Below are 205555 nucleotides of genomic sequence, written 5' to 3' on the forward strand. Positions count from 1 at the left end.
TATTTATCCGTTTCTCAACCACACCTATCATTTTGCTTCTGAAGATAACCTCTTGAGTCATGTGGATTACTTTTTTCACTGTCTTTGTGATTTTTGGAGCTGGAAAAGTCACCATTCACTTGCATTGTATGGAACTACAGAGCTGAAACATTTTTCTAAAAACTTAAGTCAGTCATTCACATCTGGGATAGCATGAGATTGGGTAAATGATGAAATAATTGTACACTTTAACTTGTATCACACTACATGTAAATGTTGGAACCATTATTGACACAAGTTTTATGTCATCATGGCAACAATGTATACATTATATTCCTATACACTTCCATTTAATTTATATTAAAAGGATAGTTCACCCAAATGTTTTAATTCTGCCATAATTTACTCACCCTAATGTTGTTCCATACCCCTAAGACTTTCTTCTGTCGAACACAAAAGGAGATATTAGGTGTAATTAAGTGAATTGTGACTAAATAACAGCCTCAGTCAACATTCACTTCAATTAAATCTCTTTTCCATAAAATGAAAGTGAATGTGACTAAGGCCGTCATTCTGCATAATAGATCCATTTGTGGTCCATAGAAGAAAAAACAAAACAAGGTGAACTGTCCCTTTAACTTGGTAAAATCTCAAAGAATATGTAGAACAGATTCAAAATAAGTTTCTGTTACAAATCCTGTTATTGAAATCTGCTCTTTGGTGAAAGCCTAAAATAATGTGTATGTATGTATATTGTATGTCTTGAGAAGAGGATAAAACAGATGTCTACATCTATATTGTGTTCTTTCTCTTTTGGCCCACAGGGCAGTTGAGTATTAGACCTTGCCCAAGGATTGACACTAAATGTACTAATTGTAAAGATTTTAGCACAGTGGGAATGCACTCAGCAGGCCTGAGGTGATTGGATAAATGCCACTGTCACCCTACATAATTAAAGAAAAAAAAATCAGTTAGACAGTAAATGGGAGCATTGATCCCAATACAATCAATGGGACTAGATCTCTCTAGCATTGTCAGCATGCTGGGTGTGCTATCTGCTAACCACAGCGCTGAATTAACGAGGATACATGATGTGGGAATCTTGGATTTGTTATCAAATTGTGATATCAAACATCTCATTTTATAAGGAACAATTCGACTGAAGTCAAATTGAAAATGCATTTTACATTTGTTGTACATTCTTTATGTATTTAATAAATATAATTAATAGAATCACTAGTATTATAATGAAAAATATTAACATGATTAAAGTAGGGTCCAAAAAAAATCTGAGAGTACTACTGAAAATGCTTCTACAGTATATTGCATTTTTATTAAATTTTTTATTTTTTTTTGCATTAATTATCAGAATAACAATTTAAGTAAAATGTGTTTTGAAAAATGCACATGAATTTCTGATTTTTGTTGTTGTTGTTTTTAGTAATAGTGCAGAATCTGACACACTTCAAAACAACTTTACAATAAGGTTGTATTTGTTAACATTAGTTATTGCACTTATTAATCTTGGCTAATGTTAACTGATGAAAAAACAATTAAAAACTCTTCAACTCAGCGGACCTGCCGTTGAGTCCAAAAGGGGGCGCTATGTTGCATACAGTATGTGGTATCGTTTGAAAGCTTAGAACCGGAACTTTTTAAAGATAACCAACACTTCTGCATTTATGTTACATAAAATAATAAAATAAGGCAAATTATCATTTGTGGCGCAGAAAAATGTATCATTTAGAAAAATGTATCTGAATATAAAAGTCTTTCAAATAGTAATCAAATAGCACTTAAATAGACAACTCATATATCATATGAAAGCTCTCATTCTCATGAATACAACTGTACAGATTTTGTAAAATATGTTAAATATGATTTCTGTAAGACATCAAATACAAACATCTCATTTATGCACTGATCACTGCTGCTGTAAGCTCCAAATAGCTAAAAACTTTATATCTGTTTTTACCATTTTACCTAATTTTCTCAAATAAATTAGCCATTGTTTACTTTTATGTCAGCTTGCTTTTGTGAATGTTATGTTAAATCAGGAATATAGGAAAAGCATGCTAAACAAATCATTGGAAATAAACGTCATCGACTATTGATGATAAAATGTATATCAATGTATATACATCATCACAAAAGTGAGGATTAGCTTTCTAGTGACACCTAGACTGAACTTCTGTTCTACTCAGAGGCCAAGATATTAGATGAAACAATGGGGGTGGTGCATGAACTGAAAAGCAGACTGAATGTATATGGATATGCTCATCTGTGTGGACTAAAATGCGATTGAGAGTGCCACTTACATTTCACATCGGCATTTTGTGATGGGTGACAGAGAATTTTTTTTTTCTCTAATACTTGCTGCCATACAGTGGACTAAACTAAGACTTTATAGAGGGAGATGGAGTGAACAGAACCTGAATTACATGCTTACAAAGTTAATACCAAAAAATCTATGAATCATAATATTGCAAACATACAATATTATTTATGAAAAAGAGACTAATTGTTGGCAATTACTCCACAGTATGTGCGAATGGTGAGCTATACATTTGAGGGGGAAAATTGCATGCAGCATCCCAAAAATGCACTGGAGTTAAAGAGGTTAATACAAATTTTATGCTGTAATAGTGAATGTTAAAATTACCATTAACCAGGACTAAGAAGTGTTGTAAAGTTATTATTCATTGTTAGATTATGTTAACTAATGTAGTTAACTAATGTTTACAAATACAACCTTATTGTAAAGTGTTACCAATATTTATTCATATTAGACATAACATTTCTTTGTATGGATTTTTCCAATTCCCAAATTTTCAGTTTATTTTGAGATTCAATTTACATGAATCCTACTTTATTCTTGGTGATCTCAGACATTTGGTCCACTCTGTAAATGTCAAGCAAGGATAACCAGCAGAGGGCTTCTATGGCCATGTAATAACACAGCGATGGCAAGACTGGAGTTACATAGGCTTTATCTGTGCACATCATTACATGCCTGAGATTCTGTTTCACTCCTGTCTGTAAAAAGAAATACAGCAAAGTCTTTTGTGCATTTTGGAACACACACAATAAGATTCCAGTGCTGCAGGAATTTCATCAACCAAAAATGGAATGTTGGCAAGCTAAAGTTGCCAGTGTAATTCCTAAAAGCCATACACAATGTCATAACAAATCGCTTTAAGTGGCATTGTAGGCTGTTGTTTTGCAAATTCATCTTTTGGAGGTCATCCGCTGGCTCCTCACGCCTACAGGCATGGCTTAGCTGGGAGCACATTTGAAGGGATTTAGGTGAAACCACATGAACCATTCAGCCATTCACTATCTAAACTTCCCTTGTCCATTAGATCATATCTGGGTCAAAGAGCAACAGAAGATGGGATCCCCTGCTCACCACACAAAGGCCATTCAGCGGCAACGCTGTATTCATGCATCCTAACCCAGCCCCACCTTCCTAAAGCCAGCCTTACTCTGCACCCCATGACTGAGGTCACATGACCTTCATGACAACCGGGAGTCTAGGTACCCCTAATGATGCTTAACTTCCTAAGGCTTTGCAAACTGAATATACAATTTGGACCCTGCTGTCTTTCTCATGCGATTATTATTAAAAAAAGAACATCTGTTTCATCTTGAAGAGAGAGAACTAATTAAAAGACTCATTAGCTCAGTGCACTGAGATAGCATTGTGTTCTATATAAGAAGCACATGATTTCCAAAGATAGTTAGAAGGTGAAAAGTAATAACAGCATTTCATTAACCACTGGGAGAAACATGGGCGTCTGATTCAAAGAAAGCAGGAACAAACAGTTAAAAGGCAGAACTTGCAATGCATACAGACTATTATGGATCTTTCAACTATTCACTTCCTCTCTATATTATATACACAAATTGTATTTGTATTATATGTCAAATATAATCAATACATTAATAAATATGTTCATTATTTGTGATAATGTAATCGTGTTCATATGCTTTTATTCAAAGTAACTTGTACATTCAATTGAGACATTTGTATTTTTTTTAATCAGTACATTCCCTGGGAATCAAACCCATGACCTTGATGTTGAGGTCATGCTCTGAGATACTCGAATGTGTATATACTGTAAAAAGTGGACTTTGCACTTGTCTTATTTAATACAGTTTTTTCCATTACAAATTCTTAATTAGCATAACAATGAGTGAAAAGAATTGAAAACCAATACCTATCATATTTCTTCAGAAGACATGGATTAAACAACTATAGTTGTGTGGATTAACATTTATGCTGCATTTATGTGCTTTTGGAGCTTCAAACATGTGGTACCCATTCAGAGATATTCTTCTAGGACCTACAGAGATATTCTTCTAAAAATCTTTGTTTTGTTCAGCAGAAGTAAGAAAAAATATGCATCTGGGATGACATGAGGGCAAGTAAATGATGAGAGAATTTTCATTTTCGGGTGAACTATCCCTTTAAGAAACTTCCAAAGAGTAACTTGTGTGCTTTAGCGGACAATAAATGCGCTTTCATATAAATTGTTAACAAAGTCATTATCACAGAATTGCTTATTTTAACAGTGATCTAGAAACACAAAGAGCAGAATCATACATGTCTTCTTTTTTTTTTTTTTTTTTTAATTAGATTTTGAATCCCAAAGATGTGATTCAGACTTTTAAACCCAGTATTTTATTCCAAAGTTATATGAATACATCCAATAAACTCTTCACAATTGCAGCCTTTACACAAGATGGCAGCAGTTACACTGAGCTTTCACTGCATCTACCCAACACTGGCAGATGTTTACAATAATTCAACAGGATCATAACTCAAACACACACACAGAGTGTTAGACAGCTACAATACCAGGGGAAGCATTAGCATAGCTGCGAATTGCCATTATTTGCTCAGATGGTTCCTGGTATTAACACAGGGCTCTATGTAATGAACACAGGCAGGCAGAGGAAAAGCACACAGACTCTCTACAGCTCTGAGGTTTGTATTCTCAGCTTGTCTCCCTCCAGAATAAAAGAGAAGCAGAGACTGCTTTTGTTTCAGTCTATTTCCCTCCGAATGGTAATGAGAGCCGGCAGTGAAGACACAAATCCTCTTCTCTTAATGATGCACTTCTGTACCTGAGTGACTCCACTTTGCTATCTAACAAATTGATATATTGCCATCTGAAGAATTGAAATGCTCAATTAAAACCAAGACCCATTTTTTTCCTGATTGTATGAATGAAATTATGTTTGCACTGTCTCACCTGTAGTTTACTGGAGCTCTTTGATCATTTTACAGGCTTTATTGCAGAATATCTGTAATGAACAACAGCAATTAACATGACAAACAACAAATCAACTGTCTAATAGAATGTTACATTAGTGTTAAATGATCTTCCCTAAAGACACATTTACTGAGAAGATGAATTGTTATCACTATACAATAAGATTCTGTAGGGCAATATCAGTTAATGCAATGTTTATTTTTTATTTATTGTTTTACTATATTTATTAATGTTAATATTCTACAACTATATTGGTAACAATTTATTTGACAGTGTTTGTTACACATATTACAAGTTATTAACTATTATTAGTTAACTAATAGTGTCATAATAAAAATAAATACACAGTAAGTACACACTATTACTATATTATTACTAGTAATTACTTAGTAGCTGAAAATAACTGTAACTACTCAGTAACATAAACAATGTAAAAAAAAGTGTGGCCATTATTTTAAATTATACTATTATGTATTAACATATGTAGAAATTAACATCAAACAAGATTAATACATGCTGTTAAATTCTTTAGTGTTAGATCCTGTTAACTAATGTGTTACCTAATAATAGCATATGCAACCTTACTGTAGCATTACTACATTTAAAGATATATTATCAGGTGATTTAACGTTCATCCATAAAAACACAAACCAACACAAGCCAGACAAACTTAAGTCCATTTTTTATTATTTTTTTTCTAACTGCAGATTTTAGGAATACAACTGAACATTGTTATTTTGAGACTCATAAATAAAAAATACAAAAGAAAAATCAAATCACTACAAAAACAATCTACTGTTAGTAGGATGTAAAAAATATCTTTCACTATTAAAAGGCACAAAATTTACATAGTGACAACACTGAGAAGAAAACCTGCAGCATTCAATCTCTTTAAATTCTTTATTTTTTCACACTCCATCAGAGAACACTGAAATGTTACAAAGAGATGTGCACGATCCTACACCGAAAGAAAGACTACATCAGGAAACTGATGCCAATATCTGTAGCACGACACCCAGAATGTGCTACAAATAAAATAGCATGTTGCTGGAGAAGACAAAGGACCTTTTGCAAAGCTCTAAAGCAAATTATTATTTTTTTACAATTGTCAACAAACAGAAAGAAATAAAAATAATAATTGGGCACCTTCTAAGATTAGGCTAAGATTTGGTGCTGAGGTAGACGTAACTATAACAATTCAAATAATAATAATAACAATGAAAATAAAAACCCCACAACAAAACACTATTTTTTTTTAAAGAGCAACTGGACTGGCACTTGTGCTGTCACAAGAATTATTTTTTTTAAATAAATCACAGACAAGCCAGAGAGGAGGGAGACACAGTAGAGAGAGGGAATAGAAAAAAAAGAGGATGGGCAGAGAGAGAATGAAAAAAGGGAGAAAAGAGCTAGAGAGAGAGAAACTGCTTTGTTACATAAAAAGCTTTGTAACGCTTGGTCCGTCAGGGCAATTGGTCCTCAGTGCAAATATATATATATATATATATATATATATATATATATATATATATATATATATATATATATATATATATAAAGACAATGTCTTGGTGCTTTGTTACTCAAACAGTTTAGTTTTGACCTCAATGACACATGCATGGCAACACAGCATGAAATGGCTACTCTTTCTATAGAACACCACACTGAAACACAGTGAGCCAACTCCAGGGATGCAATGATGACACTTGGCTTACTGTTTCCTTAAAATAAGTACTTTAATCAACAAATAAACATGTTGAGAAGGGGCAGTAACATCGCATCAACATCCAACAGAACGTTAAAGGGATGTTGTTAAAAGGTTTAATCAGCAAACCCGTTGCTGAGGTGGAAAAACAAGGAAGTCAAAGAAAGTTTGATTCTCAAACGTGATTTTTTTTTTGTCCTTCGAAGCAGGATATTCATTGTAAAAATTCACATATTCCAATCCAAGGAATGTTTAGCTTGTTTACGTAACTTTTCTTCTTGAATTGTGTATAAAACACTACAGGACTTCAGCATTGATCAGTCGCCAGCGGAACCAATGAAAAATACCATATGGCAATTAATAATAAAAAAAACAACCTCACTTTCTCTTGGCTCGGTCCCTTGTCAAGCCCTTTAAGTGAGGATACTCTTTTCCAATTCTGAGATCATCATGACATCCCTGGAGCCCTGAAGACACCAATAATCATTTGAAAATACAGAAACTAAGCAGATATATGTGGACAATCTGTTGAACAACAGGTTCATTTAGGCACAAAAATATTACATAAACGTCATAAGATCATTGAGGGAAGAACTACATCAATGCCAATGTTTTTTAATCACCATGAGAGAAAAGTGGTAAAGCACATTACTTTCGGATTAGTGCATTTGACACTAATGTGCTCTCACATACACACACACACTACAAAAACAAAAAAGTAAAACTTTAATTTTTTGAGAACAGTGACACTGGTATGTGACATAATATCTTGTATTGTTGCCACATATTGCAAACTCTGTTTTACCCATTTTATATCAGTTGACGTTAGCCATTCACAGAAAATATAGATTTCAGCCTTAATCGTGGCGCTACTTATTTTTACTTCTCACAGGGATATGATATGTCCCCCAAACTCACAGTGTTTTCCAGAAAACAATGGCAAGACACACAACAATTACATTTTCCTTTGATGCATCTCCCCATCCCTTCTTTTTTTAGTCACTTCAAGTACAAAAACAAAAAGTTGGCAACATCACTGTTTGAGATATTGTGTGCAATGTAATCATCATTGGCATCACATCATTTTTTTCTTGTTATTTTCACAAAAGGAGTATGTGGCTGATTTAGTCCTTCACCTGCAATGTATTGACATCCAGAAAGCAACATTTATCACTATAGGATCACACACTGTCCACCATTACTGAAGAGGAGCAAAGGCAAACGATTCAAATGAGAGAGTAATGATGTAAAAAAAACCTACAAAGTTTTGCCCCGCTGAAACCTCAACAAATGGAAAAAGGGACCGACACTGAATACAAAAATATCACAATTTTATATATCAAATGGCCTCTGCTGGCTCTTGCTCAGGACTACACTCATATAAAGAAACATGTCGACTGACAGGATTGAATTTTTTTTCTTCCTTTCGGCTTTGATTACAACTTGCATTCCCAATTGTCCAACGCACAACAATGCACTGCTGCATATGACCTGTTCTTGGCGGTTCACACTCTGCGAACCTTCTTTTTTCACATTACAAAACTACAATTCTATTCACATATTTTCAAGTTTAATGTTTTTTTCCCCCCAAACTTTGAAGTACTACAATTCACCTGTAACATACGCACACCTCCCCGTTCAACTCCTACCCCAAACTTAAGGCTTCAAAAATCTCTTGTCTGCTCTTAAGGTAAAGTTTATAGGGGTCAGTGGGGACTGATAGGGAAAGTTTTACTTCTTTTAATTTTTTTTACACTTTTCCTATAACCAGTTCTCACATATCTTACCCTTTCATGCTTGTCGCATACAAATGTGAAAAGACAACACTTGAAAGTGTGAGATGAAGTTGCAATAACACAAACACAAATGAATGTGCTTATGCAAAAAAACAACAACAAACAAACAGACAAAAAAAAAAAAAAACTTAGAGGTAGCTTAAAAAATGATCAAACCCACAAGCTCTTCAACAAGCAGGGTTAGTAAAAAAATGAACAAAAAAACAAAACAAAAACATAATACCAAGTTTGGTAAGATTAAAACACAAACAATGTTAACGAAAAGGCAAATCATCTCTCTTCACCATGGCACTTAATTTCTTAAGTCCTCAAGTACTCGCTGCTTTTTAAATCTCCGCTGCTTGACTTTGCAGTAAGACGAACACAAGCAAACGAATCAAATATAAAACAAGAAAAAACTAAGGAAAAATTAACCCACTAGCACGAGGTCACAAAAAACGAGGTAATTCAAGTACAATGTGCTGAAGTTAATCAAGGTAAAATAGGAAACACATACATAGCACAGGAACAAAACAAAAGAGTTGATCTGTTCGGTTCTCTCATGGACAGACCAAGCCTCGAATCACTGAACATTTAGATATGTGCGGACGAGCCCTGTATGTCATGTCCAATCTGTCTCCAAGCCACTGGAAAAAGCAGCTTTAGTCATCATTTTGGTCTCTATAACAACAACATAAACAGTTGATTCGATGTCTAGTGTGAAATGGATGTTCTCTATGTATTGCCAAGTTACTCAAATCAAAGTAATCAAACCGTAACGATTACTATGTGTTGAACTGATTTTCAGACCAGACGTAGACTTAAACGTGAGATAAATGAAGAGTGAAAAACAAACATGTACATTGTGCATAAATGGGTTATTTTGATCAATATAAACTTGAAAGGAAATATCAAACAAAAACTGTCATCGTGAGCTTGTAATATGCAGTATGAAGCTATGAGACTAGGCCAAGGAACCAAAGATTATGCATAAAAAAAAAACTAATAAAAATGAAGACATTGATGAGCAGATTATTGAGAGCTTAGCTGATTTGTTTGCTGGTTAAACCAATAAGCCCTTAATGAATGTGAATCATATGGGAGATGGGAGGGATCTACCCACCAAGTGTCAGCCAGGCATTATGATTGTGTTTTGTGTGAAGCTTATGTCCCAGTTTGCAGTAATAACTCTGATGAACATGACAGTTCACATTTGCTGTTGTGTACCCGACTAGTGCATCGTTACTGACAGATCTAAGTGCTTTGTGCACTGACTCCTCTGTTGCAATTACTCTGATAAAAGAAGATCAGCTATCAGAGATAAACAAGGAGAGGGTACAATGTCTCATTTACAGTGGAAGACAGTTATACTATTATGTACCAGTAGAGGGCGTCTTTTTAGAGTGAGTCAAAGGGTGAAATATTGTGACTGATATAAAGGCATATTTGGATATTTAAAGGGATAGTTCATGCAAAAAATTTTTTTCATTTATTTACCCTTATATTGTTCCAAACCCATATGACTTTCTCTTCCTGTCTTTCAAAACAAAAGGAAATGATAGGCAGAATGTTAGGGCCTGACAGCCTCAGTCACCCTTCAATTTCATTGTATGGAAAAAAATGCAATGAAAGTGAATAGTGACTGAGACTAGCATTGTGCCTAACATCTCCTTTTGTGTTCCATGGAAGAAATAAAACCTTACAGGTTTGAAACAACATTAGGGCGAGTCAGTGACGACAGAATTTTTGTTTTTGCATGAACTATCCCTTTACTTGCCTGGGACATAAGCTGACGACTGACGTACTATACTATGAACAGATACTGCGATACTGACGGGGTAAGAGTTTGTTTTTAACGTTATGCCTTTTTTTATATTTCATCCTTTCCCATTCTGTCTTGCCCAGCCCCTGTGACAAATGTGCCTATTTGCCTTCTTAGTCCATTTCCACCACAGTGACAAGCTGACTGTGATTCCTTCCCACTCCCCCTCCCCTTCTGTGCCCTACCCATCCTCAGACATAGCAGAGGTACAGGTAAGTCTTCTCTATTCTCCAGTCTGGGGGGATGTCTTCAGGCTTGTGACCCTTCATGTGCTTCTGCATGGCGGAGAGGCTGGGACAGTACTCCAGGCAGATGGTGCACTGGTACGGTGAGGCGCCGTTGTGGGTGCGCAGGTGTTTGATCATGGCCGAGTAGTCCCTGGAGCGCTGGTGGCAAAGCTTGCACTCAAATGGCTTCTCACCTGCACAGAAAAGGAACAATGTCAGGACACTTCAGACACATCAAGTAGTTGAAATGTCTTTATGTTGTTTTATTTTCATATTTTTTCACAGACAGGAATACTCATCAATAAGAACTCAGGAAGGTCAGGAATGAGATTAATCTAAAGATATTCAGTGCAATGACACAAAACAGAGGCAACAGTAAGTATTTTTGTGATAGAATACTTAACACATTCTGCTTTGTGAGAAAATTCTTAACCATTTGTTTGGGTAAAAAAAAAAAAGACTTGGTTACATTAAATAAACATTGCACTTCCCTTTTGATTATAAACATGAACATTGACAGTGGCTTGTCTTTTCCACATTAAACAGACACTTTTATAGTAGCATTTCATCTGGGAAGAGTGCAAGCTATATGCCAGTAGTGATCCTATTCTTTTTACAGCAGATATAAAATAAAACCTTCATTTTGATTAATTGGAATTTATAATTACTAACATATTGTATCATGGTTTTTACAGTACACATGCAAAAGTCTTTTGACAAAAACATTTGTCTTAAGATGGTTATTTCATATGTTCTGCTTTAGTTTGTCAATAGGAAATATAAATGGTAGTTTAGCGCAGGTGTAAGCGCCCTTACAGCTTTTCTCTCCCGGACGGGCGCTTGACCACGCCCCCGCTGCCACACACGGCTTGTAATAAAACATTTGCAGTAAATAGTAGCCTACCAAGAAAGTCATTGGTCACTATCTTCCTCCTCTTGTGCACATGAAACCACTGAAGTCATCTCCTTCGGTGTCGGAGTTGAATAGCCTCAGATTTAGTTCAATTCATCACGCTGCTGTTTCCAACGTCTTATCATCGACTCATTAAGACCAAGCTCCCGTGCAGCAGCTCTATTTCATTTTCCAACAGCCAGATCAATCGCCTTCAACTTGAAAGCAGCATCATATGCGTTTCTCCATGTCTTTGCCATGGTGAGGTTGACAAAATTACTACCGTAATCAGAATGATGGGAAGTTTGAGCGCGCTCGATTTAATCTAAACAGTAAACAAAAAAAGTTGTTTTGACCTTAACCCGTTCGGCAATTTCATTGGTCTAATGAAAGCTTCAAACCGCCAAAAAACTGAGCACGTCACAGAATGTTTTTTTTATTTTTTTTTAATAAAATTTGAAAGCGGGAAAAATCCATATATTAGCCGCGTCATTGTATAAGCCGCGAGGTTCAAAGCGTGGGAAAAAAGTTGCGGCTTATAGTCCGGAAATTACGGTACATGAAGAGACAGAAGCAATTGAGGTCAGCCTAGATAGATAGAAGAACTGTGGCAAGCTGTCCAAGATGCTTGGAACAACCTATATGCCAAATACCTTGATTTGGTGCTGTTTAAAAAGGCATACAGTAAGATAGTCATAAAAAATATGGATTTAGTTTTTTTTTTTTTTTTTTATGTTTACTGCACCTTGTAAGAAGTTAACTGATAAATAAAAAATATTTATGTCATAACAAATAAATTCTAGTGCCCAAATATAGTATCAAAATACAGTTGATAAGTCTGTCTTCTATGAAAATTAAAAAAATGAACAAAAATATCCCATATGGTCTTTCATTGAAAAAGTCCCCACACATATCTAGGGATAAGGATATTATAGAGACTTGAGATTGTTTTGATTTGGGCCAGTAAATAAACATCTAGCAACTACCCAAAACCTTAGCATTAAGTAAATATATAAAGTAATTCAAAATGTAATAATTTTTTTATTCCCAGGTTTTCCAAGTCAGTGGTGCTTGCTAAGGCAAACATCATAATAACTACAGCTCATTCTAAGTGTTAGGATATTAAACAAACCCCTGTTGCCCAAGTAATAAACTTTGGTTGCTTGTAGTGATCAGACTTACAATATTCACTCAATAAAAAGGGTGGAAAAAATCCCATATACTGCATACTGACCACAGAGTACCATAGAAACTCGGGGGTGTGAGCTTTTCGATGGGACTGTAAGAAACCTCCTTGCAATGCCATAGAAACCATTCAGAACACTCTGGCAATGGTGAAAGTTGTCAGTAAAACTCAAACATTATGGTGGCGAGTTTTGAACAGGGAAGTAACAATCACATTTATTCATTTTATGAAAAATGCAGTTTTTCTCAATTTTCTTAAAATAGAGAAGTGCAAGACAATTTTGCAGCATTGAGTAAAAACTAATTACTTGACTAATTATGCCGAACATTCATATGAATGGCAATGAATTTAGTATCCAAAAAAAGGAGCCTTATTGGTTTTGTAAGAGGCCATTTAGATCGAACACATTTTTGCATGAACAAAAGCTAGAAAAAGCGCAACAGATGTCTTGAGATGCGTTTTGACATGGTAACTTAAAAATGTCTAGCTCATTCTCAAGATGCTGAAAAATCAGCAAGGAGCGACATCCTTCTAGTGCATGTTTACAAACAGTGCAGATGAATGCAAAATGGTGTGAATGGCCTTTAAGATTTAGAACAAACCACAATTTGTTCCTCAGTTTAGAAGCTCATCTGAAACTTCTTAAAGATATGGTAACGCAAAGCACAGCACATTTGGCCTGACAGTGGAAAACAAGTCAACTAAATGTTGACCTTTAAAAATGTCACTAGGGAAAGCGCTGATAAGCTAAGGATTGAAGAATGCTCATGTCTGGTGAAGGCATCCTGCGAATGCAAAGACAGTGCAATGTTTGTTCTGGTCTTCCATTTGTTTAACCACAGACTGGAGGAACCTTGACCTTAGTGGTTCAAGCAATGTCATGTCCGTCTGCGTTTGCTTATGCAAAGGCCCTAACGAGACAGTCATTAAACCGTCAGGACTCCTGTGGTCAGTATACTTTAACAGCACTGTAAACAGGGCAGCCTCAGATAACCAGAAAATAATGAATTGCAAATGGAGCTTAGTTATTGATTGGCCATTGACAGCACCGGGGCTGCCAATGTCGATGCTTTATCAAGCAGCTCCATTTTGCATGCGGTGGCCTTTGACTGTGAGCTTGTCATTGTTTATGTTATCTCTGGAGCTCTGTGCTCGCCACCAAAGCCCTGCCCCCTACCCCACCCAAAGACGTCAATTATTTGACAGGCTTCCTTAATAGTGAGGCTTAACAGCATCGTTTTTGAGTGGCAGAGAGGAGGGGAAGGTCTGGTGCCCATTGTGTGCATCCGGAAGACCAGGTCTCTACAGTACGCACTAATCTTCTTGTCAAAGAGTGAGCTGACAGCACTGGAAATGGTCTGCCTTTTGGTGAGGGCTTTACAGAGCACTAAGACCCCAGAATCAATCAGATTTTAGGTTTACAAGAGTAAAGTGGGCCCATTGCACTGGTCTGATTATTGAAGCCAATGGGGGACAAACAGAGGTATGGTTTGTGCTTGCATCTGCAGTCTAAAAGACCTGATATGAAGATCACTCACTGACACGAATGTCAGAAAGCTGCCATGTTAAAGTTAATGGAAATTTTCATTCACAACCCATTTTACATCTGAAATGTGATGCATTTTAAAGTGAAACAGGAAATTCAATGAGAAGTGTATCTATGCATATATAAATATAATAAACAGCACAGATAAATAGTTTACAATGAGACCAGGAGCATGCATTAAGACTAAATAGGGTACATTTTGATTTCATATTAGCATTAACAGTTATGTAGTCTGGCTTTGAAGTTTTCCATTTGTAAGTTGCTGTGGATAAAACATCTTCTTAATGACTAAACTTAAATGCATTTTGATTTGCTGTTAGGCAGAGGCTGGATAAACAGGGAGTTGTGCACAGTACCTGTATGGACACGGTAGTGGGTCTCGAGCTGGTGTTTGAGGCTAAACTTCTTGCCACAGCCATTACATTCATAGGGCTTCTCTCCGGTGTGGATGCGCTTGTGTCCCTTCAGTGTGCTCTCGTCTCGGAAGCAGCTGCCGCAGAACTCGCATTCAAACGGGTGGTCACCTGCTGGATGGAGACCTGATTATATGTGGTGTAAGCATGTCAATGTTACACTTGCAACAGCTGTTACAGCTGGACTTGCATAAACCCTTTGCCCTTGTACATTGTCCTCAACTTCAAACAAAATCATACTCTACAATTGTGCCAATGAGGTGGACATACAAAAAAGGTAATGAAAAGACAATTAAAATTCAAGCCAGCAAGCATAAGTGAAGAAACAAAAGAATAAACAAACCACAGAAAGAAAAAGAATAGCAACCGGAAGAGAGAATGAACAAAACAAACACGAAAGAAAGAACAAAATGAAGAACAATAAGAAGAACAACAGAAGAAAACAAATGAAAGAAACAAAACCAATGAGAAGCAACAAAGAAACGAACAAAAAACAAACAAAACATTTGAAAGAAAAAAGGATAATAGAAAAAGAGCAAATTAAATGGAAGATTGAACAAAAGAAAACAAATGAGGTGAACAAAATGAGAAAGAACAAGAAAAGAACAAAAGAAATTTGAAAACGAAAGAAAGATTTAACAAAAGGATGACTGAAAAAACAGACAAAGAATAAAGAAAAAATTTACAAAACGAGAGAAAGAAAGAATGAAAACAAATGAGAAAGAATAAATAAAAAAAGAACATATGAAAGAATTAAAAGAATGAAAAAAAAAATTGGAAAAAAATGGACGAAAGAAAGAACAAACACTTTTTTTTTAAACAAAGATTGAAAGAAAACAAAAGAAAATAAAAGAACGAAAGAAAGAAAGCGCAAGCTCTGGTCAATGCTCCAAGTAATTTTTTCCTTTTTTTTTTTTTTTTCCCCACAAAGCACTAAAACTGAATTTGTTAAAGCGCAGGATAGCCTATAATATTTATTTTAAATCAGGCAATTACAAGCTCTCAGAACAATATCACCATTGCCTGTTACAAGTGATCTTTTCAAAGGCCTCCTGTCTCCTTGCTGGCTAGACATTCTTTGTAATGGATATTCAGAGGTCAGTAATCAGTGATATTATGATATTCATGGGTGTTTCTTTTCCCCGCTCTCTTCACTAATTGCGTTCCTGTGTCTCACAATCAGCTACCCATACATCATTCTCTCCTCGTACTGATGCACGACTCCGCCAGCCGTGTAATGTTCCCCATATTTAATGCATTTCGCTTCTGTGCTGAGGGTTTTAGTCATCGTCAATGACCTACGCGTTTCATTATCTGGCTGTCCGAGCGGCACCGTGCCTGGGAATAAATTGCATTTCTCGTTATGTACTGTCATGCTCAGGCTCTCGCCACCTCCCGTTACCAGACAATGTCAATTTCCTCAGGCACGTTTTGTGGGGATATGCAACTAAATGCTTAACATTTACAACACTGCTGTTCGGGCTCTGTCTACAGTTTGGCAGTTATAGGAAGAAAACCCTCCCTGAAAAACAGAAAACAAAATGCATTCCAGAAATCAATAAAAGTGGCAGTATTTATTTGTCTGCATGAAGTTATCAGTCGCTACTGATGTAAGAATTTTTGCACTTTCAAATGCCTCCTCCGCAGTAGAGATCACAATCCATCACACTCAGTGACTGCTCTCTGGCACGCAACAAGAATAGTAATCTGCCAAATTCACCTGACTTTACTTGCGTCTAAGCAAGCACTTTAATCTAAGACGTGTGCACTATAGCCTTAAGGCTTCTCATCAAGAAAAGCATCTTTAATCTTTATTTGACTAAATAATCTGTTATAGCTCTCTTCTGATACCACAAGGCACAAATTCGTAAATTCGTAATACAAGCTGGGTATTTTTTTTAGGCTACCTTTTATGTAAATGCAGTTTGTCGCTGCTATAAACAGAAGGCAATCTGCTTATCAAATTCTGTTTGGTGGCTTAGCTTTTGTTTGGAATACATTAAGCTTTGAGGCAGTAAAGATACAAGGTGATAGATCAAGAATCTGTCACCGAGCGCGTGTTCCTCTGTTACTTTCTGTGTCTGTCTGCACGTCTGTTGGCTAGGAGGCACAAAGAGGGCGGAAGACACATTTGGGAAGCTCGGGGGCTGCCACCTGCGTCCCTGTGCCCCAGGGGGTTGCTGTGATGGCAGTGTACCTGGCCAGGGTCTGTGGGCACTGCCTGCTGCCTGGCAGGGCTGATGTTTAGGTTAAGACAGGGGCAGACTTCATTATACACTAAGCAGCATAAATCAAGGATCCATCACTGCCAGAGTCTCGACTGGCCTGCGCTATCAAACACAGCTGCAAACACAAAACACCCGCCGCAGATGGAAAATGGGCTCCGAATAAAACACAAGCGCAGAACAACAACGGAATATTAACGAGGCACGGCCGGCAGCGTGTAGAATCGAGTGGGGGGAGTGAGGGGGCTGCCATGATTATCAGCCCTAATGGATGCCAGCATTAGCTAGCACGGTGTGTTACAGTAAAAATACACATGCAAGTACATTCAAGAAAAGAAATTCCTCTCTAAAATATTTCAGAGAGTCTAATCACTCTCTGAAGCTCTGTTAGAATTGGTTATGCATCAGAATCTAGGCTGAGGAGTAATAAAATAAAATGTAAGCTTGGGTTTGAATTACTCACTAATGACTGTGTGGTCACCTAATCACTCATTTAAGTCCTTTTCGAGTGGTTACCACCACACAGAGACCAAAATTAACACCAATTGCCAAATGAGAGTAAAAATAGCCTTTGGCGAGTAAATTAAACTACTAAAGGAATTACTCTGTAGCTTTATTAGAACCTACAAGATTAGATCAATCTTAAATTCTAAGAATGATCATCTAAATCTTGCTTATGTAAGTAAAGGGCAAGATTCAAATCAAAGACACAAGCCTTCTATCTATGGCAATTTGCAAGGTATAACTTTTACCGGCATAGACATTTTTACAATAGGAAGTTATATAGGATGCAGGACTTTTTATATACTCCAGAACTTTACTGATTATTGATCGCATAAGCCACCAAAATGAAAATATGAGGAATATGATGTTTTGTTATGTTTCCGTGACAGGTGCATGTGTACGATGCTGCGAATGACATAAGGATTACTAATATGGACAGCTAGAAAAATCCCATTGTCATTGGGACAAAACATATATTTTTAATAACAATAATGCAAAAATACAATTTCATGACTGGTAAGAAATAATTACAACAATTCACCTGCCATTGGCAGGTATGTGGAGTTAAAGGGCTAATTCTCTCAAAAAAGAAAATTATGCCATCATTTTCTCATCCTCATGTGGTTCCAAATGACAGCCTCAGTCACCATTAACTTTCATTGGATGGAAAAGAGACGCAATGAAAGTGAATGGTGACTGAAACTCTCCTTTTGTGTCCCATGGAAGAAAGTAAGTCAAAACCGGTTTGGAACAACATGAAGGTGAGAAGACAGTATTTTCATTTTTGGGTAACTATCCCTTTAATTTTGGGTGAGGGTTCCACTAATGGTGATCTGGCATGGAGAAAACAGGGAAACATGGAGCTCTCGCTGTCCATTGTTTCTCCAGAGGAACATCAATGTGCTTATAAAATCAGTGACTCTTTCCAGCATTAAAAAACAAAACAAACAGAATGAATGAGATTTAAAAAAATGAAAGCTGAAATAAACGTGAGTAGAGCCTCTTTTTTTATGTCCTCCTTTTAAAAACATCCAATACTTATTTTGGTGGTTGTTGCAAGTGCCAATAGCAGTTTTCCCATTTCAGCTGTTTGACAAAAACACCACATCACATTAACGGGTGCTCGCTGCTGCTCATTGTAATTTAATCACACGTAATTTAATAGTGCGACGCTGTGCCACTGCTGCTCTCTCCCTCCACATATCTGCAGCAAGGCAGGCCGTTGACATTTATGCATGCGGGCGGGAGCATCGGCATGTCGTCTCTGATGTGCGGCCTGGTGCGGACGAGTAAGTACAGTAAGCTCTCCGCCGTCTTGCACCCAATAAGGGCTGGGCGGAATGTAAACAGGCTCATCTCCCCACTTTCGCTTCAAATATTCATCCCGACCACCGCCAAGTAAAGTAGCTCTGACACATCAGGCTGTTATTTAAGGTCAGAGACGAGGCGGGGAAAAGACTTTCTGGAGAAAATGGGATTTATTTCCAGTGTCTCATATTCAGAGACAGTAATGGAGACTGTTCCTTGAGTCGCCTCATCTGCTCAGTCGTGTGTCTGGTCACAGGGGGATGGAGCAGGAAAATAGCAGGTCTAGCCTGACTGAGGAAGGCGATATCAGTGCTGTCACAAGCCATCACAGCGCTATGGCCTTTCGCTAAATGACACATCACTTCAGCCTGCTATCTTTATTCCATCTACCTCTGTCCAGAAGTTGCTGATGTTTGATTGGATGATAGGTGAAAAAAGAAAATGGATCGACAGTACTGGGATCCTGATTTAAACACTACAGGGATCACTGAATGTATAAAATAAAAAAAACATCAAAGCACAAAATTAGCATTTATTTTGGGAGCGTTTAAGAAATCTGGTTATGATCCTAAGGCATTTTGGAGTCAGTTTAATGCTCAAATGCATGACACTGAACACCCCATGAAATCAAACTTTGAGTTTTGTGTTTTTTAGTCCATGCTAGTGTACTCTTAAAAGTTGATCAAATTAACCTTTAGGAGATATATGCGTTTACATTATGATCTTTCTCTTTTGGAAAAACAAAAAACATTGATGACTTATCTTGGACTACACAGATTTTTGTCCAATCAAAAGCACTCTAGAATGAGAATGTCCCTCCCCTTAATAGCCCCTGCAAGTGACTAGCAAGTAGCAAATCATGGTTAATGGCTGTGATGTAACTAAAGCCTATTGGCCATTAAAAAAAAAAAAAAAAAAGGACGATATGCACTGCCCAAATTTCCTGTTTACAATGGATATTTCCTGTCAACTCATTAAGTGATTTCATGGGGACTTTAAGTAGTATGGAAACTAAAGAAACAGAGTAACAGTTAACTATTCCAGCTATATATATATATATATATATATATATGAGTTAAAGAGCTGATCTGAGACCTGTATGTGAGCGGAGATGCCGTTTGAGTGCGGTGTGGCTGGGAAACGTGCGGTTGCACTCGCTGCAGATGTAGCTGCGCACGCCTGCGTGAACCTCCATATGCTGCTGCAGAGCCGTCTGTGTCTGGAATCGCTTCCCGCAGAGCAAACAGAAGATGGCCATATCTGATCCTAAAAACAAATAGAGAAAATTTGGTACAAAACCATTTACAGTATTCATGTTAAAGCTTCAGTTCAAATACTTTCTCCCATCCCAGCCTAATTTGCAAAGACAACTGTAAGTAAGCCGCTTTTAAATTGATTTACTCAGTGTTACACTGTGGTGTTTTCAAAACATTGCTCTGTTTGAGCATCACAACCAGCATGAAATAGCAACCTGGGATGGGGATCTGTTTGGTAGGGGGAGTTTTAAGGAAACATGTCTGAAAACAATCATCGTTTTTGCAGTTTCGTTTGGTGATGCTAGTGTCACAGAAATTACAATCTCAAGAGTAAAAAAATATTCTGATTCAAAGAATCTGATTCAGAATCAAAGGATTAGAGATGCACATATAATATGGTGCAACAATAGGCCAGCAGGCAGGTAAGGCCAATGACCACCTGGAAGTAATATTAGCAAATCATGGATATCTCAGCAACAAACAATGTACACAACTGGATGTTTAAACAGTTAAAAGGTGCAAAGTGAGCAATTTCTCTCTCTCCATATCTCACTCTTTTTCTTCTACTCTTATAGAAACACTCACACTTCACACTAATTTCAATTATCAGTCTGCAGAAAACTCTTGGGAAAGTGGGAGTGTTTTAAGCTCTGCTTCTGTTTCATGAGACGATAACACATCTTTGAGGCAAAGATGTCACTAATTTAAAAATCTATGAGGAGCCCCAGTCTCATGTTCCTAAAGCTCGATCAATCAGCATTTGCTGGAAAAAAAGAGAAGGGAGCGATTGAGAGAATGAGAGGAGTTAGAGGTGAGAGAGAGAAACAAGGAGCGCTGTTCTTAAATCTGAGACAGTGCGGCTGAATTGTGGCTGCTTCTCTGCAACTAAATACTGACAAGCCTCTGGCTTTCTCTCTGCCCAAATGCCCCCCTCCCTCCCCTCTTTCTTTCCAACAGCTGTCTCCTCCTGTAATGGTCCTAACTTCCCTTGGTTTATCGATGAAAGGGGGGCTATCGATTGGGACTGATTGTGGCAGGATCTACCAAAGAACTTTGGGACAATGACAATATAATTATAATGTAATATAAAGTAAAATTTTGTTTCAAGGGTATCATACTCCATTTTTTGCACTACTAAAAACAGTTACTAAAATGTTTTTTTTTTTACCATTAAGTAAGGTGTGCCAAAATGTACATATGTGCATGGGTGATTTATTCCACAGCAGGGTTTTGTTTTTTTTACCCACAATTTGTTTTGGTGTGTGTGGAAAATTCAAAATCCACTTGGCTTAAATGGATATGACACTTCTTGTCTGGTGTTTGGTGTTATTTATATATTTTGCACATCCAGAAGGTAACTAAGGAATTAAAAGGAAAAAAGGTTCTGTCAAAATGTATATAAGTGCAAAGATTTCTCTAGGGAATGGATGAAGGGAGATGAAAGACAGGAGAAAGTAGGGGAGGGCCATGGGAGGAAATGCTGTGTGGAATGTTAGGTTTAGGGTTAGGTTTAGAGGTTAGGTGGACTCTGACCCAGGGAGATCAAGGGTCTGGATAGGGCAGAGGAAAAGACTAAGCCGCATCACCAGTGCCGCTCCGGGATTGCTCTTAAAATCCCATATTATTGGTGACTGAAATAGTTAATGAAGATAATTCACCCACTTTTCTTCTCATATTGTCCCCTTAGGAATGCCCAACCAGTGACCTTGTACTGTGGTGGGGGCATACTGGTTTTAATGGTACATTAACTGGAAATGTAGCTAGTTTTTGTATGTGTGCGTGCAATTATGTATTCAAAGCACTCCAGGCGGACTACTTTTTTCCCCACACTTTGCCTAAATATATCTTGCATATAATTAGGTGGCAACATAAAGTACATTCATTAACCTGATTAAGTTTAACTAACAAAGAGATTTATTGGTTTGAGAATACATATTTTAATATTTTGATACATAGGCTCCATTTCAGTTTAAAACACCAGAGGAGAATTGCTGGAAAAAAAACAGGGATATAGGGGGTATTTACAATTGTTCACTTCATGCATTTTGACTGATTGGATTGCAATCCGATTGAATAAGCACATTCCATTTACAACTGGCCACATCGTGTCACCGTCAAACTGATATAAATCCGATCTTCAATTCCAATGCTATATGTAAATAAAACAGAGTTCACTTCTGTGATTATGCTAATACTGGGCAGCGAATTTAAAAGATGTGATTGATTATTTGATTCCAAGTAACTTTGCCCAGTGCACGTGTCTGTATGTGTGCATGCTGTGTTTTTTTCCCCCTCGGGGCTTGTCGTAGGTAAGTCGCGTCATGTGCATCAGCTGATTGTGGTGTTTAGTTTCTGTTTTCATCAGCACTCTGAAAAAGTCCTGTTTCTCCAACAACGTGCATCCGTTCCTTTCTTAGTTATTATTTACTGTGCGACACCAGCCATATGCAAATGCTCAGTGACAGCTGTGACTGTGATGTTTCGCATATTTTCCCTATGCTGATGTAGTGTGGTTTAATCATTTAACATTTAATCATGTTTTTTCACCATCAGATGAATCCCAAATGATTATGAATTCTGTTTCCATTAATGGTAGTGTAAAACATAAAGAAATCTGTGTTGTGGAATTTAGGCTGTTGTCTATTTACACTGTACACTCAAAAAAATAATTAATGACCTTAATTTAATTAAAACAATTTTTTTTACAAGCAATTTAATTATGTTACTTCTAATTAATTCAGTTTCATTAAACCAACATAATTTAGTTGGATTAGGTCAAATCAGGTTACTCTGATTTAACTCAACTTTATTAGGTTAATCAAACTTAAAGTTTGTATGTTGGTATAAAATAATGAATTTGCTAAGGTTTATTTAATTCATTATCTTATGTTGGCTCAAATTAATTTGTTTTTTTACTCATTAGTATATGCCAGTGGGCAAGTGTAAGGACAATGAAACTGTTGCACTGTCAGTTTGATAGCAACTGCTTAAGAGCTCAGGAGCATTCAAATCAATCCCTTAAAAGTGAGTCCATCCTCAACCAGAGCACCAGTCTTCACCACAATATTAAGCCCCCACACTCCTTTTACACTACTTTTAAAAAAGGATAAAACAGAACGATAAATATGAACAAAAATTCATAAAATAAGACATTTCAACATTTGTTCACCCCATCCAGTCCCCTGCAAAGCATGCTGGGAAATTGAAATCCCCTTTCCAGTTTCATCAATGCTACAAAAATATTGATGTAGTAGACCTTACTCAAATGGATTAAGTCAACTTAAATTTAATTGAATTTGACGTAATGAATTTAAGTTAAGACAAAATGTTCTAGAATTGTGTTGCAGGTTAACAACCTGCAAAATCCTTTTTTTTGAGTATACTATCCAGCCAATCAATATTCAAATATTTTATTCTTAACAGGATTTACAGTTCACCTTTTAATGCACCAAATTTCTCAGGTGGTAAATACAATTTCTTTGAAGAAAAAACACTATTTTGGGAATAGAACAGGAGAAGGGCAGGGGGGACAGCTGATAAAGTGGCAGCCATAAAGGAAAGCACAGTGTCCATGTGATCGGTGTTAGCCAGAATTAAGTGTTCCTCAGTGTGAAGTAAAGAGCATCAGAAGTAAATGGTCTGGCTAGGAAGAAAGTCTACTGTGAGAAACTGAAGGGCAAGGCAGAGAAAAATAACGAGAGCGCGAGAGAGAGAGAGAGAGAGAGAGAGAGAGAGAGAGAGGCTGACCCAGTCGCCTCTATTACAGTGCAAAATTGAGTTGGACAAATTGACACCTGGATAGAGGACTGCTTTTGCTGCAGCTGCTGAGTTTTGGCATAATTTACCTCCACTCCCGTGTCTATTTATAAGGGCCTTTTGGGTCTATCAAAGTGTTAAGTTAATAGCCCTAAAAAGGCATTGGCCGTTACTTAAAAGTGGGTGCACTATGCCATTTAGGTGTTAGGGTGTACTGCTTGTATTCACTACTATTAGATCCATCCTCCTTGAGGATTGTTAGGGATTGTGTCTGTACCATGCCTGGTCAGAAGACTGCTTGTGGGACAACAAGAATACCACGTCTAGCGTAGTTTGACACAAAAATCACTTAAAGGAGAAGTGTGAAATTGCACAAATTATTACTCCCTCTGCCATTGGTCCAAGTAAGAAACAATTTCATATTGATTTGGAACAACATGAGGGTGAGAAAGTCATTTTTGGGTGAACTATCCCTTTATGATAAAGTATGGCATCAAAGCAATGTTGGAGTTTATACTCAAACAAATTGAACTGGCTGTGATTAAAACTTAATGTGAGTGTTAGAAGACATAACTGCATTTCCCACAGGGCTAGTGTCTGCACAGCGAAACCCCACACAGTGTGCATGTCGTTCTAAGCTGGTGGGAATAAAGACAATTAGCTTTCTTTTCAATTCATTGGTGTTGATGGGATACAAACTCCCACAGCTCTGTGTTGGCACTGCGCTGAGGTGTGATGTCACCTGTTGCTCAGTGAAGATCTTGCCATGATATCATCTCAGTCCTGAAGTTGCGCTTGGAATGTGGCTCCTTGTTACCTCAGTAAGTGCACAGTATGCATGTGAACTATTGTGTCTAATGCGACATGTATACTTCCCAAGGTTGTCTGATGGGTGAGGTGTGATGTGTGTATTCGGACAGGTATTATATTTCTGCCCAGGCTTGTACATACATACAAACAAACATGTATAGAAATAGCAGAAAATATATATGAAAAGAAAACAGCTTAAACCAGCCTAAAGTGATTTGCTGGTCTAGCTGGTTTAAGATGGACTAGCTAATCTCCCAGCCTGGCCAAGATGGTGTTAAGCTAACCAGCTCAAAAGAGTCCATCCAAAACCTCTATAAAACCATCAAAACACACTAGGCTGGGAGACAAACTAACCAGTTTAGACGGTTTTAAGCTTGTATTTTTACCAGCAGGAAAAGTACAGTCAACTGTTCTTATTATCGACTGTTCATTATCCCACTTACAGTATTACATTAGAGTAAAAAAACAAATGGATATGAAATATTGATTTGAGTTGAAGAAAGAGACCATGAAGGGATATGAAAGACATGAAACTAGCGCAGGTATGTAGGAAACCTTGGACAAATGTACAATTTGGATACAGTTGGGCAGTCATTATACTAAAATATCGGACCATAGAAGGCCTTAGTTAACCAATCAAATTAAAGGATTCCAGAGAATTGTGTAATAAGTATCTATGATAAGGTCCTTTTAAGTCATAATATTTTAAAATAAGTTACTGTTTTAAAGCTACAATGGAAGGAGACATGCAGACAGACAGATTAGACGTGTTTGCAAAGCATATAGGCTTGCGTCATAAGTAAGAGCTGGGAAAGCCAGTGCCATGGAGTATATATACACTAAGACTGTATGGCATGCTTGAGGCTTATGAGAGAAGTCCGGGTCTGACACCAGGAGGGGGTGAGGGGTCAGAAGGGCAGCTGTGTAGGGCAGGTGGGGGTAGGGATGCCGGGAGTTTTGGGCCAGAGGGGGCCTTGGCAGCCCTGCTGTGTCTCGGGACAATGGGTGCTTGCAGGGGCTCAGAAGAGCAAGACAATATGGTAAAGACTGGTGCCTAAACTACACACCCTTTATACATATGAGGGGGTACACTCTCAAAGAAAGCCCAAATATTTAGTCTCACAATTAGTATAATGTGCAAAACACAGAACTTTGGCTCAGTGTGAAACCGGGCCATCAATAGAAATTTACCATTTCCCACTGCGCTCGCAAGCAAGCATATCTGTGTATAGCACGCCATACTGAGAACATTAGTCACAAAATCCCCTTAGAGCTGGGTAATGATTTTCATGGGGACTGCATCTTAATTATAATTGGGATATATAAATGAGCATCATAGGGTGTGTTACCGAAGTGCTGGTCTATGCTCCATCCTGCATTGCAGAGAAAAGCCCATTCCCAACCCATTCATTTCCACGGTAACATAATGCTCAGTGAAAACCAAGCAACAAGGGGTTTAACATTTGCACTCCGATCAGAGAGAGCAGAGAGGCTTTGTTCAGACAGCAACATTTTCTTTTTGGCATATCCAAATTAGTTTCGGTTTGTCTGAACAGCAAAAAATTAAATAAATATATAAATAAAAAGATTAAAATATGATTTTTTACAGCCCGTCAACACTGGACACGTTGACACAAATGTTCCAAATCGTTTATTTATCTTGTTGGCAGTACTAGCAGCAGTGCATGTAGCACAAAATGGAATGGGTCACCCATTTACTGTCGGCGTGATGCAACGGACACTTCCTGTGTAAACAGCATCATTGATTATAATGGGTTCTATTGCTTTTGATAAGAAGCAAAGCTCAAGCACAGTGTCGACAGGGTGTCAATGCAGACATCAAGTAGTTTTTCATCATTTGAAATGCTTATGTAATGTAATACAGTACAAATATTAATAATACAAATAACAAAAGTACAGCACACAATATTATCTGGAGCTGTCTAAACACACGCGCGCTTTCCTCAAAGCGAACTACATTTAATTTACTATGTAGTCAAAAGTGAATGAGGGACCTAGTCATTGGTTTTTGACAAAGTACATGATTATCATTGAGTACTGGGGAAAGATGACATGATAGACATGAGCAGAGGTAAAATTTCAGTCTCTATCCAGACTGACAGCAACTCTCAGTTTATGTCTTTTTGTCACCGTGCAGCCATTTATATCATAACTTTAGCAACTGATGTAAATTCACCTGATACTTACTTACTTTCAATCATGCAAGCTAAATTATTTTAAGAGATATATTCTCTTAAAACAAGTCATTATCTTGCACAATTTTGCTTCTTACATACATGTACAGTATCTTTGTAATACTTTACAATAAGGTTCAATTTGTAAACATTAGTTAACTACAATGAACAAAAATTATACAGCATTTATTAATCTTTGTTAATGTTAATTTCAACATATCTAACATAACTAATTATAGTTGCACTATCAACTAACATGAACTAACAATGAACAATGTTTTTTAAATGAAAGATGAAAAAATATATTGTTAATTGTTAATCTTGACCTAATACCTAATGTATTAACTAATGTTAACAAATGTAACGTCACTGTAAAGTGTTCAGGATACTTTGATATTTTCACAGCAAAACAAGACAAAAATACTGATAAAGAACATGATTTTTGCAATGTTCAAAATGACAATGGGGACAGTCAGTCCTAAAGATGAGATTTACATGCCAAATCAGATTTGTGTGCAATTTGAACACTGACAGAGTTTGTTTTCCCCCCTCAAACATGGTTTCAGAGGCAGTTCTTGGTTCTTCGAAAGGGAGAGAGAGAGAGAGAGAGAGAGAGAGAGAGAGAAAGAGAGAGCAAAGTAGAGAGAAAGACGGATAACTAAAGAGATGTTCCATGAGTGTTTTTATGACAGAGTGCTACAGGCAGCTGGGAAGTCAACAGGTAAAAGCTGTTCCAGCGGCTGTGTGTGTGTTTGTGATGCGATATGTCTACAGCCTCTCTCTGGGTTGGGGGGTCAGCGACTGACAGCTTTGGTCTGGAATACAGAGCGTGTGACAGCACAGAGCGCTGACTTAATGCATTCAAAACGCCTCTGTGCCTCTGACAAGAAAAGCAAAGAAAAGAGCTTCAATGAATTGTTTATTGATTTAACAGGAGGAGAGATGGTGAGACGGCGAGAGAGGGAGAGCGAGGCTGAAACAAAATAACATTGTGTGTTACTATCAAAGTATCATTGATCTCCGAAGGTCTGCCTCACAAATACATGACACCCAACATGGGGATGTGCAAAATACGCTATTTGATTTAACGGGTTTTCATCTCAAGTGGTGGCTTTTTCGAATGAGAATTAGAATGGCAGACTACACTTAAAAGCCTTAACTTGATGCTTTGAAGGGAAGGAGAGAGAAAGAATGGGGACAGTGAAACCTCTGTTAAACCCCTTAAAAGATTACTTTTCATTCAGGGGCTTGTACCTTTCCAGACTTTGCACCAATAATAGTTACTGATAATTCACTTTCGTGTCGGGCAGCCACAGCGAGATGCAATATTCTTAGATAGATTAATGACACCACATGTCATTGTAGAAGCAATATTAATTACCTCTAGATAATGTCATGGAACCATATTGTTTCTCCAGTGTCCATTTAGACAGAGAAAATGTCTTCATCACTCACAAATGCACATGGAAGAAATTGGCCCTATTGACTTTGACAGGTGTTGGAGGCAGATTCTTCATAATTAAGTAAGCTTTCAACACTCGCCCGACGTGACTGCAAAGAGGATTCGGTAAAACCAATTGTGGTTTATGACTACTGCATGGTTCCGCAGAGCTGGTGGAAAGCATTGGCAATATGCTGATTTGAGATCTGCCATGTTTCTCACTCTTAAGTGTTTCAGTCATCTGAAAACTGTTTGCAGGAATAGTATCATTTATGAGAATGCTGCAATTGACTTTAGACCATCTTAAGAGGTGCTCGAAGTTTAGTATGCTTTATTTCCACAGAGCAGTTCACGCTTAACATGCATTGTGAATACAACTCTGCAGGTTCACTTTATAGCCTATACAAGTTTATCCAGCCTAAACAAGTTCACCTTGAACCTAAAATGTATTTATATTAAAATTATTATCATCATTATTATGTTTTACATTTATCATTGTTTTTAGATCTTAAGGTGTATTAGTAAAGTTCCACCTGTTGTAGACAGATACTTGCGTGACAGCATATGGAAAGGTGGTAATTTACAATTTCTTGAATTTGAATTTAGAAAAATCTTTGGTTTACTTTTGATTATGTTGCAATACTGCAATATTTTTTAAATAAAAATATCATGTACATATATCTTACATATCACCCAGCCCTAATATACATGACAAAATGCATAATGAAATATTTAAAAACGTCAAATCACGCACCACCTCTGTCTTTTGAAGCATGCATGAGCACAACACAGAGGCAAATTGTGTTCTGAGTAACATGTACACATGCTGGATGAAGCCTATCTCAATTGCATTATCTAGGTCTTTTTAGCCTGACCTTTATTTCAGTAGGACTGAACATTTACATTGTGTTTACAGGCTGGACGAAGCCGAACTACAATCACATTAGTCCGATTTTGATGAGGAGGAGGGCGGGGCCATGGCTGTTCCATCTCGCTGCCGTCTGCCAGAGGTCGGAGGAGTGGCTGAGGACCAGACAACAGCATGTCCTAGTTAGTTCTCTCTCTCTCCTCTTTCCCTCTCTCTGTCGCTCAGCCTCTCTCTTTCCCTTTACCTCCCCTCATCTCTTCCAGGTCTCCAGAAAGGCCACCTCCAGGAAGGGAGGGGAGTACGTCATGCCGGGGGTTTACCTGGCCCAAGTCAGGCGATGGAGGTGTGAGACGAGGAGGAGGGTGGGGCCAGGCCGGACCGTGAAGACACACACCTGGCCCTGAATTGGGCAAATCAGCCGGGAGGGGGATAAAGATTAGCCGGAGGTGCCAGTTCGGGAGAGAGAGAGCCACATGCAGCAGCAGTGTGTGTCTAAGTGTTTAAGTTAATTTAAGTTCACTTATGACATTAAAAGTTACATTGACTGTTTAGCTGGTTCCCGCCTCCTCCTTGCCCATCCTTTACCCCATTACAGAAAGCCACTATTTGAGTCATCCTCAATATCTTGATGGATGAAGTGATAAAAGATCACAGTAACACTGGAATTTATGAGTGGACCCACCCCTGCGTTAGGTATACAAAAGATGCGGTGTCCCTTTAAGAGTGGAGAATTTACAGTGCGCGGCTGGCCCTTGCCTTGGATGAGGATCGTTTACAAAGCAGAGGACCGTGCTTGCTTTCCCCCCATCCCACAAATCCGATTTAATCAGACATCCCTTGCAGTGCGGCTCCCAGTAAGAACAAAGATAATTAGTAAACAGGCAGCCTCTCCTCTGCTTCATTGGCATTCGTGCGGGGTGAGTGTCGCATTTAAAATGCAGTCTGATGAAGTCTACAAAATCAAACCATTTGTTACTCCTACTGAGGAGGCTTCAGGCCACTGGCAATTAAATTGGAATTAGTGCAGGGAATGAGATACGGACGATTCATACCAAGGAGGCGAGAGTGTCTGGATGATGTCTGGAGCTCTCTCAAGTTTACAGTGCTGATGAGTCCCATAATAACTAAAGCTCATCTGCTCTGTGAAGCTGAGGACATGTGTGCACAGATCTGGATTTGTTTCTTTCATGTGACGTTTTCTGCCATGTTAGGCTTTGTTTATACAGCATTTGCTTTTCAAATCTGATATTTTGGACTGACTGTGTGCACTGTTGTTTTGCAAGTGATAAAATCAGATTTCAAAATGTTTGTTTAGACAGTATAGTCAATATCTGACGTATCTACGACAAGACACATTGAGTAGCTGTCAAAAGGTGACAGGAAACTGGAAATTTTGTCTGCATCCAGATGTCCATCATGACATCTCGTAATTGTTATGCATATGATGTGTCCGAAACCATTCATTCATTTGCACATTCACTATTCAATATAGCTTTACTGTGCATTGTGTTTGATATTACATACACGTCACATCACATATGATGAAAAAATCCAAACACCATACCATTCACGATGAAACACATTTCCAAAAAGACTAAACAGCTTTTGGCTTGGTGGCACTTGCTTTTATTTCCTAAATACTTTACGATTAGATCGTTTTACCTCTGATTTAGTCCACAATCTGACACAATTTATTTTCTTGCACATATGTTCATCAAACATAGTAACTCCCTGCTGCATTCATTTAAATATAGCAATCGATACATTACTGTCACATCGAAGTGATTTAGTAATGCATGCAATTTACTCATTGCACTCTACATTTGACAATTTTTTGGACAACCGGTTCAGGAGTAATTTCTGTTGAACTGCATGCGGTCTGTGTGTATATGAGCTGGTGTATGTACATCTGTGGTTTTGTACGAAGGACAGCCCTGTCTGTGCTATGAGTTATTTTGAATGAATAAAACTGTGAGAGAGATGCCATTTACATTCCACAGTTGATTGGACACAATGGAGATGAGGTTACCAGTGGGAGCTTGTGTGTATGTGTGCTGGCGAGGGTTCCGGAGATGTGAGATAAATGAACTGCAAATGAGAAGGAACAGCTCCTGCAGTACAGCTGGCTTCCGAATTGCTTGCCTGCTTGGCCGTGGCAACTGGGCGAATGGTTGCCAAGGGTGTCAGTTCAGTGTCCCTCATTTGCCACATGTGAGCATTGTACTGGATTGTGATTTTACATTGTGGCCAGGAGGGGTCTCCCTGTCCTACTAACCTCAAAACTGTAAAACAATATGACAACAGTCAAATAATATTTACAGAAATACAAATGTATTGAAATATCTGCATGCATAATGCATACAATGCACAAGATACTAGATAAATATTTCTACCACAAAACAACACAGAATTTTAATGATATTCTCAGTGCCATTACTGCCTGGCAACTAATTTGTAGTCTGGATATTAGATGTATGCAAATGAAGAATCTAGTCAATGTACTGAATCAGGGTTGATGTTTACAAGTTCCACATTTGAAAATGAGGCTGTGTGGTGCTATTTGGTGTGTGTATGTGCTTTTTCCCTCTGGGCGTATGCAGAAATGGTCTCTATGCAAACCCATTACTGGGAAACACATCAGGAGGATGAAAATAAATTATACTGTTCTTCCAAATGACAAACTGCCACCATAAAGAAGATCTGCACAGGGGAAGGTAATTCAATGGTCCTGTTTGTTCCCTCCTTCCAAAAATGGTAAAATGTTTGTTTACCGGTTTTGATTCCCTTTGATCCCTATCTATTTCTGCTCATAATGGAATGCCTGCTAATCTTTTAAGACGATTTAAAGTGATTTATTTAATCAATGTGAACAGCTAAGACAAATTACTAATCTGTTTGACATATCAGATATACAAGCTTGTTTCAATCTGTATGTATGAATAGAATACAGAATATTCAGTAATTGCTAAAATGATAAAGTGCAAAAATGGTAACATTAAGATTCTATATGTTAAAATGAGTTAACGCAACAGTTAACAACCTAACAATGAACAATACTTTTACAGCATTTATTAATCTTGGTTACTGTTCATTTGGCAGGACATTACAATAAGGTTGTATTAGTTAACATGAACTAACAATCAAAAATAATTTGACAGCAATTATTCATCTTGGTTAAAGGGATAGTTCACCCAAAAATGAAAATTCTCCTATCAATTACTCACTTTCATGCCATCCCAGATGTGTATGAATTTCTTTCTTCTACTGAGCACAAAACATTTTTTTGAAAAATGTTTCAGCTCTGTAGGCCCACACAATAGTATGTGACAAGAACTTTTTAAGCTCCAAAAATCACAAAGGCAACACAAAAGTAATCTCCAGTGGTTAAATCCATATCTTCAGAAGCGATTTAATAGGTGTGAGTGAGAAACAAATATTGATTTAAGGTCCCCCCCCTAAATCTTGACTTTCACATTCTGAAAGTGAAAGTGGAGATTTATAGTAAAAAAGGATTGAAAATTGTATCTGTTTCTCATCCACACCAATCATGTCGCTTCTGAAGAAGTACTGTATTTAACCACTAGAGTCATATGAATAACCTTTATGCTGCCTTGGTGATTTTTGGAGCTTGAAAAGGTCTGGTCTCCATTCACTTGCATTGAGGGGACCAACAGAGCTGATCCATTCTTCTAAAAATCATTGCTTCTGCAAAATTAGCATTTTAGTCTTTCCAATGTGATGCCCTACATTTTTATATAAAATCAGCTCCATAATCGGTCCTTTTTTCTCCTCCTCAAACCTGATTGGTTGGAAACTGAACACATTTTTGAGTGACACAGGCGGACCATGGTTCCGGGGAGCTGGCAGGCGGCTGCAGTAAGCCGCAGGTGAAGGATTTACATTTACATTTATGCATTTGGCGGACGCTTTTATCCAAAGCGACTTACAGTGCAATAATTACAGGGACAATCCCCCCGGAGCAACCTGGAGTTAAGTGCCTTGCTTAAAGACACAATGGTGGTGGCTGTGGGGCTCGAACCAGCGTCCTTCTGATTACCAGATATGTGCTTAGACCACTACACAACCACCACTCCCACCACCACCACTCCCTGAGCTGCGGGCAGCTGCCGGCATGTCTGACTGTGAATGTGAGGATAAACTGACTCCAACACTATTTGACCCTGCGATATACCAGGGTGTCGTACTGTCCTGCAGCTCAGCAATAACAGCCCCCTACATCCTGTCTGCAAATCTTCCTGCCTGCTGACATCTCACACCCTCCAGTAATCAAAGAGACGACAACAATAAAGAATGATCTGAAAATGTGTGTGCACCGTTCATTGTTCACATGTTGCATTTACAAAAGTTTGACAATTGATATAAAAGGCATATGCTTTAATGCTTGAAATTAGTTTTTAAACACATCTAAACACATCTAGACTGTGCATACACAGTAATTTTTTTAATGGATGTATTGGACCAGACAGTAAAAGCAGCCAACAAGGGTCCAACAAACATGGATACTCCTTCAATTCTGTTCAAAATGCATGTCAGGGGATACCTCAAGAATTTGGTTTAACAAATGGTGGCTACTTTGAAGAAGCTAAAATGTCAGATAATTTAGATTTGTGTAACATTTTTCATAACTACTTAATTCCCATACTTCGTGTAATTACTCTAAAATGTGTAAAATACTTGTAATAACAAAGAATAGGTGTGTACAAACTTTTGACTGGTAGAATATGACAGTACACACTGTAACTGATTTAGAAGATGAAGAAAGTTCCACAACTGGTTTAGTCAACAAATTGATCTTCACTGACAGATACAGTTTTAAAATAAAAGACAGGGGCATATAAAAAGCAAGTGACTTTCTTTCCTAAACAATAATCTGTCTGGAAGTCAACCCTAGCAATTCACTGAATTCCCTCTCTCAACGTGATTTATTCCCAATGGCCATCTGGACAGTGGACAAACAATGTGGCGAGAGCTGTGAATGACCAGTCACATTAGTCATAGGCTTTTACCTAGACCCCTTACGTCTCTAAGCTTTACATTTTGGGCTTTTACTGTGGCCAAATGACCAGAGCTTCCTTTTCTCACAGGCCACTGACACAGTCTTTCCCACTGGACAAAAGCTTTTGAGCTGCACCCCCACCAGCCTTCACTCTTAACCCCCCCACACCATTCCCCACCCTACCGCTGCCACTATCTCCAAACCAACTGGCAAGAACTTGAGTTTTTGTTTTGTTTTCAGAGACAACAGGAATGAGAATGGAACTCTAAAGCCCGGGTTGATGGGTTTCTGAATAAAGAGGGGGGAAAAATGAAGAGGTGGCATTGTCAATCAAATCTAAAATGCATTTGGAGAAGCATGGCCAAATAACATATATAGATAAAGGTATTAAGAATAATAGAAATGGCATGCCTCTTTCCAGCTTAATGTAGGTTATTGTGTGGCTCGCAGAGGAAATTAGGGCTGAGGAACGAATCTGTTGCCCGGCATAATCACCTTCCCAATGGCGGCTACAATTTTGCTTTGTTGGGCTCCTTTACAGGGTTGCATGTTTTAAATTCATCATTCCGAATGAATCCTAAGCGAGAAGGCGCTCTGTCATGAGGAAGCTCAAATGACAAAATGGAATGCAATCAACATGCTCTATAAATTGGGAGCCAGTGGCATTATAGAGTGCAACAGTTGTCTTCTCCAACTCTCAAGCACAATAAAAAAACAACCCGAATGAAAAGTATAACGATGTTTTGACTGAACATCCTAAGACTGTAGTGGAAAACAATCACTTGTGTGCGACAAGGTCATGTGGCACTCGTTGAGAACGCAAGCATTTCAGTTATCTGAGGAACTTGTATAAACACTTTGTAATCATCCATTTATATAGCAGAACAACCGTACAACATTTTATCTTTTAACACAAACATTTACATACAGTTTAATAGGAGCAGGTGCTTATCCTTTATTCCTGAAAAAAACAACAACAGTTATTGTTTTTAGTAAGTCCCTGAAAATGACAAATGAGAAATGGGGAATAATAAAGAGACAGCAAGGGAAACCAGCAGAGGGAAACAAAAAAGATGTGGATTCCAAGTTGGGCTCCACAAATAGCTGACAGAAGCTGACTGTCTCAATTAGGACCAGGGTTATTTTCCTAATGATCCCTGAAACATGTCTTTTCAGAACCATCTGACCCTGACCTTGAGGACAAACAGTAAACCGCAAAGTCTTTGTGAGGGAAGAAAATACTTTATTTATAGATCAGCTGAGTGTCAATCAAGAGGCATCAGAGCTCTGGGAAGACGAGGGGCCTGTGGAAATGCATTTGAAGCAACTAATATAGAGGTCTGCCTCAATCACTTCAACCCCCTTTTTAATTCCATTAGAAAGCCAATTGATTTGACTCTGCAGCTACATAGTGCGGCAGCCACATTCTATACACTCACAGGTAAAAATCCTTGGTGAAATCGAAAAAAAAAAAAGATTATAAACTAAAAGACGTTTTCATTGTGAGTGCATTAGAGAGCACATTAGAGATGCTTAAAAAGGGTTTGTGACAAAAGAGTCAGGGGCTTACCACTTGAAATGACAAAGAAGAAAAGTATATACTATCAGTTGATATATCTAAAAAGACCAAAAGACTGCGTCGCCCTATGAAGATTTTGTGTCATGTTTAATTTATATTTAGAATCTAATTAATTTTACATTTGATACTGAAGGAGACACTTTCCTCATCCTGTCATTTATCCTGTGTGTTAACACCTGTTAATTCACTATCTCTCTGGTAATGAGCTTTTAAAAAGAAAAGAGGGCTTTGCATGCCCAAACAAATTTCCAAAACACACACAAACAACATCTTTCACAGATGTGAAGAAATGGCTCTGACGGATAGGTTGGCCAACCATGGGTCAATCCCAATGAGAAACTGGCTGACCGCCAATCACGCTGTCTCATTATCATCAAAGCATTTGTCATGGAACAAAAGTAGGAAAGGGCTGTCAAAGAAGATTTTAAAGTGATATCTTATGATTCTGATCACATACAAGAAAAACAGCATCCTTACCCTTGAACACCAACACTGTTTGTTGTCATTTACTCTCCCTCATGTTGTTCCAATCCTGCCTTTCTTTTGTGTTGATAATATTGTAATATTATAAAGTAATATTTACTTTTGTGTTCCAAGTCATATGGGTTTGGAACAACATTTAGATAATTTTCATTATTGAGTGAACTATCCCTTAAACTTATAGCTATGTCTCTGTCTTTTAAATCATATACACTCCTGCTGTGAGTGTGTATATATATTTTTTGCATCCACTTCTCTTCCTATATTAGAGTGAATGTTATATGCTTTGGAATGCTTATATGCTTTGGAATCATATTATCGGACTGTCAGGTAGCGCAAACAGCAATATTTTCAATGAGCAGGAGCCTTTGGTCAGAAATGTAATTTTGTAAACTCACAATGTGCTTCATCCGTGTGCTATGTGGAAGTCCTTAGAATGAATCGGAGAGCGAGCGAGACAGAGAGAGAGAGAGAGAGAGAGAGAGAGAGAGAGAGAGTGAAATAGAGAAACACATAAAGAGTGACAAAATCAAATCAAATCAAAGGCACTGCACAACATATCCAGTGCACAACTTTATCTGTCATATTTCAAGGTTATCGTCTGGGTTTAGATTATATTTGGTTGGTTTGTAGCTGCAGAAGAGCCAATGTCAAAAAATATAAAAGTATCCGTTTAATAAAGAAAGGACAGAATATAAGACTGACATGTGGTTTAACAATGCAAGCACAGATCTGTAAGAAAATATGAATCCCATGCCTCTTCTATATAGCCAAAGTTGTACAACAATAAAAACAGAAGCGCAATTTCCATTCAGAGGGCATGTGATTTTTGAGCCAAATGGATTTTGAATGCAACTTATTTATTCCTCTTTTATGTATGCACATTATTTATTCCTTTGATAATAAAGTTTTCTGTTGCAGAAATCACTCATTCACATGTGCTAATTTGGTCTGTCCAATCAAGTGGCACCTTCCGCAGACTGTTTGCTTTTAAACGGAAATTTCATCATCTACCCACCAAAAGTTGGTGTTCCTCCAAGTTCTTTGATTATTAAAATGTGAACGTTGCTCTGTGCCATACAGATGGTGATCAATAACTGTCAAGTTCAGTTGCAATTTCAATTGCTATATATATATATATATATATATATATATATATATATATATATATATATATATATATGCAATACATGTATATATAATAAAACAATTGAAATTGCAACTGAACTTGACAGTTATTGATCATCTGTATGGCCTAATCAGTTGCAACTGGTTCCCCCTCAAAGAAAAAATGCTGCCCTCTTGAACGTATATGAAGTATATAAGCAAACAGCAAAGAATGAAATAAAAAGGACAGGTAAAGAAAGGCATTAGTATACAGTATATACTAAGTGCACTATCAATTAATTGGCCAGCAGGGGGAGCTCTATCTGCTCGCCTGCCATTAGAGGCAATGGCCACACAAGCTTTGAGTTATGATGTAGACAGACCTCAGATGACCTCTCAGTATGTATGGATAACATAGGAACTCGTTTTATTTTACACACTCCTTAAACACAGTGCTTTCTCACTTGTTTCACATGAATTGAGCCTTTATATTTGCACATACACTGTTCTGCTGCCTTCTTTGCGGATAAAAATAAATCACATTATTTTAATATTATTAGGCCATTATTGCTCTAAATGATAGCAGAATATATTCTACCTAAGCTGAATTAGAAAATAAACTACAGAGTAGATTACAATACAAAGGCAGCTAATGGTGCAATGGGGTGGTTTTGAATTAACAAGACTAGACAACTTTTTTTAATTTATCCTCAGGTGTTTGTTTCAAAGTCTCTTCTCGGCTATTACAAATGAGATGAGAGGTTGTGGGAGTCTCTGGTCTCTGTCAGGGCCGTATATCTCATAGACCTTGAGCCCTGCAAATTACAGCAAACAGAGTATAAGACTCTTGTATCTAAAACCAGACCAGCCTGTATGCTACACATTCTTTTGAAGGGTTAGTCCGAGTCCCTGGTGCTCTTGGGCAGAAACTAGACACATGCCGACATAATAGATAATTTCCACAGAGCTCAATTAAGTTTTTCCAGTTTAATTTAACTGGATACATCAAGCATAGTTTCTCTCTTAATGTACACTTAATGTTAATTTATATTCATATCACTAAACTGTAATTTGTGTTATATTATCTTGACATAGTATATTAATATTAGCAAACCAGTCAAACCCAATATGGGGTTTCAAGTACAACTACTGAGGGAGTGACAGTAAAATACACCATCTTTCTCTCTTCCAACTGCCATAATCCATCTCTATCTATTTTTCCCTCTGGTAAAGTCAAGAAAACCTAATAGTAGATTTTTTTTTGCTTTTGCTTTTGGACCAATAACATTTGCTATGGTTTTCCATTTACCTCTATATGCGAGTTGTACCATTAACCCTGCTGTAGTTTAGTTCCTAGTTCCAAACACCAGAAATGTGTAAAGGGTGCCAATGACATAAATATCACACACATACACATCTAAACATCTCAGCAGGAGCACTTCATACTGTGAGAGCTGCTTAAAATGACCAGAGCTTAAATAGAGCTTCTCTCGTTTGTATGAGGAATGCGCTCCAACAGGACACCACAATCTGTTTGTTACGACATGCATGTCCTACAATTGCAAGAGAGAAAGAGAGACATAGCAAACAAGACCTAGGTAACCTTAAGCCCAGAGTGTGACTCCTAACAGTCTAAGGTGAATGTTTATCAGTGTAGAAATCCCTAACTACTCAGGCTATTGGGTAAAAAGATACTGCATTTCTGAAGAGAGAGAGAGAGAGGTCAAGGAATTTTTCTCTTTCTTTTTCCCTCTAAAAAAGGGCACTGGCCTTTCACCCTGCCTAGAGATCTTCCCTGGGGTTAAAGTGTAATCCAGGGTGTTTGACCACAAAGACCTGAGCCTAAAGGCCAAGGACTGGCACATTTTCTGAATTACACTGTCCTCCTGAGCTCTGACTGAACACACATCAAAGGCTTACAGGGTGGGGTGTGCAATGGCAGCTTTTCACAGAATCGGCAAACAAATTCTCCATTTCTTTCTTTGTATTTCTCATTTAAATCTTTGTAGTTGCGTGTAATGCGACCTGGATCTAGGAGATTGCTTAGAAGAATTTAATAAAGCATTCAATCTTCTTAAACTGCCAGAAATCTGTCATGAGGAATTAGCACATTATATAATGAGATTTTTATAATGAGATAAAAATAACTGAAACATAAAATAAAACTAAATCACACAACCAGATCATTTACATATTGGAGCATAATTTTCCAATCTAGCTTCTGGTTGCTGCCAGTTCTTTGATTAGAAACAGTTCATAAGTGCATGTGTATCTTTTATAATGCTTTAGCATTACAGTTCCCCTTACAAAGTGACAATTTGAGACATTTTACAACCTTGCAATCTCACTTTCATTACTCATTTGGTTAAATTCTATGTCAATATTCTTTAAAAGAAAAGCTTTTTATAAATTTAGGACCAATGGGGCATTTAAAGAAAGGGAAAATTGGAGAGGGGAAAAGAGAGTCGTTTAGTTGACATTCCCACCCCCAGTGTTCCCAGGGTAAAGAAGAGAATAAGTGGAGAAAAAGGTTTTGTGTCTCCTGTCCAAGCGTTCACTGTACAAAAGGAAGCGGATTTGCAGATGAGATGACCCCTTGACCCCTGGAGCCGTTGAAAGGTTCTCAATGGCACAAATCCCACATAATCAATCACATTGTGAGGCTGTGGTCAGCACCGGGCTGCACAGCCAGCCCCTCTGAGCCGGACTGTAAACAGACACCCAACTCCAACAGGGTGACGGGGGGATGGAAGACCCAAACTAACATTCAGCATTCCTATATCCTTTCTGTGTGTGTACACTACACTTCTAAGTGGACAATAAACAGACTGAACATTTCCAAGGAAAAATATAACATCCAAAATGTCTGTAAGACACTGTAAAAATACTAGTCTTTCTAGTTTTGCTCTGCTTTAAAAGCAAAAAAGATTGATGTTTGAGGAGTAAAACTTTCTTGCTAGTCACAGTGATGTTCAAACTGTAAGCAAATAATTTGTTTCAAGTCTCTTCTTTTCAACGAATCAGCCGAACCAGTTCATAAATTTGTGTGAAAGATTCATTAGTGAGTTGGTGAATCAAAATTATTAAAAAAAAGTTATCTGGTAATCACAAACCACTAAATATGTCATGAAAAGTCATGGAAATTAATTGGCAAAAAAGTGTGGGAACCCTGAAATATGAACTGAAATTCAATGTGAAGAAAAATCCAACAAGTGTTTTTTTTTCCACAGATGTGTGGAAATAAAGGACAATTCTGCTCATTTCTACACACAGGTGATGTCCACACACACACAGAGTGCATCTGAACCCAAGGCTTCTCCAGGTCAGTGTCTTAAGAACAAGACGAAAGATTAACTCAGACCACCCCACACCTAGGCTTTATGACTGAGCAATCAATGATTGAGTATTTTTTGTGATATCTTATCTAGTACAGCATTTCATTTCTTCTGCTTTGTGTGACTTGTGAGCCAGTGACCAGGTGTCATCTATCAAAAAAATCCTAGTCTCTGGAAACCTGCTATTAACTGATAAGGACAAGCCTCAATGGTGTAATGGCTCCCTCCTGAGCTCACAACTCAACTTGGGGAGGAGAGGAGGACAGAGAGAGGAGAAGGGAGACAAAGACAAGGTGGAGGTGGGGAGCTTGCAAAGGCAAAATCACCATCACTATTGCCCATTCTTCAGTTTAAGGATTTCAATAAACCTAAAACTAAAGTGCCAAATATTAAACTTCAGCATGCATCCTGCAATGTACACTCACCGAGTCTGGTCGGCCAAAGAGACTTCAGGATAGGCATTTTTGAATTGGCCTTTAAGAAACATTTATTTACATTTTTTACATTTATGCATTTTTTGGCAGACGCTTTTATCCAAAGTGACTTACAGTGCACTTATTACAAGGACAATCCCCCCGGAGTAACCTGGAATTAAGTGTCTTGCTCAAGGACACAATGGTGTTGGCTGTGGGGATCGAACCAGCGACCATCTGATTAACAGTTATGTGCTTTAGCCCACTACGCCACCATATAGTATTGCTCTGGCAACAAACCACGAGTTATGCATGGGCAAGCATCACTAAAAATCTAATTCAGCAAAAAAAAAATTATTTGTGTCAACCATAACCTAAGATAAAAGCCATCAAGTATCAGGATTATGTGAAATATAGTATGGGTAGACAAGACAATAATACAACTTAGAAGGTTGTGATAATTTTGAACAAGAAGCTATTTAAATATCCACCTTTAATGATTGTAACTGCAGAGATTTGAAGGTCATTATTCTAGCCAAGAGCCCATAGAGTAACTCAGCCAAGAAATGAATAGCAAAAGCTGTTATGGAATCAGTCACTTGCTGATCCATCAGTTCCACACACCCAGGTAGCAAGAAACAGCTTTCTGGTGAAATTGGCCAGTGTGAAGTCCCTGTAACTAGGCAACAAGACCTGATCGCTCCTTTGTTTGGGGTGAAAGGTTGGAAGTGTTCACACTAATCTCAGAGTTCACAATTAAGTAACAGAAGAGTGTCTTTCACCATTTTCCAGTGCCCCTCCCTTTCTCCACTCCTCTCTCTTTTCAGGGAACAAATAAAACCAAATCCCCCATTTCTAATGAAAAAGTATTTGCACTGTAAATTAAAGGGTGCACTTTATTATGCTTTGTACAGATCACTTTTGGGATGTCTGCAAACAGCTCAAATCTAAATTACAGGCTTTGGGTTGGGGGGTTACTCAAAAAGCTGATGGAACGAAAGAGGACTGGCCCATTGTGAAGTAGCTCTGCTGCGTCTCCAGTGAATCCTTTTCTATTCAGGCCACTCGTGGGACAGGGTTAATCCATTACAGGGATACTTCAATGTGGGAAACTCATTCACAAAGTGTCACAGTGTGTGTATGTTTTTTATTTTTTTATAGCTGTAGTTTGTCCGGTAATTTAGGCATTTTTTTTTGGCTTCCTTTTCATATCGTTCGCCTCTCCCTCACCATTTAATTACCTATGGTTATTAGTGTTGAGATACAATGCATTCAGATCTGAGGGGGATAATGCTTGTTCAACACAGGATGAGTCTTATTGTAGCGGGCAGGGGTGTCCCATCTCTAGCGAGTTTGGCGGACAAGATCGGGAGTTTCCTGCTGGCTTCTTTTACAGCATATGAATCACTGGGCCAACAGGAGTCCATAATCTCCGCACAAAACTTTTATATTCTATTGGACATGTGCTGACGTCTCTCCAACACAATGTGCATCAAAGCTTCTCTCTCCCCTAATGCTGTACAAGACTGATTTAGACATCACAATTCGCTGTCAAATCTGCACTGAGAAACAATGCGCACTGCGGCCGTCACACAGAGATGTTACAAAATCTTGCTTCCATGACTGTGTCTACTAAGCTGGCAACGACTGTGGTGGGTCCCATTGGGGCTTTCTTGCTGAAGGGCCAACGACCTATATTTCCAAGCAGAGCACTCACACTGACTCTGCACAAAACGCAGGAGTCAGTTGATAAAAGTGGAGCTCATTGTGGGAATTTGTACTTCGCCTAATGGCTAAAAATGTTTGCCAACAGATGATTACTTCTGGGTGTTGGATGCACGTCTGCACAAGGTATCTATTAGCCAACTGAGCATCTCACCCATTGGAAAACTCATTTAGATCTTATCTAGGGAAAAAATTAGTTTGGGAAAAAAAAAAAAAAAAAAAAAAAAAAAAGAGAGGCTAGGCTAAGTGTGCACTTGATTTAATTTGGTCACTGATACAGATGCAAAGCACTTGTGCCCTTCGTATTTTGGGAAGAAAGGAAAAAAATGCAAATAAAAAGCCTTCTGTTCATGAGACCAGCAGTAAAGACACACACCCACACACACACACACAAACACACACACTGCTTCAAAGGATTTAGGCGTCAAACAGGGTCTAAGCCTTTGCCTCCGCTGGACTGGCGCAATCCCACATAATATTCAGATAATCATTTTCAGTCTTTTCATTTAATCTTGTAGCCCTCTGAATGGAGCTTGAAAAGCTAAATTGACATGGAGGTCAAATGCTATTGGCTTTAAAAGTCTGGTCCACACCAACTGTTATTCAACCAGCAAACTCAAAATAGAAAGGAAGCATTGCACTAAAATAAGGGGCCATTCACACCAAACTTATTTTTGCGCTCGTCTGGCCTGTTTTTCAATTGTGCGTCTCACTGTTGTTCTTCTGCATCTAAAGCAGGAACGTTGAGTTTTTTTTAGATGCTGTGTCAAATAAAAAATATTATTCAACATTTTTAAAAATGAGTTTCAAATTTCGGGGCACTGCATCTAGCTTTTTAAAGCATGGAAACATTCGATGTGAACGAACCCTAGTTCTTAAACGTAGTATTACGAATTAGGCTATTTAATTAGGCTGGGTTCACCTGGCCACATCGAACATGTTTCTTAACCTAAGATGTGTTTTCATTCAAAAATGGCTAGACAAAGCACAAGGGAAGAGTGTGTGTGTGTGTGTGTGTGTGTGTGTGGGGGGGTTACTTACTAGAACCCATCAAACCTGTGACAAATACAAACATGACTCATAGTTCATTCAGTAATTCAATATTGAATGAAAACAATAACTAAATAACAGCAACATCACAAAGTCTGCAACTTGGCTAAAGAAACTGCTTTCTAAAAATGCAACTTAACTTTCTAATCTCAAACATCTTGTTGCAGTGGGGACAAATAGTTTTTTTTATTATATCCTCAACTAGCTCTGAGGACACTGTTTAGAGGCTGGCTTTGAACCACAGACCTCAGCCCTTGTTGATGACACTTCTGTATACAGTTTTGGATTTGCTTTAGGTTGTTAGTCAGCAGAGGTTGAAAAGACAGATTTTTACTTAAGTATCAAAAGTAAATTTCCTTTTTTATGTCAATGCATAAAAATAATGTCCCGAAAGGTTTTCCACCTTTCAACCCCTCCTTCAGCTTGTCACACTCACAAATGTGGTCTGTGCCACCAGTAAACATAGGTCGTTTCAAACCCCTCTATTAACTCAATCACACCCCGTTTTATTATTTTTGCAAAATACTTACAATACCTTATGCCTCTGAAGCAACCTACTGAATACACTGACTAGCTTGTAGTGTATTTAACACGCCTACCCACCCCCAAAAAAGCAGCATGATAGTGTTCTCACACAGCTCTGGCGGTGTGCACACATCTATGTGTATACATTCATCCACATTTGAATCAAGCGGAGAGTGAAATTGCTGTAAATACAGACATGACCACGCACTTTGGCTGTAAGTACAGGACTAGAAAAGATTGTTTATGAAGCCGTTTCATACCTATACATGATAACAGCTCTCTCTGGCTCAGCGGCAGCACCAACGCAGATTTGAATGTTCCAGTACGATTTTTGTCAAAGGTTTAATAGACAGGCGAATTGTTATCATTTAGGAATGAGATCGTGTGGGTGTTTGAATCGAGATCACGATCTTTTTATGATTTAATGGTGCAGCTCTACAAATAACTATAGTAATTATGCAAGGTAACAACATAAACAACAAAAATAATAAATATAAAAGTTACAAGATATTAACTTATTTAACTCTTAACTTATTTAACTCTTAAGCTCATTTACATTTGATTTCATGCTTTTGCTAACTAACGTAATTGTCAAACCTTACATATGCATTAGTGGTGTATCCACAAGGCTATGGCAACTTGGCAGGCAAATCCATAAAACATTATTTGACCGACCATAATTCATACTGAAACTTTTGCTCTAAATCACAGATAATTTCAAGCTTTCACAAGATATTAAAAGTTTACATACATCATAATGCTTCTGCAGGTTGGATGGCGAGTTTTAGAAGGCTTTGATATGTTTTTTTTTTTTTAGGCAAATGAAGCAAACATTTAAAATGAAACTAATCTTTAAAATTTTCAGAAAACTGGAACATATTTTTTTAAGTATGGCCATGGGTGCGTGCAATGTGCCGAGGAACCGCCGTCTTCCATTTTGCCAACTGATCTGTGTTCAAAAAATGCTGGGAAATCATTGAACTTCACAACACGTGACCCTACAAGAGTGATTATTGATAGCTGTTACCTGCAAAAAAACAATAACGTTTTAGAGAAGAAAAAAAAAATCATCCACTGATTTTCAAAGCTATTACATAGTAACAACTTTCTACTTAAGGACCTTTATAGAAATGTAGTGGAGTGAAAAGAATGATATTTGTCTTTCAAATGTAGTGAAATTAAAGTCACAAGTTTCCAGAAAAAACTTAAACTCAAGTACAGATTCTCTTAATGTGTACTTAGTACTCAAGTAAATGTATTTTGTTACTGTCCACCTCTGTTAGTCAGTTAGCACAGCTCAGGTGAGAGGGAAGAATGAACTATCCATCTGAATCGGAGGAGAGAGCCTGGCCGACATCTGTGAATGACAATCCATCATCGGATTCATCATCAGAATCCAACTCTGTATTTTCAGCATGTTTATACATTCTGAAGGCATTTTGAAAATTGTATCCATTGTCTGTAGCTGTCTCTGTGACTTTACCTGACATTCTAATTACTGAATGCACCTGCTCTATTACGCTTGCAATCACATAATGTATGCCTTCCCTTAATTATTTTAAAGGCTATGGCAACTTTTTTATGGCTAAATATTACAGGGTTAATCCAATCGGCTGTCATCCCAAGGAAGCTTTCTTTTATGATTAGTCCAAATGTCTGCTGTTGTGAAGACATTCTTAAAAGTATTTTTAAGTTCAGTAGACAGGGGTAGCATTTCCTCCACAACAAATGTGGCTACAACTCTCTTCTCTAGGGCCAAACTGTCACGGGCAATCAGAGAGGCAAAGCGCGCACACGCCCAGAGAATCCACAGTCACTTCCAGGACAGCGGTGACACGCGGCGCATGTGGCAGGGCATCCAGGCCATCACCAACTACAGGGCAACATCAGTTGCCTGTGACAAAGATGCCTCCCTTCCAGATGCGCTGAACGACTTCTACGCTCGGTTTGAAGTGCAGAACGACGTGATGGCGAGGAAGTCCACCCCTCCTCCCAACGACCAGGTGCTCTGTCTTACCACGGCAGATGTGAGGAAAACTCTACGTAGAGTCAACCCACGGAAGGCTGCTGGACCAGACAACATTCCTGGCAGAGTGCTCAGAGGATGTGTAGACCAGCTAGCAGATGTTCTTACCGACATCTTCAACATCTCTCTGAGCAGCGCCGTTGTTCCAACGTGCTTCAAGGCCACCACCATCATCCCCATGCCAAAGAAGTCAACGACTACCGTCCCGTCGCACTTACACCCATCATCATGAAGTGCTTCGAGAGGCTCGTCATGAAGCAGATTAAGACCCAGCTGCCTCCCTCACTAGACCCACTGCAGTTTGCGTATCGTTCAAACCGTTCAACGGACGATGCCATCACCACAACCCTCTGTGGAGATCGTCAAGAGCACCAAATTTCTTGGTGTTCACCTGGCGGAGAACCTCACCTGGTCCCTCAACACCAGCTCTATCACCAAGAAAGCCCAGCAGCGTCTCTACTTTCTTCGAAGGCTGAGGAAAGCACATCTCCCAACCCCCATCCTCACTACATTCTATAGAGGGACTATTGAGAGCATCCTGAGCAGCTGCATCACTGCCTGGTTTGGGACTTGCACCGTTTCGGACCGCAAAGCCCTGCAGAGGATAGTGAGGACAGCTGAGAAGATCATTGGGGTCTCTCTTCCCTCCATCAAAGACATTTACAAAAAACACTGTATCCGCAAAGCAACCAGCATTGTGGACGACCCCACACACCCCTCACACAAACTCTTTACCCTCCTCCCGTCTGGCAAGAGGTACCGAAGCATTCGGGCCCTCACGGCCAGACTGTGTAACAGCTTCTTCCCCAAAGCCATCAGACTTCTCAATACTCAGAGACTGGTTTGACACACACACGTGTCCTGAGTTGCACTTTAATAACTGTCACTTTATAACTGTCTGCTACCTCAATAACTGCTATGTGCATAGAACATTATCTCATAGTATGTTATGTTTACATTTTTAGAAACTGTCATCTTTTTGCACTACTGTGTACTGGTCGGCGCTGCACTGTCTATTGTCCTGTTCATTGTCAGTAATTTGTTGTACTGTCCCGTACTTTTTGCACATGTTTGCACGTGCACTTTATATAGGTAGTTTATATAGGTATTTTATTTCGTTGTGTAGTCTCATGTGGTCCTATGTTGGTCCTTTGTTGTTTTTATGTAGCACCATGGTCCTGGAGGAACGTTGTCTCGTTTTGCTGTGTACTGTACTAACTGTATATGGTTGAAACGACAATAAAAACCACTTGACTTGACTTGACTTCATCTGCTCTGAGTTAGCTTCCCTTCTGATCCTGAATAGAAATCAAGTCTGGATTGTTTAGGTGAGGTTGGACTGCCCGCTTCTTGGGTTTTGTTGAGAATGCTCACCATTTAGGTGCTTTGACAAATTGCTGGTCAAGTTAAGAGGCCATTTCGTAGTAAGAGTTTTAGTTTAAATAAAAACAAATTTAAAATCCATATTTCCATTTGAAGAAACAACCATACTCCTTTGAGTCGATCATAACACACCGTTTACTCATCTGCCGTCGCCTCGATGCATGTCCTCTACAGTGGTTTGTTAGAGAACATGCTTATTAGCTGACACAACAACACAAATAGAAGTATTTATACTGGAAATTATTTTCTTTTCAAATGTATTCTACTAAACATTATAGTCTTGGCAATAAATGTGTAATCCAAGTAATGCAATTTTACTCATGTCAGTTACTGTAATCATGTTAGAAATGTTTTAGATGTAACGCGTTACTCCCAACACTAAACGTAACACATCCCTATTCCGTGGAAGTGGATCATCAGTTTTTACGACACAGGAAAGGCAGCCATTACGAGAATATAAATTGCAAGTTGTACGGCCAACCTGCCATGAGGATAATGAAGTTCTACAGTAACCAAGCCGGGTGCAGGCGGTCAGCGACGCTCAGACAGATGGGCCCTCCGCTTGAGAGTGGGACAGCTTGCTCAGTAATGGATGTAGAATGAGATATGGGGATAGAGTCTGGCACAGCTAATAGTCATTTAATCAGCTGCAGCTGACCAGCACATGGACACCATTTCTGATGCCATTCTGGCTCAGAGCGTTCCAACCCCATCAGCCTTTAACTACTATCACTTCCACTATACAGACTAAGGCAGTGGCTCTCAACTGGTGGGTCGTGACCAAACAAAAGGCCACAAGTCTACTCTGATAGGGTCACAGACAGCAGGGATGCTAATTGCAAAAAAATAGAAATACAATGCAAATAAACATAATCGTGCATGGCTATTATAGGAATGTAAATAGGATTAGCATCTTTTAAAAGAGAGAGAAAAAAATGCATTCCATGACTTTTGTTTTTGACATCAAAGACCAAAAATTCCTTTGTTACTTGGTAAAAGCTAAAAAAATAATAATATGCAGATCGCAACTTGAACAGGTGCATGACATCACCTCATACTCAAAAACCATGAATAACTATGCAAAGTAGTCAGATAATATTATTCAGACTACAATAAATAGGAGGATACGGTTAGTGTCAACCTCAATATAATTTGTGCAGTAAATTATTGACTGCCGAGACCATGAAACCATAGAAATGAAAGAACTCATGGTAATATGCAGTTCACGGTAATTTTAAAGAGATAGTTCACCTAAAAATTTAAAATCTGCATCCCATAAAACCACCATCTAAAGGTTCCTCTTCCCGTACAAAAATAGCACTCACAAAATTGAGTATTTGAATCAAAGCAGTCAGCATCACCATTCTGAAGGTCACTTCTCAACTACTATGGCAAACAAATTAGCCTTTGTCTAAATCAAACCGGATGCCCAAACCAGTCCTCAATCTTATGAATTGGCTTGTGCAAATTTAATGCACAGTGACAGGTTAATTACGTCACAATTAACGAAATGCCTAACAGCCGCTCTACAAGTAGTGGTGTGATTGAGTTAATAGAGGGGTTTGACACGAGCTGTGTTTACTGGTTGCACAGACCTCATTTGTGAGAGTGACAAGCTGAAGGAGGGGTTGAAAGGTGGAAAGCCTTTCGGGACATTATTTGAGGATATTTTCAGATGTGGGAGAGAGAGAGTGTGTGGGGTGAGGGAACCCAAGAAAAGAGCACTTTTCTCTTTCTCGCTGCGCCAAATCACAGCCGTGATGCTCTATTCCTTTCTCTCGCTCTGTCAAAACTATTTCTGGCTTGAGAGAGAAAGTGTTTACTCTGTGGCCTGGTTCACTGGAGTCACGCCGTGTTCCCACCAAGCAAATCCACTGTTCTCTCTCCAAAATGGTTTGCATATTTTCCCTGTAACACAAGACTTAAAAAGGATGAGAGGAAATCGAGAGGGAAGGGGGGAGTCTTTGCCATTATATCTGGATTTATATGCAGTCAGCTGCTCCACCAGTTTAAAGAAGGCTGTGTGAAAACAACACCACCAATCTCTTTTATAACACTATGAACGCAAAGCTAATAATCGCTCTGATGTTTTGACGCAGAATGCTGGAGCTGGCGAATGGTTGAACCATGAAGTCCTGGAAGTCTAACTGATTCAACGATCGAGGGAACCCAGGGAACTTCATGGTCAGATTTCTTTGCCTCATTGTCATAATAGTTTTGTCAAAACACAATTACAATTTTCAAAGCTTACACTTTGCTCAACTTTCACAGAAACTCTAGAACTTTCCTCTCGTATCATATCTTTTGTCCAGACGGTCACAGTGAATAATGGCTCTACTGTGTGCGGTAAAATGCATTTCTCGGCTAGACATCATATCAGTGCTTGCGATTTAAATGAGACATGGCTTTTCACACTCCATAAAAGTCAATAGCTCTTATTTAAAATGCACCAAAATACACAAAGGTCCCTTTAGCAAAATTCATGAGTGAATTTTTCATCGCAGTCCCTTGAGATAAGTGATCGTGGAGTTGAAGTCTTTTCAAATTGGGCTGCCCTTTAAAGTAGGTCAGAGCTAAGATTCCAAACAGCACTTGGACTGTGCGTCAACAACAGCACATGATGTTGTTTTTCTCCCTGAGTGCTGGCACAAAACACTACCAACCATTTCTGTGCCTTAACCAACCCCTCCAACTGCCCAAATGCTCCTGACGTCAAAGGCTGCAAACACTTCGCCAAGGAATGCCATCAACAAAGATCAGAGTCATTTGACGATCCACACTGTAAAGTTTAGGTACATTACGAGCCATTTTGATACTTTCTGTTAACTAAAAGCTTATTATTTAGTCAATATTCATTTTTGCAATGATGGTTGCATACAGTAGATGATTAAATGGTAAATCAATAGGCAATGTAAATAATTAGGGGAAACAAATCTGATTTATCAATCTGAAATACTACAAGCTGCATACAAGGGCCCCTTTTTATTCCATTGAACATAATCACAGCAGCTGATTTCTCTGACATCAACAGAGATGAGAAAGGCCTACAAAGGGCCCATTGAAGTGGCAGTGTTACTCTGGAATGAAGCAGGAACCGTGCCGACAATCAAAAAGTCAAATAAGAGATCATGTTCAAATGAAAATCAAAATAATGTCATCACTTTATAACCCTCAGGCTGTTCCAAACCCATATAACTAAAACATTCTGCCTAAAATCTTCTATTTTTGTTTCATAGAAGAAAAAATGTCATACGTGTTGGATCGACAGAAGAGTGCATACATGGTAACAGAATTGTGATTTTTGGGTGAATTCAAGACCAAAAAGTTCTTACTTGAAACGTATCTCTGCTGTATTTGGGAGAGAGCAAGGAAATAGAAATTTGACATCCACATATAATGCATAAAATAATAAAATTCAATATTCTATCAAGTAACGCCTCAATTTCAATTTGTTGTTGTTTTGTCATTGCTGTGTTATTAAATAAATGCAGCATCTGACTTTTCCATGAATGGCTGTCGTTTTGTTATGAAGGCTTTTGCAAAAACTAATTCATGCATGCAGGTCCACTACAACTACAGTTCAGCAGATAGCATTACAGGAAATGACTGTTGCTCCATGAACTTCAGTAGCCTTTCGCCAGATAAGCTGCCAACTTGAAAACAGAGACCTGGATGTTTACAACAACAAGAAAACTTTGGCCATCGTAAAAACCACTACCACGGCAACAGTCATTAACTATTTATAAAGAAGGTGCAACTGCGTGTTACACATCCACCAGGGCTGGCATGGGGGTCCAGTTTTAGGCCTGCTAAGTAACACTGTTAGCATTGCATGAGCGTATGTGGATGGCAGAGCAAAGTCTGACTTGGCTTCATCTTATTCTATTTAAGATTTTAGCTTTAATTTTTAAATGCACAATAGGCTAAATTGTAAATCTGAAACCTGCCTTCATTAACCCTTAAATGCATATCGGACCTCATTCCACCTCCTGTACCCCATCCATTTCTTCCCACACCTCTTTAGTATTCCTCAATCTTTCTCATATAAATAGTTTAGGACAAAAATATCAATAATAAAATAAACAACTAAACCCAATTTGCAATAACAAAATAAAAATTTAATTAAATTGAATAAAGGTTAAAGTACCAGAAGTGTACAGGGTCATGGCAGACCCTAGGTGTATGTAGTAAATATTTATTTCCACTTCCATAAATTTACTTTTTATGATTATTTCATATCTATATAAGCTTATTATCACAGGTTATTTATGTATTTGTTTATTAAAAGATAAATGAGTACTACATTCATACAAATAATCATGATATCATGTTGATTTTCTGTTTAACAATGGTGAATTATGTGTTATGTGTAGCTTAATATATGTTTGACAACCAGTTGCGTCTCATGAAATTTCAGTTTAAAAGTAATGGATCCAGTTTTAGATTTGTCCTGATTTGTTGGATTCTCTTTGATATATGAAAAATAAAACATCAAAATATATCAAAGTATATATTTATTATTTTTTAATTGTCTTAAAAATAACAAATTTCGAAATTTGTACACTCTTTGGGAATTTAGTAGATCTATTTGTCATAAATATACGTGCCGGATCTCTTAAGACAGGGCCCAGACTAAAAAAATTACTTAGGAGCCACTGGCTTCTAAACTGAAACATTTAGGAGCCCAATGGCTGTTTTTAGTTGCCAAATCGCGGAATTGCTCAATTTAAATTGCTGCTCAGAAACAAGTTAGAAAGCTGAAGAAAGGGAAGACAGCTGATAACCCATTAATTGTAGCTTTAATACACAGTATTTATAGTTGAGAAAATAAGTTTGCATTCCCTTCTGTCTCATAAATGTTCACACCCCTTTCATAATTTATGTAAATATAAGAGATAATTTTGTTTTATTTAGTACAGCTCTTCCGAATCTATATTACAGATATTTACATAGAGTATGCATATAGTAGTGTGTTGTCTTCTTGAGCATCAATGAATGTTGTACCTTGTGTAATTGCGCTGGGTTTGTTGTTGTGTGCGGTGACCTCATCAGAAACAGAACGGGTGAAAAGAAGCCCGAGACATAGGTTGTGCGCATTTTAAAATATACTCAATAACTCACAAGATGATATCTGATGAAACCGCATATGAACGCACACAACCCGACTGTCGCCAATGGCGACTAGATTTAAAATTATTGTTGCAATCAATTAATTTTGGTAGCATTTGCGACCATTATAGTCACAGTCTAGAGCCCTGTTAAGACTCAAATATTTGAGCGTTTGGTGGAATTCCCATGTATTTAAGTGTTAAAAATGTAAATGCTAAAAGATAGCGATATCGGAGAAAACAGTCCTGAGAAGGTTTATGAAGTTAAACATATTTAAATGATACCAGGCAGTGCATTAACTTAAGCATCCCTAAAATACTAAAACTAAATACACTCACCTAAAGGATTATTAGGAACACCATACTAATACTGTGTTTGACCCCCTTTCGCCTTCAGAACTGCCTTAATTCTACGTGGTATTGATTCAACAAGGTGCTGAAAGCATTCTTTAGAAATGTTGGCCCATATTGATAGGATAGCATCTTGCAGTTGATGGAGATTTGTGGGATGCACATCCAGGGCACGAAGCTCCCGTTCCACCACATCCCAAAGATGATCTATTGGTTTGAGATCTGGTGACTGTGGGGGCCTTTTTATTACAGTGATCTCATTGTCATGTTCAAGAAACCAATTTGAAATGATTCGAGCTTTGTGACATGGTGCATTATCCTGCTGGAAGTAGCCATCAGAGGACGGGTACATGGTGGCCATAAAGGGATGGACATGGTCAGAAACAATGCTCAGGTAGGCCGTGGCATTTAAACGACGCCCAATTGGCACTAAGGGGCCTAAAGTGTACCAAGAAAACATCCCCCACACCATTACACCACCACCACCAGCCTGCGCAGTGGTAACAAGGCATGATGGATCCATGTTCTCATTCTGTTTATGCCAAATTCTGACTCTACCATCTGAATGTCTCAACAGAAATCGAGACTCATCAGACCAGGCAACATTTTTCCAGTCTTCAACTGTCCAATTTTGGTGAGCTCTTGCAAATTGTAGCCTCTTTTTCCTATTTGTAGTGGAGATGAGTGGTACCGGTGGGGTCTTCTGCTGTTGTAGCCCATCCGCCTCAAGGTTGTGCGTGTTGTGGCTTCACAAATGCTTTGCTGCATACCTCGGTTGTAACGAGTGGTTATTTCAGGCAAAGTTGCTCTTCTATCAGCTTGAATCAGTCGGCCCATTCTCCTCTGACCTCTAGCATCAACAAGGCATTTTAGCCTACAGGACTGCCGCATACTGGATGTTTTTCCCTTTTCACACCATTCTTTGTAAACCCTAGAAATGGTTGTGCGTGAAAATCCCAGTAACTGAGCAGATTGTGAAATACTCAGACCAGCCCGTCTGGCACCAACAACCATGCCACGCTCAAAATGGCTTAAATCACCTTTCTTTCCCATTCTGACATTCAGTTTGGAGTTCAGGAGATTGTCTTGACCAGGACCACACCCCTAAATGCATTGAAGCAACTGCCATGTGATAATTGCATTAATGAGAAATTGAACAGGTGTTCCTAATAATCCTTTAGGTGAGTGTATACTGAAATGCAAAAAAAAAAAAAACCAAACAATCTAAACTAACAGTCAGAACATGAAAATGAAATCCAATAAAAGGGCAAATTGGATAATAACCCTCCCTCGCACGTTACATATGTTGACGTCTGTCATGGCTAGTGTTCAGGAACAAAAACAATTCACAAAAGCTCAGAACTTAAGACCCACTTCAAATCTATCTGGGCAGAGAAAATTAAGCATATGGGTGAGCATATTGAGGGACTGTGGAAAAAAAAACAGCTTATCAAACTAGTCATGCGTTATAGCACATTTAATATATAAGCCTGGTAGCCACAAGGGAGGCTGGCCTCAATGCTGTTCAGGTCCCTGGCAGGAAGACAAGTCTCACTGCCCATTTTTTTTACTCCAAACTCCAATTCTATTTTTAGTCAGGCTTTTCCACCGGTATGCCTTTCTCTGAATGTTAGCCCTGTTTAACCCCTCTTTACAACAGGCTCATATTGGTCAAGGCTCTCTGGAGGCCCAGTCAGCAGGGCAATGACAAACTCTTTACTCATGTCTATCAAATAACACAAAGTGCAGCCAAAGAGTTCTGGGACAGGGAACTTATTTATAAGCCCTACACCTAGTGTCAAAGATACCTTGCTATCTATGGCCTACATACTACTGTAGGCATGAAGCACATGAAAGGTTTAATTTAACAAAAACTGCACTACTCACAGTACATTTCAAGTAAGCCATTCTCAAGCATCTAGTGCTTACAATTTGCAACTGAAGGTGGTTCAAAGCCACTTTCGGTGTAATTAATTCTTCCAGTGACCAAACACAAAATGAGAGTACAGTCACAAATGTAATGCAGCATGAAGAACAGAGCTTTCTATGCTCAAAGTGATCTATGTGAGACAGACTATTATGCTGTGGAGTGCTAGACAATTTTGAGTGTGTATGCACACGTTTTTGCTGGAACATCCTCCCAAGGGCAGATAGCAATGCCTGTCTGGTAAGTGAGGAGTCATAGCATGGCACATGCATCAGCACAGCTCAAACTCTCCCTCCTCCTTTCTCTTTTTCTGTCCAGCCGAGGTCATCAAACCAGGGTAAAATGCACACGAGCACATTCCCCTCTCGGGTTGCCACTAAGAACGTAAGCCAAGGTGGAAACCAGAGAGGTCTTCCTTCCATGCCAAAACATTGTTTTGAATGCACCTAATAAACAAACAAGCTTAACTAAGTTTGACCACGGCTGTCCTAGTACTCACAAACAATAATTTCCCTCTGTGAGATGACAAGAGGTATGCATGTAATTTTTGGGTGGGGGCAATTGAATCCAGTGTTGGATTAGTTAAATAAAAAAGTAATGTTTTGTTTTACCTGTTCTGTTTTACCACTCAACAAATTCAAAATAATGTCTATTTTCAATGTCACTGTCATGTCCATTGTTGCATACTCTTCAGCTGTCACAGAAATGTAAACAGACATACAGATGAACATATGGATTCACTTTTTAATTGTATTGCATAATATTTGGTTACTAGGGATGTACCCGAAGTCAAATACCTTACTTGGAAAAGCATGAATAATTACTTCAAAACGAATAACGGATTCATCCGAATAAAAGAAAAAAATATTTGTATGACTGATTATCAAAGAAGCACAAGGATAAAGTGACATTTATATAATAAATAAACATATCCAAAACTACAACAAATGTATGGCTCTGTAAAGCCAATATTTCTAAAGTGTAAACCTTATGAATGAAAATGCACAAGGTGTGATTTCATATTGGAAGGGCGCGGTCTAGACTCAAGTGCGTCTAGTGCTTGTCAATGATTCCCATGTATTCATTTATAGCCTAAACCTGAGCACGATGTTAAATTCCTGACCTGAAGGGATGATTTCACATCAGAGCTCATCTATCCATCTCTTAAAGTTGACCACACTAATATCAGCGATTAAGGATTAATTACAAGAATTTAACTACCTTTTTTGCCTAAAAGTAATTATATTACAGTGACTAATTACTTTGAAATCCAAATACACTCCACATTGCTTACATCACACATAAAATGTCTTTATGTCTTTGCATTAGATAACAAAGCATCAAAGCAAGTCTAATTAATTTTAGAAAGATAGCATAAGCACACCTTCCAAGCTGGGTTTCAACTTCAAAACAATAGATATATTCAACAAAATTACCAGAAAACTGGTTTTGGTTTGTATTTTGTAATTGCCAAACATTAGTGTAACATGTCCAGCTCTGGTTACTCTTATTAAATTTGAGGGAGAAAGGACTTCATACATACTAACGTACTAAAATCATGTTGGTTACAAAAATGGCTCTCAGAAAAGTTCTTGCATCATTTGTCTGCAGATGCCACTTCACTTGATATTTTATATCTAATGCAATGACATTTAGACATTAATTGTTCTGTCAAGCCCTCAAAGAAGGATCCTCGGCCTGGTATTATGCAGTAGCAGACCACACATTAACGAGGGTAGCTTAAGCGCATTTGATGCGTAAATTGTGGATGAGTGTTTTTGCATCTGGCACACCTGTGTGGATCTGACGGTGGGCCTCTAGAGCGTCTTCCTTCTGAAACTGAGCTCCACACTGGTCACAGACGATGGCTTTCTCACCAGCTGCGAGAAGAAAAAACAACAGTTATTCTTCAATCAACATCATTCTGGGTGTGCACATGCTGTTTTGCATTACGTGTTGGAAGTGGAGGATACATGAGTGAAGGTTGTATATTGTTAGAAACAAAGTGCCAATGGCAATCTGGAGCCCGTGAGTGGGGAAGTCTGCTGGATTCTGAGGGAATCTTAATTTTCTTAGACAAATGTAATTGTTTATTGATTTATATTTTATTTTGTGATGTAACATGACCTGGACATATTTTTGTTGATTTAATTTTATTGATTCAATCAAAGATGTGACTGAGCTTTTAATGTATGTGAAGGAATGTCAACGCTCTTGGGTTTGTATCTTTACGTCATATCGCCTTAACAAGAAAAACAGGAAGTTATATCTCAGATGAAAAAAAGCTGTGATGGAGAACAACCAAATATAATTTTGCAACCACTGTAAAGTTACAACACATACTGTACCCTCATAGAGGAGGAAATGATGCCACACATCAATAAACTTTTGAATGTGGCACAAACACGTTTCTCAGAATTGCTCATGAAATCAAACATTACTGATACCTGTGGTCAAATCATGTCACTTAATGTTGCAAATAAAGAGGAACTATAATAGAAGATCCTCTGACTTCTAGCTTTTACAAATACAGCTGGTTGCTTCAGTTGTGTAATATTAAATTGATTAAAATGTCAACCATTAAATATCTAGCCTCCAGGAATTGGTGGAAAAATAAAAGCACAGTAATTTTTCAATGTTAAAAAATTTCTCCTGTTGTATTTTATGTACAGGGACAACTATAATTAAGCAACAATTTGACTTTACCTAAAAACTATGTGTCAGTTTCAAACTATTGCTCTATTTGTTTCGGTGGTCAGCATGTGAAATTCTAACTCAACCAATTATATGAGTTTGTTTTCCGAAACATGGAAGGCATTGGGAAGTAGGAGCATTTGGAAAACCTGTTATTTTAAAACAAATTTTAAAAAACAACTTTTCTGCTAAAAATTCCATTTGGTGCTGCTTGTAGCACAAACATTACACACTGCACCATTGAAGGGTTAGTTCACCCCAAAATATTAATTATCATTTACTTACCCCCATGACATCTAAGACTTGCATGAATTTCTTTCTTCTGCAGAACACAAACAAATCCATACAATGCAAGTGAATGGGGATCAGGTCTTTGAAGCTCCAAATAACAGATAAGGACAGCATAAACATAATCCCTAAGACTCCAGTGGTTTAATCAATGTCTTCTGAAGATACCAAGTTCGTTTTGGGTGAGAACAGACCAAAATATATCCAATTTGTCACTGTAGAATTTGACAGCAGTCTCCTTGGAGATCATGATTTCAATCTTGATAACACTTCATATAGTGCCATCTATGATGCATGCATCAAGCACTAGAAAGTGTAATCATGCTTGAAATCATGATCATGCCTAGAGACCGCAATGCCAAGATGTACAGTAAAAAAGGAGTTCTATTTTGGTCTATTCTCACCCAAATAAACCGGACTGCTTCTGAAGACATGGACTACACCACTGGAGTCTGTTGGATTACTTATGTTGAATTTATCTCTTTTTGGAGCTACAAAAGGTAGATCACCATTCTCTTGCCTTGTATGGACCAACAGAGCTGGGATGGGATGGCATGAGTGAGAGTAAATTATGAGAGAATTAGTATTTTTGGATGAACTGTCCCTTTTAAATAAACTGTTAGGCTCCATAACCAACCAGCACATTATGTCTGGTCTACAGAGCTGTAGACGTGGGAGCAGGTCTCACATCTGGCCATGGAGCAAAAAAAGTCAAAGTACTAAAGAAGCCAGAGATGGAAAGCCAGCAGGGCATTGATCACCACATTAAGTGGCAGAAAGGAAGAAGCCAGACCTTAAAAACCCCACCCGCAACATAAACGGCAGCTTATTGAAGCAGGTCATTATCTCACAGTGGGTGACAACAACCAGCTACCCAGCAGGAACGTGCTTCCAAGCCCAGCAAAAGTCATGGAATTAAAGTGATAAATTCTAGCTTCACTCTTTGATCAATAGTGACTATTTTGTTAACAATGACAAAAAAAGTGTGGGAGAAAAATGCCTCCCTCACATTTGGCAAGGGCCAGAATAGCTCAGGGGCCAAAATGCCACAGAAAGTGACAGAAATGCCACTGAAATTAAAAACTTAGAATAATTAATACAATTTAAACTTAATTATTTAAAGCAATATAATATAATATAATAATTATGTCCACATAAAAGGTAAAAGCCCCTGAAAATGAACTGCCAAATATTGCCCCAAAAAAAGTGAATTCAAAAACTAGATGATTCGGCAGTGATTTATCAACCAACTTTAAAAAACACACCCACCCAATCACCAAAGAGAGAGAGAGAGAGAGAGAGAGAGAGAGAGAGAGAGAAGAGTTGAGGAAGACGAGTGCTAGAAATAACTGACTCTCAAGCAAAAAACAAAAACAAACAAAAAAAAAACTTTGTGGCTATAAAAGAATTGCTCTCTAGCAACTCCAACTTCCTCCTACCCCTCCCCAGCTGCTCTTGGAGTTGCCAAAGCAATGGCAAACCTGACATAATGGGCCTTTACATAACTGTGGCTCCCAACAAGTGGAGGAGAGATGCCACGTGCCACGGGCCTGTTCCTTTTTCACTTCCCGTCCTAGAGCATATTGCACAACTGACACCCTGATTTACTCTTTCTAAAGAGGATGGCCTGTTGATCACTCGTGTTTGGGAGAACAGCGTTGCTTTGCATGTGTATGCACATGAATTAAACGGTGGCCGTGTAACTGGAGCCTTTACGAGAAGAGTAGTCAGAACAGAGAGAAGCAGCAAACACTGAGCATCAGATTACCCAGCAGCCTTTGTTGATGAGCCCCTGAAGAGAGTGATACTGGGACACAGCTGTAATAGAAAAACCTGTGAACAAGCAAATTGTCTAATGCTATAAAGGTGGAATCTCATCACACACTCTGATCTGAAGCCCCCCTCCTCGCTGCTCCGATGAGGGAACATAAGTAGACAAATACAGCACAAACAAAAAACAAACCCTTTCTGTTCGGTGAGCCTAAACAAATGCGTTACATAAGACCGCACAGTCAGTACCAAAAAAAAAGCAACAAAAAAAAAACAAAAACAAAAAAATTCAGTGCAAAAAGAGAAAAAAAATACAGTGCCGTTAGAACAATGTGTGCAGACAGCATGCCCTCTCTCTTTCCTTTAGCGCTAACGAGCTGTGCTGTACAGTTTTATTTACACTATCCTCTTATCAGTCACAGAACAGTACAGAGACTGCCAATTGGAATGGACAGCCAGGAACTGTGTGTTCCCTCTCTTGACTAGATGTGCACAGCAGGCAGAGCAATTTTTTATCAACCAAGACAAAAATCCTAAGATTCTGCCAGATTTCTTATAAAAACAAAACAAAAAACAACAACAACACACAAAAAAAGACAACGTGGATGCACGCATGCTATATGTTTGTGTACACACTATCCCGCTGTTGCACTGATGGAAACACATACGAGCCCAAAAATTTTAGACCATTAGTGAAAATTATTTCACAATTTTTCTAATTTAATATAATACTTTTCAATACAAATTATCATTTTAGTTTTAACTATTTGTTTGAAAAGTGGAATTTACACTGGTGGCCAAAAGTTTGGAATAATGTACAGATTTTGCTCTTATGGAAAGAAAATGGTACTTTTATTCACCAGAGTAGCATTCAACTCATCACAATGTATGGTCAGGACATTAATAACGTGAAAAATTACTATTACAATTTGACCTTTTTTTTCAGAACTTCTTAAACTACTAGTTCTCATCAAAAAATCCTATACGTGCAGCAATAATGGATTCGCAGATCTTTGGCATTCTAGCTGTCAGTTTGTCTAGAAACTCGGGTGACATTTCACCCCACACTTCCTGTAGCACTTGCCATAAATGTGGCTGTCTTGTTGGGCACTTCTCACACACCTTACAGTCTAGCTGATCCTACAAAAGCTCAATGGGGTTAAGATCCATAACACTCTTTTCCAATTATCTGTTGTCCAATGTCTGCGTTTCTTTGCCAATTCTAATCTTTTCTTTTTGTTTTTCTGTTCCAAAAGTGGCTTTTTCTTTACAATTCTCCCCATAAGGCCTGCAGCCCTGAGACTTCTCTTTACTGTTGTACACGAAACTAGTGTTGAGCAGGTAGAATTCATTGAAGCTGTCAGCTGAGGACACGTGAGGCGTCTATTTCTCAAACTAGAGAGTCTGATATACTTATCCTCTTGTTTACTTGGTTTATGTTTATTTATTATTATTATTATTATATTTTAGTTTATGGAGTGGTGGTGGAGTAGTGGGCTAAAGCACTAAACTATTAAGCAGAAGGTTGTTGGTCCGATCCTCACAGCCACCACGATTGTGTCCTTGACTAAGGCACTTAACTCCAGATTGCTCCGGGGGAATTGTCCCTGTAATAAGGGCTTTGTAAGACGCTTTGGATAAATGGTTTGCCAACTGCACAAATGTAAATGTAGTTGTACATCTGGCCTTCCACATCTCCACATCCCTTGTTTGAGGCAGTTGACCTTTGTCTTTGAAGACTGTAGTGTACACCTTTGTATGACATCTTCAGTTTTCTGGCAATTTCAAGCACTGTATAGCCTTCATCCCTCTAAACAATGATTGATGAGTTTCTAGAGAAAGCTGTTTCTTTTTTCGCAATTGTTGACCTAATATTGACCTTAAGACATGCCAGTCTATTGCATAGTGTGGCAACTCAAAAAGAAACACAAAGACAATGTTAAGCTTCATTTAATGAACCAAAAAGCTTTCAGCAGTGTTTGATATAATGACAAGTGATTTTCTAGTACCAAATTAGCAATTTAGCATGATTACTCAAGGATAAGGTGTTGGAGTGATGGCTGCTGGAAATAGGGCCTGTCTAGATTTGATCAAAAATTACTTTTTTTTTTTTAAATAGTGATGGAGCTGTATTTTTACATCAGTAATGTCCTGACTATACTTTGTGATCAGTTGAATGCCACTTTGGTGAATTAAAGTACCAATGTCCATCCAAAACAGCAAAATCTATCCATTATTCGAAACTTCTGGCCGCCAGTTTATGTGAAATGAAATTTACATGAATTGTGTTTGGTATGTCTAAGTTTTGTTTTAATGGCAGCATGTGCTTCACAAGTGGAAATCCTGATAATTCCTGTTATGCTTCTATGTCTTATAATGTTTCAAAGAGCATCTTGTTTGCTTCAATGGAAGCAAAGAAATCTGTGCTTTTGTATGGAGTTAACATTGTCATTGTTGTCATCGTTAATTTTCTTGAATTTGATTTGTGATCTAGAAATCATAAACATACAGTATTTTCTTCATTTTCAATTATAACTTTGTTAAAGGGCAATATGATGATACATATCATGGCGATGATATAAAGTGTCGATTGAAAGTGTTTATCATGATATGTAAATATTAACGCCCTTGGCGTGGGCTTATCTATGTGGGCTGGGCTGGGCTTTACATGAGACTTGAAGAAATATGGACAGGGTTTTTTGGCATTGAACATTTTTCTGCTGCTGCACACACAAATTCAATTACATTCATCTTGTGATTGGCGCTTCAAAATCGCTACATACAGTATGCTTCTTATCTGACATGCTCATCTGTGTTTCACATGAGTGTGGCACCCGCCATCTCTGGAGCCTGCAAGTGCATGCGAGTCCAGCAGGCTTCCAGATATTTGTGCTCCATAGACAGGAGCGCGCAGAGCGGGATCCCTGTGCTACTCAATTTTTTACCCATGAAAACTTAGCCCTAATGGAGAAAGACCTCTCCACAGAATGGGACATCTCCCAAACAAGTCAAGAATATGAAGGAGTTTGTTATTAAAAAGTAGCGATATCTGTGCTGTGGGCTGACACAGAGCTGAAAAATGTAATCCGCAAACAGTGTCACACAACGATAATCACTCGTATACAAGCAATCTGTTTTACCACCTCAAAATTAAGCACGCAAAAGAATATTATAAAGCCAAAAGTTGAGCTCTACATTAACTCGGTCACGATTTTTTTAATTTATTTTTTTACTTACTGTATGCATTATTTTCTTTGTTGTATTGCTCTTGATCTTAAGTTTCTTGAGGAAAGTTTATAATATATGCTAATAATAATATTATCAGACAGAATTGTTTAATCATTTAGCATTTTGGAAAGGTTGATTTTTAAAAACAAGTTGAGTTTTTTTATTTTTATGTTTTTCCAGTTCAAAATAAAGAGAAAATTCTATAGGTAGTATAGTAGTAGTAGGTTCCATTCATAAAGTAGCCTATTTAATTCACTGACTGGAGTTTCCAAAAATAGGCATTATAATATTGTTATTTCATATTTAATATTTTTTATTGATTTTCAAGTAAACTTTTACTATATCGTGATATATATCATTATCGTGATATAAAAGTACTCATATCTTCCACCCCTACTTTGTTATAAATCTTTCAAAATCCTGAAATGTCCAGGTTTAAATGATAAATAAGTATAAAAATACCAGATTTTCAGACTTGTGCACCCCTTGCACATATTTGTAACCGTATTCATGTGATCCAGCATGATTTGAGAATGTTCCAAAGAGCATATTGTGTGTTTTAATGTAAGCAAGGAATCTTACCTTTCATACAAAAGACTTAACATGGTAAATGTCACAACATTTCTTTCATTTCATTAATGACATAGAAAAATTGCAGAAGCTTAGATATAATTTCTTCATTTTATGTCGTAACATTTTACATGAGGGTCCCCTCATGGGGGCTGCAATGTTGAGATCACATGACCAGCCGATTTATATCTCAGTTACCTTCTTGTTATTGAATATTTTCACTCATTGATTCAATTAATCATGGCTGACTGTGAATAGGCTGTGACTCAGGTGGTAGAGCGGGTTGTCCACTAATCGCAGGGTTGGTGGCTCAATTCCCAGCCCACATGACTCCACGTGCCGAAGTGTCCTTGGGCAAGACACTGAACCCCAAGTTGCTCCCAATGGCAGGCTAATGTGAATGGGTGAATGAGATGCAGTGTAAAGCGCTTTGAATACCGCCAAGGGTAAAAAGGTGCTATATAAGTGCAGACCATCCACCCCTCTAGATGTCAGTGTAAGTCCAAGACAACATCTTAAAAAAATACCACCTTTAAAAAAGTGCACCTTTAAAAAACAAACAAACAAAAATATTCCAATGTGGTCTCAGACTTGTGTATCCCACCGTATGCTCTTGGCTTTATCCATAAACAAACACATCCACAGGGAAAAGAGCAGCACGTATTTGATTTACACACAGTAGATTAGGGCAATTGAGTCTCTACTATCAGAAAATGAAGACCAGTTAGCTGGTTAATATTTATACAGCCTTCACAGAGAACAGAAAGAATTGCAAAGGAGATTAAATTTGAGGATATCTAGCCTTTTTTCTGATAGCTTCACGGTCTGGTGCACAGACAGAGGACGTTGTGGAACACACCAAAGCAGACAAATATTGACTTGCTAAACACACTTTCACTTCAAAGACGCTTCTAAATTTATCTGCTCAAAATGAGCACAATGTTGCACATTCGTTCACTTGTGTTTTGCCTTCTAAATCATTTAATCCATTTTACCCGCAGATTCATCTGTCAGACAGGTCACATTCTCTCCTCCACTTCTTCTCACTTTCTCGTTGTACAATGCGGTCATTTCAGCTCTCTCGCCCCAGATAGACTCAGGGCATTTCAGTTCACAGAGGAATATAATATAAAAGTTGTCCTTGGTCTTTTCTTTTTGATCAGCTTCAAGATTTGTAGTGAAAAATCATAATGTATAAGAGAAAGTGTGTATCTCAATAGGGAATGTTTGGGTTTGGAACAATGTAGGGGTGAGTAAATGTTAAATAAAAAATGTTTTGGGGTGAACAATCTATTGAAGACTTATCAGCAAGGCACAGACAGATGCCATTGCAGTGTCTGGGATTTTTGAAGGCTCCCCAATGCAATCAACATACAGAAACAAAGCAAACAAGACTAACAGGAAAATGTTGGAGCATATCCCCAGTGAGCAGCAGGCTACAACTTCTCCTGCAACAAAAGGTGAAAGGTTCCATATGTTTTCCTCTTCCTTTCTCGCCTCCCTTTTTTCTTAAGGCCATGGCCCCTTAAATTATTACTCTGGGCAGCTTTCCTGATGGTATAGTAAGTGGACAAATGGCTTTCAGAAGCAGAGGGAACAGGAGCTGGGCTGGGGAGGAACAACCAGGGTTAGCCTGGTGTGAAGTGGCAGGAAATGGGTGGAGGCCTCCAGCATCTCATTGGCATTTCACCACAGTTTACTTCAGTTTAAGATGCCACCAAAACCAGCCACTGTTTGAGATGGGCTGGCATTTAAAGGTGACTTTGGTTGCTGTACATCTACAGAAGGCAAGTATACAGTGGCCGCAAAAAGTACTTGGATACTTTTTAAATACTGAGGTAACACTTCAAAATGTGTAAAAGTCATTGCATTTGATAATCAAACATATCAAAGCAAGTCTACCCACAAACAAAAGATGCTCATCTGAATATAAATTATGCTAAAGCTTTTTTCTTAGAACTAACTTCACTTTTTACTCTGCCATTCTTGCAATTACTTAAATACTTTTAACCAACTGATCTCAAGATGACTTTTAGTGGACTTATAGGAATATTCTGGGTTCAATACAAGTTAAGCTCAAGCGACTGCATTTGTGGCATAATGTCCATTGCCACAAAAAATTATTTTGACTCGTCCGTCTTTTTCTTTAAAAAGCAAACATCAAAGTTAAAGTAAGGCACTTACAATTGATGTTGATGGGGCCAAAATTTTGAGGATTTAAAAGACCGAAATGTGAAGCTTAAAATTTTAATAAAAGCACATACATTAATTCTTCTTTTAAAACTCATGTATTATATGAGCTGATTGGCACCCATTCACTTCCATTGTAAGTGCATCACTGTAACCCAATTTTTGTATGAATGGGATGGATAAATCCAAATTCATTTTTATGGTAATCAACATTATGCCACAAATGCTGTCAATTGAGTTTAACATGTATTGAACCCAGAATATTTCTTTAAATCAGTTTCTAGCAGAATATCCACAGGTATAGTTCAACACATATATTATTTACATGTTCCACTAACGTTAGACAATTAGAAAGTGTCTTCGTTTTAATTTTTCTTAATTTTTTAACAATACTATAAGATGAAACCTTACAAACATCTTTCACTTGGTTTGATATTTTATATAATGCAAATACATTTTTCTGTGTGACCAAGTACTATTTGGAGCTACTGTAAATAGAATGGTATCAATTTGTAGCTGGAATATTAACTATTTTACAGTTGTGAATACTAACAGTTGTGAATACCTTGGAATGTGGGCTTTTGAAAAAAAACTTCTTGAGTAGTTAGCTTTCTCATAAGGCAAGAAAGGGCAAGTGTGATCTGCTTCCAACTTTGCAGGACAGATCAATATCTGTGAGGTTGGCTGAAAGCAGAGCGATACTTTCAGCTCTCTTTTATTTATCACAGGAGAACCTGAGAGCCTGTCCAATTGGTGAACCCTTTCCCCAAACGACCCCCAAAACTTCAACCAACCATTGGATGCGACAATTGAGCCATCTTTATAGTGCTGTATATGACTTTACTGCTGTGAACAGAGCAGTGGGAGGCAGCTTCTACTATTTTCTTATGTGCCTGTCATGAATCCAGTTCCAGAAATTCACTATATGGCAAAAAGTATGTGGACAACTGAACACCACTCTCAGGAGGTGCTTATTGAACATTCAATTTCAAAATCATGAGCATTAAATAAGGAGTTGGTCTTCTCTTTGATGCTCTAAAAGCTTCCAGTCTTCTGGGATTACTTTCCACTAGATGTTGGAACATGGATAAAGGGATTTTTGTCCATTCAGACAAAAGAGCATTAGTGAGGTCAGGTATTGATGTGAGGTGATTGGGTATAGCTCACAGTTGGCTCTCCATTTGATCCAAAAGATGTTTGAGTCTGGCTTTGTTAAGGCCAGTCAAGCTCTTCTAAACCAGACTCCATTTCTTGTAAACCATTTCTTGATGGACCTTGCTTTGTGCAATGAGGCATTGCTTTCAATATACTTGATTATATGCACCTGTTAGAAGTAATAGGTGCAGCTGAAATAGACAAACGTTAATTAGAAGATGGTGTCCATAAACTTTTTATTTTAATTTTTTAGCTTTACAGTATAAATGGATGAAAGAGCAGCAGAGAAGTGCTAGGCCGTCAGAGAGGGGCTGCACATAGTTAACAGAGCCCATGTATGCTCCACAGGTCAATAACCTGTAAAGATTTAACATTTAGTGCCCATTATTTCCTGCTTTCAAGTCACACGTTGTCAAAAGGCACTCTCTAGTTTATTAAGCTCAGGTCAGGAGGACGGGGTGGGGCAGAAGGCTACACAATGACCTGGGGGACAGCGACTGGGACACAGCCACACAGTACGGGCCATTATTAAACTGTTCCACACTTAACATAGCCCTGTGATTGATGTTGTTAAGATTTCCATTTTTTCCTAAAAAACTATGCAAGCACAGTACCGACTCACAGAAGGTATCTAAGCCAAAGCCAGGCAAGGCACAGCAGTGAGCCAACAGAAAAAACTGCACTGGGTACAGTGCAGAGATAATAAGTCCAACCAAAAACAACAGGAAATGCTGGAACCACACTGTTTAACTATGCTCAGGTGCAGTGATTTACATATTTGTTTATAATTTGATTCCAAATCATTTTTGGAATCTCAATTAAGAGTCAGGAAAGTTAATCAAAACTGGAAAAAAAGAAAAGAAAATAGTGAACACTTCACAAGCAACGTGTTTACTGGTGTTTTATAAATCTGCTAGTTTTGAATCTGAATTCTGATTGGATGAGCCACGTTCAAATCTATTGTAAAATGACAACATGCATCCGGAATTGCATTTTTTTTTTTTTTATGTGCAAAGTTGCTCCATTGCTTTGCAACCACAAACAATCCAAACTTAGGCTAATGCACTACATTACTTGGCAGAATTTTTTTTTTGTTCTGATTATTATTAATAATACCTTTACATTTATGCATTTGGCAGACGCTTTTATCCAAAGTGACTTACAGTGCAATTATTACAGGGACAATCCCCCTGGAGCAACCTGGAGTTAAGTGCCTTACTCAAGGACACAATGGTGGTGGCTGTGGGGCTCGAACCAGCATACTTCTGATTACCAGATTACCAGTTATGTGCTTAGACCACTACACCACCACCACAATGTAAATGTTTAGTGAACACTGGTGTCTTTTATGCCACTGCTGTTGCTGTCATATTCTAAAAGCAAAAATCCACTCGAGTGTGTGCATTACAATGATTTTACTAAGCTTTCCTTTGTATGTAGGAATACCTGTGGTATAATCACTACAATGCACAGCTTCTCTAGGCTAATTGATTTATTGCTTTACTTCAAAAACATCTAAATAAATGAATGGTTACTAACACGACGTCCCAGTTGACACCAACAGACCATGATCTTTCTTTTTGTCATGTACTTTTTTTTTTTTTATCAGTTTAACAGAGCAGGAACCTTCCTTGACAAAAATAAGGAAAGGGGAAGAGAAAGAGGGTGATGGCAAAATAAAAAGAGGAAAAAAAGGAGTTACTTCAGTAAACTTCTTTCGTTCACAAACGTTGACTCTGCGACACCCCTTTTAACTTCCTCACTAAAAACTTTTTATGACATCCTCGCACTCGTTCCAGATCCACTGACTTCCTCTCCACCTTCTCTCGCTCTACTTCTGTATACTCGCAAATTCACTATAACAAGTTGCTAGATAGGACATTGATATACATAGCTGCGATTGAGCTCTTGGTTGTCAACCAACGAAACAAGACGCAAATTTGCAGGAATGTAAACTACATGCTCCTCTATTGGTAATGGTTTTAGAGACAGATATATAATCTGATAACATTTCAAAATTTTTCCAGAGAATAGATTTATTTTTTTGTGTCTAAGAAGGCTTTGCCCTGTGCTTATTAAACATTACTCATGTCGCCATAGGCGGTTTTCAAAGTGCCTGAGATAGAGGTGTTTTTTTCTTCAATGCTGAAATTGTTTGGACAGCCCAGTATTAGTATTCTGATCCACAGACGTGTTTGCAACATTAATAACACAATATCCACGGCTGCTTTTCATGTTGAACCTCCCAGTGGAATGGATAGCATAAAAGCAACCCTTGTGTGTCCTGGCTACTACCAGATGGGACTGCTTTTATCTTCTTCTTTTTTTTTTTTCACATGAAAGCGCCATCGGCAGATCTTTGCTTAGCGTCTGATTCTCTCTTCAGCCAAAATATGGAAGTTTCAAAGAGCATTTCATAAGGGAGCTCTTACATAAATGGGCTTCATGGCTTTTTAATCTGTGCTAAGAAATTGATCTAAAAGTTTCCCAAAGCAATCGTCTGAGCTAAAGCAATGCAATAAAAATATGCCTTAGAGAGTATTTACTTTTACTGCTGTTACATGAAAAACAAATCATATATCATCCGGCATTTACTGTACATACTTGCAAAGATACAGTTTAATTTGAACTGACCCACAAATACACATGTGTATATACATAATATAAAATATATATACAATGTAAATATACAAATTTTAATATAAATATAAAAGTTTCCTATAGCAATCATCCAAGCTAATGCTATTCAAAAAAGTGCCTTACAGACTATTTACTTTAATAACTATTACACCTAAACAAATCAAATGTCATGCAGAATATACATAATTACTCTTTGTATTGTACTGACCAACAAATATACAGTTGTGGCCAAAAATATTGGTTGCAAATGGTTAATAGTGGCAAATGGTTCTAGTGGCCAAAAATTCTCCAAGAATCACAGCTAGAGAATTGCAGAAATGAGTTGGATCTTGGGGTCAGAAAGTCTCCAAAACTACAATCACCACAAGATGTTTGGGATGGTTTCAAGAAAAAGCCTCTGCTCTAATCCAACAACAAACTCAAGCATCTTCAGTTTGCCAGACTCTACTGGGATTTCAAATGGGACTGGGTTCTATGTTCAGATGAAAAAAAAATACAGCTTTTTGGCAGCAAACACCAGAGAGGATTTTGGTGCAAACAGAGAGGTGGTCATATGGAAAAGTACCTCATGCCCACAGTTAAATATGGTGGTGGCTCTTTAGCATTGTTTGGCTGTTTTTATGCCAGAGGTCCAGGACATCTAGTTCGGATCCATGGGATCATGGACTATCAAATACGAACTGATAAAAAAATCTAAACCTGATTGCCTCTGCTAGAAAGCTTAAAATGGGCTGTGGTTGGATCTTCCAGCAAGACAATGATCCAAAACACACATCAACACAAAGATAGTTCACGGACCACAAAATCATGGTTCTGCCATGACCATCACAGTCCCCTGACCTGAACCCCATAGAAGAGTGAAGAGGAGAGTGCACCAGAGTGGACCTCTGAATTTGAAGGATCTGGAGAGATTCTGTATGGAGGAATGGTCTCAGATCTCTTGCCATGTGTTCTCCAACCTCATTAGGCATTATAGGAGACGTCTCAGAACCGTTATCTTGGCAAAGGGAGGTGATTTGACAAAAATATATTATTTTTTTATAAAACTTGTGACGTGTTTGGAATTGTTTTATATCTATTTGAGGATAGATATTTGTGAACATTTTAAATGAAAGCACAAAAGGATAAACAATAAGAATATATGACCCACAGTCTTCTTTTCTCATATTTACCTAGGATGCCAATATTTTTGGCCACAACTGTAAATGCGTATATGCCAATGTATATGCATTCATTTGTATATACATACACTGATCAGCCAGAACATAAAAATCACCGCCTAATATTGTGTAGGTCCCCCTTGTGTTGCCAAAACAGCACCAATCCACCTATCAGAAGAGCATTCTGAGATGCTATTCTTCTCCCCACAATTGTAGAGAGTGGTTATCTGACTTACTGTAGACTTTGTCAGTTCGAACCAGTCTGGTCGATTCTCCATTGACCTCTCTCATCAAAACATTTCCGTCCACAGAACTGCCACTCACTGGATGTTTTGGCACCATTCAGAGTAAATTGAAGAGACTGTTGTGTGTGAAAATCCCAGGAGATCAGCAGTAACAGAAATACTCAAACCAGCCCATCTGGCACCAACAAACATGCCACGGTCTAAATCACTGAGATCACATTTATTTCACCCTTCTGATGTTTAATGTGAACATTAACTGAAGCTCCTGATCCATATCCGCATGATTTTATGCATTGCACTGCTGCCAAACAATTGGCTTATTAGACAGATGCATGTATGATTGTTGGTGCCAGATGGGCTGGTTTGAGTATTTCTGTAACTGCTGATCTACTGGGATTTTCACACACAACAGCATTCTGAGATGCGGGTTGGCACTGTTTTGGTGGCATGAGGGGGACCTACACAATATTAGGCAGGTGGTTTTAATGTTGTGGCTGATTAGTGTATGTACTAATATGGTTTTTGTTGTGTTTGGAAAACATTTAGATCAATATCCAATGTATTGCAAAAAAACTCTTTATTTTGTAATGACCCCTAAATATATAAAGGAATACCCTGATTTCCTTGGTGACTTAAGCAGTTCGGATTTTCAGATCTTTTTTGTGAGGGATAGGGCAGCATTAGACATTAACGCGTTTTAAAATAAAAAAACCCACCACAGCCATACTCATTCATATATCATTCACATGCTGTACACGTCTATACGTGGAGGAATATGTGAAGATGAGAAGGTCTCAAAAAAGACAACCCCTGAGGGGGAGAGTGAGGCAGGCGGAAACAAATGCGTTTGAATGGGATAAAGCAGAATGCAGGCATTTATCACACACGAGCACACACTCTGTCTTCATGGCCTCAGCCGAGATAAAGGCCAGGTAAGGCTTCAGTGGGTGGCGGCACTGTATGATTTCAACAGTATTGTCTGTGTGTGCGCATTGGGTTTGAATGTGTGTGTTTCACGGTAGAGGGTCCTTCTTAGCATGCAGCAGTGTGCATGAAGCTTCCGCTGTAGAGGTGTGCCCGCTCGCTTCACTCAAACTCAACTGGACTGGCAGAGAGGGTGCCAACACATTATACTATTTATTTTAACTGCGGTAGATGACGACCCTCTTAATCTTAATCCAAAAATCACAGTCAGAGAGGAGATGCACTTACTGTCCTCAAATCTAAAATATTGTTTTCTTTAATGCCACTTCATAAATAACATCTAATTTATAGACCCATGTGTGTTATACGGACCAATAGCTTTACACTTCCAATTGCTCTAGCATAGCTAGAAAAAATAATTACTCACTATTGAATATGGCCTGGTATCGATACAGATTTCCAAATTTGATTTGATTCTGATTCACAAGGTCTAAATTCAATTCCAATTTTGACTCATTTGGGTATATTCCAGCTATAACGTATATTATCCTTAAATTTGAAAGAAATTCTCTCATAGCTAATGCTGTTATTAACAGAGGGATCCTTCTAACTTGGTTAATAAATATTCATAAAAAAAAAAAATTAACAACAGGCCCAAACTATGCAGTTCAATTGCTATCTATTTAACAGATAAAATAATCAACACAAGCAAAACTGAAGTAAACTTTAAAGCAAAAGTAAAAGATCGATCTTGGAATTTTAGGAATCGATATCGTGATTGTTTAAATGAATTGAAAAAAATCTATATATCTTCCAAGTTTTACTCTAGAAATGTCCATGAAATTTTAAGATTTTATTAATATCAATGAGTTTTCCAGGCCTGAAAATCACAATTTAAAAATTCCCTGATATTTTCAGGTTTTCCATGGAAACCCCGACTTCACCAATTTTTGCAACAAGACCGGAGCTGTTTATTTTAATGAATTCAGAATGGGTACACTCATCATGAATGGGTACACTGTCTGAGTGCTCGGCATTTCATAAGAAACATAAGGCTTGGAACTGGAGCGAAAAGTTAGAATATGATCTGAATGCAAAGTGGACAGTGATATGATAAATCCACAAAGGATGTCTGTCTGCTTAGCGGCCCATCAGGCCTGGCAGAGCGGGTACGGCTTCACAGATGAAACAAAAAAGGAAAAAAACAAAACAAATCCATACTGGCCACAGGCTCCTCTCCAATCTATTTTCTGCTCAGCTGGTTTTCAATGAAGTTATTATGACTCATTAAAATGCCCGCAAGCTTGTGGAAGTCGGCCAATTACAATTTAAATTTAGCCTCCCCTTACACCACCCCCCCATTCCTCTCCAGCACCCCCAATCCACTCTACCAGCACCAACATGACACACCACTGCATTTTAACCACTGGCTTACAGCTGCAAGAAAGCCTTGATCTTTAAACACAAACAAAACCCAATAAACAAACAAATCATAGGAATTTTTCCAGGGAGTCTGCCAGTTCTGGAAATCTGGTGCTGGAATAGCAGCTCTTTCACCAAATTGGTTTAAATCAGTGTGCACTAAAACGCCCGCAAAACTTGGCTTGACTAAGGTTAGGTTTATAGTTTAGGGAAAGGGGCCATTTTGCAGGATGGAATTCCTCTTCAAAGAGTAATGTGATTAATTATTAGCCATTGTTGTAAATGAGCAACGAAATGTAACATCTTGTGAGGACAAAATGCAACAGCTTGATTAAGTAAAGCTGTTTCCCCCTCGTATGCAAGCAAACAAAGCCAAGAAATTGGTGTGGTGAAAGAGATTGCACCATAAAGGTTTACCGTAATATAAACATATATAAAACAGAGATATGGCTCAAAACAGCTTTCCCAACTGGAATGCGTCCAATGTTTGTTGTAAAACAAAAAAGGGTGCTTCGGTCTAAAGGTTTAAGAACCCTGTGTGCAATTTGGACAATTTCTACAGCTCTTTTTCAGACTTCAAGGGTTATTTCACCCAAAAATGAAAATGCTGTCATCATAAACTCATCCACACATCATTCTAAACCTATATGACTTTCTTCTGCATTACACAAAAGATGATGTTTGGCAGAATATTAGCCACAGTTACCATTCACTTTCATTGTATGGAAATAAAATCCAATGAAAGTGGTGACTGAGACTTACATTCTGCCTAACCTCTCCTTTTGTATTCCACTAAATACAGATTGTAGTATAAGCTGGGAACAATATTGTTTTGGTGAGGTATCCCTTTAAATCGATATTCTTTATAATAATTATAATAATAAAAAAAACCTTAACAGTATCACCCTTAAGTGCATTGTGCCAGACATTCCTGCCAAATTCGCAACATTCAGCATTCATGGAATAGTGGCATCATTTCAATTCACAGCTGTCCATCCATTATGACCGTATTGAGAGCAGCACACAGGAACTAAATGCATTTCCTCCTGTAGTTGTGCCTGTGTGTGCTCTGCTGTATTTTTTAGACTGCTTGTTGTGTGCGCACATGTTGTGTGTGTGTTTTGCTCTCATTTCCAGCAGAACAAATTAATCTGTGCCCTTCCAGCTACGCTCCCCTTTTTGACAGAGGCTGCTCAGAGGAGAGAAATGATGAAGCAAATCCAAAATTCAATCACCTGTGCTCTTTTTTAGAAGGCACACAGTGTACTGTACAGCCCATAAAACTCCCAAACAGCCTCCAGACGATGCTGCAATCACCCTCCATCAAAACACGTCGTCTCGCATACAAAAATAAGACCCGGCATTGAGCTGAATACCAAATCAGCCCATTAGAGCAGAGGGGCACTTGCTACTTAGCAACCAAAGGGATTTAAAGCTGCAATACCCAACAACAAAGGACTAAGATCAGGATCTTTTACAGGGTATTATGGCTGCTGTGAGCTTATTCCATGTTTTAATCGAAAAATGTTAACAAGATGATGGTTGAAATGAAAAAAGAGGGAGAGGAATGAAACAAGCACCCTTAAATGGAACAGTTATACAGTGAAAAAATAAATGTAATTATGTTGCCATTTTTCAGCATTTTTTCCAGAGAATGGCACAGGGAGTATTGTGAATTATTCCAAATGAGGCCTGACAGAGCTAATGCGTATATCAGTAACAACAAAAACGCAGTGGCAAATTTGTTTTTTTATAATGCTATAGAATGTAATAAAACCCCACAAAATGGCAAATGTAATACTGTGATATGAAAGCCACACAACAACAAGATTGCGAAAGTGATATTGCTTTTATACAACCGATCTATAAACTAGAAATTAATATCAAGTAACTTTAGACATGAACTGTTCAGTTATTTTGTCTATTTCTGCACTGCTAATGAAAATAGTTCCACATTAAGCAAAAGCAGGATAAACCGCTGTGTCGCTGAGCAACACACAGACTGATTGCATGTCAGGAATGCCGCAAACCCAGACAAGTGTAGTGATTTCCCGTTCCTGACTAAAAACATTAAACACATATATTTTATCTAGCACATCCAGGCAGAGAACAGCAATCTGTCATACAGAGCATCATGGAAATAAACTCTTGTCAGCGTTTTGATGGGATGTAAATTTGTCAAACAATTACAGAGCCATTACCCCCATGCCTAATAATTCTCCTGGACCTTATAACAGAGGAGATTTATATGGCACATAATATAAACGCTGCTTTAAATGGGGAATTAATGTACATCAACAGGTCAGGGAAAGTATTATGGGTTTAAACCACCAGAGAGAATTTAGGGCACGCAGCCAAACAGAAGCTCAGGCCATTTATCCATGCAGCCCGTCATCCCCCGACTAATGTACAGGAGTGAGGGAGGAAACGGTAGAGGAGGGTGGGAGAGATGGGGCTTTATCAGCTGCTGTGAAGAATTTACATGAACGCACAAAAGCACTTTCCCTTTCCCCCCACCCCCCCCCACCTTATATAGAGCCCTTTCTTCCATGCCACCCCCTCTTCTCCTCCCGTCCTATTTGCCGGCTCTCTATTTTGGAATATGTGGCTTGGAACGCAGTCAAGTTTCATTAATTTCTGGTTTGGGTACAGTATGTTCCCGGACACACATCTGCGAGCAATCATAAACGCTCTGGAATGTTGGCAGAACATCCAGACCTGCCGGCAGCTGATGATGTCATCACTGTGAGGGAAGAGCTGGCGAGAGGCCAGACTGTGGGAGCCCGATGCTCACTGCCTCTGACAAAGACACACAGAGAGAGAGAGAGAGAGAGAGAGAGAGAGAGAGAGAGGGGGAAATGCTCTTTACGTATCCTCTTTTCCACTTCCCTCATGCCTCACATTTTTGAAATGCTCTCTGGCTCAGCTGTCTATATCAGTGGTTCTCAAATGTAGTTTCAGTACCCAGATTTTGCATTAGATATCAAGTGGTGACTCAACACAGTAATATAAATGTTTATCCTACGACGGAAAACAAAAAGAAGAATGATTCAAAAATTACTTTGGATGCAACTTCAATTTGCAGAGTGTGTCAACGTTTTATTGCTTTCATTTTGCTTTTAATTTAAATAATTTATTATTCACATTTACCATTGTTTTTCTGCTGCTGTCCAAATCCCTATCAAAAATGGCCTGCAAACCATTTTGGGTTGGGACCTACCAGTTGAAAGTAAAGAAAAATGTATACTTCTGCGTTAAACCTACGCCGTAGGCGGTTTGCATTTATAGTTCTGCGTTCTGTGTGTCGGCTTTGTTCTGCGAGTACACAGTCAAAATTCTAGCGTATTAAGAGGACAAGCGTATTAAGAGGATAAGCGTATTTATAAATAAAGAAATGCAATTTTAATATTCAAAATGATTTATTAAATTATTGTAGCATTAAAAATGTGTTAGGGTTTTGTATGTAAAACATGGTGAGATTTAGGAAATGATTTATGGCTGGCATTCAGAGAGAAAATAAATTAGGTATATACTGAATGCTTGCTCTTGAGTCTCTTTAATAATAAATATTTAAGTATACTTTTGATGCTACATGGCGCAAAAAAGAAATAATACTCAAATTAATTAAATGCACACTTCAACACAAAATGGGTGTAGTTTTAAAGATAAGTAGCTGGATTTTACAATGCATTTATGAAGTGTAAACAACACTTAACAGGTGCTTTTTCATTTGTGGATAAATTAGAAGAGTTCCATTTTCATAACTGATTAATTATAAAATATAATTATTGACTGTAGACCATAGTGTCAAACATATGGTCCAAACATTGTACAGATCAGAAACTTCTACAACAAATACACTATATTGTGCCACTCACATACCATGATATATATGTGTGTGGAAAAGCCCTGTGGAAAAAGCAGTTTATGAGTTGTAAACTGTCTTTGTTGTTTTCGCTTGTAACTTAATGAAACAAACAAAACATATAAACAGCAGATGCTCCCCATTAAAACAATGCTCCCAAGTCAAATACAATGTTATATGATGCATATATCTTAAAATAAGAAAATGTGACGCTATCTCAGATATGTTTTTGTCATCCTGGGGGATGTTCTCTGGTTACAAAGTGGACCAATTACAACTGGTATGGTATCTGTTGACAGGATGCGTTGTTACATTTTGGGAGAGGTGCACATCAGGCTACGGCATAGGCTACGTCTTAACTGCACCAGCTACACGTAGCCTATGCGTAGGTTCGACGAATAAGTAGAAATAGGCCTTAATACACACACACACACACACACACACACACACACACACACACACACACACACACACACACACACACACACACACACACACACACACACACACTCGAGACAGACACAGAACTCGAGTTCAGATTATGTTAGGGTGAGAAATAAATTGTATATAAACTTTTTTCAACATGAAGAACAAGGAAACAGATCTGAGAATTGCTCCAAATAAATATTTCCTGCCTAAACACAGTCACCACATGCGGCTGAGGACATGAACCAGGAAACCGATGTGCAAAGGGCTGACAAAAACTCCTCCACAACACAGATTATAGCTTGGCAACAATGGAGCTAAAGAACAGTCTGCAGGCCAAGTTACACAAACATAAATGCATGAAGCTGCTAATTCAACGTCATCAAAAGAAGAAAAGCCCATGTGCTTGGAAGACAACTTAAAAGCAACAGATCACAATAGCCAAGAAAATTATTTCCATACTTCTAAATGACTATGTTACAGAGAAGTTAAGGAACTTTTACCAAAACAACCACTGACATAGTTGCATAAATGTATCTTACGGTTAGTAATGGTATAGTGCACACTGAGGTGGTTGTCTGGACAAGTGTAGGGAAAGCTAATTTGAAAGTATAGCTTGCCAGGCTAAAAGCAAATCATTTGAAGCATTTAAACTACACTCAAGCAATGCCTACATGTTATAATAAATAAATAACTCAAAATAGGAAATTCCATTTAGAAGTATTTAAGATGAACACATAATTAGCAAATTATACAATTTATTTGAACAATCAGATCAGTATTTATCCAGCACAAACACAACAAGGATCTGAGTGACAGCAAAGAACAATATGCACAAATACATTCAATAAATCAAATCAAATGAAACTTTTTCTTAAATGATTCATTTGAACAAACCAATTCACTAAAATTAATCAGACATTTCAAAAGCTACATACAGCATGAGAGAGTGAAGTCAAGCCACACTCCACAGCTACTCAAACAGCTACTAAAACAGCTACTAAAACAGCTTGCTACTGAAAAACTACAATGTTTTTAAACCAGCTGAGCTACTGTCAGGCTACTAAAAATGTAGTGTAGTTAGCAGCTTTGGTACTGTTACTCCCCAATGCTGGCCTGGACATAGTGTTGGATAGTGTGGAAGGGGTCCTGCTGTGTTAGCCCTGTCTCAATCTACAGAGCTAATGAAGTCAAGTGAGGTCCACTGGCTGGGCCCTCTGGAGAATAGCACGCAGACTTAATCAGCATGGACCAGGCACTTCAGCTTGCTAATGAGAGTTCACACTGTTCCCAAGTGTGTGTGTGTGTATATGTGTATGCATGTGTGTAGACAGTTAAATTCACCCAGCATCATTCAAACAGGTAGGAAGAGAAGAAATAGTTTAATTTCATGTCAGCTGTTGGTTACGTCACTAAGTTGTCTGGAGAATTGCGCATGGCCTCAGATGGCCCGCCCACCTGACCATCTGATGCATATTGCACGCAAAACTGGAAAAAAAAAACATTTTGATCTTGCAATCTTATCTGACTGGCAGACTTAACTCAACTTCCAGGAGTAATGGTATGAACAGTTGTTTTTTAGTCCACAAAGTTGGGTTTACAATGTAGAAACAATGAGGGTTGATACAATGAGTGCTTTTGAGGATGAAATACAAGGGATTTGCCATCAATGCCATCAAATCTTAAAAAAAAAATATTATTTTGTTTGAGATGCTAAGTGCGAGACTACAGGCAGAGATGATGAAACATCTACAGACAGTTACACTATAGCTACAGAATAAACATTTAAGTTAAAAAATCCAGATATTAAATGCTGATAATCCCACCATAATCTTTGCCTCGCCTTTCAAAAATGGATCAAAATATGTCCCTTGGCTAGCCTACCCAGACCAAGTTCTGCACTCTTTGAAGTCACAAGAGAAGCTCACATAACACTAAAAGCCAATCCGTGCTCCAAAAGGCTGAGTCATTTTTTATTTTTTTGCTTCAGTGCTGTGCTCCCTCGCTACACTGCAGCTTCCAGACCATGTTGACCTTAACCTGAGGATATACACATGCACGCGCTATTCCATTATCAGCTTCTCTCCACAGTCCACTTCCACCAAACCTGCTCACAGCACCACACAACAACAAACTCCACCTCTATGCCTTACAAACCCCTGAAAAACTGCAGCCACAACCACTGCTGTCAGACAATAATTACAAAAAATAGAGGGAAAAAACTGCTGTGAGATTAACTGTACATACTGTACCGTGGGCTGTGGCAGGCGGCCCAGACTGGCACCCCGCCAAGACCACAATGAAACAAACAGAGAAGGCGTGCACCAGCCGAGAGGAGTGAGCAAAGAAGGGGGGTGGACGAGTGAAATGGTACACCATAATACACACAGCATAACTAATACCATTCCTTACCACCTTCTCCTGAAGACAAGGGAGCGGAGGAGGTGGTGGTGGGCAAATCCACTTGCTTGGTGTCACTGTTGTGAGAGCTGATAAAAATCAAACCGCTAGGATCAGGAAGGATAAAAACAGAAAGTTTGCACTGAAAGAACAAAGCAAAAAAATAAATAAATAATAATAATCAAAGAGCCGTGCCATGTCTCTGCCTCTCTGCCACTGTCTCTGTCTATAAAAGCATTTCCACCGAAAAGCTTGAGCGTTACACAAGAGTGAAGCTCTCTAGAGTCACACTGCAAAAAAAATCCAGGTTAGCATTGCGCTGAGCATATGAACGTTAACATTTTTTGTGTTCTGTTTTGATGCCATAAAAATAAGCTGCTTCACAATGCATGCTTATTCTGGCTGTTAAGGGACTGGTGTTCTTTGGTAAAGATCTTAAGGAATTATGTCTGGTTCTCATGCTCTTTTAAAAGAAAAACTGCTATCATTATTAGTACTGCCATTTCTTTGTTTTGGCTTAACCTTACAAGAGTGACGTAAATGAGGAGGGGACTGATGGTGGCCAAGTTCTAAATGGACATGGCCAAAGCTTGGCCACCTCTTGTGCAGATCTGGTCATTAAATACGTCCCTCTAAAAGGGCATTTTCACACCTCTGGCAGAATTTTGGATCATATGTAAATGCTCCAAATTAACCAAACCTTAGTAGTAGTGGAAGTAGAAGAATTAGAAGAAAAAGAATTAGAAGAAGAAGAACAGGAAAAAGTGGAAGAAAAAAGAAGATGAAGAGGAAGTGGTAGAATGTGGAAGGAAGAGGAAGCGGAAGAATAAGAGGAGGCGGTAGATGAATAAGAAAATGTGAAAGAGGAAGGAGGAAGAAGAGAGAGGTGAAAATGAAGAAGAGAAAATTGAAAGAAGAAGAGGAAGAGAAAGGAGAAGCAGATGAGGAGGAAGAAAAAGAAAGAGTAGAAAGAAGATGAGGAAGCAGAGGAAGAAAAACAGTAGGAAAAAGAGGACAAAGATGAGAGGAACATTAGAAAGAGATGGAGAAGAAGCAGAGGAAGAATCAGAAGAAATGGGAGGAAAAGAAAGAAGAGGATGATGAAGAGGAGGACAAGGATGAGGAAGAGGAAACTGCGAAAGAAGAGGAAAAGTAGAAGAGAAGGGCGAAGAGGAGGAGAAGAAGCAGAGGAAGAGGATGTAGCACAGGAGGAAGAAGAGGGGGATAAGGAAGAAGACGAGGAAGAAGAAAAAGAAGAGAAGAAAAAGGAAACAAAGAAGAGAAAGAGTAGAAGAAAGAAAATGACGAAGAGGAAAAATAAAGCGAGAAAGAAGAGGATGCAGAAGAGGAAGGAGAGGAAAAGAGGACAGGAAGAATAGTCTCACATACTCAGTAAGCCAAAAATTCTAGAAGAGCTTGATGAAATAACAGAAAATATACACAGTCTTCTCTAGCACTCTAGATAGTGTTCCCCATCTTCGATTAAAGAAAATGTAAGAAAAAAGCCTCACACCGAAGTACAATGGTCACAATCGGAAAATGGAGCGCAAGTGGAAGAGTACAAAATTAGAGGTATTTCACAGTGCATGAAAGGATAGTATCTGTAGCTACAGACAGGCACTAAAAGCTGCCAGTCAGCATATTTTAGCAAACTCATAAAATAACCACAACAATCCTAGATGTTTATTCAGTAGTGGCTAAATTAGTTAGGAATAAAGCATCGACTGAACCAGATATTGTGTCACAATATTTAAGACTTCATAAACTACTTTACTGATAAAATTGAAATAATCAGAAATAAAATTGGAAATATGTAATCAACTGCCACAGCACCTCAGAAAACAGTGTCTCATAATTTTCCTCACAAGCAACTTCAATCCTTTGCTGTCAATGGTCATGAAGAGCTAACAAAACTTATCAAAAAAATCTACAGCAACAACATTTTAGATCCAATACCAACTAAGCTCTTAAAAGAGGTATTCCCAGTAATCTCAGAGCCTCTTCTTAATATAATTAACTCGTCACTATCCTTAGGACATGTCCCAAGAAATTTTAAAATGGCAGTTATCAAACTACTTAAGCCATAGCTTGACCCTAGAGAAATGGCTAATTCCAGACCGATTTCAAATCTACCATTTATGTTGAAAATACTAGAAAAGGCAGTGTCCTCCCAACTATGTTCATTTCTGCAGAGAAATGGAATATATGAACAATTTCAGTCAGCATTTAGGCCCAATCACAGTACAGAGACTGTACTTATCAGAGTTACAAATGACTTGCTCTTATCATCTGATCGCGGCTGCATTTCTCTTCTAGTACTTTTAGATCTTAGTGCTGCCTTCAACAAGATAGATCACGACATTCTCTTGAATAGGCTGGAGAATTATTTTGCATTAGTGAACTTGCATTAGCATGGTTTAGGTCCTATTTATCAGACTGCTACCACTTTGTATGTGTAAACGAGGAATTGTCAAATCAAACAAAAGTATGGAGTGCCACAGGGATCAGTTGTATGACCTCTGCTTTTCTCCTTATAATGTACATGCTTCCTCTTGTAGACATTATCACTGCCCACTGATATGCCGACGATACCCAACTTTATATTTCTTCTAAACTCAACGAAAATTCACAATTCTCCAAATTAGCAGTGTATCAATGAAATCAAAGATTGAATGGCCAGAAATGTCCCACTCAATTCCGACAAAACAGAGGTACTAATGATTGGACCAATAACGTAAAAAAATTAGCAGCTAACATATTATTTGACTCAGATTCCAGCAAATCTGTCATTTGAAAATCAAATTTCCAGTGTGTTTGTAGAACACCATTCTTCCGCCTGACAAATATAGCTTAATTCCAACAAATGTCCTCTGTTGCTCATGACCTCAAGACTAGATTATTGTAATGCATTACTGGAAGGATGCCCAGCAAGTTCAATAAATAAACTTCAATTGGTTCAAAAAGCAGCTGACAGAATGCTGACAAGAAACAATAAATCTTTTCATATTAGCCCCATTTTATCATCGTTACATTGGCTACCTGTTAAATTTCGTATTAATTAAAAAATTCTGTTAACTACATACAAAGCTTTGAATGGTTTGTAATGTTCGGGATGCAGACACACTCACTCAGTTTAAGTCTAGAATAAAGACTCATTTATTTAGCCAGGCATACACATAATTTATACTTCAACTCACAATTAGGCTGCTTAAGTTAGGTCTGCCAGAACCAGAAACATCCATCATGATCTATAATTCTGCATAAAATTGAATGGCATCTACGCTAATATTATTCTATTTGTTTCCATGTATCAACTTCGGGATTCATATCTCTGCCAGAGCCAGCTCCGTTCCAGCTTTGTGTCAGAATCCACTGCTACGTGTCGCTAAGAGATGACGAAAAACTACAGCCGGTGCTAGCCAGACATCACTTTAGTCTTTTGACTTCAGAGGATGAACTGATGCCAACTACAACTGTAAGACATCGGATACTTCATTTGCCACTGCCTGAACCTTGGACTTAGGATGGACCCAACCGAACCTCACCGAAATGACCTGCAGGTTGAACCGCGATGCACCTCACTGATCTCTGCCTGCATCACCTATGTCTATTGATGGACTACACTCTTGAAATGGAATACATAGTCTATTATTTAATTGCCAACAAAAGCCTTCATCAGCCAACTAAAAAAAAAAAATGACAGTGCATCTATGTGAACTTCAGCAGTTAATCCAGGATGGACTTCTAAGACATTAGTCATTAATCTTAAAAGTTCATAAATCTTTTCATTTTATTTTTCAAACACTGGACCTTAACGCTTACTTAATTTACAAATTTTAAACCATGACTTCACAGTTCACAAATAACTAATATTGGCATTATATTCATGATGTTAGCCAGAGGATATCTGGCCCCCACAATGAGTCTGGTTTCTCCAAAGGTTATTTTTCTCCATTAACCAACATCTTATGGAGTTTTGTGTTCCTTGAAACAGATGCTTTCAGCTTGGTCAAACGGATTCTAAATACAATGATTATTTAATTATTTAATTTCTATACACATTTTACAATAATATTTAATCAAACTATACAATGATCATTGCAAGATATTATAGACATTACAGGTTTAATTTTTGTTTTTATTTTTGTTAATGCATGATTTTCTGTAAAGTTGTTTGATACAATGAGTGTTGTGAAAAGCATTATACAAATAAAAATGACTTGACAAACAATTTAGAAGAGCTGCACCTCAACAAAGGCGACTGGCTAGCGGACTACGGAGAATTTGTGCTGTAATTCTGAGAGGGTGAAGAGTGATGGCCTGCAGACACTAACAATGAATCAAAAGGTATTTATTCCTTCTGTTCGGAGAGGCTCTGAGCAAGGCAGTGACAATAGAAAGATCTTTATAAAGAGTTTCATGGTTCATAGTCTCATGCAAACCGATTTTTGAGCTGAGGAATATCCAAAGTCATATTATCCAAACTGCACAAGCCACCCTTCCCATACAGATTTCTGGATTACTATAAAGACATGGAATATACTTTTGTATGAGTACAGGAGTCTGCTGTGGGTCACTGCAGAATACCAAACAGAGTTATTCATCAGAATTCAGACCTGGCCCCTTTGTTTCATCATAGAATGGCTCTCATAAATGTCACTATGCGGCACATACTCCATGGGCCGCCATTATGAGCATGCAAGCACTACAATATCTCCACAGAGTCTGTTATTGAACACACATCTTGGGCTTTGAACAGCCTCTAAAATAAACATTAGATGTTTCCTTAGAGCAGCTTCTGCCATGCTGAGTCATGCATGATTTGAATTGGGCGGCCCAGCATGAGATGTCACTCATCTCTCCACTCGACATGGTTTAAAACATCCCTGCAAAAAGTCAATCTCATCTCACTATATGAAGATATTGACATCAAAATAACCCACCTTGTGAGCCAGAAAGTCCCTGGTTCCCAAATTTGGTGGTGTTTTGTAACTAATCTAATCTTAATCCCTAATTACTGTAGAATCAATTACCTCAGTAATCTTAATTATCATAAACCAGAGCGTGCTCAACAGGAGGCCAAAAATCTAGAAACACTGACCAGTGTGTGTGTCTGCTGTGCAACTTTGACTTCTGTGGTGTGTGATTTGGCAGTCAGACAGGGAGGTAGAGGCTTTGGGAGGTCCCAAAGCTTTTTCAAACTTCCTATAAACCACAAAAGCGTGCTTAATAATAATAATTAAAGAAAGACTACCGTCTCCAGAAAAAAAGTGCACATAGAACCTTTGATTTGAAATGTTTGAAACCCATTATTTAATTAGTAGTTTTCATCTAGTTTTGCTTCAGAACATTGGACATCAGTGGCATCACAACACAGTACTAAAATTGTTTAAAATTAAGAAAATATTTCCTAACATCAAGCACTGAAATGTATTCATATAAAGGGCATGTCTTGCAACCTGTCTATGTTTCAGGAGAATTTGCACCAAAATACTGTAGACTGTAGTTGTAGGCACAGTCTTGGATGTCAGCAACAAAATCAATAGAGTTTCTTCTTCATTTTAAAAGTTGATAAGACTATGTTTTTCATCCTAACTACACATATGGTTAGTTGCATTTTATTATTTGCATTAAGCACTCTTTTCCTACTGTCTGCATCCCAATCAGAAAAGACCTGCAAAAATGTTGTGTCACGAACCACCAGTTAAGAAACAACTGATTGAAATGCATCAATTGTCTATGTGCATATTTAATTACTTGGCTGTTAGGCTAGTAAATAATATCTAGAAACACAGAACTACTAACACACTTTAAATTTATGCCAATTAACAAATGAACGCATAAGCCATAATACCTTATGCTAATGCCCTAACTGAGGTGAGATTTGATCAGCTAGATCAAACACTGCTTTGGCCAGCACTATTTACCTTTGTATTATCCACAGAAAGCAATTACCTATTGGGATCTAAACTTCAATTTTCTGTCAGGTGGAGCTATACATAGATATGAATGTGCAAACATGTAGACAGGCCAGTGTAGATGCTAGTGTGTGTTACCTGAATGAGACAACAAGTGCATCCTCAGGCGCAGACTGTCTAGGAAGCGTTTGCCACAAAGCTCGCACCCGTAGGTCTTCATTCCGCTGTGTAGCTTCCTGCATGGAGAAATAGGAAACAAATAACATTAGCCAACTCCATTTATGTCACTCACACAGAAACTGGGCATTCAAAGCGGCTGGCTATACTATGTGATTTGATTAGCATTCTAAAATGGACAAAATGGCATAATAGTTATCATTCCACCTACACTGACTGGGAAGACAGAGGGTGTTTAAAGGAATAGTTAATCCAAAAACAAAAATTCTGTCATTATTTACTCACCATGACATAGTTTCAGCCCCATATGCTCCAATTTTTCAAAGTTTTTGATGAATCTTTGAGCAGCTTTTGGCATAAAAAGACCATTAAATCACCATGGACCATTACAATCAGGGGCTGTTACAATCTCAAAAAAGACAGTCTGTATGAAAGGTTTGTGTGAGGATCAGACTGAATTAAAACATTTTTTTTTTTTACTGATAATCTTTCCCTTCTTAACTTTCGGGTTCACAAACAAAGCTACAGTATGGCTTCAACACTTATAGGACTATAGTCTTATGGGACTATAGTCTGGTGTCAGACTTTGGAATGGTTTGGGGATACAGTTCAAGCAATGCCCAAATATTCACCAATTCAAATTAAAATGTAAAGAAATGGTGTTGACAAAATATGAGACTGAGTGAGGGATCTGGGTGCTCTTGTGTTTGTGATTGGGAGGGGTACTGGTTATGGTAAAATAAACTTATTTAGGAATATAAACGGTTCCTATTTATTTATCTTGATATTGTAAATGGTGACACAATTACAAGAGTGGGATATGTGTACATAGCTGAGTAAATAATGATAATGATTATTATTAATTATTATTGATATTACTGTTATTGTAAAACTATGTTTAAACAATATGCTAGGATATGGTTATATTTTATATATGATGTGATTATTATAGATATCGGGACATATTTGAATGTTTACGATAATGAGGATTATCGTATAGCATTATAGTGCTTATTGAGATAGCATAATGTAATTGTAAGAAATTATAATATCAAATAAATATTATCAAAACAAATAAATTATTTATTTATTTAACTGTTAATGACAGCGGATATATGGGGTAATATATGGGAAGGAATTGGGGGTGGGAGCAAATAAGTTATACTTCTTTCCACTCCCTTTCGAGCAACTATTATTATAAGTGTAAATAATATGTGTGTATATGTGTATATATTTATATCTATGTATATGGGAGATAAGCTGTGCTATGTTATTTTTATTTTTTTATTTTTGTGTGTGTGTTAATATATATGTATATATTATTTTATTTTGCTCGAAATAAACTTCAATCAATCAATCAATCAATCAATCAAATAGTGCACAAGTCATATCGACAATTAATTTTTCTTTAAATGGTGTTTTTTTTTTTTTTTTTTTAGCTTGACAGACCCTGTCACTATGAACTGTCATTATGAGCAAGAGCTGTGTAATGATTCTTAAATAAAAAAGATTCCACATGGAAAAAAAATAAGAGCATCGGGGTTCGGAAAAACACTATGCTGAGTAAATAATGATAGGAGATCTTGTTTTGTGTAAACTGGAGACCTTGTTTTGAGTAAAAAGTAGAGTGAAGTTTGTTTCACTGATGAGAGAGAGAAATAAACCATTGTCTGCAACCACTTGATGTAAAACACTTTAGCTGATGATGCCCAAATTATAAGATCATGAATAAATTTAACACGGTCACTAGACTAAGTTGTGAAATGCCTTAAAAGCTAAAATTATCAAATGGCACACATGGTTTCAAAGTCCAATTGTTCATTCATTCGGGTCCCGGAGTGGGGACGAAGGAGCCCTTTATCTACACAGGAACATATAGATGGCCATAAGCCTCCAGATAAGAGTGAATGTAACCTCTACAGCAAAGCAGGCTGAATTTGTCAGCAGGCTCCATTTCAAACAACAGTTCAACTTTTCATGAGGCAGAAAGTGAAACATTTGTTTTATAAATTATAAATTCTCTGAGCTTTGATAGATACATAGGAAAGATCCTGTCCATCCAATCAACCAATCCTTTTTGTTTCTGTGTCTCTTGGATCAAGGTTGAAACATGCACTGCAATAAATAAACTAAATAAATAAACTTAATCAGAATTTTAGTTTTGGTTTCAAAGAAAAATAATTATCTCTTAAAATATGTCAGTGTACTTGAGAAGCAAAACTTATTTCCAGACAATATACCTTAAATTACTTTATATTTTTGTTAACCATTTTGCACATTTTAGTGAAGTTCATGCTCAAGACAAGAAAAAAAAATGCTTCAAGAAAGTTAATCTTGTTTTAAGGATGTTTCGATATTTGTGTTTTTACTAGAAAACAACACAAGAAAACTAATAAAGAAAATATTTTTTGCAGTGTGGTACATGGTCTGATTTGACCCCTTAACCCATGTGTGGATTTAAATAAACCAGTGAACCTTCATGTGTGTCTTTCTCAGGATCAGAAACAAAAGAACCAGAGCATCTGCATCTTTTCCACCACACTAATCCTCAGACCCAATGCATCCGATCACTGATAAGCCTGTATAAACAATCAAAAGTCAACATTGGCAAATTAACAATCCCAGGCTGGTTGGTCCAAGCCACCAGTTAAGAATATGAAACTCAGTCACAGCAGGTAAGTGGTTTTATGTGTTGTGGTGGAGTGATGGGCCGCTCAAAGTTAGAACACTATTAGAACAATGTAAGAATACAGCGAGAACATTGGCAACTTGCCACGAGTGGTGAAGTGAATTAGTTTTTATTAGCATGCTTGCAGCATTTGGTAATTGTTTCCAGAGTGCTAATTAGCTCATTGTTTGCACTTTAGTGCCAAATGTATATCTTTAATGAGAAAAAACCCACATGTACTGTCTTTACTTTCTATTCATACTACATAGACAATCCAGCATGGAGTAAATATGCTTCAAATTGTATAATTTCCATGGTATTAAAATCAATAAGCCATTTGGTTGATTATCCAAGTTGAACCGTTTAAAAAGGCACACTAACAAATTTTTTTGTTATCAAACAAACCCTCTTGTTTTTGTTTGAAGTTGTGAGAATCGGCATTGCATGCAGGGCTGTAATGAAAGTTTTTTTCCCCTTCCTTTGTATTAACAATATTTGGTAGAACATGTGAATAGTAGAGAATTATTAAGCAAGGAAGTGTGGTTTAACCTTACAGAGAAGAAGAAGAGAAGAAAAAAAAAAAAAACACCCATGGAAAACAATTTGAGGACTGGGAAGAGAAAAAGGAGGACTTGAGAAAATTTCCAATGCTTCCAAAATCCTGATGGCTGTCTTCTAGATGGGGATTTTGGAGACCTAACAAACAAAGGGAAGAATGAAGCAGCAAAGCCTTTTGGCAAGCTGCAAGTAATTAAAAAAGCCTGTAAACGCCTTCCAGGATAAAGAGCACTTCAAATGACAGGCGGGCGAGTGAGCGAGCATGGCACAAGGGGGAGCTGGGAAAAGCCAGGGGTCTGTGCACCTTTGGGATCAGGTCTAATGCAGAGATACTGTAGGGGGAACACTTAAAGGCCTTTGTGTGCCTTCAATCTAGCCACTGTCCATCTGCTGAGGTCCGAGGAGAGCGTCCTTCAACTGATTAGAGACTGACAGAGAGCACATACTGTCAGAGTGACCCTCTGAGACCTGAGGGAAGATTTAAGAGCTGACAGAAGCAAGAGACTTCCTACCTGGGGCAGAGAGGGCTGACTTTCACTAGGGTAGACGGCATATTTAAAGGTTAAGTGCGTAATTTTTACAATGTACATTCGGTAGCAACATGTCGACTTCTCGTGCAATCATATTGCCCAGTTTTATGTCTTAATAAAAAACTAAGTCTATCCCTCGCAGCCTCGCTTTCATTTACGATGGAATATTATGGTACATTACAGGTTACAATCTGAGCAAAGTCTCAAATGTTTATTCGGAGCGGAGCAGAAATACATTTATGTGCAATACCATGGTTTGCTTCAAAGCAGTGGGAGGTAATTAGTTTTATCTGTGCATTTTTACAGGTGGTTGGAAGTGAGGGCAACCCTGGATATGACATGCTTGAACCTGCTTCCAGTGTGGATCATGGCAACAGACCTGTTGTAAAGGCAAAGTCGTAGGGGCACCTGCCCCTGCATTTACTACATCTTCTATTTTCTGGACAACCAGAAGTTAAAGCCTCTGTAGATTTTATGGGACATATATGCCCCAGCGCACCTCCTTTTCAACACACACACCTCCTGAGTGTGAACTATGGCAGTTCTTTTTCCCTCAGGCCACTATAACCAGCTGTGCTTTGGCTTTGCCACAGATACTGTAGATGTGTAAAAAAAAAAAAAAAAAGAACAATGGGGAGGGGTGGCACTCTGTGTGTCTGAAACATACAGACTGTAGTCATTAAGGAAGCAGGCATAAAACTCTCAAGCCATTTACTCAGTTAATAAGCGACTTTGTCTAACAGTCAGTTTTGACAACGGCAATAAATTTAAAATTTATGTCAACAAAACATATGCTGAACACCTCATTTCAATGCCGGAGTGGTGTGCTGGCTCGTAAATCAGCCCCGTGTTTGAAACCAGAGTAGATTACGGGCCTGTTTTATTGAGCTGTTAGAGCCCGGCCCATATAAATCTGAACTTTCTCACTCTAGAGTGGACCCTGGGTCGTACATCATAGCCAGGAGTTCCCCTGTCAGTGTGGCCCGCTTAGCAGGACGGAAACCTGAAAAACAATATTCCTCTCTAGGGTCTAAAGAGCAGCGCAAACAGCGGCAGAGTCAAAAACATGCCATTTACCTGTGAGAGATGACATGGAGGACATTTAACACGTGCATACAAATCCCCTCAATAAATTGCACAAATCTGCATATTTTCATCATAAACTAGTCGATAGTTCATCTGATTGACAAGTAGGTCTTAAGGAAGCCCTATATAATTAGGCTGATTTAAAGTAACGTCAATCAATTTAAAAACAGTTGGATGGACCACAACATAATGGAATCGAATGCAGGGGTCTCGGGACATTTTTTTACATTTAAACTATTTTTATCTTGACAGTCAGCCTTTAAAATGCATTTGCATTAGGACTGGGCGATATGTACAAATATTTTTGCGATAATTGCCTAAAAAGCATCGCGATATACGATTACATCGTTAACCCAGCCGCCAAGAGTAGGTGAATTTTTTTGCATGATTGATTTTGCTTTAAAAATGTAATTAATTTATTACAACACGAAAAACAAACAAAAAGACATTTCTAAATTAAAATTGCACTTTAAACTAAATGAAAAAAGCAATAAAGTGATCACATAAATCATATTTAAATCACCTCCACCATGTTTACTGTCTCCAACGGCTCCATTTGCCATCACACAAGCATCCGTCAACAACAATGGGTGGAAAATTACTAATAGAGATTAAGAATTAAAGACAAAAATTATCAAAATAAATAAGCCTAATAAATTCCCTTGTGTTCCCAAAATGTGTGTTCTTATCGAATTTGTGTTTGTATTGCGTTTTGGTAATACAGTTAATGCTGCCAAAAGAAAATTAAATAAAATAAATGTTTGGTTCAAGGTGTACAAAGTTATATATTACAGAACCTGCAGAGTTGCAATCATAATGCATGCTTACCGCATGGAAATAAAGCTAACTCACAGCACCTCTCAAGATGATCGGAGATAATTTGCAGCATTTTCATAGATGACATTATTCTTGCTAACAGTTTTCAGATAAATGAAACAAATGAACCAAGACGTCTTGCAGGTCACCCGCCTGTTACGGGTAGATGAGCAAAATTACCCGCACATGAAATACATTTGGACAAGGAGCTTGTGAACTGGATTCAGCATCGTTGCTTTTTGCGGATGGTGGGTGCTAGTTTCACACCCTGGTCTACGGTTTAATATATGTTGCCAACTTCCCAGATCCATGGTTTTGCCATTTCCCGATATTGCCTATCATCGACTGTTCGCAATCGGCATCGGGATCTTTGTAAGACATTGTTGATATCCGATTACATCGTCCTATCGACCAGCCCTAATTTGCATAAGATGCAATGGACAAAAGGCAGTGTCGTCTCAATCAGTTACAAAAAACCTGAATGAAGGGTTCTCTAGACATTTTTAACATTTAAATTATTTTTATCTTGACACTTTGTCTTTAAAATGCATTTGCATAAGATGCAATGGACAAAGGCATCTGTTTGCATGTGTGCATAAACCAACATTTAAAAAATATCCATAACTTTTTATTGCAAAATACTAACATAGTTCTCACATAGCGCTAATAGCAGGTGATTTGAAAAAGGATTCAAGCTCAAGAGCAGCGTGCTTCAAAACCACTAGTAGCAGGAGAGGGCACGTACGTTAGGCCACAGCTCCCGCAAACAAATGATAATGCATAGCGAATCATGGGAGAGTTGAGGGCTGTTCCTGGGAAAAGAGAAGCTGGCCCGTGCAGCCAACCATGCCACTCATTCATCTGCTTAAAGAAGGGTCCTACTGGATTCCCTAAAAGGCATGCCAGCCCATGTGCACACTTAGATTAAGGTATTTGTCAAAGGGAGTCAACAATGAGTAAAATGGAGAAATAAAAATAAAAGTCAATCCACTGCTGCACTTAAGTTTAATACAGATTTCAGAGAGGCGTTGACACGACGCTGCCACAGCATTACCATAATGATGATGACTGTTAATCGACTTCCCAAAAGATCCTCTTTAGCAAAGGACAGTTGACTGAAAAAGTGTTAAAGCTATAAAGTGTTTAATTACAACAATGTTACTATAATTGAAAAATAAATGAATGAATATGACTATGTGGAACATAAAGTGGGGTTAAAGTCCACTTAAGGAAATGCTTCCTTAAAATTTAGCATTTTCCTAATTTTAAATTGTACTATTGTTATTGTCAGTGAAAATTGAATAACAATTTGAGTAAAAGCTAAATTGAAAAATTACCATGAATTTCAGAATTGTTTAGCATTATGTATGTCCCTCTATTTCTTTTCTGACCTCATGTAATTTGCTGGCATGGTATGGGTTTGTGCAAAACCTGATGATCTATGTTATCCCAGCATGATTTTAGCAACTTTAATCGAAGCAAGGACTTTTTTTTTTTTTTTACATAGTACCACAACTTTATTAAAATATAACAAGAATCTTTTATTTATTTGAATATTTCTTATTCATTTACATCATGATTTTTCAAAAACCTACAATTCTGCTTATTTCCAGGTTTTTATAATATTTTTAATCCCAGGTTTTAAATGTGGACTCTTACTTTTGAACCCAACTTTTTATGATAGAATATAAAAAAATGGAGCATCAAATAAAATTACAAATATGTTTGATATAAATGTGAAAAAAAATCTGTTTTCATCTTGCTTCTGAGGGATGACACATCCCTAAAGTGACTGTTTGCAGTATCTCGGCTCTATTTTAGCAATCTTCGCCAGGACGACCAGCATGTCCTTTCTCCAGTCTTTTCCAGCCCATTAAGAATGAATGGGGTAAACAGTGGCGAATCACAAGGTAAAAAAACAAAAACACAAAATGACAGCGTCAAAAACAAAAACCAACCAAATTTCAGCTGTTGGAGATAAGCCCACCCTTAACCCCAGCAACTGCATCCATGAAAAGCCATTACTACATTTATGAGCCGTGTACCACTTCTATCTCTCTCTCTCTCTCTCTCTCACACACACACACACACACACACACACACACACAATGTGGTTACGCTCTATAAGACACAATTGTGCTTGAATATATTATTTTGACTGACAGAAAATTACATAGTACTGCCAGTCTTTCAAACTGTTTACCAACCCCGTCTTTATGTCTATCCTTTGTTTCAAGATCTTTTTTCATTCCCTTTTTTCATGATTGGAATATATCAAATGGCTGGGTAATTCTCAGCGGCACGAGCTGTTTATCAGGAGTCCTCCTGTACATATCAATGACTCGGCCCTCTCTCCCTGCAGCGAGACATTCATATGAATTCCAGCCACACTCACACATACTGCAAACTCGTGCATAGATGAGTAGTGCTGAAAGAGAGACACAGACAGACGGAGTCGAGGGTGGCTACCTATATTACAAACGAGAAAGGGCTTTTTCCACAATACACACAAACAGATTAACAGACATATATTTCACCAACAACTTGACAGATAAGAATACACATAATTTTACATCAAATTGTGTGAATGAGAACAAAATGCCAGGCAATCAAAACCTTTGTTTCCCAATAGAAGCCAAGATATTGTCTCTGTTCCAAAACCTATTGAGCTGCCTATATAGGCATTATTTTAAGGCATCATAGTGAAGGCTGTTATAAAAGGTAGGCAGCGTGATTATGCTGCCTACCGAGATTCCTTTTTTTGGCCAAATACTAAGGCAGCATTGCATGCATCCTTCACATAGAAGCTAATGTGTTGAGATGAGCTTAGTGAAATAAACCCATCCCGAGATGGCTGTTGATTATCAATATATTTAGAATTAATTCAATACCAAAAAGTAAAGTTAAATCGAATTAAAATTAACTATGATTGCCAACATTTGAGTAAGCAATGTATTTTCATGCTTATTTGAGTATAGTCTCACATAGCCAGACCTATGACTGCGGTATAGGTCTGGGGGCCCATTAGCCCATAAGCCCATTAGACAGGAAAAGTATTCTAACTGACATGTTAATTGACCAATCACAGTTGTTTTTGTCATAACAGGGTGTTTAGGGGCTGGTTATCGGAGATGCATTACCATAATAAAATAAAATTATTTATATATTTCTGGAGAAGTCGTCCGCAACAGCAATCTGCACCACCGGTCTGTGGACCACCTTGAACTTAAATGGCTGGAGTGCCAGATACAAATGCATGATCCGGGCATTGGAATCCTTCATGCAGTGGAGCCACTGGAGTGGGGCATGGTCTGAAAAAGGGTGAATGCTCATCCCAACATATAGTAGCAGAGAGTGAGGACTGCCCACTTGATGTCCAAGCACTCCTTCTCTATGGTGCTGTAATTAGTCTCTCTCATAGAGAGCTTCTGACTAATGTACAGCACAGGGTGCTTGAGCATGTCGCAATCACTGCAGTTTTATTAATTCGGGGACACACCTGCCCATGACCCAAATGGAACCACAGATACTGTACCTCCACCTGCCCAATTGCGCACTTCTTCGGGTTTGCCGTGAGCCCCGCTCATCGCAGCGACCTCTGAACGACCCCCAGATGCTGCATGTGGCATAAAAAGCGTGTGGTCTGAGTACCCTGTCCACAAGATGCTGAAGTGTAGCCGGTGCCCCAAACAATCCAAATGGAAGGGTCATAAATTGGTGAGAACCAAACATGTAGAGAAGGCCGTTTTTTCACAGGACATTGGCATTAAGGGGATCTGCCAATGTACCTTTGCTAAATTCAGCGTAGAAAAAACCCCATGTCGCACCCAACCGATCGAGCAGTTTGTGAATGCGAGGTATCGAACTTTTTGACATTTTTACATCGTGTTGACTCCTATAATACACACAGAGCGATCGCTCTTAGGCGTCAGAACCACCAGGGTCCTTCTATTACCCCCATATCAAGCATGGCCTTTAATTCTTCCCAAACTACAGGTTTATTTTGTTTGGGTAGGCACAGCTAAGTACTTCTACCCCAGGTGTATGTGGTGTGGTCGATGTGGTGTTCTATGATATTAGTGCAAGAACACATCCAAAAAAATCATTTTGCAACCTGGCAAGCTCCGTACGTTGTGACGGTGAAAGGTGGTCTCCACATGGGACCGGGGTGAACTGATTGGCAGGTGTCAGAGCTGTTGAGCTAAGGCAAGCGGGTGGACAACCTCGCTCAGCATCAAGGAGTGGAAGAGCTGCCGGTTTTCTTCTGGGCTGCAGCCGACCCATTGCAGGATTGACTTCAACAACGTGTAGTCCAGGAGGTCAGTGACCGGAAGTTGTTGTGCCATGATCTGGGCTTCCCTGGTCAGCAGCGGCAGAAGATGCACAGCACAGTCCTCCTGTGGCCATTTCAGGGCTTTGGCTGTGAGCTCAAAGAGCTTGGTAGGCCTCCAGATCATCTTGAGGCCCCATATTTGTGAGCAACATGTGAGGTTCGCTGCTGCAGGGAAAAGGGTGGCGGCCACCCTCTCCTGGGGTTCTAGGCTCCACAGCACCTGCCGGTCATCCTCCTGGGCCTGAAGGAGTGCCTCAAAAAGCTCCATGCTTAGGTCCAGGAGGGCCAGGTGCATACTGGCCAGGGACCTGAAGACTCCCTCTAGCGGCAACGACTCCATGGCAGTTTATCCTTCCTTGCGTCCTGGGTTTTGGCACCAGTGTAACATTTTAATGGAACGAGTAAGCGGGTGATGGCGATTCTAACTCAGGAATGTCACTTTTTATTAATGCACAAAAAATAAAACATGTTCGCATAAGGCGTAACGGAGAAGCTTCAGTCTATCGTTGAGTGGCAGCGGCCAACACACACTGCTTCAGGTGTCTCACTCTCTCATTGAACACTCTGAGAACTTGGCCTTTTTAAGTCCCCCATCTCTCGCGGTGAACACAGAAATAAGCAATTACCAGCAATTCATCTTAGGTGAGAACCCTTATCGCTTACTCTCTTTCCAGACGAACACTCGACCATGCCCTCACCTCCACAGTGTGCCGTATGTATCAGACGGTTTGAGAAAGGACTGTGGGCGGTCTATGGGTGTGGCGTCTGAGGCTGAGACTAAGGCTGTTTCTCAATGTAAATTTTTTGGTGTTCTTACATTCTTGTGGACATATTTGATGGCATAACCCACTTCCAAATAAGAAAACAGATATGAGGTTGTTGAATCTACATATCGCAGTACATCTCAAAATTCGCATTGATGCTTTTTACGTCTTCAGAGTTCACTCTTTCAAGGTAGTTAGAAAAGACAGATTTTCACAAGAATGAGAACACATTCATAGCAAAAAGAAACACCTAATTTTGAGTATTGCCAGAGACTATTTAGCAGAGACGGGCCACTTCTATTAAAATGAATATTATATAAATTGGAATGCCCAATCAAGAAGCTCTAAGCACCCAACAGTCAACTGATGTAGAAAGGAAGTCCACCTTACAGGTAAAAATGCCAAATACATTTTAGACACAGACATCACCTGTCAATCATCTCTAGAGACTGCACACACACATTAGCTATACAAGCTGGGACAATTTCTAATCTGAGGTAATGAAACACAATGTAGGATACTAGTGTGCTTAGATTTTACTGCTGATTTGAAATATCTTGATCAGTCGTTTTGGAGATTTCGGTCTTTCCCAATTCAAGTAGATAGGAGTTGCACTGTACTATCTGGAAATAGCTTTCTGGGAGCATTCTAAAGATGTCCACCACGGACGCACAGACTTGCTAGAAAGACTTTGGCATTGCTCTGTTAGCTTAGCAACATGATAACGGCAAACTAATCAATTTCAGTGGCATGGAGTTTCTGCTAATGTCAATTGCTACAAATTGGTCACTTATAAGATTTCATTCCAGTTAAGATGCTTCCTTAGAAGCCTATATACATGATTTTGGAACAGAATGATTTGAAATTTCAAACCACAGCCTTGTTGCAAGAAATTATGAAAAGACACTCTAAATGGTCTTTACACTTCTTGCCTGATGCCATCAATAAATCCCTGCCTTGTTTTGAGGATCAATCCTGTTTTTTGGTGAACATCACATGCTGGGTGGCTGAACTGCACTATGGAGTCTAGGTTAAATAAGCAGCATGCGGTCTGGGTGCTTCTATGAGAAGGGAGGGAGTGGGGGCTCTTCAAAAACAAGACAGTGAAGGTGTATTGGGAGACTGGGGCATTGAACAAAGCTCAATTATGTTGTCCTGGGGAACGACACAGCACTCCTTTCGTTATCCTTTCGAAGCCTCTTTTCTGTGGAGTCAACAGGCAGAACTGTGGTGCATTAGCAGCACACAAGAGCTCTGTCAGCAAGCAGGCTTAAGCCAGCGCTCCTAATTGTTCTACCTGGGAAAAAGAGACCCCTCCCCAACCCACAATTTTTACTTGTGCCTTTAATGATGACTCGGGGAATAGGAGGACAGGGGATCTCACCAAATGTCTCATTCACTGGCATGCATTCTGAGGCAGCCTCTTTCATTAACCTAATGACACAATCTAGTGTACAACAAGCAGTAGATTTGCCAATAAAAGGGACACAGTGACGTTAAAAAAATAGTTCAGCCAAAAAAGAAAATTCTGTCGTCATTTACTCAACATCATTGTTCCAAATCTACATGAATATGTGTGAATGGTGACTAAGGTCAACATGCCATCTAACATGTCCTTTTGTGTTCCAGAGAAGAAAAGAAGTTATAAGGAATGTGATGACATAATTTTAATTTTTGGGTGAACTATGCCATTAAGGTTATTAATGGAGACAAAAGGAGGGGTATTTTTTTTAAAGGACACTCATGTTTGCAAATATATCAGGTCTGTGTTCCGTGATTACCTCTGTGATTTGAAAGCCAGTGACACTTACAATAATAGCTGTGCTGGCTAATCAAGGGTTTGCATTTCTTGGCAAAAATTAGAGTGAGAAAATGGAGGGAGAGAGAGAGAGAGAGCGAACATAGAGGAGAAAACAAGAAAAGCATCAGATTAACTGACATATTTAAGCCTCGCAGACTGAGGTTAAATGGCAGCGCTAGCTCCCAAATCCTCTTTTTCTTCTCCTTTTATCCAAAACGCCAGCCTCTTTCTATCTCTGAATATAGCAATTCTTTCATTTTTGAAAATTCCTTCGCCGTTTGTTATGTTCTCGTTTTCCTCCGCTCCCATTTGTTGATCTTCAGATCTGTGAGGCTAGCGCACACAGGCGCATGGTGGCTCTATAAAAAGCTCCAGACGAGAGTTCCCTCCACCATGCATTATTCATGGGCATCACCTTCAATCAAGTTTCAGAAACCTCAAGGATGTCTAACTTTAGGTCTTCTCTTTTTGAAAAAGAAGACAGAGGCAGCCAAGAAACATTCCAGTGTGTCTTGTATAATTTATTCCCTGTTCAGATGACATCAAATACTTGTAGCCTCTTGTGTGTTCCAGTTTATATCTGCCATGCTCTGGGAGAAATACATTTCTTCCTGTTCTAACAAGCTGGCACCTGTTACATTAATAAAGATAAAACCAAATAACAACCTGTACATGGTGGAATGCGCAAAAACAAGACGCTAAAATTTAAGAGGAACAGCCTGTGAAGCAGGGCACAGTTGTATTATCATTACCATAAAAAAACATTTTATATCAATTCAAATAATCATCACCACCTGGTATGACACTCTTTGTAAACAGACATGTTTGGTTGTCTGGGCACAGGCACAAAAATTACATTAAAGGCTTACATGGACCAGTCCAGGGTGATTACTTGCATCTTGGCTGTTCAGAATATTACACAACGACCAGGAATGTGATCCCAATTCACAGCAATACAGATTATAATCATCAGACAGTGACAGGTGGTGGTTGACAGATTTTATGGATTTAGTTTTAGTTTGATTTATGATTTTATTTTGGTTCTCACAGAGTATATAAAAGATACTACAGCTGAACTTGACCTGAGAAATGCAAGCCTGCGTAAACACCTTTTACCCTCCGGTGTTGCAATACCACCGTTTACCTCGACCAGAGTTTCAGGAGCTGCTGAAGCATACATGCACACACACCCTGCCATGACAAGGTATCAGCAGAGTCATTCCCCTTCTGGTTCACTAAGGAACAGCAGTGGTCTGAAATAGCCTGGCTGCAGTGCCCCTTGGCCAGCAGCAAACAAGCCTCCGGTATGGCACAGCCCAGTGGCATCCTAGCCCTGATACGGGCAAAGTTGCCGGCCCTGTTACTCACCCACAAACCAGTCTCTCACTGAGAAAGTGCTATCAACAGCCAGCAAGCAAAGAAAAATAGAAGATGTTTTAGGAGGGGAGGAAATAAAGGCGTGAAGATATACTGAGATATTGAAAGAGAACGAGAGACAGACTGTGAAATTAGGGTCGGTCGGAATAGAATGAAAGCTCACAAATGTAGCAATGTCAAGAATGTGTGCTCTATTAGATTTCTGCTGTACACGGGGACATTAATAATGGCTCCAAGAGAGATTTCGTGTCATCATGTCTGGTGGCTTGTGTGGCCTATGAGCTATTTTTTAACAGAAATGTGGAAACCACATTAGAAACATTTAAGCACAGCAAGAAGCAATTCTCCAAAACACGAGACCTCCTGACAGCTCTCTCACACTGAAAATGTAAATTCTGGCATTCAGTGGCCCAAAAGGTATTTGGCCATGTACTGTCTAATCAAGCCTCCGAGAGGGATAAAGACCGACTGGGGACAGTGGTGCGACAGAGAGAGAGTGTTTACGGGCAGCTGTTCGTCATATGTGTGTGTTTGTGTCTTTTTGTTTAAGTTCTTAATTAAATATCATATATATTGTCAAGCCGGTTCTCGCCTCTATGGAGGCCCAAACCTGCAAAAATAATAAATAAATAAATGTAATAATAAAAAAATAAATAAAAGGAATAAATGTCTTGATAAAACAAATAGAATTCGTTTTTAATTAAATCTATTCCTGAATGTATTATTGTATGACTTTATTCCTTTATTATTTTCTATATTTATTTGTAACTTTCTTTGTATTTATTCATTTATTTTGCATTGTTTTAAAAAAAATATTTGTGTTAATTTATTTTTGTATATTTATTTATTCCCACATATATTTATTTCCATAATTATATATTCCCATATATATTTATTTATTTGTACATGTATTTATTTTTACTTTTCTGTGTGCAACATGGAAATGAGGGAGGCGGTCCATACGTAGCTCCAGTGCATCATTGGTTGAGAGCTCAATAGTACTTATCGGAAGCAAATAAGATGGACGTCCCACCTTATCATTCCCTGACTCGCACAGATTTAGAATATGCAGGGAAACGTTTTGCAGAGAGTCTAACAATCCAGGATGTGCTTCGAAATTCATACTGGCCTACAGCTCTCCTAAACCATCAATAAGCACCTCTACTCTAAATGAAACGGTCATTTGATGCATGGTTATCGACTTAATTCGTAAGGTGCGCAACTCTCTAGATATATGTGAAGTGTCAGCTATAGATTTTTTTTTATTGCAGAACTTATACATACATACATACATACATACATAAACAATCAGGGAAATGAAGAACGGTTGTATCTTTTACAATGAACAATCATAACAACAGATAACAATATTATGGATTTGCGGACATCAAAATATGAAGTTATATACACAGGGAAAAAAAGAAAAGAATAAGGTTAAATCATATCATTTATGAAACTTGATCATTTTGTGGTTTTGTTGAAGAAACAGTTCCCCTGTTATTTTGTGATTGTAGTATAACCAATAAATCTTGTATTGACTTAAGCTCCATGTTTTTAGCCCCACAAATAGCTATAGTTTACACGATATGGCTATGACCTAACGTCACATCAAAGCAATTCAAGCGTAATCGAGCACAGGCTTCAATCTATGATTAACCAATGGTAAGCAGGACCAGCCCAAATAATTATCAAACAAGAGACAGAAATGTAAGAATATTTAAATATGGAAATAAATACATGTGGGAATATTTAAATATGGAAATAAATACATGTGGGAATATTTAAATATGGAAATAAATACAGGTGGGAATACATAAATATAAAAATAAATGAATGCATAAATAAATAATAATAATAAACAAAAAACAATTGAAAGAATAAAAAAAGATTTAAAGAATAAAAATTAAAAGAGAAAATAATAAAGGGAAAAAAGTCTACAAAAATAAATTCAGGAATAACTTTCATTAAAAACTAATTATATTTGTTTTATCAAGATAATTATTCCTTTATATATTTTCTTATTATTACATTTATTTATTTATTTATGTATTTATTTATAATTTTTGCAGGTTTTGTCCTCTATACGCCTCCTCCTTTCCATTAATACCTTTATACTGCTGCCAAAACCCGGGAAGGGATACACCGTAGTGGAGTTCTCGTCACTACCATCCACCCCAATGGATCAGCCGAGTCCGGAGCAGCCGTTCCCCGGCAGATGGCGGGGTGTTCCGTCCGCCAGGGGCTAGAGGACTGCCTCTGGGGAGAAGCGGCTGTCGTCCGTTCGAGGATGGAGGTGTGGCCGAAGACCAAGCTATGGCGTATCAGAGAACCGGCATTTTTCAATCTCTCTCCAACTGCCGCTCCTCGTCGGCCTTTTCCCTCTCTTTTACATTTTACAGTGTTTTTTTGTTGGGGGTACTACACGGTTACAGGAAGTACCCCCTATTTTAATCATTATTTTTTTCCCTCCCCCTGTCCCCTCCCAGAATCAGGAAGACGGGGATGGCATGCTGGCAGACGGGGCGTAAGGCAAGCCCTCCCCCAAGAGAAAAAAAAAAGGGGAGGGGGGGGGGGGGGGTAACGTCATGCCGGGGGCTCCCCGGCCTGAGAGAACGAGGGAGGAATGTGACAGGGCGGAGGGCGGGGCCGGGATTCTACACACCCCTTCCCTTATCAGGCTAATCAAGCCTCCGAGAGGGATAAAGGCCGACTGTGGATGGTGGTGCGACAGAGATGGAGCGTTTACGGGCAGCTGTCTGTCATATGGGTGTTTGTGTCTTTTTGTTTAAGTTCTTAATTAAATATAATTGATATTGTCAAGCCGGTTCTCGCCGCCTCCTTTCCATTAATACCTTTACAATAATTTAAAACACACTTCTTTTCATAAAATGTTTTGATTAAAAAGTGTGCTTGTGCTATCTTTAAAGTCTCTTGGAGTGAAATTGAGTTGTTTATTTAATGTAATGAAGTTTAAGTGTGTACATTATTTAAAAATACTTTCTCCCATCCAAGCTTAATATGCAGAGACAACTGTAAGCTATTAATCTGTAGGTTGATGTCCCTAAAAAACGCAGCACTATAAAAACATTTCTTTCATTGAGTATCCAACCAATGGAAGACTGGGAGTTGAAGGTGTTCGAGAAACAAGTTTGAAACAATCCTTAATCAATGTACAATTTATTTTGGCAAAGAAATGACACATTTTCCCTTTGTGTTTCCAAATACATTTTTAAGACCAGTGTATATGTGTGTAACTGCTGGGTTGTTCTATTCCTTGCCAAAACATTACATAACTGAATCCTCATAGGTTTTTTCAGCTCTTTGGGGTCAAGCTATTATTCCGGACTGAATTCAAACTAGTTTCCGTCCTGATTGAAATCCAAACCTCAACGACTGTCAGATAATCTATGAGACAGGTTTTGGATCAACACCAAGAACATGATGGTTATTTACTGTGCTGAGAGCAAGAGAAGACATAGGGTGGGGGAAGAAGTTGGAGGATGTAATGGCTGTGTGATTCAGGTCCATACCAGGCCTCATTACTGACCACCTGCTGTCTGACAACAGAGAGAGCAGGGAAGGAGCCTTAGCTCCTTCACCCAGAGAAATCAATATGCTCCTATGACTTGATAGCACTATGCCTCTCATTTTAAAGACAAATCAAAATAGACTTCTGTACAAAACTAATAATTATTAGCAGCATGATTGCCTGGGAGGTACTGAGCTGGGTGCTCGTTGAGAGAAGAAGAGAAAGAGAGAGAGGTCCAGTCAGACACATCAGTCTGTCTTTCTCTCTCTTTCATCCTTCACACATGGGGGAGGGATGTCACGTTACATCACATTCATAACAGCTCACCTAGACATAACGGCAATAGACAGGTTCTGCAAAATGACACGAACGTGCACGTTCAACATGCTCAAACTCACTATCTAAAACCAAAATTAAATAATAATTCCTGGTTCACTAAAAGTTAAGCTGAATTGACAGCATTTGAAGAATAATGTTGATTAACACAAAATTCATTTTGACTTGCCCATACTTTAAGTTAAAATCTGGGTTCCAGTGAGGTACTTACAAATGGAAGCAAATGGAGCCAATCTGTAAACATTAAAATACTCACCATTTCAAAACTATAGCCACAAGACAATCAATATGCATGTTAACATTAATTTAGTATGATAAAAATCGCTTACCATTTATGTGTAAAGTTTGCCAATTTTACAACTTTGTTGCCATAATGATGTAATTTCAAGAAAGCCTAAAATGACTCTAAAAATCAAGATTTAAACAACTTTACAGCTCAAATTATACACAAGTTTTAACAGAAGAATTAAAACTGTATCACTGACATTCTTCTGAATGGAAATCGTAACAGTGTATACAGTAGCTCTAGGAATGGAAGTCCTACCTTACAGTTAAGAGACCATAACCTATATTAAAGACATAATTTGTCACCTTTTATCGAGAACGTGCATGTCCATTAGCTGGACCAGCCTGAAAAATATTTTTTTTTTGCATAATCTGACATAAAGAAGCATAATTTATGATATATTTGTTGTCATATTTTATTGCTGATTTGAAATATGTTATTTGCTCGTAATCTTGATTAGATTAGATTAGATTAGATTCAACTTTATTGTCATTGTGCAGAGTACAAGTACAAAGACAAAGAAATGCAGTTAGCGTCTAACCAGAAGTGCAAAAAAGCAGAAAAGTGATATGTGATATCAAGTATAGACAGGTGGTGCATAGGCAGGTACAGAAATATATTGCAGTGTTATAAGAGCAGAATAAATATGGCTATGTAATATGAGCAGTGTATGAACAACATGTATCTTGACCAACCATTTGAGATTTCTGCCTTTCCCTGTTGAAGCATAGGGGAGCTGTACTGTAATTGTGACCGTAGACAAACCGCAAACTACAGGATGCCTGGAAGTGGTAAAAACATGGATACCGAGTGCCCCGATTTATTTTAAAGGGACTTTGCTGTTGCGTCATCAAATAACTTTTAACTTGTTTTACCTATTTTGTTTTCCTCTCCAGAGTTCCATGTGGCAACATGTGGTGGAATATTCTTTGCATGAAAGCCACCAAAACGAAAATAAAGAATTCAATCACGATGAGTCTGAATGTTTTATGAAAGGTGACATTTTAGTTTATTGCATACATTTAAATATAAATAGTGCTGTGGGTGACTATGACCTGCACTGTTTGCCACAAACACAAAAGTATACAAATGGAAAAAGCAGCTTAAATTATTTTCAATGGGAACAAACTATAATTTTAAATAATAAGGGGGAGGGGGGGGGGTTTAATGCCATGTACATTTTCAGTTCACTCGCAACTGGCAGGTGTACCAAAAAGTTAATTTGGGACCCTGCCTGTTACACATACTGCTGCAAGTCCAACAATTCTCATTTATAAAAATGTCTGTCAGCTCTGTGCATGTCTAATAGTCCATTCATGTGATTTAGTCATAAAATTCTTGAGAACAAAGTGCCCACCCATTTAAAGAGTATGAATAATTCATTGAGGAGTGGTGAGATCTGTAGTGGCTTCATCAAATACTCCGTCCTCGCTGAGGTGTCATGTCTTTCAACAGATGCATGCAACAAAAGAGTAATTAATAGCCCAGCGGCGAGTGTTAGAATCCCCCATGTCTCAATATGTCTTCATTTGCTATCTAGTATGCGGCGGGATGGAGCATTCTGCGGGCTATGTTTCTCCTCATTATGCCCATCCACAGCAGCCACTCTCAGCGGGAGGACTAGTGAGCTCATTCTATTTCACGCCCCACTAACACACTGCACTGCCATAATGTATAGAATAAACAAGTCACGCTGTCTGTTTATAAATGGAGAAAAACCTCTGCTCAGAAGTGTCAAGTCAGTTCAAACTGAAAGGGCCGCAAGTCCCCTAAGATTTTCAAGCCAAGTGGATTTTAAAATGCAACGTATTTGTATTTTTGATCATTAAAGGGATAGTTCACACTTACCCCTATGTTGTTCCCTAATTTGTGTTTACCCTTATGTGAAACACAAATTTCATTGTATGTAAATGAAGGGTGAGTGAGATTCAAATACTGCCTAATATCACATTTGCGTTCCACTAAAGAAAGAAAGAACGGATTTGGAATAACACGTAGGGTACGCCACTAAAAAAGGGATGTCTTATTATTGGATATTAAATGGATCTGACTTCTGAAATAAAAGTGGAAATAAGAATTGGGAATAGCTAAGACACTTTAAAAATTAGACAATTTTTCTGAGACTTTTTTGTCTTTGATCTTACATAAAGAAACTGGCGACCCATTACTCTAACACAGGCTATGTAATTTGAAATATTCCATTGAACCCCAGAGGCAAAATCTTGAAATGAGAGGTTCCCCTGGATATGCAATCCATAACTGTATGATGTATAGCCAACTTGACAGATGAAAATGAGATTCTGGAAGGATTTGTGAGCTTTCCTAAATATATTACTACATCTATCATCTCATCAACTGTATGACATCACATATGCATTATTATCTTCTTTGAAATGTATGCCACTAGCCGAATAACACCCATTTTAGAAAATCATGCATTCCAAGCTTACAACTACAAGTTAAACACAATTTTATAATTTTCAAAACGTATTTAGAAAAAAAAAAAGAAAAACTGATTTTGTAAAACTTGTATGTACTGTAAAACACATTTTGCACAACAGCTTCTAAATTCTATCAAAAAACTACACTACCAGTCAAACGTTTAGAAACGGTTGACTGAACTGATGTTTCTCATAACCTAAAAAAACTTTTGATCTAAGGGCTAATGTTTAAATGCTTGAAATTAAAAAATTGTGCATACATTTAAATTTCTTTAAAAAAAATGTATGGATGAGTTCGATCAGATAGTGAATGAAAAGTAGTTAACAAGTGCCCAGCATAGGGCTAGGCGATATGGACCAAAAGTCATATCTCGTTATTTTTAAGATGAATGGTGATACACGATATAGGTTTCAGTATTTTCTACAAAGTCAGCTCAAAGTTCAGTTGTAAGTCAAAGTCACATGTGAGATGGTAAATTAAGCTTGCATTGCAATTTGTTTTGGGGCAGAAGACTTTACGGGCAGTGAAGTCTTTGCGACCAGGGTTGCAGCAGCAGCACAAAGTTTAATACATACTGCAGGGCTATTTTATGTTACATGTATGCACGGTAGTAAAATAAAGGAAAGCATCCATCACCATTATCTACAGCCGTGGCCAGAAGTATTGGCAGTGACATAAATTTTGTGTTTTGCAAAGTTTGCTGCTTCAGTATTTGTAGATAATTTTTTCACATGTTTCTATGGTATACTGGAAAACAATGAAAAGCGTTTTAGGTGTTTGAAATGCTTTTATTGGCAAAAACAGACAATATTTACAGTGTTGACCCTTGTTCTTCATAACCTGCAATTCACTCTGGCATGCTGGATATCAGCTTTTGGGCCAAATCCTGTCTGATGGTGATCCATTCTTGCCTTATTAGTGCTCGGAGTTGATCACAATTTGTGGCCTTCTACTTGTCCACTCGCCTTTTGAGGATTGACCACAGGTTCTCTATGGGATTAAGATTTGGGGAGTTGCCTGGACACAGATCCAAAATGTCATTGTAATGATCTCCGAGCCACTTCATTATCACTCTTGTCTTGTGACATGGTGCTCCATCATGCTGGAAAATGCACAGATTATCACCAAATTGCTACTGGATCATTGGGAGAAGTTGCTCTTGCAGGACGTTTTGATGCATTTCTTTATTCATGGCAGTGTTTTGGGCAGAATTGTGAGAGAGTCCACTCCCTTGGATGAAAAGCAACCCCAGACGGTCTCAGGATGCTTCACTGTTGGCACGACACAGGTCTCATGGTAGCGTTCACCTTTTCTTCTCCGGACTATCGATTTTCCAGATGTCCCAAACAGTCAGAAGGGGGCTTTATCAGAGAACATAACTTTGAACCAGTCTGTTGTCTGCTGTCCAATCCTTGTACTTCTTGCAGAATTTCAGTCTGTCCATGCTGGACACTCTGGGACGTCCTGAAGCCTTCTTCGCTGCAGTTGAACCTCTCTCCTTGAAGTTCTTGATGATCTGGTAAATGGTTCTTTCAGGTGCAATATTCTTTGCAGCAATTTCCTTGTATGTGAGGCCATTTTGATGCAAAGCAATGATGGCTGCACATCTTTCTTAGAGGTAACCATTGCTAACACAATGATTGGTAGCATTTCTTTCCTCCTTTTATAGCAATCAGTCTGCTCTTATAATCCAATCAGAATGATAGAGTGATTTCACCCGACTAGTATTCATTCATACTTTCCCAGGTGCTGCTATGATTAGTGAAATTATGTTAGCTGGTCATTTTGTGCCAGGGCCCAAAAACAGTGAAATTAGTTTTTTTTGTGATAAGAGTAAAAATGTTTGGCCAGTGAAGCTTTTTGCAATCATTTAAAATGCATCTGATCACTCTGCACAATAATCTAGAAACAATGTGAATCAACACCACAACAACTGAAGCAGAAAACTTTGTCACTGCCAATACTTTTGGCCACCCTTCTATGGGATATGATCTACTTTTCCATCATGTTATTGCAGCAAGATCTACCATATACAATATATACATATATTACAATACCAAAAGTTCAGTAGTTTTTAGTGAAATGTGATGATTTTTGATACCAGCTTAAATACCACAACAAATAATAGCCTAACACTAACTCATTTGTTAATTATAAAATAATTCTCACATTATTATTTGTAAACAGTCAGTTATAAAATAACAAAAGAAATGAACTGAAAAAAGAATTATATTTAAAAAAAATAAATAAATATACAAATGAAGAAAACGTCTCGGGTTATGACTATAACCCTTGTTCCCTGAGAAGGGAACGAGACACTGCGTCGTTGAAAACGACTCTTTGGGGAACGCTCCTTAGCGTGCGCCTCTGAAGTATGAATGAAACTATTCCAATCTTGATTGGTGTTGCGTCATGACGTAACATGTGACGGCATAACCGGATGCATAAAAGTGACGCCGGCACACACACACATTAGCCTTGCGATGAAGCAAGCCGCTCTCAGGCCTTGAGGGGCGTGGCAGGACGACGCAGTGTCTCGTTCCCTTCTCAGGGAACAAGGTTATAGTCATAACCCGAGACGTTCCCTTCCGAGGGAACTCGCACTGCGTCGTTGAAAACGACTCTTTGGGGAACGAATGCCCACTAGGCCACGCACCGAAAAAAGGCCTGCCCTAGGGTGAAACTGAACTCAGACACTCAGCTAGGACAAGAGCACACGTGCGCCAGGCGTACTAGGGAGGTGTAGACTATAAAACCTGATGAAAGTGTGCGGGGTAGCCCAACCGGCTGCCTCACAGATCTCCTGGAGGGGTACTCCCGATAAGAGAGCCCTAGAGGACGCCATGCCTCTAGTTGAATGAGCCCTTACGGCCAAAGGTGAAGGCAAATTGTGCAACTTGTAGGCCGAGATAATAGCCTGAACAATCCTATTCAAACCAATCCAATTACTAATGGTTTGTTTCGAGGCAGGGAGCCCCTTCCTAGGTGACCCAAAACACACTAACAGTTGGTCCGACCTCCTCCAAGAAGAGGACCTCTCGAGGTAAACGCTCGAAGCTCTAAAAGGGCAGAGCAAATGGAGCCTCTCTTCTTCTGCTGACACATGAGGTGGAGGATGAAATGCCTGCAGGACCGTTAGACGGCACCTTAGGCACATAGCCAGGTCTCGGGTGCAAAATGGCTTTAACTCCGCCAGGGGCAAACTCCAAGCAAGCTGGCGTCACTGCCAGGGCTTGAAGATCACCCACCCTCTTTAGAGAGGTAATAGCTAAGAGAAAAGCCATCTTGAATGTCAGGTCCTTGGGCGAAGCCGACTGAAGGGGTTCAAAGGGGGCCAGGGATAACCCTTCGAGAACCACCGCCAGGTCCCAGGCAGGAACCCTGGACCTGGTTGCCGGTCTCATCCTCCATGTACCATGGAGAAAACGAATGACCAGCTGGTGCCTCCCCAGAGGCCCATCACTCAGTGGTGCATGGAACGCCGAAATGGCAGCCACGTACACCTTAAGTGTGGAAGGGGAGAGACCCGCAGAGAAACGATCTTGAAGAAACTCCAGAACTGAAGCCACCGGGCAGTTAACTGGATCTAATTCATGTTCTCTACACCAAGTGGAGAACACATTCCACTTCAGACCATATAATCTCCTAGTAGACGGAGCCCTAGAGCTAAGTATGGTTTCAACCACCCCCGCTGATAGACCAGCATTTAGGTACTGAACCCCCTCAGGGGCCAGACCCACAGTTTCCACAGCTCTGGACGAGGGTGGAAGACTGTGCCCCCTGCCTGAGACAACAGATCCCTCCTCAGAGGAATCTGCCATGGCGGAGCTATCAGGAGTGAAATTATGTCTGAGAACATACTCGGGCCGGCCACATCGGGGCAACCAGAAGAAGACTGATGCCCTCTTGGCGGACCCTTTCCAGGACTCCCGGGAGCAGAGCGATCGGGGGAAATGCGTACAGGCGAAGCCTCGGCCAACCCCAGTGGGGCTGGATGTGAGAGGGAGGACAGTGGGACGTCTCTCGAGACGCGAATAGATCCACTTCCGATGGTCCAAATTTGTCCCACATCAACTTCACCACCTCTGGATGAAGTCTCCATTCCCCGGGCCTCAGCCCCTGCCTCGACAGGATGTCTGCTCCCTGATTCTGAACCCCCGGAATATATATTGCTCTGATAGACAGTATTTTCCCTTGGGACCAAAGAATTATCTGATGTGCCAGTCTGCACAGAGGGCGCGATCTGAGTCCTCCTTGTCGGTTCAGATAAGCTACCACTGATGTATTGTCCGAACGTACTAGGACATGGTAACCTTTGATGTCTGGAAGGAAGCTCCTCAGAGCCCTGAACACAGCCAACATCTCTAGACAGTTTATGTGCCAAGAATGATGATGGTCCTGCCACAGACCCCTGGCAAAGCGGCCGTCCATGACCGCGCCCCAGCCAGTGAGGGAGGCGTCTGTCGAAATGGTTTTCCGGCGACATGACGCTCCCAACACTGGCCCTTGGGACAGGAACCAAGGTTTCTTCCATATTAGCAGAGAACGAAGGCACCTGCGCATTACTCTGATTATACGAAATGGATTCCCCTTGGGGGGAAAACCCCTTGGTTTTCAGCCACCACTGGAGGGGCCACATGTGTAGAAGGCCCAAAGGTACAATGTTGGATGCCGCTGCCATGAGGCCCAGCAGTCTTTGAAATTGCTTTACAGTGATGGCCTGGCCTAGCTTTAACCCGGCCACCATCGCCATAAGGGACTCGATACGTGCAGGAGACATGCGTGCCTGCATCGTAACCAAGTTCCACACAATGCCCAGAAACGTTGTGCACTGGGATAGTTGTAACACACTCTTTTTTGTGTTGAGTCTCAACCCCAAACTTCGAATGTGGCCAAGAACGACATCTCGATGCCGAACCGCCATTTCTCGAGACTGGGCCAGAATGAGCCAGTCGTCGATATAATTCAGTATACGGATGCCCTGAAGTCTCAGTGGAGCAAGAGCTGCATCCATACATTTGGTGAATGTGCGGGGAGATAGTGCTAGGCCGAACGGAAGAACCCGATTTTGGTAAGCTTCACCCAAAGCTGAACCTCAGGTACCTCCTGTGACATGGAAGGATGGATACATGAAAATAGGCGTCTTTTAGATCTATCGTGACAAACCAGTCCTCGGATCTGATCTGACTCACGATGACAGGAATAGTAAGCATTTTGAACCTGAACCTCCTCAGAGACCGGTTCAAAACTCTGAGATCTAAAATCGGCCTCAACCCCCATCCTTTTTGGAACTATAAAGTACCGGCTGTAAAAACCGGACTCCCTGTCTGAATGAGGAACACGTTCTATGGCCTCCTTCAGCAGCAGAGATTGCACTTCTTGTTCCATCACATGAGCCTGCCCCGGAACCACTGTAGTCTGCACCACCCCAGAGAATTTGGGGGGGCGGTGCCCGAACTGCAGTCTGTACCCTGATTTTATTATATGCAGGACCCATGCAGATATGTTGGGAAGATGATTCCATGCCTCTACAAAATCTACTAAGGGAACCAACCTCGGTTGCTCTGCAGCGGGGCAGCCCTCCGAGGTTCTACCACCCGGTTAGGACCTCTTCCCGAAGCCCTCCTAGCCTTAAGGACGTCCCTCAGGTCGGCCCCTGGCTGGAGGGCTTCCGCTGGGAGCGTTTCCTCTGTTGCCAAGCTCCTGGAGGAGGGGCTCTAGAGGAAACGCTCTCCTTTTGCTCTGCGCGGTGCGAGGAGCTGACTGAAGGCTGGGGCTGATCTGTTTGCCCCACCCTACTTCATTTAGACTTGGATTTACGGGGGAGAAACTGCTTGAACGCCGCAGATTATTACCTCGCCTCCTGAAACCTGTCGACGACCGATGTAACGGCGTCGCCGAACAGGCCAGAGGGTGAGAGCGGGGCATCAAGCAAAAAAGCTCTGTCTTTTTCTTTTATTCCCGACAAATTTAGCCACAGATGCCTCTCCGTGGTCACCATAGCTGCCATAGAGCGGCCAATAGCGCGGGCCGTCTCTTTAGTGGCCCGGAGAGACAGATCTGCGGCTCTGCGCAACTCCGCGATATCTTCGGGAGTTGGCCCCTCCCCCTCGTCTAAATCGTTCAGGAGATCGGCCTGGTACGCCTGCAAAATCGCCATTGAGTGCAGGCACGAACCAGCCCGACCTGCCGCCATGTAAGCCCTGCTTATTAATGCAGATGTATCTCTGCAGGGCTTACCAGGCAGCGCCGGGGTTTTAAGGGAAGATGCCGACTCGAGAGAGGTAACCGGCTAAAGCCTCCTCCACACCAGGCATCTTCCCATAGCCCATATCCCGTGCCCCTAAAACCTAGCTGTAATCGACCACACTGGGAGTGGAGACACGGGACGAATGTGGTTTATCCCACGATCTCGAGATCTCTTTGTGGAGATCGGGAAAAAACGGCAAACCCCGGCGCTGGGGTTGTGACGTGTGCTGCAGGAAACGCTCGTCTAATTTGCTTCCGACGTGCGTTCCCTGCTCATTTTGTGGCCAGCTAATGTTAAGTCTGGCCACAGCATGCGTCACAACCTGAACCAGCTCCTCATAAGCCTGGCCGAAACCCGGCGTGCTTGGCTCATGGTCGTCCACATCAATGCTGAGCATTTCCACTTCCTCGGAAGCAGACAGCTCGAGCATTGGGACCTGATCGTGGGCAGAAGAAGCCGTGACGCGGGCTTCTGCACCACTCACAGTAGGCTCGGGATCCTCAAACGAAGAATGAGAAAGTGCCGGAGCAGTCTCATTCTCATCTGCAAGATCCCGCTGCGAACCCCACGATCTCAATCGCCGCGCTGCCTCAACAGACGTGGGACCAGAACCGTGGGGAATGCGAGCCTGACCGTGCTCATCAAAGCACGCCAACCGAGAGCGCAGCACTCTCAGGGGTAGTGCTTCACAGCTTTCACAGGCAGATCCCTCGAGAGCTGCCTGTGCGTGCTGCGCTCCCAAACAGTTCACACACAAATGCGTGCGTGTCCCTACCCGTAATAAAACGAGGGCAGGGGTGCACGCACTTCTTGAACTGTTCGGTGGCCATAATTCTTTTAAATAGGACAAACAACACCAAATAAGATAAACAATATACATACAGCGCTTGCTGAAGAGCGAAAGCTAATGTGTGTGTGTGCCGGCGTCACTTTAATGCATCCGGTTATGCCGTCACATGTTACGTCATGACGCAACACCAATCAAGATTGGAATAGTTTCATTCATACTTCAGAGGTGCATGCTAAGGAGCGTTCCTCAAAGAGTCATTTTCAACGACGCAGTGCGAGTTCCCTCGGAAGGGAACAGTGCTTTTTAACAGCTTTTAACAGTATCAAGTATTAAATTCAGAATGAATTTGACATAAAAACAGAACTGGTCTTCCCTGTATGAATAATACTTTAATACTTTTATTCTAGAGTAATATTCATAAAGTTATCTTGTTATTGTTGTTTGATTAATACCAAGAAAACACACAGGGGCTGACTGGCCATAGGGAGAACTGGGACTTTTCACTGTGCCGGCTGCGAAATGAAGAAAAGACAGACAAAAAAAAAAAACAATATATATATATATATATATATATATATATATATATATATATATATATATATATATATATATATATATATATATATATATATATATGTGTAAGATCCAAGGCAAAATTATTTTCCCAGTCTCCCCATGGATACACTAAACAGCGGCAGGTCTATTGCATTAAAACTCATTGTGTTTACATGAACACCTCACCAAGATGGGCATTTTGGTGAAATATTTAAATGTATTTGACCATTTAGGCGTGAGCGTTCTCGAAGCACACACACATGTAAAGCGTGCCGCGCACACACAATCTGCCTGTTAGACAAACAGTGCACAGCTGTTTTGCTGCTCATCTGATCTTTTAAATCCAAACCATCTCCAAATAATTGAACCCTTGTTTTTCTTTTAACTAACCATGTCTTCTTGGCAGTGTGAACCAGTGCTGTGCCTCTCCATGTTGCAGGAGAACTTGAGCGAGTGGGGGCGGGGTTGCATGGAGAGTGTGAGAGAGGAGAGATGCAAACAGGTATGAGCAACAGGTGATACAAAGGGCTTATAGCATCATGGGAGATGAAACGCATCCCTTGCACACCTTACACCCTTACGTGTTGTAAGGTGCCTTACCAATCTATATAAATTTACCTATGGCTATTCGCCTACGTAACGGGTGATATCAACATTTCTTATTATTATTATAGTATTTTTATGTATCTTTAATATTTATTATCAAGGTGTGATCTGGTATGTTGTATTCTTGTTTCGTTATTGTGATGTTGTGCGAAGCACTGCTGTAGCCCTATATTAATTGCCCCGCGGGAATTATATAACTAATAATAATAATAATAAACACGCCGTGGCTTTACGGAAGGAACGGGTTATGTAACGCAACGTAAACTATATCAATATAAAGGGTATTGTCTCATCCCATATCTCGTTTGAAAATATATCTATATACCTTAAAAAGTCGATATACCACACAACATACAAGGGAACTCCTTGAATAATGCTAAAAATGCATCCCAGGTGGATGCCTCATGAAGGGACTACTCTGGTCATGTAATGTTTTACCCTACTGTTCATTTCCAGGTGCAAATCCACATTTTCACTCTGGACTATATGTTTGACTCCTAAGTTACAACACTGTTGTGTTGTGTTTACTGCATTGTTTAATTGTTTTTTGCTTTATGCATTTATGTTTGTTGTTGCTTGTAAAGTGCTTTGAACTTGCAAAACTTTATTTCTTTAGTATTGCACTTTATTACACACTTATTCATGCGATTACCTAATTAGCCAATCGTGTGGCAGCAGTGCAATGAATAAAATCATTCAGATACGGTTCAGGACTTTCAGTTAATTTTCACATCAATCATCAGAATGGGAAAATGTGATCTCAGCGATTTCAACCGTGGCATGATTGTAGGTGCCAGACGGGCTGGTTAGAGTATTTCTGTAACTGGTGATCTTCTGGGATTTTCATGCACAACAGTTTCTAGAGTTTACTCAGAATGGTGCCAAAAACATCCAGTGAGTGGCAGTTCTGAGGACCAAAATGCCTTATTGATGAGAGAGAGGTCAACGGAGAATGGCCAGACTGGTTCGAGCTGACAGAAAGGCTACGGTAACACAGAAAAACACTGCACAATAGTAAGCTGTTGTGTAGTGATCAGAATAGCATCTCAGAATGCACATGTTAAACCTTGAGGTGTATGGGCTACAACAGCAGAAGACCACGTCGGGCGATTTATTAGGACCAAAGGGTAGACCAGTGGTTCCCAAACCTGTTCATTTTGTATATCTCCTTTTTCTGACACACCCAATTCAGGTCTTGGTGTCTCCACTAACGAGCTGATGAGTTGAATCAGGTATGTTTGATTAAGGAGATATCCAATCATTTAAAATAGTGTGACCATAGAAAATAGTAATAATAATGAATGAATATGTGTGTCAAAACTTTTGATAGCTCGAGTCATTCTAAATGGTCAATATGAGAACTGTCTACTATTCTCCACTGAGATACCTAACAGGTTTGCAGTGATGAATTTCAGACCTAAAAACACACTACAGGGGCTTCAGGGTCAAACGGTGCTTTTCACACAGGTGATGCTGTTTTAAAATCCACCAGTTGATGCATTAAAATCAGCATTTAAAAAAACATTTGAAATCCCCCTTGTGTTACTCGAGACAAGCAATTTGCCTTTTTTGTTGTTTGCTTGACCTAGAGAAAACAATTTCAAAGGGTCTTCCTGTAGGCTTAACAGCTCAGTTGAACAGGTAGGCACCGGCAGCTTTTTCCCCTCAGAAGATGAATTGGTGAGCTGTCGGTTCCAGACAGGGCGAGTAGTTGTGTTTCTGTAATAGGACACTGGAAGTGTCTTTGATTAATGAAAGTGTGATACTGAGCTGTTAGAGTGCCTTCCTACTGAAAGAGCGATTGAAGCGGGGATAAATGCCGACATATGCAGCAGCATGGCGGACCTGGAGCAGAGCTTGGCTTTGGACATACTCCCTCATAAAGCACAGTAGGGGGTTCTTGGGTTTGAGATGGGAGAGCGGACTGTGGGGTTCAGACGCTTCCCATGGACAGAAGGGGAGCTATTAGCTAACTATTCTTTTGACAGAGTTTGCACACCTTTTGAACAATCAATTTCCATGATTTTTCCATTCATGATATTGAAAAAGGATTTTTAAAAAAGGATTTTATAGAGACTGCCTTTACAAAGAGCAATTTCTAGATTAAATATTCTTACAGATGAGCATAACTAGTATCTTAGCTAAATAGTAATGCCATAAACTGTATTTTCACTATAAAAATGTCCATGATTTTTAAAGATTTAATTAATTTCCATTACTTTTTGATAATGACTTGATATCATATTTGTAAAATTCCCTGATACTTACTATGGGAACCCTGTTTTGATAACTGAAATAATAATAAATGATGCACACTACAGTTGTCACAGTGAATGATCATTTTGAGGGTTTGAGTGCCTTAAGCATGATCATTTAAAGTCTAATAATGAAACCAATTTATTGCATTTCATTAGGCAGATGACAAATGTAACTTGTAACTTGTTAAATTGTAATTATAAGAGATATATTACAGGATTTAATTTTCCTTTCTTTCCCCTTTCATCAACATGAATTTAAAGTACAGTATGTAGTAATACATCCTGTAATTTAATTAATGTTCATCTAAATTTTAAAACCTAAAAACAAACAAACACTGTGTTCAACTAAATACACATTCTATAAAACATTCTGGAAAAGTTTGTTTACCCAGTTTTATAAATGCCCAACATTGCTAAGTTTGAAAGCAAGAACACTCTATCGAGCTGCTGACAGACCAAGTTCCTTTCCAATGCCTGAGGAGAACATGAAATAAACCCTTGTCTTCATAAATAAAAAACATCTGTAAATCTTGTCACGGAAATCTTACTAATCCAAAAAAAAAGAAAAGAAAAAAAAAAAACACTTTTGCATTTAATACGTTTTAATAAAATGTCTTTTGAATTTGAAATAAAACATAGCAATAGAATCAAAACCCTGCAATTGATTGATTGGTTGTTTGTTGTTTAGCTAAAGTCCGTTTATTAAGCAGTTGTATTATTACATTTCAAGGCGGAACATAATGAGCTGATTTGTTATCCTGAGATGACTTTTCTGGGAGACCACATCATGATCAAGGGGTTTTCCTCCAAGCACTTGCTTTATAAGCGTTTTTATAACACATCACCCAAAATGGTTCAAGATGGTCAGAGGAACCGAGATACGAAAAATCAGACTTCAAACAAGCCTTTAGAAACAAACATTTTCCCCCTCCAAAAAAAGTGTTTTCTCTTAACCCAACCCCCCTTGTGCCAAGGACTTGGAACGGATTATTTTGGAAGAAAGGATGTTTATGCTCGCCTCGTTTCTAGGCTGCGAGCTCTCCCAAGGGAGTGCATTCCTCACCCAAAGCATGACTAAAGGTATGTGAACCATCTGGACAAAGCCACTGGTCACAATGGCCCTACACACCCAACCAAAGAGGCCTTTCATTCACTGGCCAGGACCTTGATATCCATCTGCTCCACAAGGGTCAACCATAATTTCAACTGTTATCAATTGTGTTTGGTTGCTTTTCGTTGGCTATAGCAGGAGCAGGTTTGTGACAGTTTACCTGTAAATGAAAATAACAGCCTCAGTCACTCAGTTATTGTATGGAAAAATATCTCCATTCACGTTCCATGGAGGGGAAAAAGTCATATAGGACTGAAACAACATTAGGGTGAATAATGGGTGAACTATCCCTTTAAGGGGGGTGAATAAAAGCTGGTTAGTGCAATGGCTGGTACATAAGATGCGACAATTCGTACAATCTAACACAAGCAAATAATGCAGAATATGAGTAGTTCACTCACAAACAAACACAAGAGAATATAATTGAATGCAGGATATTGGAGGAAGCTAAATGCAAATAAGTGAAGTTTAAAATGTCACATTAGAGCTAAACGTGATTCATTATCAATAATGTGATCATTAGGAAAATGCCATGTTGGAGGAAATGCAGCCCTGGCTGGTGTTTATTTCATCTCATAATCTGAATGCAATTTAAAGCATCATTGCAGACACTGTGTGGGAAGTTGTCACAACTTTGGAGGTTGACATGTTATGTGGTTTGACATCATAAAGATCTAAAACATTTTTAAACAGTATTATGAATTACAATTATTATAAATAACCATCACTATTATTATTTAGTATAATTATTATGCTTGCTGCTTTTATAACCTCACATTAACTTAGAGAATACATCGAATATTTATACTTCTAAAAATGTAATTGTCACACTGCAGGACCATTTAAAATGAACCAGTCAAAGGAAAATTTAAAATATACAGTGACAGTTACCAAGATATACACACTCTCTTATTCGTTCATTTACATTTTAACACTGATATTAAAAAAAAAAGTAAATGGACACGTTTATGAATATTTACTCATCTCATTTGTTTATTCAGGTCCTCAAATATCTAAGTATGCACCAGAAACCTCAACGAAAACTTTTCCTCTCCTCTGGTTGCTGGGCAGCTGTTACAGTGCGCTGCGGAGCTTCTGTAAGAGGGCGGCATTCTGATTAAGGTAGACTGGAGTGGGCTAGAGGAGCAATTCCTGCACCTGGAGCTCCTCTGTTCTCTAGAGACTACTCTCCAGTTAGAGCGCACACACACACACACACACACACACACACACACACACACACACACACACACACACACACACACAGGGGAATCACGCTGCCTCTAATAAAGAAGCTGGATTTGATAATCAGCTCAGACAGTCAATTTGCAAATAACGTATTGTAATTAATTAATCAATGTGCATTTTAATGACAGCATTGTCAAGAGCATTCAAGTGCAGTTTGCTTGCATATGGCCTTTTTGCTCTATTTAAAACACAGGCAGAATCATTTATTCCTCCGTTGTAATAGGCAATCTCAAAAGAAATTACTACTCCATTGCAAGAGAATAGCCTAACTTATAACAAAACCAAACCTTAAGCTGCTTAAATTGTCTAGTTCAAAAATTAAAATAAAAACAAAAAGCATTTACATGACAAGTGTCATGCCTGGCTGATTTGACACAATTACAAATAAATCCACCAGCTAAAATAAATCTGCACTATCGTTAAGAAAATACACAGTTGCTGCAACAAATCCCACATCTCTATGAATCAGCAGGGAAGCCGGGGTGTTTTCTTGTTAATTTGAGAGATTAAAGGTTAACCTCAGACAAACTGCCTCCATTCTCTAGTTTGTTTGGGGTGAGTGGGACATTAACCAATCCTGTTTAGGCTTTAGCAATTGAAAACCAAAAAGAACTGTGTAACATTACAATTAGGTTCTATTAATTAACATGCATTAGGATCATGAATTATCAATGACGAATTTTTTTACAGCACTAAATAATCATGGCTGGTTTTACAAATGTACTATATTTCATTGTTAGTTCAGGTTAACTCAACATATAAAAACCTTTTATTTGTATTCGTTTATGTCATAAGGTAATAAACAGGGCTACGACCACCAATCATTTTGATAATCGACTAATCTAATGATTATTAGAGTGATTATTCGACTATTCGGTCGATTATTGCAACAATTAATCATTAGCTCTTAAGTGACTATTCATCTTGTGCCTCAACTTAAAAGGTGGTATTACAAGTGCTTACTAACAAAAAAATCTTTAAAAAATACCTCTAAACATTTACTTGAGAAGCAATATATTTTACCTGACATTTACTTGAGAAGAAACATAAGATATTTAGATTTGCTTTCAGAGAATGCATCTTGAATATAAGTGTATTTTGTATGCAAGTGTATTTCACTTGTTCATATTTCTGCCAGTGCAGTAAAGAAATATATACTAATATTCTCTGAAAGCAAGTCTAAATATCTTATAGGTTTCTTCTCAGGTAAATATATCTTGTTTTAAGGATTTTTAGATATAATTAAAAAAAAGAAAAATATTGTATTCAAAATTCACCAATAATTGTTTTCTTCTGCAGTATAGCTCCTAAAGTAAATGTACATTGTTTTAAAAGGAGTTTTAGATATATTTTTTTGGAAAACAAGCCAAAAAAGACCAATGAAAACGTATTTTGTTGCAGTGTATAATGGGCCAAGACTACACGCTCACCTTTTTGTTCACTTTGATCAATCTTTAACTCACAAAAAACAAACACTCTCTTATTAGAGCTGCGTCTCAGCGATTTTCTTCACGATAAGATACAAACTGTGACACATAATACATAAATAATAAACAATTTTGGGTGAACTATTTGTTTAGCTTCAGATAGTTTTCCTATTAAAAAAACACATCTAAATGCGTCAAAAGATTTATGCCACTGTGTTTTTTGTGCCAACAGCTATTTTTAACAAAGCACAAATGAGCATAAAAAAAACAAACAAACAAACAAACTAGAGGTCTTCCTTTCCTTTGGTAGCCCTTCCTTTTTCTCATTCTCTTGACACACTCGCGATCCATCATGTTATAATCTAGCTGCAGCAAAAGCATCTGGGTACTTTTTCAATCTCTCCCCATTAGATCCGGTCACTTCTGATGACTCATAGAAGCGGCAATGACCGCACAGAAAATGCCTGTTTCGGAGTTTCTTTATTGACATGACCCGCTTCCTTATTATTTGAACTTTAATAAAGGTTGCATTAAAGATGCCACTTTTGTAGATAACACAAGGGTGTTTCTTTTTTAGACCCTCTGACATTCAAGTTTTGTTAAGCGGAATGCCAGATCGGCTCTGCTTTATTTCATGATGCCACTACTTCTGTATTTACTTATTTTGTATTTTTGCAGTATTATTCCCTCATTCTTTGTGATCTACATCTTCTTTTAGGCTATTTGAAAAGTTTGGAGTGCGTCTGGACTGTGATCGGTTTTCTTCCTCTCCTCAATCAGGCATGAGCTGTAGTGCTGCTCTTGTGCACCATCATTAGAGTTCTCTTACGAGAGGTTCTCTCGTATTGCGTAAGCTAGCTTACTCTACGGGAAAGATTAATCTTTTCTGAGATATTGAAGCCAAAAAATTATCCTTAATTTTGTATCCATTGTCAACGCAGTGCGGCAGCTGCAGACCTTGAGCGGGCTAGCTAGCGAGCTCATTGGTTGCTCTGCGGCAACTGCTGCAGCCTATAGACGAGCTTGGGCGAACTCGCATCCAATGAGAGGTGTCCACGCGCTCACTGCATCAAAGCCCGCCAAAAAGGGCGTGACTAGAGTGCATATAAGCGTAGTTCGTAGGCTGGAACCCTGATTTTCATCTCTTCAGCGAAGCTCTTCGCATCACTGAACCGGAAGCCGTGCCGCCGTTCGAGGGGCATCAAGCAAGCGTGGACAGCGCTCGAAGAAGCCGGCCGTCTTCGCCACCTTCAGCCGTCCTGCGAGCTACGCCATCCGGTGACGTATCCTTTTTAAAAGCAAGCTAGTTCTTAAAGAACTTCACAAAAGAGTACGAGCGTCTTTTTTAAGATGCCTCGCTCCACTTGCGCCTCATGCCGCGCTCCTCTCAGCACCAGAGACCGCCACATCATCTGCGCTCTCTACCTGGGACTGGGGCATGCAGAGCTCGCCCTCGCCGAAGGCGGATGCGATCTCTGCGAGGAGCTGCCGATGTCGACCCTGCGGGACCGAAGCTACCGCGCCGCCTTCCGTTCAGCCGCGCAGAAAAAAGCGCCGCTCTCAAAGGCTGCCGGAAACGGTAGAAGCGATTGCCTCGCCGGAGCCCATCCATCGAGCATCGCCTTCACCCTCCCCACCCACCCGGGATGCGCAGTTGCCGCCGAGCGGCTGCTCTGCTGCCATCTCGGACGAAGAAGCGGAGGATAAGAGCTGTTCCATCATGGCTTCGGACAGCGAGGAGTGGTTAGGCTCACACGCCGCCTCCTCGGCCCAGGAACCCAGCAGGACCCGCGCCGGAGTCGAAGGGGAACTAACACGCCTCCTCACACAGGCCGTCGACCGCCTCAGGCTCGAGTGGTCACCGCCCCTTGAGCAGGCACCCAACAGACTTGACGGCTGCTTTCTACAGAGCAGCCGCCACGCAGCACCCGCTACCCGGGCCGCTCCCTTCCTGCCGGAACTCCACGACGAGCTTTCCAAATCATGGAACGCGCCTTTCTCGGCCAGGGTCCGATCCCACGTCTCCACCTCTCTTGCTTCGGTGGACGGCGCCACTGAGAAGGGCTACGCTTCCATCCCTCTGGTCGCCATCTCCTCCGGGAGATGGCGGTCTAAACCAGTGCTCCCGTCTAAGGCCTGCAGAACAACTTCCGCCTGTGTTGGCCGCGCCTATTCCGCCGCCGGCCAAGCTGCATCTGCTCTGCACTCTATGGCCGTCCTACAGATCCTCCAAGCGGACCTTCTGCGGGAGTGGGATGAGGAAAGCAGGCATCCAGAGGCGGTTGCAGACATACGGAGTGCTACGGACCTCGCCCTCCGCGCTACCAAAGCTGCAGCCCAAGCTATAGGGAAGTGCATGGCCGCGCTGACTGTGACCGAGAGACATCTGTGGCTAACACTAGCCGACATGGGAGAAGCAGAGCCCTCTACGTTCCTCAACACACCGCTCTCTCCATCCGGTCTCTTCGGCTCCGCGGTGAGTGGTATCATTGACCGGTTTTCAGAGGTCCAACAAGCCACACAAGCCATGAATCTCTTTCTGCCTCGTCGCGCTAGCTCCTCTGCAGGCCGCCCACGTGAGCCTCCTGCACGAGCCTCTTCACAGCGCCCAGCTCAACAAAGCCAGACTTCTCAGCGTCGACAGGGCGGCCACCCTCGATCGCGCTCAGACAGCCGCCGCAGACCGCCGCCCCCCCGCGGGCCTCGGACTAGAATTGCGCTGAAACCTGAACAACCGAAGTCCTCCTAGCTTTGTTGACAAAACGACGGATCAGTCCCGCTGCGGCCGGACCACCGTCAAAGCTCGCCCCTGTCAATCCCCTTCCTTCAGGCTACTACAGTGGTAGATTCAGCAGCCAACAAGCCGGTGTTAACGCCCGCTTGCCTGCGCTCAAACGCCGTTTTCACGGCGACCCAAATAAATCTGGTAAAGAGCAAGCATGCCATATGTGTAGAAAATGTGCCCACAAACCAGTGTTCACCCCTACACACAAGCATTACACATCCCGTGTCAATACCAGAGAGCAAACATGTCTTATGTGTAGAAAATGTGCCCACAATCCAGTGTTCACCCCTACACACAAGCATTACACATCCCGTGGCCCTATCGCGGCACACTCACATAAAGCGGTTACGAACCGCTCGAGTGTTAGGGTTAATAAACGCACCCACGAATCCGTGCGTGCGCCCATTCTCTGGCCGCTCTGTCAAACGACCAGCCTTATGTGTAGAAAATGTGCCCACAATCCAGTGTTCACCTCTACACACAAGCATTACACGTTCCGTGTCCCCATCAGAGCACACTCAAAAGCAGTTACGAACCACTCGAGTGTTAGAGTCAATAAATGCGCTCACGAATACGTCGCGCGCCCATTCTCTGCCTGCTCTGTCACACGGCCAGCAAACACTTCTCTGTATGTAAGTCCCGTGTCCGTGACTATGCTTTGCGTATCACTTAACAGACGTGACTCTTTCCCCATTCACCTCAATCGGAAGTCACTCACAGAACAGCCTGTCCATGCTGTCTGCGAAGCAGTCCAGCATAAGCACAGTAAGCACGCCACACATTCTGTTCAGTGCGCTGTGTGCGGCAATCAGAGCGATTTGGCCACTCACCCTCTAACATTACGCTTCAAAGCGTGGGAAGATATTCCAGGGATATCCGAATGGGTGTTAAGCACAATAAAACAGGGCTATTTGCTACAGTTCGATCGCCGTCCTCCTCGCTTCAGAGCTGGCTCGAAACTACTGTGAACATGGAAGCAGCGTGCATGCTTCGCTCAGAAATAGCAAACCTTCTGTGCAAAAGGGCCATAGAGAGAGTTCCGCCTCCCCTGAGCGTAGTCGGGTTTTACAGCCGTTATTTTCTTGTCCCCAAGAAAGACGGCGGCCTCAGACCAATATTATATCTCAGGGTTTTGAACAAAGCGCTTGCAAAAAGACCGCTCAAAATGCTTACAACCAGCAAACTCCTCACGCATGATGCGCCAGGGGACTGGTTTATTTCTCTCGATCTGAAAGATGCATACTTTCAGATTCAGATAAATCCCGTCACAGGCCATTCTTGAGATTCGCCTCGAAGGCCAGGTTTATCAATACACCGTCCTTCCGTTCGGCCTGTCCTTAGCACCCCGTACTTTCACGAAGTGCATGGACGTGGCGCTCGCACCCCTGCGGAGTCAGGGTTTGCGAATTCTGAACTATTTGGACGATTGGCTGATTTTGGCACAATCACATACGGAGCTTCTGTCTCACAGGACAGTTCTCCTCAGTCATCTGAACAGTTTGGGCCTTGCAGTCAATTGGACCAAGAGCTCACTACAGCCCAGTCAGACAATTTCCTTCCTTGGAATAGAAGTAGACTCAGTGGCAATGACGGCTCGCTTATCTACACAGCGCGCGCACTGTGTGCAGCGACCAGCCGCGTCATTTCAGATGAACAGCCTCACACCTCTGAAGAAGTTTCAGAGAGTGCTAGGCTACATGGCCTCAGCCGCAGCAGTACTTCAACTGGGTTTACTGCGCATGCGCCCGCTTCAGCATTGGCTAAACACCTGCGTGTCTCGCCGGGCTTGGGCCACAGGCCGCCAGCCAATCAGAGTGACTCAGACCTGTATTTCAGCTCTGCAGCCCTGGACAGTGGCCGAGTGGTATCAGCGGGGAGTGATGAGGGGAGCTGTATCTCGCCGAAAAGTCATCTCGACAGACGCGTCCAACACAGGTTGGGGCGTGGTCTGCGAGGGCTCTCCGGTTTTTGGCCTATGGTCAGTTCAGGAAAAGCTCCTTCACATAAATTGTCTGGAAATGATAGCGGTCGAGTACGCCGCGCGCGCTTCCTCCCGATCATTCAGGGTCACCACGTCCTGGTCCGCTCGGACAACAGGTCTGTGGTATCCTATCTAAACCGTCAGGGCGGTGTCAGATCCAGGAACCTCTTCCATCTGACGAAACGCATACCGAGTTGGTCCCAGCACCACCTGCGCTCGCTGAGGGCGACGCACGTGCCAGGCCACCTGAACGACGGCCCAGACAGACTGTCCAGAGACAATATTCCCCCAGGGGAATGGTCCCTGCACGCTCAAACAGTCCAGACGTTATGGCGCATATTCGGCAGAGCAGAGATAGACCTCTTTGCGTCAGAAGAGAACTCTCACTGCTCAATATTTTTCTCGAAAAGCGAGGACGCGCTGGCCCAGGACTGGCCCAACCGCCCGCTTTACACCTTCCCTCCCGTCTCGCTATTGCCACAGGTAATGCAGAGGATCAGGGAAACGCACCACTCGGTGCTCCTCATAGCCCCGCGCTGGGAGAATCAAACATGGTTCCCGGAGCTTACGCAGCTGTCACTGACAGCACCGTGGCCCATCCCTGTGAGAGCAGATCTCCTCTCGCAAGCTCGCGGAACGATCTGGCATCCCCACCCAGAGCGCTGGGCGCTACACGCGTGGGTGATCAATGACTACCCGTCGCTTTGCCAGGAGGAGTAATAAACACCATCATACACGCTAGAGCCCCCACCACGAGAAGACTCTATGCGTCAAAATGGTCTGTGTTTTCAAAATGGTGCACCGACAGAGACCTGGACCCACGGACATGTGGGGTGTCGTCGCTGCTCGTGTTTTTACAAGAGCTGCTGGATAAGGGCAGATCCCCATCCACGCTCAAATTGTACGTGGCGGCCGTCGCGGCGTTCGCTGAACCCCTGCACAGCCAGTCACAGGGTAAAAACGAGCTGGTCATCCACTTCCTCAGGGGAGCTAGAAGGATGAACCCTCCGCGCCCCCCATCGGTTCCTATCTGGGACCTTTCTATAGTTCTCGAAGCTATGAAAGCCCCCCCTTTCGAACCGCTTCAATCCGTGGATGTGAAACACCTCTCACTTAAAACCGTTTTTCTAACTGCCCTATCATCAGTTAAACGGGTGGGAGACCTTCACGCGCTCTGTCAGCGCTGCGTGTCTTGAGTTTGGACCAAGTGACTCCAAGGTCATTTTAAAGCCTAGACACGGCTACGTCCCCAAGGTGGTCGGTACTCCTTTCAGAGCACAGATCATTTCCTTGTCGGCGCTACCAGCATCTGATCCAATCTCCTTTGCCCAGTCAGAGCACTGAGATTGTATACTGCGCGCTCCGCATCTTTCAGAAGCTCCGAGCAGCTTTTCGTTTCGTTCGGAGGGCGCACCAAAGGTCTCGCCGCCTCGAAACAGACACTTTCCAGATGGATAGTGGACGCTATTGCTGCCGCGTACGCGTCAAAAGACCTACCATGCCCGCTAGGCATTAAGGCTCACTCCACTAGAGGCATGGCCTCCTCGTGGGCATGGTCCAGCGGGATTTCCATTCACGACATATGTGTGGCAGCGGGCTGGGCTTCCCCCTCCACCTTTGTCAGATTTTACAATCTGGAAGTACCCGCTCTGCAGGCTAAACTGCTAGTGGTTTAATATGCTACAGCTCACCTGGTGAGCTGCATTAATGGGACACAGTCCACACAGACCGGCACCGCCGCTCTGTCTATGTGCTTATGTACTACACACACACTGGCCCGCACTCTTGCCGGCCAAATATTAATTCCGCACTCACAAGGGCTACCCCGGGTCCCCCTTAATTCCCTGGGGCTCATGCAGTGGATGCTTGGTGTGCACGGCGTTGACAAAGGGTTCCCGTAGCGTAAGCTAGCTTACGCAATACGAGAGAACCTCTCGTAAGAGAACCGAGGTTACGTTAGTAACCGATTCGTTCTCTCTAGATGAGGGAACGAGTATTGCGTAACCGGCCGTGCTCGCGCCACGAGCGATTTTTCGCTTCATTCAATGAAAACCAGGGTTCCAGCCTACGAACTACGCTTATATGCACTCTAGTCATGCCCTTTTGGCGGGCTTTGATGCAGTGAGCGCGGGCGCCTCTCATTGGATGAGAGTTCGCCCAAGCTCGTCTATAGGCTGCAGCAGTTGCCGCAGAGCAACCAATGAGCTCGCTAGCTAGCCCGCTCAAGGTCTGCAGCTGCCGCACTGCGTTGACAATGGATACAAAATTAAGGATAATTTTTTGGCTTCAATATCTCAGAAAAGATGAATCTTTCCCGTAGCGTAAGCTAGCTTACGCAATACTCGTTCCCTCATCTAGAGACAACCGAAATTACGTTAGTAACCGATTCGTTTCATATGATCTCATGAGTGTTTTTATTGTCGACATTGTCAATAACGTACACTAAATGTTTCAGCCCTAGTTGTAACCAACATACACCAAACAAACTGTGTTTTTTAAAGGTTGATTATTTATGATTTTTGGTACCTTTCAATCCTAGATTAATGAATGATGAACAAATGTTAACAAATACAATCTTATTTTAGCCTTGCACTCTAAAATATTAGGGTTTTTTTTTCTGCTAGAGAGGCAACTCAACTCCCTCTCACAACAGCACAAATATCTAATATTTATGGCAACACACATTATTTAGAATGAGGTTATTAGGGTGGAGTAGAGAGAGAAAAAAAAAATCTCTGAGCAAACAGAATGCATTTGTGGGGAACTGTTTCCCAGAGCGGTGGGAGACAGCAAATGATCCAAGCATAAACAACTGTGCTCCAGACACACTTAATGCAACAGCACATTGTGAAGAATGGCAGGGAATCTAATTTGCTTGAGTTACTCTATTCATAAACCGCGATGAAAATCATCATCACATGCTGATCCCCACATAGTTTTGCGCAGTTTGGACACAAGAACGGTTTCAACTTGGGCTTCTGCAGTCTGAGCTGTGCATGCTCATACAGAGCCATCAGAGCTGGTGATAACAGTGAAAGCTGCGGGGGAAAAAGGCAGGTTTGGGAGAAAACGAGGACGTGGACCATGTTGAAGGCAGTAGTGCCCTCTAGGCTGAAAATGAGCTGCCCCCCACCCCACACCACCTACCCAATAGGAAGCCAACGGGTTAAAAGAAAGAAAAAAAAGAAAGCAGGGAACTAAGGAGAGAGTTCACCTGCAGAGGGGGCTAACATCAGTATACTAACTAATGAATCTTTCAAGATCTAAATAAAACATCTTATTAGCATTATGATTTTTTTCTTTTTTTTTTAAATCCAATTTAAAATAAGTATGCTTGGATGGTCAAGCTGTTTAGATAGGAATATAAATTCTGACAATCTTATATTTTGAAATGCTCAGGAACAGCCAGTTTTGAGCAATGTATAGTGTTTGTGCAAGCCACAGCAAACAAACTATTCTTTTCACCCAGCACTGCAAGAGTTTCCACTGCTTTAGTAAAGGGAAAGGAATTTATGGAGGGGAAGGTTGGGGGTCAAAGGTCGGGCCCAGCACTCAACAGTCAGCCTAAAAGGGCAGATAAGGACTGAAAGCATCCTGTGTGCGGCTGATACCAGCCTCTGGCAAAACAGATACAGTAAAGCTTGACCAACCATGATCCTGCACTAAAAAGGTTGCTGTTTATAGACCAGACGAGTAAAACCGGACTGTGCTGGTGGATGCTCATTCATCAAACCTAAAGGTTGGAGGCTTTGCTATTGTCCGTATAAATGACCTGTCACTACACAACACCTGAGCAATGTGACAAATGTCAATTCCAGAAATGTCAATTGAATCTCAATAAGGAGGTCAAAGGGTCATCTGGCCACTCGACACTTGCTACAAGGTGTCTAAATGTGTCTATTTGTGAATCAACTCTCAAGATTGCTTATCTTCAGCATGCAAGACAGTGAGGGGTGAAGAATGTGCTTTTTCAGTAATCTGAGGTGTGGACAAGCCAAGCCATGGCCTTCGGTGGAGTGTGTGCCGTCTCCAATCTGATGTAACGTAAAAGTACCACCTCATTTAATTAGGTGTTGCAGGCTTCAACACAAAATTACATCAAGTGGATAAAAGGAATTGGTATTCCATGGAGTGAGCTCCTTGTTCTAATCTAGATCAGATGTAACAGTACGAAACGGAAAGGAGAACCTGACTGGAAAATCAAGCGACTAACGCAAGATCCCTCTGTTGGTGTATCATCTGTCCTTTACCATTAAAGGAGTAGTTCACCAAAAATGGCCTTTCTGTTATAATTTACGCACCCTTGTGTTGTGACTATGACTATCTGTCTTCATTGGAACACAAAAGGAAATTTTTGGAAGAGTGTTCGAACTGCTCTCTTCAAAACTGAAACTGAAAATGAGAACACAAGCAACATAAAAAGCATAAAGTTTTGTGTGAGGAACAGGCTGAAATTAAGTTGCTATTCTAAGCAGAATTTAAAAAATTGGGGTGAACTATTTGTTTAGCTTCAGACAGAAACGTTCTTTTCTTTCCTATAAAAAACCCCCCATCTAAATACGTCAAAAGATTTGCACCACTGTGCCAACAGCTATTTTTAAGAAAGCACAAATGAGCAGAAAAAACAAACAAACTAGAGGTCTTCCTTTCCTTTGGTAGCCCTTCCTTTTTCTCATTCTCTTGACACAAGGCTGTCAGCAAACCCAGTGCTGCTGCACTAACAGAGGAAGTGGTCGTGCTCACTGACATATGTTCACAAGACACGCATGTACATATGCAAACAGTAAAAAGGTGGTTATTTTTTACAAGACTTCAGAAATATGTTGCAAGCACCCAATGTAGGTGAGAGCTGCAACTATAAATAGCTCACAACTGTTCTGACGTACTGACAAATTGTGTATGCACATATTTTAAACTCATGAATTTTTCTTTTCTTTAATAGTGGAAAAGAACTGTGGGCTGAACATTCTGGTTTTGGCATCGAGATCCCCTTGTTTTAATAACAAAGGCGGCATAATTATTCAGACATCTTTAGCTCACGAAAATGGGATTCTTTCAAGATTGATGGCAAGCGTCCTGTTGGTGCCATGTTGGACTCCAATAAAGGCATCCACAGGCATAATTGTGGCTGGTATTTCAGCATTAAAAAAATGGCAAAATTTAATTAGCCTCATTCCGAGAGAAGCCTCTCTTTCACCGCAAAAAACGTAGCACTATCCCAGCATACAACCCACAAAAAAAAGTCTAATTAATAAAACAGTTGCTAGAAATAATTCTTTGGACACATATATTCGACTTATAATTTTACACACAAAAACCTTTGACCAAATCAGTGAGTCACACATTATGGACAAAAAAATCATAACATTGCTTTATGAGGTAGCACTATTAGCACTAAATGAAAGGCAGGGTCATTGCTCATTAGAAGTGATCTGCCTGCATTGATTCAGGCAGCAGAGCAAAATGTCAGCTTAATTAAAAAGCGACTGTACTCTGTGAACAGAAATCAAGAGAACACAGTGGTGCCTGCTGGGATTTACCAATGATTCTGAGAAAACAAGCACTGCTCTAGTAAAGTACAGCAGATCTTACTAGGCTACATCAAATATGCGTTGGTACTGTGATAAACCAACAGTTTAAAATCTGTGATTAAGCAGGAGTATTTATTTTGAATGTTATACAGATATGGGCCAAAATGCATTCCTTATCCAAATAAACACACTTAAATATACCTGCTCTTTAGAATACTTGATTCTGATTGGTCAATTATGGCATTCAGTGGTCAATATAAAAAAATAAAAAGGATTTATACTGCTTGTTCAATTTACTTTAAAATTAAAATGAATGAAAGCAACACAATTCTAGAACACTTAGTCACAACTTGATTTCATTGTGCCCTATCCATTTACATTTGTAAAATGTACATTTACTTAATCTATTTGAGTTGAGATTACATTAATTATTTTTGTGGTGTTGAAGTAGCATGATGAAACATGGAAGGGGATTTCCATTAACCATCATGCTTTTTTGGGACTCAATAAGGGAGAGTAAATGTTAAAATAAGTGTAATTTCATGTGTTTTAGAGGAGGATGAATATAAAGAGGGATACTTGTTAGTGTTTAATGTTGAGATTTAGAAGACTTTCTGTAATGCTGGAGTTTTGGGTGAAGAATGAAGCTCGAGCTAAAGATGAGGACATGACGATGCTAGATGTAGCACATGAAGTTGATTGCTCGCTTCACTGAGCAAATGCTGTTCACCATAGCACTGTTACTCTCTGTACACTTTCTAGTGCTTCCAACCAGCATGTATTTAGCATACTTGCATTCACTTTCACTAGTTAGTATATACAAAAACTAAATAAATTTATTTGAGTTACATTGACATCTAATTTTGTTGGGTTTCCTCAATTCAACTAGGTTCTTTCTACACAAAGTGTTTGTGTTGAGATTACATAGTAATTGTAAGCTAAGAAAACCCATTTCAATCATGTGGAACTAATGCCCACGATTTAATTCAGCCAGAGCTATTTTTAGTGCAAGCTGGTAAAAACAAAAGGTAAAGGTGTTTACATGCATGAAATCAGGAAAATCTGTATCTGTAAATATCCTCATTATCATAAAATAATCACCCTGAATAAACTGACAAGGTTTATTCTGTGATAATAACCGGCTGACTGTAAATCATCCCTTACTTATTTTACTGTAACTTGTAGAGTGAGACTTTTATAAACTGCAAAGTTGACTACAGGCCAAACTCAAGAAGAGCATTTGAAAAATGTGTTAACACAACAGCTGCATGAACATATTGATGTTCTGGAAGATAACACTATGGTTTTCAGCCAAGTAAATTCTAAACACCTCTCCATCAGTGTTGCTTTAAAATCCTAACCTCACTCCCTGCATCCAATGCTCTCAGTAAAAGGGAGAGCTAGGGCTAACGTATCCAAATTGTTTCCAGGTTCACAACACCTGCCCTTTGTTATTTCTCTAGACTGTGTTTTGCCTTCTGTGGCCAAATAACAAGAAAGAAAGTGTGGCTTTGAGGCAGAGTAAAAAGGTTGTGCTAGAAAGCTGAGAGAGCTTGTGAGAGATGTGTGAAAGTTGGGAATCTCCTGTCCGTCACCTTCATTGGTGAAAGGGGAGAGTGGGAAGGACAAGTGACTTAAATTTTCACACACTAGTCATTAAATGACCAAGAAACATGTTGTCTACTGTGTGCACGGAGGAATGGTCATTCACCATTCGTCCATGCATATCATTGTGCAAATCAACTAGTTGGTTGATTATCTGAACAAATAGTCTAATTTCCCAGACCCCAGATCAGACATGTTACTTAATATACTTCCGGAGAAGTTCTTATTCTTTTTCATTCAGGGGTAAAATGAAGTTCGAAAGAGCCGAGCAATGGTATACTGTTTGAAAACATTCAAACACCCGCCACATCGCATGTGGAAGGCATTTAAATATGAAGATGCTTAAAACTACATAAGAAAACTTAACTACTGAAACATTCAAATGTGTTTTCAATGACTTTATGCCTCATCCTATGAGTAGATGTGTAAATGGTTTTCGCTGCAGATGGCATATGAGTGAATGGGTACTTGAGAAGATTTGAGCAGATTTGATTCCTTTTGTAGTCTAACAATAAAAATTAAAAAAATGCATGACATGATCTTGGAAAACGTCTTTAGCAGCCAGTAAGAAGTTTTCCTAACTCAAGCTGTTAAGAACCACTGAAACAAACACAAAAACACACTTTTTTGGCCAGAATTTGTTCTAAATGACACCACTAAATGACATCACACCTGTTTGTTCTTCGATTTAGTTTGAAGTATATTGGGGCCTTTAGGGGGCATCGGACACAATGGAACATGCAATTGTGAGTGCAATGGAATGAAACCAAACATACGGCTATCAAGACACATTTTTAAATCTGTACTTTAGTTAAAATGCAACGTCATGGTGTAAGACATTCAAAACACAACACAAGCCACAATGCAATGGCCAGTAATGTCTGTCTGCATGTGTAATGTATGGCAGTAGAGAGGAATTTAAATATAACTTTTGCATAAAAAAAGACCAAAACTTAAATGAAATAAAAAATAAAACTAATCTAAAACTAATCAACCTCAATAATTGACAAATTTTTTCTTAGATGACTAATTGATAATAATGACCCATCCCTAACTCACATATAGCCTTGTACTGTTCTCAAATCAATCCTGGGTCCTAAATAATTAAGACATAAACCATTATGTGCTCATAATTCAACAGAATGTAAGCCATGCATTTAGTACAATAAACGAAAAACAGACCGGACCTCCAAAGTGGCTGAAGAATGACTCGAAATGTTTCAATGAAATATAAACAGCCACTGATCTAGATCTTCTCGATTTAGATCAGTGGTCACCCTTACCTCATGGCTGGGCAGGAATTAAAAATATTAGTGATCATATTAGTAGTAATGGGTAAATCTCAGCCTATTCTCTGGGCACAGAGAGATCGACCTAGAAAAACACAGCCGCTCTCATCTGGAGAGTGAGGTAGGAGAAATTGGCCCAAGATAAGACGACCCGCTCTGCCATGGCATTCATGCCCAGGTGCTATCAATTTCCCCCAGTGTGAGCCAGTTCAGAACTGGCACAATCTCACTCTGTAAGAAAGATACGATGATTCAGGGCACAGTACAGCTCAGTCTATACCAGGATGAGTCGCTTATAAGTTCAGATTCACCTAATCCTCGAGATGGATTTAGCTCTTCGTCATCCAAAATCCATAGCTCTAGTTGAGTAAATGGCTGTTTTTCCTGTGTGCCTAATTGGTGTCGTAAATAACATTCAGAATTAATTATAGGCCTGTAAAATAAGTATTTTTGGATAAAAAAAGTCATATAAAAGTGTTACTGGCCTTTCCATTGCTGTTATTTAGTTTTATGAAGGATGTGTGAGTGATTTAAGCACCAGTGATTGCTCTAGTTCATATTCTCCTCCAAAAACACCATGAATTTGGCTGATATCAACAGTTCGGTATGCACTCCTTGCTCCTACAGGAACTTCAACCTCATTTCCTTTGAATTAATAAATAATTTCAAGAAAAAAAAGATATACACAATCCTAAACAATGGCGGTTACTTTCATTTATTGGCGAGTCTTTGTGCAAAATGTATCATTCAAATTAGGGATGGGTCACAATGGTCAACAAGTAATCAACTAGTTCATTAGTGAGGTTGTCAAGTTTATCTACTCTTTTCTTTATACATTTTATATTTTTTAGTAGTGACAGTATGCTGTACATGATAAATCTGTTTTGGACAAGTTGTGACTTTAAATTAATCCTCTTTAAGGCACCACTGCTACAGCTATTCACATTTAGATGTACGTCTTTGGGATTTGTCCCATGTTTTGCACTATTTTTTGAACGTACCATTTTAAGACCATGTCTAGTTAAAAACAGTCCCGCTTCGAGATCACTGTTTTCAGTGCTCTGCAGCTGCACTCCGCTGTTTTTGAACACAAGAATGCGATTAAAACCTCTCCCAAGAAAAGCATAATTTCATTTCTAAATATTAAGGGCATCCTTAAGACTGATTGGTTGACTATTTGTTCAGGGAACCCACCAACTATTTGATTTGTAGTTTTACACATCTCTAATATGAATGGGCCATACTTTTAGTGAAGGCTGAACATTTTCTAAATTATTTAATATTATTTAATTGACAACATGGCATCAAAACATGCCCATATCTCAGATGTCGTTGGATAAAACAATTAATTCACACTAACAGTGAAAACTGAAATGACTAGAACCAGTTTAAGAGATTACTTCTTTCTCACCCTTTACTGGGGTTTAGTACCTTTTTCCTGTCCCTCCCTCCTTTATCTTTTGGTGTGCCGAATGCCACAGACACAGACAATTCCAGGAGTGGCCCGACAGGGAGAGACAGAGCGGTCCACATGTGGCCTTTATTTTTAGTGTAGCCGACGAGCAGAAAGCCCTCTGGGGGTTTCAAGAGGTGATAAATCGGACCCTCCTTCCATTCTTGGGCTAGGTCTACCTACAGCTCATTTTTAATTTTGCCCTGTGGGCACGTAAAGCATAGAGCAGTGTCCTCACACTAGGATCAGTGATGCTGACAGAAAAGCAATGCTTTCTCAATCACGTGTTGACACCACTGAAGAGAGCCGCTGTTTTTGTTGTAGTGACAAAACCCAACTGTCCAGGGCTCAAAATATACATAAACATCATTTAACTCAAGAATTGTCAAACATATGGTGGTCAAGCAAGTACTGAATAAAATCCTCATAGTAAAAATATACATCTAAACCATGTAAAAAGACCTCAGATAGGGCAAAGGGCAAATGGCATATTTAAAGGTTATTACGTGTGAAAACACTTTTTTAATCATAGCTTAATAAGAAGAGACAACTATAGTACTAGCTCATGGCCCTATGTCACAATTATTTTATTTATAATTTTTTTGGAAATAATATTTTCAATGTTACAATAGCTAAAGTTAATTCACTTAAAGCAGAATATGGCACCTACACAGACTAAGGTCCATACAAAAAAAAGCTCTCAAAATAAGTCAACAAATATGAAAAAAATGGAAGTGAAAGGCATGATTAAAGGCACGTCACCTTTAAAGGCATGTCACATTGCTCCAATAAAATTTGTAAAAGCTTTCACTCTGTCACCATCCTCTCCACTTTAGATAGAGATGGGAAAACAACAGAGTAATCAACAGCTGTCCAGTGCTGCACATCTACACCATTTACCCCATTGTCGCTTTCCTTTTCTGCCCCTTCGGCATATCGCTGCGCCATTTTGTGGCCCATTCTGCATAACAGGGCAGCCCATTTCAGCTTATAGCGGCCCATTCGACCTCATTTTGTGGCCGGCCTTTCGGGAAATCTGGCCGAATCTCCAGATGGCCAATCCGCCCCTGGCTGTGATTGTGTAGTGTCGTGCAGCATTTTCACTTTTAGTGTGGACATAGGACTATCTAGATATTTTTCAGCCTATCAACGATATTTGATATAGATCTTGCAAATTATGTATTTTTAATCAGAGGAACCATAATTCCATCCAAATAGCCATTGTAGCCAAGTAGATTAAATATTTTAAAGACACGAAATAAAAATCTAATAATTAGTTTTCCATTAAATAAACACAAGTGAGAGTGAAATTCACCAATTTTCATCGATATGCACTTTATATTTATATTTCATGCACAATGATACATAGTAGCTTAATAAAAAGCGTTATTCACCTTCAAATGTTCTACTGTGTAAAGCTACTTCACTGACTATTTTTTGGAAACCCCAGATGAACATTGCATAATACTAAATTATTACTTTGGGACACGTCAGGTCGATAATTATAATACAATACTGAATTATCATAATTATTCTGATTATTAGATTTGCGTTATACAGAAGTAATATATTTCTGTCCTGTTTACTTCATCTTCAGCTGGGGGCTTTTATTTTGACACAGAAAAGGCAGTGTGTATTTGACAGTTTACAACGTTCTGCATTTCCAGAAACACTGTAATCTTCTCCTTTTCTGTTATTCTGCGCCTGGCTTGTAGATTTGTATAATAACTTGTTACTAATGTTTGGAATTGCGGAATTGCTTGAACCTGCATTGCTTTGATTTCACAATGCACATGAACTGATCTGAGAGCGCCACCATGCGCGTGCACAAAGATCAGCGCGTCACTGGTTTATTATGAATCACACACAGACCGTGTTTAGCTGTCTTTAAAATCACAGCCATTTATGGATTAATAAATCACATAAAACCAACTTGCCATTTGTTGTTGTTTTGCACTCTTAATTAAAATTAACAGCCAAATGAAAGCACATTAAAATCATCGCAATATTTGCAATATCGTCAGCAAAATTATCTTGATTATATCGTTAATATTTTATATTGCCCAGACCTATGAGGACAGACAAATTCCTTAACACTGCAAATGTGTCACATCATGTCTGGTTAGGACATAGTTACACATATTAACATGACAAGTAGATGAGACTTTCAGGCTAAAGGACTCAATGCCTGAATAAAAATCTACATTTTCATTTGAATGGGAACAAAAAATTATATCAAATCAATAAAAATTGAACAGCACGTTCCTTGAGCTGTTCAGTTGCCACATATTTATATATACACACTCACCTAAAGGATTATTAGGAACACCTGTTCAATTTCTCATTAATGCAATTATCTAATCAACCAATCACATGGCAGTTGCTTCAATGCATTTAGGGGTGTGGTCCTGGTCAAGACAATCTCCTGAACTCCAAACTGAATGTCAGAATGGGAAAGAAAGGTGATTTAAGCAATTTTGAGTGTGGCATGGTTGTTGGTGCCAGACGGGCCGGTCTGAGTATTTCACAATCTGCTCAGTTATTGGGATTTTCATGCACAACCATTTCTAGGGTTTACAAAGAATGGTGTGAAAAGGGAAAAACATCCAGTATGCGGCAGTCCTGTGGGCTGAAAATGCCTTGTTGATGCTAGAGGTCAGAGGAGAATGGGCCGACTGATTCAAGCTGATAGAAGAGCAACTTTGCCTGAAATAACCACTTGTTACAACCGAGGTATGCAGCAAAGCATTTGTGAAGCCACAACACGCACAACCTTGAGGCGGATGGGCTACAACAGCAGAAGACCCCACCGGGTACCACTCATCTCCACTACAAATAGGAAAAAGAGGCTACAATTTGCAAGAGCTCACCAAAATTGGACAGTTGAAGACTGGAAAAATGTTGCCTGGTCTGATGGGTCTCGATTTCTGTTGAGACATTCAGATGGTAGAGTCAGAATTTGGCGTAAACAGAATGCGAACATGGATCCATCATGTCTCGTTACCACTGTGCAGGCTGGTGGTGGTGGTGTAATGGTGTGGGGGAGGTTTTCTTGACACACTTTAGGCCCCTTAGTGCCAATTGGGCATCGTTTAAATGCCACGGCCTACCTGAGCATTGTTTCTGACCATGTCCATCCCTTTACGGCCACCATGTACACATCCTCTGATGGCTACTTCCAGCAGGATAATGCACCATGTCACAAAGCTCGAATCATTTCAAATTGGTTTCTTGAACATGACAATGAGTTCACTGTACTAAAATGGCCCCCACAGTCACCAGATCTCAACCCAATAGAGCATCTTTGGGATGTGGTGGAACGGGAGCTTCGTGCCCTGGATGTGCATCCCACAAATCTCCATCAACTGCAAGATGCTATCCTATCAATATGGGCCAACATTTCTAAAGAATGCTTTCAGCACCTTGTTGCATCAATGCCACGTAGAATTAAGGCAGTTTTGAAGGCGAAAGGGGGTCAAACACAGTATTAGTATGGTGTAGGGATGCAAATTATCGATTAATTCATTAATCATTAGTTGATTAACCTTATCGATCGATTAACGATTAACTGATAAGCGGCTATTTTCCTGACAATGTAAATTTCTCACAGTATCAATAGTGTCTTTAACATAAAAAGTTAAATATTGCTTATATACACTGAATAAAAATGCATGTTATATTGCTCAATTGATGTTTTATTATAACAGTTGGGACAGATAATGGCATTTATGTATTTTAACAAAATAAATTATGCACAGAAAATTAAAATACATAAAAAAATAATTGTGCACTGGTTCACCTCTTACAATTTAATTTTACTTGCGACAGTAAAATTAGAGGGCGTGCCTTGGAACAGTCAAATGAAGATATAGGCTACCTCTCCTGAAACAAAAACATTCCTGTCTCAATGTGTTTTGAATAGGCTCCTGACCTAGACCCCTATATTTTTGTTCAAGTAAATAAGAATATTAACATGGTCAGGAGTAAGTCGTGTGCGCAGCCTGTTTACAGTGAGGCCAGCTGCTGAGAATACACGTTCAGATGGGACAGACGTGCCCAGTATGCACAGATATCGTCGTGCCACATTTGCCAGCCTCGGAAATCTTCCTTCATTGAATCCCTCACCATCAGTGGTGCTAACTGGCATCATATCTTTTTCGATCATGCCGCAAATCCTCTGAGTAATGCCCTCCACTTTCCTGTGGTCACATACTCGCCTTCCCACCACAGCAGCGATTGTAGGTTGTGAAGACGACAGACTTCCTCCCTGCAACACGGCTGCATGCAAGTTAAGAAGGTGGTATCTTAACGAACTCGTAGAGCTGTTGTACTTAATTGTAGTACCGCAGAGTTTACATTTGGCATCTTTGTCATCATTAATTAATTTGAAATGCTCCCACACTCCACTCCGTTTTGACCGCCTCATGTTCGTTTCTTTTTTGCCGCATCAAGTTTTTGTCGGGGCTCTCGCGAGTCGCTGCCCGTGAGAATCTCGTGTCACGTTCGCAATGCCGATAATTAATTTAATCGAGTAAATTCTTGTCGACAATTAATCGATAATCGATTAACCGTTTACATCCCTAGTATGGTGTTCCTAATAATCCTTTAGGTGAGTGTATATATATATATATGGTAGAAGGGTATATACATATATATATATGGTAGAAGGCTCAACAAGGAAGCTCTCAAAGGAAAAGAGAATATATTTAAAAAAGGCAGAGGTCAGAACCTTGACACCATATAGAAGCTGCATCATCTCTTGGCTTTGGATAATTCTGTATATATGTTACTTCAGCTACTGGGATTCAACAATGGATTGTGCCTCTCCATCTCCATCTAACTGGCTAAGAAAATGTGAACCTCTCCAATCCACATAACAACAACAGTGAGAGCACAACAGCTCTGAGTGGATCAGCCCTGACTGCTCGTGTTCACCTCAACTGTGAGATGTCAAGAAGACATGAAAGACATTTCAAATGGCAAAAGCACTCAAAATTGTGCAAACATTTAATATGAAAAAGTTTTTTTTTTAATCAGCATAATCATAAAAAGCTTGGCCGACTTGGAGAAAACTGTGATTCACAGAATTTGGAAGGCAAACATACATTTTGGTTCACTCATACAGTCAGGGAAAAATACCAATCCAGCCAGCCTTGAAAATGGACATGGTGACATTGCTTTAGCTTCCATAAGAGAACATTTTAACTTCTTGTGGGAATTTACATTACAAACAGATTTTTAAGAACCATTTGCCATGGAAATACATAATTTGTTTGAAATGTTCATTTTCTTGGACATCAAATACCAGTTTAAGTTTAATTAAGAAATTAATCAATTAGTGTTTTAAATATTTATTGTTAAACAAAAATAAAATTTTACTTAAAAAAGATAATTACTAATGCATTCAATTGGTTTAGATTTCTTTCAAGTAAATATTTACTATTAGAAAAATCTGTTAATTGTTTAAAAAAAAAAATATTTGGGGAAAAAAATTGAATATACTGGCAATTAAAAATATATTCTAGTTTTTTGCATTTTGACCCAAATAATTAAGATAAAATAAATTAAATATTTACTTGTATTTTTAATTGTCATTATATATATTTATATTACCGGTATACACACACATACATACATACACACACTCAAATTGATATAAAATAATATGATCAATTTGATTTTCAAATAGTTACTTCTAATAGAAATAATGTATTGTGTGTAATATATATATATATATATATATATATATATATATATATATATATATATATATATATATATTTAATTTCAATATTTAATACAATTTTAATCAATTTAATAAAAAAAAATATGCAATATATTTGAAATCATATACAATGAATGTCAAATTAATCCCATCAATTAATTCCATACATAGTCTTCACAACGTTCAGGGAGTGAACATATGCTACAGTATACAGTATGTTCAGGGTTTCCCCTTCCCGCCTCTCTCACACATCTATAGGAAGCATATGGACTTCCCTGCAAGCAGCCGTTAATAGCTCACTCAGTAGATTCAAAATCTGGTCTACCCCCCAAATAACTAGTACACAAAGGTTTATTTTCAACCATTCCACACATAAGACATCAGAAAGCAGCAGACAGGGGCAGAATGAGGGACCCATTGCCTCATCACAATAGTGAGAGCGCAAGGAGCAGAGAGACAAAAAGAAAGAAGGGGGAGAAGAGTTGTGGCCACTTCATGGCTCACACATGGGCATTTCCGTAGCATATAATATTTAGCCCAAAGACTGAAGTCCAAGACTCAGTACAGTGGATGAGATGGATTGATGTTCTCCTAATGCAGCCGATTGGTCTCTAGTGCAGTATGAAGAACACCAAGGCAAAGAAAACAAATCCGAGAAAGATTTCTCTCTTTTTTTTCAATTTATTTTCTTAATTTTTGATCTTTTTGCCACTTTAATTGACAGAAAGTTAGCGGACAGTACAGGACAAGCAGTGATATTAAGCTGGGATAGAAGAAAGCATTTAAACACTGAAATAATTACCCACATAACCTATTTCAAAAACCATATATAATACATATACATAGCTGAATTTTTTTTGGTTCAAATGGATCATTTCGGTAAAATTTCAGGATTTCCCTTGAGTTTGAACAAAAAGCTCTTTCACTATTTGACTGGTCACTGTTCTGTCAACCAAATTCAAAGCCTCTGTCAAACCCAGCTTGAGGTGGGCCAAACAGGAGGATGACCATCCTTTGTGTTCCTTAGGACAATGGTCCAAAAAGGTTAGGGTCAACACTGGACCTCCCATTCCTACCCCCCACACGCAGACCTCTGCCCCGTGAACTCTAACCCCACCCGTGTTGTGTGCCTAAAAATAATAAAATCTGTTCCAGCAGACTGTTCTGTTATGCATATTGTATGCAAGGCTCTTTCTTCAGCCGCTCTCGCTCATTCTTAACATATAAGTCAAGATTACACCAAGATTATGTGGGATTCAACTGGCAGATGGTGCTTTTTCATAAAGCTGAGCGGAGCCAGGAGTTGGCTGGGCTACTTTCCCTTACTTAATGAAAGAAAACAAATACTAGTGGTTTCAGAAGGCTTTGGGGACTGAATCCAACAAGATGGCATAAAATACTACAAAACGACAGTATGACTAAAAACAATATAAAACCATATGAGCAATTACTGAAGCAGGAAATATGCAGAATGAGCAGCATCTTTGCAGACCGTTTCGTCCTGCAGTGATCCATTTCACATTGGAGCCACCAATCACATGAAGAAAAGGTTTGGGTAGGGTATCGACATATTTACATATAAATTGTAATAAATATGTCATGATTCAACGCAATTAAAGAGAGAGAGAGAGAGAGAATCTGCAGGATCAGTTTCAAATCTCTTTTGCCCGATTCACTCTGCTTTTACCCATTTACTGGTTTCAGCATTTACGCTTACTTAAAGCCCTGCTTCTTCATTAAATTCCGTAGGAAAATACAGCTCACACTGTACAGCTCAATTATAGCAGGACCAAGCGCACAACCTGAGGGAAAATATCGAGAAGCACTTTGTAACATTTCAAACTACATCTTGACAAATCGTCCCAAAAAACACAGCATTTAAGACTAGAGATCCAGAAGGCTAGTGTGATGCCGCACAGCCAAAGTGAGATGATCCAAAATAGTCCGTCTGATGCATGAGTTCATAGACCACATAAATAAAAAAATTAAAGGTGGGGTATGTGATTTTCTTTTTTGACCATTTTTTCAAAATAACTTGAAATCCTATTCCTAACCCACTTACTGGCTGTAAATTAGAAGCACTGAAATGAAAATTAAGCAATTTAATCATCTGTGGAACGGGCAGGACTCGAAAAACTCCAGCCAATCATTTTCAAGACCATCTAGAATCATTGGACAGAAAATGTGTCAATCAAACGGTCGTACCATGCCCCCTCCCCCACCACCCTGGCGCTGCGTGTCCCGCTCAGTGCGCATACTCAAAGCTCGTGACCCAGTAACAGGAAGCGATTGTATTTATGTATGGAGAATAGAGCTTTTATAGTGCTAGTGGGGTTGTTCCACATTTCTATGAATCCTGTTTTGAATAGAAGACCGCTGTACAGACGCCAGGGCTGGCTATGTTCTTTTTTTTTTTACAGTTATGAGAAAATCAGCTCTACACCTTTCAAGAGTGGTATGCGAACCCCTCCTCCTGCTGTGTCAACAATTTGCTCTGAAAAATTGTCTGACAGGTGAATGCACTGTTTGACTAGTGAGTCTAGAACACTGCTAGAACACTGCGCATCTGAGTTTTCGCTCGTGCATGATTGCGCGTCCATGTTTTTCGAATGGGTGGAGTCAGGGCCAGCGTTGGAGGAGAGAAGGTAGGACCTTAGAGTTGTGTATTTTCAAAATCTGCCGGCCGTTTTGCAAATCACATACCCCACCTTTAAATATAGCACATACGAAGTTTAACATTGACATTTTTACTCAAAGGCCACTTTTTGTATTGTCCAAGTGCTTAACTTATCTGTTGCCACAATATATGTCTATGACTGATGCATTTGAATCCAAATTATATATATATATATTTTATATTATAATATATCGGATTAATAAATCGGCATACCATGCATTTATTTGATTAAAAATGTTAATCGATTGACATCCCTAAACAAAATATATAGAGATCCAAAGATCGAAAATATCCATAAACTATCATGAGAAAAACAAAATGCAATATATCAATACGATTGTTTCGGTAGAGCCCTAGTAAAGATTTGCAATACTGAAGATAAGTTCAGACCAAGAATTAAGGGATGTCAACGCTTGTCCCACCACCATGGCAGTGCAGTATCGCCGCTCTTGTTTTTCTAAACTTGCCTGTGTGACAGATTCTTTGCTGATCAATAAAAGACCCTCTATGAAGACCTGGAAGTCGGATCACCCCACCCACGATGCTCTTTGACCTTAATGAAGGCCTGACTGAGCAAAAACACTGGCCTTCCCATGAGGCCCCTGGAGGCTCCTGTTTCACTTGGGCAATGAAAGGGACTACTGTAAATAATGGGGGCCTGTTTGACTCCGCCTTTGTCTGTGGCAAGACCCCTGCATCCACTCTACTGTAACAGGCATAACCTTTCACAATGGAAGCTCTCATGGATCTGAGACCCCACTACACCAAAGTCAGAATTTAAAATAGCACAGTCAGACCCCTAGACTGAGCTCAAAGAGGGTCTCTACGTTTCACAAGACAGCCTTTATCCTGACCATCTAACTAACCCATCCAAACCCCCAACGAACTTCCATTTCTTATTTTTGAATGTCAAGAAGTGCTTACTTAACAGAATGCTGTTCTGGCCACAAAAGTAACACATTAACTCACATCTTGACAGTCTGCTTCACCACAGTGGTCTTATTTGTGAGAACATATGTGGTGACCATACCGTTAATGGTGAAACCCAGCTCGGGCTTGGAGAGGAACATGGTGTATGTGTGGAACGAGGTCAGAGGCCAAGTTATTCTGAAGTATGCGTGAGGATGCAGGAAGCTGAGCTTCTGAGATAAGACATGATGTGCTGATTAGGAGACTAAAGTGTGTGTGTGTGTGTGTGTGTGTGTGTGGGGGGTCGAACACCGGACACACCTGACAGACGACATGGCGCATTCTAAAATTCTAAGCAACCGATTTCAATGAAGGCATGCACACCGCCATGGCCACCTGGCATCTGTCGGCAGTGCCCAGCTATGGCTCTGGAGGCTGCTCAAATTTCTCGTATATTTTTCATAAAATTCAACCCAAATTATTATCAAAGGACAAATTATTTACTTTAGTGTACTTTCTTCTTGGACAAGGGAAAAACCTTGGTAACTTTTGTGTGTACTGTCTGCAACCTGAACCGCATCGACGTGCTCCATGTTTGATACCTGTACAGTGTCCTAGCCGCAATGCGCCGTTACGCTTCTCGTCTGTTGTGCGACCGCCTTAACACCTGTTGGGGACTCCAGCTCTTCTGTAGTCTTCAGTCTTGAGAGAAAAAGTCTGCTCCTCATTGCAGCTTCTGGCCAAGAACCATCCACATAAACAGGAAGAGACAGACTGATTGACATGTAAAGCGACCGATCACAGATTTATTTTGTGCTGTGTATGGACGCCGATATCCGAATTCAAATAGTACAGAAAACAATTATTAATCCGAATTTTTGTCCATCCAATAGTAATAAGTACTCATTATTTCACAGAAACAACTCAAAAACAAATCAGAATAATCAGTTCAGCTCTGAGATATCTAGTTTACCTTAAACAAAACTCTCATTTCACATGCCAAACTACTGCAAATCCAGATTAGTTCTTCCTCAAACTGTTCATTGTATCGTAACTATGTTTCGAGGTTGACTGTTAAAAGAAGTGTGTCCTTTTTCCCGAAAGTTGGGTCAGCCAGCAAATCAGACTGGAACTGGCAATTTGAGCCAGCGCTTGCCATTTTTATGTGCAACATGCATCAGATGGTCATTGAACATACGCGAACAGCAGGCAAAATCTAGACCCAAACACTTTTTGGCTGTTCAAAATAAGCCAAGCCCAAAGACAGAATCAATGTGACTTTTCTTTCCCTGAGAAGGTCAAACAGAGAGCACGGTGTGTAAAATTGCTGGGTGAGACAGCGGTGGCTCATGTAGCGGAGAAGCAGAGAGCCAGCGCTCTGCTCCATGCTTAAAGTGTACAGCACATCCTTACAGCACCATCAGTTTCCTCTTGCCAGGGACACAAACAGCAGAAATGATGCTGTATGATTCATGACATGTCACAGTGGGCAGCCCGGGTGATCAGTCCAGTAAATGGAATAGCTTTTGGACTCCCAGACAGAGAGGGAACACAAACCACTTCAGTCCAAACTAAAGGGAGGGAAAGCTCTCTGTGTAACACGCCAATAAGACTCAAGTGCAATTTGGGTGACAGGTCAAAAATAGTCTGTAAGACACAGGGTTGAAAACTATATCAATTCATCTGCAAAAAAACCCATTTTGGTTTCAGTGCTTTCATGTCTGTCTCTAGCAGAGGGCCATAGAAATGAAGTAGTGTGTGTCACCAACAATATTGGCTGTTTGTATCCTGGGAAACAGACATTGATGTAAATAAAACATTAGAGGGACATTTAAAGGGATAGTACTAAGAAATTTAAATTTAGGCATCAATTACTCACCCTCATGATGTTACAGATGTGATTGACAACTTTTCTTCCATGGAACACAAAAGGGGATGTTAGGAAAAATGATACCTTCCATTTAATTTAAAAGAAAAAAAGATGCAATGAAACTGATTGATGACTGAGACTAAGAGTCGGCCTAACTGTTCCTTTAAGTTTTATAAAATGCTTTTGGTCTCACATGTGACACAGAAAGCCTGGCCGTCATGCCGTATGGCAAACAATGGCGATTTACAGATGAGCATTGTTCAGTCTGGGCTAAATGAAGGTAGTGTGTGTAGTTATAAATAATCTGTCATCTATCGAATTTGAGATTAGATGTATTTGGTAATTAAGTGCAGGGCATGGCCCCTCACTCAAACAAGCTCTCTTAAGGCCAAGCCATTAATCATTCATCCTTTACTGCTAGTGATCACTGGGCGTCTTCAGTCAGCATATACATAAATCAATTATGGTTTTGAGCTTTATTCTACCATTTATCCAACTGATCCCCCTGGATTACAACATGGCTTAAAACGTGCCGGTTGGCTTTGTGTGTTCGCTCAGAGTTGCCATCCCCATATTTCTCAAATGCCTCCAGTTGCAGATAATAGATGAGAGCGAAAGAGAGAGAGAGGAGGCTTCTTTAGGCCATGTCTTAGCTAACTCTTAACCTCACAGAAAGGGGAGAAAAAGTTAGAGAGGGCGGAGAGACTGACAAAAACACACTGAAGTAGTTTCTTTCCAAAAACTATAGCAACACTATGGCCTAAAAATACAATTTAATAAAAACAAAAATATTAATTAAAAGTGCACTCAGTAATTTGAGTTCATATCACTGGGTGATATGACAGTGGTCTTGGACTTTATACTGACACCTACGTGCACTTACACAAGATCACGCAAAGCAATAATTTTGAAAATGTGCTATTCAAAAGTGAGTTCTGTTTAAAGCGATAGTTCACTCAAAACTCAGAATTCCCTGATGTGTATGACTTTCTTTCTTCAGCAGAACAAAGATTTTTAGAAGAATATTTCAGCTCCTTACAATACAAATGAATGGTGATCGGACCTTTGTAGCTCCAAAACTCACCTAAAAAGTTAGGGTGATCAGATTCCTGCTTGTCGAAAATGGGACAGCCCCCTCCCAGCAATAATGAAATTGACGCATCTTCATCTAGGCACAGATCAATGCGAAGTAAAGGGTGCATCTGTAACTGTCACCTTGTATATTTCGCTGGCAGCAATTTTTCTGTGCGCTTAACTTTCAAAAGCTTATATTAAAATACAGAGCAGTCCAGTTCAAAATTAAGATGTACGAAAATCATTGCCTTCATGACTGTTACAATAAGTCGAGATTTATCCGGTGTCCATGCTGCGTTCATTAATGAGAACACACGCTCCACAGATGCAGGTGTCCCAGGCAGGCGTAAAACAAGCGTGGCTAAGACTCCGAAGTTGATGGTCTTGCTCTCAAGCTCACATTTGTCCATCTCTCAGACACAGCCGTTTTTGTTCATGTTCCACTCAGTGATGCGACGAGGAACAATGTTTTTCGCGCAAGCCCACTCATCAAAGAGTGTGGTTTCGTCAGTCAAACTGAGAGTGGGAATTCTGGAGTAGAAGTGTTCAAGGCTGCTCGGAATGTCTTTCCATTCTGGGATGTCTCTCATTAGGGCCCACTCAAGTTTTTCCTGTGTTCTCCAATGAGCAGCTCCAGTTTTTGAGATAATCCACTGATGCTGAATACAAGTTTCTCATTGCACAATAAAAATAATCTGCTCGCATGTCACCAGCTTCAACCAGGGCATCCAATGGCTTTTTAATGTGAGAAGATATGAATGATTCCCTCCATCCTAGCCTGCAAGACTTTTCTCAAGTCCTGAATGTGCAAATCCACTTCTGTGTCTTGCTCCACTATCTCCAGTGCATGGTTAAAAGTGGCAGTTTGCTTGAGTGCGAAGCCAATCCAAAGTTTAGTCCAAGGATCGCTGAAAATGTATCTTAGAAACTTTGAGAATTTTTCTTGAGGTAGAAATTATGCACACAGACCATAGAAAAAGTGTAGTATTCTTTCAAGAGCTGGACCAAGAGATAGGAAATGTGTGTTGCCATGCTGCAGTAATATCTGATAGTCCAGCTGAACAAAAGAGAGTATGTTGCACATGACAGTTTCAGATTTGGTGTAGGCAGAAGCAAAGTTTGGATAATATAATGTCTTGATCAATTTCGCAGTGCAGTCAGCCGACCAAAAACTAAGGTTGTGCACAACAGAATAAGCAAAAAGTCCTTCACTTGCGTGCACCTTGCCAGAGTCTATACTTTGCTTCACAAAAAGAAAAAAATGCCAACACTTGGTGTGGCACACTTACTTTTAGCAGCATCCACATGCTTTTTTTGTATGAACATGCTGCACGATGTCGGTGCGGCCTCCAATGGAAAAGTGAGCTCCACAAATCTCAAACCTCACTTTACTAGGCTCCGACTACATTTTTAGAAATTATAACTCTTTTTGAAGATCCTCATTAAATGTACATGCACGATTCCTTGACATTTTTCCAGGCACAATTTCATGTGTGTGCTCCTTTAAACTGACTATTCAATCAGTTCACTAACTGGACATGTATTGTCAGGGGATTGTGATTGGATAGTTTAATTCAATCATGTACTTCAATAGCAAGATGTGATTTTATTGGTTTAACAAGCCATATCCTTGGCTACCTTTGATTAGAATACTCAAGTGACTGAGAAAGCCGCATGGGCGAAAGAGTAATTTTAGGAGAGGGGAAATTCAGGACAAAACACATTTTTTCAGAATAAGTCGGGACACTAGGAAAAAGTTCTTAAATATAGGACTGTCCCGGGATAAACAGGACGCCTGGCCACCCTACCTAAAGGAATTGAGAAAAAGTAATCCATATGACTCCAGTGGTTACATTTATATCTTCAGAAGCGATAGGTGTGGGTGAGAAACTGATCAAATTTAAGTCCTTTTTTTATTCTAAATCTACACTTTCATTTTCAGATGTGAAAGTGAAACTAAACAGGCACCACACTTGGATTTCAGATTTAAAAAAATTTTTATTCTAAGGAAATTTAGAATAAAAAAAATGACTTTTTTTATCTGTTTCTCAGACCTCTTCTGAAGATATAGATTAAACCACTAGTCTCATGGTCTACTTTTATGTTTCCTTTATGCACTGTAAAGCAATTCTGTAACTTTAATGGTAAATTTACATTGGTAAAGCAATGGTGCATTTTATGTTTAACAAGAGAGTACATTTACTTTTTATGGTAATTTATTGTTAAAATTCCAGTAAAATCAATAATTGGCATTACCAGAATTCCCTGCATGACCCATTACATTTCATTCAGTAGTTATGTTTCTTATATTTTACAGTTATGTACTTTGGGATTTTCTGTGGGATATTTGATGTAGATTAGTTAATGTTTATTGCATTATTTAAATTTCAAGTGCTACCCTGATAGTGTTAAGTGAGTGTAAGTGACACAGAGCACTGTCTCTTTGTTGACCAATGTTTATTGGTCATTGCTCCTGGAAGGGCCACTATTGATGAACTTCATGTCATCATATGCCCTTCTGTAATTACTACAGTGATTAACAATACATTATTGTTAACAATACAGTAAAACAGATTTTTACAGATTCAGAAGGTTAATATATTAAGTTTCTCATTTAATAATTTAAATAACTGTATGCACAGTAATATATACAGTAAAAACAAATTCTGTAAAGTTGTTTACATTTTTTACAGTAAAAACAATGGGATTTTTTTGGGGTGTATGATTTTTGGAGCTACAAAAGGTCTGGTCACTATTCACTTGCATTGTAAAGACCTAGAGCTGAGATATTCTTCAAGAAATCTTTGTTTGTGTTAAGCTGAAGAAAGTCATACACATCTGGTATGGCATGAGGGTGAGTAAATGATGAGAGAAATTAAATTTTTGTGTCAAGTATCCCTTTAATTTATTCTACCAGAGAGTTTGAGATAACAGGTAATGTACAGGCTATAATCTCATCATGAAGCAACTCAGTTTTTCTTACTGGAGAATCATTTTAAACATTTTTCAAAAGTCATATTATTTTCTTTAATAGTAAAACTTTTTAATGAGGAAAAACTGTAACATTACAGATTATTTTCCACATCCTTATTAGAGGTCGACCGATTAATCGGCCGATTTCTAGCATTTTTTACATAATCGGCATCAGCCAATTTCCAAGTATATCAAGCCGATTATTAGGCAGGCGCATCTGTGGGCAGCCTAGTGTTGTTGTGGAACACGTGTTCGACGCACGCTGCCCCTAGAGTCATTTTCCAGCAGAGTGAGCAGACCTCATCCAGTGCCTATAAGGAAGGAGCTAAGTTCCTTGGAGAAAACAGTAAGGATTAAATTTGTATAACTTATTTATATTTAATTAAAAACTTTTGATATTTTACTGCCAACTTCGAGAAAAAACGCGACATGACGTTCGGCTACTTTGGATATTGATAGCGTAGTTGAAGTTGCATTATCACAGCAGAAGGGTTGCTATCATGTCACAATAAGGAAGCAAGAATTTTGCAATTACAGACAGTGAATCTGAGACTTTTATTTGTTCTGTTTGTGTGTCTTATATTTGAGAGGGTTGTCACTCAATGCAGAGAAATAAGTAATAAAAAAGATACCAACGCGCTATAGGCTATTGAAGGACTGACTTTGGTAAGCTCGGACGTTACCGGTTCTGCTGTCAGTACTGGAGAAATTAAGAAAATACATGTATTATTGCTATAAAGAGAAAGTTATTTTATCTCGCCAGCCATTTCTATGTATAATAATTCTATGAAACCATTTGTCTGTGATGCAATTTAGCTATTCGCAGTCAGAGAGAGAGAGAGAGAGAGAGAGAGAGAGAGAGAGAGAGAGAGAGAGAGAGAGAGAGAGAGAGATCGCGCGCACAGCGAGCACAACACAGCCCAGTTAAATGAGTGACAGAACTAAACATTCAAACGTAGCCTGGTTTAGATCTGTGATATTAGTCTGATTTTATTTTATATTTCGCCTTCCAAAGATTATAAAAAGAATATTTATACATAAGCCGCATTCTGTCTAGCACAACATCCTTCCCTTCACAGCGGTGCACTGACATTTCTCCCTAAAACTCAAACTTAACGTCAGAATCAGCACGATCGGTGATTGTTGTAAAATGCTACTGTTGCTAAACTGCGGGACGCGTTTAATAATAAAATAGCGCAAGAGATAGCCTACCGTTCCCAAGGCGGCGCGCGCTCCGAAACAGACAGCAACGAGACAAGCAAAGTATAGACTACTTTGGGTTTCATGTGCGCATCTAAACGATCAACTATACACAAAAATATGTCTAAACGACCGACTTGGAGATTCACTTAAACACAGTTTATGTCTTAAATGGACGTAGTTATGGAAATAGTTGGGAGAAAATATGCTGCATCAGGAGTCTATTAGATCTGAATTCGGTCTTAAAGGGGAAGCATCCTAATAAACATGCCGACGATTGAGCCATTACTGCGAATCAAACAACAAAAGGCAAAGAGAAAATCACTTACAGCTCTTGAATGAATAACTTATGCATTAATAAGCATTAATCTATCTATGATAAACTATGCAGTGTTATTTTACAATTGATTACTTGATTATTAGATTTCTTTTTAGACCACACCTGAACAGTAATGTTGGTAGACCTTCCTGAAATTAAATTACTGTGCCTATATAACGCTTATCTTAAAAAGAACCGTTAAGAATACAGTTGAAGTACCGGATCGATAAGCAGTAGCGGTAAGATAGTAATACCATTAAAACCTTAACGATACCCATCCCTAGTTATGCCTGTGCTTCTCTTGGATGCTCTGAATATTGGATTACGTGTCTGGATTGCCCCTTAATTAAAGCTGCATTTGGATCTCAACCTTCGTGTCTTGGAGCAGTTCGTAACACCTGCTTTGTTTATTTAATATATTTGTTATACATTATTTATATAATATGTTTTTACATTATACATTTTTAATTTAAGTGTCAAGTGTTCAATAAATGTATTTGTTGAGAAATTTTGTCTATCTTAAGTAATTATTTGTGTTACACTTTATCTTACAAATAAAAGGTTCAAATAAGAGGTTAAAAACAAGCACATATCGGCCAAAATAAATCGACTGCATTAATCGGCCATCGGCCGACCCGGATTTCAAAAGATCGGCATCGGCCTGAAAAAACCAATATCGGTCGACCTCTAATCCTTATTAATAAGCATGTTTACATGCACAATATTATACGATTATTGCCTAATAACCTGAAAACTTGTTTCTTTATTGCTGTAAAGTCATAAACATTTAAAAACCAAATCAACATGCCTAGATTTTTGCCCCTTACCCCAATATTACGTTGCATGTAAACACCTTTACTGGCATTCTTACTCACTTATCCAATGTGCGCAAGTGTTGTGTGCATGCCTGTTTACGGATTTCACATTTCATGTAAACACAGGTTTCTTATATCATCAGATATTTGGAATAAGCATTTTTTGGTAGTTATAAGCGTATTGGTGTACATGTAAACATACTCCATTACTTCCAAGTAAGCATACTAAGGACTACCAGCATGTGTACTATGCTTGCCGTTTGAGATCAAGACACGTTTTCGACATCAACAAACCATTCAACGTCCAGCTCTTCCTTCCTGATCCGACATCACACAGATTTGCTGTGATGGGTATTTTATGACCCCCTCCACAGCACACTTGTATCACTCTATCGGGGGCCCCTTGCCAATCTCTGGCACCCCATTCAACAGGCAACAAAGGAGCTAATTAGAGCCCCTCTCAGTGGAAGCCTGTGGAAGGTTCTGATTTGATACTTCCAGGGGATTCCAGAGCCCCAGCAGTGCATTCACACAGCCCCCGTGCACGCTTGGCTTGGCCCTTTGCTCCAGACCTTCATTGTACACAGAGCTCCGCAGCACCTTAGAACTATTGAGGGGGAACCGACACGTCTTCTTTCATGTTGAGAGAGCCAAAAAACAGATGCTAATGGGATATTGATTGGATTAAAACACTGTACTTTCCAAAAAGAGGTACCCATGATAAAACTTAAGATGACATAAAAGCAGGTGATGAACATAGGAAGCAGCGCAATGTATTTTTGCAATACTTAACCCTCAGGGACCCAAGCATTGACATTGATGATGGATTTTCTTTTTTTCCTCCTAGAACATGTTTTTAAGAAGTCACGGTTTATATAAAAAAATCTCTCTTTTTAAGCATATTTTACTTTGGGTTAAAACTTGTATTTAGCAAGTGGTCACATTCAATATGTAATTTGTAGAGATGAGCATAGAAAACGTTTAGTCATTACAGGAATTTCCATGATTTTTTTTATTCTATTAATTTCTATGAACTTTTCAGAGCTGGAGATTAAATTACTTGCAATTTTTTGAATTTCCATGACTGTGGGAACCCTGAAAGTTACCAGTCAACTCTGAAACCAATGCAATTTTGTGTAGGAACAGTAGAGCGGTAACAGGCTTTCTTTGAAACTTGACAAAAGAGTGTGTACAACTACAGCCCATTTCATCAAATTCAGACCAATGAACAGAGCCACCCTGGTGTACCAGCAGCCATTCTGCCCAATCACACAAGTGCAATAGAGTCAAGATAGGGCCAAAGAGACAGGGCCTCTTTCTCTGAAACACCATAGCCTTATCTCATCCAGCCTGCCTTTGAGTCATCTACATTGCCACGGCCACTGTTTAAGATTTTGATGCGTTTATGCATGCATCTACATGTGTGGTGGAGCAGAATGGCTTTAGATATTTGCAGACGGCTAGTGTACCACTTGGCACTGCAGTGGGCTTGCAACACCCTGCTCGGCCTGTAATCCTTCTATCTTCAGTTGCACGGAGCTGATAAAAATGCGGCCAGAGAAAAGCACCTCAGTGAAAAAGCGTATATGTGCAATCATCACGTCTTTTTACAGGCCATGCCAGATGCCTATCACTTTAATAATATGAGGTAGTGCTGTCTGCCTGTCTGTGTTTACTTTTATTTCTTATTCATGTGAATCAAAAGTCTGCCTCCTATTTACTGGCAGTCCTAAATAGCATCTTGATGATGCCTCAGATATGAGCAGACAGAACCGAATTAAACACGAGTTTGGTGGTGAAATTCACCTGATTATGTGCTCTGATACAAGAATGAACAAACTTGTTTTCATCAGGGAAGCTCTGAAGATAGTTCAGAGCAGCAGTCATGGTGTGCACAGTCCAATACACAAGATGCACCTTGTGTTAAGTCTTTAATCGATACATCTCCAGACTTGACAGTGAGGACAGAAGGGAGATTCCAGATCAGAGGGGTGGCTGTGTAAATCTTTACAGTTCAAAAAGAGCCTTTTAAAGCCTGTCCATAATTGGGTGCTGCTTGCCAGCATCTGCCTTGTGTGGGCTGCATAAACAACCACTAGCATCTAAAACATAAAGCAATGAAAAATAATAGGAAGAAGACTAAATGTGTATGGTCAAATATGCATTTTTTTTAATGGCATACTAAAATTGCCTATGAGTGGCTATGTGGTTGATAAAAATGTGTCACAAACCTTAATCTGACAGGTGTAGCTTTCCCTAAGGAGGTTAGGTTAATTTGTGTTTCTCAGGCATACTTTGTGATTTGAATCCATTCTGCATTGAACACTGTGTAACCTGCAAATTACCTACAGATTTTCAGCCAGCTTATTCTTGTTCTGTGAAATCTTAAACTGACTAGATAAAAAAAATTCTGTTATTGTACATACTGTATTTTCAAAACACTTCCCAGATGCAAACCATCTGACTGCCTGGTGCATCTTCATAATAGACTTTCAACAACTTTCTGGGTAAAAAAATGTTGTGGTTCAAAAACTGCCTGCTGGCGTCATATTTGATGAACAAATACATTTTAATTAATAAAGAGAGCCCAATCTATAGATTGTTATTGGGAATAGAAAAGCCACTGTAGTAATTAACCCAATATTTCACTTACAGTGGGTACGGAAAGTATTCAGACCCCCTTAAATTTGTCACTCTTTGTTATATTGCAGCCATTTGCTAAAATCATTTAAGTTCATTTTTTTCCCTCAATATTGTACACACAGCACCCCATATTGACAGAAAAACACAGAATTGTTGACATTTTTGCACATTTATTAAAAAAGAAAAACTGAAATATCACATGGTCCTAAGTATTCAGACCCTTTGCTGTGACACTCATATATTTAACTCAGGTGCTGTCCATTTCTTCTGATCATCCTTGAGATGGTTCTACACCTTCAATTGAGTCCAGCTGTGTTTGATTATACTGATTGGACTTGATTAGGAAAGCCACACACCTGTCTATATAAGACCTTACAGCTCACAGTGTATGTCAGAGTCAAAGGAACTGCCTGAAGAGCTCAGAGACAGAATTGTGGCAAGGCACAGATCTGGCCAAGGTTACAAAAAAATTTCTGCTGCCCTTAAGGTTCATAAGAGCACAGTGGCCTCTGTAATCCTTAAACGGAAGACGTTTGGGACGACCAGAACCCTTCCTAGAGCTGGCCCTCCGGCCAAACTGAGCTATCGGGGGAGAAGAGCCTTGGTGAGAGAGGTAAAGAAGAACCCAAAGATCACTGTGGCTGAGCTCCAGAGATGCAGTCGGGAGATGGGAGAAAGTTGTAGTAAGTCAACCATCACTGCAGCCATCCACCAGTCGGGGCTTTATGGCAGAGTGGCCCGACGGAAGCCTCTCCTCAGTGCAAGACACATGAAAGCCCGCATGGAGTTTGCTAAAAAACACCTGAAGGACTCCAAGATGGTGATAAATAAGACTCTCTGGTCTGATGAGACCAAGATAGACCTTTTTGGCCTTAATTCTAAGCGGTATGTGTGGAGAAAACCAGGCACTGCTCATCACCTGTCCAATACAGTCTCAACAGTGAAGCATGGTGGTGGCAGCATCATGCTGTGGGGGTGTTTTTCAGCTGCAGGGACAGGACGACTGGTTGCAATCGAGGGAAAGATGAATGTGGCCAAGTACAGGGATATCCTGGACTGAAAACCTTCTCCAGAGTGCTCTGGACCTCAGACTGGGCCGAAGGTTCACCTTCCAACAAGACAATGACCCTAAGCACACTGCTAAAATAACGAAGGAGTGGCTTCACAACAACTCCGTGACTGTTCTTGAATGGCCCAGCCAGAGCCCTGACTTAAACCCAATTGAGCATCTCTGGAGAGACCTGAAAATGGCTGTCCACCAACGTTTACCATCCAACCTGACAGAACTGGAGAGGATCTGCAAGGAGGAATGGCAGAGGATACCCAAATCCAGATGTGAAAAACTTGTTGCATCTTTCCCAAAAAGACTCATGGCTGTATTAGATCAAAAGGGTGCTTCTACTAAATACTGAACAAAGGGTCTGAATACTTAGGACCATGTGATATTTCAGTTTTTCTTTTTTAATAAATGTGCAAAAATGTCAACAATTCTGTGTTTTTCTGTCAATATGGGGTGCTGTGTGTACAATAATGAGGAAAAAATGAACTTAAATGATTTTAGCAAATGGCTGCAATATAACAGAGTGAAAAATTTAAGGGGGTCTGAATACTTTCCGTACCCACTGTAAATACTGTATAAATTACTATAGTCACTTTTCGAATTAATAATCTATAGAGGCTCTTTATTAATTAAATCCATTTGTTCATCAAATGAACTTCAGCAGTTTGAACCACACCATTTCATCCAGACAAGTGATGAACACTCCTACCTTATGATATATTAACAACAGTTCAGTCATGACAACCCTCGGAATTATGTAGCATATTAATACGGGAATGAAATATTGAGCATGTTTACATGCACACTAATATGCTGATTACTCCCAAAATTTAGCTCATTTAAAAAATCTGACAAAGCAAGAAACCATTGTTTACATGAGATTTGAAACATTCGCGTTATTCTCTGCTTTTGTCGTCAAACCACAAAGACATGCGCTCGACACTCGAATTGGATTATCTGGTGAGAACGCCGGTAAAGATGTTTACATGACATGTGAAATCGACACAATGGGCAAAAATAAACCCGAGTCAACTGATTAATTCTTACGCAGTTTATGGCCTCACACCGATAAAGGTACGCCATTTATTGCATTTATATGACCACATACATGTCGGCTTTTTAAGCAAAATCGGTGTAAGAATATGTATGTAAACACGCTCACTGATAGGATATTGGTCTTGGTGGACTAGATCTGCTACGCTGCTGCTGTAGTGCAAGTACGGAGACTTGCTACTGCTAAAACACGTGTGACAGGCTGTTGCACAATTAGCCAGAAATACAATCCCCCGTAGCAGATCTAGACAGGTAGATCTTGGGAGGTTGAGGGTTTTTAAAAAATAAACTCTCAGCATGCTGCGGTAAAACCAGCTTACTTGCAAAGAGAGAGTAAGCAAGTTGATTGTCTACCCGATTACACATCAAAGGACCTACCAACTTACACTGTGAACTGATTTGCTTGACATATCAGATGCGAGCGAGCTGATTGGCTAACAGATATCAAGTTTAAAGAACCCATCAAGCCAGAAGTTTTAAGCCTGAACTTATTTGTTGGCTCAGCTCGGAATGGCATAATGCCATACTACAGATATGGCAGAAGATGTGGCAGTAGTAGTATGGGTAATATGCCATTGCAAATTCAGCCATGAATCCCAATCCCATCCAAAGCATTATATTAAATGACAGACATATTATGTTAATAAATGAAACTTAAACACAGTTTTCAAAACTAAATCTGATTAAAGTTTGATCCTCAAAATCTTTGACCAAAATTCACAAAATAAGCAAATGTGCTAGAGATCTTAAAACAAGAATCATAAAATGCTGAAGGGCACAAAAGTTATTGTCCCAGAAAGGTAGGAAAGGGTCTATATAAATTGGACAGCATTATTCCCATTTTCAGAGGAATGAGTCAAAACAGATTTTCAGATACTTAATTGGCCAACTTGACAAAGTGAGGGGTCAAATTGTTTGAAGTGCCTTTGGCTTATAATTGCAATATTTCTTAATTATCATACTGCTTCAGAGTTAAATACCACACTATTAAACCAGCTAGCATGGAGGACGTTTCACAGTTTTAAAGCAATCATGATGGATAAATTATCTGACTTTAGAAATAACCTGAGCATAGCAAATCTGGAGTTTGAGGGATCTTTGGAATGCCTGTAAAAATCACCACTTATTGTGACTGTACTGAGTGAAATAAATCTGAGATAAAATATCATTCTACAAGAAAAGTAAAAATGTGTGATAGGTCATGATGGATAGGGAGGGGCGATATACCAGTAGTCATGATAAACTGGTAGAAATTTGACAACCAGCTTACATTTTGAATTATCAGCTCTATCCAAAGTTATGCAAAATCGCCACTGCTTGGCAAGAAATGTGCACAGCATTCTATTCACGTTATACATAAGTGATCGACATTCTGTCGGAGAAATGGTGGAGGAAGGTAAAGCAGCTTTACTTGAGACAGAGAAATGAAGAAACATGGGCAAGGTTTTTATGCACTGACAATTGCGTGCCACCAAAGCAAATGCAATGAGATTTATCTTGTGTTTAGATGTGTTTCACATGATTGTTGTGAACGCTATCTCTGAAGTAAAAACAACGAGTCATGGTCCAACAATCGTGTCATGCGAGATTTTTCAACCTTAATTAAATTCTGTTCAAATTATTTTCGATTTTATAAAACAAACCGGCCATGTTTGCCTTCAAAAATTCTCTATAGCAATGACTTAAATAATTAAGAGCCAAATTAAGCGTTTACTTTGTTTATTTTTATTCTTTTTGCCAATGTATTATTTTCTTTGTTGCATTGCTACGAGAAGATTGAAGATGAAAAAGATGAGAAAGTTTATCATAATAATACTATTCAACAACATCAGACTGAATTGTAGCATAATGTGAAATTTAGCAATATGGTGCTAAACTATTCATCCAACAACCCTCGAAGTCGATTAGTGAATCTAAATACACTCACTGAGCACTTTATTAGGAACACCTGTACACTTCTTCATGCGATTATATAATCAGCAAATCCTGTGGCAGCAGTGCTATGCATAAATCATGCAGATACGCGTCAGGAGCTTCATTTAATGTTCACATCAACCATCAGAATGGGGGGTGATCAGTGATTTCGACTTTGGCCTGATGGTTGATACCAGAAGGGCAAGTTTGAGTATTTCTGTAACTGCTGATCACCTGGGAATTTCACACACAACAACAGTCTCTACAGTTTACTCAGAATGCTGGCAAAAACAAAAAACATCCAGTGAGTGACAGTTCTGCGGCCAGAAACGCGTTGTTGATGAAAGAAGTCAACGGAGAATGACCAGACTGATTCGAGCTGACAAAAAGGCTACGCTAACTCAGATAACCACTGTGTACAATGGTAGTGAGCAGTGTAGCATCTAAGAATGCACATATCGAACCTTGAGCAGTTCACTTTGGGCACTTTATTAGGATCATAATTGTATTTTCAGGTATATATAGTATTTAGTTAGGTAGTGCAGTCTTTTAGCTGTTAGACACTTTGCATGGTAAAAACCTTCATGGAAAAGTTATAGGCTATTTCTTCAGATGTAGCTATTTTATGAGCATCCTACCAAGAACTTTACGTTTAAAAACACACCTCGAGACTGCATTCAGTTCCATTCCATAGCACATTCTTGTGTTATTTTATAACACAAGAATGTGTCTCAGGAATACATCCCCTAAGAAACATATATGATTGGGATCAGGTGAACATTTGAGAATATATAGTTTTGCACATCTCTAGTACAAAACATTAATCAAGTCTTTTGATAGGAATACTATTCCTAAAATGAAAAATAAACCAGCTGTTCTTTGCTGAATGTCAAAATGCCCCGAACATCATGTTCATGTTGTGTGTCAAGGGTCTGGGGGCTACTGCTGTATGTAACAGCCGTTGTAGGAGCGTTAGAGCTCTGTGGTGAGATTCAGTTGTTCTTGTGAGCATACAAGGAAAGTTGTGAGGTGTCTCTCACCTCAGTGCAGCCTGGTGTTATCTGTCTCTGCAGCACCACGAGGACTTATCATCCCCATCTGCTCTTGGTATAGTGGAAAGGAGAGCACAGGGTTATCAGTGTCTCAGATATGCACAGATAAGGCCCTGCCTCCTGTTTAAACACTGTAGCTAGTTCCAGGGTTAACGCTACCTATGCTAGCTCGACTCCACGCAACACTTTCCACCTGTTCACCATGAAGAACCAGCTTAGAACCAGAATCAGCCAATCACAACACTCATCAGTGTCACCTGATGAATGATATCACAGAGTGCATTAACTGATGTTTTCATAGGTCCCCTTAAATCTCTTTCATACAAGTAGAGTGCTACTTAGGAGACCAGACAACCATGTTAAAAATCCCATAAAATCCCTTGACAAGTACAGTATTGTTTTGTTATTGTCAGCGTACTTCCTATTGAAACAGGAAATTTAGACGGGACATATTGAATTGTCCAATTTTTTTTTAAATGGTATATCACAGCTATAAACCACCATGATTTAATACCTCCTAGTCGGCTACAGGTAGTATTAATGGGAGGGGACATTCTCAATTTAGAGAACATTTGATCGGACAAAATCAGTGTACAGTAGTGCACGATAAATCATCTAAATGTTTGGTCTGTTTTCTCAGAAGATAAATAAATGTAAAAATATTAGCATATTAATTTGTAGCATATTAATGGCTTTAAAAGATAATAAACACAGACTTAAAGACACAAAACAAAATTTTGATCTCTTGTGATATTTAAGCACACAGTTGTGTCTTTGAAGACAACAGACTTCGATCAAGCACCTAGAAGAGTGAGGATAAAATGCTGTTGCAAGAGCTGTGAAAGTTGATTGTTTCTTATTGGCATGTTACTAAAATATTTTTGTAATCCAGTCTCCCTGAGTCAAAGGACCACATTCTGCCTTCCTTTGTGAATATATACTGTCTTTAGTTTGTCAAAAAAGAAAAACTGCTATACTGTTAACAGCCAACTACAGTAGAAATCTGTACTGGGTGACAGTAAAACAAACTCCATTTAGGCAACCTTCAGACCCACTGTTTTGGAACAGATGCACATATCATTCAGAGCTTTATGACATAACCCAGGGCAATGAAGAATGAATAGGGCTTGCTCAATTTATACAGGAAGCAAGCACTTATTGATGCGTTCACTCCAAAATACACACGTATCTTCACGCAGTAAGACCCGTGCCTTGTCTGGAAACAATTACAGAAGGTTAGCTCGACCTGTTTGCCCCAAATGAACTCTCAAACAGAAATATTTTTCATGAGAGATGGCAGGAACTCTGGTACAAGATGTTGCCAAATAATCTGTAATTAGTCACAAGAGCAGCCGCTCCGTCTGCAGCAAGCTGTCAGGAGCTGTGGTCTTAGATTTGCCAATTTCCATGGTTAGCTTTTCTTTTGAAAGATTTTTCTGACACTGTAATTTCTTTTTTAAAGAAAGATCACTGAAATCTCAGAAGGAAAGAATAGAAAGATAAATACCTCTAACTGATATGTCTGGCAGAAAGAGAAGAGCAAAAAGGGAACCTTTAAAATCATACATCATAAAATAATTTAAATTCTAATGATTTGACATTCTACTGCCATGCACTATTTAGATTTTCCTTTTTAAAATAATAATTAGACACTAAATTAAAAAAGACACTCTGAAGATATTTAAACAGAATTTTTTGTATGTTTTAACACACATACCAACCCATCTTAAAGGGTTAAGCCTAGATCACCTAAAAAACAATATTCCATTGTTTCAAAACCTGTATGACTTTCTTTCCTATGTGGAACAAAAAAGATATTAGGCAGAATGTTAGCCTCAGTCACCATTCACTTTCATTTCATCTTTTTTGCCATGCAATAAAAGTTAAATGGAGAGAGGCTAAGGCTGCCTAACATCTCCTTTTATTCATATGGGTTTGAAACAACACATGGGTGAGTAAATAATGACAGAATTGTGGCTGAACTACCCTTTTAAGGACCCTAATTGACTAAATCAAAACATAATATGGAATATTATTACCCGTTTCAGCAACTGATTTTTTTATTTCTTGTCTAAATTTAAACCATCTGACAGGCTTTTGCCAACACATTTACTTCAGTGACCAGTGCCGGATTTATTCATGGCGGCATCTTGTGGGGGTGTTTGCATGAGGCAGCACACTTCCAGAAATCAATATTTAGGCTGAAACTGAATCATCAGATGAACTTTAACTGCCATGCATTCAAACTGATTAGGAACAAATGCTCAAACATTTAAAACCCGTCTATTCTCAGTCCTGGGCCTGTCACGAAGAAACCCACTGAATATAAATCTTTCTAACAAGTGGAGCTAAAACTCATCATATTAAATAATATTCTATGGTTTGCTCAATCAGGCTACAGCAGAAGCAACTCAATCAATTTCCCTGTGAAGATATAGTTTTCCCACACTGCTTTTTCATAATGTTGCTTAAAATCTTTGTTCAACTCTTTACAACAGTCATCAAGATCAATTATCCACTCTAAACTCAGCTATGTCCATTGGACTGCAAATGTACAGTCATCAGTAGACATCAGTAGCTACTCAATATAGCTTATCTATATTTCTGTTACAGTAATTATCAGTTATGTAACTTATGTGTCTGAAAAGTTGTTTTGAACTCTAAAATTGAACAAATAAAAGTACATTGCAATTATTACTAAGTTCCATATATGAATAATATGATAATAAGGAGAATTTGTTTAAAGACCCTGTGTTCTTTGGCTAGAGGACAGCACCACTCTGTTCAGTCTGTTGCAAATGTGCGGTTATGGGCTTCACAGGCTGAAAATGCCTGCCGTGGATTTCCTCGCCTTGTCACAGCTTCTTGCAACACCCCCACAAGTCACACTGACGAGAACCAGAGGCCAGGCAAGTGGCCAAAAGGTTACGCTGTGAAGGTTGGCCCAGGTCCTCCACGCAGACCCTCATTTCCTGAGCCGGACAGTCTGCTCCACTCATAAAGCTAATAAGGCCCTCCTTGTCCCGGGTGGCTGGGGCCCTAGCTGGCCTACTCATCACTGGCCACACCATGGGGGTCAGGGGCTGGGTGCAGAAGCTGCTTCCCATTACCCCGCCCCCCCTCTCCAGGTGCAGCTAATAGGCTCTGCCAGAGCATCACCAGGACCACTCAGCAGCCACCATGGTAGGCCTGGAAGTGATCAGCACCCAATGCCTGGGAGCCGGGACAAACAGACAGCCCACTTAAAACAAACAAGTTAAAAATAATAATTTTTCTTCACTAGCTGTGGAATGTCTCATCTTTGTTTTTACTGATTGAATATATGGCAATATAAACTTTTTTTAAATAAAATGCACAACACACAATGTTAAGCAAAAGGTTTGTCGGTTCAATTCCCACAGCCACCACCATTGTGTCCTTGAGCAAGGCACTTAACTCCAGGTTGCTCCGGGGGGATTGTCCCTGTAATATGTGCACTGTAAGTCGCTTTGGATAAAAGCGTCTGCCAAAATGCATAAACATAAAATGCATAAATGTTCAATACAACTTACAGTAAGCAGAAGAATATATGGTTAACATTAAAATGTTACAACTTTTTTTACAACTTAAATTGTATTAACTATAAAAAAAATAAAGAAATCAATAACATAACTAATACTGAAAGACTGGCAACTGTTTCAGTATGAATTTCGTTAATTTAATCCATTATTTATTGTGATACATTTACAGTGAGATGGATTCTTTAAGCAGTATTTTGAAGCTGAAGAGTGTAATTTCTGCGTCACCAAACAGAATTGAAACAAATAATTACTGTTTTGAAAACACATTCCAGAACCACCACCACTCCCCACCCATATTCTGTTGGTCGTATAAAAAAATAGTCCCACCTTGACCTTATACCCTTGGTCGAACCTGTATTGCTGCAACAGGCTAAGCGGGCTGCTTAAATAAACAGAGCAATATTTTAAAGCGCATTGAAGACTGTGCACATTAAGCTGGGATATGAGACTTTCAATATTAAAAAATTACACACATCAGCTTTAAACTGTTGCAATAGTTATAATGAGATCATGTATAGCAACATGATTGGCCTATTTTTGTTCACAGACATTTTAAAATGGCAAGTTTTTTAAGCTGAAGAACATTTTTCTTTTTCTATAAGCAAGAAAGCAAGTGGAAAAAAAATCAGCTATGCAATTATTCTCTCTCATATCCACTGCAGGCAGAGAATTAAGTATATTGACCTCCAGCATAATAGAAGATAAGCAATCAACAGTTAACCATCATGACTCATCCTCCACTAAATTCTTTAATTCAAAGAATTTCTAAAAATGGGCACATTACGATCCTTTGTTTTACAGAGCGCAGTAAACTAATTAAATTACAGACCCTGCCTTTGCATCAAGTTAGGGGAAAAAAACTTTTATGCTGAAATAAAGGCACTCAGAAGGAACAAGACACAGATGCACCAACCAACCTGATATACAACAGACAGACAATGGCAAAACAAACAAAATCTCACTCTTGCCACAAAGCAGTCATTCACAGTGATGTAATGACCAGCTTACCTGTGTTGCTCTATGGCCTCATTGTCAGGCAGTTCAGCACCGCACACATTGCAGCGCTCGTTTTGGTTGCGGCCGTCAGACTTCATTCCAGCAGCTAGCTCACCAAGCTTGCTGAAGAACTCCCTCTGGATGAAGCTCTGAGGCAGCAAGCCCCCATAGGCACTGAAGTCCATGGACATGGCCAGGGCTGGAGACATGTGTAAAGTTGAGGCCATAGAAGCTGGCATAGAGAGCATCGCTTCATTCTTATGGTTTGTGGGTAAGCCGTACAGCGATGCCAAGTGTTTCTCATTCATCCCTGCCATGGCCTCCAGCCCCATCTGGCTGACCTCTACCTGCTGGTCCCCCACACCTTCATCCCTGACGTAGTGGAGCTCACGGGCACTGGTGATCACACTGCTCCTGGTAGGGGTGCCAGGCCCGTCACGGTTCTTGTCAGGTTCTCCGCTGCGCTCTCCATTGCTGGAGGTGTTGGGGTCCATTGTGTTGGTGCTCTCGTGGTCTGCATGATCATCAACTTGCATCATCTCCGTCTTGATCTCTCCCATCATGGGGTGCGAATTGCCATGTAGGGGATGTTCAGAGCCCAAACCAGGGTGCAAGCCGCTCTGCAGGAGGGATTGGCCAATACTCATTAGGCTGTCCACAGCTGCTTTGGTTGGGCTCATGGTGGAGAGGCTGAATGAGGTGGAGACAGATGGACTCTGATCCACCATTCCGGGCAGTGCCAGTGCTTGCTGGGCAGCCAATATGTAGCTGCCCTCTTCCATGGAATGCTTTTTCGAACCTGCTTGGTTTCTCCCATGCCTTCCCTTGCGCTCGTCATCATCTTCTGTGCCACCATCGTTCATGTTAACCTCAGTGTCATTTTCATCAGAGGACTGGATGGTCTCCAGTATCTTCAGGCATTGTTCCTCCAAGTACTCTATTTCTAATATCTCTGCTGCGTACAGCAGGTCATCCAGATCCTCCACTTTAGCTTGGAGTGTGGCAGTGTAGGCATACTCCAGAATCTGCTGGAAGGTCTTTGGTGAGAGAAAGTCCAGAGTGTAATGCTGGCTGTTTCGGTGAAAGAGGATCTCAAACATCTTGCTGGTGCAGGCCAGCACTGTCCTGTGTGCATGGAACTCCTGGCTGTCCACCATGATGACTACATCGCACAGCGTGCCAGCCAGGCGCATCTGATTCGCCTTGTGCAGCAAGGCACTGGGGTGATTGGGATTCTGGAGCTGGATCATACCCATCTTAGTCAAATCCATAATGTCTCTGAAATCCGCACCGCCAACTCATGAGTCTTTCTACGTAGCAGTCTGTTCAGTTATCTTTGTAAACAAGATAAGGTCAATCTATGAAGAGATGAAAAGAGAGAGACCTACAGTTAAAATATAGTAAGGTCACAATGTTTATTAGACTTATCTTCAAAGTTCTCTGGTAATGGAACATTAACATACACCATACTTAATTATTTCAATATGAATTAGGATGCCATAAAATGATTCCCACAATATATTCTGGCATTTTATGTCAATCCATTAGACTTCCGATGTAATTTTTACCATATGAACACATCTGCTGTTATTTAACAAACATCTAAATTGTCATTGAAATGTTACAAATAAAATGTTTGCATTTTAGAGTCTTAAGAAACAGACAGAACTTTGCCCAAAGCATTTAATTAAAAGCATCTAAACAGAACGGACATAAAAATGTAACTAAGAACACATCAGCAGCACATTCTTAAGAAACAGGCACAAAATAAAATAAATACATCTGTTGAAATGAACAAAATGAAAATCAAAAACAGCATCCAGCCCACATGAAAAACGTGTAAACTTCGCTTTAGTGCAGTGGTTCTCAACCATGGGGCCAGGACCCACTAGGGGACCTCAGCACACTTCCAATGGGCCTCAAGTTGACTAAAAATTATTTTAAAATAATAAATATTAAAATAATTAAACTTAATTAAAATGCTAAATAAATACCTTTAGATGTACAGTAGTGGCCAAAAATATTGGCACCCTTGGTAAATATGAGCAAGGAAGGCTGTGAAAAAACACCCTGCAATGTTTATCCTTTTGATCTTTCATTAAAAAATTTTTTTAAAGAAAAATCATAAAAATCTAATCTTTAATTGAAGTAAAACAATTGAAAGAGGAGCAATAAATGTTTTTCTTCAAAGCACGTTGGCGACAATTATTGCCACCCCTACAAATTCTTATTATAAAATATATTCTCAAATTCACAAAATGGGAAGTGGGAAAAAGATAATAGCCAAAGCATTGAAAATACCCATTTCAACCATCAGGACAATCATTAAGATGTTCTTATCAACTGGAGATCTCAAGAATTGGCCTGGAAAAGGACGTGTGTCTAATTTGTCTCCAAGCACAGAGAGGAGGATGGTTCAAGTGGCCAAATAATCTTCAAGGATCACAGCTAGTGAGTGAACTGCAGAAATTAGTTGGGTCTTGGGGTCAGAGAATCTATAATAAAAAAATCAGACATCACCCACATCACAAGTTGTTTGGGAGGGTTTCAAGAAAAAAAGCCTCTGCTCCCATCCAAAAACAAATTCAATCGTCTTCAGTTTCCCAGACACTACTGGAACTTCAAATGCGACCAGGTTCTGTGGTCAGAGGAAACCAAAAAAAAAATAATAAAAAAAATAAGAGCTTTTTGTCATCAAACACCAGAGATGGGTTTGGTGTACACAGAGGTTACCCAATGCCCACGGTTAAATGTGGTCCTGCATCTTGAATGTTGCGGGGCTGTTTTTTTGCCAGAGGTCCTGGACATCTTGTTCGGATACATGGCATTATGGACTCTATCAAATACCAACAGATAAAAAATCAAAACCTGATTGCCTCTGCCAGAAAGCTTAAAATGGGTCCTAGTTGGATCTTCCAGCAGGACAATGATCAAAAACAAACATCAAAATCAACACAAAAATGGTTAATTGACCACAAAATCAAAGTTTTGGCCATCCGAGTCACCTGACCTGAACCAAATAGATAATTTTTGGGGTAAACTGTAAAGGAGAGACCACCAACATAAACCTCTGAATTTGAAGGATCTGGAGAGATTCTGTATGGACGAATGGTCTCAGATTCCTTGCCATGTTTTCTCAAACATCATTAGGAATTATGAGAGAAGTCTCAGAGCTGTTATCTTGGCAAAGGGAAGTTGCAAAAAGTATTGAATAAAAGGGTGCCAATAATTATGGCCAATTCCTTTTGGAGAAAAATATTTATTTATAATGAGATATTTCCCCCGTTTCAATTGTTTTATTTCAATTAAAGGTTAGATTTTTGTGAATTATTTGAATGAAAGATCAAAAGGCTAAACAACACAGATTTTTTTGCACATATTTACCTACTACTGTATACTACAAATTATAAACACTCTTTCTGCAACTTCAAGAATCAAAAATGATCCATGATTAATTATTTTAATCAGAAACGTCTAGTTTCGGGTGAGGGGGCCTTCACATATTGTCTTGGACAGTGGGGGGCCTTGGAGTCAAAAAGGTTGAGAACCACTGCTTTAGTGGTAAAGGCTGGCAGTAATCAAGCCCTTGTTTCTGTGTGTTTGAGTGTGCCTCACAAAGCCCATCAACAGCAGCCTCCTGAAATGAAATGGCATCTTATTCAGTATTCTCATCACAGAGAGGGATACTGAGCAGAGCATGGAGAGTGAGGCAAGCTGTTGCCATGAATAGTTAGAACAGAGGATGACACGAATAAGCCTAGGACTCTTGAAATGCCCCCAAATACAATTTCTTTTTTTAAATACACTTCACTGTACTACATATAAACTATTTGAAATATAAAGCAAGTTATATCACTTAAAAACAAGTGAAACGTATCATATTAATGTCTGTTTCTTAGCGGTGTGTGAAACTGGGTGTCATTTAATAATAATAATAAAAACAAAAAACAAAGGCTCAAATGGATATATGGACATTTTTCATTACAACTACAAATATGACCGAATTTCACCTTAGCCTTCTATCTATAATTTTATGTCCTAAATCTGCTTAGAATTAATCTCAAATTAAATTAAACAGTAATACCACACAAACATTACTAAAGCACAGTGGCATTTAAGCCACTAATTAAGGCCACAATCACTTGGAGATTAATTTTCAGAAATAATATCCACCAGAAATATTTTGGTGAGGGTGAGAGAGAGAGAGAGAGAGAGAGAGAGAGAGAGTCAATCCTTTAATAACTGTTTAAATAGTCATTATCTCATACTGTACATTTAAAATCAGCAGATAGTAGTCGGGAGACACGCTCGTTCTATTTTTTTCCTCAGGAAAAAGCCGTTCGAGCCAAGAGCAGACATCACACATTAGCTAAGTAAATCGCCTTCATGTCAAACTGTATGTTGTTAGTTGTGAATTACTTTTTTTATCCAGAATGTACAATGTGTCAGGCGCGCGTTAGCGAATGAGCCAAAGTTATGATTAAAGCCGTTGCGAAAATAGTCTGAATGCTATGCGAACTGTTTCCACAACGCTTCAGAAATAATTACATAATTCAGAAGGGCAAATAATCAATGAGATATTAATAGGCTACGTATCACTTTAAGTGCCGTGTAAGGCTACTGTAGCTACTGATGAGACATTCGGAGCGTCAATAACTCCAGACTAATTCACGCTAATACACTTCGCGCGAACTGTACAACAAATATCAAACAGAAGTCAGGAAACGACACATGTTCCTAATATTTAACTACTACTGTGATTAACGCAATCTATCCTTATATATCATCAAAAAGATCAATTGAAAGTCCAGACTGAGCTCACTGACTGATCAATAAGATTTATATGATTCGTCTGTTCACACGTGAATCAATTTTAGTTAAAGGACTCGCTCGCTTTGCTATTTCATAATATATATATATATATATATATATATATATATATATATATATATATGGACATGCGGACATGATCGAGAGACAAGTTTAAACGCGTTTCGGCGTAGTTTATTTTAATGATATATGTACAAAATAAAAAATATTTAACCTAATAAAACGAAGAAAAAGGAATGACTCCACTTTACAACAAAATCAATACAGTCTAGAAGTCAGCTTTAAAACTGTTTGTGAATCATTTTGTGAGACGGTGACACTCATCATCATCTCCATGGTGGCTCTGATTTAATGGTTAATCAATGAGACCCGATAACCAAACTAAAAAGGCCGTTGTTGACTGTATTTGTTCCAAGGCGTACATCAAACAGAACCCCAATACAGTTCTATCACATTTAAACAGTGCTCAGAAATTGAAACAGTCGCGCTAAGAATAAAAAGCACATGGAAGCACGTCACTGTCTGGTGCGCGAGCAGACCTCACGTCCCCCGAATACTAAAACACATGCTTACGTCAACATAACATCTCCGCATGTGTAAAGATTAATATAAACACCCATATCCATCAGGTGCCCTGACCCTCCACCAAACGGACAGCCACAGTTTTACTTTTGAGTGCACTCTCATGATTCAACTTCGCCTGATACACTGAAGCAACAGTAGAAGACACTGTAACGTGATGTGATGCTGAGACATCAACACAATTAAAGAGCAAACGCGTATCCTCTTAGTGTGGAACATTTCCCAAACTGAAAGCTCGCAGAGATACGGGTCTGTCACAAGCTGTGGGTGTTTTGAAGATGCGCGTCTGTAAGCTGCGGGTACTCACCTGTGTAGCACGTTTGGCTTCCGAGTGTGCGGTTATTAGGGCTGTAGCATGGTAACGCAGTTCACAGTACCCGCTCTCACGCGCAATAACTCCTCTCTGCTCGCCGCTTAGCAAATCAACACAGCGGTGACGTCAGCGCACATCCTCGTCGGAGTCCTGTCAAACGCTGCTAAAGCGAGACACCTAGGGGGCTCTAGAATATAGGCCAGCATGTCTGGCACAATACCAGTGATGTGCGTTTACACTGTAATAATAATCATTAACCTTCAACCATCATCACCTTTGCAACTACTACTACTACTATCACCAACCTGCTACTAATAATACACAAAACAGCATTTGTATTGACAATGATGAAGTTTAACAATGTTTAGTTCATTAGAGAGAAGAGAGAAAATTCTAATTTGACTTTATTCAGTCCATAACATTTTTTGATGATTTAATTGATCATAAGATAAATCTTTCACACTGAATTACAGAATCAACTGCTTCATATTTCTGGACACGTTATAAATGGATATATTATATCTTATATATAATGGATATGAAGATCGCACCCTTGAGTGAACATATTTGGTAATATGTTTTATTATTTCAAGCAACAGGTTTTAGTTGAATATGATAATTATTTAAATACCTGTAGAAGGTAAGGGCTGCATAAGGACTAATGGGCTCTATGGCTTTTATTGTTTTTGTATGCATTTCATCAGGCAACAATAAAAACGTCTTGAATAAAACCAACTTCAAACATGGACTGAATGTTACTTGAATTTTCAATATTCAATACAAGTTCAGTTTAATCGACAGTAATTTCATCAGTTAAAATGTAGACATGTGAAGCTTATAATTGTATAAAAGCACTTACATTAATTCATCTGTTAAAACGTATGTATTATTTCAGCTATGAAGTTGTTTAAATCATAATTTTTTGCTGGATTACAGGGTTTACAGCAAATAATTGGCTATAACTTTACACAGAAAAGGTTTGTAAGCAATTTTAACACACCAAAATCATGTTTACATGCCTATGTTTACACTATGTATTGTGGCTATTCTTTTGAAACAGTGAATATGTTTTTGGATTGGCCCCCATTCACTTCCATTGTAAGTGCCTCACTGTAATTCAGATTTTAGTTATTTTCTATTTAAAGAAAATGAAGGGTGAGTCATAATACTTCTTTGTGGTAATCAGTATTATGCCATAAATGCTGTCGATTGAGGTTAACTTGTATTGAACATGGAATATTCCTTTAAAATGTGCAGGTAAACTGATTGTTCTCATCTCTAAATTCTATTCCATTACAACTGCCTGTCATCTATATTTGTTGCCAGTGCAATTTATCCAGACTCTCTGCAGTGCTAAAAAAGGAGGGAAATAGTGAAGAATCTGTGTTAGACTCTGTAAAGCTTGAGATGGGAGATCATAGAGCGCCATCACCTTTAAGCTGCATGCTGTGCTGGCTTACTTGAGGATAAAGACAAAGGCACTGCCCTAATCTCCATCTAATCCATATTTTACTGGAGAAGACTCTGATGAGATGTAAATTATACAAGTACAGTGTTACAGACAGTTTTACATTTTTGCAGAAAAAAAGATAATATTGTTGAGGCAAAAACTGAACGTGTAAGCTAACAGAGTTCTTAAAAAAATGGAAATTATGCATTAAGTATGATCCTTATGTGAGACATGCAGTTAAACATGCAGTTATACTTTTTCATATGATCAAAAAGCAGTAATCCTAAAATAGTAGGCAATTCCCCAGCTGTCTCTCTCTTCGACATTGTGTCAAAGAAGCGACACTAGGGGTCTCTCTTGAGCGCCGAATATACCTCTGATCTATGAAAAAAGCCAATGAGAAGTTGGCAGACAGTATTTGCATACCCCGCCCCCGGACATATGGGTATAAAAGCGGAGAAATACGTAGAGTTAATTCAGAAATTTTCTTTGGAGCTGATGGTCGTGTATGCAGTCAGCTGCGGGTTACACACCCGTTCCTGTTCCTCTGATGCTTGCCTGCATTTGGATCTACGGCGCACTTCAGTGGCTTTCTCCTTCTCTCCACGGCAGTGCAGTTTGCCCCTGGGCGCTTCAACAGCGCAAAAACTAAAATAATGATTTTAAAGAGTGATTTTCTCTAAAAGAGTATTTTCCTCTAAAAGAGCGGTACACAGCTGGCGTTGAAAGTCCGCAGTACACAGCTGGCGTTGAAAGGCGTAGGCTCCTGCCACATGTCGCGACTCGCCCGTCGTCTCCTCCTTTGGAGCCAGCAGTGACTCAGCGCCACTCACATCCCCGGCAAACTCAATGTGGTAGCGGACGTGCTGCCGGTGGAGAGTGGAGGCTTCACCCCCAGTTGGTCCAGCTGATTTGGGAAGGATTTGGCACGGCCCAGGTAGACCTGTTTGCCTCCCGAGATACCTACCACTGCCCGCTCTGGTATGCCCGAACAGAGGCTCCCCCTCAGGGCAGATGCGCTGGCACGCAGCTGGCCCTCAGGGCTGCGCAAGTACGCATTTCCCCCAGTGAGCCTTCTTGCACAGGTGCTGTGCAAGGTCAGGGAGGACGAGGAACAAGTCACCCTAGTGGCTCCCTACTGGCCCACCCGGGCCTGGTTCTCGGACCTCGTACTCCTCGCGACATCCCCTCCCTGGTGAATTCCCCTGAGGAAAGACCTTCTTTCTCAGGGACGGGGCACTCTCTGGCATCCACACCCAGACCTCTGAAACCTACACATTTGGCTCCTGGACAGGACGCGGAAGATCTAGCTGGTCTACCACCTGCCGTCGTAGACACAATCAGCCAAGCCAGTGCCCCCTCTACCAGGCAACTTTATGCCCTGAAGTGGTGCTTGTTCGCAAATTGGTGTTCTTCCCGGGCTGAAGACCCACAGAGGTACGCAGTTAGGTCAGTGCTCTTATTCCTGCAGGAGAGGCTGGAGGGGAGGCTGTCCCCTTCCACCTTGAAGGTGCATGTTGCTGCTATCGTGGCCCACCACGACACAGTAGATGGCAAGTCTTTGGGCAAGCACGACTTAATCATCAGGTTCCTAAGAGGCGCCCAGAGGTTAAATCCTTCCCGGCCAAGTCTGTTCCCCTCCTGGGATCTCTCAGTGGCTAGAATCATTTGGACTCAGGGCCCTCTCTGTAAAGACTGCCCTGCTGATCGCGCTCGCCTCCATCAAGAGGGTCGGGGTCCTGCAAGCGTTCTCTATCAGCCACACTTGCCTGGAGTTCGGTCCGGCAGACACACATGTGATCCTAAGACCGCGAATGGGCTACGTGCCCAAGGTTCCTACCACACCCTTCAGAGACCAGGTAGTGAACCTGCAAGCGCTGCCCCGTTGCTATGTCCGGTACGTGCTTTGCGTACCTACTTGGACCGCACGCAGAGCTTTAGACGTTCTGAGCAGCTCTTTGTCTGCTTTGGTGGACAGCGGAAAGGGAACGCTGCAGGTTCCAAACAGAGGTGGACGCCATTTCATTGGCCTATCACACCCAGGCCGTGGGGAAGGGTACGTGCAGTCTGACACAACCGGTCGCCTTTGCATGTGAAATACTTGCCCGCTCTTGTGTCAGCAGTACACGTTCACGGCTCAGCGCATGGCGTGATTTAAATTGGACCCCTAGTGTCGCTTCTTCGACACAACATCTCGTTCCCTCCATCAGGGAACGGAGGTTACATACGTAACCTAAACGTTTTACATCATCAAGACCCTGTGTGCCACCTTAAAGGAAATATTTTATAGTTTAAAATAATATATTAGAAACATATAGATCATACTTAGAAATCCAGCTCTAGATCATATTCCAAAATGGTCCTTACAAAGACATCAATAAATCATAAAAATGTCTTGGCTGAGTCACATCTGTATAATAGTTTATACAGTTTATGTGAGAAGTAGAATAGCAAATATTTCAGTTTGTGTGCAACCCATTGCTCTTTACTTTGCTGGAATGCTCTAACTGATACAACTTATATAATTTAAATGATTATTATATTTACAAATACACTATTGGCAAAAATAACAACATGAAAAGTGTTCCACATGAACTAAAGACAGATGTTTGTTATATCCATATAGTTGCCAACATACTCATACATCAATGTGACACAATAAAAACCACTTGACTTGACTTGACATGTTCCAAAGTAAGTTTTATTTGTCCTGGAGGTTGTGTTCATGAGAGTTATACATTGAACTAATAGTGGAACTTTGTGAATCTCATTCAATCCTTTGATGGAATAGGCTCTTTTTACACTTGTATAATCCTGGGGTGTCTTATGCAGTGGGGGCATGCCCCTGTGACCTTTAACCCCTACCTCTGACCTTGGCTCCTGTACAAATTGCCCCTCCGTGTGCACTGCTAAAGATGCCTTTTTTTTAAATCTTTCATCCTGTAAGTATACAAATGGATGCAATTTATCCATAAATGCTAAACCAACTGTAGGTTTGGAGTTTGGAGGCAAGACATTTTTAATTGGGTACTTTCTAATGACTGGACCCATAGTTAGCATGTGGGAGGATTTACAGAGAAGCTCCCAAAGGAATTTGAACAATGCAACAGTAAGAACAATCACTTTAGTGAAAGTTGAACTAGTAGGCTCCTAATTCTGTCCTATATAATTTGCAGAAGAAAACAATTTCAGACCAGGTTATATTGATATTCATACATCAATCCAAATAATCCTTAGTGTTATACATTATTTGGTGTTTTATATCAGATTACATTATCTTTAACCTGACACCTCTGAAGGCATATTCTTGTATTCCTCTTCATAATGAAGAATGGACATTCTTGTTTTTTATGGGTTGAAATAGTCACGTTGACAGAGTAGTTTACTCTACTGAGTGCATATTTACCTCCTCTCTTCCCCCAGCCTCATACCTGTTTGGTTATATGACAAGGTGATCCCTTGATCAATACTGATGTGGTATCAGCAGGCCGAACAATAGAACTGGGCTGGTGAACCTCTGCTGGTTTCAGGTGACAACAATCTCATTTTCAGAGGTCACATATCTCTGACTGCACCCTATGTACAAGGACATAAACATACTAGACACTGAATACAGTTTTGTATTTGTAAGATGAAACACTAAATTTGGGAGTATTATCTGATTTATCAGTTTCTGTTGTTTAATTTGATAAATGATGTCCACCTGTTTGAAAAATAGCAATTTGACTATTATAAGCCACAACTCCCCGCTCTCCCCTGAGTTACAGGTTCAGTTTTAGTCCTTTTCCCATATCATGAATATGGTTGGTCTATTTTCCCTTTCTCTCTCCATTATTGACCTCTGTCTCATGTACCTAATCTTCTTTTCTTCCTCATCACTGGCTCATCTGATTCTAATGACTGTTAATACTAAACTACCTCAATCTACAATGTATTGTGGAAACCACCTTAATATTTTATACACTATGTCGTCATTTATCACTAGAGTTTTAAAAAGGAGAACTTCACTTGATAATTGTGCTTAAAAATGCCAGTAAAACTAAACTTAGAACAGGAGATCATTACTGAAATTAAAGGAATATTCCGGGTTCAATACAAGTTAAGCTTAATCGACAGCATTTGTGGCATAATTTGATAACTACAACAACAACAACAAAAAAAAGACAAAATAATAATTTTGACTCATTTTCTTAAAAAAAAAGTGGAAGCAGAAATCGAAGTTGCAGTGAGGCACTTACAATTGAAGTGAAAGGGGCCAATTTTTGGAGAGTTTAAAGACAGAAATATGAAGCTTATAATTTTATAAAATCACTTATATTAACTCTTCTGTTAAAACCCATGTATAATTATTATATCTGTAAAGTTGTTTAAATTTTACTTTTTACAGTGGTTTTAGGGTTTGTTAACATTACATCATCATGGCAAAGAAGTTTAACTTTACACTAAAAGTTTAGATCACACTAAAATCATGTTAACACACATAATGTTTATGTTCTGTGGCTAAAATTTTGAAACAGTAAGCATTTTAACTTTTACGGATTGGCCCCCATTCACTTCCATTGTAGGTGCCACACTGGAACCCAGATTTTTGCTTTTTTTAAAGAATATGTGGGGCAAGTCAAATTTGTGGTAATCAACATTATGCCACAAATTCTGTCAATTGAGCTTAACTTGTATTAAACCAGGAATATTCCTTTAAAGGTATAGTACAGACAGAGGTTGTCAGTCCCTGTTATTCCACCTAATATCTCCTTTAGTGTTCCACAGAAGAGAATTATATTGTAATGACATGAGTGAGTAAATGATGACAGAACTTTCATTTTTTGGTTAACTATCCCTTTAATGGAGAGAATGATTGAAAGAAACAGAGAGAAACTCTTTTGGTCTCCCTTAGGTTTTTTTATCTAGTTGCATATCGTCAAATGTGTTAAAAAGGATGTGTGCTGCCAGGATTCTGTGGTCCATCATGGGTGCACCTTTAGCATTTTGATCAAGGTTGTGGGAGGTTTGCTTCCTTTTTAATGGGATCGGGCAAAACCCTTAACCAAAGTGTTTAAATGAATACTAACCCTTTTTAAAAGGAGCTTCCCTGCAGTTTTCATTGGGTGGAAATTTTATAAACTTTCTTTCAGGTCTGAAGCAGCTTAGAGAGACTATTGTCCCTTAGTTGAACAATACCTGGTCACTCAATACAGATTAAACAATGCCAATGATGATTAATGACAGGCCTGTCAAACAAACAGCACTGACTAAGGATTGCCTCACTCACTCACTCACTCACTCACTCACTCACTCACTCCTCCTTCACTCCTTCACTCACTCACTCACTCACTCACACACACACACACTCATACACACACACACACACACACACACACACACACACACACACACACACACACACACACACACACACACACACACACACACACACTCAATCATATGAGGCTCCAAATAAGAGATTTAATATACCAGTATTAAAGAACTTTAACAAGGCCGTAACCACGATAGTTATTGAGGAGGACACTTCCCCTCTATATTAGATTAGTGGTAAACCAGCATGGTCTTTTCTATGGCCGGTTCTTAACCAATACATTTGGTCCCCCAATCTTGAATACGTGGCTACAAGCTTGGATTTCACAAACTATTGTGAGAGCCTTTTGTGCTTACACTCACTAATTGGTATGAAATTAAACACATCTGATAAAAATTGCCAATATTTATTTTTTGCAAACAACATGTTCTGCAGCTTTTCAAAAGGGCAACAAGTAAAACTGTTTGTTATTTGAACAGATAAACAGATGAAATGACGTCTGTTGGAGAATGCCTTTCCTCTGTGTAACAGAAGGGGAGTTCAGGGCCGCTGCAGAGATCCAAAGAGTCCTGCTGTCCCTGCCTGATGCACCTCTGGTGTACAGAGCACCACACAGCTGCCTTTCATTCATCAGCTAAAGAAAAGGACATTCCCCTTTTCTCCCTTGTAAGTCTAAGACACCAGCTGTCCTCAGTGGAGCAGAATTCCAAATTTCCCTCCAAAAAATTCTCTCTCTCTGCCTTCATTGTCCATCCTGGTGGTGGCCAAACCCTCCTCTTCATAGTGTTTAACCACTGGACCGGGCGCAAACAACAGAGTAATCATATTACAGTGTCCCTGGGAAAAAAGGGACAGCTATCCGCAGGGAATCTCCTGTGGCTAATCCCTACGAGGCCGCTGCTTTTCTTCCTCGGCGCAGAGTCCACATTTCACAGTGGTTTTGGAGGCACACAGGCCTTTAACTGCTCAAGGATATCGGCTTCATGTCTCTCCTTCTGCATTCCCTTCAAATCTACAGCAAATACCAAGAAATGTCAAGGAAGAGATTGAATGGAATATTCTGCTCCCACCTCTTCTTTTCTCATTTGGTCTATTTTATTTTGGTACCTTCATTACCTCACCTCCTTTATTCTACGGGTACTCATTTTCTTCGTCCCTTTGACTGCAGACATTATTGCTATTATTGTCAATAATTAATCAGCTGTAATACATCACCTCTAATTAAACAGATTAGTCAGTCTTGTAGATTTACTACCCGGGAGTTCTTGTCCAGTGATATTCGAATGAGCCTGATTCCCATCAATAATGCATATGGATAAAATTTTTTCACTGTACAGTAACTGCTGAAATCCAGATAACTCCACTAGAGGATTTATACATATTTTAGAGTGAACATCATTAGCATTCATATTTATTTGGATTATAGGCCCCCAAAAAAAAGCACTGTTGTTCAGAAACCAGAAATTAAAACGAATCACATAATAGCCCAATCATTATCTGCAAAGCTAAAATAAAATAAAATAAAAAATATAAAATAAAATACAAATAATAATAATAAAATTATAGATTTTATGTTTCCATACTAAGATTACAATTTGTGAACAGTTCTATAACCATTTCAAATAATTTTGGGGACTGGGCATGTAGTCAAAACCAATAAATAAATACATTTATAAAATAAAAAAATCGAAATAAATACAATTATAGATTTTATTTATTCATAACATCTAGGTTATGAATGTAACCTCCGTTCCCCGATGGAAGGAACGAGACGTTGTGTCGGAGAAGCGACACTAGGGGTCTCTCTTGAGCACCGAATATACCTATGAAAAAAGGCCAATGAGAAGTTGGCAGCTAGTATTTGCATATTAGAGTTCATTCAGGATTTTTCTGAGGAGCCGGAAATGGTCCGGCCACTACAGTGGCTCGGCTCAGCGACGTGGCCGGGAAGGACACAACGTCTCGTTCCCTCCATCGGGGAATGGAGGTTACATTCGTAACGTAGACGTTCCCCTTCTGTTGCTCTCTCCACGTTGAGTCGGAGAAGCGACACTAGGGTTCCAATTTAAATCACGCCATGCGCTGAGCCGTGTACGTGGTCTGACACAGGAGCGGGCAGGTGTTTTACGTGCCAGACGACCGGCTGTATAAGACTGCACGTACCCTTCCCCAATGCCCCACCAAAGTCGTCGGAATCCTTTTGGTTACCCTGACAGGGGAACAAGGCGACGCTTGCCAACCTGGGAACGGGCCAAGCCTGGCTTGGCCTCTTTTCTCTCTATGTTTCTCGCATAGAGCAATAGACAGCCGGGGCCCTTACACGCACTGAGGGAAGGGGGTCTTACCTAATTTCCTATTCTTTCAGGGGGAAAGACCCTGCGGAGACCACCCCTACCCAGCTGGGGAGGTAAGGTGGTGAATACATCACATGTGTTTTTAGGCTACACGTGGGAGTGGAGCGGTGGTAGATCCAGCCTCAGCGAGGGGGATCTACCACAACACGGTGACCGGAGGACAGCCGGAACTGCCAAAGGAAAACGCGGGTCCGCTCATAAGGGGACAGTATCGCGGAGAATACACACAGGGGGAGTCCGCGTAGGAGTCCTCCCCCTGTGGAGCACCTATTCCAGTACAGGGTAGATTTGAGTACCCGCAGTGGATTGGGTCGGCAAGTTCCTCCGCCGAACTGCGGACCCATGAGGGCTAGGGAGGAATCGACCAGGGATTCGAGTTGAGTGGAATCTCCTGGGAAAAAAGACTCCTGGGAAAAAAGGGCGCTTTATGCAAGTGATTCACCCGGCCAGCCCATCAGCGTGTTACCGAGTTCTACTGGCTCGGACCTGAGAAAACACGGGATGAAACTGACTCAACCCTGAGATTGTAATATCTCGTAAAGGTGTTGGGTGTTGCCCAACCCGCTGCTCTACAAATGTCTGCCAGGGAGGTACCCAACACTCCTTGTCGAGTGAGCTCGGCCCCGCAAGGGGGGGGGGGCACGGCCTGAGTATGATAAGCCAATGAAATGGCATCTACTACCCAGTGGGAAAGCCTCGGTTTGGAGACAGTGTTTCCTTTCCGCTGTTCCCCAAAGCATACAAAGAGCTGCTCAGAGTGCAGTCCAGATAGGTACGCAAAAACGTACCGGTCACAGCAACGACGGGGATGGGTCTGCCTCCTTTCGGGGCAGCACTTGCAGGTTCACTACCTGCTCTCTAAAGGGAGTGGTAGGAGCCTTGGGCACGTAGCCCGGTCACAGTCTTAGGATCACATGAGTGTCTGCCGGACCGAACTCCAGGCAAGTGTTGCTGACAGAGAACGCTTGCAGGTCCCGACCCTATTGATGGAAGCGAGAGCGATCAGCAGGGCAGTCTTAAGAGAGAGGGCCCTGAGTCCAACTGATTCTAGCAACTCGAAGGGAGGTCACTGGAGACCCGTGAGGACTACCGAGAGGTCCCAGGAGGGGAACAGGCTTGGCCGGGAGGGATTTAACCTCCGGGCACCTCTTAGGAACCTGATGATTAAGTCATGCTTACCAAGGGACTTCCCATCTACTGCGTCGTGGTGGGCCACGAAAGCAGCAACATACACCTTCAAGGTAGATGGGGACAGCCTCCCCTCCAACCTCTCCTGCAGGAATAAGAGCACTGACCTAACTGCGCACCTCTGTGTGTCTTCAGCTCGGGAAGAACACCAATCTGCGAACAAGCGCCATTTCAGGGCGTAGAGCTGCCTGGTGGAAGGGGCTCTGGCTTGGTTGATCGTGTCTACGAAAGTAGGTGGTAGGCCAGCTAGATCTTCCGCGTCCCGTCCCGGGACCAGACGTGGAGTTTCCAGAGTTCTGGATGCGGATGCTAGAGCGTGCCCCGCCCCTGAGAAAGAAGGTCCTTCCTCAGGGGAATTCGCCAGGGAGGGGCTGTCGCAAGGAGTAAGAGGTCCGAGAACCAGGCCCGGGTGGGCCAATATGGAGCCACTAGTGTGACTTACTCCTCGTCCTCCCTGACCTTGCACAGCACTTGTGCAGGAAGGCTCACTGGGGGAAATGCGTACTTGCGCAGCCCCGCGGACCAGCTGTGTGCCAGTGCGTCTGCCCCGAGGGGAGCCTCTGTTCGCCCCGAGGGGAGCCTCTGTTCGGTCTCTTGGGTGGTAAGCAGGTCTACCTGGGTCTTGCCGAATCGTTCCCAAATCAGCTGGACCGACTGGGGGTAAAGCCTCCACTCTCCACTGGGCAAGCATTGTCATGACAGCACGTCCGCTACCACATTGAGTTTGCCGGGGATGTGAGTGGCACCTGAATCGCTGCTGGCTCCAAAGGAGGAGACGACAGGCGAGTCGTGACATGTGGCGGGAGCGTACGCCGCCTTGGCGTTTTATGTACGCTACCGCAGTGGTGCTGTCTGACCTGATTAGGACATGTTTGTCTCGAATTAACGGGAGAAACTTCCACAGGACAAAGAAAACAGTCAACAACTCTAGGCAATTGATATGCCAGCACAGCGGGGCCCCTCTCCAAAGGCCTGCAGCTGCGTGCCCGTTGCAAACGGCACCCCAACCCAATTTGGAGGCGTCGGTAGTGACCAGGACGCATCGGGACACCTGCTGCAGGGGCACTCCTGCCCGTAAAAAGCAGAGGTCTGTCCAGGGTTTGAGTGTTTGGCGGCATGCGGGGGTGATTGTCACACAGTGCGTGCCGCGGCGCCATGCTCGTCTCAGGACTCGAGTCTGAAGTGGTCTCATATGCATCAAACCCAGCGGCGTGACTGCGGCAGAGGATGCTATATGCCCCAGGAGCCTCTGGAAGAGTTTTAGAGGGACCGTTGTGCCTGGCTTGAACTTTGCGAGGCATTTCAGCACGACTGTGCATGCTCGTTGGTGAGACGTGCAGACATTGAGACTGAGTCTAACTCCATGCCGAGAAAGGAGATGCTCTGAACCGGAGTGAGCTTGCTCTTTTCTCGGTTGACCTGAAGCACCAAGCGGCTGAGGTGTATGAGCACCTGGTCTCTGTGAGCGCATAGTAACTCTCGGGAGTGGGCCAGTCAGAGCCAGTCGTCGAGTTAGTTGAGTATGCGGGTGCCGGCTTCTCGGAGCGGGGCAAGGGCTGCCTCTGCGACTTTTGTGAAGACGCGAGGGGACAGAGACATGCTGAAGGGGAGGACTTTGTACTGAAACGCCTGGCCGTCGAACGCGAACCATAGGAAGGGTCGGTGTCGCGGCAGAACTGAGACGTGGAAGTACGTGTCCTTCAGGTCTACCGCTGCGAACCAATCTAGGTGCCGGACGCATGTTAAGATACACTTTTGCGTGAGCATTTTGAACGGGAGTTTGGGCAGTGCTCGGTTGAAAACTAGCAAGTCCAAGACTGGTCATAAGCCACCGCCTTTCTTGGGTACAACAAAGTAAGGTCTGTAGAGACCCTTCTCTATTTCGGTTGGGGGGACAGGCCCTATCACGTCTTTGCGCAGGGATTTGGCATGTTCGCCGTACTGGACGCCCGCGAAGGGGGGGCGGGGGCCTGGCAAACTGAATTGCGTAACCGAGTCGAATGGTCCGGTACAGCCAGCGTGATGGGTTGGACAGTGAAAGCCATGCCTCCAAACTCCGTGCTGGGGGTACCAAGGGGACGAGTATTTTAGACGTACCCGGCGGGGGCTTCGCAGCGGGGCGAAGCAGGTAGTGTAGCGTCGGCACAATGTGGAGAGCGACAGAAGGGGAACAAAGAATACAATTTCTGAACAGTTTTCCAACCACTCCTTATAATTTTGGGGACTGGGCAGATAGTCAAAACCAAATAAAATAAAATAATAATAATTAGTTTTTATAGATTATGTTTTTGTATTCATTACAAAGAATAAAATTGTGAACAGTTCTCCAACCACTTTAAATAATTTTGTGAGACTGGACGAGCAGTCAAAAACAAACAAAAATTTTAATAACTAATAAAATTAAATAACTAAGCAAATATATAAAATAGTTAAATAAAAATTATAGATTTAATTTATTCATGACAAAGAATAAAACATTTTAACAGTTCTCCACTCTGGGACAGGTAGTCAAAACTAAAAGAAGAGCAATAAATAAATAAAAGAAAATGATAGATTGTTAAAAATGTGTTAAAAGTTCTCGAACCACAACCACTCCAACACTATGAACCCATTATTTGGTATGTGGTTTTCCAGGACCTTGAAAATGAAACCTGATAAAAATACAAATTTCACAAAAAAAATCACAAGTTTCAGAAAATATAAAAATCTATTTTTTAAAAGTTGCACCTAGAGATAGAGAGATAAAAGTTCAATTTGTTTGTCTTATGTGCAAAGAACAAAGGCTAATTTAAAAGAAAGTCTGACTTGCTATTTTCTCTTGTGCACCAGCTGGTTTCCTTAAAAATTTTGAACTCATCTTTTAGTGGAGATGTTATATTTCAAAGTATACTGGTCTCTAGATTCTGTTTGAAGTATGACTACTGCAGTGGTGCCAATAAATTGCAAGTCAGCTGTAATAGCTGACCGCCCATATGTCACACTGATTTATAATAGCTGATTTGTGTAACTGTATTTTAAATACATTCATTTACAAAGTCTTTGCCAGACAACATGAATATTTGCACTAAAGACTGAGGTATCGGTGGTAGCAAGACCAAAGGCATTCTTCAGGTCAAAAGGTGATGGTCATCCTTAGTTCCATCTGAGAGCTAGAGAGTTTAAAATTCAGCAACGTGGATGAGTTGGAATGAAAACTAGAAACAAATTATTCCAAACGCTATACCAGGAGAGTGATTTTGGACATGGAGGAGGATATGAAGCACAATGTTCTCAACTGGAATGCAGATTGGCTTTCATAGCACGGGACTGGGCAGGTAGTCAAAACCAAACATAAAATGCAAAAGCAGTCACAGAAGGACTTCCAATACACAGGTCAAACAAAAATACTAAAATGTATGAAGTGTTATTCAGTACTGTGCAACAGACTCAATTATTCTTATTAGTAGATATTTCATCCCAAAAATAGAATTCTGTCATCATTTACTCACCCTCATGTAGTTTCAAACCAAGATAGACTTTCTTTTTATCTTGGAAGACAAAAAGAGATACAATGAAAGTGGATGGGGACCAGGGATGGATTGTGGTCAGTATTCAATTTAATTGCATCAAGAAGAGCTAATTAGACATTCCTCTTCAGTATATAACCCTATCTGTGCTAAAAGCGAGACAGAAAGTCATATGTGTTTGGAATGACATGGGGGTGAGTAAATGAAAAAGAGAATTTTCAATTCTGTGCAAACAATCCCTTTAATTGCACTATGTTATGTAAAATAGGTCTGGCAAATGTGTCGTGTTAGATCAATCATCAGATTTTCCTTTTCAGGCATAAACAGAAAGTATTTACAGTATAATTCCAGTAACAGGTAGCATTTTGTACAGATTTTGAGTTGTGTGAGATCCACCCAGGTTGGGACCAGCTTTACGGCCTCTGCTAACACCACTGTTACATGTCGGGAGTTGGGAAGACAATAAGGGCCTCTAATCTGAAGGTATATGTTGGCAGTTATTGAAGAAGAATGAGTGAGAGAGTGAGATAAAAAAGTAATGGCAGTGTTTCCCTAATGGTCCTGGTCCAGAGGAAAACCATGTTAAACCATATGGCATTTATTGAAATCAAAATAAATCTTTAAAGTTCAGAAATGTATCTATCTAACAGGGCATCTAAACAGGCGATATTAAAAACATTTGATTGAATGAATGTCCAGCGGTTTTATGAAGCAATAAATCACACAAAATGGATAGCAATACAACACTGACATTACATAATCGTGCCTGCCTATTGCCAGAGAGGAATAAGTCTGGCCATGACTGCAGCACACACTTCTAAACTGATTCTCTTCTGCTTAATCTGATGGAACTACAGAATTCCTCTACAAGAACAAAGGGGACGTGGATGGGCCAGGAAGAGGAGTGCACAATTAAGGGGTATATTTACCAGTTGTTAAAGGGATAGTTTACCCCAAAATTTAAATTCTCTCATAATTTACTCACCCTCTTGCAATGCCAGATGTGTATGACTTTTTTTATTCTTCTACTGAACAGAAACAAAGATTTTTAGAAGAATATTTCAGCTCTGTTGGTCCATACGCATTAGCTATACAAACTGGCAAAATTGCTTTTACGCTTAATCGGAGGTAAGGTAGCACAATTTATGGTTCCAGTATTGTCAGAGTTTACTGCGGATTTTAACAATTTTCTTTGATCATAATCTTGGCCAACCATTTTTGAGATTTCGGTGTTCCCTCATTCAGGTAGGTAGGTGATGACTGAAAATAGCTTCCAGAGAGCGTTCCAATAGATGGCTACAAGTGGACTGACTTGCTACAAAGACATAGTGTGAATCTCATTATGCGTTCTTTTGTGTACTTATGTTCTCGTGGACTCATTCTACATCATCATCCACTGCAGATTTTTGATTCCAATCCTCAAAAACGCAAGTACCGAGAACGCAGGAAATTACCCGGATGTTTCCTTGAAATTGGGGATGCATCGGATGGTGACTTGTGGGCAAGCACTCGTACTATGGTGGCAGACGAAGGACATTTATCATTTTGTTTTTTCTCAAGAGTTTTCCGCTGTAAACTCGCGAAAGTCTGACGGCTTGTGAAAGTTGTTATACTCCATCAACATTTATTGTTTTTTTAGGGCATAATTTTAATGCAGTAATAAACAAGGAAATAACGAGTGTTTACAGACTTTTTTCTTTTAAAGTGTCACTAGCCCTGCAAAACCTCACTGGTTTTATAATATTAATGCTGTCACTGGTATGATAATGCTAGTAGTTCTCTCACTGGATTAAAATGTGCTGTGACGGTTAATTGTGCAACAGGAAGATCGCAGCACATCTCAAAGCTCTTAATAGAGATGTGACGCCATGCGAGCAGCATACGTGTGACTGACGAGCTCTGTGCACTTTGCTAGTTTTTAAAATATTTTCATGATATAATTTGATGAGATTCGAAACACCCAGTTACATATTTGTTCTTTGAGGTACACATGGCAAAGAAGTAATAATCCTCGGGCTCTAGAGACATTAAAAGACACTTATGTCCTCAAGATGAAACCTCTGATGGGCCTGCTGACCGAAGACTCGATTTGGATGGCACGACAGGAGAAGAAATTCAGCATCAACTGTCAAATATGTTAGTGATGCTGACGAAGGTTGTTGGTGACTTGAGGATCTTGCTGTAATACGTCAATCGATTACGGCATGTAAACAAAATTATCTGAGTTGGTTACAAGAGTGGCAGATATTGAGAAACAGATTGATTATCTGGAGTCATCGGAAAGGGAATTATCTGCTAATCCACTGAAAAATATACCTGGTAAGTATTTTGGAAAAACTGGACAATCTTGAAAATAAGAGCCAAAGAAATAACGTATGGATTGTTGGAATTCCTGAGAATGAGGAAGGCAGAGATATGGTGGGGTTCCTGGATGAGCTCTTCCCATGTCAGCCTAACATAACAGGCCATAAGCTGGAAATCGATCAAGCTCACAGAGTCCCAGCTCGGCCAAATTGAGATCATCCGATAAAGATCTCAAGTTGAGCGAGGCGAGGAGCAAAGGAAAGCTTTCTTGGATGAATCACAATATTTTCGTGCTCCCAGACTTTGCAAATTCGACAAGAGAGAAATGCGATTGATTCAAGGAGTGTAAGAAACTCTTGCATCAACGGAAGCTCACTTTTGCACTGATTTTTGAGCAAAACTGAGAATAGAAATGAAGGATTGCAGCAAAGTATTTACTTGTCCCAAACAAGCACTGTTCTTCATTAATACATTGGAGTGGGAAAGACATTTGGTGTTTCTTATGTGAGTGGATTGACTCGCTGAAAAAACACTTGATTGTCTGAGGAAGCTGGGCTCCATTTTTGTTTCTGTTTGTGTTGGTTCCGCCTAGCGTCTGGAGTTTGTTTTGTGGAATGTCACTTCACCTTAAAAAAACTTTGCACTGGGGTTCCCAGCCAGATTGAGAGTGTATGCTGGGGATGGCCACAAAATATCCTACATGCCCACACAAAGGATGTCTTTTATAAAGTTGATGGACTGAAAAGTCATGGTGTATTTTTTTATGCAGCCTTCGAGTGAATTTGACTCTTGACCATCCGAGGCACCGGGACGCCTGTTTTGTTTCTTTTTGTGCTTTTCTGCCTAGCGGCTGGAGTTTGATTTATGGAATAACACTGCTTCGGGACAGTTCTGGATGAATCTGTTCGATCCTTGTGCTTATGCCTCCTGCTGGCTGGAGTTTGTTTTGTGGAGTATTTTTGTGGAACATTGGAATGATTACGCCATCTGCTGCATTCATAAACAGCCAGCTCACTGAACACGTGTTTGTCTGTCCGAGGAAACTGAATGGCTTTATATCGGTTGGAATTTGTTTTGTGGAGGATCACACCTTCGAGACAGTTCTGTGAATTAATCTACACATTCTTTGTGTATATACAAAGTGTTTTTTGTTATGTAATTTGCCTCACAAAATTTTTACATACATTGACACTTCACAGGATGAGTAAAAATCTTGGTCTTGCAGATATTTGGCGACATTTGAACCCATCTGCTAGGGACTATAATTTTTTTCATCAGTCCAAAAGATTTATTCTAGATTTTTTTATATCTAAGTCCCTCATTTCATCTGTTGTGGATTGCTCAATTGGAAACATCTTGATGCCACATACAGAGAAAAATAAATCATATAGTTGGTGCTTTAATGTATCCCTTTTGCAAGAAAATGTATTTCCAACAAATGTTAAAGACATTAAATATTTATCTCAGCCATTGAAATTAATTATGCTTTTAAAGAATTCTATCTTGGTCTTTATAGTTCCACATCTTCGTATACTAATGAAGACAATAGAACATTTGTGGAACTATTAGAACTCCCTAAACTGATGACTGAGCAAAAAAAATCTCTTGATTCTGCTATAACCTTGGAAGAGCGTGACGAGTTACTTTTGGCCTTACCTACAGGCAAATCTCCGGGGCCAGATGGTTTTGCCACTTAATTATTTAGATCTTATGCTACAGAATTGGCTCCACTTTTGTTGGAAGTTTATACAGAATCATTCAAGAATGGTAAGCTTCCCCCAACTATGACACAAGCCCGGATCAGTCTGATTCTTAACAAGGACAAAGATCCAAGCAAGAGTAAAAGTTACCGTACAATTTCCCTAATCTAGCAAGATGTAAAAAATATTGTCAAAAATCTTGGCTAACCAATTAAGTAAAGTTATGACATCTCTCATACATATATAGATCAGGTGGGGTTTATTCGGCTGTGGCTCTTCTGATAACATTAGCCGTTTCATCAATATCATGTGGTCAGTAGCGAATGATCAATCTCCGGTCGCTGCCATCTCACTTGACGCCGAAAAGGCATTTGATATGGTAGAATGGGATTATCTTTTTAAGATTTTGGAAATGTATGGGTTTGGGAGAACATTTATTGGTTGGATTAAGTTACTTTATAGACACCCTGTAGCAGCGGTACAAACAAATGGATTCATATCAGATTATTTTTCTCTGAATAGGGGCACCCAGCAGGGTTGACTTCTTTCCCCATTATTGTTCTGTCTTGCCCTGAAAACATTAGCAGCCACGAAAAGAAAGGAGGAGGATTTTCCAGGGTTGATTGCGGGAGGTGTGGCACATAAGCTTCTGCTTTATGCAGATTATATTTTATTATTTGCCTCTTTCCCTACTAGATCTATGCCTTATCTCCACAGAATTATTAATTCCTTTTCCAGGTTCTCAGGATTCAAAGTCAATTGGTATAAATCCGAAAGCATTGGCTCTGACAGCGTACTGCCCAGTAACGGCTTTTCAGCTGGGTGCCTTCCAGTGGCCCAACTATGGCATTAAGTATTCCCAGCAAATTTGTCTGATTTAGTTAGAGTTCATTTTGACCCTTTAATAAAAAGGATCTTGCGATCAGGCTCTGGACCACCGCTTGTGTCTGGAGCAAGACTTGGAAGCGCTGTTCCTGCTTCAGGCATACATCCATGAGGGCCTGGTGTTGAGTCTGCAGGATGCTGGCGAGGGTTTTGAAGACTTCACCCAGCGGTGAGGAGTCCATAATTGCGTACTCCTCCAAAGCTGGGTTTTCGAGAACTCAGGAGACAACGTAACAGGTTCTTTATTATCGAATAAAACAAAAAGTCTGCTTTTCAGCTTAAATCAAAAACACTTGTTCTCTGTTAACAGATACATTGACTCTGGTCTCTCTCTCTCTCTCTGTTTCTCCACTGCTGCTCTGGTGAGCCTTATCAGGTCTCCCTTCGCCATCACTATAATGAGAGACAGGTGTTAGAGTAAGTACAGCCTAGGTGAAGAGCCATACTGCTTTCCCTCTCCTGCAGACAGACACATGACACCCCCATGCCACAGTGATTAACAATTTTTATTGATTCATATATTAAACAATAAAAAGAAATATACATAACCCCCACTACTGACCCTTCCCCTCGCAATCCGTAACCCTACCCTGAACCCCAACAACATCCCAGTGGTCACACATGACTATAGACACACACAAAAATAAATAAATACTAATACTAATACTAATAATTCCTTACATTTTATATAGTGCTTTTCTAGGCACTCAAAGCATTATACATAGTATAGGGGGACTCCCTCAACCACCACCAGTAATCAATAATCACACACATTAACAACTACACCTCTCTCTCAACTGCCCCTCCCTTAGAGCCCTCCAAAAACACCAGATATTTCCCCCATTTCTCCACAAACAAGTCCATATTCCCCAGTCTTCCAGATCATACCTCTTCAAAAGCTGCCACCCTCCCCATCTCCGAACACCTCTCCTGAAATGGGGGCACTTCAGCTGACTTCCATCCCCTTAAAACTATTTGTCTGGCAATCATGACACTGGTTAGGACACAATTTTTGTTTATTCTCTACATTGATGACCCCATCGCCTAAAATACAGAGTCTAGGGCAAAATGAAATTTGAGTGTCCAATATATCACACACAAAACTCAGAACCTTCAACCAAAATTCCTAGATCTTAACAGACCACCAAAAGGTGGGTTGTGTCTCCATCTTCTGATTGGCATCGCCAACAGGTGGGTGTGTCTTTAAGACCAAGCCTAGACAAGGTGGTCCAATAGAATCGAAGTAAAATCTTGAACTGCATAAGGCGCACCCTTGCATCTCTAGATGCAGACTTTTTTGTTAGTAAAATGTTTTATTGATTCCATATAACATATATAAAAATAATAATAATAAAAAAATAACAGAATATTTGGAATCACATTATATTATTTTCAACCCTTACTCCCAAACATTAACCACCCCACTACCCAACACAAACTGATACCCCAGTGGTCAAATACAATTAACAAAAAACACAATCAGACAATAAATCAATAGAAAATATTTAGAAATAAATATTATATGTTAAAAAAAAAAAATAAACTGTGCAGAGTAGGTGGTGCAGCTGTAAATAATTATAACATTGAGATTTGGGAATACCAAAATGTTGAACCAAATTTTCAAAAGCTCTCAATAATCTACTATCATATATCTCACTGAGTGTATTAACACCCCTCACAATCCAATCGACCAACAGAAAGGGGACTTATTAATACATATTTTAGGGTTCAGCCAAATGCTCGAGGCTATGTTTAAACAAATATCTGAATTAAACACTCTGGACACTTTTGTCCATATCAAATGTAAATGCAAGATAACGGGGTGTGACTTAACTTCCCAGATTAGATAGGGGAAGAACTTCCTTTTCAGTTCAAAACCAGGGAGGGGCTCTCTCAGGTGGAAGCGACCAATGAGCCAAATGTCTGAGACCGAATTCATAATAATAAAACAAAATCTTGTGGAAGCCTAACCCACCTTTGTCAATCGCCTATGTAACTTATTGAAATTTAACCTGGGATGGTTACCATTCCAAATGAAGGACTTCGCTATGCTATCAAATTGCTTGAAATAAGAGAGGGGGACATCTATAGGGAGAGATTGTAACAGGTAGTTGAATTTTGGAATACAATACATTTTAATAACATTAACCTTCCCAATCATCGATAAATGTAATGAAGCCCACCTGTCCACATCATTCGAAAAACGTTTTATTAAGGGATCGAAATTAAATCATCCTCCTTTCTTATCGCAGCTGCTCTGTCTTGTTCCAGGGCAAGACAGAACAATAATGGGGAAAGAGGGCAAACCTACTGGGTGCCCCTATCCAGAGTAAAATAATCTGAAATTTCTCCATCTGTTAGTACTGCTGCTACAGGGTGTCTATAAAGTAAATTAGTCCAAACAATAAAAGTACTCCTGAACCCATACATTTCCAAAATCTTAAAAAGATAATCCCATTCTACCACATCAAATGACTTTTCTGCATCAAGTCTGATGGCAGCGACCGGAGATTGATCATTCGCTACCGACCACATGATATTGATGAGATGCTTCATGTTATCAGAAGAACTACAGCCTCGAATAAACCCCAACAAATCTATATGTATAAATATTGTCAGAACGTTACTTAATCTGTTAGCCAGAATTGTTGACAATATTTTTACATCTAACTGGATCAATTGGATGGTAACCTTTATGCTTGGGTCTTTTTCCTTTTTAAGAATCAGACTGGTCTGTGTCATGGTTGGCGGAAGCTTTCCATTCTTTAATGATTCTGTATAAACTTCTAACAAAAGTGGAGCCAGTTTTGTAGCTTAAGATTTGAAAAAATCAGCGGCAAAGATGTCAGGCCCTGGAGCCTTGCTTAAGTTAACTTGCTTAAGTTAAGAGCCTTAAGTTTTCCTGCTTTGTCCCCCAACTCAATATATGACTGTCTTGCCCTGAATAGCCAAAACTCCACCTTCTGCGCCAAAATATTATTATATCTGTGTTTCAATCGGGTCTGTTCTCTGAGGACATCAGACCACATTCGGGTCTTAATCTCTGCCTCGGCACTTTTAATATTTCCTTCCAACTCCACGAGTTCTCGTGCTATGGATTGTTTGGTGAATGAGGCATACTGTATGATCCGATCCCTAAGAACTGCCTTAAGTGTGTCCCAAGCCATGCCCACAGAGGACACTGAGGACCAGTTGGTCTCCATATAAACACCAACTATGTGATTTAATTTTCTCTGTATGTGGCAACACCACTAAACTCTCCAGGGCATGATCTGAGACTAAGATGTTTCCAATTGAGCAATCAACAACAGATAAAATGAGGGACTTAGATATATATATACAGGTATATATATAAAAAAAATCTATTCTAGAATAAATCTTATGGACTGATAAAAAAAATGGATATTCCCTACCAGATTCAAAAATTCAAAAGGTTCAAATGTCTCCAAATATCTTTAAGACCAAGAATTTTACACATCCTGTGAAGTGTCAGTGTTGCTCTAGGGGGCTTACAAACTTTTTCTTAACTATGATCAAGGACTGAGTCCATCAATAGATTAAAGTCTCCTCCCAATATTATATCATGAGGGGTTCCAGCGGCTAGCAACATCCCTTCAAGATCTATAACAAAGCCCCGATCATCAACATTAGGTGCGTAAATATTAGCCAAAATCAACCTTTGCCCCTGAATTTCTGATAAAACAATAATGACTCTTCCTAATTTATCTTGAATCTGTTTGAGACATTTAAATTGTAGATGCTTACTTATCAGTGTAATGACTCCCCTTCTTCGTCCTCAGGAATTCCAACAATTCGGATATTATTCCACCAGTTGCGTTTTTTCCAAGTTGTCAAAATTCTCCCAGACATGCTCCAAATCCACCTTGGTCACTAGCAGATTAGCTGCTAATTCCCTCTCTTGTGACTCCAGATAACTGATCCGTTTCTTGATATCCCCCACTCTTGTAGCCACCTCAGTGAATTTCGTCTCAGTGCCAGTGATAGATTGACATATTACATCCTCCAAGTCAGCAACAACCTTCGTCAGCATTGCTGACAAGTTCAACAAATCTCGCCGAATTTCCTTCACTTCTCTGACCAAATAGGCTCCCTGGCTTGCAGCTCAGGGGGTAAGCTTGAGCACGTAAGAGCCAGAGGATTTTGAATTCTTTGACATATTGTATTCCTAGAACAGCGTGTATCGAATCTCAAGGTTTATAAAATAAAAAATATGAAAACTAGCAAAGTGTGCAGAGCTCGCCGTTCACACGTTCGAACCTCGCATGACATCACGTGACCATTATCCATCATTTTGACAGAATGGGAAGATTAAAAATCTAAAATCATGGACGACTGATAAGCATGAGTTCGGAGAAACAGAAAAGTTCTGTTCATTAATTTATCTAAGAAAAAATTTTATTTGAAAATTCAAAAGTTTAAATCATTGCATATATAACAAACTTACATTTGGGTAATGTTGGATGCAACTGCACTAACAATAATAAACTTCACTGTTGTTGTTAATACAAATTGTATTATCAGTCTGTGATGAGGTGGAGGGCATGGACAAGCCATGATGGAGCATGGTTCGAGAGAGAGAGAGATGCATGTGGCCGCATTGCATTTGTGTCTGTGTTGTTTATGTTGGTTTAATGTTGAGTTTTATTATTAAACTTTGTTTACTTTTCCGACGGTTCCCACCTCCTCCTTGCCTGTCTGTTATACTGTTACAGCTGTGCCGAAACCTGGTAGGGAGGGGTGATGCACTGTCGTGGAGTCCTTGCCACTGCCAACCGCCAGCGGTGTAGCCGCGGCCGTCTGCCTGGGGACGCAGGGGTCGCTGCCAGCCACCAAGAGCCGGAGGAACCACGGCCGTCTGCCGAGAAGGGAAGGAGTGGTTCCACCCACCATGGGCCGGAGGACTCGCTGCCATCCACCGGGGGAGGCACAAGCTGGCATCCGCCAGAGGGTGGAGGAGCTGTTGAGGACCAGACGACAACACGTCCGAACCAGGGAAACAAGTTCTTCTCTCTCTCTCCTCTCACTCACTCTCTGTGTCTCCGCTCACCCTTTCCCTCTCCTCATTCCTCCCCTCATCTCTTCCCCCCAGGTTCACAGGAGGCGGGGTGGGCCACTGGCTGACAGTATGGCCGGAAGAGCAGCGTTTAGTCAGACTGGTGGCACCCCAGCCTGAATTGGGCAGGGGAGGAGTGTGAAAAGGAGGTTAGGCGTGGCTGGGCCGAAATGGAGCACGGCCGGTGCTGAATCAGCTGATAAGCAGGAGAACAAGATAAAGGGGCGGTCGCAGATGCCAGTTCAAGAGAGAGAGAAAGACACCACATGGCTGTGTTTCATTTGTGTCTGTGTTTTGTTTATGTTGGTTTTATGTTGAGTTTTATCATTAAACTTTATGTTTACTCTTCAGCCGGTTCCTGCCTCCTACTTGCCCATCCATTATACTCAGAGGTGTAGTGGTAAAAAAAGAGGTGGGTAAACTATAAATTCTGGTGGACCACGACGTGGTCACCCGGTAAGGTGGGCCACTGCCTACCGGTGTATGTGTATCCTGATGACATCGCTATAGGCTATCATTTGATGGTACTACCAAGGGTATCACTGGTTGTTCCCTCATCATCACACAATCACTATTCAATTCATACATTAATCTAAGTTCTTGTTAAAGAGACCCAAGAAGGAATAATATGGTTGAAATCTATAAAGTTTACTAAATGACAAAACAGAGAGAACAAAAATATTTAAGAGAGATAGAGAGGGAGGCTTATATCCAGGGCTTCCAATGCAATGCACTTGTACATAATGATTAGGGATTTGGGATTATTTTCATAGTCGATTAATCTGTTGAATATTTTCTCGATTAATCAATTAGTTGTTTGGTCTATATGTCAGAACAATGTGGATCAGTGTTTCCCAAAAGCCCAGGAGGATGACGTCCTCAAATGTCTCGTTTTGTCCACAACTCAAAGATATTCAGTTTACTGTCACAGAGGAGAGAAGACACTAGAACATATTCACATTTAACAAGCTGGAATCAAAGATTTTTTTACTTTTGTCTTTACAAAATGACTCAACCCGACTAATTAATTATCAAAATAGTTTAGATAGTAAAATAGTGCAGATTAACGACAGAAGAATGAATCTGGTGCCACATATTTTAATTTTAAGAAAACTCAAGTTGATTGATTTTCACATTGATTTTCGATTTATTTTTTATTTTTTACTAAGCCTATTTTAAAATCGTATTTGATTGCAGAGAGCCGTAGCGCATTCGCGCAGCACGGCTACCTCTCGCTCGTCCCTCTCTCTCTCTCACCCGTACCTCTCGCGCTCTCTCTCCGTCATGGAACACCGCTGCATAAATCTGTCCAACACAGCACTGTCAGTTATTACTTATTAGCCAGCATGCAAGGTGCCTTGCTAATAAGGAGAGCTAAGTTATTGTTAGAATACAGCTGGATTTTTTAGGTCAGCACGCTGTACATAGCTGGTAGTAGTCAATATCGATGCACGCGCATGGGAAACACTGGCAGCAGCGCATTATGAAAGACTTCGTCTTAGGTTTAACAACCTATGAAACTAATAATGAACAATATGAAACTAAAACGACATAGCCTAAGCTTAATTTAAAATGGCTTAGGAACTATCTATTTAGAGGTGGATAAATGCAATTTAGAGGTGGTTAACCCACTTTGGAGGTGGGTAAACGCTATTTCCGAATTTTGGGAGGTGCGTAAACGGCGTTTACGTGCGTTTAGCCTTCACTACATCCCTGATTATACTGTAACACAGTCTTTATTACTCTCTCTGTTATGGACCAATTTTGTAAGCACTTTTTTAGTTATCTGTTTTTGTTTTCTTCAGAAATTTCTGCTTGAAAATAGTCATCGTGAAAAAAAAGTTAAAGCTATGAACTCAGACATTTTATTTATATAGTAATCAAATATTATAGACCTACTATTATTACAAATATTATAGACCTACTATATATTCTTGGCCCGCATCAAAGAGATTTTTCCATCTGGCCCACTTGTCGATGAAGTTGAATTGCCCTGCCTTAAACCATGTCTGCAGCATAACAGTATAATTGTTGTCAAACCAACATAAAACTTATAGCTAAAGGCATATTCAAGAGAACTAATGATCTATTAAAACAACTAAAGTGGCACAGAATCAACATGAGATGTTAGAATAATGCAGCTTCCTCCACTAACAAAATAAAAATGTGCACACATCATGTCAATAAACCAAGAACCATTTGCATGATAGCAACAAAAGTAGCACAGTAATGTGGAAAACAGGGCTTGTGTTGTTTAAGCTATTGCAAATGATGGATAAACGATGAAATGTTTGTATGTGTTTTATGTAGGATGGCAAATACAACAAGCTGGCACACTGATTTATGGGCAGCTCATCCCTGCCTCCCCACTACTGAGTTTCAGCTGTAACATAAGCCTCATATATTGTTCATTTATGCAATGCAAAGCAAGTTCTTCCAAAGAAGCTGAACAAAGAACTGTAATAATAAAAACATGAACAAAATAAATTAGACTCAGAAAGTCTGAATGCATGAGTAGCTACTCTTAATTTTAAGGTCCCATGCGCTTCTTCTGTCTACTGGATATGATATTTAAGTAATTTTTGGTTTGATCATTCTCATCTTATTAAATGGCAGTAATGGCAAACTTGGCAGAGTACAATTACAAGTAAGGCAATACCATGTTTTGTTAGACATAAACCATGATAATATAGATAGATTGATGGTATTATTGGAAATACCTTGGAGTACCACCATGTAAACATGATGGTATATACCAAAGTACCATGGTATTAAAGGGATAGTTTACCCAAAAATGAAATAAATCTCTCATAATTTTCTCACCCTCATGCCTGAAAGTGAAAGTGCCTATTTACAGTATAAAAGGATTGAAATATTGATCTGTTTCTCACCAAAAGTGATTGTATTGCTTCTGAAAGGCATGTATTTAACCACTGGAGTCGTATGGATTATTTTTATGCTCCCTTTATGTCATATTTTTTTTTGGCTTTAAAGTTCTGGTCACCATTCACTTGCATTAAAAGGACCTATAGCTGGACTATTCTTCTAGAAAATCTTTGTTTGTGTTCTGTATTAGAAAAGTCACACATCTGGTATGGCATGAGGGTGAGTAAATGATGAGAGAATTTTCATTTTTGGGTAAACTATTCCTTTAACATCTGATACCATCTGTGTATTAGTACCTCCACAGAACTTTATTGTAAAGCTAAACTGTCAGGCCACTGGACTGAGTGATTCTGAAGACCATCTCCAGGCCCTCAAGTTGTCCTCCCGGAGGAGCTTCAGATAGTGACTGACAACATATGCAAATCAAGTGAAAAAGCACCTGATAAATGGAGCCTCTGGCAGGTTAGTTGGAAATGTGGTCTATTTCTGGAATCAGGCACTCTCTGGAACTTGCCAGGATCATTTACATAAGTAAATGGTAATTAATTTGGCTTTAAGCCTAGCATGAGTTAACGAAACAAAGTAAGAAACAGATTTGAGTTGTTGGTCAAACCAACTTTCAATTTGTTTAAAGCCCTGTCCATCTCGACCAGGTATTCAGGAATTCTGACACTCATGAGTCTTAAATGAACTCTGAGCAATGTAAGCATACAGCAAGCATGAGTTAAATATAGCTAAAATGACACTAAATTACTGTTGAAAAGAGAAAATGAATTGTTACTGGGTATTACAGATATACAGTGATGTTTTGTTTAGTGCCGCACAGCATACATCTGATACACTGAAGAAAGAACTTTCTTAAGAATTGTGGAAAACTCTTTTGTGTTTTGAACCCTCGCCTGTCCATTTGTCTGTGTGTTACATAAACAGATGACAAACCCCAGTCATTCTGAATTTCGCCTAACCACAAGGAATGGAAGCTGCAATCACATCCAGTTCCAATCATTTTACTGTCACAGTTCCATTGGCTCTAAAATAATACAGATCTATGCAAGTTGCTTCGGTCTGGCAATAAATTAATAAAATATGAGTAAATATTACTCAAATTACAACCTTTATATGGCTCTAACAACAGGCATTAGCGTCAAAGTACACATGCACGATATGTTAGTGCCACCTAGTGGACAAAGAAGAATGTGCAACTTCTCAATTCAGGATAACAGCGATAGAAAATACACATAACAACGATTAAAAAAAAATATCTGTAAAACACTTTAAAACGTGCTGATGTAATTAGACGTAGGATCGAATATCAGAGAACTACATACTCTTTTAAAATATCCCATCGAGTTGCATTCCATCATCTTGATTAAGAGGAAATATTTTACTTGTTTGGCTTATTGTGATTTATCTTTATTTTGCTTGAGACATAAATAGTGTTTTAAAGGGATAGTTCACCCCAAAATGAAAATTCCCTCATCATTTACTCACCCTCAATCCAGATGCGTATGACTTTATTTCTTCTGCTGAAAACAAAAGATTTTTAGAAGAATATTTCAGCTCTGTAGGTCAAGGCAAGTGAATAGTGACTGGACCTTTCAAGCTCCAAAAATAATAGGCAACATAAAAGTAATGCAACCAATTTGTGTGGGAAACAATCCTTTTTTTAATATAAACTATAAAGTGGAGATTTATATTAAAAAGGGAGTTAAATATTGATCTGTTTCTCAATCATTTGAAATGCTTGTATTTACAGGACAGGATGTAACATAAGCTTATACAAGCATATGTTTCCTTTAAGCAATGGAAAGCAAGATCTTCCAAAGGGGCTGAACAAAGTATTATAATAATAAAAAACGTGTATAAAATAAATTAGACTCAGAAGGTCTAGATGCACAGAGTAGCTACTCTTAGGGTGCTTCCACACTTGGTTTGATTGCTTGGACCAAACCCGAGTTAGTTTCCTCCCCATACCACTACCCACGCTGGTCTCTGTTCACATCATATTATTTGGGTCTGAACCATGATTCGATTACGTTTAAAGATCTTAATCACCTTTCAACTTTTTTCTAGAAGTGCATATAATCTATTGCCTTAGTTAATATGAGGTTGTAGAAACAACAAGTATAATAATAATATATTATATGTGTATATATACAACAGTTAGTTCCGGTCCTCGAATCTGATTGGACGAGAGACGTTCCATGAGTACTGATGGTCTGACACCATCAGCACTCCGACGCTTCACTGTGTGTGTGTGTGTGTGTGTGTGTGTGTGTGTGTGTGTATCACTTTGCTTGTGTTCGTGCCATTCTAAACTAAAGTGTAAGAGCAGTGCAGATTTGTTAAGAGCTTCTGTTAGTCTTTTTTTTTAAATTACATATGTTAGCTAGCAGGTGGTGGCAAAAATACTTTTTCTGTGTAATAGGAGTCAGTTAGGTGATGTGAAGTGTATCCGGGTCAGCCATTTACATACAACAGCTCTTCATGATCACTGACTACACTTACTACACTACACTACTAAAGCTAGGAAATAGCTTTAAACGGCTTTAAACGAATAACTTCCGTATTATGGCTCATCACAGCTGAGAGACACAACAGACTGATTAATAACAGAATTGGTGTTGTTTATAATGGCGGAGGATATTGTGGTATCTATAGTGATCAACTCTTATTCAATTTCGGCTACTGTGAAATAGGGAGAAATACCCCCGCTTGGATGCTATTTTTCCACTGAGTAAGCTGATCTTCAGAAAGCTGACAGCATCTCTGCTTGGGTGTGGCAATAAGTGATCACACACGCTACATCTCTCTCTCTCACACACACACACACACTCACATCCATCCTTGTTTATCCAATAACTTGTTCGAAACAGCACAAGCCGTGATATTATTTCTGAAGTGACATTTTTTAATTACTAACGGAGGCTTGGACGCATCATTTGGTTTAAACCAGCAACGGCAGATTCTGATCTGTCACGTAAGAAAGTAGTTCCATGCACAAATGTGTTTTTTATGACCGTACTAAGTTTTTCCTATTTTTTTTTAAATGTACTTGTTCATTGAGCAATATCACACTCGGAATTGTGCTATATGGCCCTAAATCAACACTGCTGTAATTACCTACAATACTGTGCCTGCGGCCTTTTGCCTGCGGCCGAATCACAGCAGTGCTGATGTAGGGCCATGTCGCACTCTTGCTCATCTGATATTGCTTAAATGTATCTATACAAGATCATAAAATGATGTTCAAAATAATTACATGAAAAAATTGTCACACAGCAGGACACTGACAATGCTTAAAATTCCATGTCAAATACCCACATAACTATGTGTAAATGTTTATTTAAAAAAAAAAAGAGAACAAAGTTGGCCAGAATATGTACATAAATAAATACAAACAAATATAAATACATGTAAAAATAAATATAAACATATCTCTTTAAGTGTAGATCTTTGCAGATATTTTGCAAATTCATTTCTCATATTTTAGCTCTATGTGAGTTTGTTGCATTGTTATATCAACAGTGTTTTAATTCCTTCCCTAGATTATTCTTGAGAAAAAGTGAAAAGCGCTATGATTTTGACAAGCAATGTTTCTGCTGTCCTTTAAACTAAGTAAACCGAATCGGTTACCTAACATAACCTCGGTTCTCTCTAGATGAGGGAACGAGTATTGCGTAAGCTAGCTTACGCTACGGGAAAGATTAATCTTTTCTGAGATATTGAAGCCAAAAAATTATCCTTAATTTTGTATCATTTGTCAACGCAGTGCAGCAACTGCAGACCTAGAGCGGGCTAGCTAGCGAGCTCATTGGTTGCTCTGCGGCAACTGCTGCAGCCTATAGACGAACTTGGGCGAACTTGCGTCCAATGAGAGAGCGTCCGCGCTACTGCATCAAAGCCCGCCAAAATGGGCGTGGCTAGAGTGCATATAAGCGTAGTTCGTGAGGCTGGAACCCTGGTTTTCATTGAATGAAGCGAAAGTCGCCGTGGCGCTGAAGCACGGCCGGCTACACAATACTCGTTCCCTCATCTAGAGAGAACCGAGGTTACGTTAGGTAACCGATTCGTTCTCTTACGAGAGGTTCTCTCAGTATTGCGTAAGCTAGCTTACACTATGGGAACCCATTGTCAACGCCGTCGCGCCAAGCATCCACTGCATGAGCCCCGGGGTGGGGGACCCGGGGAGCCCTTGTGAGTGGGGAAATAATATTTGGCCGGCAAGAGTGCGGGCCAGTGTGTGTGTAATACATAAGCACATAGTGGGAAGGGAACGACAGAGCGGCGGTGCCGGTCTGTGTGGAATGAGTCCCATCAGTGCAGCTCACCAGGGGAGCTGTAGCGTATTAAACCGCTAGTAGTTTTGCCTGCAGGGCGGGCACTTCCAGATTGTAAAATCTGACAAAGGTGGAGGGGGAAGCCCAGCCCGCTGCCACACATGTCGTGAATGGAAATCCCGCTGGATCATGCCCACGATGAGGCCATGCCTCTAGTGGAGTGAGCCCTAATGTCCAACGGGCATGGCAGGTCTTTTGACGCGTATGCGGCAGCAATAGAGTCCACTATCCATCTAGACAGTGTCTGTTTCGAGGCAGCTAGACCTTTGGTGCGCCCTCCGAACGAAACTAAAAGCTGCTCAGAGCATCTGAAAGAGGCGGAGCGCGCAGTATACAATCTCAGTGCTCTGACTGGGCAAAGGAGATTGGCATCGCGTTCGCTATCAGATGCTGGCAGCGCCGATAGGGAAATGACCTGTGCTCTGAAAGGAGTACCGATCACCTTGGGAACATAGCCGTGTCTAGGCTTTAAAATGACCTTGGAGTCACTTGGTCCAAACTCAAGACACGCAGCGCTGACAGACAGCGCGTGAAGGTCTCCCACACGTTTGACTGATGACAGGGCAGTCAGAAAACGGTTTTGAGTGAAAGGTATTTCAAATCCACAGATTGAAGCAGTTCGAAAGGGGGGGCTTTCATAGTTTCGAGAACTATAGAAAGATCCCAGATAGGAACCGATGGGGGGCGCGGGGGGTTCATCCTTCTAGCTCCCTTGAGGAAGCGGATGACCAGCTCGTTTTTTCCCAGTGACTGGCCGTGCAGGGGTTCAGCGAACGCAGCGACGGCCGCCACATACACTTTGAGCGTGGATGGGGATCTGCCCTTATCCAGCAGCTCTTGTAAAAACACGAGCAGCGACGACACCCCAAATGTCCGTGGGTCCAGGTCTCTGTCGGTGCACTATTTTGAAAACACAGACCATTTTGACGCATAGAGTCTTCTCATGGAAGGGGCTCTAGCGTGTATGATGGTGTTTATTACCCCTTCTGGCAGAGCGATGGGTAGTCGTTGATCACCCACGCGTGCAGCGCCCAGCGCTCTGGATGGAGATGCCAGATCGTGCCGCGAGCTTGAGAGAGGAGATCTGCTCTCACTGGGATGGGCCACGGCGCTGTCAGTGACAGCTGCGTAAGCTCCGGGAACCATGTCTGATTCTCCCAACGCGGGGCTATGAGGAGCACCGAGTGACGCGTTTCCCTGATCCTCTGCATTACCTGTGGCAATAGCAAGATTGGAGGGAAGGCGTAAAGCGGGCGGTTGGGCCAGTCCTGGGCCAGCGCGTCCTCGCTTTTCGAGAAAAATATTGGGCAGTGAGAGTTCTCTTCTGACGCATGAGGTCTATCTCTGCTCTGCCGAATATGCGCCATAACTTCTGGACTGTTTGAGCGTGCAGGGACCATTCCCCTGGAGGAATATGGTCTCTGGACAGTCTGTCTGGGCCGTCGTTCAGGTGGCCTGGCACGTGCGTCGCCCTCAGCGAGCGCAGGTGGCACTGGGACCAACTCAGTATGCGTTTTGTCAGATGGAAGAGGTTCCTGGATCTGACACCGCCCTGACGGTTTAGGTAGGATACCACAGATCTGTTGTCCGAACGGACCAGGACGTGGTGACCCTGAATGACCGGAGAAAGCGCACAAGCGCATACTCGACCGCTATCATTTCCAGACAATTTATGTGAAGGAGCTTTTCCTGAACTGACCATAGGCCAAAAAACGGAGAGCCCTCGCAGACCGCGCCCCAACCCGTGTTGGACGCGTCTGTCGAGATGACTTTTCGGCGAGATACAGCTCCCATCGTCACTCCCCGCTGATACCATTCGGCCACTGTCCGTCAGTAAACCCAGCTGAAGTACTGCTGCGGCTGAGGCCATGTAACCTAGCACTCTCTGAAATTTTTTCAGAGGCGTGAGGCTGTTCATCTGAAAGGACGCGGCTAGTCGCTGAACACGGCGCGCACGCTGTGTAGATAAGCGAGCCGTCATTGCCACGGAGTCTAGTTCTATTCCAAGGAAGGAAATTGCCTGACTGGGCTGTAGTGAGCTCTTGGTCCAATTGACTGCAAGACCCAAACTGTTCAGATGGCTGAGGAGAACTGTTCTGTGAGACAGAAGCTCCGTATGTGACTGTGCCATAATCAGCCAGTCGTCCAAATAGTTCAGAATTCGCAAGCCCTGACTCCGCAGGGGTGCGAGCGCCGCATCCATGCACTTCGTGAAAGTACGGGGTGCTAAAGACAGGCCGAACGGAAGGACGGTGTATTGATAAACCTGGCCGTCGAAGGCGAATCTCAAGAATGGCCTGTGACGGGGATTTATCTGAATCTGAAAGTAGGCATCTTTCAGATCGAGAGAGATAAACCAGTCCCCCTGGTGCGTATGCGCGAGGAGTTTCCTGATTGTAAGCATTTTGAACGGTATTTTTGCAAGCACCTTGTTCAAACCCCTGAGATCTAATATTGGTCTGAGGCCGCCGTCTTTCTTGGGAACAAGAAAATAACGGCTGTAAAACCCAGACTCGCTCAGCGAAGGTGGCACTTTCTCTATGGCCCTTTTGCACAGAAGGTTTGCTATTTCTGAACGAAGCATGTAGGCTGCTTCCGTGTTCACAATAGTTTCGAGCCGCGCTCTGAAGCGGGGAGGGCGGCGATCGAACTGTAGCAAATAGCCCTGTTTTATTGTGCTTAACACCCATTTGGATATCCCTGGGATAGCTTCCCACGCTTTGAAGCGTAACGCTAGAGTGTGAATGGCCAAATCGCCCTGATTGCCGCACACAGCGCGCTGAACAGAATGTGTGAGCGCGCTTACTGTGCTTATGCATGACTGCTCGCAGACAGCAGGGACAGGCTGTTCTGTGAGTGACTTCCCGATTGAGGTGAATGGGGAAAGAGTCACATCTGTTAAGTGATGCGCGAGCATAGTCACGGGCACGGGACTGACATACAGAGAAGTTTTTGCTGGCCGTGTGACAGAGCGGGCAGAGAATGGGCGCGCGCGCGTATTCGTGAGCGCATTTATTGACTCTAACACTCGAGTGGTTCGTAACCGCTTTTGAGTGTGCTCTGATGGGGACACGGGAAGTGTGCTTGTGTGTAGAGGTGAACACTGGATTGTGGGCACATTTTCTACACATAAGGCTGGTCGTGTGACAGAGCGGCCAGAGAAGGGGCGCGCGCACGGATTCGTGGGTGCGTTTATTAACCCTAACACTCGATCGGTTCGTAACCGCTTTATGTGTGTGTGTCGTGATAGGGCCACGGGATGTGTAATGCTTGTGTGTAGGGGTGAACA

At 39.9% G+C, this 205555-nt stretch overlaps 1 protein-coding gene across 2 annotated transcripts; it reads right to left on the reverse strand.

Moving 5' to 3' along the window:
- Positions 1-5938: 5938 nt before the first annotated feature.
- zbtb16a (zinc finger and BTB domain containing 16a) lies at positions 5939-171352 on the reverse strand. Of its 2 annotated transcripts, none has more exons than XM_052104043.1 (7): positions 171260-171352; positions 165553-166898; positions 86247-86344; positions 57007-57093; positions 19957-20127; positions 14768-14935; positions 5939-10981 (listed from the first exon to the last, which is right to left on the reverse strand). In XM_052104043.1, exons 2-7 carry the CDS (start codon positions 166809-166811, stop codon positions 10752-10754), a joined length of 2013 nt encoding a protein of 670 aa, XP_051960003.1. In that variant the 5' UTR covers positions 166812-166898; positions 171260-171352; the 3' UTR covers positions 5939-10751. The 2 variants fall into 2 exon arrangements, with proteins under 2 accessions (XP_051960003.1, XP_051960002.1); XM_052104042.1 differs by having other exon boundaries at positions 14768-14938.
- Between the last annotated feature and the right edge of the window lie 34203 nt (positions 171353-205555).

This window comes from Xyrauchen texanus, chromosome 34, assembly GCF_025860055.1.
Source record: "Xyrauchen texanus isolate HMW12.3.18 chromosome 34, RBS_HiC_50CHRs, whole genome shotgun sequence".
In the NCBI taxonomy this organism is placed as follows: domain Eukaryota; kingdom Metazoa; phylum Chordata; class Actinopteri; order Cypriniformes; family Catostomidae; genus Xyrauchen; species Xyrauchen texanus.

What these genes read in the sequence shown, in the direction of transcription:
- zbtb16a (XM_052104042.1), bottom strand. Translation starts at nt 166,811, where the DNA reads ATGGATTTGACTAAGATGGGTATGATCCAGCTCCAGAATCCCAATCAC. An exon ending in GAGGCCATAGAGCAACACAG is followed by an intron (nt 86,345 to 165,552) that starts GTAAGCTGGTCA and finishes TTCTCCATGCAG; the next exon opens with GAAGCTACACAGCGGAATGA. An exon ending in CCACCGTCAGATCCACACAG is followed by an intron (nt 20,128 to 57,006) that starts GTGTGCCAGATG and finishes ATTTGTTTTTAG; the next exon opens with GATCAGATATGGCCATCTTC.